Below are 281,815 nucleotides of genomic sequence, written 5' to 3'. Positions count from 1 at the left end.
TGATGGCTTCCCAAAGCAGGGCCAAAGCAGGCCACGTTGCTGCTAAGTAGGGGCAGGATGTTGAGTCTGTCCAGCCTGGGACCTTTGGAAAGTGTAAATGTAAATTGCTGCATGAGGACTGGTGATGATGGGCACAGGCACGAGCAACATTTACTTTTCCTCTTAGGGACCAATTTAGACCTGATTATCAGCGAAAAGACGTGGGCATCAGATAGCAGCAGGAGATGTGGTGGAGGACGTTGGCCTTGCGTGCACAGAGGAAGGGCATCGGATACACCCGATGGCGCCGGAGCTTTTGCCCATCCAGTTGAGAAGGGTGAGGACTGTTGGTGGCCCTTCTTTCACTGGAACTGGCCATGAGAGCAAAGAGGGAAGAGTCAGAGGTGTTCGTTAGCTGCCTGCTCGGAGGGGTCAGTATGCAAAGCCAGGTTCTTTTGCAAGGAAAGGGCCACTGGAGACAAAATGGTGCTTGTTGTGAAGGCGCTTTTTCCCACAGCTGCCTCTCACTGAGGATGGATGTGGCCATGGAGGCAGAGGGGAGATGACCTGAAGAGTCTTTCTAACAGCAACTGGGAAGGAAAGGTGCTCCCAGCTGCAGCATTGCACCTACTTGTACTGCAGGAGATGTACCTTGCCAAGGGCATTCTTTATCCTCTAGCTGCCAGGAGAAACACCATCCCCTGCTCATTCCCCAGCTTTCTCCCCATCTCTCTCATTTCATGTACTATTCTGCACAACTCAACCTCTCAGTCCCTTTCCTCTGCTTTTCATTTTGGTGATGGAGCCCCTTTCTCTCAAAGCCAGATCTTGTTCTCTGGATCTATCACCCCCACTTTCCATAGCAGCCAGCCCTCTTGCTTTTGCATCAGCTCATGATTCTGCTCATCACTCTGCTCAGATAGAAGCAGCCAATGATAAGAAGTTACTGCTAAGTCATGACCCACATGGGTTTTTGAATAGTTCCCCTTTTGCATGTGGTGATGATCCTTGATGATTCTTAAGCAGATATCTACTATTGTAGACCTCCTCCCCCTCACATTCTGTGTTGAGAGGGACTTCAGGAACTCACTGAAACTTGACCTGGGGAGAGCCAGAAAGGCTGCCCTGGAGTTAACCACCCTGATGCACAGAGTCTGTGCTGGCCAGTGGCTGATGGGGAAAGTCCAATGGCAACAGGCAGTACTTCAGTCATCTCCAGGCTATTAGGGTTTGTAATACACTTGGTGTTTTATACGTCTGCTTTAGGATAACAAATATCTGGTCTTGTTCACTGGTGTTAATGGGACCACATGGTTGGACAAGTCCTGGTCTATTGGGTGCTCCTAGGTTGTTAAAGGAGATGCTTCTCTTGTGGTCTCTTCTGTTGCTGCTGCTTCTTCCATTCTTCTCAACAATTCTGGTCTTGGTTTTGCAGCTGAAACAACATTTTTTTCAGGGGAACTATCCCCTGCCTTTCCCCAGCATCGTTTGTCACCACCCAGCAATCTGCTTTCTCTTGAGCCACATGGACAGGTACCTATTCTGACCAAAGCAGAGTTTTCCTTGCTGTGTTCCTCAGCATCCTACCAGAGCCACGTATGACTTCCATCAGCTTCACTCTACGGCTCTGCCAGAGCCTGCTCTACATTCCTAATAGAGTATCAACTCACTAGTGTGGCTACTCTGCCTCTCACGTGTTCCCACACATCCTGTGCGGGGGGACATCTGCATCCAGAGGCTGCAGAGCTCCCAATTCAACCTCTGCATGTCCAGCTGTATCGCAGAGAAAGCCTCCCTCTAGTTGTGAAAGACTTTCCTTGCACCATGAGGCTTTTGGAGCGCTTGAAGTTTGCATTCTTCCCATCCTTTCTCAGGGCAACACATGGCACCTACAGCTGGGTGAGCAGGTGAGGCCAAAGGGACCTTGAGGTGACTGAAAAGCCAAAATGCCATGGGCTGTGTTATTGGGAACACTCTCCCTGCTTTGCTGCAGCTTGAGCAACAAACGATGCTGGTTTGTGTTTATGAATTCCAGGCCTGGTGTAAATGTCATTCCCAACAACAGCAACCTTCAGCCACACCTGAACTGGGAGATCAAGGGTGAGAGCAAAGACACCAGTGTAGGGATTAACGCCCGAAGCACCTCTTTGAATTTGTCCTGTGCCTCAGCATCATTCTGACCTGACTGCTGAAACAACAGAGCAAGTGATTTTCTTGGCTGCCACATGTAATCGTATTTAAGAGGCCAAACACCGATAGTCACCCAGTCTGGGAGCACCTCAAACCTCCATCCTCCTTTACCACCGCGAGATGGGGTTTGTAGGTGGTGACTGTTGGCCTCGTATCTTCCCCTGACAGTTCACAGAATCACAAGGTGGAAAAGACCTTTAAAGATCATCAAGTCCAACCATTCCCATCCTGTGCTAAACCAGATCCCTGAGCACCTCATCTACCCCTTTTTTAAACACACCCAGGGAAGGGGACTCACCTGTGATCCCTCCTCCTTTATTCCAAAGTTTCTGACCTGATCCATTCCTAGCTGCCTGCTGAACCAGAAGGAAACTTGCCCTTTGCCACAAGACTCACTTGCCCACCGCTCCCTCTCTCAAACACCCCCCTCAGCTCTCTCCTCCCCACCGTTCTCCTCTGCGCGCATCCACCTTTCCCAAGCATCCCTCACCAACAGCGGACAGTCGCTCCTCCCCGCCAAGCCTCTTGTGGAGGAGAACTCCAGCTGAGCTCAGCGCAGAGTGCAGGACCCCAAAAAGAAGCAAATCTATTCAAAAGTTGGAGCTGTGTAGAAACCTATTGGCCAGTTACCTTCACCAGAACGTCCGTGGTCACCCGGGCACCGCTGTAAATAGAGTTCTTAGAGGAATAATGAAGCACGCCCCGTGCTAGCGCAAATAGCTCTTCTCTGACCTTTCCCTCGTGGTCGCACTTTGTACATTAGTTGGAAATTTGGTCATGTGCTGTATGTTTATAGAAAGTTGACTTTTTTTTCTGGGTTTTTATTTTTTTTCCTTTTCTACTAAAACCACAGTGAGTGCCGTGCTAGTTTAAAAATACAATAAAATTTAAAAAATAATAAAAAAAAACCAACAAAAAAAAAAGACAGGGGGAGGGGAGGGGATGAACTGTAGAAATCTGCCTATCGTGTGTTTTCAAAATACATTCCAGAATCTTTGGGGTGGGATGGGTTTGATTTGGGGATTTGATTTATTTTTTTAATGAATTTTTTTTGTTTGTTTTTGCTTTCTTTGTTTTGTTTTAAGGTACCTTCATTGTATGAAAGTCAAAGTATTTGTTTTGGTTTGGTTTCTGGATTGCCAACCTCGGTTCTGCTGAAAAGAGACAAAACTCAGGGGGTGGGGTGGGATGGGGAGCATGGGGTGAGGGATGGGATAGGATGGAGGGAGGTACCTTGAAGGCGAAACAAAATTGAGCGTGGAAGAGCAGCAATCGGCTGCGGAGGAGCGTTGGACAGTGGGACCCTGAAGAAGGTGTGGTTGTGGTTGCTCCTAGCAGCCCAAACAGGGACTGAGCAGATACTCAACCACCGGGCTCTGAGGGTGCCTGGGCAATCCCAAAATCCTCCTGCACCTCATCCAAACGAACCACCAAGCGAAGGGACACGCTGCAGGGATGTCCCTTCAGCTCGACGCCTCTTCCACGCCTCCAGATGAGAACTGACGCCCTTGAGGGACAGCAAAAAAAACCTCCAAGAGTGGGTTGCCTTCCCCTCCTTGCACCCCTGCCTTCTCCTCTCAGCACCATCCTGAGACCACAACACAGACATCCCCTCACTGTGTCCAGCAGCTCAGCAGACCGGCTCCCGTCGCTCAGAGACTTTGTGTATTTAATGCTTCTAACCCCTCAGCCCCTAACACCTCCCATGTACCCCCCTGCCTGGGGAATATCTACATAGCACTATAGGACATTCCTTATTCCTAGTAACCGCGGAGATGTCGCTTCTGTGTTTGCCTCATAGCCATTTTTGCTCCATGTGTGTGCCTGCGTGTGGGTGGGTGTGGGTGGGCGTCGTGTGCCCCCGTGCGTGCGTGTGTATATATATAATCGCACCATAATTTATTCAGCTATATGGAGTAGTGTAGTAGGAAGAGAAACTGGTATTTGCTTTAACTACCTGCTGCCTGTAGGTGTCTCTCTGTAACTCAGGCATAACTGTTATACATTAAAAAAAAAAAAAAAAAGAGAAAAAAAAGGAAAAAAAAAAGGATTAAAAGAGAGGTTTTGGGGTGACGTGTGTGATTAACTCCACTCTCCAGCGTGTGGGTGTGAGGGGAAGAGTTCACAGAGGTTTTGGGGTGACTTGTGTGATTAACTCCAATTCCCAGTGTGTGGGTGTGAGGGGAAGAGTTCACAGAGGTTTTAGGGTGACTTGTGTGATTAACTCCAATCCCCAGGGTGTGGGTGAGAGGGGAAAAGCTCACAGAGGTTTTGGGGTGGCTTGTTTAACTCCACTCCTCAGCGTGCTGGGCATGAGGGGAAGAGATCACAGAGGTTTTGGGGTGGCTTGTGTGATTAACTCCAATCCCCAGCGTGTGGGTGTGAGGGGAAGAGCTCACAGAGGTTTTGGGGTGACTTGTGTGATTAACTCCACTCCCCAGCATGCTGGGTGTGAGGGGAAGAGCTCACAGAGGTTTTGGGGTGGCTTGATTAACTCCGTTCCCCAATGTGGTGAGTGTGAGGGGAAAAGCTCACAGATTTTGGGGTGACTTGTGTAATTAACTCCACTCCCCAGCGTGCTGGGCATGAGGGGAAGAGCTCACAGAGGTTTTGGGGTGGCTTGATTAACTCTGCTCCCCAGCATAGTGGGTGTGAGGGGAAGAGCTCACAGATTTTGGGGTGACTTGTGTGATTAACTCCTCTCCCCAGCGTGCTGGGCATGAGGGGAAGAGTTCACAGAGGTTTTGGGGTGGCTTGATTAACTCTGCTCCCCAATGTGGTGAGTGTGAGGGGAAAGCTCACCCCCCCACGCAAACCCTCTCACACACATGTACGGACCAGGGCTGGCTTTGTTAGAAAGCAAACCCACTCCTGGAAATAGGGGAGAGCCCTGTGAATAAACACAACGTGTAATTTCACTGTGAGTTTTCACAAGGGAAGAACAATTACCTGGCCTGTTCTAAATACAACCGGCTCTTTATGCATTCATTTCCAGCAGGCTAAGGCACGGGCTGAGGACGGGAAGGCAGGCAGCCTGTGTGCCCAGGCTGGGATGGGGTCCCTGTTAACTCCCAGCTCCACAGGCACCTGGCTTTCGTTAAAGGCCAAAGCGCAGCATCGACAAGCGGAAAAACAGCTTGAAACTGGGTGGAGGAATAGATGGCTCCGGGCTTGGGCGATGGGTAATAAAGCCATTTGCCTTTAAACAAAGCACTGGATTCAAGAGCTGGTCCCATCTGAAGACGTTTTGGCTCTCTGTAAAATCAGTTGATCCTCATCCAAGTCGTGCAGGGCGAATATCCGCACGCAGAAACCAGCCTAGTTAGTTGCTGGGGCTGGGGTTTGTGTTTCCCAGTTGCCTCTCAGCAGAGGGACTGGCTGAGCAGCTTCCCAAACCCCAGTGGGGTCACTGCTGGATAACCTGTGGTGGCTGCGCCAGGAGATGTTGCCCCTGTACTTGTCTTTGAGGCAGTGAGCTGCTGGCTAGGGCTCTCCTACCCATGCTCCTTGCCTTGCGTGCACACAGCTGGCAGCAGCTGGATTCCTTGGGATACACAGCTTTGGAGAAATATTGAGCCAGTGCCCAGAGCCCTGGGGTTAGGCAGAGACCTTCCCCAAATCTTCTCTGGTCCTAGAAAAACAACTGATGGGCAGATAAACCCTGGGTCTGACTCCACTCCACTCCTGGTCCCACTGCCTGGATAATTCACGTTTTGGAGGGGGACACACACAAGCCAAGGGCTGGCCACCCTGTCAAAGGCTTACAGCAGGGGAGTGGGCTGGGAGGGGGAAGCTGTGGGGTGCCTGGTCGTGGGCTGGGGCAGCTCTGGATGGACAGGGGCTGCGCAGGCTGAAGCTTTGGTGGGCTCTGAGGACCTTGATGGGGACCCCTGGGAAATATTCCAGGGCTGCACATGGGGAAAGGGCTGGAAACAATCACCCCCACATGATGCCAAGGGCCATGTGGTGTCAGAAACCCCTTTTTTGGTGATAATTCAGAAAAGAGAGGCTCGTCTTTGTGCAAGAACCGAAGCAGCTCAGGCTTGAGCTGCCAGACCAAGAGTTAGCCCCAGCTTCCTAGCTTCATCCTAGGGGAATTCCATTTGCCATCTAAAATTTTCCCCCACCCCACAATCCCCTTTCCCTCCTCAGATCTGCACTCAGTAGCATCACTTCTATTTTTACCCCTGCAGCCAAGCCATCCGCTGCCTCTGCCCGTTGGGGCTCGCAGGGGAAGGGACCATCATTTCCCTGGGAACCCTAAAACAAGCCAACATTATTTCCAGCCACGTCCCTGCTTTGAAATCTCTGCTGCTGCTGAGAAGTACCAGCTTTGTGCTTCCTCCCCAGCCCTCCCAGAAATGACTTTGCTCGGGCGATGCTCACGTTCGGGGCTCCGTTGCCGCCAACGTTTCAACACTGCCCTCAACCGTTCCCAGAGCTCCTCGTCCTCTCTCCTCACCACCCCAAAACCTTATCTGAGAGGCGCAGGATACATCCCAGGCCTCGCCAGAGCCGAGCCGTTGCCCTCTGAAAGCCATCAAGGACGCAAGCTGTCCCACAGGGGAGCTGCTCGGGCGGCTCCAGCTCCCGCTACGAGTATCACCGGTCAATTATAGCTCTAAGCTGTCGTCAGCTTTAATCTGCTGATAAGCCGGTGATAAATCAAACACCAGTCGATCCCATCCCAGCTGCTAACTTACACAGAGGCACCACACGCAGCGGGATGGGGATGGGATGCTGACCCTGCTCTGTCCCGGCTCCTTGGACTTGACCCGAGGTGATGCCTTGACCCGAGGTGCATGAGAGGGGCTGGGGACTCACTCCCTGAGCCCTTCCTGCTCTGCTTGCCATTTCAGGGAGGGTATATTATTATTATTATTATTATTATTATTATTATTATTATTATTATTATTATCATCATCATCATCATCATCATCATCATCATCATCCTCATCACCATCATCACCATCATCGTGCACAGGCTCTCCCCAGCAAACCCCTCCACAGCCCCCTGTGACCTAAGCCATCACCCATGTGCTTAGCACAGCCCCCCCCCAAATCCCCTCCTTCCCACAGCATTTTCCCCTGCAGCAGGAGGAAGCACAGGGCAGCACAACAAGCCAGCAGCAACACTGAGCACAGCTACACACACACATACAGACCTCTCAGTGCCAATTAGTTTGGAAGGGCAGGAGCTCTTGGCAGGGTAATTAGCACTTTTCTTATTAATGCCTCAAAAAATAAAACAAACCTGAGTGTGTTTCCATTATTTCCCTGCACAGTCCCACAAATGGCTTTTTTTTTTTTCCCCAAGGAATTGGAAAGGAATTATTGGAAATGCTGAGGTTGTTTCCACTTTTCTGTTTCTTTGGCATTTTAAAAGGTGCACAAGGAAAAAATAGAACAAGCTGGAAGGGAAGTGAAGCATTTTTACCTTCCTAACCTGAGATTTAATCCCCCTTTTTAGCTAAAACTAAAGGCACTGAACATTTTCTTCTGTTCTTTTTATTAAAAGCTGAATAATGAAAATAATTTGGAAAAGGTCCTTCTTATAAAAAGGAAAAGTTGTTTAAACCAGCTTTAATTTTCCCCCTTCTCCATCACATCACTGTTTTCAGCATGGCTCGAACATCATGGGTTAGAAAGCTGTACCAGGCAGATGAAGGCTGAGATGTGACTTACACAGCATCATGTGAAGTGTCTGAGTCCAGTTTGTGTCTCGACTGGCCAGTCCTCAAACCTCAACTGCCATAAAAAGCAGGGGAAGGGGAGGCAGAAAGTCCAGCCCTGCACAGTATGAACCCTTGGAGAGATCTTTTGGGATGTTCTTTTCCATATTTATGCTGAAAATACGTTCTGAAAGTATGATCCAGGGACTGCAGAGGTGTGCAGGTGATGCCTGAATGGGGAAAGTCCCACTTGGGAGACATGTGTGGCCCTTTGCTCTCCATCTCCCCCTCCAAACACCAGCCCCATCTCTTTAAAGCCACATGCTGAGACTTTTTGACCTTGACTTTTTGGCTGGAGCAGCGCACTCATCCTGGGGCTGACTGATGGCAGGAACTCCCTGGAAAATACCAGCCTTTCCCCTGCGACTCAAATGCTGCTGTGAGTCCCCAGTGCAATGAATCCAGATGCCTGGTGTACAGCAGACCCAAGCTGTTGGCTAGCAAGGCACAGGGGGCACACACAGCTTATTTTTGGGAGAGGCCAGTTCCATCTTCTCGCTTTTTCCATCACTTCCCATGAGCATCATCACTTTTCCTCCTGCCCTGCAACGTCCCCTTGGACACAGGGTCCACTTTGTATTTGCTCTATATGTATTTTAGCTATTAAATCTCTCTGCTAATGAATTAACTTGTGAAAGGCAGGATTGCAGGAGCACTGAAGCACCCACCTAGGCACATAAACTCTGCCTGAGCAACTGCATCCCTGCCAGAACCATCCTGCCAGCAGCATTTTGGTACCTCCCTTTCCAACCCTTCATCCTCAGGGGGATGTTTGCCTGGCTCAGAGGTCAGACTCATCTCAAGACCCATGTTTAGATACTTTCCCACTCTCCTCAGTGGCTGCAGCTCCTGTCAGGCAGTGGCTGGGCCAGCAGCTCAGGCTCAGCAGCTTTTAGCTTCGCTGCATTTCATGAGCAATTTCTCCTCAGAATAGGTGTAGAGAAGTTTATTATAATGGGCTGTGGACCTGCATAAAATCAGGGTATTCTGAGCGGGGAGAGGTGTCTGAAAGGGAATTAAATGACTGAAAAAGGATTTCCTTGGGAGGCTGATTTCTTTCTTTTTTAAGGATTAATATAATTAATATCCTGTCCTGGGCAGGCCACATCCTCACCTGGTACAAACCAGCCCGGAATTTTAACTGCTTCTGCCCATTTTCACCAGCCAGTGGCTCATCCTGCATTCCTGTAACATCCCTCTGAGTTCATCCCCTAATGCTGAGCATCCTTGGAGCAGTGTTGCTGCTGTTTCTACTCCGAGCTGACTTTTTTTGGGGAGAGTTTTCCCAGTTTAGCTGGGTGCTGGGATGTCTGAAGCTAGACAGGGAGGTGAAGGAGGCTGAGATGTAGGCACATCCATCAGGAAAGGTGGGAGAGGTGTGGGGTGAAGGATTGAAGGAGGCTGTGTGGGTGCAGCAGAGCCCAGCTGAGGGTACCCAGAGGGGTGGCTGTGATTCCCACTATCTGAATTCCCTCCTGTGAAACAGCAAGGGAGCTTGAATAAGCAGTGAGCATGGCTGAAGGCAGGAGATCTGTCCTCTCACTGGTGCTTTGGAGCATCTTGGACACTGCAGTTAACTTCTCAGACTCTGTTTCACTCTGGCCATCCCTAAATCACCCCGAGGATCAAACCAGACACCAGGTTTCACTGCTGGACAGGATATCATAGGATCAGAGGGGTTGGAAGGGACCTCAAGAGCTCATCGGCTCCAACCCCCCCCCATATATCACGACATAAAACATCAGGCCTTGCTCAAAACCAAGGGCTGGAAGCAAAGTGACCTTCCACCCTCCCGTCCTCCCCAATCTCCCAAACACCAAAGTGTCTTAAACCTCTTACACCAGCGGGTCTCTCTGCCCCTGCCATCCTTCAGGGCTGAGTTCTACTCACATCAATCCTCACCCCCTCACCTTCCTCCTGTCCTTCCTCCTCTCCCATCCCTCCTTCCCCAGCAATATTCAACCTCCAGCTGGCTGGCTGAGAAATAAATAACTAAGCAGGAATCCTGGCTGCTTTCTGCACGTCCCTCACCCTGTTCTACACAGAATTGGCTTTTGTATATACCCTGGCTAATTATTTAATAGGAGATATGGGTTTATTTCAACTGGAGGGGGGGGAAAAAACCCCACTAAGAGGAAAGGGGAGGGAGGATGAGAATGGGAGGGAAGAGGGGGGGTGGAAAAAAAGCCAACAAAAAGGGAGAGAAGAAACCCACAAGAAACTGTTCACATTTCCCGAGACATCAGCAAAGCTTTTATGAATATAACTGGATTTGTAACAAGCATTGCAGCTGCACATAAGGCATTCAGACATGGAGACAATTTTACTAGATAATAGACTATCACGCAGGATACAATTTAAATTAAAAAATGCAATTTTCACCTTGAAATGAACAAATGATTACAATTTCTATACAAATTAAGGCATTCAGGCTCTCTTTCAGTAGTGGCATCAGTCCATGAAATATGACATAATTACCATGAAATACATTTTCAAATATTTTGATTTTTGTCCGCTGCTCTTAAAAAACATAGCCCCAGCTTCTGTGTCTCTGTGTGTGTGTGTGTGTGTGTGTGTGTGCAGGGGAAAAGAGGGGGGGGGGAAGGAAAAAGAAGAGCAGCTCACATTATCCCACCTTCTGGGGAAAAACACATTAAAAAGAAAAGAAAAACTACCCAAAGATTAAGCTTCTCCCCCCCCACACACCCCCCCCCCGATCCCTCCTTCCCTCTCCCTCCTTCTCACTCCCCCTCCTCTTGACTTGAGAGATAAAAATTGAAGAGAAAAAAAAAAATCAGACAGAAAGAAAAGGAACGCAGGCGAAAGGCTCTAAAGCCTCCAGATTTATCTAAATTACTACGCTTATCTGCAAAAATCACATCTGCTGGTTATCTACCAGCTCTGCAGATCTCCTGGCCTCCCCCCCTCCTCCCCTTTCTCCCTTAAAATGGTGCTTTTTTATTCCTCTCTTTTATTTTTTTAATTATTTTTCCATCCTATTCTCTTTTTCTAGCTGGAGATACAAGGAGAATCAGAGAAATGGTGACCCCTGTGTTCGCCCATGGAGGGGGGAGGGAGGAGGAATGGAATAACAACGGGGGAAGTTTGCAGGAGTAGGTGGACTTTGATGGGGAGAAGAGCGGTCTGGATGCCTGGCTGGTTGCTGGGAGTCTTTGCAAAGCTGTGGTGCCCAGTTCTCAGCTGGTTTCCTTTATCCAGCTGTACCCACCTTGAATACTTCTTGTGCTGAGGTGATGCCATGATTTCTTTTTTTCTCCCTTTATCCAAGAAAATCCCTTGGGATTTTCCCAGAATGGGAGTTGGATGCTCAACTCTGAAACTTAAGGATGATTATTTTGGGTAATATTTGATAGAAAAGGTAGAAAATGTAGCTACCTCCCTAGAGGTATCACCAACCCATCCTGATTTAGAGCGATGCTGCTGCTGGGGGCTTGTAGCATCCCAGCCAGACACCCACCGCCTGCATCCCACCCACTTGTAGCATCCCACCCAGTCACCCACTGCTGGGGCTGGTGTCAGACTGGGACTGGTCTCAAGCTCTGTCCCTTTGTCCTCCTGCCTAACCTGCATTTGTATTTAGCATATAGGTAAATTAAAGGGCATCAGTGGGTTAGGATAGCTGTGCCTGAAAAGGAGTGATGCTGGAGGGTGCTGTGGCAGAGTCTCACCTGATCTGGTTTGAATTCCTCTATAAATGGGTCAGAGGAATAGTTAATATTTTAAATTGTTACTGTGAATGCTCCAAATGCCTTCAGCTGGTGGATGTGGGATCCATCTGTGCCTGCTCTCTGGAAACAGGGTCTGCTAGCAACCCCTTTGCAGAGCTGGGCAGGTGACAGGCATTCCCAGCAAGCCCAAAGCCTTGGCACCACCACTCCTTAGCTGGGGGGGGGAAGCAAAAAGCTGATCCCAGGCTGGAAAAATCACCCTCAGGTTCACAGTGCTTCTCAAAGGTGCCTTGAAATGAGCTGGTGCAGCCTTTGCTGGGGTGCACCATTGATGGGGATGGGGTTTTTTTCCTGATTCATTGTGGCTGTTGGGATAACAAGGTGGGAGGGGCTTGGCTGGCTTTGTTTGTGGCCTCAACAGGAAACTTGAGGGTATAAAACCCTTTGCATGGGGACTGGGTGTTGGTTTCTGTGAGCAGCATCTTAGGAAGGGGGGAAAAAATAATCCATTCATTGGCTGAGCTTGTGGCAAGAAGCTGTTGTGGATGGCAGGGGTGAGTATCCCCCAGCACGTTGCACCATGGGGGCTTGGGCAGTCAGGCACTGCATGGCTCATTAATTAAGTGGAGTCTTTAGGCAAAATTTGGAGTTGTAAATTATCCCCTAGGAAATGATTGTGGTTTGGGTGCTTGTGAGTAAGGAGGAGCTGAGACTCATTCAGTGTGAACACATGAAATCCAGAACCCAGCTGCCTGCAGCAGGAGCAGCCTGGCAGAGGAGGGTAGGGCTGGCTGGGAAATGATCCCCCCTCCCCCTGTTATCAATGGTTTGCATTTTTATTAACATATTCTTTTAAATTTTTACCATCTTCATGTAGAAAGCCTGGTAACTCTTTGTGTTTAATAATGAAACTATTGCTTTTAGTTTAGAAGAATTTGTCTGCAGGGAAGTGCTGTGTGGGGTGAGCAGTGAGCCTGGCTGAGGGGTGCTTATGAGTTTGGTTAGGGAACAAAGTGCTCTGGGAGCATCCTCTGCTGTGGCTCCTTGGGGCTGGGGCCGTGGGCTGGGTTAGCTGTCCTGCTAGGACTGGGCTTCAGGATGCAGTCACAGCTGAACTGAGTTTGCAGGGCCTCAGCTCAGCCCCAAACACCAGCCTGAAGCAGAGGCAGCTCTCCCAGTCTCTGCTGCATCACAGCCACACCGACTTCCCCCATCACATACAGAGAGGAGGTGGGTTCTGATCTCTTGTTCCCTGTCAGGTCAAAGCAAAGCACTGAATACCCTGACTTCCCTGAGGGTGCTCTGGATTTAGAGGCATCCTTAAAGAGCCTGTCCTGGCTTTGCCAAACCAGTGTCTGCTGCCGGGGATGTGCCCATGAATTACAATACCCCCCTAAATGAGTTTGAGACACCTTGCTGTTCCTCTGTTTCTCCCTGTCTCCTAAAGGAGAGGACAGGAGGGGTCTGGCAGAGGGTTGAGAAGAGAGCTGGATGGTGGGATGATCAGGATGGGCCATGCAGTGCTGGGTCCACCCTTCCTGCTCTTATCAGTGAGGGAAATTAATCATTACCAGTCCCCAAGCTGCCAGCCTCCAGCCAGGTTATCCCACACCTGATGTGCATCTTAGCCCTACCTGGTGACAGGGAGGTGACACCACTGCAGAGCTCAGCTCTTGGTCCAGCCTAGTTCTGCTGAGCCTATGAGGGCTGATAACACCTGGACACAGCGGGGTTTGGGTCACTATTTGGGTGAAGCCCCAGTTCTGGATGGTTTCTTCTGCAGGAGCATGCCTAGCCCAGAAACATCTAGTGCTGTCTAGACCCATGTTCTTCTCAAACCTTCCCTTTGAATGGTGGATTAACCTCACTGGTGGCTTCAGCTCCCTCCTGTTGTAGCTCCACTGGACATCTGAATATCCAGTATCTCCCCAGCATCTTATTTCTCAGCTAGGAGCCTACCCACACTGCAGAGAGTGCCTGGCTGGAGAAACAGCTTTGCAGGAATGCTCTGGGTGCCGTCTGGGCACGGCAGGACAGAGGTCAGCAAGGCTCTTTGTGGGTGAGACATCGTGCAGGCCTGGCCTTGGCCGGGTCTGCTGGATGCTCCAGGAGGTTGGGGCTCCATTTGCTCTCCAGCCACACTCACCAGGTGTTTTGGCTTGGCTGGGGAACCCTTCCTTCCCCCCCAGCCATCTCTTGCTGGCTCTGCTTGGCAGCTCCTGTGGCAGGGCTTGGCATGGGGCCCTGAAGGATGGGTGCAGACAGCCAAAAGCACAAGGCTTTTATTATTATTATTATCATTATTATTATTATTATTATTCAACTTGCAAAGCAATTAATAATAATTAAGAGAGATAAAACTTCAGCAGGGGAAGCAGTGATTGAGCTGGGGGAGCTGGCAGCGGTTCCTCCCCTGCAGAACAGGGCTGCTCAGGCATTCCTGGCTGCAGGTTTCCAACTCCAGGGAAGACCCAGCTACCTGCACTCGCAGCTCCATCCTCCCAGGGTTAGACAGGAGGGGGTTTGTTTTAAATTCCAACAGCAGAAGGCACATGGGCTAGGGGAAGATGAACCCACTGTTGCCTCAGAGAGGAAAACTTTTGGCCCAACTCAAGCGCATCTTGAGTTCAGCCAAAGGATGCTCACCTCTAGGAAGACTGCTGGGGAGCAGAGCAAGCTCCAGAGCCTCCCCAAGCAAATCCTCTCCTCCAAACCCAAGATTTTTACTTAGTTTTGGGGCTTTTTTTTTAAAAGCCTCCCTGTGCCTTTAAGGCTGGCCCCAGCTGGGCTCGCTACCCTACTGAAGAGGATGCGAAATTAAGTTATGTGAGGCTCCTGCAGCTGAACCAGATGCGACTAAACCCGGCCTCTTTATGTATTCATGAGCTGTGTGGAAGAGAAATAAAAGGATTCATTACCACGCAAACTGTTACTAATGACATGTACCTGGTGCCGAGCACCTCTGGAAATCTAATGCGACACACTGGAGGAGAAAATGTATTCGCCTTTCAGAGGCCAGAGCTGAATGGAAAATTTCCCCTCCTTGGCCCTTCCTCATTCTGCATTCACTAAAAGCAACATTTACAATTCTTCTGCCATTATGTCCTACCAGGGCCTCTGCGCTCTCTGTCACGACCTTGATATTAGCTGAAAATTGGAAATTCGCTGGCATAGCGGAGGTGGGGAGGGGTGGGAATGGGCTTCCTCTGCCTCCTGGTTTGCCATGGAGAGGAGAGAAAGAAAGAGGAAGAAGTGAAGGAGGAAGGGGAGGAAGGAAGGAGCTTAACTCTTGGGCCAGCAGAAGCTGGAGGTGCTGAGAGTGAGAAGGGATGGGAGACAGAGGGACAAACGTGAGTGGACACAGCTCAGCATCATTTCATGGCCCTTGGTGGATGTTGTCTCTCTGCAGGGGCTCTTCTGATGTTACACAAGGTGTTAGGGAAGAAGCTACAGTACCTTCTCTTACCCCTGAAATCCCATTCCTGGGTGAAGAAGCCAGCTTATGGGATGGCTGGTCAGTGTTTCCTGAGCTCTGTGTTTGCCAGGTGCTGAGCTCTGCCCTGCTTCAGCACTGCACTGTCCCTTCTACAGCCAACAGACCCCCTCATCCCTTCTGAGCACCTCTGCCATGCTCCCAGCATGGAGACAGACCTCCCCCAGATCCCAAACTGGAAGGAGAAGGGGCTCAGTGGGTCCTGTCCTTGCATCCCTAGGCACTGACACATCTCCAGGTCATTCCTGGATGACCTCAGAGCTGGTCACATAATTTTCATCCTGACTAAACGAGACATGTTGCTTAATGAGGAGGGTCTACACCCCAGGGATGGGGTGGCAGGGAGAAGCAGCACTGGAGCTGTCAATGGGGTGTGTGTAGGGGGTTGTCTGGCATCGGCAGGTGAGCAATACCACCCACCTTTTGCAGGTCTGCAGCTACTGATTTTTAGTCAGCATCTCAGTCAAGTGCAGTCTGTGGGCACCAGTTTTGAGCCCTCTAAAATGACAGCCAGCCTGGAGCTGGCAGAGCCGTGCTGGTTTGGAGCCTGACTGCATCCCTCCTGTGCCTTCCAGCGCAGCGGCTGCACGGCTGTGGGATCCCATGATCCTGTGGTCCCGTAATCCCATCCCTTTGCTGGTGACATTTGGCTCTCCAACCTTTGCATCTCTTTAACAGGAGAGGGATGCTTCCTTTGTTGGCTTCTTTAGGAAGACATTTAGGAAGGGTATCACCTTTCCCTTTCCCCCCCTTCATCCCTCCCTTCTCAGCATCTCTGGCTCCCCGTGCCTCCCTCCTCCCTTTTCTCCTTTCTAAATCCCTAGCCCTGCCTTCCTCCCTCCCTGCCTCTCCCTCACCAGCCCCGTCACTTGTCAAGTTGCTTCTTATCCACTTCATTAGCCCCTGTTTCCCTTGTTTACCGAGGGGCATTTGTATTAGTTGGAGAGCTTTCTAATTTAATCAAGGGTAGAGACGCAATCCCAGGTCTTGTTTGCCCAGCATGCTGGCCCTGCTCTCTGATTAATTCACAGGGCGTCAGATGTGCTGTTCTGCTTTGTTTGTCATTCCTCCCACCGTGTCCCTACTCCATCCTCCCTACCCCAGGTGCACAGGGCTGGGAAAACACACGGCTCGGGATGGAGGGACCAAGCTGCACCCAATACCCAGGGATGGGGCTGTGTGATGCAGTTAGTGGGGTCACCCTGAGGTTAAATCGATGTAAACCAGGAAGGAGATGAGACCCCCCAAGGTCTCACAGTTAGGAGTAGACTTGCCTGAAGTTCAGGGTATCTTCACAGGATGGGATCATATCTTCACATGAGGGATCTTCCCTCATGTCCCTCCATGGTGGGCAGGTCAATCCAAGCTTAAATGTGAGCAACTAAGACTCAGCTGGAGAAAGCCACATCCCTGCTGAGCTGGTGTTGGCCACAGTACTGCCTTGGGTGGGAGGTTGGGCTGGAAAGCCCTTCCAGTCAAAAACTGCCAGAGAAACAGAAGCATTATCTCTGATACTCTTTGCAAGTCATGAATGAAACCCTCTGCTTGTCCCCAAACAGGGAATTTCCCTTTTCTAATCCAACCCCTCTCCCTTGTCTGCAGGGAGAAATGCTGGCTGCGAGAGGAAGGGTCATCTCCATCACCAAGGGAAAACCATCTGCTCCCTGTGCAAAGGCTTCTCCTCTGACAAAAAGCAGGGGATGGGCTTCAGGTCGTTGTTGGCTGCTTCCATCTCTGCTGCTGTGGCTTAAATGCAATTAAAAGCAATGAAGAGGAATGTAAACCACCTCCAAAGCACCTCTCCCGTGCAGAGCTCAGCCTGCTAGCCTTCACAGCGGCCTCTTTCACACCTCCCTAGCAGGTAAGCCAGGGAGGGGACGGGGGATAAACTGGGTCAGCCTGGTTTTTGTGTTGAACACACCAATATGATGAACAGGTCCCTTTTTTTCTGGGTCAGTTTGATGGCATCCAGCCCCCTTAGTCTTGTCCCCTTTCTGCCTACCCCCAGCATCAGACAGACAGAAGGACAGCGAAGGGAGAAGTTAATAAATAAATGCCTTGTGTCAGGGGTGGAAGAAGGGAGCTGGCGCGAGCAGCACCGCTCTGATCCCTGTAGCATTTCACAGCTGTTAAAAGCTGCCTCCTCCTATTGCTGTGATTAGGCAGAACGGCAGCCTCCCAGATCAGGTACCACCACTGCCACCCGCCCCTGGTAGCCCTGCCAGGAGATGGGAGAGGGGCACATCCAGCCCAGCAGTGGGGTTGGATGTGCTGGCATCCTCCCTTTGAAGGAGAAGATACAGGATCTCATTTCTCCTAAATCCTTGGCACTGGGCAGGGGAGGGAGCAGAAACCAGTTTCTCTGCAGGATCTGGGAGCCTTTATTTTTGGGCCAAACTTTTTGGTTTGAGTGATGGCTGGCAAATGGAGACAGGGTCTGGTGCTAGGCTCTCTGAGGAGTACAGGCTTTGCCTTGAAGTTTAGATTTCCCAGTCTGGAAATCTTCCTGCCCGTTTCCATCCCCACCACTGAATTTATTGATTGTGTCGAGTCCCAGTTCTGGGATACCAGCTCTTAGCTGTGCCTGAACCTGAATCCAAACCTGAGCTCCACACGGTTGTCAATCCAACCTCAAGTGGAAGCCGTGTGAGTGAGATTTCACATCTGGGTGTCTTTCCCATCCTTGAAACCCGATGAGTTGAGGGGGGGTTCTGACAAATCCCTAATCCAAATCATCGGCTGCATGGGATTGAGGTGTGCATCCCCAGCCTCCTCCTCCTGTAGAACAAAAAAGGAGAGAATAGGAGGGAGAAGAGGTTCATTATCTTGGTGAAACTTGTGTTGTCACCACTCCTGTTCCCATCCTGCACTGCTTAGTGATATCCTCTGTCCAACTGTCCGCACCAGAGGGATGCAGCCACCCTTCTTTCTCCATGCTGTGTGTCCCTTGGGCAGGAATTGAAGAGGTTTTATTTCCAGACTCTGACCACTGCCTGCCTCCTGTGCTACAGCTTCTTCAGCACAAAATGGGTGCAAACTCCCACTACTCCACTTCAGCAGCACTTTTGCCAGAGTCTTGCTGGCCTTGGGAGAGAGCTGGGGCTGTAGTTTGCCAGGCAGCATTAAAGTATTATTTAGCACACAGAATACTGTAGGAAGGCATTGCCTGGATGTGCTGAGAGATGTTTCAGAGGTTATTTTGGAGTTATCTTGCACACAAACATTTGTTACAGGGAAAAAGAGTGTTTTCCTCTGTCATGGGGGAACCAACACAGTCCTACTTAAGGCTGAGATGCACTGACAGGCTTAATTATTGATCAGGAGGTTTGTGAGGTTCTTAAGTGTGGGCTCTTTGCCTGGGTGTTGCAACCCTGAAAGAGGTATTAGGAATGTATGCCAAGCTGCAGTAGTGCCCTCAGCATCCCCATGCAGGTATGGTCACAGGGAAATTGGAAAGGGGAAGGTAATTTAAAGGGCTGTCTTGGAATGGTTGGAATTACTGTCCTTAACATAATGGGGTGGGGAAGGAATGGGTTAATATTTGTAGGGAAAAGAGGTGTGGGGTGTGTAGGGCACTGAGGCTGCTTGTTGGGTGAGGGCTGGGTGGCCTGATCTCACCCCTAATGAGGGAGGAAGAGTGCTTAATTTTAAGCAAGGGCTGCGTAGGTTGGGGTGAGAAAAGGGGAGGGAAAAGGAAGGGGAGAAGGATGGAGGAGGAAGGGGGGAGCGTGAGCTCTTGGCCACTCGAATTTCAGGCCTCTCAGGGAGAAGTGGAGCCCTGAACTATTTTCCCAGGCTGTGAGAAGGCATCACAGCTGGCTTCCCCCCCAAAAAAACCCCGGGCCAGGAGGGAGAGTCTGAAGTGATGCCAAAGTCTTAGCGTTCTGTAATGCAAACGGGAGGTGGAGAGGTTACGGGCGGCTCTCCCTGGCTGGAGCAGAAAGATGAGACTTTCCCCTCATGCAGCTGCTCACCACATTGCCCAGCTCTGGGGAGAGAAAAACCCCAACCTCAAGAGCCCCTGACAAGTTATCAGCTGCGGTTAAAAGGAGCTGACAAGTGGGGGAGGCAGCCTGGCCAAGCTGACCGTAAATGCAGGTGTTACAGAGGAATTATCACCTTCCCCACAGCCTGGGCAGTAGTAAATCAGCCCAGCTACCATATCGTTTGGGGCCAAGGGTGCTTGGAGTGGGAAAGGGGTTTAGATCCAGGAATGGGCTTAGGGAGCTGAGCCCAAGGTACTGTTGTTTGAAATGGATCACATCAGGATCCAGGGACTTAGTGGGCACCTCTGTCCTCTGAGAAATCAAAGCACCCCAGTGCTGAAACAGAGCCAGGACCTTCCCATTTTAGTAACCAAAGCATAAGGAAAAGACAATGATTTCAACAACTCCTTCCTTCTTTTCTCCTTCCATATTCTATCAGTCTCTGCCCCTCAACAGGGAACAAGAAATCCTGCTCCAAGAGCCATTTATCTGCTTGAAGGAGGAAGGGCAGGGCAGCACCCAAAAGCTGTGGGACAGAGCAGGCAGCAGCACCTTGCCCACAGCTGACAATATTTTATTATTGGTGTGGACAAAACCCCTCTGTTCTTGGCTCCTCTGAGGTTGGTGTCGGGGTTTTAGCTGATTCCCTCCCCCATGGCTTCACCCCCCAGCTCCCCAACCCGCAAACTTGTGACTCCTCAAGTCCCTGGCATGTTTGGGCACGAGCCTGCACAGTCCTGGAGTCAGCTTCTCGGAAATCAGCCTGATTTCATCAGCCAGTTCCTATTTCTGAGAGCGTGGAAAGTGCTCCCAGCTCGTCTCCTCGCTGCGCGTTCCATTTCCTCCTTCCAGAGATTTATTCATTTCTAATCCACCGCTTGCCAGTGAGAGCTCGTGGCGAATGCAGCGGGTGCCTGGGCTTGGCTGCGAATCTCAATGCCTTTGGCATCTTGAGAAGGGCAGGCAGGGCTGTGCCAAGAGACCTTGGTACCCTTGAGCATCGCGGTGCGGGGATCCTCATACCAAAGCAGGGAGGGGTCCGTGCAGAGGAGGGTTTCAGCACCCTCCTCATCCCAGTCACCCCATCACAAGTTGGGTTTAGCTCATCGCTGCACTCCCCACGCTCTGGGCTCTGCTTTTGATTGCTGGAGCTTCTCTGCGCTCCTGAACCGCGGGGCAGAGGAGCCAGCACATCCCTCTGGGATGCAGAGACCCTTCTCCATGCGGAGCAGGTGCCCCAGATGGTTCCCAGGGACTTGCCTCCACCTCAGCCACATCCTCCCCTTGCGTGTGCATTCATCCCCTGTGGGAGCTGTCGTTTCTCCAGCACTGACGACTGCTTCCAGCTTTGGAAATCTAATTTCCAATCAGCAATCCATCAGCCTGGCATGGCTGGGCTGTAAAAACATCCCCGTGGCCTCCCGAATCCCCCTCATCTCAATAGCAAGGCTCCTCTTCCCCCTGCCGGGAGGATGCTGGCCCGTCGGGGAGAGCTGCTTTGTTCCCGGGCAGGCGTAACCGGAGCCACCGGAGCAATTCCCGGAGAACAGCATCGCACAGTGGGACGGTGCCCACGAACAAGCTCCCCAAGGAGAGGGGAAACAAAAGGGAATGGGGACACCGGGATAAACTTTCTGAAGCCAGAGCTGGGCTGCCTGGCCAGAGCAGGGCTTTGAGCTGAGCTCAGTCGCCGTAGCGATGCTGAGAGGGATTTCGCCGAGCGCAGCCGCTCCAGGGTAGCAACTGTGGAAGGAAGGACTTGTGCAACAGCTACCTGAGCTGTGAGGCAGCAAACGCCTTGGGAAGGTCTTGGGCCCTGCAGTCAGGGCTGGGAGAAGGTGCTGACCTGCTTGTGGCTTGTGCTATCATCTGGTTTTTAGCCTGTCTGGGGGAAATGTGCAGCTGTGGGCTGTGAACAGGGTGGGAAGGAGCAGCTCTGTGCATCCCTGCTTCTCCACGGCGTTGCAGAGCTCCGCGGGGAGTTTGCTGCCTTTGGCTGAGGATAGAGGAGAGACACGGTCACAGAACTCAAACTCACTGGCCCCATTGCAAGGGGTTAAAGATGCATCGGGCTTCACCACCTCCTCCTCCTCCTCCTCCAAGCAGGCAGGGCAGTGGCTGCCACGCTGAGCTTGAGTTTCACAAGCAGCTCTGGCTATAAAATATGATCGTGTCTCCCGTGCTGATTGATGGTGCCAGTGAAAACATCAGGCAGATCGGCCTGGAGGGGATCACGTTTTCAAGGGTGCAGCCGCCTGACATCTTATCCCCTCTCACAAGCCTAGCAGCAAGCTGGGACCAGTCACAGTCACCCCACTGGTTACCCAGCCAGGAATGGAGGAGGAAAGAGGAGCAGAGGGGAAGGAGCATCTCTGTGGGTTGATCGGCTCAGGGCAAGGTGTGGGGATGCCCAGCCCAGCAGAAACCCTCTCCTCCAACATACACTGCAGCAAATCTGGAGTGTCAGCCAGCCTATGGAAAGCTGCCTTCTCACTTAATCCCAGGACTATCCCAGTGGTGTTCCCAGTACCTGTATGGAGGGCTGCACACAGAAGATGTGAAGGTAACCAGCTGCAGAGGTGCTGGTGTACAAACCTGGGCTGTCCTGGGGAGCAGAGGAACCAGCTGTTTGGTGGAGCAGAGGGTGCTAGCACAGCTCCCCAGGGGCCAGCATCCTCTTTAGGTGTACCCAGGTGTCCCTGGGGCTCACTTTGCTGGGTGGTACTGATGAATAACCCCTAAGCAGCAGCACCCACGACGTGATGAGCAGCAAGCAGAGAGGTGAGGGGAGCGGGTGCATCCCCAAGTCTCCTGCTCACATCCTGTCCTCCTTCCACCTAGTTTTGCTCCCTGCATTGAGGCACCAGCAACAGAGCCGTGGGGGTAAGAAAACACAGCTCACAGCTGGGAAGAGGGGACCATGGGGGCTATTCCATGACACCGGGTGTCCAGGGCCTTGCCTTTGTCCATATTCACAGCTCACAGGGCTCAGGTGGTTATAGTGTCACACTGCCTTGGTCCCACAGTGGGGTTTGGGTGCAGGATCAACCCCCACTTTGTACCCTTGCATTTCTCCCTGGGGGGCCAAACACTACCTGGAGCTGCTGTGCAGGCTCAGAGCTGCTTGTCTGTTAGCAGAGGGTTAAGGGGACCGTGGGCATCTCCTACCCCCCCCCTTTCCCTGCAAACACTTGGAGAAGGACCCCTTGGCTGAGGCAAGCGCCTTCATAGCCGGGGGGTGATGTCAGGGCGGCGGGGGGCAGGCACAGCTGTCTGCAGACATCCTGCTGCCACCCCCGGATTAGGGCCAGGCGCGCAGGAGGGAGGGAAGGGGGGGGACACATTCTTGGGGGACGGGCGTCACTGCGGCGCTCCCCTCCCTACCCGTGCATCTCCCCTGGGGATTGATGGAGGGGGGGGTTATTTGAAGCTGTGTGCCCCCCTTTTCCCCCCAGCTTTTAGCCCCTTTCCCAAATCCCCCCCATGCACCCACCACTGCTCCTTCCCAGAGGACCCAAAGCCCTGTCACTGCTTTGTTGTCTGAGGGGCAGGGGAGTCACTTATTTCAACATCTCAGCATCTCCAGCTGCTCAACGGGATGGCAACACCTCTGTGCTGCCATGTCCTGTGAGGGAAGGGATCCCCTTCCAGGGGGAAGGGGTTTAGGACACCACTGTGAATACAGAGCTGGGTATAAAATACCTTCACTGCACACAGTCTGGGGCCAGAGACCTGGTGTGGGCACCCAGATGGGGCACCGAAGGAAAAGGCTGCACCCTCAGAAGCTCCTGGAAACTCTGATCCAGTAAATCTCCTCAAGAGCCCCAAATCAAATGGATTTTGTTGTCTACAAACCCCCAGTCCCCGCTGTGTGATTTTAGGTAGGGACCAGGCTGGGAGCCCCTTGGCGTGCGATGGTTGACCCCTCACCAGGTGTGATGATGGAGGAGAGACAGACCAGTCCCACAGCCATCCCAGTAGACACCACTTTAGGTGGCATGATTTGCCAAGCTGAGACCCTCATGACTGACCCCTTCCCTTTCCAACCCTCCCAGAGCACCCATCTCCAACCCCTGCAGATGTGATGATGGAAGAGAGAGAGAGACAGACCATTCCCACAACCATCCCAGTAGACACCAGTTCATCCACCGAGGTGGCACAGGTTTCCTAGCTGAAACCCTCATCTCTGACCCCTTCCCTTTCCAACCATCCCGGAGCAGGGCTATTCCCACCCATCTCCAACCTCTGCTCATTATTTTTTTGGGGGGGGGGGGGGGGTGTCACGTATTTTTCAGGGGGCTGGGGAAGCAAAAAGCCGAGCGGGGAGCTGCTGGGAGGGTTGATCTTCCCTTGATTGAATGTTTTGGATGGCACCAGGAGACGATGCGGGGAGAATCGATTGTCCCCGCTCCTTTTGCCCGCCTGGCACTGTGAAGCAGGCACCGAAATGTCAGGTTTGTGATCTCAAATCAGCCAGCACGACGTGGGGTGGGGGGGTAAAAACACCCCTAAAGGGTGGGGTGTGGGGGGAAGAGAAAGCTTAAAGGAAAACAAGGCCAGAGCGGGGCCGGCTCTGTGATAATAATTGGGGAGGGGGGTTTGGGGGGGGAATCTGCAGGAAGAAGCTGCTGTTTGGAAGTCATTCTCTGGGTGCTGTGTACACGCAGATGCCTTATCGCTGAGGGATGGAAAATAGCAGCTGAGATGGTACTGCAGATACATTTTAAGCACCCAGTGCAGGGCTGGGCAGAAGGGGAGGGAGCTTGGGGGGGGGGAATGTGCTGCGAAGGGCTGTGGAAAGGGTGGATTGTTGGTGTTGAGGGACTGGAGTTGGATTTAGGGGATACCCCCCCACACCCCCGCCCCCCAGGAGAGGGATTCAGGGTGTCTGTGGCTTCTGGGTGCAAAGGAATGGGTCTGCAAGGGAAAAAAAAATCTTCCATCCCTGTGATGATGAGGATGGTATTTGTGCTTTGCTAGGGCCTGGAGGCACATGAGGATGAGGATGATGATGCTGCTGAGACACTGGGATACCCCTTGGTCACAGGATGGCGCCCACACTGGAGGGCAAAGTGATGAGAGCGGATTGGGGAGGTGGGGGGGGGTGGAGTGCTTGTATCCTCCCTCCTGCTCAGTCTGGTGCTGGAGGTGGAAGGCTGTGCCTCATCCTGCCCCCAGCCTCTCCCCATCCCTGGGGGGGCTGATTTCACCACGCTGAGGGGGGTGGGGGGGTGGGTTTGGAGGCAGTGGAGGCTGCAGCTGGCAGGGGACGGAGCCGCTTGGCAGATGCAGAAGTTTTGCTCTTAATCCCAAACCACCCTGGGCCAACTTCGCTGCGGTTCCCTGCTGCTGCCAGAAACCCCCAGTTATTCCTCTTTCCAGCCAACCTTGAGGCTGTCAAACAACAGCCAGTAATTTATCTCCTGGGGGGGCTTCCCTGGAGAGCTGGAGGAGGAGGAGGGAGGGAGAGACGCCGAGCCGGGCTCTGCTGGCGGCCGCGCCGGCCGCCTTCACCTGTTCCTCTTCTCAAGCAGCCTGGCTCCAAAATAATTCAGGCTCCCAGACAAGCCCTCCCTGGGGTAAACTGAGAAACACTGGGCTCGGGAGGCTGCCCAAACCCCCCCTTCTCTGCCCTGCTCAGTGCACCCCGAGGCTGAGCCGTGCCTCCAAGGGTCAGGAAGAGGCACCCAAAGCTGGGAGGAAGGGACCCAGGTGTCCTCAGATGCCCCAGGAAGGAGGGTGCTGTCCTCCAGCGGGATGTATCCCATGATTTTTTATAATTGCTTAGTGAGTGGTGTTGTCATGCAAAGGAGATGGAGGTCTGGGGTCTTTCTGCCTCCCTGCCCCTTTATTTGCTTCCCAGGATTTGCCTCTGGCCCCGAGGAGGGGGAGTCACATCTTGCAGCTCCCAGTGGCAGCCCCAGGGATGTGATTCCCTCTTTATTTATCTTAGCTGGAAGCTGACATCCTGCTGTATTCTCATGACTCCAGGACCTGGGGCTTTAGCAAAAATGCTAACTATTAGAAGCCTTTCCATAATCCTTTTCCAGTGGTTTTGGAGGGGATGGGGGGGGGTGCAGGCGCTCACTACAGCCCTTCACAGCACAGTTTGTTTGTTGAACCCACTCAGACCCTCTCCCCCTTCTTGTTTCTCTGCTCCCTGTCTCCCATCCACGCTGTGGGAAACTCCAGCTCCAGCTGAACCCTACAGCTCTCTCCTTTCTCCCCACCAGTTCAAACCCACCCTCCTACCCCCCCACACCCAACCCAATCCCTGGAGGGAGTCCACAGTCTCCCAGTCCCAAGCTCCAGTAGATGAGCGATCCCAGTCTGGCAGACCAGTGGGAGCTGTGGGCTCAGTGGTTTTTTTCCTTGACTGCAGAGAATGGGATAAAGACCACCATCTGCTGCTAAGTCCTTGTACTGCAAACATCTCCTCCCTGGACCCCAGAGGATTTCTCTGTGCTCCCAAGGCCACAAAGCATGGAAGAGGAGGGGGGAGGGGGTGTGGGGACACACGGCTGATGGGTGCGAAGCCTCAGGCAGGAATAGGCAGGTGGGAGAAATAATATAAGGCAGAAAGAGGAAAAAAAACCCCAGGCCAAGGGGGTCTCCATGCCCCAGGAAAGCTCAGGATGCTTGGGATTTCAGGTGCTGCCCTGCACGGGGGGGTGGGGTGAGGGGTGTGTTTCCTCTCCCTGGCCACCCCCCAGCACTGTGCCTCTTTCTTGTCATCGTCTTTATCTGTCAAGGGATCTTAAACCAGAAAGACAGGGGCTGTGCCAAAACTTCAGTCCCCAGAGGAGGAGTGGGTGACACTAGGCTGCTGCTGCACTTCCCCGTGCTCAAAATCCAGGAGCATCCCTGCATGGTGCTACCAAACAGTGGTGGCTGCTGCTGTGCTGGTCTCTCCATGGCAGAGCACGCTGCCCATCCTCTGCCTCTCCCATTTGACACCCCACTTTGCTTTGCTTTGAAGCTGAAACTCCACCATGTCACCAGTCATCCCCCTGCTCCCAGCTCCTGGGCTGCTCCGGGTGGTTCCCATTAGCACCCCTGAGCAGCCTGGGGTGGTGGGGAAGGTGTTTGGGCTCTGTCCAAGAAGCCTCATACTCTCTCTGGCCTCTCCTAAGGACGTACCTAACGCAGGACATCAGAGGGTTTGATCTCCCAATTAGCCTCAGCCGGGGCTGCTAAGGGGAAGCAGATGGAGCTGCGTGTTATTGGGGAGGAGGGGGGGAAATCTGCCACTTCCTAAAGAGAGCCTGGCTCAGCTTCCCTCCTGGCTCTGGGCTGGGATGTCCAAGTGCTGTGGGGTCTGCTAAAAGCTCCATCTGCACATGGGACTGGGGTTGAATCCCTACCAGAGCTGCTCCAAACCTGTTGCCCCTCCATACTGGGTGCCGTGGGGTTATTCAGACGCTGCTTTCCACACCTGTCTGGGACAGGACCAGCCTCTTAATGCTCATCTCCCAGTTTAATTCCAGCACTCCCTGGCCCAGAGAGAGGCAACCACACTAGACTGCTCAGGATGAAATAGGAGGGGAAGGGAAGCAGAAGCCTCTGCCACCCACACCTCCAGCCAGCCCTTCGTTAATGAGCTCAGCATCCTCCCACCTCTAAGAACACCACGGGTGCTTGTTTCTTCTCTAACTCCACAATTTAATAATAGAATTCTCCTTTAAAAATAAAAAGCTTATCTGGTAGCTTTAAAGATCAGTAGATTTAAGTGCTTTCTCAAGGCTGCAGCTGCAGAGCCACAGTGTGCGTTGAGGACCAGCAGTACCAGCACAGGACAGGGGGAGGCATCACTGCATGTAGGCGTAGCGCCAGTCTGTCAGTGGGACGTGGGTCTCTTTGACAGCCTGGGGCGATGTCCAGCGCAGGATGTAGTGGGGACCACCAGGTTTGTCGTTGGTGCCTGGTTTGGAAGGGAATAAAACATCAGTGACTGTGAGGTGAACTGGGGTTCTGTGTCCAGAGCTGGGGCCTCAATACAAGAAAGATGTGGGACTGTTGGAGAAGGTTCAGAAGAGCTACAGAGATGATCAAAGGGCTGGAGCAGCTCCCCTATGGAGAGAAGCTGAGGGAGCTGGGCTGGTTCAGCCTGGAGAAGAGAAGGCTGTGGGGGAACCTCATTGCAGCCTTCCAGTCCCTGAAGGAAGCAGAGGAACAGGAAGGGAATCAGCTTGTTAAAGGGCAGAGACTGGCAGGACAAGGGGGATGGAGTGAAGCTGAAGGAGGGAAGGGTTAGATGAGATATTAGGGGGAAGTTCTTTACAGAGAGAGTGGTGAGGGACTGGAACAGGCTGCCCAGAGGGGGTGGGTGCCCCATTCCTGGGGGTGTTCAAGGCCAGGTTGGATGGGGCCCTGGGCAACCTTGTGTAGCTCCAGGCCTGGAGGTTGGTGGCCCTGCCTGTGGCAGGGGGTTGGAGCTCTGTGATCCTTGGGGTCCCTTCCAACCCAGACCAGTCTATGATTCTATGAAGGATGAAGGACTTGCCCAGAGAGGGAATGCAGCTCAGCACATGGCTGTGAAGTGCCAAGTCCAGGCAGGAGCTGGTCAGCTCACCTGAGATGCGGGAGCCTCCGAAGGGCTGCTGAGCCACCACGGCGCCCGTCGACTTATCGTTGATGTAGAAGTTGCCGGCCGCGTTGCGCAGGAGGCTCCTGGCTTCATCGATGACTCTCCTAAGGAGGGACAGAAACAGCTGCCACCACGACACAACAGCAAAAACTCATGTGTGGGGGGGGGGGGACTGCTCTTCTACAGGGATTAAAATTGTGCAAAACCCCCACAGTTCCAGGCTGAAACAGGTCGGGTGCACTTGGCAGCCAAATCAGCCCAACTCTGTTTTCCTTTCATTTCTTTCCCATGTGTTAATGCTATAAAATGTTGGTGATTATGGTGAGGTTCTGTACTGAGAGGGGGGGTCGGGTGCTGGCACAGGCTCCCCAAGGAAGGGGTCACAGCCCTGAGCTGGGAAGAGGGCAAGAAGTGTCTGGATGATGCGCTCAGTGCCACCTCTGACTTGGCCGGGCTGTGTGGAGCCAGGAATGTGACTTAATGGTTCTTAGAGGTCCCTTCCAGCTCAGGATGCTCTGTGATTCCATTACAACCTGAGCCTGGTCCCTCTTAGAGGTTATGCAGCAGGAAGAGGGCTGGGGACACATCCCACACAGGCCAAACATCAGTCCCTTTCCGGATGGTTTCTCACCCCCTCCCCCCCCCCCAAAAAAAAACAACAAAAAAGCATTTTTAGGGTTGAAAAAAACACCTTGGACACATCCCCTTGGCTAAGAGCAGTGAAGGATGGGGGGGGTCTGGAGAGAAGCCAGCCAGCTGCTCCATCCCCGAGGGGGAAGAGCGGGTGTCCGGGGATGCTGGGGGGTTCGGTACTCACTTCTCCTGGGCGAAGAGTGCCCCCGTGAGGCCATAGGGCGTGGAGGTGTCGATCAGCTCCAGCACCTCCTGGTACCGCTGCTCCGGGTACACGTACACCGTGAGGACCGGCCCAAAAATTTCCTGTACAGCAAAAAAACACCCCAAAACAACACGCTTAAAACCCCTCCAAAGCTCTCAGCCTCCCAAACTTCAGCATCCCGCTGAGTCCACCCCGTGATGCAGAAGAGCATCCCTGTGCCGATGGACTGCACAGCACTGCTCAAGTCATCTCCACACGCCTTGGTTGGTGTCTCAAGATGGCACCAGCAGCCCCTTTTGCCCCCCCCCCCCCAAAGCTGGTCCCTCACCTCTTTCATGATGGGATCCCGTGGGTCTTTGCTCTCCACGATGCACGGCTGGATGAAGTACCCGACGCTGTCGTCGCAGCCGCCTCCTGCCAGGATGCTGAGGTTGGGTGACTTCTTGGCGTGATCGATCCACTTCTTTATCCGTGCAAAGGACTGAGGAAAGGAATAATGATTAGAAAAAGAGAAGAATGTGGGCTGGGGGGGGGGGTGTCTGGAATGAATTCTGGGCAATCCCTTTCCGGGCCAGGCTGCTTTCAGCACTCTTCCAGCTCAGGAAGGAGGAGTGGGAGCTGGAAATGCAGCCCTGGGCACTCCAAACCTGAGAATTTCTCAGCAAAGTAATGGGCAGGGACCCAGGCATGCAACATGCTGGGAGGGAGCAGAACAGGGCTGCTGGTCAGTGCTGGTCACTCATGCTCACCCTCTGCTGTGAAACCCATTTTAACCCATTCAAGCTGAACGAGGGCAGGGATAGATTAGATGTTGGGAAGAACCTGAGGGTGGTGAGGCCCTGACACAGGGTGCCCAGGAAGTGATGGCTGCCTCCTCCCTGGAGGTGTTCAAGGCCAGGTTGGATAGGGCTTTAGGCACCCTGGGCTAGTGAAGGTGTCCCTACCCATGGAAAGAGGTTGGGACTTGATGTTCTTTGAGGTCCCTTCCAGCCCAAACCAGCCTGGAATTCAGTCTCCTTCTCACCCCAGGAGAAACAGGAGGGCTGAGCTCACCTTGTCATCAATCACCGCAGAGAAGAACGTCCCAAAGTCCTGGGCGGGCTGTGGGAAGCCAGAAAGGAGGGAACATCAGTACATACTCTGCCCCAGAGCTGGCTCTGGAAGTAGGAGAACCTGAAATGGCCCAAATAATGCCCCCCCCTCCTGCTCCAAGCACACCTCTGTGCGTGGGCTCAAGCTACCCCTTTTCAATCAGCCTGCAGCACCCAGCACTTCCAGCCCCCTTCCCGCAGACACTGGCTACAAGTTAATTTCTAATCACTATAAAAAAAGATGAAGGGGGGGGGGGGGGGGTGCAAGGAGGAGGTTTGGGTTGGGGAAGGATGGACACAGAGGGGCGGTGGTGGGGAGAACCGGTGGATGAAAAGCTCGGTTCAATAGGAATTAGTAGCCAGTTACCGCAGTGTCTAATCCCATCAACCACCCGCTGAGCCGCAAAGCCCTTCAGCAGCCCGGCAGCTCCGCTCACGTCTCCCACTTTGATCTTCCCGTGCTCCTCCAGCAGCTTCTCTTTGATCTGGGGCCACAGCGAGTCCGGGGCGTAGAGGCGGGAGCAAGCGGAGCATTTCTGGCCGCCGTACTCGAAGGCCGAGCGCAAGGTGCCGTTCACCACGCTGCCCACGTCTGCAGAGCTGTGCACCAGGTGGAAGTTCTTCCCGCCGCACTCTGGGAGCGGAGGAAGGAGGAGAAGGGGTGAGTGAGGAGCTTGGACGGGCCCACGCTGCCTCCGGGAAGTGTAAGGTGCGGCTGGGCGGCTTTGCAAGGGCTCTCTGCCTGGTCCATGGGGGGTCTCGGGGAGAAGGGGTGGTGCTGTGATCCCAGGGAGTGAAGCTGGTTAGGAAACTGATGGGGAGAAGGGCAGGACCTCGGGTCCCAAATGTAGAGTGGGGGCTCTGTGACCTCAGAGCATCACTGCTTCCCTCCTGTGTGCCAGATCCCATCCCACTCCTCCCAATTCCCAGCACACCCAGACAAACAAGCTGCCCACTTCAATCTGAACGGGCAGACGAGACACAATTTAGGGTGGTGTTTGCTCTTTGCACACAAGGAGAGGAACCCTGGCCATTACCCTCCCCAAAAAGGCTCAAGAGGCAGCGGTTACCTCCAGCCAGGCGCGGGAAATTGCGGTAGCGATCCAGGTTTTCTGATACCTGCTTCCAGAGCCGCTTGAAAGTGCTGGAAGAGAGGAGAGGAGCTGGTTTAGTGGGTGTGGGAAAGGCACGTGTGGGTGGTGTGGGTACACATGTGGGACAAGGGAAGGGATGCCCGGCATCGGAGATAGGAGAGCTGAGAATAAGACCTCAACACAACAACACACCCCTCCCCCGGCTTTTAAAAGTAAGGGAAGAGCTCAGGAGTGAGCATCCAGCAGAAGTTCCTGCTCTTCCCCCTCCCCTTCCCTTCGGTCCTCACTGTGACAAACCCCTCAGCTGCAAAACAATAAAAATGCTAATACCTCCCCAGCGGGAAGCCGGGCTGCTAATACTAATTTATGAGCTTCCCACCTCTAAAGCACAACACCCATCAGACCATGTCCTCCATCAGACCATGTCCTTCGCTGGTGGAGCGGGGGTTCCTGGGTTTACCAGCCTGTTCTGAGCTGCCAGGTCCCTCAGCATCACTAACACACCCTGACACCCGAGTTTGCAAATCCTGGTGAAGCTGGCATGGCTCTGCCAGAGCGGGGAGGTTCGTTAAGCCCAATCACAGCATCCCTGGGAGCTGGGGCAGCGTTGCACACACATGTGCCTACCCTCTGTGCCTTGAGTTTCCCAGCAGAAACACCCTGCTATTAAATGCCACAGGAAAACCTGGCCAAGACCCTTTTTTTAATTAAGACCCTATGTAATTACAGGGAGGAAGGGTGGCCAGCTGCCTGCTGCCCAGCTCGATGCTGCCTTATGTGTTCAGAGGAGCAGCCAGCACGGCCCCCATCCCTCTCCCTGCCCCAAACTTACGGCACGCTGCCCGTGAAGTTGAGCCCGCAGAAGTGCTCGGAGCTCGTGACGGTGTCTCCGAACACCGGCCCATCCGCCGGCACGAACTGCACGACGTTGGGAGGGAGCCCGGCTTCCAGGAGGATCTTGTAGACGGCGTAGCTGGAGAGCAGGGCAGTGTCGCTGGGCTTCCACAGCACCACGTTTCCCTGGGATAGGTGGGGACACACACACACACAGAGTCAGCACAGGAGGAGGCTGCGGCCCGAGCATGGCTCCAGCAGAAGTCTGTCCCAGGGACAAGGGCAGCTTTGGGTGATTCCAATGCCAGCACGGGCTCATCCCATCCCAGCACGGTTCATCCACCCTGGGATGAGTTTATCCCCATACACCCCAAAGCCAAGGACTTTCCTCAAACCCTGGGGTGGGAGGAAAAGATTTCTATTTTTATCTATTTTTATTACTATTTTTTCCATCTCCCACCCTGGAAAAACTTCCCAGCTCAGCTTTGCTTCCCCCTCTTCCTTCCTTCTCCCCACTCCTCCCCTACAAACCTGACTGGTTCCAGTGCTTGGCCCCAAATGGGGTTTTAAAATGCAACACCCCCAAATGAAAAGCCTTATCACAGCCTCTTGTGCCTCCAACACTGGCTGCTGGAGGTGCTGTCTTGGAAAGGTGAGACTAATTAATAAAGACCTCAGGATAATTTTGTGGGGGTTTTCCCAGCGTAATGATAAATTAATTAGTCCTGGTGTAAATTCATCAGGTTATTATGGTGTCTCCCCAAAACCCACCCTGCAAGGGCAGGCTGCTCCGCGTGCTCGAAGGGCACACTGGGGTGACAGGCACAGAAACATTGGGATGTTTTGGACCATGTTTCACACCTGCTGGGATCTCCCATCTCCCAGTTGGGAGCCAAACTCTGAGGCCACATCCTGCTCTCTCCTACCTTCACCGTGATGGTACCCAGACCCAAACAACATCATCCCCCAAGGGGAACTGGAGTGATCAGAAGCTGGTTACACTTTCACAGCACAGGAGTATCCCAGACTGGGCAAACCGCAGCCTTGGAGAGACAGAGTCCCCCTCCCAGCCGTCCTCCCAACCTCCCTCTCCCACTCCCCTGCCTTCCCTTTACCTCCCCACGACACTCACCATCAACGCTGGAGCTCCAGCCAGGTTGCCGCCGATCGCCGTGAAGTTGAAGGGAGAGACCGCTGCCACGAAGCCCTGCGGGGTGGGACAGGAACGGGGCCGGTGGGACCGCGGTGGTGCTGCTCACCGTGGCGTGATGCCACAGCTCAGGGTGAAAAAGGGAGCTCGGGAAGCCCTGGGTTGGGGGTGGGGGGGGATCAGCCTCTCACCTCCAGCCCCCGGTAGACCATGCTGTTGGTGCTGATGTCCACGCTGATGGGCTGGCTGTGCTCCAGCTCCAGGGCGTACATGGCGTTGAATCGGAAGAAGTCTATCAGCTCCGCAGCGGCATCGATTTCTGCCTGGATGACTGTTTTACCCTGCCAGGAAGGATCACATCAAACAAAAGCACCGAGGGGAGGGCATGGGGTGGGGTGGGGGACACGGGACGTGATACCGCAGCAGCCGTGAGCCGCAGCGACGCGGCACGGTGCGTCTGGATGTGGTTTGTGGGCTGGGTCTCTCCTGCAGAGCTCCAGCTGGCTCTGAAGGAGCAAGGCCCCATCCCACCATGTCCCCTTTGCAGGGGTAAACGCAGCCTGTGCTGATGCTGGGGGAACATCCACACTCCCCCCCATATCCCCCCACACACAGCCCTTTAGTGCCTCTCTAGGAAATCCAGGGCTGCTGGGGCGTTTGACAAGGGTCAACCCTGCTCGCTGCAGCCCACCGCAGCAGTTCATCCTGCTCCCATGAACCTCGGCTCCCAGCATCCTTCCTCAGCAAGGATGAGTCTGCATCCCCTCACAGCACAGCTACAGGCACTGACAATGTTACAGACAGCCCCAGTGCCAAAAAATACCTTGTCTGCCCCTCCTGCCCTGCTTCCCTGACTCCCAGCTCCTCTGATTCCCTCCGGTTCACCCCAGGTACCTGCTGGGCCCATCCTGCATCCCCCTCACCTGCCCAATCATGGTTTTGGCCAGCACTTCTGCTCGCCTTGGGCCACTCAGCATGTCAGCAGCCTTCAGGAAGATCTGCGCCCGGTCCTGGACAGGTTTCAGGTCCCATTCCTTCCTCGCTGCCAAAGCAGCATTAATGGCTTTGTTAATGAGCTCCTGTGGAATTAAAAAGGGGAAAGGCAGCACGGAGGAACCAGCCTTGGAGGGGAAGGTGAGTGCCCATCCATCCCCTGCCACACACCACAGCAGCCATTTGCCCATCAGAACCCCAAGTTTGCAGCTCCTGGTACCGATTTGTCCCAGGAACTGGGGATTCGGATAGCCAGCGCTGGCCCCTGGAGCCTCCCCACTCACAACCTGAGCAGCCATTAGTGTCTCATCCAGCAACATCAAAGCCCATCACACCACAGGCCTCGTGAGCCCACTATGAGACAAGGCTCACTAAACCCAGGCAAAGCACTGCTGCTCCCCCCTGCCAAATAAAATAGAAAGGAAGAAGGAGGGCAAGGAGACGCACTCACCTTGTCAGCATAGCAGTACTTGGCCACCTTATGTGCATGATTAAATGGCTGAAAAGAGAAGAAAAAGCCTTTGCAGTTATCAGATCTCTCTTGCCAGGACATCCCCCTGCTCTGCTCTCACTTTTTGAAGATGTTTTCCCCCAAACTCACCGACAGCTGGTACCGCACTGTCGGCGTCCACACCTCTTCTCCCCCAATCACACAGGGGATGGCTTCTGTCTTGCCCTTCAGGTCAGCGAGCGCCTAAGTGAGAGGAGGAGAACACTGCAGTGAGAGCCACCCCAACTCCATCCATCCTCCCCATAGGGGATACTCAATCCCGTGGGTACAGGATACTCGATCCCCTGGGTATGGGATACCCGGTCCCCTGGGTACAGGATGCTCGTGGGCTGGAGGGATGGGGCAGGATTCCAACGCAAACTGTCCCCAGAGGGAAGGAGTGGGTGTGAGGCTGGATGGAGCATCCCTCCCTCAGGAAAGAGCCTGGGGCTGTCATGCAGCACCAGAACAACCTGGGCCCTTAAAGACCCCCCCAAGCAGGCCGATCCCCTGTGGCAGTACCTTCTGCAGCGCAGCTCGCTCGGGGCTCCCTGGCTTAAACTCGAGGATCGGCTCGTTGGTCACCTTGATGGCCGAGCGGTGCTGCCATCTCCGCCTGGGAGAGAAGCAAAGCAGACACTGAGATCCCCTCTGGTTTCCTCCATCCCCTCCATGCCCCGTGCTCCCAGTAACACCCCAGGGGTCAGGTCCCACCCCAACCTCCCACACGTGTTGTTCACTTCACACCAGGCTCCTGCCCTGGCACAGCTCCGTGTTATCACGCCTGGGCTCCATCCCACCCATCGGCGATGATGTCGGAGCCAGGAACCGAGCCCAGACGTAGCTCCCATCCAACTTTCACTTCTCTTCTCTATGAAAAAGGTACTGGAAAAGGGATTTCTAAGGGACGACGTGCGGGGCAAACTCCAAATTGAGTCCCAACACCCCAGTGCAGCACCAGCTCCTGGCAAAGTCCAGGGCGCGGGGGCAAAAGCCAGGCTGGCACATTCTGCCCGCTCCAGTGAGCACCTGGACCTTGGCAGCTCCTGGCTGGGCATTTCGTAACCCCACCGGGGCGTTACATCGCCCGCACCAGCCACAGTGCCCGCCCGAAGCGGGGGGCAAGAGGGGGATGAAGGAGCCGGGGCCGGGCAGGGGGCCGGTGCAAGGGGGGCCGGTGCAAGGTGGGGACAGGGCAAGGGGGGTACGGTGCACGGGGGCCGGGACGGCATAAGGGCAACGCAGGGCAAAGGGCCCCCGGAGCCGCCCCGGCTGCAGCCCCTTGCCCGCGGGTCCGAGACCCCCCGCAGCGCCCGGCCACGCGTGGAAGCGCTGCAGGGAAGGGGGCTTGGGGCAGGGGGACTGGGGAAAGGGATTTTGCTCAGGCCCGGCTGCTTGTCCTCCCCTTCCCAAGGAGCGAGGAAGGGGATGGAGGGAGGGAGGGGGACAGGGACCCCCCAGGACTCACCCGCTGCCCCGCAGCAAACGCAGCACCCGCCACATCCCGGCCCCGCGCTGCTCCCCGGCCGCGCCCAAACCACCGCGGGGGAGGGAGGGAGAGCGGAGCGGGCGGGGGGGGGGAAGGCAAACCCATGAGATTAAATAATCAAGCAAGGGACAGAAGCGGGTCTCTCCCGGAGCGCTCCCACACGCATGTCCCCTCCCTGTGCGTGTTCCCCCTCCATGGGGGGTGGTAGGGGGTGCGGGTGTGGGACCTGGGGGTGTGTGTCCCCCCCCCGCAGTGGTAGCGGCCGGCCGAGGGGCGGTGGCGGGCGGGAAGGGGCGGGGCGCGAGGCTGGGCTAAAAATAATGGTGAGAAAATGGGAATTAAAAGAAACCCACCCAGAACTACCCCCCACCACACACACACAAACACACCCAGGGCGGAGCGGGCAGCTGCGGAGGGCTAAGGTGGGGGGGGGGGGAGGGGGGGGAGGGGGGGCGGCGGGCGGCTGGGGAGAGGAGCTGGTGGGGGAGAGGAATAATTGGGGCTGAAAATCCCCAATAAAGGGGATTTGAACCCAAACTGGGCAGCAGGATGCTGGGGGCGCAGGGTTAGTGCCAGAAGGGAGCGGCAGGGGAAGGGGGGAGGCAAAGCCCTGGACATTTAGGGGCTGGGGAGTGCTGGGACCCCCTTCTTAGCTGTGTGTGTGTGTCCCCAACCCAAACACACCCCAGCTGTTCTCTTGGGGTGCTTTCCCAGCCAGGAATGAAGCCCGCAGACAGGAACCAGGAGGTCGGTATTTATTTTATAAGTGTTTTTTTTTTTTTTCCTTTTTCCTTGTGACCAGAGAACCAGCAGAACCCGTTTTCATCACCAACACCCCCCCCCCGCCCCGGTTCGCAGAGACCCCCCTGGGGTACACCACGAAGGATGAACCGCTGCAGAGCTGGGGCACGGCCGAGGACGGACAGACAGACGCAGGACAGGAGAGCAGAGCAGAGCAGGAAGAGTTGGGGGGGGGGGGGTGGGGTGGGGCAGTTGGTTTTGGCACTAAAAAAAGGAAAACAGAGATAAGGGGGTGGAACTCGGAGCAGGAAGGCTGCTGGCTCTCGCTGCCGGTGTTTCTCGGTGCCCCCTGCTGAAGTGGATTAAGTTCCCGAAGCCTTTGATGGTCCAAAATCCACTCAAGTCAGTTGGTCTGTCCTCCAAGAGCCAGGACAGAGTTCTAGCCGCAGAGAGAAAAATCAATTTACATCTATCTGGACTCCAGAGCAAGCTTGGGAGCTGGTTCATCCTTTGTCCTTTCCTCCCCAGAGATCCAATAGCATCATCACTTAAGTCTTGGGTTTTTTTTCTTTAAAAGAAGCTAATATACAGAATATAAAGCACAATATTTACAACAGTACAGTAAACAGGTTCATTTCCACGCTGCTCAGTAGTCTGTTTTCATGTGTATAAAAGAAATTCTTACATGACCTAAGAGGAACTGACAAGAAGTGACACAGCACAGGGAAAGTCATCATCAATAACCCTCCACTTAAACACATTAAATAATAAATAACTGGGTTTGGCAGGACTTGCTACACACTTTAGCCACAGGTAAGGTGTTTTAAGGTGAGTTGCGAGTGTCTCGGTGAAACCACGTTCACAAGTGTGTCTATTAACCAAGCTTTTCATCATCCTCAAGCCTCTCTTAATTAAAGCCACAGAAAGATTAAGCTTGTGGATGAAATCTGCACAGGGGTGGCCAGTCTGGGCAGCCCCCAGGCACTGGGTTTGTGGCATGGTGGTACTGGGGTGTTTCACCATGGAAATTCACAGGTTTGGGGTCACCCCAGGGCTTGTTTCAAGCATTAACAACCTTGTTTTCTCCAAAGATGGAGCCAACCAGACCCTAGGAGCATCACCTTTGCTAACACAAGTGCTTTCCTGTCCAAGTGCCTCAAATTAGGAGGGAATCGTGATTTCTAGAAGCATCAAACACCCACATCTTAAACACAGTTCGTTGCTTCTTCAGAAAAGCAGCTCTGAAAGGCTCCTGCAAGGGCCTGAAGACACTCAGCTACACACAAAAGCAGACAAAAACAAACAGTCAAGTGTTTCCTGGCTGCTCTGCCAGAGACCCTGTGATCAAGCCTTTGGTGCTCCCCACTCCAGAAGCAGCTGGCAAGGGACCAGAGGAAGGATTTGGCCAGCAGTGTTTCCTGTTCACCTCTCGATCCAGCACTGATAACACCAAGAGACTGTGTGTTGCTGTCTCTGTTCCCATTTAAAACTCAAACCCACACAAGTTACCTTCTACTAAAAGCTTAAAACCCAGCATCTGGGTGTGCTGAGGGCAAACCCAAACGTGTGTCACCCTGCAGCCAAGTCCCGGACCAGTGCAAAAGGATAAAACCCAACCAAAGTCCTGAAGCAAGACGTGGGAAATCCTCCTCAGGGTATTATTACACCACAGAAGCACAAGCATCTCAGAGTTTTGCTGAAGGAAACCCTCGTGCTTTAAACATTCAGCACTAAAACAAAGCACTCTCAAACCTGAAACACAACCAGAGACTTCCCACTATTGCATTTCTCTTCCTGGCCTGCTCCAACACAGACAATTCCTCTGTGGTTTTCCAGAGCCAGAGGGAAATAGCTGCTTTACAGAGACTTTAGCAAGGCTGCGAGCACCCACCCATCACCATGGCTTTTCCTCAGCCAACCTCAGACTGATGAACCCACTTGTGTGTTTATTGGAGTCAATGGTTATGCAAAATAAAGTAGTAATTAATAAATATTGCATCAGAAGCAACTTTAGATGGATATTCAGGCACAATTTGGATCTGTCCTTCTGGTTCATCGAATTAATTCCAATTTATACAAGTTAATTCAGATTTATACAAGTTAATTCCAATTTACACAAGCTAATTCCAATTTATACTGGTCTAAACGAACACAATTCATCTTCCAACTGGGTAGAACACAAAAACTTGCTCCAGGGCAGATTTTAAAACTACTGTGGGGTTATTTAGGGGAGCAAACGAGGTTCTTACCCTCTGTGGCACAATGCCTGGCAGTCAGGGGAAGCCAAAAAAATCTCCAAAAGGACACAGTGATAATCTGGAGGTCGCAGAAAAGCTGTTACTCTGTTTTCCTCTGCCCCTCTCTCGCTCCAAGGAGGTGGTGGGGAAGTGCTCTGCAGCCAGACCTGTTCGATTGTTCCTGTGTTGTCCCTCAAAACCCATTTTAGAATCTGGAGTCCCATCAGAGCAGAAGAGAACTTTACAAGGGAATAATCGCATTTGCTAACAGAATTCTGTTTGCACTTTAAAAACCTCTAATAAAAATAGAATATATACTGTGTTTTTATAAATAATTACACATTTAGCTTAGATGAGTCTCATTACATTTTCCCCCCCTTCTTTTTTAAAGATTTTTTTTTCATTGTGTCAACTAACATGATAATTACTAAATCTTGGAAAAAAAAACCAACCTCAAACATGTTTGTACCACATTATTCTTTGGATATTTTTCAACATGCACAAAAGCAACTGCTGTTTGTTTACTGGAAACAGGTTGGTTTTTGTGTACAAACCCATTTTAGGAATTGGAATCATCATTACACTGCGAACAAGCAAAAAAATTTGCTTCCTTGAAACCCCCTTTTAAAAAAAACCAAGGAAGGATGAGGAGGGTTTTCTGATTGTAAGTCTAAAAAAGTGTCAATATGACACCGCATTGAGAATAGAAAACAAAACTAAAGTATTTACAGCTTTACAAAGGAAAAAGAAAGAGGTCATCAAAATCAGTTCCAGCATTTTCACAATTATTTTCCTGGCAAGCTTTTCATCTGGTTTCCACAGAGTGGTTATACCACAGAGAACAGGACCGCTGTCAGCTAAAGCAGCAGCATCGCTTGAAACGAAACCAAAGACCTCCTGGGGAAAGTAGCAAGGACCAACCCTCCCATCTCCTGAGAGGCTGATCTGCCCCCGTCCTATGCAGCCTAAATGAAAATAAACCCCCTCTCCCATGTATGAAAACACCTTTTCTTCTTTAAAAACAGATTATATATGGTTATAAGAAATAGACACCAACAACCACGGTCATTCACCGCCACACACGTCACCATCGTGCACATTGTTTTCTATACCCTCTACTACAGACCCACACCCCTTACACTTACCAACACCAGCCGGCCCATTGCAGAGGCTCCTCACTATTCCTGCTGTAGGATCAACAGCAGGTCACAGCTAGCTTGTTTCCACATCTCCATTTCTGCTCCCTCACCCAGTTCTCACTGTTTTATTCTTTCCTACTCTCAACGAGCCAGTTATAGCTTAAAACAAAATCCCACCCCACTCAGCCTTTTCCCTATTAGGAGGCTGAGTTTTTAAAGGAAATGATAAAATCCAACCCAAAACAGCAGCTAAGCCGGGTGGCTGTTTAAATTGCTCAGTTTCTCCAGTACCAAAGAGCATTCCATAACTGAGGAGAGCTGAACAGGAGCCTCCAATGAGGCCGATTGACTGTGCAAGGAGATGGCTTCACAACGCCTCCACCACTGTCACTAAAGCATTGCAGACATTCAGCTTTGGCAGATGGTTTCTCAGCCTCGTGAGAAACTATGTTATTAGCAGCTGAAGTTCATACAGGCTTGAAAAAACCTTAAGAGTACTTTATTCAAAACATGCAGTCCCAGCCCCCTCAAAAAAATAGCCCATCTCTTACCCCCACCCCCCCACCTCGCAGCCTAATGGCATTTACCACTTTGGCCACCTAAGGAATAATAGGAGAGAGCACTTTGGAATCAAGTCTCTTTTCCAGAGAGAAGTTATCTACATTTACACGATGAAAGAGGCTTTGAAAAAGCCCCCCCGACCCACACCACCAGAACCAAGGAGTTGCTAGCTACTCTTATGAATAACTGCACTGAGTATTGCAATCAGTAAGGAAACCACAAGAATATCCTTGGGTCTGTTTTCCTGGACAGAAGCTATCGATGGTGGAGTGTGGCCTCAGCGGTGAGGATCCAGGTGGATCATCCCTGTACTCCTCCTCAATCTGCAAACCACAAGGAGCCCATTTGATTCATCACATCCAAGCAGGAGACTGCTCTGAACAGTGATGAAAACTCCAGGAACCAGCACAGGGAACTCAATTTGAGAAAAGACATGACTGTACCCACAGCTACAGTGTGAGCAGACACCCTCTGAGGTCCTGCTCCCTTCCAAAGCTGTGCAAGACCAAGAGGCATTTCTGCATCTGCTGAGGTGCTTGTGCTCTTTTTGGAAGAAAGCAACACCCATCTATAGTGGCTGTATGCTTACAGCACAGCCCCGATGATTTGAGATCAATACATGAGAGGGGCTTGGAAACAACACTCAGGAAGCTAAAAAGATTGGCCAGCTTAGCTTTATGTAACACTGAGAGGGTGCTTAAATCACCTATTTCCCTGTGCAGTCCTAGCACTGCTCCTGCACAGCAGTTTCTAAGCTTCCTGGCAGGCAAACAAAATACATTTGGTATTTGCTCCAAGTCTTGCAACTGCTAGTTACCTACACCGTGACCTTTAGGCAGTATTCACTACAGTTTCAATCTTGGTCTAAAAAGCAAACAAAAAGATTATTGGCTGAGGTTTATACCCTGTTTTTACCTGGCTGAGGTGCTACAATTCCCATTAATAACCATGAACAGCTTGATGATGCCAGAGTTTCCTCAAATGCCACCAAGTGATCCCAACTATTGATGCTGCTTTCCCCTGTGTAAAAACACAGAAAGACTGACAAAGCCTAGCTCTCCTCCCTTTCTCACAGAGAAAGCACATGGCTGTTCTTCCCTAATTCCAGGGCAGCAGCAGTTTGGGATTACTTTTCCTATGCCCTAAGAAGGATTATGGTATTTTCCAACGTTCTGAAGAGCAGTGGACTGGAATTCCCCCTGATGTCACGTCCCAAACCTCCATCTCTACCACCACACACCATCAGTTTATCCTGATGCTTCCACCGTTTCCCACTCCAAACATCATGAAAGCAGCATAAAATGGAGTTATCTCCCTGTCAGCAAAGTAAAATCTGCAAACACTATGGTTTAAAAACAACAAAATCCTGAAAAAAGAGAAAACATAAACCAACAGGGAAACAGGAAGGCTGATTCCCCTCAATCCAACCACAGTTCCTCCTCAAAAGAAGCTCTACAGATAACTAACATGTGCAAATGTGGTTTTTAGCTTTCCTTTCCCCAAGAGATAACTGTAGCCCAGCAGGGACCAAACATTCTATATAAATAAGGCGAGCTTTTTTTTTTTCTTTTGGTTTTTTTGCATAGTAGTTTATCAGTGATAGTCCCACCCCCTTGAACACCCCTTCATCCACCTGCTTTGCCACCGAGCTGAGACTTGCTGCTTCAGATTCTGGAGTCGAGCAGAAAGCTTGTACAAATCTCAAAGGCTCCTTCACCCAAAAAGATGGAATGAAGAAATTCCTTTTAATGTTGTGTAACCACTCAATCCTAAATGCTGCCTCTGAACCTGCTGTTATTTTTGAAGAGTTCAAATTTTGTGCCAGACATTGGTAATCGTACCATAATTGTCTCTGGTTTGCTTCTCATTTTGCCAGCTTTCCTTTTGCCAATCAGTGCAGCAGTTGAATAAAACCATGAGCTTATTGAAGTACCCAGAGCCTTTGCAGCACCATTCTCTGCTGCTGCCAGATTTACTATTTTTTTTTTAAATACTATTTTTTTTTCTTTTTTATAAAAACACCTGCTATTAATATTCCACTGGAGCTCAAAGTGGCTCAGCTTGGGGCAAAGGCACAATTAAAACACCATGTTTTTCTTACAGGACTCTGCATTTATGATGTGATTTGTGTAACAATAGAAATTTACAGCACCAATCCTTGGGTGGGGTGGGGATGCGTGTAGGAATGAGTCCTTAGGAACCCTGTGTGAGGGCTTACAAGTCTTTTTATTTTCTCCCCCCAGCAGTATATTGGTTTTTTAATTTTTTCTTGTCTCTTCCCTTTCACTGGAATGCTCCAACTACGTATCAGCTGACCATGGGCTCCACGTCCGTCTCTCTGTCCAATTCATCCTGAATTTCGTCTGTGTTTCCTGAGTCGCTGCTGGCTACAGAGCTGGGAGAAGGAGAGTTTCTGCAGAGAAATTGAGAAAGGTTTAGACAAAATAGTAAAAAAAAGAGGAAGCTTTAAAGAAAATGGTCACTTTCACTTCCCAAAATTTAAAATACCTTTTATTAACACTAAACTTTGGGCTCACAGTAACCATCAGTGAGAAACTCAAGTGTGCTGCCACCCTACCTCTGCCATCTCCTGTGCAAATACAAAGGCTGTCCCAGGTTTCTGGATGGGGACATGGAAACTAAATCCAGTGAACATCCTACAGATCCTCTCTCATCACCCACAATGCATACAGTCATGAAAACTCAGTTTATCTACTTGTTCTTTTAAGCCAGGACACGTACAGCAGGCAAGCAAGAGAGACGAAAAACCCCTCATACTACAGGTGCTTAAACACAGGAGAAGATTAAACCCCAAGTTCCTCCTGTAAGTCGACAGACAAGACTTAATTTAGGCTTTTGTTTAAGGTCAATGACATTAATCTTAAGCCTCTGCCCATGTTTGAGATCCCTGGTTTCTGTCAAGAGGTGTTGGATCCTTAGAAGCCGTTACTGCACGCAGGAACCTACCCACTGTTACAGGCTTCCTTTTCAGTCTGATACTTGACCCTGAACAAAACAGGATTATCTAAAGGACAAAGCTTCAGGACAAAAAATGATACCATTGCCTTTAAAACAACCTGGCAGGAAACAAGAGCAAAATAAATTCTTGAAGCACCTCAGGCAGAATGGTAATATCTTATTACCTGTCAGCTGAGCCTTTGATAAGCCTGCGACAGGTTTCCATTTGTACATCCAGGCCCCTTTTCATACTACACATTTCCATATATTCATGAAGGTGGCGATTCATGTCACTCTTGGCTGTGGCCAATTCCAGCTGTAAGAAATAAGAGAAAAGGATCAGCCTGAGGGGAGTTGCTAGCACCCTCTCCCAGCTTTGCTCAATTTTACATACTGGTGGGGATGCTAAAGCTGCTCAGAGCCAAGCCAAAACGCCCCAACAATGCACATTTAACCTCAGTGTTGTTTACTGCCATTCACCAGCTGATGAAATGTATTTTAGATCAGAGCTCAACACTGGCTTTAAAGAGTCCTCAAGTTTTGTTTTGGTTTTTGGGGTTTTTTTCTGCTGCTTGGCACCTCCTTCATCAACATGCAGTAATTAATCACAGAATCATAGAATGGTTATGGTTGGAAAAGACCTTCAAGATCCAGTCCAACCATCTACCCAGTCCTACTAGGTCCAACACTAGACCATGTCACCAAACACAACATCTCTTTTTTTAAACCCCTCTGGAGATGGTGACTCAACCACCTCCCTGGTCAGCCTGTGCCAGTATCTGACAATCCTTTCAGGAAAGGAATTGTTTCTAATATCCAACCAAACCTTCCCCTGACTCAACTCCAGGCTCATTGTCACGAGGAAGCTCCTTACCTCTATCTGCCCTATTGTCTCTTGGTATTCCTTATCTCTCGTTTTGAAGAAAGACTCTGTTTCGTGGATCAAGTTTCCCAGGTTTTCTTCCTGCAGGGAAAAGGAGGGCACACAGAATTAGCAAGGAACTAACAAGGAATTCGGTAGCAGACTGAAGATTTCCTCATTAACCTCTCAGAGATGCAGGTTCTCTTCCACACAAAGGGTTTTTTAATGCATTTTTACAGACAAGCACTATTCTGCTCCTTAAAGCTGGTGTTAGCAGAAAACACACAGCACTATGACCGTGGCTTTGTACACACAGACACCTGGCACATGCCAAAGAACCATCCCATGGATTTTCCTGAGCCCTTCACGCTCTGATCACACTCAAGACAGACTGTCATCCCTCTCCAGCCATGACTCAGATCTTCCTTGCACTGACCACACCACTACTCACAGCTCTGTGCTGGAATCCTCATTTTCCCATTACACAACTGCTCACCAGTCCATTCCCTCTCCCTGACCTCACACATACACTCTGCACACCAGTGTTTCCTACTGAAATTCCTTACTTTGCTGCTAGATGAAGCCAGCTCACTCCAAGCACACTCCCAATGAAACTACCACATGCAAGAACACGTGGTGTCCCAAAGGAAACATCCCACCAGACAACAGCTCCTACATCATCGCTGCTTTGGATTGACAGCATTTTGTGGCTAGAAAACATACTGCACTACTTCATGCTCTCAAAGAGACTAAATCAACCACTTTCCAGTTTAACAATGCCATCATTTTTTCCTTCATGTTACTACTTACCTCTTTTTTCCCCCATTAAAAAATAAAATTAGCATCAATTCAATGCAACTGCATTGATGAGCATTAATTGTGTTCCCATCCTTCGGCCACATCCGTAGCAGCTTTACTGGGCTCATACCCAGTAACCACATCAGGCTATCCAGCCTTGAGTTACAAGAATCATTTCACTGATCCTTTTATATGCAGAAGCGCTTTAAGGAGGAGGGGTCGCCAAAGAAGGTGGCTAGGGCACAGCGTAAGAACTTGAAAGGAATAAAGCCAGTGGAAGGCAGATTCAGGCATGTAAAGCACTGTGTTAAAGACCAGGCACAGACAGAGCAGTCTTTATTCTGAATCTCCATCTACAAGACAAATCTACCCTTTCCTTGTATAATTTTCATTTAGAAGGATTTAAGCTTCTTAAAAACCTTTAGAGTTTTCGCACGGAAGGTCTGAGTTGGGCAATCTTCCTCTGATAGCTGTGCTTATACATGCACACATGGGTATATGCAAATGAAGCTGTCACTAATTCCAGCACATGGCTGCACATTATCACTCTGCCACTCTCCCCGCTCAAAAGATGATGTGTAGCTAAGTACTCTGCTTCCTGCAGTCCCAGCACTTCTGAGTAATCTCCCCAGTTTCAGAGGACGCCAGATGATGCACAAATGGGAAGATGTAAAATTAACACACCCCAGCAGCCAACACAAGACAATGTGCAGGAGACTGCTGCCTCAGCATCTTTACATGGCAGCGATGAGGGAAGGTGGCAGGATTATTTGACTTACCTACTGCTGTCACGCTACTCAGTAAGGGAATAATAGCATCACATTTAAGACTACCTGCACAAAGCCAGACCTTGCCAGCTCAGTCTCTCTTTAGGCTTGTTTAGAAAGGCTCAGGAGTGACTGAATGAGGCAGCACGCAGCCATCAGCTTGCCTTGTGTGGGATCTTAAGGATTAAAAGGAAGCTGTTTATTATCCACCAATGCCACGAGATTCCTATTGATTAGAAAGCTGGAAGCACAAGACTCAGGGGTTTGAAGATCCCCAGGGGCTCACACCCTGCATCCTGCAACCACAGCCTCTTGGTTTGTGATGGGCTGGCTGTACTTTAACACTGAGTTTATTTTTCTGACAATTAAAGCTTGAGTGATAATCTACAGAGAAAGTGAGATGCTGGGTGGAAGATGCCAGGCTTTAGATAAACAACTGTTTCAGCTGACAGACTGCACGATGCTCCTCTAAGAGCTAGGCCCACTGGATCTTGAGACACTCACTTGGAGATTTTAAAGAGCAGCTCAGCTTGAAGGAGCAGAAGAAATGAAGTCTGGCAAATAAACTGACTGCACAGACTGAAAAACAACCAGTGAGAGCACTAAGAGGATTTAAAAAAAATAATAAATCAAAGCAAGTTTGTGTGGCAAACTAGATCACCAGTCAAATATCCAAAGGCTCAAGTGGCTCAAGGAGCAGCTGAGGGATACAGTTTGAGGAAAATAACAACTGAAATAAACCCACCTCTCCTTGGAGGTCAATTGAAGGATTGCAGTTTGTGAAGTCTTCCCAAAGCAGCAACGTTTCCTCATTCTCCTCCCACGTTAAACTATCGCAGTCGTCATCGAAATCGAACGTCTCACGACTGTTAACAGGAAAAGCATTAGTGAGAACTACTCCAGCCCCAGCCCCTCACTTCAATTCATCTGCTAGAAAAAAAGGGCTATGAGAACTGAATGAAGGAGACAATGCAGCAGCTGAAAATCCTCCCAGTTTTTACAAGCAGCCTTTCCCACTGTCCAAGTCCCTCACTCCTGGGCTCTCTGCCACCCCACCGCAGAATAGAAAGATCCCTGTTAGCGTTGCTGGCTCAAGCACACAGTCCCAGCTCTGTCCTCCAGGTGGTGCTGCACATTCGTTTCCCCCGTTTCCAAAACCACAAAAAAAAAAATGTTTTAAACTAATTCTTTCTACATGGGAAAACCCAGCCTAAAGACAGTTTGAGGAATTTTTACAAGAAACAGCCACTAGAAGACTCCCTGCTGATTTCACGTTGACTTTCAGCCAGGATATTCCCTGCAGAGGTTAAACACACTATTTTCATGGCTTTCAGTCTTGAAAAGGCACCCCAATGACCAAGCCTGAACCCCAAAACGATGTCCAGGTAAGCATAAATACTCACTGCTGACTTGAACACCACAGACACTACTACAGCTACTTTAGCCCAAGGACAAAGAGTGGCAGAGCAGCCTTTCACACTGTTACTTGGCCAGGCCCCTTTAGGACAGTCAGTTATGCAATAAAGGAAAGTTTCAGAAGGCACTGACTGAGTCTCCCTTTTGGTTTGAACAGCAGCAGAGCTAAACACTAGTAGCTGCTTCTTGTCCTTGTTAAGGAGGCCTGACAAAGATCTGAGATTGCTCCCAGAAGCAGCCTGCTAATTTCAGACTGAGGCATTTTTGCTATTTTAGCTCACTTCCTTTTAGACAGATAACATCTCAGCCCAGAAACAGCATCCAGCACTGTCTTTAGGAGGCTGAAGAGCTTGGCCAAAGAGACAGGCTATGTGTTTAGCCTCACCATGACTTTAAAAAGTAATTAAAATAATAATAATAAACTTGGACATACATAATCATGCTTTTTGCAATTTAATTTCTTCAAATCAGATTCTTTTTGCAAGAGCTGTCCTCAGCAGAGAGCACAATGGCTCCCAGTCCAGTCCTGCCTGCTGGTCTAGGTCATCCCAGTTTGAATGCTTGAGGATTCTCACAGCGCTTTGTGCCACATGTAACAGGACCAAGAGATGAGAACTGCAACAGCAGCACCAATATAAACTGGGTATCACAGGACAGGTTTAGATGCAAACCTGAGAAGTAAAGGCATCACCAACCTGGCAGCTAAACATTAGTCTCTCACTTTTCTAAAACACCCATGTGCTCCCTTGCTGTCACACCTAATTCTAGCAGGGGAGAAGTCAAAACTCTGCATGTACTACACTGAGTATTAATAAGGGTCTCAGGACACCTACAACAGGAGTCCTGTATGTGAAACTCTGGTGGAAAGAAGTGAGAACAGAACTTTTGGCACCAGCTGACAACAGAAAGGGAGGTAGTGCTTCTTCTTGGACAACTTCTCGTGTCCTCCTACACATTAAATACTGCCTGCTGCTGTGTGGGAAAGCACTGGGAATTCTTCCCCCTGCAGTCATTGCAGGAGTTGGCAGAGGACAGCTGTGCTCACACTAGGGAAGTCAGACCTACAGTGCTTGCTGGGGCTTTTCCCTGCCAAAACAAATTGGTGGAGACCCTCAAAACTCTCACCAGGCTGTGGCCATCTTCACTGGCTTCAGAATAGGAGGATGAGAACAGCAGGGCAAATTACCATGCACGTTCTCAAGCTGCTTTGGGTACCACTAAGGTGCAGAGAGTCTTTTCAGCTGCTACAAGCTTCCTAACTCTCTGATTTGGGTAAGGCTTTAGGCAAAAGAAATTTAAATTCTTCCAGTTTGGGAGAAGAGACTTTGCAGCCAGTCCTACATCACTGGCATTTCTGGAATCTATAAACTGTTGTCCATGGCTAGAACTGATCTTCCAGACAGATCCACCACTGCCATCTGTCCATAGCAAAAACCATGCAAAAATACTAGAGAAGTTTGTACCCATTTCAAACTGAGCTTTAAGGGATGGTGCCAAATTCTATCCAGCCCCAGCAGCAGTGAGGTTCTTTCCAAAACTCTAGGAAAGGTTTCAGTCAGATATTAGGGGGAACTTTTTTACAGAGAGAGTGGTGAGGGGCTGGAACAGGCTGCCCAGAGGGGTGGTGGGTACCCTGTTCCTGAGGGTGTTCAAGGCCAGATTGGATGGGGCCCTGGGCAACCTTGTGTAGCTCCAGGCCTGGAGGTTGGTGGCCCTGCCTGTGGCAGGGGGTTGGAGTTCTGTGACCCTTGGGGTCTCTTCCAACCCAGACCAGTCTGTGATTCTAGAAATCTACTATTTAGCCACACCTACAGAATTGACTTGAGTTTTGTACTTTGTTGTTTTGGTTGCTGTGTGTTTCTCTTTTGCTACTGTTATAACAACATGTGTAGTAAACCAACACCTTTCTATTGTTTATAATCTCTGTATCCCCCCCTACTTAGGGGAGGAACAAAAACGAGTTTTACTGAACTCCCTGAAGACTTTCAAGGATGCACCATGCTGGCAGCTCAGGCATTCTGGGCCTAAGCCTGCATTTCAGAGAAAGCTTTCCCTACGTGGTCCATGATACTCACAGCTGATTAAACATACGCTTCATTTCATCTGTGATGTTCAAAGAACAGCTGACCTCATCGTCAGAGAACCTGCCATTGTCTCCATCCTGTTCAGACAGGTCATCATCAGAGGCAAGCTTGCGTTCTTTCTTCTTGGAAGCCACCTTAATTGGAGAGAAGAGCAGTAACTAGAAGGCTCAGTTGAGGGGAGGGAAAATAGAGGAGAGGAGTTAGGTTTGAGTGAATGTAACTGTTCATCAGTTCCCAGGCAGTTCAGGGATTGCATCTGTTAATGGGTGGTGAACACAGAGCACAAGGAAGCAGTTCAGAGCAGCGAAGAGCAAAGCAAGCTGCAGGCTGCCAGCGCTCCACAGATGTTCATCTGCTCACTGACACCAGTCTACGCTCTACCAGAGAACATGCAGAGGTTAGAATGATACAGGGTCAAAGCATAAGCTGGCAGGAGTGCCCAGGCAGCAGGCTTGAGGGCAATGACAGAACTCTCCCTCTCCTGCCACCACCACAGGCTGTTGCTCCCAGCATTGAGCCACCACGAAAGAGTAGATTGGAAGCCTTTCCAGATAGTCTTTCTTTATTTCAGGGTCATCCCACCCCATCAAGTAGAGGCAGACTGCTAGTCCTGAGGTTGACAGAAGAAGGACCATGAAAAAGCCCACACAACAAAGAAATGAAGTTCACAGCTGTGCAGAGAGCTCAGGGGATCCCCTGCCAAGGGCACAGAGGATCACTTCTTCACCTGAGGACTGTGAACATAAAAAGATGGTGCCACAGAGTCACAAACACACAGTCCACTCCCAACCTACTGCTGTTTTTCCTCTACTTGGTGTATAAGCCATTCCTCATTGGTATCGTTCTTGTGATGATCATTTTAACCACTGCATGCCTGACCAGAAGTGTGCTTTGCAGTTACCTTTGAGCAGGAAGATAGGGCAATTCTACTCAAAGAAAGAAATAACTGCTAGCACAATGCAATGGCTCAACAGGCTAGAGAAAGAATTGTTTCCAATAAGGAGATTTGAGCCTTTTGGGATACACAAGAGAAAAACCCAACCATCAAACAATTAGGCAACTTCACTATAGCTAGAAAGCACCACCAGTAGAGACCACAAGGATCGTTGACAGTGTTTTTGTACAACATTTAGCTAACTACACAGCATCACTACACAGAAAAGCATCAGGTTCACTGAAAGACTGAGCACGACACGTTCAGAGCTAAGTAGAAGGAAGCTGGGTTAATCATCACAGCGACACTGCAGTTGTGTGGGGGACACAACGGGTGTTTCTGGACTCAGAGCAGTCATAGCTCCCCACCACAGAAGCCTTATTTCTGGCCATGGAGCTGGAGCCAGAAATAAGAACATTCAGATGACAGTTCTACAAGCTGAAAACCTCTCGCTCGTGGAGGGAACAAGTGTGAGGGAGCCATTCATACAAACCTAGACCCTGTAGAGCTTTTTTCCCCCCTGCATTCATTGCAGGCTAGCATCAGGCTAACAGTGTATCTTAAAGGTCATCCTGAGACTTCTTTTAAACTCTCTAAGTTACATGCTGGTAGGACTACAGCAGCTTCTGCAGAAGAGAGCTACACTTCAAGACCGAGAAAGAAGAAAATAGGTCTACAGAGAGAAATGTTCAAGAAAAGGCAAATGACCCTGGACACCACACTCCTCAACACTTCTCCCTCTCAGCCCCTCACTTCTTGTCCTGCCCTATGGAAAATTCATGGCCTAATCACCTGGAATATCTTGGAAACGTCTTCAGAGTTGCGCTGCTGCGCTACATCACACAGCTTGGCTGTGATATCGATTCGTCGACAGATGTCCATGTCCACCTTCATGGCCTTTTCTTGAATCTTTGTGTCCAGGTCTGTCATGGGCTGCAGGAAGGACAGCAGTGATTATCTTCTATTATTATACAGTTCAGGAAAGAAGAGATACCCCACAGTATCTCTCTAACCCCAGGGCATACCATTCTTAAACAACATTACACCTTGTTCTCTGGGAAAGGCAGCACACCCACCATCTAAGTAGACTAGACAGCTAACAATTAACATTCATTAACTGTATGAATACTCAACTCAGGGCAATTTGCCACCAAAAAAACCCTACACCCACCCCAAAACAATCCCTAGATGTGGCTGCAGTGAACTTTTATGGGTCAATAAAGCTTAAAAAAAAAAAAGGAGAAAACCCCTGTAGAGCATGTGCAGAACAGAATGAAATCTAAAACCTGGTGAGTATGCAACACCTCCCCCCTCTTTCAGACAGAAGAACTGTGCCTGCAAGGAGAAGTTGCTTTTAAAGCAGAATCCAGGCTACTCAGCAACTTCATACATACCATGGAAACATAAAAATCAAGACTGGATCTAGAGAGATCCACAAAAGCTTTTAACACAGAAAATATTCCTTGTTGGCATTAATCTAGCATCTGGCTTATGAAAAACTCTACATGAAAAAAAGATGTTGTCTTGCTTCATTCTGGGCAGCGATTATAAACATAATTAGTAGGAGATACTCCCACTCAGACAGTACAGCTGGCTCCTTATGAAACCCCACTCCACAAAAAGCATATTTTCCAGCCTAGACGAGACTTACTGTGTCAGAAAGTACCACTTGAACAGCTAGGCAATGCTTCCACTTTGACCAGAAAAGCAGAAAACCTCTTTGCAGAGTATTATCCCTCAACAGCAAATCCCCTTTCCAAGAAGGAAGCTTTGTTTTTAGCTTGGGGCTTGGGGTTTTTTTGCCCTTTGGGTGTTTTTAATCATTAGATAGAGCTCTTCCCCAGCCCCTGTCAACCACTTTTGGTTCAAGTTAGAGACTTTTATTTTCCAAACACGTTGAGAAAGAGAAATCTCTGAACACTGAGTCTAAACACGATCTTATCAACTGAGTAGGTGATTCTTATCTGCAGGAAAGCGAGAGCCACACGCCAACATTTTACATTGCTCTGCTCTAAATATTTACCCAGTGGAATTCAAACCAAGCCTTCTCACTGCTTTCCTCAGGCTCTCCTCTCCCTTCAGGCTTGCAAAGCCCACAGCACGCTTTCCTTCAAGCTGCGGAGGATGTTTGCATTCACCACCACCCTTTTTGTACACACCACGTTTCCTCCTCAGCCATAACGCCGTCGCGGTGACGCAGCCCTAACAGGTTTCTCTCTCTCACACTGCTGCTACCCAAGCGTGCCTGTTCTCGATTAAACACCCAAAAATGAGAGACAGCTAATTGCTGCATTTCACACAAACAGATCCAGTGGCCCTGAGAGAATGGATCTGACACCAGGGAGCGGGTTCTGCAAGTTTAGCTCAAGACAAAAGGAAGCGGCACTACACAAGATTACAGAACAAATAAGCATCAACAGGACAATATTCAGGAGACAACTGGCATCAGCACTACTTCAGCCTTAGGAGACAGGCACCTTCACGTTCACCTGGCTGCTGTCTTTCCAACTACATTAGTACATGCTCTCAACATATCCAAATGGAAAAGAAAAGATTACCCAGCCAGTCTAAAAATTCCCCCAGCTTTGAAGGAAAGTCAGTATCAAATGAGACACGTGGAAGTTCCTGAGAAAACAAGGTTTTCTTTGGGTTTTTTTAAAATTTAAGTCAAAGCAGCACTGGCAATAAAGCCAGACACCTGAACCACCGACACTGGGCTCATCTCTCCAGAGCTTTTATAACTGGAGCTGGGCAGCACGTACAGCGCTTTCCTTTGTGAGCATTACTTTGAGTAACTCAGAGCACAGACCCCTTGTTAGTGGCACATGGTGCTGCACAGTGACATATCCTCTACCCTAACCTGTGAGCTCTCCAGTGAGTGTGCCCACTGCTGCAGATCCGAACGCCGGCACTGCCAGCTGTGGAGACTGGGGAAAGGAGGGAAGAGTCCGGGTTATGGGCTAAGCAGCAAGTTAATGCATCTCTACACAGACCAGACAGGAAGCAGGGGGGAAGGGTGATCTGTCTGATGCATTAGATCATAAAGGCAGCCATAATGCTAACTACAAAGCAGCACTCACTAAGACCATAACCTTTTCATGAATGAAGCCGTTTGCATGACGCACACACTTCACAAAGGCAGTGGGAGCTTGCACTCTGCTCGCCGGTGTACTTACATCACTCATCAGACCCTTAAAGACCACAAGTTCTGCTTTCAGTCTCTCAATCTTTTCATTTAACTCCTCCTGGAGAGCTTCTGCTTCCTGTGCCTCCTGTAAGAGAAAGCACCAAAGAACTAAGAGGTAATAGGACAACACGGGCTTCCGCACTTAACCAGAGCAGGGCTGATAAGGCATGTCATCACCCTGGCATTTCACTCTGTCAGAAACTTCAGCACCTTCCTGCTTCAGTTTCCAAGCATTAACCCTCTCCTCCAGCATACTGTAATGCAATCAGCTGCCTTAGCTAGAGGAAAGTTTGTTAATTAAACAAATTCAAGTCATTACTAGCATAATAAAAGGCGCGGTGAAACCCCACGCCTTCCAGTACCAGCTACTCAGAGCTTACCTCTCGCAAGGTTTCTACCATAGATTCCAGACTCAATCTTCTTGTCAGTTCCTCTTCCCATCTGAAAGACAAGACATGCAGGCAAAGTGTTAATTATGGGGGAAAGTTGTAGTTTCTTCCCTCCCCCCCTCAAAAATCACAAGTCTTCTGATAGCTGTAGGATGACAGTTACTTGAAATGTAAAGCAGATGGTCCCCCTCACTTGTACACCCTCAAACCAGTAACATTAAGTCTGTAAAAGAGCTAAATCTGCTTTCATTGGCAGCAGTACTCTTCCTGCACACCATTTGGTTGCAAATAAGGTGGGAAATTTTCAGTACAAAAAAGGTTGAAGGTAAGTTATCCGAACGAGCAGCATCTATCTGTTTGGGCCAATCAATTCATGCTTTTGTGTGCCTTCTACATCAAAATCCTCCAGAATCGACCCATTTCAGTCATTTACCAGCACTACAGTTGCAAGCAGAGTACTCAGACAAGCATCCCTGAATACAGGGTGTATACACTCACTGCTACTGCAGTACCAGAGGGGTAGAAAAGGAATTATGGTTACAAACTATATAATTAAACCTCAAGCTACAAGCATGACTATGTTTGAATTCATTAGGGATTAAGTGTAAAAACATCCAGCAGTTCCTCTTTTTAAGCACTGAAACACTTTAAAGGGCAAAACCCCAGTTGACTCAAAAGCTTCTTGAGGAGGTGATGCTCTGAACGTGGTTTGAGTTTGGGGAAGGGAGAAAGTAAAACACGTGCCACTCTTTGAATGGGCAGTGGAGCCACATGAGACTTGCCCAGCCTACTGTGACAACAGGAATTACACCCCTGGAAAAGCAGTTTTGGCTAGCACATGATTAAAACCAATCCTGCAGATGTAATCTGAGTACCAGCATGCTAATTTCTAGACAAAGTGCTGAAGTGCCCCGAAATCTATTGGATCAAAGCAGTCTTGGAAACGCCTGGTGAAATCTGCCAAAACACATTGTTTCATCCTGTTTTCAAACCCACAAGGAAATCCGGTGATGGCTACATTGCAGGATGGCTACATTGCAGGATATTCCCACTGAGGCAGCCAATTTGATGGATACATAATCACCCAGCTGCTGGATGCATCCTTGCATTCCAAGAGAGAATTTAATCCCGTCTGAAGCAGGAGCCAGGGCTGTTTCAGCAAGCAGGGCGCAGGCAGACGTGGTGGGACTGCTGTTTGCAGGCGCTGTAGGCACCTCAATGGGTTACATCTTCCCATGGCAGTGTTGTGGTTTTATGTGGCTGGGTTCTGCTGGAGTAGAAGGGGCTGTAGGGGTGGCTCTGTAAGAGGCAGCTAGAAGCTTTCTGTAGGCCTGAAAAGTAAACACCAACTGGCCAGAGTAAACAAGGCCAGAATCGTTGACCAAGGCCAAGCCTATCAGCAATGGTCACAGCACCTTTGATAATCACTTTTAAGAGGGGGAAAAAAAACCACAAGCAGCTGCTTTTTGCCCCCGGAGAAGGGAATGAGAAGATGTGAGAAAGGCCAGGGAAGAAGGGTGGGAGGAGGTGCCCCAGGCACCCCAGAGAAAGATGCCCAGGCAGCCCGTGGAGAAGCCCATGGTGGAGTGGGTGTCCCCCGCAGCCCATCAGAGAGGATGGGGAGCAGAGACCCCACCTGCAGCTAGTGACACTGACTGTGGAATGATCTCTCCCTGTCCTTATCTCGACTCCTGAGCCTCTCAGTATCTATTTTCTCCGCTGTCCAGTTGAAAAGGGGAGCGATGGAATGGCTTTGGTGGGTGTCTGGTCACCAGCCAGGGTCAAACCACCACAGGTAGCAGCAGCTCCAACCAGCACAGTGCTGATGACATGATGGCTACATCCTCTCTTTCCTGCTCTCATGGTGCAGGAACATTCAACCCAACAGCATGTGAGATCTCCATGGCACAGCCAAAGCTGGATTTACAAGGGAAGACTTGCTGTGCATCCTTTTTACCAGCAACAATTCACTGCCAAACAGAGCAAAAATATTTAGGCTGAAATTTGCATTTGTCATCAAATGTTTTAGTTCTCATTTCCATATCCTGTTTGCTTTCTGACTACTAATTACACGTGCGCTGCTATAAAAATAGAAGCCCCGCTTTCCAGATCGTAATATTAAGAGTCAAGAAGGTGAAATTCATTAAAGCAGTCAATTAAATTTGCAATCTGTAAGATGGTCTCCTTCTGCTACAGGAGGAGCCTTGCATGGCTGTAATCATTCCTCCTGGCCCTTCTGCCAGCAGGCTGTCATTTATGGATGGGAGGCGAGCAGACGTTGCAAAAACTGATCTGCTGCTTCTCAAGGTTTTAACTACAGAAACAAGGAATACTGGCTACATCCAGGTTATCCTGCTGCATTATTTGCATCTCCACAGTGTGTTCTGAAAGAAAAAAAAAAGGGGGGGGGATGTGTTTTTGGAAAACCTAGCTGCATGTTTTTACTGACTATGCCAAGAGCTAACAAAAAGGATTAGCTCTCCTTCCCCAGCAGTTCAGCCGTTCTGGGTGGCTGCCAGAGTTATGCACCTCAGACTAACCTTCCTCATCCTGCAGACATTCCAGCGCTTCCATTTCTTTCCTCTGTGCCAGTTAAAGTGCATTCTGCAGAACAGTGATTTTACAGCCCTAATTCTCTGCCATCAGACTCAAGATGGGGTCTTCACAAGCTGGGAAAGAATGCCTTCTTTTATAAACAACCCCCTGCCCAGAGTTTCTGTGTTCCTCTTCGTTACAGAGCAATGAAGTAAGCAGGTAATGTTTAACCGAGGCGGTCATGCCTAATGGAAGGAAGTTTACACCAGATCGATAACAAGTCCTGCTAACCATTAATATCACACTCTTAACCTCAGGGAGCATTTCTCCCACCCGCTACACCAAGCTGATTAACCTCATTTAACAGCTAAGAGCACCAATCTTCCTTTCTCCCCACACTTAAACCTTAGATGATTTGTAGAGAAGAAAGAAAGGAGACGGATGTGAAGGTAGAGTGTGCCAGTGGAGCAGAGGATTAATTCTTCATTTCAGCTTCCAGGGAAGTGAGACAACAGAAAGATTTCTTGTTCATATGATCATCCTGTGCTTGCTGTAGCACAGAGGACTTTAAAAGGGACCTTGGCAGCTGTACCACTACCCACGCAGCAGCAAGAACTCAGCATGCCACTGAGAAGATGCTAACTATGCTTCCCACATCTTTAATATTCAACACACTCTAAACTACACTCCCTGTAAATTCTACTAATCAATATTTTTCCTCTTCAGTTACCATCTGAAAGCAGGAGACTCTGCCTTTCCCATGTCTCAATCCCAGCAGGCTGCAGATGCTTTCTGCTTCACGCTTGCACGTGCAGCCTACAACATCAATGACAGGGACCAAAGCCTGATGCTCCCTTTGTCTCAAGGAACACTGGAACACCCCCCGAATTCATCACCTCCCAGCATAAAGCAGAGTGGACAGGTAGCTCCTCAGCTGGATAACCACAGGAGAAGCAGCAGCAGGAATGAGGAGGACTGCAATACCTGAAAGGGAAACGGCTATACACACTGTAAACTAAAAACCCAGCAGCCTTCACATATTTGCAGCAGGGTATTAACTACCCAGCCGCTCCAACTCGTCTCAAATACATTGAATTCTTGGCTCAGACACATCTATTGCTATGATTTCCAGCTGTATCCAAAAATCTCTTTTCTGACCCAGAAAGGCAAACGTTGCAATTGACATTTATCAAACTTCTGGGTTTGTTATTATATTTTCAGTTATTTATTAAAAATAAAATCACCAATATGAATTTCAAACCTAAGCAAGGTTTTTTTCTTTTTTCCCTTCCTTCTCACCTTCCAAAGCTGTTTTACTTCCAACCACCACCTACCCACCCCCCAAATAAAGGTCTAATCCGAATTTTAGGAGCTGTGGATCTATTCCCCTTTCACCAGATGTGACGCATCGCATTCCAGCAGCATTCAGTCACTGCAGCTTCAGGCCCCAAACTGCTTCTGCAGTCATGTCTTACATAGCTTAGAGGAGAACAAAGGATGCTGGCTTTCTTTAACGGGAAGAGCTACATTACAAGGATATTAGACAAACAAAACATGTGAACAGTCAGCTAGGATTAACATTGCTTAAAGCGGTGTTCTTGTAAAGCTGAGTCACACCAAAAACTTCTGCCTTTCCTTTGAAATTGGGAGAGGAGCTATCAGTTCATGGATACTAACATCTTCTCCTACACCAAAGCAAGCTGATGGAGACATCTCAAGATCTGGATAATGTCCCTTAAAAGCTTCTCGAAGTTTTCAAGCCTTAATATTAATGAAATTAAACTGAGATGACAGCACAAGCTTCAAACCACTTGCCTGCTCCCAGAATACCCATATCCAGGAACATCTTCCTTTCTTCATCAAGTTTGGGAATACTGGAGCAGATTCACAATCCTCTTTAGAACAGAAACCAGAGAAGTTTGCCTTTCCAAAACCTGTTCAGTCATTTTCTTTTAAGACCCCATGTTTTTTAGACATGAGCATGGTAGTATTTAGACAAAGAACATATAAAAATCCACCAGATGGAAACCTACTGTTCTAAATAGGGTTTTGCTCGAGGCAGAAAGGCACAAGTAGACCAGTTGATTGTTAATGATGCCTGATGATATCAACTGCACTGTTTCTTGCATTAAAAATAGCCCTGCCTCAAGGAAGCAAATATTCCTCCAGTAACATTTAATGACCATACATTTTTTCCATAAGAAAAAACTCTTGAGGAAGACAAGACCCTTCTCCCTGATAGTTTTATACCAAGTCATGCAGAGAGAAAAACCACACCCCACAAACAGAACAACAGAAAACATTTACAGTGGTCTAAGTTTCTCCGGGGCCACTCTCTTGGGTACCAACTCTGAAGCTTTTCACTGTTTCATGACTTCTGGAGTGTCTTCCCATCACAGTGTATGGGGAGAAAAGTGGTAGTAAAAGGGAAACCTAATAGCTCTTGAGCTTTAAGTCCACAACAGGAAACTGAAGTGTTAGTTTGAACAACGATTATGCAATGCTCAAGCAAATATGAACAGCTCCTGATTCCCAAAACCATACTGAACAGATGAACTGTCAGTGCTGCTTCAGGAAACAGTGTGATGGTTTCTTGGTGCACGCCAAGACACCACTATTCCATTTTAGGCAGAAGACGCACCCAGCCTTGCTCATCCCTTGGATATGAAGCACCCAAGATGCCTTCTCTGATGTTCCACACCTGCAAGAAGACTTGCAAAAACCACCCGTGCTACGGCAGGATCATGTAATTACAGCCCTGGTGCTGCCCGGGAGGCTTTGTACTCCGCCGTCACAGGTTAGAGACACGTCCTTGTGCTCCCATCCCTTGGCGGCTGCACTGCTTGTTCTTTTGTGTGTTGGGATCTTTCCAACGCCCATGTGTTGTTTACAGGGACTCCGAATGGCAACGTGTACTGCACCGCTCACCGGCGCTGGCATGAGATTTAACACTTCACATGCACAAGCCTCACCGATTTAATCACTTGGCATTACTCACGGTCATTACACGCCGCCTCTCACTCTGGGTCTGTAGTAACATGCCCACTAATCCCCTTCTCCAACACCTAGATAATAACTATCAACATTACAGTTTATAACTCAGGTTATTACACACCGATTTCATTCCAATTGACTTAACGGCCCATCAGATGTACAGCCTTACGTTCCCACACAAAAGGATCCGGAGCCTGATCACGTCATCTGCTGAGACAGCCGTTTGGGCAGGGCGTGCTGCTAGAGAGAAACCCGCTGGGGTAGGCTGGGGTAAGAAAGCATCACGTTCAAGACCTTTGGGACAGATGTAGAGAAGCCTTCATGATCCTAAAGTCTCTGCCGTTTTGCAGTGGTGTTTCTTAACTGAGTGAGCGACCCACCCACATCTCCCCATCTCCTTAAACCATTCCTGAGACAAGAAGGCAGGTTGGGATTGCACATACAAATAGCCACCCACATCTTTTCATAAGCTTAGAAGAGCTGGACCATGCAAGATGAATTTCATTTTTATAACACCTCTATGAAGCCTTGTTTTGCTAAGAAAAAAAAGCAGCGGTGCACTATTGTCTCTGCTTTCAGAACCCTTGCTCAAGAGATCATTTTCCTATCCAGTCTTAGTTTAGCACTAAATTAGATACGAGGTTGCATTAAGCAATTAAGCTTATTCACAAATGCTACCGCTTGTTTAAGTCAGCATTTTTAAGATGCTGTAATATAGGGATTCTCCCAGATTTTCCCAAGCACAGACCATTATGATCCCAGATGCCCTGACTTCTTATTGAAGCAAATTAAATGTTACTTGATGGGCTCCATGTAAAACATATTAATTTAATGTGAACTCCTGATTCCATTAAAGCCTGGCTTTAACACAACAGCAGCACTGCTCTTAAAGGAAGTCATCTGTTGCTTACAACAAGCAAGAAACATCCCCTCCAGAGAATCCCTCTGCTTCAAGTCAGTATCAGGTTTCCCAAACATCAGAGTGACAGGTCTGTACCCTCAAACTTGCAGATGCTACAGATGATACAGGTGAATTACCACCCAACAGAACTTGTACCGTCTGCACTGTTAATAGTTGGGGTTTCATTATAAAGGTAAGGTTTAATATTAAAGCCTTGCTCTAAACTTGTGCAGCATGCAGGCCTTTGAACAGCAGTGGTTGCTTGTGAAGAGGATTACTAAAAGGACTTACTATACAGAAAAAACACTGCAGAATTACACCTCCCCATTGCAGACACATGGGAAGATGCTCCAGCCTGTACTGGAACCACAATAAAAATCATCTGTGAGTTCACTTGTGTTTTGTTCCCGACCACACGAGGTGTTTAAATAAAAGCTGGGCATCCTGTCACAAGAGTTCAACAACATCAAGTAAAAAGCAAGAGCCATGCCTGCATTCCTCCCAAGCGAAATTATGGTGCTTTTAATCCAGCAGGAGAACCCACATTTAAATGTGCAATATTCACAGCAACATTAAACACATTTTAAGCTACATGGCCACGAGTCATGCACTCCTAAGTGAGTTATTCTTGCCAACAACACTCACTAAATAAAGGCCAGTTTGAGTCTGAGGTGTGTTTGGATACTTGAAGAAGCCTTGGATCTCTGCTTTCGTACCCAGCCCCAAACACAGAAGTCCATTAACAAATACAGAAAGTATTTATTCAAAATAGGCCTAATGCAGCAGGTGAGGCTCAGGTTGGGTGTCTTACCAATATTTTTTACAACTTCCTGACAGAGAAAGCACCTGAAGATCTCTTGTCCTTGCAAAAGTGCCAGTCATGAACATCATTTACCCTCCACCTCAAAGATCACCAAGAATAAAAAAATCCCTTTGAAGTCTTCCAAGTATCTGTGCATCCAAGGCTATTAGAGCTGGCAGCCTGTCTCCACATCCCACAGCCAGCAAATTCACTTGAAATACTGTTGCCTTAAAAGAAATAATGATTTTTTTTCCCCCAACTGTAAGTAGATTGAGAAACAGAGTAAACCAGATGAAGCCGCCCAGCTGCCACTTTAAGTCATGCCACGTCCAGAGAACCATCTTCCCCAATGGTCCAACCACTCTTTGCTGAAGAGCTTCGATTCAGCTTGCTCTCAGAGCTCTGAGCTGAACAAGTGCCACACAAAGATATCTTTTCACTTCACTTCTGTTTATAACTTAACCAGCATCCTGGTTTCTAAACCATTCTGCAGGAGAGAGCCCGGAAATTCTGCAAGTAGGTAAGCAGCTTTCCTTGCAGAGAAGTTCTGTGCAGCATCCTTTCCTCATGTACTGCTCGCTCTTTGCTTCTCTAAACCCACTTTAAGGAGCAAAACCACAGAAGGCCTCTGTCTACTCAATCTTTGTGTACTAAGTATCCATACCCTAGAATTGGAGGATAAATAAAATCAGTGTCCTCCACACTTTAAGCCATCATGTTGATCACCGGAAAACATCCATCTCCTGTGGCTGGCAGAGACTGATTTCTGATTGCTCATAAACTGTTCTGGCTGATAAGATACCATGGGGTGGTGAGCTCTGGGAGCAAGGCTTACGATGTAATTCATTATATGACAACTAATACACAAGGTAAACGAAACACTGCTTTCTCTTATGTTTGCCAGCACGTCAAGACAGATTTACACATCAGTACCCAGCAACCACAAATAGTAATAGATCAAACCGCATTTACTCCTCAGCAGCAGTGGGCAAGGACAGGCTGCACCAAAGTGTTGCAGGCAGAATTAACACAACTTGTATTCCCCCTCCACACTGTCGTGAAGATTTTGACAGGCGTGAAAAATTCATTTACAGCCCCTGAACAAATATATATGTCTCTTAAGCATGAACAAATAATTCTGCAGTGTGGGTCTGGTGCAAGTTTTTGATGGCTGAAATGCAGTTTTTCCACAGGGTATAGCAGACCCCCAGGGAAAGGGAAAGGGATTTGGTTGGTAATGTGAGAAAGCAAGGACTGTCTGCCTCCCATTTTCCAGCAAGCTTAGCAGTGACTGAAGCTAACCCACAACTCTTGCTAACAAAAGAGCCTTGTGGAAAAAAGCAGCTCGGGCAAATGCAAAGCCTACAAGTTTGGCCTGTGGGCTTGCTTCAGGGGTGGGGTTAAAATTTATTCTGTGTGATAAAAGGAAAGCAGCCAGGAGAGCAGAGGAAGGCAAAACAATCTACAGTTAGAAAAATAGATGCAGCTCAAGATTAGGAAGTGACTTGAGAAGTGGGGAGGGGGAAAATGTGCGACATGGAGAAGAGGAACAGCTCGGAAGTCTAGCTCTAGGAAGTTCCCACTGCAAAAGGGAAATACCATGAACTTCAAACTCCCATCAGCTTTACTGAGATAGCCTTGCAGCTATCAGAACCACACCACCGGCATGAGAGCTGTAAACAAGTTCGGTAAGTGGCGATATCAAACTTGGGGTTGGGGCTGTTCAGCCTGGGGAGATCTTACAGAGGCCTTCCAGTACCTGAAGGGGCTACAGGAAAGCAGGGGAGGGACTGTTTAGAGGGGTCTGGAGTGATTGGAGGAGGGGGAATGGTTTTTAATTGGAAGGGGGTAGATTTAGATTGGATATTAGGAAGAAATTCTTCACTACAAGGGCGGTGAGGCCCTGGCACAGGCCCACATCCCCAGGTTGGATGGGGCCTTGAGCAGCCCGGCCTGGTGAGAGGTGTCCCTGCCCATGGCAGGGATGTGGGACTTGATGATCTTTGAGGTCCCTTCCTGCCCTGTGATTCCACAATTCTAGCCAGCTGCTCTGCCACTAAGACAGGCAGCGACCATTCCCCACTCCAAGAAGACACAGAACTTCTACAGCCACATCTCTGCCTCCAAGATACCGGCAGCAACATTTTATTCTGACAGGAAACATCAGGCAGACATTTCACTTGACAAGTCAGCTCTGGTTCCAGGAACACGATACAGCCCACACACAGCATGGTAAATATGACTAGGTCAAACTATGAAACATCTGATAAGATTTATGCCCTGGCACCCATTTGAGACAGATCAATATAGCATGGTGCTTTTGGCAAGATAAGCATCAGAGTGCTGCATTTCAGGCTTCTTTTTAGCTCAAGTGTGCAGAATTAAGTAATCCTTGTAAATATTTCATTGTAGCCTGGTAACTACTACATCAGTCTTCCTGGGACAATGCTCAAATCCCAGTTCTCTTCCTCTTGTACAGGTTAAATCCAAGGTATTTCCCTCATTTTTACTGTATATCCACTTATTTTTGTTTCCCTCTCTGTAGATATTTCTATTAACAATAAAAAGGAAATTTAAGATGATGACACATCCTGATTTCACTGTATTGGAGGCCAAACAGCATCGTATTTCCAAGGCCGTTTCCTATGCTGCTATTCTGACTGAACTCTGACTGGGCTCCGGGTGCTGAAGAACAGTCTCTGAGCCAGCAACCCACCAGCTTCCAAAATTACAGAGCAAAGAGGAAAAGGAGAACTTGACCGACTAACACAATCGGGAAACAATCCCATTTCTGCAGAGATCAGACCGATGATCTCAGCAGCCGGCGTACTACACTCTCATTTTTAGCTCACTGCAGAGTCCATGCTGGTGTCAGTTCTGTCTGATCAAACCATTTACTGGTAACCTGCAGCACCGTGCTCATTTTCAGGTATTAATATGGCAAACCCTTATCTCCTTTGCCATGGAAGGGTACACAGAAGAGCTCTGCATACTTTGGCCTGCAGAAGACAACTGCAAGCGCAGCTTATGAACCAGCCAAGGCAAAGAACATTACATCCCTGTAAAACTGTTGTTGCAACTGCAGATAAAGTAATTACTCTGACTCATTTTGAAACAGGTAATCTGAAAAGCATGGGATTACATTGCTGGAGAGCGCTGCTAGCTATGAGTTAATTATCAAATACTGAATTCCCATGTAAGGAAATCACCAGCAAACAGAAGTACGACAAACCTCATGCATTTGAGACAGCTGATCAAGTATATACATTTATTTTACAGCTTTACCTATCAACATGCTGTGGTTTTATGGTATTTAGTATGTGAAACATTCAGGTGTTTTGTTCTAACACTTTGGCACACAGCATAGGTATGAAATTACTGTGAAATTCATTCAAGTAAACTAACTCACTACTCCTAATGACCCTCCTCTTAGAAGGGAAGATTACCCAAATACAGGGACAAATGCTGTGAAACTTCAAGGGACAAAGAACAGAACACAGACTATGAGCCTGGAAAGTACTGACTTGAAAATTAAAATCAAAGTCTTTTTTTTGTTGTTGTTGTTTACTTCCTGCAGCAGTAAAAGTGCTGCCCAGTATTCTCTACACCTCCTGAGAAGCTGCTTCATGTTTATCTACCCACTTCTAGAACAGCAAGGGGACTTAAATTTCATTATGTGGGTCCGACACAGATACGTACAAGCATCTCTGAACAAATGAGAAGCAGAAGTTGGACATCTTGAAGTAGGTTTATTTTTTTTGCTAACCCTGCAGTAGCAGGGCAGGAAACAGCAGCCCATCCAGTGCTTTGAAATCATATTGCAATTACTGCACAGGCATTGTCTCAAATTCTTTCCATCAACATAAAGAAATAGCCTGATACAAGTGCTAATGTGAGAAAACTTGTCAAATTGAAGTCTCCTGCACTGGAAAGGTCAAAACAAGCTTGCAGGGACCCTGTGCAGAGAGCCTGGCCCATGGAACACAGCTTGCTATTATCCCAGTAAAGCCATGTGATTCCTTTGGACAGCTCATCTCTAACATCCCCATCATTACTGAAATAAATACAGGCTACAGAAGAACAGAACGGAGCGAGAAAAATCTCTTCTGCAAATTGGAAGTTGGGTTGTTTAGAAGGGAGTTACCAACAATACTTCAGTGCTCAGTTTCAGCAACGAAACTGCACAATGAAAAGGGATTATTATAACTGACTCATGTAATAATCACAGAAAAATCCAGCCATTGTTTAGGGAAACTTAAAAATTGCTTAATGCTCTTAATTTAATCAAATGTATTTAAAGAGCACAAGATAGGCACCAGCATGCCCGTCCCAGAATCTGAAGCTTCAGTGGCTTAAAAGCAAGAAAAGAAAGTAAATCCATCTTATTCCAGGTCTTCAATGCAGTGTTAAGAGTTTGCTAAGATGCAAGCCTACTAACACCAGTGCTTTACAAAACAGCCCCATTATGCCACTGTAAGCTTCATGCTGAGTAGCATCAAGGAAATAGCTGCAGTAAATAATAGCTTTCCTGCCACCCAACACAACTTTCAACTCCTGTCCCCCATGCTACCAATTGAACTAGTCATCAGACCACAGTATAGGATGGTTTCTAAAACAGGGGAGGTCCCCATCCCGTTTCTCCCTAGCACGCTTACTTCAAACTCTCAGTCCTTTACCTCCACTTCGGCATGTTGAGTTTTAGAAGAGAAATAGAAAATACCCATTATCAATAAACTGAACACATGGCCAGCACACATGGCTGTGTCAGACTGACATGGCTGGTTTCTGAAGCCCAGCACCCCAAAATCTGAGCTGATGTCCAAGGTTCTCCCTTTAGTGTTTAGCAGCACAAGAAGAATTCACATTTTTCACACAGATAGCTGTATTCCCCCCCTTCCTTCACCTCTTTGATTTTTATTTTTAACCCCTAATACTCAGTTCTCTTTCCCATTTTTTTATTCCCAGAGCACTGGAGACACTCCAAGAGGTGATAAAAATTAAAATATTAGTACAGAGGAGGGCTTTGGAATGGGAGGAAAAAGCAAAAGCACACAATAAACCAGATTTGAAATCTACTTATAGTCAAGAACTCCTACTGTAACTAAGGAGTATAATTCTACAGAGTCCTAGCCTTGCAGGAACTTAAAAAAGGATGTCACAGAAGCCAGCTCTCACATACACCATCACCATTTTAAAAATACTCCTGTATTTTTATGGTGCTCAGGACACTTCACTTGTAATTTCTCACCTCCTCCTGCTGCTAAGGTCTCTCAGCAAAAAGCAGCCACCTCGCCAGAAGTCTGGCAGCCGAGGAGACAAGTAGTTACAGAAGAGATTTAAAGCCATAATAAGATCTAAGACTAAGCTGTCGGAAAGTACAGGCAAACTTCTGTGGCATGAATTTCCTTTCTATTTTCTATAAACACCTAATGAAAGCTTTCATGAATGTCCTCTTGGAGGCTGCCAAGTTAAAATAGTGCATTATCTCAGCTGATGCACATGACTACATGGAAGATTCTTACATCACAGCTCTCAGAAGTAATCTAGCAAGCTTTTAACTACAGGAAATTTTTCCCCATGTAAGGGTGAGGATTGTTTCTTTTCAGAACCACCTTATGACTTCATGGCAATCTGCTAGGAAGAGGAAAACCCAAATGTTTTGAGCGCTGCCATTGCATGATGGGTCTTATGCTCTCTGTACCGAGTAAGGATTTTCTGGAGCTGGAACATCTACAGTCACATTGAGTCTGGGGGCTTCAAGTGGAGTTCCACCAAAGGGATGCCCAGCTAGATCTCTTGCAAAGAGGGTTTGCACAGGAAGCCAGCATGAAACCCAGTATTACTTTGGAGAGCAAGCTAAGGATGCCTGCCTTATTTCCACAGTTGGGAGAAAACCCCAGTCCCCAGTTAAACTGATTGCATTCTTGAAGGATTGCTTGCAGGAATACGTCAAAGTAGCACGTGTTGCATTTGGGTCACAGTGCTGGTGACCTTAAAAGAAATATGTCACTGTACAAATCAATCAGCCAGAGTACTGATTTCAAAGTCTACTGCAATCTACCAACACATAAACCCACCTCCTTTGAACACATACTCCTACCTTCTCCCATTTCAGTATTCAGGTAAACCACCCATTTCAGGGAAAACTACTTCATTTCCCAAAAGCAATCCTGAACTTTGTAATTAAAGGTACAATCAGCCAAGCTTAGCTTAGCTGTTAGACTGTAACCTGCACTAAGTTCAAACCACTGGTTTTATAACATCCTCTCTCATAAAAGGTCTTTATTTGACATACTGTTTCCATGAGTAAATGCCTTCTATATGTAGTGATTCCCTTGGCTGGCTGTGGGATAACCACCCTGCTGTTATCACCCCAAGCTAATTCCAGAAGGCTCTGATAAGGCCAAGTGATAGCAGAGCAGAATTACTCTTCCACAGAAAGGAAACAAACACTGCTGGAATGTAATAACATTTTCATTCATTTCTGCACTTCTCCAGCCTGAAATGCCAAGAGTAAGTGGTGCTGAAGCTCCAGTCCTCACCGCTCCCCTCACCCTGTCTTTAGGTTTATCTCCACCTGCTCTCCCTCCTTCCTCCACATCCATTAAGAGTCAGAGAGCTAGAAGTGATCATAATCACTGCCCTAACACTAAATACTTAGTGAGGCTATTAAAGATCAAGGACACTGTTTATTAAAATGAGTGATGCTTATCTGCTGTCAGGAGTCAGGAAGGCAGGTGGGTGAGGGGGATACACACCTAGATCGTAGCAAAGTCCTCAAAGAGTGCTCCTCTCCATCCACCACCTTATCTACATTCTACAAGTTTTATTACCTCTGTGAAAGTAAATACATATATTTAAGTGTAGGTTTTACGTGCAGCACCCAGATTCTAAGAACAGAAGTATTAACAAAGGGCAAGAAGTAAATTGCTCTTCAAAGGCTCCTGTAACACTTGAGGAAATACACAGTACTTTCATGGTCCTTCAAGACGTACAAGAATGCTCACCCCGTTTAAGCTGCTTTAATCACTTCTAGTACAATGGGCAGATTAATATAGTTTAGTATTTCTAGTTAATTATGGTGACTAGCCTTTACAGAATGCCCATTAAAGCACCACTTAGATGGAAGCGAATTAATAAAGATGACAGCTGGGAGGATATAAAATTCACCATTAGGCATTTTTAAGTGTCTGTACTGTAAGAGCAGTCTTAAATTCACTCAAACATAATAGCTGCTTTTGCTATCTCTGTTGCATAAATTCCTAAGAATGTAATTGTTTAGTGCTTGAATTCACAGACAAGCAGGGGAAAAAAAATAAACATTGATGAATAGAGGAATACCCTTGAAGACACACATCCCAGACTCGGAACAGGAATGAGCTCAGTTTGCCTTCTGCTGCAGAGAAAATTGCAGTTGAGTTTTCATAACTGAACACTGAATTTAAGGCAGCCTGAAATGCCACAAATTATTAGCAAGGGGTATAAACTGATAGTGGCAGCCCTGTGCTATTTACGGATGGCAACAGAAGAGTTCCAGTATAAACCTGGTTTTCATGCAAAAAAAGGTCAGCAGAAAGGAACAGAGTGACTGGGACAATGACCTCATCCCCCACCTTTCATCTGCCCTACAGTTATCAGAGAATAAGGCCCAGTCGTGGCCCCCAAACCCCACCAAAAATCATCGCTCACCATGGGGAATAAATCCCTGCCCACAGCACAGAACAACTCAGCCCACCCTGGCATGATGATACTAAGGCTCCCATTATTTTACCTTGGAGATCATATTCTAGAATCTCCTGAGCTGGAAGGGACCTGGAAGAACCATTGAGCCCAACTCCTGGCTCCACACAGGACCAGCAAAGTCAGAGCATGGGACTGAGGACATTGACCTGATGTCTCTTGCCCTCAGCCCAGCTCGGGGCTGTGACCCCTTCCCTGGGGAGTCTGTTCCAGCACCCAACCCTGCTCTCAGTACAGAACCTCTTCCTAACACCCAGCCTAAACCTCCCTTGGTGCAGCTTCACGCTGTTCCCTGGGGTTCCATCCCTGGTCCCCAAAGAGAGGGGAGAGATCAGCACCTGCCTCTTCGCTCCCCTTGGCAGGAGGCCACAGACCCCATGAGGTCTCCCCTCAGCCTCCTCTTCTCCAGGCTGACCAACCCCAAAGTCTTCAGCCTCTCCTCAGGAGCCTTTCCCTCCAGACCCTTTACCCTCATATACCTAGGAGACCTTAAGAAAGTGAATTCCTTCCAGCCATTGCAACTTAACAGGCAAGAGTCCGAGTGCATTGCATGTAAATGGATGGAAGGACCCAATTCCCAAAAGGGAGAGAGAAACTATGGAGGAAAATGGGTTTATTTGCAGATTCATCACAAGCTACCACCAGCAGCTTGCTGTCCTTCAGGGATAGTTATCACAAAATGAGCTTACTTACGTCCCAGAGCCTTTCTTGAAAGGATAAAACTCAGTACAGCATCTCTGCAAGTGGGACTTTATTCCCGGGGTCACTTTGTCCCTTTTAACAAGAAAAGCTGGTCTCCCACTGACAACCAGCAGTTCAACGCTCTGGCTAAGAATACAGATTAGTGGAAAAACATTTTCCAGGGCATTAAGGAGTTCTTAAGTGTTTTGCACTCCCTTTTTCTCCCTTTCTTTAACGGGAAAAGAAAAAAAAAAGGAAAGAAAAATGAAGAGGGATTTCAAAACGGCACGAATGCCAGAAACAGTCAAAGGTGAAGGGATTCTGGTACAGTCATTTAGGAAAAAACTCAACAGAAGAGTCAGGAGCAGAATCCAGACTGCCCAATGCTTCACCATATGGCCAGTGCCTTACTGAAATGTATGGGGAGAGGGAAATAAAGATTTTATTTAACTTTTTTGGACCTGCAAGGGGAGGAATTTTATTTTAGCTGTTTTAGTGATGACAGCTTTATGAACCCTTAGAAATACTCCAATAGGATCAATGCACCCATGCTGTTCTACAGAGCTATTTATGTATTTACCACCACACCAACATCTAACACTTGTGTTAACTAATTAACCAGTCAGGACTTGACTGCAGTGAATGAACAGACATGGGCTTGCTACACTTATATTCTGCTCTTTGATACAGAGAAAACTTAATTTTAACTTAAAAAAAAATAAAATACATAGTTCTATTTTCTCCTCTCAGACACAGGCAGGCAAATTTTACCTGTAAAAATCCAGACAGAGAAACATTTTCCATTGAAACCATGGCTTTGGAATAAACACTGAGCCAGGATCCCTTTGCTCTCTAATTCCAGCATGAGTCACTGCACGGACTAAACACATTGCTGCATTTCAGGGTAAAGAGGGATCCAACCCAGCTATACATCTCTTAATGAGCCACTGTAAAATTAGTGAGCTTACTTGCCCACACAAAGAGGGCAGAGTTCATACCTCTCTCCTGGCATTCCTGGTTTTAGTACAGAGTCTCTGAACTGTCGTGCCTTCCACAGATTTATATCTCAGTTTACACACACAAACCCTCCTACATATCAAAGCAAAGCAGTGAGGGTTTGTAGTGCAGCAGCACACCTTTGTCCTGATAACCACAAAGGACAGACCCATATCTGAAGTTCAGAAAGGTTTCGTGCTTTCTATTCAGCTTCATGAAAGCATGTTAGATTGGGAAAGCCAAATGTTTGGCACAAAGAGTTCTGAAGTGACACAGAACTGCAGCTCAGGCTCTAACACCACGTTTTGCTTTCGACTGTTTTTCAGGGGAAATTCAGAATAAATCCACTGAAACCAGCATGAGGTGGAAGATTAAACTTGGAGGCCCATTACAAACAGCAGCAATGCAAGCCACCTAAAGACTCACTCTACAGCAACGTGTGCATCGGTGGTTTCCAGGCAGAAAAGGCCAAAAAAGGGAGAATTGAACATTTCCCCATTGAGAACAAGCTCCAAAATGCAGCAAGGGGGTTATTTTTGAAGCCATGACACAGAGAGCAGACGTGACGAGGTTCAGCCCCAAAAATCTACTTGGAAGGGGATTCAAATTAACAAATTGAGTCCAGTAACCATCAAGTCACATGTAGATGAGGGAGCGTGGAAATGCTTCAACAAAAGGCTGAAGAAACACATCATTCTGTGATTCACTTTCACACAGTAACAATGCAAGAGAGTCCAGGCTCTGTGTCATTAACGAGCAGGACGCATCATTAATGGGCACAGAGCACCATTCTCTGAGCTCTCCATGCTCTTGTTATTGAAGTAGATCCAGAAGCAGAGTTGATGTCATTTTTGTACACGGATCAACACCACTCACAGCAAATAAAAACAGAAGAGGAAGATTCCCACACATTTTAAGGTGGTTTGGTTTGGGTTTTTTTTTAAATAAACGCTAATAATTTCATTTTCCAAAGGTTTTTAAAACTAAGCACCTTGTTAATCCACAAAGTCGGTGTCTCTGCAGCAGCACTAAAATCACTGAGCCATTCTAGCTTTTTCACAAACACCTACCTCCACCTGTGCCATCCAGGTGATGTACTAGCAGGCACTGTTACAGCACCTCAGCTTTCTTCAAGCCTCCTTTGAAGCAGAAAGATCTAATCTACCAAGTTATCACCATATTAAGATGAGGTTATTTTCCCCTTCTATTTTAAACACATCACGAAGCAGAGGTGTGGTCCTTCAGGTGGCAAGGTGGGAGGTCACATGTGCACAGTTGATGTGATGAAGAACAGCCCTGTGGAGAAGGACTTGGGGTACACAAAGCTGGACAGGAACCAACAACGGGCATTTGCAGCCCAGAAGGCCAATGGCAGCCTGGGCTGCATCACCAGAAGAGTGGCCAGCAGATTGAGAGAGGGGATTGCCCCCCTCTGCTCTGCTTTGGGGAGACCCCCCTGCAGTGCTGCATCCAGCTCTGGAGCCCTCAGCACAGGAAGGACACGGACCTCTTGGTCCAGAGGAGGCCACGAGGATGCTCCGAGGGCTGGAGCACCTCTGCTACCCTGACAGGCTGAGGGAGCTGGGCTGGTTCAGCCTGCAGGAGAGAAGGATGTGGGGAGACCTCTGAGCCCCTTCCAGTCCCTGCAGGGACCCACAGGAAAGCTGGGCAGGGCTGTTTGTAAGGGCAGGGAGTGACAGGACGAGGGGTGATGGGTTAAACTAGAGCAGGGCAGGGTGAGATGGGACATGAGGAAGAAGTTCTTCCCTCTGAGGGTGGTGAGAACCTGGCACAGGTTGCCCAGAGAGGTGGTGGTGGCCCCATCCCCGGAGACCTTCATGGGGCTCTGAGCACCCTGCCCTAGTTCAGGGTGTCCCTGCTCATGGCAGGGGATGGGACTAGATGGCTTCTGAAGGTCCCTTCCTACAGATACATACTGTGAAGTTTTCAACTATTTTTAAAGACCAAGATGGAAGAAGTCTCTTCCCTTCCTGGACAAACAAAAAGGTTGGTCTTAAACAGTAAGATGGAGACCTAAAGGGTAAAGAGTATTTTGAGCAAGCTAAAAAGGAAATAAATACATTTAGTCACAGAAAAGAATATGCAGGAAGCCAACAAAAGACCTAGCAGGGCATCACCACAAAACCTTGACCACAAAAAAGCTGCTGTGGAGCCCTGTGAGGGTTCAGGGCTTTCTTTAGCTCCAAACCCAGCGCTCAAACAGCATCACCTATGATTACAGATGACAAAGAGCTAGAAATAACTTGTTTCTGTGTTTGTTTTCACCCCAGCCCTAAATTGCAAGGGTCTCCAGAGATTATTTGGGTTTAAGATGAGAGGTGTTTGAGGGGGGGTTTGCTCCCAGACCTACTCAAGGCTTCAGCTGTGCTTTGAAAGTCCAGTTCTTCGCTTCCACAAAGTCTGAAGCCTCCCACCATGAGTCACAGGGGGAATCAGAAGGTAAAACCAAACTACACCCCGAAAGTCCCGTGGTTCTCCGGCAGCAGGGGAAGCTGCTCTTTGAAGAGCACAGCACAGGCTCAGGCTGAGTTTCTCTGAAGCTCTAACCACAACACGAGGTGGTGATTTTTCTCTCTCTCTCTCTCTACCACATCCAATCTAGTTCATCTGCAAATTCATTATTTTAATTAGAATTCAGAGTTAAGAGCTGAAGATAAAGTTCAGGATAAATAACCAAGACAGCTATTTCAAACCAGTCACAACGTATCTCAGCCCTCCCTGGCTGCTCCCATCACAAGCCAGTTTAAGACACACACAGAGAGATTTATCTACTTAAATATTTAACAAAGTAGAGCCACGATTCCACTGTGGAGCACTGTTAGAAAGCAGGATCAAAGGGAAACATGCTCCTCTCCTCCCAAACCTTCTCCCACATTACTACAACCCAGAAGTCCAAGGTTTCTAGTTACATCATGGCAAAAAAAAAAAAAATCAAAAATTGGAGATTTGTTAGTGCTGTGGATACAAGGTAAATGCATGTCTTTGCAGTGGCATTTCAGAAGCAAAGATTGCACACTGAAAGAAAAAAAGCCTGATGTCCTTTACCAAACCATTGTTGTTGGTGCTGAGCTCACAGTACAACTTCCCAGCCCACAATTAGAAGGGACGTATATTTTTGTGATCCAGCCAAGTTCTCCCACATTAGACAAATTTATCAGTTGTTCACAGAGAAAACTCAAGGAAAAAACAAAATAAATAAATCTTTGCAGGACTCAGCATGAGGTTTCACCAGAGGAAATATTTAACATGAAACTTCACATCTTATGAGGGGTGTCCAAAAATAACCTCTAATACCAGGCTGCGTGACTGCTTTGGAAGGCACACAGTAAAGCCACACTGAAACATAACTACCCCTTTAAAACATAAAAAGCAAAGCAGAAATACCCAAATTAAATATATATAAAGAGAGAGGGGTAGAGCTTGACACAGAGACTGCATTTTTACCAGCTCTGTAACCAATTGAAACACGGGCAGAGGTCTAGCAGGCTGCTTACATTCCTCCATGGGGCTAAAAAAATTATTTGTTTTTTATTGGGTCTATGTGTAACATTTGCATCTTGTTACCACTGATATTTTAGCTTTAAAAGTTTTCAGACATTCCTCCAGGGCTTATCTTAAGTACATTTTTATTAAGTTCCCTTCTTTAGAAAGACCAGGTTCCAGGGAGTTTTGACGCTCGCTGCCTCTGACAATGATAATCTTTGTCCTTTCCAGCTGCAGTAAATTTAAGGTAATCTCTTTTTTCGAGTGGACTTTATTAATCTTCCAAATGAAATACCATCCTGAGGTAAAACAATTATTTCCAGTTCAACCCTTAGTAACAGTTAAGTCTCTGCTGGAAAAAAAAAAGACACCCAACATCTGGCAGATTCAATATCTGCACCAATTAAGAGCAATTTTGAAACCATAATATACAAATCTATTCAAGTGTTCAGGCTAAAGCTCTCCACAGACACATCAGCTGCCTTCTTGCAGGGGGGGGAAATAAAACCCAACCCATCCAGGGAATGACTGCAGAAGGTTTTCACCGAGTCAGCAGCCTCGCTGGCCGCACGCAGCAGCATTCTGACTGTCGTAACACACAGCCAAGCACTTGCATCTTCAAGGCAGATCTCTGTGCAAGGCTGGGAGGTGAAGGCAGCTCACCCAAAGGAGCTGCTGCTTGCCTGGTCTGCGTACCATCCTCAGCATCACTGCCTGACATAGCCCATCTGCGTGGGTTCTGACACCCTGCCCTAGCCAGGAGACAGGCTGTCAGCACTGCAGACCCCACTGGCAATGTAAACTGACTAATGGGAGGGTAAAGCCACATTTATTTCCTCCAAGCAGATTTAAGTATCTTATCAACAAAAATTCAGAGCATCATCCATCCTTAGAAATGCTGAGGCCACATTCAGCTCAGCTGCCTGAGGACCCAAAGCAGGTATCAGGGATGGGCAGTTTGGGAAGGATGGGCTGTGGAGGCTTCAAATCCCAACTGCTCATCAGAAAACAGATTTTTCTTCTAAATAACCTCCATGGATCACAGGAACCCAACATGCCTGAAATTAAATGTGTTTATCCCTCTCCATGAGGCTGGGTACCCAGGGACAGTGGGACAGACAGATCTGAGATTCAAACATGGTCACATAAAAATCCACAGTGGTTTAATCTCCCCTTAAAGGAGGTGAAGCAGCACTGTTGATTTCTTTATTTCTCTGTCTAGAAAAGAAAACCAACAACCCTTTACCTCCATTTCCAGTTAACTGTCCCTGAAAGTGTTTTTGACTGAGCTGGTTTGCATGTCAAGTGGACAGTTTTACCTTTTCTTGTTAGAAGGGTAGTGATAGATAAAAAGGTTGTGAAGGATTTGGAATCAGATCCAGGGCCAAAAGCTCTTCTAAGTGTTCACAGTTTGAGAAAAAAAAATAATTAAAGCTTATTTTTCCCATAAATCTTCTCTGCTGAACTCATAATCCATGGTGTAAAATCACAATCAATACTAAAAAAAGGTTATTATAAGATTAAGACAACAAGTTAAGCAGAAAAGATTAAAGTGTATATATAATTTGTGTAAAATATCATCAAAAGGAGGGGTTGTTTTGGTCTGAAATACCTGTTGGACTCCCAAGGGGGAACATTTTCTAGTTTTTAGCTCAAATATAAATAACAACCTGAGTAAAACATGATCTAGGTGCTGTCCTGACCACGCACTCTTGGTATTTGCTAACCTCAGAACTCCAGTTTCCTGGGTTAGGATGTCCAAGGCAAAAATATTTTGGGTAACAGAAGGAAGGAGTTGAACATCTTTTCCTACAACAAAGCCACTGGTAATCCCCAAAACTGCACAGGCAGAATTTCAGTGGAAAGACCATTTTAGTGGAAGATCATGTATTCTTTTGAAGAACAGCAGCAAAAGCTACCTTTAAGAGAAACAAAAGGGAGTATTTCACCTCTGAACTCCAGCACTGCATTATTTCAGTTCACAAGTATGACATCAAGGAGTTTGTGTTTTCAGCCACAGACACATCACGTGTGAGCTGTGTATTCCCTGACTTGGCAATTAATCACCTGCCTGGTGTTTTCCTGGAAGCTGAGCATTTCAAACGAGACATATTTGCTAGCTATACCCTTCTTAATCCAGTGGTTCATCCTGGAAAGGAAGAAAACCAACCTCAATTGTTTCAGGAGATGTAAGGCATCATTATCTGCTTCTGGTGTACCGAGCTGGTGGCTTATCACTCAGGTCACAAGGCCTGATGGCTTCAGAAAGGCTGCCATGTTCTGCTGGCTCTCCAGCCAGGCAGAATGGTTATTTTCTTGGTATGAAACAACAACAGTGTATAAAACCCCCCCAAAAAACCCACCTTTCTGGTACATCTTGCAAACAGGGTGTCTCCGACACCAAGCTACCTACGCTCTGGAGCAGCATCACTTCAAAGGACCACCTGCCTGCTGCAAGGAGGGGCTGCCTGAGGGGTCTTTAGACACAAGAATCTCTGCCAGATCCCAAACCTGTGGTAGAAACTTGTGCACACACCTAACTTCCCACAGGCCCTAACAACGGTGTCAGGAGATGGGCACAAGGCTGATTTTCCACTCGGAGCTCACTTCCCCTAAATAAAATCCCATCATCAAAGCGTTCACAACACAACAAGGTAAACCCCAAGCCTGTATTTCTGTAGGTGCAAACATGCCCCCACCAAGAACCCCTTCCCTGCAAAACCAAACAAGAAAACACTGGTACCGATCCTTATGGGTTTGCTGACAAACACTGCAACACCCCATTAGCTCATGATAATGAAATCCAATTGACTCATCTACCCTGACTGGGGGAATGAAATTTAAACCAGCACAGTCTTACCCTGTGAACATGCAAAAGAGTGCTGGAGGCCACCCCCAGAGAGCTTAACGGGTGACGTCCACCTGAGCAGTGAAGGTCACAGAAGAGCAGAATAATCATTTCAATTACACAAGTGATGAACATACCACAAGAGACACGCTGCAGATGGGGAGAATACTAGTGTGGTACGTGTTGATATGCAGTAATCACATTTTATTTCAAAGCATCAGGAGAAAAACCTGTTTCAAGAGCAGGAAAGGCAGCAGGAGTAAGACTGGCGATTTGTCTACAAAGAGGCCCTTTTGCTCTGCTGAATTTATTTGGTTTATGCAATCCCTGTGAGTGTGCAGGGACTCACACCTGAATATAGATGCTGAGGTGAAAATCTGCTGTACACAAGGGAGTGAAAGCAGAACAGGAAGAATCACTACGGATGGAGTAGAAAGACTGAGCACAAGCAGCCCCCGAGTCTCCTCTGCCCTAGGGAAAAAAATAAATAAGCCACATATCCATGAAAAAGGAGAAGTATCCCCAATTTTTGGTGACACAACCCACACGCAACACATATCTTCCTTAACCAAGCCACCACCACCAAGAGCAACTTCCTCTGTAGTACCACTAAACCCCATCTCCTTGGTACCAACCCTAAAAAACAAAAACAAGCTGGTGCCACGATGGCAGCTACTATGAGACTGGAAAAAAAAAAAAAAGGAAAATAAGAAAGAGGTCAGCTTCTTTTTCCATCCAGCTTCAGGAGGTTCTCCAGCCACAGAGCAATCAAGGCACACAAGCTTTAAGACCCACGAAAAAGCAGCTGGGACTTCAGTGAACAAATAAGCCAGAAATTACAAGCTGAGCAGTATCTGCCTGCCTATAAAACCCCTCTAAACAGAGTGGATTCCCAAGCAGAGGTCTGTTATCAAAGCTGGTTTCTAGAGGTATGCAAAGAGCACACTGCAGTCCTGTTAACCCAGCCAGGAGAAATCCAGCTAGCAGGCCACAGAGCCCAGAAACGCCGGCTGCCTCCACAAATAAAACCTGTAAGAACGGATGAAATCTGTTCCACAGGAGGAAAAAAAATAAATAAACACAAGGCTAAGAGAGGAAGAAACGCATTTTAAGCCTAAAGATGACCAAACTCCAACAGGGAGAGCCTACACCAGCCCCAAAGGACAGGCAGCTCATCAGACAATGCAGGAATCTCCCTGCAGAATCCCAACTACCTCTTTTTTTTCCCTCCCTCTTCCTCCGGCCTCCATCTCTGCCACAGCTCGGCTGAACACAGCGAGCCGAAGGGAACGCCATCCATCACCGTGGGGGGAAGAACAGCACCATTTAAAACCCCAGGGCTTCCCAAAGAGACTTCAGAGAAACCTGCAGATTACCAGGGTTTACACCAAGGCTGTCGTTCCGGCTTTTGTTTTGACTAATTCGGAGGAACATCTTGGGAGTGCAAAACCTTCCCCTGCGGTATTTGCAACCCAAATATTGCAGCACTGAGCTAATTTCGGGAGAGCTGGCACACAAAACCGACTACCAGAGTGATTAGTCCAGAAAAATGAAGGGAAGCTAAATTTAGGCGTAACTATGCAATGCAACATTAGTAACACGTCGTTTCCCTTCTCCAGAAAGGAATTTAAGTAATTATTACCCCCCCCCATAAGCTGACAAGGCTGCTTTTCAGCTCAAGGCTCTCCATCCTCTCAGGGAAGGACCCTACAATTTTCCTAACGCCAAGCCGAGGTGCAGCCCCCCCCCCTCCAACCCGAGGCAGAGCCTTCCCCAAGCCCACGCGAGCATCCCGGGAGCATCCTCCCCAGAAGGGAGCCCTGTCCCCTGGGCTCTCCCCCCTAAGATCCCCACATTCCTCCTCCACCTCAAGGCGGGACTCGCCCGTTTCCCCGCACTGCAGGAGCTGCCGGCCCGCATCCTCCCACCCCCCCACCCCCCCCCTCCATCCTTCCCCGCAGGCCCACAGCCTCCCCCCGCCCCAAAAGCCGCTCACTTTCTCTTGTACTCATCCCGCTCCCGCTTGACTTTGGCCAGCACGTTGTAGAGGGCGCGGATCTCCGGGGTGATGGTGTCGATTTGGACCCCGACGCCGTCCGGGTGGATCCAGGAGACACCGGGCCCTTGTACCGTCTCCAACCCTCCGCCGCCGGTACGCCGCACCTGGGTGTAACTCCAGATGGTACCGGGCAAACGGCTGTAGTGAGGAGGCGAGGCGAGGGGACCGGCGGCCAGGCCATGGCCGGGGCCCGACGGCGGCAGCAGCGGGGCGGTACCGGAGTCGGTCTGCACGGCCTGGTCTCGGGAGAAGGTCTTGTAGCGCAGGCGGCGGTCGCGCTCGCTCTGCTGGGCCGCCAGCTGCTTCTCCAGCAGCCGGTTGCGCCGCTCCAGCTCGTGGACCTTGGCGAGGAAGCAGCGGAACCGCACGTTCAGCCCCTTCAGCAGGTGGATGTTGGAGCCCAGGTCGTTACGGAGCGCAGCCGTTACCGGCGGGCCGCCGCCCCCACCCGCCGCCGCCGCCGCAGCCGCCGCCGCTATCGCCGCTGCCGCCGGGCTCCCGGGGCCGCCGCCGCTGCCGGGCCCCAGCGGGCAGGAAGCGGCCGCCGCGCCGGGGGCGAAAGCGCGGGCCATCTCCCCGAAAAGCAGCGAGTTCATCGCCCGGCGGGGCCGCCTCGGCCCCGGGTGAGGTGAGGCGCGGAGCGGGCCGGGGGGTTGGGGGGGGCTGCGGCCGGAAGCGGCGGTTTAACGGTCGCTGAGGCGGGGAGCGCGAAGGCCGCTGGATGGGCGCTGAGGAGAGAAGAAGGGGAGACCGGTACCGGCACCGCTGCCGTCTCCTCCTCCCGCTCCTGCGGCCGGCGATACCCGGTCACTGAGCGGCCGCAGGCGCGGGGCGGAGCGCAGGGGACCCGGCTCCACCTCACCACGCCCCCGCCGCCAGAGGCTGCGGGCCGCGCTGCCGCCGGGCCGCTCCCCCAGCCGGGCCCCGCCTCTCCCGGGCTCTTGCCCGCCCAACAGCCGCGCCGCTTCCCGCAGGGCCCCGCCCGGGCCCCGCCGCTTCCCGCAGGCGCCGCCCCGCGTTGCCGCATGCGGGGCGAAGGGTCCCTCCACGTGTAGTTTTGGAAGGGGGCTGGACACCCCCCTTCCCGCCACACATAACGCCCCAGCGGGCCCCTCAGCGCGTCCCCACAGCGGGCACACGGGGGGGTGGGGGGCGGCCCCCGCTCAGCCCGGTGAACGGCTCCCTGCGGCCCTACCGCCGGCTCTCGGGGAAACCTCTTGATTGGCAAGATTTAATTACACGGGGTGAATCTTGTTATCCCAACGCAGGGCCCCCGCCTCAGACGGCGTTGATATTCCAACAATTAAATTACTAAATAAGCGTTTCCCAACCGCTGCCCCCGGACCCGCTGGAAGGTTTAATTGAGTTATGGGACCGGATGGGAACCGTGCTCAGGGCAGGCAGAAAACTCCCAGCAAAGCTGCTGTAAAGCTGTAGGAACGCTCAAATAGCTTTGGAAATCGAAACAACGCTGCTTGATGGGCAATATTTACATTAAAAGTACACGTGCAGCAGCAGCCCCTTGCTGAAACTCCAGCAGCACCTGTGAGCTGGGCTCGGTGAGGCAACTGGAGGCTCTTCAAAGGGCTCTGTTAATGTGTCACGGGCCTGCGTGCTGCTGGCACCTCCTGGGTGAAAAATAAAGGTACTGGGTGGAGGCGCTTTCCTAAAATGGTGACTCAAAGGAACACCTCAAAGGATTATCTCTTGCAGAGTGCTTTAGCTTCAGTTTACGTAGAGTGTGGCCTGTGTTCACTGCTGAGGTTACGGGAAAACACCTCTTGTACTCGGTTGTGAGGGCACAGCTGCAACTGCTGACGTTGGGTTGGGTTGGTGCATCCAACTGAGCTGCCTTTAAAGGAATAATCTGCAGCAAAGCATTGCAGCTCACTGGGAGACCTTTCCACAGCGTGTGTGCGCCCCACAGATCCTAGAATCATAGAACTGTAGAGCAGCAGGGGTTGGAAAGGGACCCCAAGAATCACAGAGCTCCAACCCCCTGCCACAGGCAGGGCCACCAACCTCCTGGCCTGGAGCTACACAAGGTTGCCCAGGGCCCCATCCAACCTGGCCTTGGACACCCCCAGGGATGGGGCATCCACCCCCTCTCTGGGCAGCCTGTTCCAGCCCCTCACCACTCTCTCTGGAAAGAGCTTCCCCCTAATATCTAATTTAAACCTTCCTTCCTTCAGCTTCACTCCATCCCCCTTGTCCTGCCAATCTCCGCCCTTTAACAAGCCGATTCCCCTCCTGTTCCTCTGCTCCCTTCAGGGACTGGAAGGCTGCAATGAGGTCCCCCCACAGCCTTCTCTTCTCCAGGCTGAACCAGCCCAGCTCCCTCAGCTTTCATTTGTAGGGGAGCTGCTCCAGCCCTCTGATCATCTCCATGGCCCTAGATTCACAGCAAGACCTGCAAAGAGCAAGAATAGACTAAAACTGCCAAGAAGGAGGTGATGATGAGGGGCAGGAGCCAACAGAGAGCTGGTTTCCCTCAGATCTGGGTGACTTTTTAGGCATGCAGTGTCCTCGCGGCAGGCAGTGATGTTGGAAAGAGCTGAGTGGCTTCAGAACCCATTGAAACCGTGCAGTTAACAGCTGGGAAAATGCTGTTGGACACCAAGAGATGTATCCTGTTAGTTATTTTCCCTTAAGGAAGCAGGGACCCATCAGAGGGAATGATAAACCACCCAGCTAATTAATGCTTTGGCGATGCGTATCGTGGTTGCACGATATCCCCGGGATGCCCACAGTCACCACCAGCATCCTGCTCCGCCCCTGGGCATTTCATCCCAGCCCCTGAAAGTGAATCATCTTGAATTAATCACAACAATTAATTAGGCTTAAGCTCAGAGAAACGGGACTCTCTCTTCCGTGAAGCCTCGTACAGCCACGGAGCTGACCTGCTGCCGCCGTGCCGAGCAGCCACGGTCTGGCGTGCGGGATACCCTGTGGTGGCTGGGGACATTCCTGTAGGGATTCCTCCAATTCCTGCCTTGGAAAAGCTCTCTGCTCCCCACTGATTGCAGATATAAATAATGAAGCACTGATGAGCCCTTTCCTATTTGGACAGGGAGGAAAAGGGATGGGAAACGGTGCTATTTCTGAACACAGAAACTATCCGGTAATTAAATGACAGTGACCACCCCAGTGATGCTAATAATAACAAGCACTGGGTTTATTTGGGCTCTCAGTTGCTTGATGGGGCCTGAGCACACTCAGCTTTGAGTTTTCCCCCATTTTTACCTTCCCTTTGTCACCATCCCTTGCTCACAGACCTCTGTGGCTGTTTCAGGGCTGCTCTCTGCATCTGCTTAGGGTTTTTTGGGGTTTGGTGATAGACATTGGACCTTTCTTAGTCTGACACTCATGGAATCTTGTTCCCTTGGGTCTGCCTTCCTTCAGTGACCACATTTGGCCAAACCAAACCAAACTCTGCACCCTCACCAGCAAGCACTTGGAGCACTGAGCTACAGAGAGCAAGGGATGCTCCCCCTGGGCTGAGTTACCATCTGCATACTGGAACAAATTCCCCTTTAAAACCAAGAAGCAAAAAAATCCCTTGGCTTATCATCCATAAAACTTCCCAGCCCTCAAAAATGCCCTCTCACCTGGGCTGGGGGAGATCTTCCCTCTGGAGATCTCTTAAATATTGTGGAAACAAAAGCTGCTACAGCCATCTCAACCCAAAAAAAAGGTGAGTGAAGGATGCAGCAAGAGATAGAGATGCTGAGGGCGGCGGTGAAGCATCCTCTTAACTCGGAGCGGTTGAGACATGCCATAGTATTTCCTTGGAGACTGTGGCAATATTCCTTACTCCCTTAGTAACCAAATATTTGCATCTGTATTGAGTATGGTGGCAAATATGCATTGATAAGCCCATACAGGCTGCTGCAGGTGTGTTTTAGGACACAGCCATTGCTTTGGCAGCTCGTCAAAGATAATTGTGGGGTGCTGCAGCGTTAACTTGGGCATGCCCCAGCGCACAGTTTCCATCCCATCGTGGCTAAGCTTTTCATTCTCCAGGTAGACCCTGGTCTGATTCATTTAAATGCCAAACAACTTTGAAAGAACTTCTGTTTTTTGGGAAAAGATACAATTTCTTTATCGCTGTACCCCAGGCTTTGTCACCTGTGCCGGGCTCACCGCTGGGTCGAGCAGCTTTCAAAGCTCAGAGCACAGATGATGGTCATTTATTTATCCAAATCTCCCTTCCCAAAGCTGTTAGCTGAGGAATTTCATTCCTTGGACTGGGGGGAGGTTTAGCTGGATGCCTTTTACACAGGATGCAGAAATCTTCCTGGTGGAGCTGCTGGTGGGAGTACTGGGGCTGCGTTTCCTCCCAGCATCCTGCTCTCTGGGCAGGCATTTCTTGCTTCCCCTCCTTCTCCATCAGCATGGGACAATGGGATCTGCCCCACAGAGGGAATCCCATGTGCCACTGTGCCCTGGACCACTCGGCCCCTCTGCCTCCCATCCCGAACCCGGAGGGATGCTGGTGACAGCTGCGAGAAAACTCAGTGTCAGCAGAGTGAGTCAATGAGCTGCCAGAATGGCTCCCCCCTCAGATTTCCCAATGTCCTGGGGTGTTGCTGAGGGAGGGGTCCTTGGGTGGGACTCCCTGACTGCCAGACGCCCAGTTTTTGATGATTCCCAGCTCTGTGGCCCATACCTGGCAAATACCTTTCCAGGCGATGCGGTCACCGAGCTCACTGTACCAAAGCTGCTTACAGCAGTGAAACCTGGACTGAGGGAAGAGAAATGGGAATGACCTGGCACATGGGAGATGCACCTTTGCTGTCTGATCTCATCACCTGGGAATGAGGGGTTTTGTCATCAAATATTAGGAATAATTAAAGGATAGTGCTGGCTTTAGAGTGCGCTCGTATTTGTTCATTAAATAAGATTAAAAAACAGGCTGGGAGAAGCTGTGGGGATTAAACGGCTCCTGGGGTGTCCCAACATGCAGATGTTCACCCGCCCGGGCGTTGTGGCAAGCACCAACCCCAACACCATGGCCAGCTGGAGACACCAGCACAACACAGCATTTCCAGCATCAGTCAGGGGCTGAGAAGGAGATTCTGCTCCTTCCCAGGGCACTGGCTGTGGCTCCTCTTGCTACCCAAAGCATCCCAAGCAATTCCCCATCCCAACCCGCCCATCTCGGGGTGAGGATGCTCGCTCACCCCAGGGTCACTGAGGTCCTGTTGGCTCAGCACTTGGGAAAGAGCAGGCACTAAGCAGGATTATTATTAACAGCAGTAATTATTGGGGTTATTGTCATTATGGTAAAGATCTCTACATCTAAACGATTCAGAGCTGACAGCCATTAATCAGTGGGGATTCCCTCCTGCCCTCCGCCTCCTCCCCCAAATTAAAGCATCACCTTCATTCCTCTCTCACCTCCTCCAGCCCCACAGCAGGGAAGGATGCAAAAGGTGCTGGATAGGACCTCGCTGGCAAGACCAGCCAAGAGTGACCCCCCCACCCTTCCTTGCTATCTCGGTGGGTTTTGTAGAGCAGCCCAGCCTCTCTGCATCTATCAAACCTGAATTTATGCTCCACAGAGCTCATTTTTTGTAATTTTGGCTTAATAAATACCCTTTTCTATACGATACCCCTTCCCCAGCAGAGAAAGGCTGTAGGGATGGTGTTAGCCTGCTTCTCCAGGAGCGCGAGACCAATGCAAAAAATAATCAATATATTCCCCCTGTGGAGCTGGTCGGGGCTAATCGCAGCGTCCCTGGAAGCAGACCTGGGCTGTCTACATCAAACCATTTCTCCTGGGGCTCCAGGGCCCCCCTGGACATTTACAGGTTATCAGGGACTCACTGGAGGGTTGCACCAGCCTTGGCTGGAGCTCCCCCCCAGCTCGGGCTTGGTTATGATTCACCTAAAAGTGCTTCAGGTGAGTCAGGCAGAGGAGTGTCAGGGCAGCCACATGTTTCCAGAAGGAAGCTCCTGGTTTTTTGGAGCGGGAAATCCATTGTGAGGTGCCCAATGCTCCTTGGGGGGTGTAGAAAGGGGCCAGGTGAGCTCTGGAAACGTGTCTGATCCCTCCTGTGTCTGTGGTAACAGCGAGGCAAAGGGAAGAATCCTTGTGGGGCAGGAGAGTTTCTAACTCCTGCTTCCCCACAGGCCCTGCAGCACCAGAGCCTGCATGCAGGGAATAGAGCTGGGCAGGGAGTTATCCTGCTCTAAGAAAAGCTGAATAAGCAGGATGAAAATAAATCGAGTCTTTCAAGAGGCAGAGGCAGAGGCCAGATCTCTTCACTCACCTCAGCGGGCTGAAAGCTGCGTTCCTCATCCCTGTCTCTGACGATGCTCCCTCACCCTCACTGGGAAGAAGTTCTTCCCCAGATTGGTGTGGAACTCCCTGTGCTCCAACTTGAGGCCATCGCCCCTTGTCCTGTCCCCACAGACACTGGGAAGAGCATTGCTCCAGCCTGTTTTCCAGCAGGCCCTGCGAGCTGTGCAGCTTGTTTCCCGCCTCCCTGTGCCCTCGATTCCATTGGTGTGAATTGGGAATCATCCCAGCTCTGGGTGATAACGTGGCCGGGCTGCACCCCAGCCAAGGAGTCACAGCCAAGCTCAGTTTTCTTATCTGGAGTCAGGCTGGGGCACAAACTGGTCCCAATGGGCAGCTTGAAAACAATCTCACAGGGGCCACAGGAAGGATCCTGAGACGCTCTGTCAGGGCAGCCGCTCTCTGGAGCAGCCAAACCTTCCCTGGTTTCACTGGTGAACTTAAAGGCAATTTGGGAGCACGGAATGGGTGTTTTCTGTCCTCATTTCTGTCATTTACCTGCTCAGAGGATGACTGCTACAGGCCTGGAGCTCGGGGGGGTATGAATCGGTGTGGCACAGCCTTGCACTGCGGCCAGGGCCGGCCCGAGGGGCACAGCACAGGCAGGGAGGGAATTTTCTAGAAAAAATGGCTTTATTGGCACAGGCAGACGGTGAAGCTGCCGTGATGGTGCCTGTGGGTCACGCAGGCGGTGCTGTGAGGGTTGTTCTGGAGATGGAAAGGGCCAGGCTGGTGTGATCTTCCTGGAGAAAAGGTTCCTGGTGGCTGCACAAAGCACTTGGGACTCGGAGAGGTTGGTGCAGGGGAGGGACCGTGTCAGTGCTGCATCCATGTGGCAGCCAGCAACACCGGGAGTGAGATGGGAGAAGACAAGGTTTACAGAGCCAGGAGCTGATGAGGAGCAGCTCCTAGTGACGTGCCCCAGCAGGGACAAGCCAGCCCCACGCCGTGCCCTTCAACTGGAGCATCTTTCCCTGGGAATTAGTGGCTTGGCAGGGAAAAAAGCAGCCTCTGTGCTCCCCAGTGCTGCAGGCACCTCAGGAGGCATTTGGGTGAAGTAAAAACAACGGAACCCTTTGCAGCAAACACACGACCCAAGTTTTCTGCCAGTTTAAGTGCAATCCTGGCTGTAGGAGCTGCTTCCAGGTGGTTCAAGGCATCTGATGTCTTGGTGCTTTGCTGTAGGCTCCTCGAGCAACGTCTCAGCATCGCCTTGGTGATGTTTCCATACAAAAGGCTCTTTCCTGATTAATGCTGAGGTTGCTTTCGGTCCTGTGGGTGCTCACACATTGGAACACTCCCCAAAAAACCTCAGACAAAGGAAAAAGAGGTTTCTGGCACCAGATTTCTGCATTGGAGACCACGACCCCGAGACATGCCTGTGTAATCGTCTGGGCTCCGCTGCGGTCTTGCCAAACACACGTGGGCCACGTGTCCTTCCCCTGCCTGAAAAACAAGCCCAGGGAGATAAATCACTTGTCCTGCATCAGAAAAAGTCCAGGGAATCTTTTATGGCATCGAAACGTTGCAGCTCACCCTGTGTTTATGCTCAGCAGCTCTAATCCCACTGCTTGTTTGAAAATACTTCCAGGCAACTGCGGGATGAGGGATGAGTCCAGGCTGTTGGGGCCTCTTCACCTGCTGCCAGCAGTGGAGCCCATCACATCCCTGGGCAGGGCTGGGTCCTTCACTCTCCCTGGGGGGTGTAACTCAAAGATTAATTAATAAACGTTCCCCGGAGTTTGCCCCGTGCAAACAGCCACAGTGAGGATGTGGGATCATCTCAGGGATGCTGTTTCCCACAAGGTTGGGTTCAGAGCAATCTCAGGCCTCTCATGAACCACAAAGGATTTCCCCGCCCCCCCCCCCCGCCCCAAAAAAAACGTCTTTTGCAAATGAACTGGGGTTTTTTGAGAGTTGACTCCATTGTCAAGCAGGTGGTTTGGTTCATCGGTTTCAATTCTTCCACCTGTTCTGAGGCACTTTTCCCCCAGTTTTGCTCCTCTTGCTTCTAATTTAAGTAGCAGCTTCCCCTGTGAAGTCTTTGCAGACTTCCCCATGCCCCAGCCAGGGGGATTTTGCAGCATCATCTTCATGCAGTACTGCGAATGCTTCAGCCTCTGCGCCTGGCTCGTCTCAGCTGAAACTTTCCAAAACACTTTTCTTTTGCTCTTGCCCTTCTCTGGGTCTTCTGGGGTTGTTATGTTACTGTCATTAGTCTCTCCTGAGGGATCCTGCTCTGCACGATGGTGCCATTTCCATCTTCCTTCCAAACCCGGCTTCCCCATCAATCACAGCCCCACGTGTGCTGGCATTTGTTAGGCTGCCTTTATTTTATAAAACACAGCTCTGGGCCTTTGCAAAACCCTCCAGAAGAGCTCCAGGGGTTGCCAGTGAGGATATTCCACATCCTCCTGTGCAGATCCTACTTCCTCGCAGTAGTAACATCGGTGAACAAACAGCAGCGGCGTTCTGCTCCTGGTAAGGACCTGCAGATCCAACTTCACGTGGAGGAAAGAATTCTTCAGCTGGTGTGAACTCTCCCAGGTCCCACGGCAGCAGAGACCACTTGCACAACAGACCTGTGACGGCATGAACAGAGCTACACCGGGATCTGTGGCAGCAAAACCAGGACCTCCCCTCTTCCTGGGGGCTGCGGCCGAGGAGAAGTCTTTTTCTCAGGAGGTAGTGAGGCATCCCGGTGTTCCTCCCCTTTCCAGATCCCACCAGTCACTCTCAGCCAGAACTTGAGCAGTCGATGGAACGGAAATGGAAGTCGAAGCGCGGCGCGGTTTGAGTCTGGGAGCTCAGCTCTCCGTGTTGCGAGCAGCTCTAGAACCACAGTCCCAAAAACCTGGTTTCTTGGTGCTGGGTCACTGCTGCTTTCAGGGGTCACAGCTCTGACCTGCCCACGCTGCTCCACGCTGGTGTCGGCGAGCAACGCCCAGGCATCCAGCCACAGTCTAGTCCAGCTGCTCATCCAGAGAGGAGACCGTTAGGTTTGCCTCTGCTTTGAAAATGAGATGTGATTTTCTCTTCTACATGGTTAAAAGGCAGGCAAAGCGGAGTATCGCTGTACAACCGAACCACTCGCCGTACAACCGAACCACCCGCTGTACAACCGAAACACCCACGCACCTCAGCCCCCGTCCTGCAGCTTCCTAGGGGATTAACCCCAGCGACAAGACAGCCCACTGAGCCAGGCTCACAGCCTTCATGGACACCAACCCAAACTCCTTGGGGTCACTTGTCATTCTCCTCCCCAGAACCAGATCCGACAGCCAGGAGTGACATGAGCCCCCACTGTGCCTTCACCCGCTCGCCAAGTGCCCAATCACACCGCGTGCTCGGCGCTAACAAAAGGCATCAAACAGGTCGACGAGTTATTCAGCCTGGAAAATGACTGTTATTTATGGGATGGGACTGAGTTAGGGCTGCGGAAATTCAAGTTCAAACAGAGACGAGGAAGACAGGGAAAGCTTTATTAGAGTCCAGCTTAACCACGCCTCAGCTGGGTTACAGAACAGCAGAACCAGTGGGAATGGTGAGTTACCAGCATGCACAACTTGTGGGGGGGGAGAGGTAAGGCTGTATCCAAAGCAGGTACACGGCCTCGGGCCCGGGCATGCACACCAGAGCACACACTACCCGGGGGCAAGCGGCCGGCTTGAGAAGCAGCTGGCTTGAGCAGCGGCTGGTGTCTGGTTTTCCCATGCATTTTGCTGAAGCAGAGAAGTTTTAGCAAAGAGAGAAAAGAAATGAATCAGATGTGAGCAGCATCCCCCTGTGAGGCGCCGTCGCCGTGATACTACGCGAGGTGAGGCGACAACATGCACGCGCTCGCTTTGAATACAGCCTTGGTGAGAGGAAAGACACCGTGATACGCAACATGCCGCGGAGAGGGGTAACACGACGCATGTGGGGAGACGACAGCCGCCCTCACCCGGGTGAAGGAGCGGGAGGAAACACTGTCCTTGCAGCCCACGAGTCCCTAAGGCTCGTGTCACACAAGGGGAAACCTGCTCTGCGTGTACAGTCACCGCAGACGGTGCCAGTCTGCTCCCTCGCTCACATGAGCCTTTTGTTTCCTTGTTTCCTTGTCCAGATCGTGGGTCAGAAAGAGCAGCAGCTCTGAGCCCCGAGAGAAGGAGCTCTGAAAGAAAACATGAGAAAGAACTTGGCATTTTAGGCTACTGCACGGTCAAAGTACTAGTCGAACCCATCTTACCCATTTGTTCGATTTATTTAACTTCAAAGAGGTGCACACTAAAGCATTACGATTTACTGGTTTAGAGTCCTCTCTGTACAAGTTCTTTCAACCAGGTCAAATACAGAAGGCTTTACAGATAGAAGCACTGAAATACAAGATAAAACAAATCTAAATTCCAAATCACTCCAAGGAGAAAAATTGTAGAAAATAAAAAACAACCAACAAACCAAAATAAAACCCAAAAAAAACCCAAACAACCCTGCAGCACTCCTCAGGGAAGGGACAGGCTGCACCGGGAGGAACACAGAGGGGTGGAAGGCAAGCTAGCAGAGTCTCTGCCCGATGCTTCGCGGTGCTGCCAGCTCAGGGGATGGAGTTCAAAAGATCCTTGAGGAAGCTGTCGGGATCACTGATTTCTGATAACAGCCCTTCAAACAAAACAAGATGATAAAGAATAATCAGATTCAGAAAGGGGCTTCTCCTGCCCACGTCAGGGATCTGTGCTGGGGTACGGACGAGTTACTAACGACAGCTGCAGCGTTATTTTAAGTATGGACAAGAGGGAGATAAACTCTTGTTGGAGGCACGTGCAGAAGGGACCGAAGCGCCTACATTAAATCCATACGGCTCTTGTGCTCCTGTGGGGACCCTGCCAGCTGGCTGCCTGGCAGCTCCCTACATCAGACACTGAGAGGCCGGCTACTAACTCCTAACAACTCCGAGTAGCATCTCTGCATGTTGATTTTCAGCACTCCTGGGGATCCCAAAATCCCTACAGCAGGACCTCTCTCACTGCACCGAACCGCTGCCTTTAGCGTACGGCCACATCTCTCAAAGCCCACGAACCCAAACCCACCCTGAAGTAGTGATGTACGAATGTTTAACAGAGCAAGGGGAGGACGTTGGGTCAGGTGAGAGAATTTTCCTGCCTGGGGATGCTCAAGTGTGACTCCCAACTGTTTGTGCAATAGCTCAGGCGGCTGTACAAGGCTCCTCCCGCCGCCTGGTACAAACAAGCCGCTGCAGCAGGCTGAGGAACGCTGCAGGCTGAAGCGAGCGGCGGTCCCGCTGCGTCAGGCAGCCTATAAAAGGGAAAGCTCCCACTTACCAGCCACATCCAGAAACTCAGAAAACGTTTCGACTGGCATGAACTCCTCCTGGAAGGTTTTCAGGGCCTTGTCTGCAGCTTCGTGTATTGGCATGTCGTTGTGTCGTATGAACTCGGCAAGAGAGTAGGACCAGCCTCCCTCTGTGTTACTGGTAGGCACCTTCTACGAGAGGGGAAAATGGGACCAAATCAGCCCAGCAGAGCAACAATTTCCATGAGAACTGCAAACCCTGGCGCCTTTTCCCGTCCCTCTTGGACCTGCCACCCCCATTTCTTGTAAACAAGGCACACAAATTTACCCCCCATGTCCTGATAAACCTTTCCTGCAGAATCCAGATGCAGTCACAAGCGTTTGCTCAGCCCAATTATTTAACCCTCTGTGGAAGCTGCAAGTTTCCCTGTGGTGGTTGCCCCCACGTCCTTCCTTATCCCAACTGTTTTCCCAGTGGTGCTTTGAGTGTCCCTGCTTTAGTGAACCATGAGCAGGAGAAAACCCCACCCAAACACACAATACAGGGGGGTGCAGCAAACTGGAGAAGTCTCTCTGATTCTTCCACTGCCAAATTCTGAGGGGCATGAGGAGCACAGACAGCCTTGTGCACCCTGCTGCTCACACAAGGTGAAGTTTGATGTTTATGAGGATCTCAGAAACAGAAGCTTTGAGCTGTTTCACATCTGATATAAATGAACTTCCAACGTTTCTTCTTACCTTGAACATGTTGTAAATGAGATCTACTAGGGCCCAGAAGAGAAGGCCGGAGCGGTACGTTGAGTATTCCTTCACTGTCTTATCTGCCAGTCTGGAAGATAATGAGATCAGTCCGTGAATTAATCACTTTACTGCGCTGCGATGAACGGCCCCAACCAGCTAAAAAGCCCATCGATAATCCACACGGGGCACGGCTCTGTGGAAGCTTTCCTGCCTGCTCTGGGACATGAAACAAACCCCAGGCATCCCGATTCCTGTGCTAGGAAGTCACTCTGCCAGCTGTGCCCAGGGTAACCAAAGCAGGTCAGCCAACAAAACCTTATTTCACGGGAAGAAAACCAGCCCAGAGGGAAGTGAGCTGCTGAGATTATGTAGGATGCCAACAGCAAAGTCAGAAAAAGCAACAGGCAGCCCCTGTTTGTACGCTCACTGCTTGGGGAACAGCAGGATCCTGAAACTAACTCTTGGTTTCAGATGCAGTATAACGATGGAGAACATGGTTTTGCTTCTACCTCACAAAAGTGTTTCTGAAAGAAGTATTTTGTCCCTGATGAAGAAGGAATTTCCATTCAGTATCTCCTTGGTTATTCTATTGCCATGAAAGGGCATCATTTGGAAAGCAAGAAAAATGCTGTAAGAGGTGCAGAGCTGTCCTGGCATAACAGCTCCCAAAGTGTACAGGATTAATCACCAACAGGTCCTGGCAAGGTGGAACCTCCTGCCAACAACTCTAATGGGTTTGGAATTCTCTTGCATGCGTTTCTCAGGTACATCTGCCTCCATCACATGCTGCTTCCTGCTCGTCACTGAAAAGCTTTGGAAAATAAAGGAATAACAAGCCCTGTTTGATGCATCTAGAACTAGTTCAGCCAGACAAAGGGGCATCATCTGACCACGGGCCCAACCACACTCTGCCATGGGTTGGGTTTGTAGAGGGGGAAATGAAGGCTTTGCTGCTCCTGTCCTAAGAAGTTCCACTTGCATCCCAGCTCTTCAAACAGACAGCTTGTTAGGCAGCAGACTGCTTGGGCAGCAAGGCTTAATTATTTAAAGGCAAACCAATTAGTAAAGGTGACTAAATTTCCACGGGAAGAACAGCGACGTCGAGCGAGGCTAATTCTAGACTCCCAAATACTGCAAGCCAGAGTTTCTTTTTATGTAAATGGTTTTGATCTAATTGGAGTCTGCTCCTTTAATTGAAAACTAAAAGGCCCTTGTGGGTTAAGTCTGGTAGGTACCTTCTGGAGCAGCTACTTGGTATAATAGCTGCAGCATTTTCATTATGGTGAGCTGGTTCAGGCTCATCAGCCATGCATGGATCACCAGCAGAAGGGTAACATGTTAACACTCCAGGAGCCTGGCTGCTCTCCTGTTTGGTTTAGAAAGGCCACAGGAGCAAAGGGGAAAAAATCAAAAGGATGCTTTCCTCCTAACACCCAAACCGAAGCGATACCGAAAAGCCTCTGTAGGACTTCTCTGGCCAGACTTCTCAGTTCAGTAATTAGAAGCAGGTAATCAGTCACTGATCCAGTTCCTTGGGATTTGTAAGCTGTATTTACAAAAAACCCTCACCTTTATGTCCTGGCAATTTCATCTCTGGGTTTAAATACAAAGTGTTTCCAAAGCCCAGAGGGTGCTGAGCATCCCTGGCTTGCAGCTTGCAGCCAAGCTGCCGTAGCTGTAGCTCCTGGCAGGGACAGAAGACATTTTTGGCTAGATTCTCCTCAAATCTACCTTACAAGAGCAGCTGGATGAAACACCTAACCACAGGAGAGGGCACAGGTGCTATGTGTTGCCTTAAGTGTGAGGGAATGGAGAGTACTGCCTGCACCTTTGTTAGTAAGATTTATAAAGCTCTTTTTAGGGCCATGAGTTGATCCTCAGCTGCTTTTTGATGCTCTGTTGGTTCCTACAGCATCTCCCCTCCACCTCCTTGGGAGAAGGCAGCAGTGAGCCCCTGCATCTCTCTAACCTTCCCCACACCCCTGGGGTACTGCAGAGCTGCCAGAGACCACCCAGGTTCTGCATCTACCGCAGAACACTCATTGTAATCTTCTGTATGCAGACAATACTCTGATGTTACAGACTTCCTGGGTTCCTCTTTGCCTTGGCCTACAAATTCAAGGCACTGGCATTTATCTGCAAAGTGTTTCATCGTCCGTTGCCTTCTGCCTGATTTTCCACAAGAATAAATAAGCACAGAGCTTGGAAATAAGAACTGCTGTATTTCTGCTTCAGAGAGGTATTATAGGCGGAAGGCTTTGTGCTCTCTGTCTGCAGGGATTAAAGCAAGCCCTTCAATAAACCTTGACATCATTCCTGAGAACTATTTCTGAGTGTTTTCCCCTGAAATTCCAGGGATTGGATGCTTTAGCTGGAAGGTTCTTGCTCAGTATGTCCCTTTCAATATGCTTTTATTACAGACACGCTTAGAGATAAGTTGGGAATGAAACAGAACAATTTACTGAAGGTTTTAAAACCCACTAAAACCAGCAAGACCCACGCAGGGGCTTTGCTTTACTGGGCCCTTTCATGGGCCATGTGAAAAGCTGAGGCAACAGACCTCACTGATAATCTCTCCTATAACAGTTAAACCCCCTTTCCCAGAACTCAGGCAGGGTGGGGGAAAGAGGAGACGCCAACACAGCACAGGCTGGGCTGGAATGGCAGAAGCCAGCAGAGGAATCAATACAGGAGTCCCTTTAAGGGCTCCTTCACTTCTGATGCCTCTAATAGCATTGATGCATGCTGTGTTGTGTGGTACTGCGAGGTAATGACTTTATCAAACACATAATTAATGTCATCAGAATAAGAATGCCCTTTAATGCGACTAAGAATAATAATGAATTTATTCCTAATTATGACAGCTATTTAAAATCATCTTTTCAGAAACTGGAATTCTCCTTCCTTCACTGGGAGCAAGTGCTTTTGTCAGGCAGGCGCAGCCGCTTATTCTTGTGCTTCCACTGCTTGACAGCTGCTATTGATTTTTTTCTCTCCTTTTCTAAAAGCAATGGCATTTGATTTCTATTTCTATTTTTCTATTTAAGGAGGCTGGTGCGCCGATCAAAGAGCTTCTTTAGGAAGGCAAGCAGAGAGCACACGCTAGCAGCTCAGAAACAGCACACAACAGAGGTTACTCCTGTTTTACTCAAGATGTGTGTGTAGGGAATAACCATCCTCCCATTTTTCCCACTACACTATGTAGTATATATATAGCTATATAGAATCATAGGGGTTGGAAGGGACCTCCAGAGCTCATGGGGTCCAACCCCCTGCCAAAGCAGCTCCCCAGCTCATATTGCACAGGTCAGCATCCAGATGGGGCTGGAATCTCTCCAGAGAAGGAGACTCCACACCCCCCTGGGCAGCCTGTCCCAGGGCTCCCTCACCCTCACTGGGGAAAAGTTCTTCTGCATGTTTATGCGGAGCTTCCTGTGCTCCAACTTGCAGCCATTGCCCCTTGTCCTGTCTCCACAGACCACTGAAAAGGGGCTGGCCATTTCCCCATGTATCCCATACTATAGCTATACTCCTAGGGACAGCATCCCTTGCAACGGACCTACTGCAAACCCCTCCCCCCCCCCGAACTGAATGCTCCAGCTCATACCTCTGCAACGCCGTGTACGGAGCTACTCAGCTGGGTTACTATAAGCTATCCTAAAACACACCCCTCCCTTTATTTGCTTCCCACCCGCAGCGTGTGACCTCTCCTGTGACAGTCAGAGCAGCAGCGGGGTGGTGACTAACCTGCTGGCTCCCCCCGGGGACACCACTCGCGCGTGGGAGGTGACGAGGAGCCTCTTGAGGATCTCCACCCGCATGGCTTTCCACTTCTCAGGGGGAGAGATGTGCAGCGCCAGCACGGTGTAATAATGGGGCCCGTCCACCTCGTAGGCACTCTCCACCCACTTCTCTTTGGGTTGCTCCATGAAGCTCTGGAGGTTCTTCTCCTCCCTTGACGTTGCTCGAGTTCTGAAACACAAGAAAAGCTTTGGCAGCTGTTCTGGCTGTTCATTTGTAACATCTCCAGAGGTTTTTATGGAGGAAACATGAGGAAAAGGCAGTGCTGGCTTTGTCCTGTCAGGTTTTCCCCCAAATTCATCCACTTGTTGAGTATTTTCTCCCAGGGAAGCATACAAACCCAGCAAACTTATCCTCCCTTGGAGCCGTGTATGGCACTAGAGAGGTCTGCAAGGCAGCTGGCATTGTCCCAGTAGAGGACAATACCAGTGTAGCTGCTTCTTCCCTTTTTTAGAGAAAAAAAAAATAGCCAGCCCAGCCAGGCCATGAGTTCAGGTGGAACCATCTCCCATCTCACACTACACACGTGCCCGCAGCTCCCACAGGCAGAGCTTAGAATCAACTGCTGTTCTTGCCCTACCATAAAAGCAATCACTGAGAAGACACGGGCCAATTTCAAACCACAAAAGAGAATGAACTTACTGGAAGCTTCTCCATATAATTTTGTCCCTTCTCCCTAGCACAGCCTCTTCAGGAGGCCCAACACCCCAGAGCTGGCCGTGCACACACTGCAGCAGACCTTGTGAAGATGTATCACTCTTTACCACAATCTATCTCTCTACTTCATTGGGAAGAAGCTGACAGCCAGGTAGCTCCCTTGGTGGTTACATTAGAGGTACTCTCCCTATCAGGAAGGGGTAGAGCAGCATCCCAGCAGATAAAGCTGTGTCTGGGTGTCAGCATCATGTGCTCTTTTCATTTGCTATGTGATGCAGCCAGCAGCCAGCTAGTAGCTCTTTGTTTTCTCCAGTTAATATACAACATATCTTTAGGGGGGAAAAAAAAGGAACACAAACTACATAATGCATTTTGGTACTACAAGAGCCAGGCAGTGGGTTCTGGCCTCTCTGGTGCCAGTAAGCAGATGAAAAGAATGGTTTCATTTATTTGTCTCCCAAGGGACTCAGAAAACAATAGCACAGAGATCTGGAGAGAGATATTAAAAATAACAGACAAACTGCACTAGAGCCAAACCACTGATTATTTCCAGGCAAGAAAGTGAGAGAGATTTCACTGCATTTGGAGTGACCTTGGTTGAAAAGGCTTATTCTAAATAACATCCCTTTCTGGTATCAAAGTACCCCATGTAAAGGTGTAAGGGTGCTTTGTTTCCACCTGGGGAACTGTGCTATCAAAACCAGCTTGTGCACTCAAAAGCATTTTGGTGTCTATAGATTTGTACACTTGGACACAGTGTCAAGCCAAAGCATGCCTGATACTTCTGCTTTGCATAAACAAGATCCTACTGAAACACCTCAGCAGTTGTTCCTGTGCTGCTGCTTGCTGGTAAAACAAAATAAAATCTGAAATCTGTCAGGAAGGACCTGAAGGGTAACAGGAGAATTCTGGAACCAAAATTGATTCTGTTATTTTCATGTCAGATAAAATGATACCAGGGTTAAGTTTTCAACTAACAATTACTTCATCATGGTGTCTCTTCTGGCTGTTCCAGAGAAAATTAAGCTGGGAGTGTTTCTTTAATCTAATAACGCTGGTGCTCACCCCAGAGGTAATAATTACATCTAGAATGGAAAGAGAAGCTAATTCCCAATGGCTTTTACTCAATAGGTTCCCTGTTATCCTGCATGTTCAGGCGGCAACGCTTTGCACAGAACAATGCAGGACTGGAACAGTCTCTTCAAACGTGCAATTTGGTTCCTTCTGAAACATTTGTGTCATTTCTCACTCTTCTTGCCACACACACGTTCAAAGCCCAGGCTGCAGCAGCCCCCCCAGACCTAACAGAGGCTGAGAGCAGAAGGCAGAGCTTGCTGCTAAGAGAAAGGTACTGACGTGTTGAGGACGTAGAGCACCGTGTGGATGATGTATGGAATGAGGTGGATGTTGCTCTCCCTTCCTCCTCCTCCGGTGTCTACGCTGAACGATTGCTCCATCGCGAAACGGAGGAACAGGAGTTTGATGTCATGGACGTTGAGCTGGTAGGTGGGTTCCCGCTGCCCTGTGCACTCCTGGAGGTACGTGTTGTGTCTGAAAGACAGCAGTAAGCCTTGCTTTATTAAAACCCCTTTAAAAACTTTATTCAAGTCTCTTCTTCCACACTACAGCTCAGAATCTGAGCAAGTATTTCCCAGAAAAGCTTTAAAGAATGAACAGGATATAAAAACACACACACTGCTACCTTCAATCAGGGAGGCTTCTCCACTCATGCTGACAAACCCAATTCCCTCTCCTTACACATACATACTTCATCAGTACTATTTTCCCTATTACTAAATAGTCTAATACTAAACGAAATAGTATTAGACTAATTACTATCTTACTGAATAGTCCCTAATACTGGACTATTTACTATGTCCAGGGCTTGGGATACAGCTCCATGGCTTAAATGCATTAAAGATGTTATCACTCCTGACTTCTATCACAACACCCATGACAGGATGAACCTTCTTCACCTGCTAGATAAGCTGAGGAGTGCAAAGACACCCACACTTCTGTAGGAAATGTACTCTTGAGGGTAGGATCTGAATTGGCTCAGGGTTACCAAGATTTCACTGCCATCATCATTGATTCCATGGTTTGAAACTTGCCCGGCTCTGTGGTAAGGTACCAGCTCACCCACCCAAACACAGACCAGCTCAGGAAGGAACTTCTACTCACCGTGCTAAGCAAGTAGCGAAAGCAGACTCTGGCACATGAGGTCCCCAGACTGGCAGGAGCCCATTACACTTGGTGTTGGCATTTTGTAGGGCTGCACTCTCCCATTCTTCACGCCCGCGAGCAAGTCTGTGTTGAGAAAGCAAGCCACACCCAGGCAGGTTAGGAGTGTGCAAGTTTTTGTCTAAGAAACCATAAAAAAATTGACAATTCCACAGCTGCTTTAGATTACAGACCTCACTCCTGACCTCAATTTGGCACGTTAAAGCAGACCACGGCAGAGGAGCCACTGGCTCAGGGGCTGCAAGGCAGCCAGCTCGGAAGCAAACCCATCCTGATTGACAAGGCCAAGCGTCACGCTCACAAACCACCTTGGAAAGTAAGGTCAGTGCTGTGACCAGAACGTACCTTACAGCTGCAAGGTGACAATCATAGTGGACAATGTTGAAGTGAGAGACTGTGCTGTATCCCTGTTGTTTCCGGGGCTTGTTCTCAAACTCCTCTAGTGCGATGCGTTTGGTGAAGGTATAAATACCCAAGACCTTTGTAGGCTGCAACGACACAGAGTCATGTCAGAGATCGTTCACTTGTATCACAGTTCATGCTTTGTACTACTCTGACACTGCAGGGAATTTCACCCTCCTCAGTCCCTACCCCAAACTTACACCGAGCAAACCTTTTTCCAGCTTTCACTGGAACGATACTTCCACTTCTCACCCACCTCTGGAATTCCTGAGGCTTCCTGATCTCCCAGAGCCAAGGCACCAAACCCTGTGCAGCTGGAGACCAGCAAGTCCCCATGGCTGGTGAGAGAACTTTCAGATCTATCTCACTCTACCTGAAACTTGTATCCTTCCCGGCAGATGCAGCAAGTCAGACCTGGTTCTTCTATAAGCTCCTCCATCTGTTTAAGCAGCGCGGTCTTGGTCACTACCTGACCCTTCTCATTTGTCTGAAAGAGAGAACAGCTCAAGTGGTTCAAGGGACAATGACAACCACTGCCAACCACACCACTGCAACAGGAACACCCGACCCACCTCCCAGCCCACTGTCAGCAACTGTGTTTACTGTCCCAGCAGCACCAGGCAAACTGTGGGCTTGAGATCTGCAATATCTGTCAGTAAATCATTTCACACAGTCCCTTGTGCAGGAGTTTTAGCAAGGCAGAAAGGAAAGGTCGTTAGATCACTGAACAGACATTACCGTCATGCCCAGAGTGCCCAAGGCCTTCTGCCTCATCGCCATGGCCATACGCTTCTTCTCCGCGCGCGTCTCCTTCCGGGCAGCATCAATCTTCTTATTGACCTCTGGATGTTCCCTGAGCGCCTCCAGAAGGTTCTCTGCCAACGTCCCAATCCCTTCATCGCTAGATACCTGCTCCAGTTTGTGCAGGTTGGTAATGGAGTCCGTACCTATTAGCACCTAATGGGGATTGAAACACAACATTTCCTTCAGGAAAAGGGTGCACATGACAGGAACTGTTCCCTCCAACCCCATCCACAACAGCTCAGCAGAAACACTGATCTGCAACAGTTCTTGACAAGTCTCTTTCTTCTTTGATGCCAGACCCTAAAATTGCATATAAGACAGGGGCAATTGGCCCTTATGCTGGCCACTACTTCAAGGTGGGATGTGGAAAGAAACAGTCAGGTCTTGAGAACCCTACGAACACCTATAGTTCATCATCCTGAATTACCTTCTCTTCCCACTGGCGTGTAAATCTCACAGGAAAATAATTAAGTCCAAATCTCTGCCCTCCAGCTTTCTCCAGACCAACAGGCATTACTTGAAGCTGGTGCATCTCTCCAAACTCACCAAGAGCAGTGTAAAAATTAACTACCACAGAAATAACTGCTCCTCTAGAGAGGCAAAAAGCAGTGCAACAAGCCAGCCACATCCTACTCGGCTTTTGGAACAGCCTCCTTACCTGTGTAGCAGGGTGCTGCGTGGCAAGTCCTCGGAGCAGGCGCAGGATAAAAGGAAGGGCAGGTCGAGATAAGAATTTCTTCCATATGTCTGCATCCAAGCTGCACAGAAGAGAAGAGGGAGCAGCTGAAGGGCAGTCACCCGTTCCGAAAGGCGCCTGGCAGTCAGCCAGCAGCACAGCTTGCCGAGCGCAGGCTGCTGGTGATACAAGCACCCTCCCCCCCCCCCAACCCATGTCCCTCCTCAATTAATGAATGAAGTGACATTCACGCTCCCACTTCCACACTGTGCATGCCAACAGCCACAGCATCGACTCTTAGCCTAGGGATTTATGTTCATGAGCTGCCCATAGATAGCAGTTTTACGTTACAGTGCAGTAGGTGAGGGTAAGGAATCCAAGATTGGGTAAAATATCCAAGAAATCAGCTCGGATGGGTACCAAAGGGGAAGATTCCAGGTGTTACAGCCCATCCCTACGGTAGCACTGTCTCACCACACCCTCTGCACAAGTTTAAATGCTTCTGAATGTGGTCTTGTTAACAGCTTTCTTGGAAGATTCTTGTGATGATGAAATGAGAGGAGGACATCAGGATTAGTGACCCTTACTTCTTTGCACTGGGAATGTGCTTTTTCATGTAGTCAAGGGCATTCTGCGTAATTCCCTTCTGAAGGATGAGGTCTTTCAGCTGATGGCCATTGCTGTTGTTCTTTATCCCCGCTGCTATTTTACAGAAGCAGTCTAAGAAAACTTTATCATCTCCACTGTGCTCCTCATCATACCTGAACAAAGAGAAGAAACAGTAACTTGGAGGCTTTCCAAAATCCTCTGCCTGTAATTCTCATTACGTTACTGCTGAATGCACACCCTGACTCCAGCTCAGAGACTCAGAGAAGCTCCTCAGACCTTTATCACCTTAGAATATACTCTAAAGCCCTGTTTGTTGAGCAACACATTCACATGTCTTTCAAAAATGGGTTAGAAGCAAAATAGGATGTTAAGCTTATGCCCCAGGATTATCTGCAGCTCTGCATGACACTGAAGTAAGCACCAGTGAGAAAAGAAAAGGGTGCAGACTTGTCAGTACACCTGATTTCATGTGATTTTAGCTGAAATATGATGACTTACTTATCAAAGTTACAGTAGGGCTTGAACCGATCAACCAGAATTTGCATCTTCTCCATCTCCCCAAAGGACAGGTACGGGATGATGCGCAGGAGGCCCTGCAAGACGCTGAGGTTGGAGCGGACAAAAGTGCTGTTAATCTGATCGAGCAACATCACCAGCTGATCTTTGTCACCCGTTAGGAGGAGGTTACCCTGCAGAGGAAGAAGAGCATGACTGTTTTCAGGACTCAATGTGCAACCTTCAGGAAAAGCCTCACCCTAGTAGCTGGTAGACCATGCCAGTCTTGAAGGATGAGATGCCTAGACACTGATAAAGAAGCCTGATGAAGAACAAAACCCCACCTTGTTCCCGAATGTCTCATGGAATGGCTGTAAACACTCCCCTAGCTGACAACTGACTTCTTCCTCTTAATAATAAATAATTTTCTAGTCAAAAAGGTCTAATAAATCTAACCCAAAGGATGACAGACTCCTGTACACCAACAGTTTCAAATGATGACCATGAAACTCTTCTTATTCTCAGCTGTTTTTATCCTCAATGAGCTAGTAGATCAATCATGTTTTCAACATGTAGGAAAACACTCCAGAAACCAAGGCAGAGCTGTGTCTTTTCTTGTCTCTCACTGGCCTGTGGCCCAAAGCAGCAAAGACGGGATCCAAGCAGCACCTAATAACCTCCACCCCAACTGTGTAAGAATCATTCTACAGAAGCCTTGCAGTGCTTTTGGTTCAGGACACTCCTCTTGCCCTACCTCCAAGGCCTGCTAAGACACGCCAGGAAGCAAAACAAGGGTTAGACTCCTATTTTGGACAGCTCTAAGGTTCCTGAAGCTCAGCATCGCTGTAGTAAGACATTTTCCAGCCTTGTCAGCCTTTGCCATCCCTGCACCAAGCCACAGGCACTCACCTTGTCCTCACTCAGAGGTTCTGCATTGGATTCATCCAGTATGATCTCCATTATACTAAGCACTTGTTCTGCCACAGCCGCTCCTCCGCTGTCCTTACTTTCCTGCTCAGCCACCAGCGCCTGGAGAAGATGGCAGCAGTTACTGGAACACCAGCAGTAACTGGTTTAACTGACCCACACCCTTTCACTAGCCTGCAAGTAACTTGCAGCACCAGTCCAGGAGCATTTCAGATCTCTGGCAGTTGTCCTGAGGCAGCATGACAGCCAGAGGCAGCTTAAATTCACTGGAGCCCATGGAAAACACGTTATGGAAGTCCAAGTTGTCCTTACCAAGTTCAGAGTTCCCAGCATGACATTCAAAGTGTTCATCTCCGGCTTGACCAACTGCTGGCGATTTATTTTCACCTTCACACAGTAACTGAAGAGTTTTAACAGCACCTACAAAATACAGAGGATGCATTCGCTGGGGCATTGTCAAAGCCAGTAAGAGGATTTTGCTGAAACTAAAAATGACCCAATAATAGAGCTGGTTTTCAGACTTCTTACTTTGTTTTTCAAGGCAAGAAACAATTACTCCAGCAAGACAGGATTTAGTCTTACCAACTCCTCAGCTTCTACACACTCAAAGTCTTTGGAAAGAATTGTTCACCAAGAGGAATGGGAGAGGGAAAGGAGGAGTTTATCAGGTTTTCATTAATTAGTGAATTCAAACCTCTGCTCCAACACTTAGACTAGATGTGGTGTTTCCTATCACGTAACTCCTGACCCCAAAGAGCAGAAGCTGGGACTCACAGTTAAAAGGTGCCGGCCTTGTTTGAAGTCCTTGATTCCAGTCAGTCTGTTGAGCATGCACTCCAAGCCCCCACACTGGGCCATGACACCTGCCATCTTATAAACTTCTTCCTCATCCTCCTCTTCATCTACAGGACAGACACAGATCACGATGAGAAAAAGCAGCCACTATAAGGCAAGCTCCTGCAGCCCACTGGACAAAACAGTGAAGCAAAATCGGGGAGTACAGTAGGGCACCCTGATCAGCAGCTCAAGTCACTGCAACTGTACTGAACTGGGAAAGAATTAGAGGCAGGAGTAGGAAGAAAAGCCAGGCAGAATGGTCCCTGTGCCATGCAAGTGTTCACACTTCCAGTACAGACTTCAAGGGTTGTTAAAATCCTCCTCCACTCTAGGTGAAGCAGGTAAATGCAGCAAAAGCAACGTCAATCAACTTTAAGCTCACTGCTGTAAGGATAATAGTGTCACTGCTCAGCAGCGAACCTCAGGTTTCAAATCTAATCCCAGCTGTCAGGAGACAAGTGCATTACCAGTAGTGGAGTCGAGGGACTCGATGAATTCCTCGGTTGCATCTCCTAGTAACCCTCGCATGCGGTAGATGATCCTCATCGGCTCCCCCTGCAAGAGAGGAGAGCATTACATTACCTATACCTCCCTGGACACTTGTATATGAGCCTGGTGCTTGTTACAGTGTGTGACAGGCACTCCAGCCTCAGTTCTCCTGCGCTGTTTGGACTGTGGATGGTGACACAGAGAAACCTTTCATTCCCCTGACATGAATTAAAAACAACTGTAAAACCACCACCTGCAACAACACCCATAACTCATCTGTTGGCTGCCCACCTTTTCCTAGCACTGCCAATCAGATGGACAGGTTGGTAATAAACGGTCTCTTCCTCATTGTATCTTCTCCAACAGTTTCTCTTAGCACCAGTAAAAGGTCTAGCCAAGCAAAATGCCTTCACCTATAGAGAAATGCCTGCTGTCCACAGAAAGGTCTCCCTCCAAGGGTACTGCACAGCATACCTGGGAACATGGGGATTGGGCACAGCCCAGCCAACAAAGCAGGAGAGGCTAATTGGATGAGTGCTTTCAGATAGATAAAATCTGCAGTGTTGGAAAATGGAAGAGGAGCAGTAAAAGGCAATTTAATGAACTTTCCATAAGATGGTATATTACTAAAATGATACAGTCAAAATCACTGAAGCACATGCTGTGCTTTTACTCTGGAGAGAGCTAGTTTTCCAGATGCATTTCCAGCTGGAAATACTGACAGTGTATCACTAAACTTTCCATTTTAATCCATAGGTCTGAATAAAAAGCTGAAAAGAAAAAAATCCCAGATTTGGGAGCAGGAGACCTTGTGAGAGAAAACCTGTCAGGGAGCTCACTAAGCCTAATGTGGAATAAGCAGTGCTTAATGTCACAGCAAATACATAAGCACAGGGAAAGCCCCGGGGGGAAGATCTGCTCAAAGGCCACGCTAGAGACCAGCAATTAACACCACAGGGGCCCTGGTAAAATGGCAGATGAACAAAAAAAAGCCAGTGAGAGACAAGGGAAACAAAAAGAGGCCTGAGGTTGCGTTCTTGTGTGCCTGTCTATTTCCTAGGGAACGTGAGCTGCAGCTCCAGAAGCGCTTTGCGGAGGTGCACACAAAGGAAGACAGATGAAAGCTGTTCATTGACAGCAAGGCTGAGCAAACTCTGCCTTTCCCCATCAGTGTGGCACCCTGGGAGAGCAGCACGTCAGCTACAGCTCAGCATCTCATGGGAACCCCATTCTGAGCAGCGGGCAGGCAGGCTGGGCCAGCACGTGTCATCATTTCCCTCAGTAGCCTCATTAGAGTTCAAATTAGAACTCAGAGATTAAGACCGGCACCTCACCTCCATACCCAAGTTGGTACCTTGCTAAATCATTACTCATCACTTGGCTTTGGGCTTGATCTTGCAGTACAGGAGCTTTTTACTGAATAAAGCTTGATGAGAACCATTCCCCATATCAGGGTTCACTGAAAGCGTGTGTAAGCGTGTGTGTTATTCAAATTCTTCCCCATGAGCACAGCACACAAATGGTTTCAGGGAAAGGTCACTGCAACCCAAGAGTAAATGAGGACTGAACAAGAAACATTGGGCAAATCGTTCTTTTATGATCTCCAGCGCTACTGACAGTACTCCTAGGGCAGGATTCAGTCTGATAGATTCCTTCTCAGTGGGAGTTTATTTTAGTGGCTATGAGAAAAGGAAGGGAAGAGCTTGTTCTGGACCACATCCACCTCCAGAACAAGCTTACTGTGACACAGTGGATTGATCCCCTCAGATTGTTGGGTCAGTTTCTTCATCGGAAAGACAGGCAATACACACTACTAAGAGCAAACTGGGAGGAAGAAATCTGTTGAATTCTTGAGTTCCTCACATGAAAAGCACAAGAACAGAAGCACAAAGTAATATAGAGAAACGTTGGGTGCCCTCTCTGCACAAATAACTCGGGTTCATCCCTGAAGCACAGATTGATGGAGCAATCTGGTGTCCCTGTCTGCACACAGGCATTCAACTGCCACGTGCAGATGGAGTGTGAAACGCACTCTGAAAGGCAGCGACACAAAGTGCAGCTACTTCCCCAAAGGAATGGAAGAAAGTTTTGTTACTCAGGAAGACAGTTCCCTTCACACACCTGATATGCTACAGGGGTAAGTTCAATGCACTCACCTGGGTCAGCATTATGTGTTTTTAGATCATTTATATTGCAGAGCTGAGTAACAGTCTATCCTAAGGGAGCACAAACAGGTGCTGACCCATTATATGCCAGAGAAATTATATGCCAGAAATCCTGACTCGTGTGATTTTTACTTTTCTCCCCTACTTATTTATTCCTTCTTTTTTTGTGTTAATCTCAAGGACAGGAGCTTTGTGCTGTGAAGAAAGATAACACATACCTCATTAGTAGGACACCACACCTTCTTGTAGACCTCGGCCACAGGCAGATCCAAACTGATGATCTTATTGTTCACCAAAAGCTGGAAGGGAGAGGATAAAAAAAAAGTGAAAATGAGCCTACACTGCAGCACTGTTCCAGCATTATCAGCTGCTTGGAAAGGGTGGTCCCATGTATCCATGTAAGAAATCCACACTTGTGCATTCTCACCTCCATTCCACTGTCGTCCTCTAGCAGAGCCACCAGGTCACAGTCCTGACAGATTTTGTTCTTGATGTCCCTCATGAGCGGCCCAATGCCGGGCTCGTTACTGCTGTAGGGATTTCCTGGCATTCTGCCCTGTAAGAAGTCTTCCTGCTGGGGATCTTTCTCCAGAGTTACAAAGAACTCAGTCACTTCATTCTCTTCCTAAAGACCAGCAGCAGAGACAGGGTAAGTAAGTTTTCCCCTAATCACACTCCACTTCCTGCCTTTTTATGTGAGCAAGTGACAGGACATCCCTCACTCTTCGGTCCTTTTGCCTCCAGTGTGTCCTGCCCTGCACTGCCACATATGTGGCATTCAGAGGATGCCTATTGTCACTCAGTAAGCAAGTTCCTCAGTGTGAAACAATACCACATGCTCTGCTTTTCTGCACAGAGCATATCAGAGCAGGGAACCTCTTTACTAAGACCCCAAAACAGGATCCCATGTTACTGACAGTTCTACACTGACTAATACTAAAGGGTTATCTTTCTTTTGCCAAAATGCCAGCAACTATTTGTTTAAGAAGTCTGACTTACTAAGTGACCCTACAGCCATCTGTATACTTACAGGATAGATAATACTGCATAGTCTCTCAAAGATGAAGACCGGAGTCCTGTAGTCATCGAGGCTGTAACGCTTTGCAGTCTCTATACACACAGCCATGAACGCTTTGGTTTCAGATTCTGTGCCTGCCAAGGAAGGGAAGTATTAAAAAAAACCCCACACAGGAGTCAGCTTTATGGGTTCTGTTTTAACTTGGCATAGCCACTAACTCCTTCTGCACTAAGCACCACACGCGGGTGCCCTCCTCTTCTGTATATCCGCTATTTAGAAGATGAAAGGTTACGTTTACTAGGAAAACCCTTTGCATGGCTGGGCTGTAGTAAAACAATCCCATAAAAAGGTGGTTTAAATTCCTGGAAAATAAGAGAGGATTACAGGAATATTATTTACTACTTCTGAGCCAAAAGGAAATATTGGAAGGTCAAAGCCATAAAAAGCCCTCGTTACTTCAGAAAGCCATTTGTGCTGCTATAAATATCTCTTTTTCATCTTACTTGCTCTAGACTCTGGATTTGTGGGATCAAGGCAGTTTTTTACCTGTTGTCATGTCTTCTAGCATCTCCAGCAGCATGTCCTGGGTTTCATCGATCAGCTTTGTCCTCTGTACCACTAACTTCCTCAAACACAGGTAACCGTTCAGCACTGTACCCACCAGACGGCTTTTGAAGTGCCGTTTGATGGACTCCACCTCCACGAAGGAAGAGAGGAGACCTACAAAGCAAGGAGATATTCAGCAGGTGGGAGAGAGAGTTTGAGTTGCACCCAATACAAAATTCCACATTTTGGGACACTGTTCTGTCACAAGAAGTTCTCTCAAGAGCAGATGACTGCTCCCCTTCTATTATTCAGCTCTGATGTGACAGCAAGTGTGGTATGGGGCTTAGCAGCTACACCCCCAAATTGGTCACTCCTATAGTAACACAAAGAATCAGGAAACACTTGGGTTCTTTCCCATGACATATTTATCAACACATTACTTCTTGCAAGAGGCCAGGCTTTATGTGTCAGTCCACTGACTTCTGAAGAACAGGGAAGAGGACAGGAGAAAGAATGACCTAGCTAATGATCTTCTTCCATTTCCAACAAGTTTTTGAAAAAAACATACTCTAGGAGATTCAGAAAAGCAAAGCAAAGCTATCATACAGTAAGTAGGTAGGAAGCAATAGGTAGGAATGAATCAACAGTGTTCACAATGGTCCAGGGAATTATACTGTACAGTAAATGTAATTAAGAAGCAGAGAAGAAAAGTGATACAATGAAGTTTGCTCATGATATATTACCATAGTTTGGGTACTAACAACTAAAACTGAGCAGAAAAAAAGGAAAAAAATCTATTTAGGGATCAAGCCCTGAACTGATAGCAAAAATCCAGTGCTGGCAATTGTAGAACACTGAATTGCAGCTCTCTGAAAGTCCTGCTGTTCCAGAACAATCAGTGCCCCACCTCTAATCCTGCTACAGGACTTGTGTGGATGCCACCAAATACCTGTGAGACTCTTCAAGGCATATCCCTGCTGCAAATCAGTGCTGAGCGTTGCTTCCTCCAAGGCAAGTAAACGAGCTATTTCCTGAAAATAATTAATGAGTGCATTAGGACACAAACTGCAGCATCATTGAGGACTAGCTGGTGAGTGTCTAACACCTTGACCTGTGTGTGAGCATGGGGTGTGAAGGAACAGAGCAAAGAAAGCAAGCCAGCTACAAGAAACCAGGAATGCAGCACTGGTGAGGGAAGAGGGAGCGAAGACACTACCCCAAATATCCTCATTCCCTCCCTACATCTACCTCATGGCTATTACCACTGCTTGGCTCTAGTGACCCTCCTAGATGGGGTCAAGGCCACCATTAATGTGGAGAGGGTCATCTGCTTCTGTGGAGCACACCAGGGATCACCATGGCACACTCAGACCTAACACCACCTCAGATGTGCTGCTTCTCCAACAGGCTGCAATTCACACTTAAGGAATTGTAGCACACCTAATCCTGCCTTGTCATCAAGGGCTTTCAGAGGAGCCCAGTCTGGCAGTGAAGACAGCTTCCAACCCAGACCCACTGCCAAGACAGTAGCAATATCTATACCCCTTCACATAGCTGCCCCCAGAGCAGTTCATTAACGTGCTCCAGGCAGTTTGTGCTGAGGAATCTACAGCTGAGGCTGAAACCACTGTAGCTCTTTCTGTCCAGAGACACAGAAGTGTGAACTTCACAAGCTTGGCAAGGGCACTGACCAAAGAGATGAAGATCTGAAAGCAAAACAGCCAAACCATTTCCTCTAGACAAGTCCCTACCTTAGTGATGAGGCTGCCAATATAGGGCAGAACACCCCTGGCTGCCAGGTAGACCTTCCAGTGCGCCGGCTTGATGAGCTTCTGATACAGGGCCAGGTACTCAGCAGCACACTCCCCAGCAATGCTCAGCTCATCCAGGTAGCTAGGAGGAGAAACACAAGTTGACAACCATTTTGCAGTAACAAGTGGTATTCAAAGCTTAAGGAGACCTTGCAAAGGAAGAAAAGGTGAAAGGAAAAAGGGGAAAGGGAAAAGGCACGGGGAAAGGGAAAGGAAAGAAGACAGAGCAAGCCTGCAGAAATCTATCCTCCCTGTTGTCCTCCTAAAGTGGTATTTTGTCTCAAAAAGGAGTTCCCCAACCACCCTACTAGCATCAACTGGGGTAAATTATGTCACAGGAGCTGGAAGAGAGTTCACCCTCTGTGAACTCTGTCCAAGAGACAGGGGAAATGTTGTCCTCAGAGCTCGACACCAGAAAAAGCACAGAACTGCAATACCTCATTGCCAGACAGCAAAGAAAGGAAAGGTCTTCCTAAAGCTAGAGCTGGGAACCAGAGGTATCCAAGGGAGAGGTGTGAGAAAAGTTGGAAGAAGGGAGGGATTGTCATGGGAATTAAAGTAAAATAATAATGGAGCTGCCAAGTGTGGCAATATGGAAATACCTCGTCAGGAGATCAAGGACCTGCTGCTTGCGACTGGGGATGGTGGCCAGAGCTTCCACGATCGTACATGCAGCCTGTCTTGCAGCTTGAGTGGCAGGAGTAAAGAGCACCTAAGGCAAGAGCATTAGAAGATGGTACCATCTAATGTGCAGGGACACACAAGTGATGTCTCAGGAAAAGGCACAGCTGGTAGCAGCGCCCTCTTATCCTTCCCAACACTTGCCCTGTGAGAACATCTACTCTGCCCACCACTGAGATGTTTAAACAATGTATGTGAGAAGAAAAACTTCTGCCCAGGACCCAGGAAAATTCAGTAGTCAAAACACAGCTAAGTGGACAAGACAGGAACACCGTGGTGATTAAACATCACCTGCAAAGCCCATAAAATGCAGAAAACTGCCAATAATTTTCAAGTCAAGGCCATCCAGTGTGTCCCACTGGAGTTTTCACCCTCATTTACCTGCCGCAGCCAATTGTTGTGTCCCAGCTTGAGATCCAGCGGGCAAGTTCTCTTCCCACGGCGACTCATGAACTGTTTCCATTTCCAGACATATTTTTCTGACAAGTAGAGCTGGTGAAGCTCAGCTTTGCTGGGAGATTTCCCATTGGCATCTACACCTGCAATATTGAACACAGCTCAAAAGAACTGTCAGCAGCTATTAACTGCAAACTGCCTTTTTTTTTTCCCCAAAAAAACCCTCCAGCTGAGAAGCTGAGCAGCTTTTCATTTCTTTCTGCTGCCATTTTCACTTCTGTGTGGAACTATGTTCACTCCCAAGCCAGGTGCAATTCCCACAGCCTCTCAGGGAATTCAATCAGCTTTTCAGTTGCCTGATAGAATTTTAAATAAGCAACAAGTTTCATTTTTTACATTCCCCTGATCATCTCCAGGCACAGTACATTTTCTGCTCCAGGTTTGAGCAATACAGCTTAGGAAAGTCAGCAATACAATCCCTAAGGACTACACAGCCAAGTGTGAAGCTGCTCTCAGACGTCACAGGGCAGAAGCCAAAACCACTCTATAGAAGTATGTTCCTTATTAAACCTGGAGGGACATCTATGTTCCTTCACAGAATCACAAAAAGATAAGAGCACAGGACTACCTCTGGCAGGGAGGCACTTTTTCCAAGCTTCATACGATGCTTTGGGGTCCCTCTTGAGCCACAGCTGAGCTTGTGCATGGATTTCGTTGCTGTAAGGCTTCACAGTGGTGAGAGCATCAGCAGGCACGTCCTAATAAACAAAGAAGCTCTGTGACTCCTCAGAAAGCCACAGCCTGTTCCCTTAAGAGCAGCTCCCTTAAGCAAAGGGCTGGTTGTGACTGCTCAGTGAGCAGGCAAAGGCAGCTCTTGGACAGCAGCAGGGCAGACAGTTTCTGTTAATGGTGAGCTAAGAGAGATGCCTCCATCCATTTACTACTGAAATACCAGTAAACCCACCTCTGACATCCACCTGTGATTATTCAACAGCTACATCAAAGCAGAAACATACCTTCTTTGCAAATGGTATCCTTAAGGACAATCAGGAGCAACCAATCAATATTATTTTTAATCAGAATTGTATCTCCCTGTTTAAAAATTGGAGTCAAAGGTCCTTGATTCTACCATGTTTAGGTCCTTGATTCTACAAAGCTGACGAAAGCACCAAAAGCCTGCCCAAAATAACCAAGCCATAGCTTTGAAGTACCTATTTTCCCCATGCTCCAAACCTAAGGGGAAAAACCACAGCCCTGTTTGAATAGTAGTGGTCAAAGCCATCAAAAACCAGTACAAAATGGAAAGCAGGTACCTGTAGTTTGCAGTCTGCAAAGACAAAGGACACAGGACTCGCACTTTCCTAGTAGCAGTGACCAGGAAAAGCAAGATCTGGCTTCCTCACTAAGGTATTCATCACTAAGATCAGTGGGCCAAACTTTAATCAGCAGATTTTCAGCTGCTTTGCTCAGCAGCTGTCTAAGGCAGTACCTTGTTTTTCTTGCTGGTTGGAGCAGGCGGCTTGATCAGCTTTTGCAGAATGCGCAGGCACATGAGGGTGATGTTTTCAACAACCACCGGAGTCTTAATGTTCACAGCCATCAGGAACAGGCTGAGAGCTGAAAAACAGAGAGATATTGTCATTCCATTGCAAGATCTGCAGGCAGAACACCTCCCACAGCTCTATACAGCGTGTTACTGGGGTTCAGAGCCAGGTAAGACCTCAGGTCCTCAAGCAAAACTATCACATTCACACGCAGCCATGGATGGGAAACGATTATTTTCTATTGCAGCACGAGTCTTGCTGTCCTTCCCTTTACACCTCCATCCTTGCACTGCTCAGCACTCCTATTTCAACAAATGCACTACCCCAAGACAAAGCTATGAGGTGCTAACTCCACTTTGAACCCTGACCACAAGCTCTCAATTCCTTTCCTTTAAAATCTCACTGTAGTGCACAGACCTGTACATAGCATTTTAGCCCAGAGCTTTCCCACCAGTTGTCTGAACTCACCACAGCGCAGTCGGAGCTCCCAGCAGCTGTCTTCCTTCGAGATGGAATCTGTGAGCAGCAACATTTCATACTGGAGGCTGCTGGCCTGGAACACAACGTTCAAAAGCTTTAAGAAGTCTTGGTGACACAGCAATCCTTTTTGCCTTCTGATATTTAAAAAACACAAGCTCAAAACACATCGGCCTAAGTACATTTAATCCCATCCTGTTTGGGGACCACTGGCAACCTGAGAGCGCTGCAAGCAGTGGTCAAGACAGACAGAACTGCCTGAGGAAGCTCAGGCATATACCTAATCACATAATTCTGTGCTTTGCTTTCCTTTAATGTTTATCTTAATTTCTACCAAGACACCAACAGCCTCTGTATTACAGATGGACCGTGGTAAGAGAGAAGATGCAATGATCAGAATATACCAGCAGTTGCAGAGGAGCAGAAAAAAGCAACAGGAAAACACTGGAGTCTCTCACCAAGTCTGGGTTTGCCCAGTGTCCCTTCAGAGCTGCAGAAACCTTCCCAATGATTAAGTCATTCATTTGTTGCGTGGCCTCTGGATTGTCCCTAATTCCAGAAGGAAAAAGAGAATGTCATTACACTGTGCTCACACTAAATGCCAAAAGCTCCTGGGATTTCAGCTTAGCTGATAACTAATGTACAAGCAGTTAGTCTACAGTTTGCTGATGTATCTCCCCTCTAATGCTACTCCTTTCTGAACGTGCATGCACAAGCACGTGGCTTCCCAGAGTTCACTGCAAGTCAGAGGGCTGCAAATCCCGAACCAGATCTAACCTGGTCAGAAGGCACATGAGCTGACGGACCTCCTCCCGCATGGTGGCTGCGCCTCGGCGCAAGTTGTAGTCAAATAGCTCTCTGATGAGACCCTGGGACACAAGGATATGCCTGATGGCAGAGTTGGTGGCCAAAGCCCGGAGCAGTGTTATGCAGTGTTCAGTGACAGCTGAGGCACAGCCGTAGCATTTAGTCGATGATGTGTGGCCGCAGCCTAAAACGGACAAGGCACGATACTGGCTGGCTGTAAACGTGGGCTGGACAGTGGTTCGTGAGGACTTTGTTGCTGCCTCTCTCTGTTGGAGATCGTATTCCAGCAGTTCCTTTCGAGAGGCAAACACTTTCTGGAAACACAGAAAAGGAGAAATGGAAATTTTGGAACTGTGAGGCAGCACAGAATTGCTAATCCCATTCACAGGTGAATTTCACCCTGTATTTCGTGGAGAAACATTCTAAACCAAGTATCTCAAAGCCTGAAATCCTTCATGTCAATGGCAGACTTGGGAAATCCATTGGAAATATCTGCCTAATTTCCAGTTCCCTGCTCCACTTAAAGGCCTGTCTGTGTTACGTGCAGTGTAATGGAAACATTAATGCTGAAAATGCACAAATCTGTAACACTAATGGCAAACACAGCTCTTAGAAGTTGTTTTGTTAGTTCCCTGAAAACACACAGCTCATCACCTATTGTTCATTGTCATTAAATGCAGAATGGCAACATCTTCTATCTGTGATACCTGCTGTGTCTGGTGACAGGCCAAAACACATGAGCCAGATTCAAATCGAAGCACATCATACCTGGATGATTTTGGAAAGTTCATCAAAAGAGTTCTTGCAGTCACCACAGTACTCCTGGGCTAACTGGAGTATGTATCTGTTCACACTCGCTGAGGTAGAACTTATCCCTCCACTACTACCAGATTCATCCTGGAACAGAGGGGAAAATAAAAAGGAATCAAATATGGAGGCTACCCACATAATTAACTGCCAAACAGCATCGGGGCAAGGACCTTCAGTTGTTCCTGGCAGTATAGAGGCTGGTGTCTCACCAGCCTGGAGTTCTGGGCAAGTTCTACCCGCCCCTCGTTACCTGTGGCTTTTCTGGAGCCGCCTCATTCACCTTGCACAGAAGGTTTTCCAGCTGTGGCCGGTGTCCCATTAGCTGGTGATACACTCTGTCAGCCTTGTCCAGGAGAGCATTGATATTTGTTACTGCCTAAGAATAAAAAAAAAGGGAACACTTAATCTATATTCAGACACAATTTTTAGTTCTACAGAACACTGGTGTGCAAGTCTCCTCCCTCTTTTGTCTTTCCCTGGCAAAGTAAAATAGGTGGCGATCCTGCACCCTGCTTCTGCCAGGAGAACCACTCTGCCATCACTTTTGGACAGGCCATGGAGTGCGATGGGTTCTTCATTCATTAGTGGGCTTCTCAGAGGGGCTGGTAATGCAGGCAGTACAACCCAAACTCACCCCTTTGTTCAGCAAGGCAAAGCGACGCAGTGCTAGGTAGCTGGGCTGGAAGTAAACCACTGAATTACGTCTTTTGAAGGACTTACTTGGTGGAGCAAGACAGTAAATAAGGAATGCACTGGTCAGTGAGAAGCCTTGAAGGAGCACTGCTTTTCATGTTACTCTCTAGACAGACAGACCTCTGATGTCCCTACACCGTTGATCTGGTCAAGAGATCCAGTGCTTCATTAATGAATCTGCCAGTAGTCTCACCTTCTTTCGATCCTCTTCGTTTTCTATGGGATCCACGGCGCAGCACGGCTTGGCATACAACATGAAGTCAAAGCGCGCGTATTTACAGAACCCACAGGCATTGCAAAGGAAAGGATCTTTCTCATCATAATTAATGGATCTGAAAGGCAAGCCAGAAAGATCAAAGAATGCAGCTGAGCTGTATTCAAGGTAAAGGAGGCAGCAAAGTAAGCTTGAATGGACACAGTAGGTAAAAGAGAAGGATGGCCCTTAAAAGGTCTATCCTGGGGAAGCCACTAGTGAAATACAGGAGAATCAAACCCCACACATCAGGCAACAACCACCACAAATCCTTACAGAAGCAGTGCCACATTCTGGCTGGAAAAAGCAGAAACAGATGTGAATTTGTTCCTAACAATTCCACTTTAACTACAGTAATTCCCAGCAGAACATCAGCCTAGGGCACCATGCCCTTTGCAAGAACACAGATAAAAAGAAACCATTTTGTTTTGTAAGGTCTAGGCTTTCAATGGCTTTCTCTCCTCCCAGTTGCAGTGGGACTAGCTACAGCATACTTATTATCCTTACTCAGCCTGGAGTAGCGTGACACGAACCGATTTCTAGCTCCCTTAATTCAGGAAGGGATAAGGAAACCTTTCATTATACCAGTAATCAGCTGATCTATGGAAAGGCTCTGCTAAACACCTGGAATCCCGGGAAGATTAGAGAGGAATATGGGACAACAACAAGAGAAGAAGAAATATCAGATAAGGAGACAAAACTCACAAAAGAGAAGGATTTATAACACTGTAGTGAAAGCTTGAATAGCACACAGTAAATTACGCCCTGAGCCCTGCTCTGAATGAGCAAAGGACAACAAAAGCTCTGACTAGACAAGCAAGCTCTGTCCCTCCTGCACGCTAAGTCACGGATCCTGTGGGGAAACCCCCCTGCAACTGTCTAATTGAACTCCAGCCTCATGCCCTTGAACAGGCAGGCCAAAAATAACCTCCCTCCTGGGAATTTTCTTTTTTTAAACTTCTGAGGGCACGATCTGAAACTTCTGTGTTCTTTCAGCATTGTGGAATCAGGTTTCCTTTGTGAGCCTGTATTAACATTAAATCCCTGTAAGCCTGTTTTATACTTCTCGACTAATTTGATTGTGCGGTTGTATTAACCAGAATCGTGTCTTTCAATAGCAGGGAATTTTGTTGAACATCCAACTTGGGCAAGAGCACAAGTAAAACCCCTGGCTCTGGCTCCGTTGGTGGGGGGAAGGAGGATGACGTACCTGCACTTGTGGCACTGGTAGACGTTCTCACCACAGTTCCCACACACCCCTGGGTTGGCTGGGACGGAGGCGCTGCACCGGGGGCACTGCAGGGTCTCTGTGGAAGCCTGATAATTCTCATAGAAATCTGCAAATTCAATCATCAGGTTGGAAGCCACAATGGGCAGCGGCAGATCAATCTTCACCTCCGTCTGGCCTGGGGTCAGCTGGACTTTTTTAGCTTTGTGCCAACGAGCTGGCCTGGGAAAAGGGGGAAGGAAAAAAAGGAGGATGGGTTTTCAGTGGGGAAGTACACTCCATGCCCCTGTACAAAGAGAAAGCCAAACGCAACCGTCTCGGCTCCAAATCTACTTTAAACGGGATGAATGGAGAGCAGTTCTAGGATTCGTTTCCTTAGCTTCTGTATTGACATGATATGTAGCCAGAAATACATTTTAAGCCTTTATCCTCTTCATAGAGAGAGACTGTTTAGGATTAAAGAGCTGTTGATGCCTCATGGAAAAACTTTAATTCTACAGACATTTTCTAGGGATTTTCACCTCCATTTTTTTATTAGTAAGGACATTTGCATGAAAACAGGATATTTATTTCTAAAGATTTCATCTGCTCCCACTGCTTATTCTCAACCTGAAGTCAGAATCCTCTCTTTGTGACATCATAATCCTCTCCACAGCAGCCACTTGTGATGTCACAGAGGATTAAGACTTCAAATAAGCAATAAGTGGCAGGCACAGATTAATCCCTAAGCCAAAGAGATCTGATGCTGGTGAGAATATCTCAAGAAGTAAGAAGGGGAAGCATATAAGCAGAACTGGCTCCAGACTGAGCGCTGTATTGAAAAGGAGCCATTTTTCATGGGTAAAGCAGCAGCCGAGAGTCAGGCCATCCAACTTCCAATTTTAATTATAGTGTGTGGCTTCAAACAAGTCATGGTAATGCTTTCTGCCTTTCTGGACACGCTGCAAGGTCCAAATCCAAGTCAATCTCTCCAGGAGACGCTCTTTCTACTAATATTGGGTTTCCAAACAATGAAGTTAGGTGCTTAAAACCCAACCTGTACAAAGTTTGTGTATCTTAGAGGCATATTTAGGTGAAATTGGGATCTTTTCTTCAACAGTTTATTGTAGGAAATTCAGAATCCCACCCAGCATGGGAATGTTAGCTAAAACAAGAAGCCAGGGACCTCACCAGAAATCAGAATGTCAAATTCAGTGAACCCACACCCAGAAAACATGAACCAACGTACTTGTTTTTCAGCTCCACTATGGCTTGTACCGTCCTGTTGTTGTAATAGAGGTTGATGGTTCGGACCATTTTGGTTCGTTTCAGGTCTCCAATCTTCACTGTCACTTTGCTGATGGTGTGGCTGCCAATTAGCTTCACCACTTGCTGGGTGGTGGTATACCGTGTGTCCACTTTAATGGAGGAAAGCTTAATGTACTGAGAAAACAAAACCAAGGACACAATGCCTGAGTGACAACAGCCCAAAACACTGAGCAACACAGCAAACCGCGCTGCTGTAACAGCTGGGTTCCCTGTAACAGGGAAGGGTTTAAGACCAGGAGTTACTTACACAGAAGGGAACCTCTGGATTGTTGCAGACAAGGCAAGGATCGCTCTCTAGGTAGTAGCCATCAAATTCCACCAGCCCAGATAGCGTGCTGGAACGAGGGAAAGAACACTGACATAGATAATCTGGCATGCCTCACGGTGTTTTAAACACAAGCTGTTCCATCAGAACAGTTTTAGTTTGCTTGTAGTCCCCAGTCCCAGGTTTATTTATAGAATGTTAAGCACTCTGAAAATTATCATTTGTCACTAGGCAGCATTTCAGCCTAATTACTAACTGCCACGGTACGCCTGAGAACATCCCAGTTCTGCAGGGCTGGAGTCTCTGATCGCTCCCAGTGTTTCATAACATTTACCAAAAATGAAAGCAAAAAAGCAAAAGCCAAAGTACTGCTGGTGGCACACAGAATGCCACGTTTTTCAGAAGGCAGAAAGGAATTCTGATGTTCTCCCAAACCAGCTGCAGCCAGCACGCCACCTCGGTAGGGGTCCTTCCTCCCCCACCAGAATGTAAGAAGAATTCTGTGTTCCCCTGGGGATCGCAGCTCCTCTGCTGAAAAGCTCTTTAGTGAAAAGGATCAAAGGCAGAAGTAACTCACTTGTATATGTTGGAGTTGGGGTGGTTGGTAAGGATGTGGTTTTGAGTCCGGAGGATCTCCACAGCCTTCTGGGAATATTCCTTCAGCTGAAACACAATTAGGAAAACACTGTCTTCTCAACTGTTTTTTTTAACTCATTACTACAAAGACATAAAAATTTCACATCTTGTGGCATTCCAGGTCCCCCAGAAGACACACACACACACACACACCCCATGCCGACAGGAATTTGTTATTTGTTCTGAAGGCCACCGTTTCTCTAAGAAATCCTATCACTTCCTCTGCTCAAAGTCATGGTTGCACAAGATTTCTAGGAGATGAAACATCAAAAAAAGTCTATAAATTAGAGCTAGCAGATAAATGTATTTCCCCATGAAAGTCCTGAGGGTGAGTTTTCTTCTGAATAAAACAAACCCCACAGCCCAACCAAAACATCCAAAGCAAACCTAAAACTCCACTCTCCCCAATTTTTTAAGGTCCCTGCATTTTTACCATTTTAATTTTGAGACCAATAACAAAATGTCACCAGAAGCTCTTTTGACAAGAAATCTGTCCCAGCTTTAAACAAGCACTAACGTAACTCAGAGGAAGCAGCAGGACCTGGGATGCTCTACCTCCTATTCACCATACCTTTTTCTCAGTCTGCTGTGTCTTCAGAGAGAAGTATCCCAGGAGATCTACAAACTGAGCAGCCTTTCTTCCATAGGCTGGAAGTTCTGGCCAGATTGACCACATGAGATCCAACAGCAATTCCTGCTGAGACTTGTTCGAGTTCCTGTTGAATGGATTATAAATCAATTCAGCTTGTGAAGATACATACAGAACCTGGCACATTGTCTTATTCAAGAGGAAGAGACACGCTATGGTTCACTACACTTGGAAACCATTCTCTTGCTATACATCAGGTCGGAGAGTTAAATCTCTGCTTGCCACCAGTAGTTTTCCTGCGCTCTCTGAAATTAAAGCCGCTGTCTTGTAATGAATTAATAGTTCCAAAGGAGTGCAGCACCTTGAAGCGTGCCTTTCCCTCCCAACTTTTTAACTGGAGGAGCCTGCATCTGCCTCAGAAATTCACCTACCCACAAACACTTACTCCCAGGAGCCAGATTCTGCAGGCAGAAATAAAACACTCTTTGTAGATAATAAGTTGATCAGGAAAGACAAAGTCAGAACGTCTCCTTCCAGCCCTAACGACTGCAAAATAGTGCGAGCAATTCAAAGGGATGCAATCATCTGCAAGCTTCAGCATCCCTCAGGAGAGAGGCTCAAGAATGCAACTCCTACACAAAGTCAGACCTCTCCACAACTGTGCTAAGACTGGCCAAGAAGAGCCAGGGTGCAGCCTCCCTCCCAGCTCACCTGTAGATGTGGAGCGCGAGGCAGTGGGCCTGCCATCTCACCGAGGAGGAGTTGGACTCCAGCAAGAAGCACCGCAGGAACTGAATGAGGGTCTCCTTATCAGCAAACTTGTTCAGCTGGTTCACCAGAGCCGTACACAGCTGATCTTCCTGACTGCCTGAACTCTCACCTAGGTGGCAGAAGACAGACAGACATCAGAAAGCAGCTGACAGACATCAGAAAGCAGATGGATGGAGTACCTCACCGGCAGGCTAGCTTCCTATCTTGTAGATCATGGAGTGAGGATAATGGGGACAAATGACTGTTTCAGGCAACAAAGCAAGTTTAATGTTCCTTTCTCTTTCCAAAAATATAACCTAGTGCTACTGACTAACAGAAGAAAACTACTGGAATGCCTGTCAGCCAGGATGTGAGAAATGTGCTACATATCCTGGTAGAATGAGAAGGATCGACTGTAGGGCAGTGAGAAGACTCACACAGAACTGTCTGACAGAGAAAGCCAAAATGGTTCCTTGAAGAAAAGCCAAGAGAGAATTTATGCCTGTGACTTTTATAGGAAAGCTTAATTACTTTCCCAGGCCTTTGGATATCCATTAAGCAGCAGCCCTGGCTCCAACATAGCTTACGAGTCAGGCAGAGGCAACAAGTCTGAACGCAATCATTGCAGAGCACAGCTACCTGGGTGTGCATCTCCAGTACTTGGTTTAATCCCCAGGAGCATTTCAACCTCCTAAATCCCAGGACAAGCAGGTTAGGTGGAAGCTACACTATCACTAGGATAGGCAACTTCCATTAGGCAACTTAATGTCCACTCTAGTTAATAAATACTCAGCACTTAATTTCAATTTAAAGCATAGTGCTTCACCTCTGTCCCTCTCCAATCTCCTCATGGTAAAACCTCTCCTTCTCAATCGCTGCTGTTGCTTCCAAGTGCCCCTATCACAATCCATGATCCTTTCACAACACTATCACAACCAGAAGCAAACAGTTCTCTCTAAATAGAGTAAGAAAGGCTGAGAGGAGCACACTTCATCCCTAAAGCCACCCTACTACTGTTGCTGCAGCTCACCCTCACGTTCCTTTTCCTTTTCTTCTTTCTTGCTCTTTTTAGTGGATTTGCTCTGTGTTGCTGGCTGCCCAGAGCCTGATGCTGCAGGAGCAGAGGTGGAAGAGGTGCTCGATGAGCCGGCGGATGAAGGCACAGATAGAACTTTACTGCCACACAGAGCACAAGACAGAAGTTGCAGGAGGACTGGTGACACTCCTTCATCTACCAGGAAGCTGACTTGAAGGAGGAAATAGAGAACCGCTGTGGAGAAAAGGAAAAAAATCACTGAACCCCGAATGAAAGAAAACAACAAGCAAAAACACCCCCATCCCAAAACAAAACCCACAAGGACCATCCCACAAACTCCCAGAACCTCCCTGTCCTTAACTACAGAGGCATTAACATTTGAGTACCTCCAAGGTGTAGTGTTTCATCCCAAATTACACACTGGAACCACAGCAGTGCAAGTGAGAGAACACACATCTCCTACTCCTGTTCCCTTAAGTCATCCATTACACCATACTGCGTTGTCAGCTCAGGAGCAGACACAGTTACACTGTGATAATTAGTCCTGGAAACAGTTCAGTCCTACTCAAACCTCTCAGCTGTGTCCCCTTCTCTGCTGAGCTTCCCCATCTGAGAAGTCTCGATTCCAACAACAACTCGTGACACATCCCATCTGCCCCCTCAAAGACTCCCAGAGAAACAACTCACAGTCGTCTTTGATGCAGAATTTCTGCCAGTTTACTGTTCGCTGGGTGGCGATCTCTGCACAAGCCTTCAAGTGTTCCATCTGAAAGGCACAACAGGACAGGATCAAACACCATGTCAGTATTTCTACCGCTGACCCCCTCACATAAATGCAACGTACTCTTGTTCCCAGCACAGCAGCACACTTTTCCTTACCAAGCTGATCAACGTATCGTACTGCAGGGCAGAGCCTGAACTCGCTGTGACCACACTGGCACGAAGGAAAATGCCTTGTTCTTCTAGGAGCTTTTTGATTCCACGCACATGAGAGTCCAAGGTGTGAAGGTCTCTGAGCTGGCGGTATTTATCCTTCGATCCACAGATGAAGAGCAGAAGCTTGCGGACTTGGCGGCGCACGAACGGAGTCTGCTGGATCATCAGGTACTAGACAAAGAAAAGGCTACAACATCAGCACTGTGAACCCACCAGCAGGCAACCTGAGCCAACAAAAATATGATGTGTTTTCTTACAACAGCTAAAGATACAGGAGATGCAATCACGAATCTGTCAGCTTTAAGGTAAAGTTGCTCGTAAAAGCAAGTCACAGGCAGAAGAAACTATGAAATCACTTCTGAAAGCCATTCTTTATCTTCTATGACCTCAAACACAAAGCTAGTCAAGCCAAATTAAGAAAGCCTTCCCCAAACTGATGCAAATGTCAGGTAACTTGTTACCTCAAGCCGGAAACTATACAACCAAAGGAACTAATAGGATATACTCCAAGCATCTTACTGTACTCTGTGCTAAGTACCAAGAGCTGAGCACAATAGTATCTTGTACCATTTCAGAGAAGGTTTTCTACCTGTCTTCTGGCAGCAAACACTGAGGTACAAAGAGCAATCTTATTTTTTACATATACCCTTCCTATAAATTCCTATTCAGCAGGAATAAAATCAAAGCTTGACAGTTCACCTTCTTTAAAGAGGGAGGAAAAAAAAGAAGAACCAGAGATGGGTCTAAGATCCATCACACACCAGCTCATCTCTCCCATGAAAGGTAACATTTCTGTTAAAACCAGTACATGAATTGCATTCTCACTTACCTCAGACAAAAAGTAAAACCAGGAGTGATCAAAGATGGGAGGTGGGATGCGGGAGTTTGTGTCTGCAATCTTCTTGATCTGATAGGGCAGGCGCAGTACCATCTCTGTCAGAAGCTGAGTGTAGGCCTCAAAAACATCTGCTGCATGGCCCTGAAAGCAAGAACAATCCATCAGGCTCTGGCATCTCTGATTTTCTAAAATGCAAAGCCTTTGCAGCCAGAAGAATGGCTCCCACATGATAAATAATGATAAACCAACAAACTGGCTTGAGGACTTCAAGATGGTAACTATCAGGATGATATAAGCTGGTCTAGAGGAATAAGGCGTTTTTATACACTTGCTTTCAACTTAGGAGATATTCTTACATTTAACTAGGCTTTTTTCTCCTGACTCCAGCAGAACCTTAGCATGAAAACACCATGATAGTTGAACAAGTCTATGATTTATTGTGGAAATCATCACATCAACTCCTAGGCTTCCCTGCTCCAGTAAGTAGTGGGGGTTCAGAAATTCTGCCTGCCAAGCAAAAGGAGTCCCACAATGGAGTAGCTTCCCTCCAGGAATATTACCAACACCTCAACCAGGACAGCAGGTCCACAGAACTGCCTGGTTTGGGAGTGCATCAATATATCCAGTGAGCTGGGCTTCTCCGAGAGAACTCATGGCAATCCTAGTTGTAACTATGCACTAAGGGAATGGATTTTAATTGCCCTAAGTGAAAATCAGTTCTGAAAGATGATTTTACTTGCTTCTATGGGGCCTCCTCTTAACGCAGGTCATGTAAAGTTAACAGTGTAGGACGCACCTTCACATACTGGCGGAGGAAAAAAGGGCTCATGTCGGGTGGAGAAGAAGTGGTGTGAGGTTTTAGGAGCTGGCTGGTAGCTACAGGCTCCTCATCGTTCTGTTGGCTTTTCCAGTACTCCAACAAAGACTTCAGCACATGCAGACAGTAGTCAACAGCACCAGAGCTCAACAACGCAGCAGCAGTGGCACTAGAGATGAGGGAGGAAGACTGAAACAAAGAAGAGAGGGATTACTGAAGCACCTGAGAACCAGGGTGTCGGAGGGGCAGGGGGAGCTGTGAGAATCAGCAGCTGCTGACTGGGAGGAGAGCAGGTTTTTATGAAACTTTACAGGCAGCTTTTAAGTTTGGGGTTTGTTTGAGGTTGAGGTTTTTGGGGTTTTTGTGTTTATGAAAAGCAACTCAAATATTTACAGAGACTCTTTTGAACAAGCGCTTAGTAAAGGAAAACAAATAAAATCTCCTCTTAAGTCTAATCTCCCCTCGACACATGTGCCAGAGGCCACTCTGCTATGGATTAGACACTAGGGCTTTTTTTTCTCCCCTTCTTCTCCCCCCCCTCCCCCCTTTTTTTTAAGTTGGGATTTCTATTTGTTTATCTGGGATTTGGCCAGCTGGGGGTGAATCCTGGTAGAGAAAGAGTCCCTGTTGCAGATGCCACTCAGAGGCTCTGCTCCACCCAGGTACTGCTCCACCTGCATTCTGCAAGACGATGAGCTTTGATTTCTGTGGGAAGCTCAAGTGAATAACAAAGGCTGGAGAAAAAGCTACTGTAAATAAAACTATTAAAGCAGCCCTGTAAATCCAAACAAACCCCACAGCTCATAAGCTCATTAAAATTTGATGCAGTTCAGACTAAATTTTTTAACCTCTATGCTTTTTTATTAATCTCCTTCCCACCACACATACTGCTTTTTATGCCTTATTACTGTACCTTTTAGCAACAAATATCTAAGGAATCCTCTTAGCGACTTTTACGTTGACACAGCAGCATATTGCTTTCCAATAATCACATTACAAATCCTCTTTTAACCCCTTCAGCACCAGTAAGATGCAAGGGGAAAAAAAATCTGCTAGACCATTTTAAATAACATCATTAATGTGCTGCCCTTAGCTCAGTGAGAAACCGTGTGTACTGAACAAGTGGATCTAGCTGTTGGTTTCTTCCATTCTGAGCTTCAGCAAAGATCTTTTTTCAGGAGAATCAAGTAATATTAGAGATTCCTCATATTTTTTTCCAAATCACTTTTAACTGGCTTTCATTTTTAGACCAGTTATTTCAATTGGCAAGTTTCAGACAACCTTTGATGAGCAAGAGCACCCTCAACCACATCATCCCCCTGACAAAGCAACTTGAAGAACCTACCTCACAAATGGAAGACTTGGATCCTGACTTAGTTCTGGACATGAACACACTGAGCAGCCTCATCACCACCAAGTGCACTTCATTCACAGGAGAACGTTCGTTTTTCTTAGACACATCCTGCAAGGACAGAGCTTGCTTATTTACAGTGCTGAACTCATCCAAACATCTAAATCTCAGAGCTCTGGTGCTCATGGAAGCATCTCTTATTTAAGCTTGAGCAGCAGTACTTTAAAAGCAGCACTAATTCCTCAATATAAGGGTAAGCAGTGGCCTGAGCACCAAAGACCAGTACTACAGAAGTAAGAAGCTCTATGGGTCATTTATGCACTATTGCTCAGGTCTATTTTAAGTTTAATTCAAGTGAAACAGATTTCCATGCTCACTTGTGGATGCCAGAATCAGGAAACAGTGAGAGTTACACTCATGTGATTTTCTACCTTAGGTGAAGTGAGCCAAGAGAAATAAACTGCTTGAACACATCCACACAGCAACATGCAGCACCTAATTCCTCCACAGAAAGAAACCTTGTCTAGAAGGAGCAAATCAAAAGCAGGTGCATACTACAGCTTACTTTTTTGTCCATGCACAGTTCTGCAATCAGCTGGGACAGGAGGTTATCTAAAGCTCCCTTATCTTTCTCATCATCTCCATCTAGGTCTGTTGTGAGCATCAAAATAACCTGGGAATAGAAGTCAGAGAATTAATAAAGGGCAGGTTTTGTGTTTTCAAGATAAACACAGATTTTATCCTGATTAATCTATGTTCATTCCCAAATTATGCCTGTGCTATCACACTCTTATACATTCAGTATAAAGCCAAAAGCCCCTCACAAACACGTTGGCGTTCAAGGACTTTAACCCTTAGGCTCACCAGCCAGCTGAAACACCACACTGAGAAAGGGTACAAGCTCTGCAAAACCCTATGGGTAAGGAACACTGTGATTGAAGGCTCTGGAAATAAGACTTACACACTGTGACCAGGCAGGAAAGAGAAAGGGAAAAGCACATACAGATAAAAACCCAGCAGCAGTAGAAATTAGCTGTTTGACTAAGGCTTAACTCCTGCCCTGCTCGCTCACCTGCATATAAGGAATGGCCCGGACTCCTCCAACGTTCCTCAGCTGAGGTAAGTTCTGCAGCAGCCTCTCCAGTAACATCAGTCGGACCATGTGCAGCCTGGGAAGTCAGAAGCCAGGAATCAGATGGGAAGGACCCCAGACACATCACAAGAAAACTCAGACCCAGTAGGATGATCAAGAGAGCACTGCAATTTACCCCAGCAGTTCAGAGGATGAGGAAATCCTGAGGTCATCACATCTGCACTGACAGGAGTGGAATCTCTCAAACCTCACAGTCAAGTGATGTCAAAGATGCAGAGCAACTCTGACAAGGGACATAGTTATTCCCTTCAGAACTGCACACCACTTGACTACCCGCAGCATTCAGCTCTCTAGAAACAGATACTACAAACCAGCTACAAACTGCACTGTAAAAATAACTGAGCATCTGCTCCCACAGAACAAAAAGATGCCAATCTTTCCCAAAGTGCTTACCACTCCTGCACATACTTTCTTACTAATGTTACATTTCAAAAGCTCCCAAGCTGTAGATGTTTGTGATTCCTGCTGACTGAACTCAAGCAGGATTTTGTTCATCCTTTGCACAGGCAGCAGTCCTGTGGGACACACTCAGGTCTGTGTAACAGGTCACATGGTGAGCACACTGGGCAGTGGCAGTCTGCTCTAGTCTGCATTTCTGACTTCCAATCTTTACTGTCCGACAGTCACAAATCACACCCCATCGATTTCAGCACCTACAGTCCACTTCTCTACAAAGAATAACACTGCAGCCCAGCAAGCTATTCTTGAGCAGGAAAACAATGCCTCTTGCCTGTTGCTGGTGTGGACATCTCCTTCTGCCTCCCCTTCCCCTTCTGAACCATCTCCTTCCTGCTGGCCTGTGGTAGTGCTGATAGCACCCGTGCTTGAGCTGACGCTGCCTGGTCCTGCTGGGTGTCCCTCAGCTGTCGTGTCCCCATAGGCACTACTGCGACCAGACACTGGGAGAGAAAAGAAGGGAAAGACTATGTCAGTACAACCAAACACACCTCTTGCCTGCTTCACAGCAACTGATGTGTCTGAACTATGCATTAGAATGATGGTTCTAGGGAGAAGGGGTCTTTGGTTATCAGTGGACATACTGGGTTTTTATGTCAGTCTGTGATTATTTTACCTGGGTACCAGTCCTGAGCAAAAAAAGAGAGAAATTAATTCTATCCCACCCAAACTTATCCATCCAGTGAATTCTTTCAGTCTTGCTGTGCTGCATTCTCCTATTACTGGTCAGCAAACACTTCAGCAAACACTACTGCAGATTCCATGCTTCTAAAGAACTACAAGTGAGCAAATACTCAGTGTGTACAGCGCTTTGGCATTATCTGCTTTCAAGTGAGATTTCTTCTTGGCCAAGGATTTACCCAACCCCTCTCTGGTGAAGTATGAGAAACCAAATGTAGAAGCACTGGTGCAGCAAGAGATACTTACCACTGTGCTCACCAGCTACGGAGTCCACAGCGCTGCCACCGCTCTCCGAGCCCACACTCCCACCGTGGTCCGCAGGGGAAGTCCGAAGAGTCGAGCCGTCCGTCGCAGCGGTGCTGCCTTCATCGTCAGACGCTGGAGCTAAGAGAATAAAGAGAGCTGTTACAAGTAAAAACACTGCCTTGAGAGAACTTCAAAAGACTCACATGCTATGAAAGAAAAGCCCCAAATATTTGTCTTTGGGTTTTGTGTCAATTAAGTACAAATTAAAAGGGAATTTAGATGGGTTCATCCATGAATTTAAGCCTGCTAAAAGCAGTGGAGGGGAGACACCCTGAGAAGGAAACCTTCTCATCAAATAGAAAATCATGCAAGTTACTTAAAGAACAATGATTGTTCATAAATACAAAGGAAATACACTACATGGTTTGTCTGCTTTATTTTAAGGAGAGGAAATAACTTCCTCAGAAGCCCATAAAAAGTCCATCAAAGCAGGAAGAGGCCATAAATACGCTCTCAAAAATACATGAAGTCCATAGTAATAATTGGTTCTTCAAAACTGTATTTACAAACAAATTTTAAATGATATTTAGGTCAAAATCAAAAAAGCTTGATTCCTTGCAGTGAACAGTTACCTGATGCTGTTGTGTCTGAGAGTGTTCCAGCATCAAGAGAAGAAGAGCTGGGTGCTTGGCCCGACAGTCCTAAGCTCTGAAGTCCAAGTGCACTACTGCTGCTCCCTGCAAGAAGAAAACACACTCTGAGTATCCTTCTATGAGAAAGCGATGTTACTTCTGGCCTTCTCTGTACAGTTCATGGTTCTGTTACCTTTGCTCATATTCTAATTACCTTTCTGACTGCCAATAACACCTACATCTTACCTTGCTGATCTTGCTGCAGGCTCAGGGCAATGGCCAATTCCACCATTGTTTCATCGTCTGCATCTGGAGGAATATCCAGCATGGGAGGGAATCCCTCTGCTCCAGCCAGCAGAGCCTCCAGGGGAGAAGGGTTCCCATTATTCACATTTTCAGAAGTCTCCAGAACCATAGATTCAGACTACGGAGAGGAAACACATCGAGAGCTTTCACCAAACCAGCTAACAGGGTACTGCAAACTGATGCACTCTAATTTAACTAAACTCAAGCACCTAATGTACTGAAAGAGCAGCACTCTGGGCTTACCACCATCTCAAAGTCCCCGTGATCAACCTCACTTTGCTCCTGGCTCTCTTGTCGGATATGCTCGCCGTTTGCTATCCCAGAACTCTGCAGCTTGTCTTCTGCGTCGTCATCATCATCATCATCCTTATCTCCTGAATTACAAGCAATTAATTCACATCATTACAAACAAGGTAATGAAAGCTGAAAAAAAACTTTAAGCTATCCTCAGTTTATCCCCAGTCACTAATGGATTCCATGACAACTACAACTCATGTCAACGCTAAGAAAGGATCTCTTGGATGGAGGTCTGATCTCTGCACACATCTTTATGACTTGAAAACATGCACAGAAATACTATGGCAGTTTGGATGATTAATAACCCCCCTAGATAAAATAATCACCTCTTACTGAAAGGGGAATATGTCAGAGATCTCTCCTCTCTCAATCCCTGAACATCAAGTAAGAGGTGAATGTTTATTAAAAAAAAAAAGGGGAGAGGGGCTAGGGGTAAGAGAGCGAAAGAAAGGAGGAGGACTGGGTTTAGTCTCTTTTAGTCCCATTTACAGGACTACTTTATTTTCTTTTCTGACAAACAAAATAGGTCATGCTCATTTAAAAGCAAAGATGAATGGATCTGGCATACCCATAGGAGTGTTGCTCCGAGGGGAGGACGGCAAGGTGACGTGTCTCCGCTTGTTCCTTGGTCTCAGCACTCTGATCAAAGCTTGTTTGCAAGAAAAGCTCACTGCAGGATCCTAGAGCGTTAATAGTTAATCATTAAACTTCTTAAGCTTTAAGTGCTGATGCACAGTATTTGGAAAGATAGCTAAAAATACACTTCTGACCCTCTGGTGGTCCTGATTCACATCAGACATAGGTCACTGCCTAACTTCTACACTCCCTGTTTCCCCCAGCAGCCACAAAGCAATACTTATGGTTCCACATGCAGCACACGACAAACATTAACAGAACACAAGGAGAGAGACATGCCTCCATTAACTCCTGGCTGCATCGTTTTGACCACAGGCCTCTCTTTTGTACCTTTAAGACCTATAAGATCATCGAATCAAACCTTAAACCTACACTGCCAAGTCATACTAACCCATGTCCTGAAGTGCCACGTCTACACATCTTTTAAATACCTTCACCACTTCCTGGGCAGCCTGTTCCAGTGCCTGACAACCTTTTGGGTGAAGAAATTTTTCCTAATATCCACTCTAACCCTTTCCAGTGCAGCATTGCAGGCTGAAGCACTGCAGAGCACGATCACCTACCGGGCAAAGTAACATCTGCATGTAGATCTTGGATGCCGTATGGATACAATCGAGTTCGCAGGTGCAGTATCCATGGATAATATCCACCAAAGCATTGACTGTGGCTTCAACGTGAGTGAGACCTAACAAGCAATAAAAGCAGGGCTGTAATTGATTGCACATTTCAGCACACCTAGTGAGACACTGCAGGAAGTATTTTTTATTTGTGGACTTCAAGGCACAACGTTAGCATCATAACTAGGTTGAAAATTCCTCTCCAAAATGAGCTTACACACCAAGCTGGTCTGTCTGATGGAATTCTGTGCACACTATATGCCAGCACCACTAAATATCCTCTAACACCATCCATGAAGTTAAATGCAAATCAATCATCAGTCCCTTCTTCTTAGCACAATGAGCGTATTTCCCAACAAAAGAAACACAGCAGGATTTGCAGATATACCTCAGAAAACACTCACAGCACCATTAGCATTTTAAGCCTAGTTTGGAACAAGTAATTTTCTCTTGTTTACAAGTTTAAAATAGAGTCCTTCACAATCCAATAGCAAACAAAGAGCTGGCTCACCTGGCAGGCAGGCAGGGGCAAGGAAGGCGTTTTTGGGCTTTGATGCATGTAGCTTCCAGAAGTGGTTAATCAACTGGGTAATAAAGGTGCAGCCATCTCCTTCAGTGTGTTTCTGGGCCTCTTGCCCTTCTTCGCTCTCTGTACAGATTAGAAATCAGCTGTCAGACATGGGAAGCATTAAAAAGCACAGTAACACCAAGTTTAATTGAAATGGCTTTTGTTAGAGGCTCTGGTGTCCTCGTTACAAGGACTATCGCACACCTAACAGACGTGTTTCATACAGTCCCTGTCACACCAAACCAGGCACCCCTGAGGCACCTTTAATTATCACCTCAGAAAGCTGAAGAACAGTACAGACTTATCTACCTGTTTCCAACTGCTTCGATTCTGTATAGTGGACCAGGTTGTTGGGCCTCATAATGGCAATGGATCGAGCAGTGATGACCAGCCTCTGAAATACTTCAGGATCAAGGTCCTTTCCTTCTTTGGTTGAGGAACTCAAATACTGAATGGCTTTACTTAGCAATGCTTGGTCCTGTAAAGCAGAAGATAACATAGGCAAAGAAAAACAACAGACAATGGCACAACAAACTCCAACTACAGGACAGATTCTGGGAAAATCTGGCACTTGCACCTTTAATTCTTGGCCAATGTCATCTAGGAAGCACAAGTAATATTACAAAGTCACCCTGTAAGAAAAGTAATCTAGCTCAAAAATTGATTTTCACATTTGCTTCCCTTTGGGCTTCAGTGTGGATAGAAAGACCAGTGTATAAACATCATGATTCCGGTGTTTAGCCAAGGCTATCTCTGCAGGCATCTGTGCCCTGACTGCAGTTACGTTACCACATACTCTAACCACTACTTACTTTAGTATTTCCCTATCAGCTTATTCCAGATGCCTGTGGAAACAGAAACCAGAGCAATGGACAATGTACAAACAGTGTGTTTTGAGATCCTTATTTCTCTGGATTAACTGACATAATTTCCCATCAAAATCTTCATAAAGGACTTTAAGTAGTGAAGTTCTGGTGAAACACAAAAGCCAGCAATGCAGGCAGTGGGAGCTGTTAGAGGAAAACTAGCCAGCAGGTTTATGGTGCACGGAGGAAGGGCTTTCTAAAGGTGAGCTGCACTGCCAGGTTAGAGGGGATATTGGAACCCTGGCACCGTGTTACCTTGTGGTTATGGTAAGCTGAGCGGCTGGTGTGCAAGCTTGCCAGGAGGCTCTTGGTTTGCTGCTGGACGCTGGAAGGGGCTGGCATGGACAGCAGCATAGTAGCCAGTTCCTGAGCTGCCACCTTATTCTTCTCCTGCTCCCAAGAACAGACAAAAAAACCATTCTTCAGCATATTTACTATGAAGGTGATGAGTGAGTCTGATTTCACAGTGTACCTGCAGCTCCCTCCCCTCCCTGATGCACACAAGCTTCTGCCTTCCTTCAACACTGTTTTTATAGACTCCTCAATTTGTTATCTGACATTTAAGGAAATCTCACATGTTTACATAAGAAGAGTCCTTTCCAGATTTATGGGCTTCTACCCTGCTGGTTTTGTAAACGAGGTCACTCTACAGCACAAAAAATCCCACCAGCATAAATGCAAATACCAATTGTCATTCTAAACTAGTTTCAAATGCTTTTGGCTAAGTCAACTTTCAGATCAGCCCTCTAAGCAAAACGGATGCGGCTCTCTCCAGTATCAGGCCCCCAGGGCTGCAGGAGGTGCTGCTGATCTTGCCCCTCCTCCCCATCTCTGCAAGCTCAAGAATGTATTCAGAAAGTTACTTGCCTTCTCGTTGACTGGTCCTACAGCAAAGCAGCTTTCCAGCGCTTCTAAAGAACTCACTACTAGCCTGGAGGGAGAAAGGAAAGCAGGCTTGAGTACAGCAACCCTTCTCTCTCCTTAGCACTTCGCTTTATGCGGGCTACAGTCATGAGTAGCTCAGAGACAGCTAACGAATGCCAAGTACAAAATCAAAGCATGATAAAACCTGCCACAGGCACCATGCATATCATTTCATTGTGTTACAGACCAGAGTTAAACCTGGCTCACGCTCACAGACAAACTTAGGACTGCTTTAATAATCCACAGCTGAAAGACAGGGGCTTTTCTCTACCAAAGAGGATAAAACATTTCCTTACGCAGCCTGCAGCAGGGATAACTTGGATTGTCTTGACAGTACCAATTCACCATGGCCCACAGACGTACATATGACTGCAGATCAAGGGTTGGTATGACACATGGGAAAAAGCGTAACCGACTTTTCTAAGGGAGCAAGATTCTACTCGCTTGCTATTTTCACACAGGTTGCTCCTTCCAATTTGGAGTTTCAGCTAAAATACTCCGGAGGAAAATTAACTTGGAGCACTGGGTACGACCCAAGAGAGAGATGCCCAAGTTCAAACTTTTGACAGGGCTTAAAGGCAGGCTAGTAAAATACTTGCCCCAAGGGAAAAACCTTAGTTACAACTGGTGGTAAAGTGCTGAATCTCCCTTGCAGCACCACTTCATGCCTCTCGGGACAACTACTGAAATGCCATCTGACACACCAGAAGGAGCAGTGCAAGAATACAGGACAAAGGAGGGAAAAGATAGCATTAAGGGGAGGAATAACAGAGTAGGATTGGATACAAGGTAGAAAAAACAATCATCTGGTCTGGTGGTGATAAATAACATTCCATTCCCTTGCCCACAGCCACCCTCCATACAGCTGGTAGGGGAATATCAATGGGATAAAAGGACGCAAGGAGGGAACGAAGCGCAAAGATTCTGTCAAACAAGCAACAGTTACGCTGTATACAGCGAAAATCCGCAGACCACCTCATCTTTACATTTCACTAAACCATCTGCCATGCAATGACCAGAATGTAAAGAAGCAAATGTCACTTGGAAAACAAACAAACGAAAAAAAAACAACCCCAGTCAACAAAAGCCACATCATGTGTTCTGTCTCTCTGACACACACTCATTCGTGCAGAGAAAAGGATGGCATACTAACCGGTCCAGGGTGGTTAGGGACTCAGTTTCAGAACTTTGGGGGAGCAAAGAAAAAGGAAACAAAAAAAAAAAATAATGTGTAAAGCTCACAGAAAAACTCCCTAGAACACATTCTAAGCAAAAGGCAAATTAAATGGGGAAATCAGGAAGCTGGGAGAGCGCTGTGTGCAGTAAATCTAAGCATGGTTCTTCCTATCTGGGCAGCAGACACTTGCCTAATAGCAAAACAAATAAAGGAGACCCAGGCTACCTAGTGCAGAGAAGCCAAGCACTTTGCTTAAACCACTGCTGAAGGTTAAATATGAAGTAAGAGACTCCAAACTTCTGATAGGAAAGCTTCTTGTCACCTGCCATTAGCTGTTCCTACCCAAGAGGCACTTTAAAAGGTAACCACTCTGCAGTCTGTAACACGTAAGTAAAAATAAAAAGAACAATCCTTTTGAGTCTGAGGTTTTTTTAATGTAATCCCACAGCTCTGGAAAACCAGAAAGTATGTCTGTGCCAAGAGGGACATCTTGTGGAGATGTCACAACAGAGGAGGGAAGGAAAGAGAAAATAAACACAGGATAAAAATCCCATGAATTGTTAAGACAAACTACTGAAGGATGGCCAAACAGGTCCTTCAGCACTGGCACTTCCAGCCTTAACCCAAGCATTTTTGTAAGGACAAATTAACCACCCTTACTCACAGTCAAGCAGAGTATCCCTAAAACCACTCTTTTCCAGCAGGGCCAGCTCCTCTCTGATCTGCTTCCTTCCTAGCTCACCAAGCTTTCTGTGACCCTTATGGCACAGACTGTACGAGCTCAGAGAAGGACCATGAGGTGGATATATTAAAAAAAGAATTCTCTTTATTCTGTTAAACACAGACCCAACTCACCCTCATGCTTTGACTCTCAGCAGGGATATGGTGTGGGAGGAACCTAACATTTTCTCCACCACAGTAGTTACACCTTGCAGCTCATATATCTCAGGTAAGTTGGTGAGAACCATGTACCTAAAGTAAGGGCACACACAAGGTCTTCCTCCAACCTGAACTCAACTTCAGAGAGGCCTAAACTTTGAGATGTCTAGAGAATGAGAAAGGGCCAGCTTGAAATGAGAAAATGGACCATGAAGGCAGAAATCTCTTTTAGCTCTTCAAGACTGCTGTAATGAATGAACTTAGCAAAATGAAGCATGCACACAGATCTGTTCATCTATTCCACCAGGTAAATCAAAAGCGAGGCCAAAGCCCTCCTTAGAAGATAACCACTGACTTCCCAGTTGTTTTGTATGAGAGCCACTCCTTTAAGTTCTCCCAGTTAAGAAAGGCACCCAAGTGTGCCTAGGGCCTCTCTACAGAAACTACCCATTTTCAAGGAGAAATAGCAGACAGGCAGCAGGGATGTACCTCTCCAGGACAGTCCCACTGGCAGCAGCAGGGGTGGCTGACTCTGTGTCCCCAGTGCCATTCCCTTGATTCAGGTTTGGGGGACAAACGTTGCTCACTGAAGCAGAGGGGAAATCTTCAGGGGGCTCATCAGGCCATCCAAACTGTTCTTTGGTTTTGCCATAAATTTTTATGGAATCCATCATCGTGACTCCAGCAGGATCCACCGAAGCTCCAACTGCAGTGAGGAGAGAAATGTCTTAAAAACTAACTGAAGAGTTTATTTTGAATACAAACAAACATAGTCTCATAAGGCCAGGACACCAATCACACCACATCATTAATAAACACCCCCTCGGACAGCTTCACCTCTTTCTCAAGGCCACTTTCCTTTTCTAGCACCTCAACCAAATTGGTTGAAATTAATCTATCACCTCCTCAAATCTGGTTAATCACCAAATTCACCAAACTACTGAGCTGAGTCGAGCCATTGCATGCTCATCCACTGCAGCATGAAGTTATTACACGCTCAGGATTTGCCCCTCAAACTGTTTCAATAGCCAGGTAGAACAAACAGATTGTGGAAATCCTCCCTTCCAGGAGGTGACGCACAGGGGCTTCAACCCACCCAACCAACAGGTAATTAAAGCAAACAATTAACAGAGACTTACTGAAGATGGTGAGCTTTTTGTCAGCCTGCAAGGCTTCCTCACGAGTGAAAGGGAAATCAAACCACCGAGCCCTGGTCATGTTCAGCTGCATGGTGCGGCCAAAGATCTCCAGGTATGAGGGCGCTCGCTCGATGGCTTGCGTGCCAATCTGGATCCGCATGCCTGTCATCACCATCGTGCTGTTATTGTTTGTCACTTCAATGGTGAAACCCCCAGGCTGTGGAAGAGAAATCACAGCTCAGAAAGGTGAGGCCAGAAATTCAATGCTAAGCTAAGAATCTGAAGTCTGTACAGAGATGCCTCTGGTTTATCTAACAGCAGCATGGGATTTTTATTTGTACAGGGTCATTTGAACAACACAGGCTTCCAGGAAAAGGTGTGCTATGAATCCAGACAATAACGTCACCCAATGCCCAAGAGCATCCCCAGATTGCCCCATTTACCTTTGTGTTGGCCACATACATGCCCGTGGAATTGAGCCGGTGCTTTATCTGCTGAGCATTGTAAACCTGCAGCAGGTCATTGCCTCCGAACTCCACATCTGTGAGTTGCTGGTTGTGTTCGAAGAAGTCAATGGGGAAGTTGACTTGGCTGGATGTGCGAGTTGCTGAAAAGGGAGAGAGGTATTTTTGGCCAAACACATTCTCAAGAAGCAAAGCTATGGTAAAATGCTGTGGTGTGAGCTTGTCTCCTGTGGGAGCGCTCACGTGAGAGAGCGAGCGAGTGGTGCATCTTTATATATATCTACAGAAACATTTACCCAGACACAGCCAGTCCTCAGCCCTGAGCTTAACAGCAGTTGTCAGATGGAAACATCTGAAGTATCTATATGATATGGATCACAGAATGGTTATGGTTGGAAAAGACCTTCGAGATCATCAAGTCCAACCATCTATCCAGCTCTACTAGGTCCAATACTAGACCATGTCAGCAAGCACAACATCCACTCTTGTTTTCAACATCTTAAAGGATGGTGACTCAATCACCTCCCTGGGCAGCCTGTGCCAATATCTGACAACCCTTTCAGGGAAGAAATTGTCCCTAATATCCAACCAAACCTCCTCATAAGATATGTCTTCCAAACCCTCTGCCAGCCCTGTAGCCCTTCTCTGGACATGCTCAAGCATCTCGATGTCCTTTGTGCAGTGAAGGGCCCAAAACAGAACACAGTACTCCAGGTGTGGTCTCACCAGCGCTAAGTACAGGGGAAGGATCACTTATCACTTCCCTGCTCCTGCTGGCCACACTGTACCTGATACAGGCCAGAATGCCAATGGCCTTCTTGGCCACCTGTGCACACTGCTGGCTCATATTCAGCCGGCTATTGATCAACACTCCTAGGTGTCACTCCAGACAGCTCTCAAGCCACTCCACGCCTGTAGCTTTGCATGGGGTGGTTGTACTTTGTATTTATGTTTGCAACCACTACCTTACACAAGGTATGTATGAGAAATCCCTTACTAATAGCAGCTGCCTTCCGCTTGCGAACTGGCTTCATGATGCTGATGACGCTGCTAGGTTGGAGAGAGGGCTGGAGCCAGTAAGAGGTATTCTCTACGTTGGCCATGTAGATCCTTAGGCTGCCATCTTCACACAGGAGGATCATAGTAGTCCTCTGCTGTTCATTGCAGGCTGTGTGACGGATGGCCACCATGTCCTGAATCTGCAAAGAAAGGTGAGCAACACAACTCAAGGAAAGGACCTGCAACTGCTGTTTGAAAGAACAAACTCTTCGTGTTAGAAAAGTTGCAAAACCTAGATCTTGTTCAAGGAACAAGAAAACATATTTGAAGAGCCAAAAATAGAGGGAACTGGGACTTACCTTTGCTTTGGCTGGTAAGGTTTTAATCTCCTGGATGAGAAAGGTGTCTGGCTTCACCATCACCACCAGCGGGACACCTGTGGTTTGCTGAACACAGCACACCAAGCCAGGATGGTTCATCACCTCAGACCACTGACACAGTGCCGGTGAAGTCTTACTCCCACCATTTGAACTGCAGGAGATGAAGGGCAGAATGACATTGATTTAAGAAGCAACAACAGGTAAAGACACAGAAAACTCGTCACCATTCAGATCAGTTAAAGTTTGGTCCTCATCAGGAATTCAAACCTCTGCATTAATGAACAGCCAGGAACATCAGGTTATAGGTGAGAAATCCAAGACAGTCACTTCAGTGGGCAGAAGGCACGAGCATCCCACTTCACAGCCCTGATAGCTACCCCAAAAAACTCCAGGAGACACCTACTAAGTAACATTTTATGCCCCAAACCAAGGCAGTAATAGTAAAGTGACTTTCAGCTAATCTTTTAATCTGAACAGATGCACAGTTCCATGTTTCAACACACCCAGAGGAACTAAGCAAAGGCCAGTGCAGAGGAACCTGCATGACTCTGCTCACTGGAAAAAACCAGAGCTGCAAAACTTCTAAGCCAAACTGGTCCAGGACTCGGGAGCTCCTGACCCTTCCATAGCCTACTCACGACAGGGGCTTTGTGTCAGGCTAGTGAAGAGTCTGTGGTCTAACTGCCCAGCTTTGGCTGTCAGAACAGATGACAAAACAGCTTTTTTTCTTGCCACGTTCATGGCATAAGAGATTGGTTTCCCTCAAGGGAGTCTGAAAATAAGCTTTAATATGCACAATACACAAGGTCCACTGCAGTACTGGTGCCGAAAGGAAACAAAGGCTTCCTGCTCTGCAGCCTCTGCGAGGGTGGGTAATCCCATCAGTTCCAGCTGCTGCACCAGCAGCAGCACCGCGCGGTGCAGCAAGGCTGCTCTGAAGCCACCTTTCCCCTGTGCAATCACATGCCCTGATGCTTCAACAGCCAGCATCGGTTTCAAATCATTCTGCAAATTAGGCCAGAAGCACCACGAAAACTAGCAAGAAATCATCAGTCAAGAAAGCAATCTTCACCAGAAGCTTTGGCCACCCAGAGCTGGGATGTTCAGAATAACTAGTAGTATTTATTAAACAGAAATTAAAATGCAGTGGAGCTTTCCACACAAGCCTCACCTCTTGATGTTAATAGGGAACAGCCGCTGCACTTCCAAGTTGGCCCGGCTGATGGTGGCTGCAAAGGATTTGCCTTGGCAGTAACTGAAGAACAACATCTGCAGCACGTGGGAGTAATACACTGACACTCCTCCTCCTGCTACCTGGCCATTACTGTCCTGTAGGACCAGAGAGAAATGACAGCATTTAAGATAAACACACTTCCTCCAAAAGGCTCTGTCAAGGCTTTTGAATTTCTCATGAGGGAATTATTCCAAAAGCCTTTCCCCTGCTCCCTTCCTCCCCAGCAGTGAGAGAACGCAGCCCTAAACGACAATTTTCTAAGCTCAACTCCTTGGTGAACTCATCCATCAGATACTTCAAAGGCTTTTGAAGGGGATACTGAGATTGCATCCCCATAGGCCGTAGGTAGCGCCCTCGGCTACTGCATCTCTGTGCTTGAATGCCGTATGACAATCTCACAAGGAGCGCTCCCCATGTTCCCAGCTCATAAAAGTGCTTTCCTGAGGGCTGCCTTCTCATCTATTCCCCTGCTTTGGAGCAGGCTGGGGCAAAAACACTGACTGAAATGTGGGCAGATTTTAAAAGTTACCCCCAAGCTGCTCTTGACCAGAAACAAAGGCTCGCTCCACCTCTGCAAGCCTCAGTGGCGGTCAGTAACTTTATCCATTCTGGTTTCTGCACCTTTGGAGTGCCTTGCTCTGAGAACAGTAGTGCTCTGAAGCCATCACCCTGCTGAGATATCCTGCTGGGCATGACTTCAGAGCCAGCCATGGAAAACATGCTCCATTTTCTAGATGAAAGGATCAAGGGGTTTAATTTACACCCCCACCCCCTTTCACTGCAAGGATATTTCTCTTTAGAGGAATGGCAAGCTCATTGATCTAGATCAGGGGGCTTAAAGGGGGAAAAAAATAGAAGGAAAAAAAGGAAAAAAAGCAACTTCTGCCTTTAAATGTAAGACACAAACAGAAGGGAGAAAGCCACTGCAGCCCTTGCTACAGGAAAGGGAAGTCACCAGTACCTTTAGGTCCTCGTGATTGACTTCTAGCACATTGGTGACGTAGAAGGGTCCATGCTGGGCACTGCTCGTCTCTTCCATGAGCTGAGTGTAGATGTACCCAGCAGAGGACATGATCACTATGATGTTCTTCCCCTCCTCGTTGAAAAGGAAAGTGACATCCCTGATTTTGGAACTCGGTAGAAGGAAATAGAAAGTGGGACTCAAGGCATCTACAGAGAGATCGTAAATCTGTGGGAAGAATCAAGGAAACCATTAACTACTATGATACAAAGCAGTGCAAATGGACAAGAGCTGAGACAAGGGAATGCTTATTAGATGTTAACAGTTCATTTTTTTTGCTCTTTGGGATCACTGGTTTTGCTTTTTCTTAGGACAACAACAGCCAAACACCACCAATTCATATTTCCCGTTGATTTCTAACTAAGAACACTATTCTTCCACATGCAACTCCAGAGAGATGCAGACTCTAAAGCCTGAAAGCAGATATATCATCAATAGCTTACGCCCAAACATACCTTCACGAAGTCTGCAGTCACAATAGCAAGCTCTGTCTGTGATCCTGGCAGCCACACGGCTTTAATGATGAAATTTCCAGTGGCTAATTGGGGATGAAGCAACAAATGATCTGAGACTGATCCAGAGCTGCTGAACGTCAACACATGGCAGTCCTGGGGTAATGAAAATATTTGGGCAAGTATTAGAACAAAATATTTATAAATATTTCAAGCCAAGAACAGAGTGAAAAGCCAGCCTCTTAGAAGCAATAATGCCTCATAGAGTAAGAATCTAAAGTTCCTGCATTTAAGGTGAATGAAATGAAAGTTTACAAAGAAAAAAATAAGCAAACCAACCCAAACCACCCCGAGTCCAGCTGTTTCTTGGCTAAATAACACACTTATGGATTCTGCACTGTGAAAGCTGAAGGAAAATTTGGGGAAATACAAAAAGAGGAGTCCTTGCTAAAGACCACTAGCTGTTAGAGACTAGTTCTAACACACTGAGCTTCACATGGCCAGACCCTGACTCCAGTCTTAAAGTAAAATTTGCCTAAATAGAGAAGTTGTTTATCATGACATCAGAAGATGTGTTTCATGAGCTGAAATTAGTGCCAGAGGAAGGAAACACAGCTTGTCCTGAGCCAATATTTCCAACTGCCTAGAAAAGGGGTTGGAAGATACTTACTTTCAGTCCACACACGGCCAGGTAATCCTCCTTGCAGGGATTTCCAGTGAGGCTCAGCACTGTAAACGGAACGGGCGCAGATGCGAGGCGAGTAAGGGTCAATTTTCTTTTGCTGGAGTCTGCTTGTTTCAGCAATGCTGAGAGCTGAAGGACTGTAATCTGCAGAACAAAAGCAACTTACTCACCCAACTTCACAGCTGAGGGGAAAAAGGCGTTTTGATTTCAGCTCTATGACTACGTCCCTGCACTCTTCACGGTTCCTGCTGCAAGACCTCTTCTCATTTTCCTTTCCCATTCCAACATCCTCCACAGAGTTAAGAGAACTCACCTTGCCCTTTTCGTGACTCACAGCCAGGTGCTGCCGACGCCCATGTGGGGACGACAGGACACACATCGCCACCCGCCTCAGCACGTGAGCGCTGATCAGCTGCCGGATTGTCTGGCCCTGGTCCCCGCTGTAGTTCATGCGGACGTTCTCAAAAGCACCTTCTTGAGAGCCAAGAGTTGGGACCTGAGTGGTTAGACAAAAGTAGATCACTGAAATGTTTCTGTTGAAAAGCAATCCCAATTAAATGAGTGATTAGCCACAATCTAATCACTCCTAACAGTCCCTTCAGTATCATACCATCAACTGATCTGTCATTTCGACTGACTTGTCCAAGGTATGCAGCTCGTTGAGAGCTTGCTGTGCACGACTGCTGCTCCCCATGGCTGAAGCTTGCTGAAAGTTTATCTGAATGGCATCCATCAGGAAATTCAGCATCTCCAGCACCAAAGGTGCAAAGGAGAAGTTGGCCTACAAGAAATGGATACGGGAAGTAAGGCACACGATGCTCTTTTTGAGTATCTTCACAAGAGCTTCATGTCAACTGGTCTTTAAAGCCAGAGGCTACTTTGATGAGCCTTCTTATTATAAAGAGCAGCATAAAAACAAATCAATACACTTGGCTCCTTGCAAATACAGTCTGCCCAAGATCCTCATCATAAACCATCTCCCTTTTAACAAACAGCTGATAATTATACCTGGGACTGCAATTCCTCTCGACAGCCCTCAACATTTCTACACAGGCTGCTCTTCTTGGGTTTTTCTTCATCAGGGCCTTTCCCCTCACTGATGGTGACCTTGGCTTTCTCTGCAGGAGAGGTGCTTGCATGTCGAATGACACTCTCGGGCACTCTGGGCTCGCTCTGGAAGGCAGATTCTTTCATGGTAGAGCTCATACCACTGCTGGGTGTTCTCTTCACCAAAGCCTGCCAATGACACAGCAATGCTCCAAGTCCAAAACAGACTCAATCTGACCACTGACAAAATGAATACAGATTCTAATAGCAGCAAGATTAACATAATCCTAATGAAACAGAGCGCAATTCTCTTCAACTGACAAGAGTTTTCAACTGAGTCTATTCTAAAGTAATAACACAACAGTATCCCACACACCTTGATACACACAAGTATTAGAAAAAGAGAAAGCAGCTGAAGCTAAACTGTAAATTCTGTAAATGTGGGTGGAATCCTGAAAGTCACTGGGACAGAGATTTGCTTTTGCATTTATTTGGTGCAAAAAAAGAAATCCCCAGGCTGATTGTTAATTAAGAAGGTTCGTTATAAAGCCAAGTCCTTCAAGTCTTTGGATTCTTATGTGCTCATATCACAACACAACTTATAGCTGAACAGAAACCTCTGCTAAAGACTTTAACAACTCCAGGAATCAGAGCTTCTATCTTAACATGAAGACACTTTACCAGGCAACTGCCATCTTCCTTGGCTCCACAATCACAGAAGAACGATCCATATTTGGCATAAGAAATCTCATGATCCTTGTGGCAAACTTTAGCACAAACTGTGCAAACACCAACCCCATCAACCATCTTGCAAGTGTGACAGTGGTACCTGCACAAAAGAAGCCACATGTGTTATAAAACACAGTGTCTTGGGAATCCTCCACGAACTGCAGCCTGCAGTCCTTCTCGACAGCCCAAAATCCTGAACTCAAGTTTGGGATTCTTACCAGTGTTGATTCATGAATTCTTTCTGTGTGATGGTGAAGGTACAGAGTTTATTACAAAGAGAATCTTCATCCTACCAAGAAGAAAATTGTTTTAGAAAGGTATTTGAACTGTGGCTACAGTAAAGGCACGTGGTACAGAAAACATTCCTTGAACATTAAAGGTGCATTTATAAGAAGTTTTAGCACCACCTAGCTAAAAGGCTGCAGCTGGTATCAAACCCCATGGAGAAAGGAGATTGTGATATTTTATAGCAATTCAAAAGAGTGAATAAAGAAAACAGTTAAAAATACATATACTGGGACAAGATATTTCAAAGAATGCATTAGTAACAGCTTTTTTCTCCACACAATAGCACTTAAAAGCCCAATATAAGTTGATTGTTGATGCAAAAGTCAGTAATTGATGAACAAACTGATAGGAACAAAGCCATCCTGCTCCTTTTCTTCCATTTGGTTGTCTAAACTTTCACCTTTTGTTGACATCACAAAGCCAACAGATCTACACAGGAATGACAGATATTCTCTTCCAATTAGGGTTCTTCACAAACAGCAACAACAAAACCTTGACTTCAGACTGGAGTAATTCTGACTCAGAAGCTACAAATTAAATCTTTGTCTCTGTGACTACTGCCTACCGAATCTTCAGCTTGAGAGTCTTCCTCCTCCACTGCCAACTCTTCCACCCAGTCCGAATCCACCTCAATCGCCCGTTCCTCTCCGTCAACAGACAGGTGACTCGGTCCTTGGCCGCTGGTCTGGCTCAGTGCGTTAGTGACATCGGCCAGGTAAGAGACAATATGGCACGTGCACTCCAGGATAGTCACGTGCTGTGAAGTAGAGATGAATGACAATGAGATGCAAGCCTTAAATCTTAAATAGCTGCTACAAGGCAAGAAAACAGAACAGTCCCCCTGCCCAAACTGCTTTGGAACTCCCACTACGAAACCCAACAGGACAGCTGGTACAGCTCCCGCCTCAGGTTAATGCAAGTTAAGCAAGTGTCAATCTTACCTTCCCCTGCATGACATTGGCATTCATTTTTTCTACTACATTCTTCTGTGACAGGTATTTCTTGCTGTAACACAGGAGGAAAAGACCATTTCAGTCCTTGGGAATTATAAACACAGTTCTCACCAACAGCTTCAAGGATTCAGCTTGCTTTAGAGTAACAACAGGAAATGTATAAATGTAGTAACCACACCATCAAGAGTGGAAGAGATGGGAAAACCCACATGTTTGTTTCTAACAGGGGGTCACAGATCAGCCTCTCTCTGATACTCTGTCCCCAAACTCCCAGGAAGAAAAAATAAATTAAAAAACCCAAACCAACTCCATCCAAGCAATGGAAGGGACCAAACAGCAGCAAACAGTTTGTTCTTACCATCGGCCCAGCCAGTCAACAGCAGCACTGTGAAGCTGGAGGTGTCCTGCACCTTGTCCTGCACTAGCCAAAGTTGCCATCACGACCATCAGTTCAGGAAAGCCTGTGCCATCACCGTTGGCCAGCATTTCTGTGGCCATTGGTATCAGAGTACTCAGTAGAACAGTGCACACGCCTTCTCCGACTTGGCTGGTCAAAAAGCAGAAAGTTTCAGATGTAGTACATCCCCCACCAAAACAGAGCTAAGCCCCAGGGACACAGCAATGCCTTGAGGGCAGAGCAACATGCCCTCATTTGAAAGCTGACAAGAAGCCATCAGCAATCACAGTTAATCTACACAACCAGAGAACAGAAAAACCCAGCAGCTCACCAAAGAAATGACAGAGGCTATACTTTACCTGTTCTCCCGAACAATGTAAGTCGTCAAGAGTTGAAGCAGTTGCCTGTTCTCTTGCACAACGTCCAGCTGATCTGAATCTTTGGGTGGGGACATGGTCATCCTGGTTAACCAGGCCTGGAGACGTACAGGCTCCACACAAGCCAGCTGAGCCAAAGAGCCACAGAGTCGGAGCAGGCTGGGGTTGGGACTCTTCTCAGCTAGGAGAAAATTCTGAGTGAGTGACAGATGGTACAATGTTTGAAGACACCTTTCCACTGGAAGTGTGAAGCTGTCACTCTACTAGCTCTCACATGCATCTTTCATGCATCTTCATATCACACACTAATATAAGACCAGTACAAGGTGGATAAAGGAAGGACAGAACAAGCACTTACTGAGCTGGAAGAGCTTGGTGAAGAATTTCAGCACCCTGTTACAGAACTTTGCCGAGAGGTTTTCATTGGCTGTTGCCATCATGATCTGGACCAGTTCTCCACTATATGGAGGGGGAAATCAAGTCAGTTTGGTAAAGGATGACCCATTCCTTTATTTCACTTGCACTTAGTTACAGCTGCCTCCACGCTGAAGAGCGGGGATGGGCTGTATTACTATCACTCAGCGGCCCAGCCACCAAAGCTGCTTTCAGACAAAGAGCCAGCTCCTAGCTCAGACTGAAACTTGTAAATCCCACAAACTCCTGAGTAACATATCAGTATTGTCCATGTATCAAGTCACAAAGGACCTCTACTGCCAAACCACACTTCAGGATTTTCTTCCTTATTTTTCCCTTCCATGTTAACAAAGCACAGCCACCAGACTGCTTCAGTTCTGAACTGTTCAGTAAGTAGAGAGTAAAGTCAGACAATGGTCAGCTTTCTACCAGAAACAAACATTCCTCCAGTTCACCCTCATATCTCTTCCAAACACTGTGCTACGCAGTTCCCACCATAATTTGCCTTCATAATTCTAGTGTCAGGCCCACACCCTACCTCCACCCTTAATATTATGAATGTATTGCCCCAAGAAAGCATGGAGAGGACTTGGGATTTTGCAGTTTGGGCTCTAAATATCTTATAGACCAGCATCTCTCAAAAACCTCCTTATAAAGCCTTTACCAAACAAGCATCTTGCAAGATTCCCCACTGATGATCTATGAGGATTCACCAAGTGTTTTATTTAGAGTTAGAAAGACCCAGGTCCTCTCCCCCACACAAAATCTTTTCAAACAGTTCTGCATTTTCCTGCACGTTCAGGAGCTGTCACTTTCAGGATGACTTCACCTTTCTGAGAAGAATTCCTCCATGGCTTTTCGGGCCTGGCTGCTCTCCAGCTGTTTCTCCAGATGCTGCAAACATTCCTCCAAGATGGACTCGTCCAGACCACTGAGGACCAAAAGCAGCATATATAATAAGAATAGATTAGAGCAATTTCAATAATTTCAAGGATTGAGAGCCAAAAGTGTCACATGATGCTGTAGACAAATTACAGTCAGAAACCTGGAATAATCTAGACCTTTCAGCCTCCTCACATTACAAATTCCTCTGAGTGGCTGTTCTTTTTACACTCTTAAGTCTCTTTTAGTGTTACCCCTCCCCATTCTCCCTTGCACTCACCCCCACTCCACAACGCTCCCTGCAAGTACAATCCAATTACATTCTCTACCAGAAGGAGCAGATCTCTCTCTGAACACCTCCCATCCAGAGAGGATCAGTGTTGAAAAGATGCAACATCATCACGCCTAATGGTTTTATGTTTCAGATGGGCAGAATCAACATCTGTGCATCAAGCTTATTCCCTCTACACACAGAGAGGGGGTAAGGGCTGGGAAGCACAAATCTGGCTAGTTTACTATGATAAAGCAGGGATTAGCCAGCCTTATAAACAGCAAGAACAGAGACAAAGGAGTATAAAGCAAGTTTGGTTGGCATCTTCAGCTTTGATTTTGTGACTGTATTTACATAATTTTCTATTTGCTTAGATAAAAAAAACCTATCTGAATATATACATGCTCCATCCAGAGTTACAAGAGGTGCTTAAAACCCACTGTGCCTCAACAGCAGCACTGAAAACTCTGGTAATGTGAATAGAATATCTCCTATTTTTAGTCTACAAGCATAGGAGTCTTCAACAGATAAAAATAAGCTGATTTTTGCCTTTTTGTTGTACTGTTCAAGAACCGACAACGATGATTAAACATCCTGTAGTAATTCTTTGGATACAGCTCTGCTGAAGGAGAACTACAAGCTGCACAGTCTGTTACCTGTTTGGATCGGAGTGATGGGCCAGGATGTTATAGCATCCTGTGATCAGCTTTTCATAAACACGTGCCAGGAATTCGTCCGATTCTGCAGGGCCCAAGATCCTTTCTAGGGAGTTGCTGCTTATTTCTGCCACACTCTCTGTGCTGGTCTCCAAAAGGAGGGGCAACAGGGAATGAATCACCTGCGGTGGGTTCAAATCATCTGACCAGCTTGAAAGGAAAAGCAAACAAATTGATTAATTCTCTGCAGGATGCATCAGAAAACATCCTTATGAGAAGACATGCAAGTAAGGCATGAGTCTGGATGGAAGTCAGAGAAGAAATCCTCTCTAGAAAGTTGGGATATATGCACTGACCCAGCCACTTTTCCCCTCCTTTCCTCATTTGGAAGGTTCTAGGGGTTACTTTGGGATAAATATGCCATTGCAACATCTTCCTAGGCAGTCACACTATCCCATAATACTGCTTCTGGGCTTGTCTGTCATGCCAACAACTACTTGTTTCAGTGTATCTTAGAGTGAGGCCCTGGAAAAAATAGCCTTTCATTTCACTTTTTCCTTATGATTTGAAAACATCACACAAGTGAATGTTATCAAAAGACAAATTAATTAATTAGATCCATATTGTCCCAGTCTCTTCAAGTCCCTATTTAACAAGGACAAAAGGTTTTGCTCAGGGTGTCTGACTTTTGGAGACACCAGTTCAAGACAGAAAGACTGTTTTCATTCATTTGGAATTGTATGCTGAAAGCAACTCCAGTAAAGGTTTAGTTTAATAGAGTTAATACAGCTTAATTTCTCCAGTTAATACTGGAGAAATACAGCTCTAGTTCACTAAGCATGACCAGTCTGACGAAGACATAGATTCAGAAGAGCAGATAGGTTTATAATGCAAGGATGTGATATAAAACCCAGTACTTACACGATGAGATCCCCAGTGAGTCTGACCAGGGAGAGAAGGGTGTGCTTCAGGGAAGCTGCCAGAGGTAGGCTTTGGCTGCAGAGAGTACCGAGGTGGGCGGCCTGAACTGCACTGATGTAGCTTTCTGCGGGGATTGTGTCATTGGCAAAGGCATTGCGCTGAGGATTGAGACACACACAGAGGAATCAGACTGTTTATCAACAGCAAGACAGGTTGCCCACCTCTCCCAGCGATTTATGACATTAAGATCACCCTGGATTGATCCACAAGGCTGGACTCACCCATGAGCCAATGTTTGGAAACTCATTGGTATGAATGTTGTTCCACGATTCACATAAACTCTGCACAGCTGATGGCAAGTTCTGAACAAGTGTCGGACCTGCAATTAATACAAAATCCTAAGTCACCAAGTAATTTCACAGCTCCTAGTGAAAATGAGAACTCTTCTACACCACCATTTAAAACCAGATCAGTTCCATTGTGGAAAGCTTCAGCCACAGAGAGAAGGAAATATGAACTATCTGGTACCCTCACCTAGAGTATTAGACTTGCAACGGCTGGATCCGATGGCCAGGACAGCAGCATAACCTCGTAGCTTCTCTTCAGAGGGTTTGTTCTCAGTGGAGCCCTCTTCAGAGAGGCTCCGTAGCAAGTAAGATCTGCATTCAGGATGGAAAGGATTCATTTCAGGAAACAGCTCTGCATTTCAGAACTAAGTGCATCAATTTAGTGACAGGTAAGAAAGCAAACTTCTGAAGTTCTGCCCCGTAATTCATGTTACACAATGAAAGGAATTCTGGGCTTTTCTCTCATCTGAGGTAGTCACCAGAAAAAGAAAATGGTGATTTACTTTAGCTTTCTTCAACATAGGTTCTAATGAGAGAAGACTTCAGACTCCTCATGCAAGAAGTAAACCCCCTCACTTGGTCTGACAGTCTCAATACGACCTCAGTGAAATAACCTCAAGTAGCACTACCCTAGAGAGCAGTAAGGGGAGGTTTTGTCTTTGGAGGAAAAGCTAGCTTTGCAAAGAAAGCAAGAAAGTCTCAAAAGATCAGACAAGGAGGCTACTTAGGAACAACAACTTCACACAGACAGCTTGAGAATTTACTTTTCCTTGTCTTATAAAACACTGGCTGTAAGTTAATTACACCTTATGTTAAGGTCTATCTACAATGAATATAAATTATTGTTCCTTTTTTTTTAAAAAAAGAAAACTTCTAAGAAAACAACAAACAAAAATGCAAAGTCTTATGCATAGAAAACCCCTGTATTCCTGCTAGAGATGCCAAGGGCTGTACCTGGTAAACGTAGCATAAGTGTCAATAAGCTGCAGCGTGGCAGGCAGGAGGTTCTTGGTTATCTCTGAAGACTTATGTGGGTCAGTTTCTGCGGCTAGCTTGGAAAAGTGCTCATCTAGAGAAACCTGAATCTTGGAAATTGCAGCATCGAGGGTATAAATGGACTGTAAACTGGGAACTTCGTGCAGTTGGAGAATGGTTGTGCAATCAACACCACAGAAAGAAGATATCTTAAAATACAAAGGGATAGAACAGTAAGCGCAGATCATTCCACTAAGCCCAAAGCTCCACCTGCACAACTGCAGCCACCCCACCTTACCTGTCGCGCAAAGTATTCCTCTGCTATTTCCACATCATACTTCACTGAGCTGCACTTGCTGGAGGCCAGCTCGATGAGGGAAGCAGCATGGTCAGCTTTCATGCCCTGCTTGGTAAGGTGATCCTACAGAAGCCAAAGCCAGACCTGTCAGAAGTCCTCTATAATTCACCACTCTGACAACCACCCCGCTAGAACGCTTTAGAAACCTCCCATTTGTCACCACATAACAAATCCCACCTGCAACGAGCATGGAAGAACAAGAGACTGACATTCTTACCAGCAACATTACAAAACACCCCTAAACACCCCTAGAAGATGAAGGCTTTACCTTTATCCATGTGACATAAGATGGGATTCGCAGACGGGAAGACCAGCGCAAGGTGTGTAATATATCACATTCGCTCATCTCCGGGGTGTTCATCGCCAACTGATTCATGTAGGTTTTAGAAGGAGGTAAAATCCCCAGTATCCGCCACAGAATGAGGAAGTAGTACTGAAGTGCACAGGCTTCCTAAAGAAAATTACAGTTGGACAAATTAATAATTGCCATTTCAATCATTACAGCCATTGGAAACACCTAATCAGAGACTCTGTACTCCTACAGATGTGCCGCATTGGATGAACACCCAGTGGACTGAGTTTCTGTTGTATTATACAACAAATTATGCAACAAAGAGGAGTGAGAAAAGAAAAAGGCAAGATTATACAAAATTCTTCCACTTCACTGTACTGTAGCCAGCCTTCCTGCAATTACTGAGGACATAAAGCAAGTCTAAAACATATAACGAATGAAAAACTCCTGCCAACACAAACCATTAGCTAAGGGATTTTAAAATTCCCCATTCTCCCAACTGCTGTCCAGAAAACTTTGGTTAAATACTTTGCTCAAAAATACTAAGTTTAAAAACTCATTATTCCCCACCACAGAGAACATTACAGCCTTACCAGTGCGGTGACGTTCTTGTTCTCTTTCCTCCTGAGTGTATCAAACTGTGATCCAGCTGCAAGTAGTGAAGTCAGGGCTGTGTAAAGCTCATCGTACTTCATCGTCCTAGAGAAAAGGACCTCACAAACCTGCAAGAGATGCCAAGTCAGGTTGGTTGCTTTGCATATTGCACAGCTTTGCATTTATAGGCAGCAAGTATTCCAAATACCCACAGACCAGAACTATGTAAAATAAAACCTGAGGAAGTTAGTTCTGTCTGTATTTCTCTCCCCAGAGTACCACAGAACAGGTTATAAGGCAGGATGCATGAAGCAAGCCAACAACCTTAAATACAACAGATTTAGTGAGGAAACAAAACCCAGGAAGAACATGGAGCAAAATTATAAGAAAGCAACTCCAATGCTGTGAGTCTCAGATGTTTCAGCAGCCCTGGAAGGTGTGGCTGTGACTGTGCGTTGTCATAGCACACAGGTTGGAATCCCAAGCATTACTACATGTAGCCCAAGACATCTCCATGGTACTGACCTCTCTGACATGTAACTGGGCACAGAAAGGAATCCTGTATTATCTTATCTGGCCACTAATCTTATCTCTGCTTAGAGAAATATTTCTGCTCTCACTACTTTGAGTCTTTCCTTGTCTACCTTCCCTGTCACTTGTCAAATCAACGTGGCCCTCAAGGCTTACAGAAAGGTCCTGAACACAGAAATCCCCATACCGTGCTATCTAGACGGTTCAGGTCATCTTCAGACGCTTCCAGAGACAGGATGCAGTAGAATCTGGGCTGTGGAACTGCATCTAGAACACAAGGACAGAAAACAACATTCAAAGTGACAGTTTTAATTAGGCAGTACTGTGTTATCCTCTCCCCTCCATCCCCAGAACCTCTCACATTTTAAGACTATGATCAGATTCTACTAAGCTAGATCCATGACACATTACACGTGCTTTCAACCTTCAGTTTAACCTGCAGCCAATGTTTTCCTACTCTTGCAATCCTAGCATAATAAATACATCATTTTGTGTTTAATAAAGCTTTTCTTGCATTACATGGATTTCTATCTGTCTATTTTAAGTCTGCTACCCACACCAGGCAGAGGAAGGGCTCTCATTTATTTGCAAAAGCCAATCCTGGAATTAAAAAATCCTTCTATTTTGTTTCCTACCTGATGAGCAGTGTTTGGTCCAGTTTTCTTCCACTTCTTTAAACCCATGATAGAGTGGGACAGATGTTCGTCTGCTACTGTCCTGGGATCCACTCACCCAGCCAATGGGTGGTGTCAGCAAATTATATTGCACCTAAATTTAAAAAAATCCCAAATATAAACCACCCACAGCACCATCACCAACAGAAAAAGAACCATAAAATACAAACAATCCCACTGCTAAAAGTCATTCCCAGTCTTTGAGGGCAGCCTTTGACCCTATCTGATGATTATTCTTCTGGAGTGAGTGGTTTATATCAATGGTCAAGCTTCCAACAACTGAAAAAGCCACACACAAACAGGAGCATCCTGTTAATATGAACAGTGCCAAGAACCTCAACAGTGAGCAGCTAACAAAATGCCATGGTATACAAGGTGTTTGTGAAATGGTGCCTAATTTTTTTAAGATTTTGAAACATAAGGCAGGGCATTCATGCTGCCCTGACCAGAGTTTATTGGGAGTGTAGTTATGGCAGGAATTTACACCCTAAACTGAACCTGCTGCAAGGAATCAGCAGCTGTAAACACATATTACAACAAAGGCTGGTAACAGCATCCAAGCTGATTTACTCACAAAGGCTGTGAAGACACCAGAAGACACCAAACCTGCCACAGATTTCTGCTTAAAAAACATGATGTCGAAATCTCACCTGTTCAAATAGGTACATAGGGGCCTTGGAATACTGATGGAGCAGGTAGTCAAACACTAAGAGGAGGCGGGCCACGATAAGCGGCACGGAGCATTGCTGGGTATCCATGTTCACTGTCAGCTCAACAATCGTCTGGATGCAGAGCATCATGATAGATCTGCGGCCCCTCTCAGAGAAATTGTGAAAAATAAGCAGCAGCAGCTGGAGGTGTTCAACATTCAGATCTTCTGTGTCACTGGGAAGAGTCCCCTGCAAGGCATTTTGCTTCAGTGTGCCCACAAACCTGACAATAAGAGAGGATGTTTATGAAGCTGACTTTTCTCCTTGCTTAGATCCCTCTTTAGAAGTGGTTACAGAAACATTTTCATAATGATATTCTTCTGCTTATTCTCCTAATAGCAGCGATTTCACAAATTATTCACTCCATTATGCATTAGAATGAGACTATGCAAACACTAACACCCACACACATTCAGTGAGCAGCAAATACATTTGATGGAAAATACAAACAATCATTCAAAGGGAGAAAGAGCCATGCAAACTCTGGCTCCCACAGGGAAGGCTGTCCTCTGCATCTTCCAGTCAGCTACACTCTTATCAGAGACTTTCACATTCGATTAACAGAACAGAGAGGAAAAGATCTTGGCACCAACACAACAGAACTTACCAGAAACCTGCTGAAATCAGACATTCACTTTCCCTTTCTAAAAGCAGCACTACTGTAAGAAGTTCAGGCTCCACCCACTTAAACTTGGTTCTAGGTTTCATTTCCTACCCCCTACGTGAAGGACTTAGGTCAGCATAGCTACTGAGGGACTTAGGATCTTCCCTTAGAGGTACTTAGTGATATGGTTTATTAGAGGACAGGTATGGTTGGACTTGATGATCTTAAAGGTCTTTTCCAGCCCAGTCATTCTGTGACTCCAGCAACACAGAAACCTGATCTGGTGCTCCCCCCAGCATCACATACCAGCACTGCTCAGAGAACACACACCCACATCACACTGCTCCCAGAGAATTTTCACTTGATAGAAAATCAGAAAGATAAGAGCTGACTGACTATCACAGCTTGACATAAAACTACTTCACCTTTCCCAAACTTTAAGGCATTCTGGAACATCAGGATCTCCCTGGGCAGTGGCTTTATGCTGCCAAATCAGGAGAAGTCGCGAGAGCACTGACAAACTTTGAGGTTGGATGTAGAGAGGCCATGGACCTTCAGAGAAAGGGGCCACTCCCAGCTGCTGAAGAAGCGTGTTCTGGAACAAAACAGAGACTTGTTGAAAAGAAGCAAGTCCTGTCTGAGTCTTTAATTAAAAGCATGATCAAAACAGAGAGGTGGTAATAAACATTAGGGCTCTCAGGGCTCCTGAGGGTTCCCACAGCATTATTTCTCCTATCTCAAATACACAGCACAGCTACTGAGGGACACTTACGCTGTCACTTTGCCACATAAACAAAACAAACTTGCAACTTCCACATGAATACAGAAAAAAATGGCATTACTGAGCTCTACTCATTTACAGCAAATTGCTGGAAATTTCAACGGCTTTAAAAAAAACCCACCACAAAAACCCAAAAAACAAACACAAAATCCCCACAACAGAGTATTTTAAATACAGCAGAAACAGCCAACGAAAAGTATAGGGATTGAGTTCACTGATGGGTAAGCAGATTTATAACCTCTGCTTACAGTGTCAAGCCAGGTCAGCCCATGACCCAGCAAAGAAACCTAGAGGCTACAAAGTTAGCGCATGAAAGCAAAAGGATTAATTTGATTCTCTCCTGAGAGAATTCCAAGGCCTTTTGGCATCAGTCCTGACAGTGAAGACAATCTGCAGGAATGGCTTTGACAAGTGCACGGACAGATAGAGGCAACTCTCCAAAACAAAACATAGAAACACATTTCCTTCTCAGCTTTCACCACCTTCAAAGTTCAGTGGATTAATCTGAACTCTAGACATGAAGCGTTCACTTTCATACTGGTTGACTGCACAGGTCATTTGACTCACTGGATCCAAAAATATTCCAACCTCTGTTTGCAAAAGAATTTACTGCAGTGCCAAAAGGACTAATCAATGCACAAGGTACAAAGTCCGTGCAGAGACATTAACAGACATCAACATTTCATCTTATTTACACTTTCAACCACAGACTCACCTGCAAGGCAGGGGACTGAAGATCTGAGGTCACCAAGGAATGGTTGAAGTGATACAGTGCAGCAGCAAACTCCTCATCTGACGTGCCTGTAAGACAAGACAAGGAACAAGCCGTTTTCTACTGCTGCTCTCCCGTACTTCGAATTTGCACGGAGATACAAAAACATACACCTCTAAATCCTACTATCCATGTTTTATCACAGAGAGGTTCCACTCACTCACCCTTAAGGCCATCCTTATCCACTTCTTTGATGATGCTAGCCAGCGTGGCCATGTGCTGTTCTGAAAGGGACACGCTCAGGTAGTTGCGAATGAAGTTATTCCTGGAATTCAGCATAGAAGTCGTGATAAAGTTCAAGATGTTGGAAGCTAGGCTCAAAAACTGTAAAGAAAAGAGAAATACACTATAGAAGCAACAAAAGCAAAGGGACTGTAAGATGACAGTAAACAAAATGTAAATCACCAGCGAAATACATCAAGTCTCTTAACTCCACCTGGTAGCAGAGGCCAGGTTTAGTCACCACAGGCCAGCTCACTGCACCCTGTGTTCTGTTATCAGGAGCAGCTTTAGTTCTCTGAAAAGGTTCAGAGCCTTTAACTTTAGTTTTGCCTTTACCCAATGGAGTTAGAGCTAGAAGTATTCTATCAGCAAGTCATTTCATTTATAGTTCTGCCCTCCTTTTCCTTCTCCCTCTGTAACCCAAACAGATACTATCTTCAGTCTTTGCTTCCCTGGCCTAACAAATACAGGGATATTCCACCTGAGGCAAGAGTAGAGACAACTTCTTTATTCAAAGCCAGGACAGTCACTAATGCTCCATCAGCGATGGACTTAAAATACCTGACATTTCTCATGCTGCCTGTCAATGCAGCTAGCTGCTGGCAAGTAAACAACACTGCAGTACATCAGGTATTTCATTAAGCCTGAAGACCTTCCCATACCAGTTCCGGATCCTTGCGGCTGGCCAGGATGTTCCCGTTCTCTCCAGCAGTCTGTTTGTTAGGGCTTTTCACTCTAGGGGAGCTCTCCAAAGGCGGTGGTGGAGGGGGTGGTGGTGGGGCCACTTTCTCTTTGCTTGGAGAGATTGTCTCTTCAAACCACTGCCCAAGGATTGGTTCGCTGTCATCATCTAACACGGGAGGCAGGAAACAAAACCAGATTGTTAAAGGCAACTCCCTTATGCAAACTACTCGGCTTCGAAAAGGCCTGAAAATGAGTTGCAGTGAGCACAGTTAGGGCGTCTGCCACCTTCATTTGTCCCTTCCAGCTCACAAGGCTAAGCCCTTTTACAGCAGTCCAGCAGGAATTTATGAGAAGAATTTATTTCCACTCTCCTCTGGAGCAAATACTGCCAAATCCCAGCCACTCTGGCTTTAGTTTTCGTAAGAGTAAAGTCAGCATTACTTCTGCCAAATCAGATCTTACAAACTGTTTCATATTTTCAGTGTTAACGTGACGTTCCAAACCAAGAAGGCAAAAAAACCAGCCAGGTTTCCACTCAATCTGAAAGACAGCACAAAATCCTGACTTCTCAGAGCAAACTCTATTACCTTGGCTGCTGTCCTCCTCAGTGCTGCTAAAATCATCCTCATAGTAAGTATTAGAATCAGTGGAGGCACTTGCATCACTGCTCATGGAACCCTTCCTCTGACGCTGCAAGACACAAGCCTGAGAAGAACAGCAGAAGATAACTTTTAGGATTATGAAAGATAAGAATTTGAAAACAAGAATATCTTCCTAATGCATTTTAAGTTATTAACAGCTTTTCAAGGCTTCTCCCCTTAAATTGTATTAAAAATTACCTAGGATGGTTGAAAACAAATCATCTACACAGAGCCTGCCTGTAGGCAACACTTCAAGGAACAGCTCTAACATAAAAGCACCCATTTTGACTACAGCCTTTTCATCCTCTCACTAAGCTCACAGAAAAACTTTATTAGAACAAGTCTGTTACATTTATACCACAGAAGAGGAGAAGCCCCAGTTGAAGGCTTCTGAAGGCAGAATTGTAAATTCCTCTTTAGCACAGTCACAGTTTGCAAAGTGAGGATTCTCCAGGTGAACAACACTTAGCAGGAGTGGTTCAGCTACAGCATTCTCTAGCTGTACAGCACTTCCTACCTTTCTGTAGGAAGTAGACAACAAAGTCAGCAGCAAATTAGTGAGCGGTACAGAATCTATCAGCCGCTGAATTCTCTGGATGGATGTGCTTTGAGCCATGATATCCAGCACTGCCGGAGGACCATCACTCTCCCAGCCCTGGAAAAGAGCATTGAAAAGAGAATTTAGAGTCTGTTTCACTGGAGAAGGCAAAGTGTTTCCCAAGCACGTACATGCTACCCACATACCTTGTGCAATGCCTCCACTTGCAGATCTTGAAAGAGCGATGACAGCAATTTGATAGCATGATTTGCCAGCACCACTGAGAGAACACCAAACCCTTGGTGCCTACAGAAACATAAAGCAGAGGAAAATAAAGTAAACATATATATTAAATTGAGTGAAGTATATGCTTTGCTAAACTGAAGATGACAATTTCTGTACTTTCTAAGAATCCAGACATAGAAATGGAGAGAAGTTATCAAGAGACCAGCAATATTCTGCAGTGGTGGTTCCTGGGCACAGTTAGATACTGTGATTACTCCAGCGATGTTTACATACCCTTTCCCAGGTCCCAGTTTGGGAGACCCAACACCCTCCTTAGTACGAGCAATGATGTCTCTGACGCGAAGAGCAGCCAATGGATCCTTCTCCTTTCCCTTATCAGCCAAGGCCGTGGGGCTGAGGTTCAAGATGAGGAAGAGGCTGTTCAGCAAACACCAAGCCCCGAGCAGCTGGAAGTTCTGATAATGCTATCATCCCAAAAGTGAATGGGAGGGACAGGAAAAAAGCACCAAAAAGACAAAATGGTGTCAATCCAAATGCCAAAATGTATCAGCATAAAAACATTGGGGAAAAAAGCTTCCCAAGATGCAAATCTCACCTCACCCCCCGCACGGCGTGAGTTGCTGATGGCTTGTCCAATCATTTCATAGATTTCAAGCTGAAAATAAATCCAAAACCACAGTAATGTTTAAGCAATAATAAACCACCAGACTCACTTTGAAAACTCCAAATACAATTGCATTTTCCCCTCTATAATTAGCCACCCCATCAGCTCATTTATCAGCAAGCCTAATGTCTGGAAACAACAGACAGGTATCGCAATCCAAATAAATACAAATTCCATGTGCTTCACTTCCCCAGGATGAAAACAACCAACACACTCCCTCATCTACTTACACATTTCTGTACAATAGTAGCAGCATCATTTTCATAATCTTCTTCTTTGGAACTTGTTGACCCAGTTCGTACCTGCTGAGTGCTCCCCACGTGTAGGATGGCCATGCAAGTTGCCACACTCACACCTGAGTGAAAACAAGCGGAGGCAACATTCTTATTCAGCCCCAATCTCAGGACTCAGTGTCCCTACTTAGCACATTAAGACACGCCCAGAAACTTGATGGAGCTGAGAATACTCAATATTATAGCTGACAGATTAAAAGATTTTTCTGAAGTACCCCCAAAAGAGTCGAGTTTTGTCCTACAGAAACAGGTGAGAACAATTAAAGGAGGAAATGTTTTACTGTGTAAATCAGTACCATTTTTAAGGCAATCTTCATACTCGACTGGCACATCTCTTTAAAGCCTTACCTGTATCAATTAAACATTCAGAATTCTGGTGTACCTAAACCACTCCTGTCAAACAAGGTGGATTTGGGGGTATAACCAATTAAGCTAAAGCCATAAGCACTGCAAAAATATATTATGCTCTGCACATTAAAAAAAAGAGCAGAAATCACAGGCTATTAAGATATTGAGTCACTCAATCTTTCTCCCAGATACTGACAGGAACATTTGCAGAACATATCAGGATTCAGCAACACTATTTTCATCCTAACCCAGTCATCATACTATACATGATGCTGCATGGCTTTCACATTCATGAGAAATAAAGGTTACTTGTGGAATAATCCTCAAATGTGCAGCTAAGAACGCAGAGCGACTTCAAGCTCCAAAGGAAACAGAAGAAATCCATTTACCTGCATAGAGACAGCTGAGAGCAAGAACAGTCACATCTTGGAGACGTGTGGGTGTCAGGGGTTCCAGTACAGGTAGAGACAGAGTATCCAGTGCCATGGTCACATCTATTACCAGCGAATGAAATCTACAGCAACGACAAACATCACGGTTCCGTAATGCAACGTGCACATCAGACAGCTCACAGGAGCAGCACAATAGCTGATGCTGCATGGGTTATCTGCTCTTTTACAGTGTATGCAGCATCTGGTAAAGAAGAGTGAAGACAGACTCTTACCCATTGCGAACAGCGGTGGCATCTGCCACTGTGGCTGGCATGATAAAGAATGAGTTGGCCGACACGGCGTCCTGAAACCGGTTGATGTAGCGCAGGAAGTACGGGAGGTTCAGGCACACTCTCAGCAGTTTCTCTGAGCCACCTACCAAAAAAACCCCAGCACTGTTATTTTTACAGTCCTGTGGGAAAGCATCTAAGCAGAGCAGATCTAACGGTCATCAATAATTGACTTAATTATTCTTTGTGGTGACAAAATATCATCATAGATGAGGCAAGAGGATAAAGACTAGTTTACCACACACCAAGCATTAAGTACTCATAGAGGGTGTCACAAAGCTCTGTGTGCATGTTATGGGGCACACCAGGTCTAATTCACTCAGGAACCCACCCCACAAGATCTTTATATCCTCCTTTTTTTTCCCGAAAAAAAAAGCTACTGCATACAAATAGAATCAGAGAATGGCCTGGGTTGGAAGGGACCCCAAAGATCATAGAGCTCCAACCCCCCTGCCACAGGCAGGGACACCAACCTCCAGGCCTGGAGCTACACAAGGTTGCCCAGGGCCCCATCCAACCTGGCCTTGAACACTTCCAGGGACGGGGCATCCACTACTTCTCTGGGCAGCCCTGTTCCAGCACCTCACCACTCTTTCTGTAAAAAATTTCCCCCTAATATCTAATCTAAACCTTCCTTCCTTTAGTTTTAATCCATTCCCCCTTGTCCTGCCATTGTATATCCTTTCAAAAAGTTGAATCCCCTCCTGTTCCTCTGCTCCCTTCAGGTACCGGAAGGCTGCAATGAGGTCCCCCCGCAGCCTTCTCTTCTCCAGGCTGAACAAGCCCAGCTCCCTCAGCTTCTCTTCGCAGGGCAGGTGCTCCAGCCCTCTGATCATCTCCATGGCTCCTCTGAACCCTCTCCAACAGCCCCACATCTTTCTTGTATTGGGGGCCCCAGATCTGGACACAGGACTCCAGATGGGACCTCACGAGGGCAGAGTAGAGAGGGACAATCACCTCCCTGTCCCTGCTGCCACCCCTCTTCTAATGGAGCCCAGGATACCATTGGCCTCGTGAGCTGCAAGAGCCACTGCTGGCTCATGTTAAGTTTCACATCCACCAGAATCCCCAAGTCCTTCTCAGCAGGGCAAATAAAATGAGCTCATTTCATCTTCCGTGAAAAAAAAACCTACAGTAGAGCCACAACCTGCCTCGATCAGCAGGCAACTGAGAGAGACCTAAAGAACAAACACTTTTGGTCACAAAGCCGATTCACATTGAGAGCTCTAAGGCACAACACTGGAGAGTCATTTGCTCTAGGGTTGTTTCCTCTGATGCTGAAAAGCTGATTCTCACCAAGTTCTTGCAGGCTGGCCACATTCTGAGCAATGAATATACTTTTTGTCTTTGCTGCAGAGGTTTGATCTGTGGAAGCTTGATCCTCGCTCTCCGCTTCCACCTAAAAGCAAGCACATGCTAAATATATCATGGGAGCATTAAAAATAAACGGCACTGCAGTAATTCTCTACGCTGGAGCAAGGAGCAGGACTCAGAAGAGCTATGAATATCACTGAACACTAGCTTCCATGGGGCAGTAACTCTGCTACTGCCAATACAACGCAAACAGTATTTTGTGGTTGCTATTCACCACCATGGAGGTAGGATTTAAACACTCAAGACAGGTTTTCTTAACACCTCTCTATTCAAAAATAACACCCACTGCTTTCTGTCCTTCCCAGCACCCACATTATTAATATTAGAATTCAGACTGCTTCTACATTAAGGATGTCTGTTTACCTGTGTCTCTGGTGCAATAGATGGTGATGATGAGACTCTAGGGTTAAAGACTGACGTCAACTGATTGAGGAAGTTCATCTGCACTTCTTTCTGTCTTAGTTCTGGGCTCACAGGGGAGGCCAGCTCCTTCTGGTCCTCTACTGCAGGGGAAAACAGTAGAACATCACTTTGTGCATCCAAACCATAGTATTTTCTATGCCCAACTCAAGTGCTGCAGTGACAAATTAAGCCACCTACCATCAGAAAGGGTTTTGACAGTCTGAGGCAGCTTGGCCGATTTCATCATCGCTGTGAAGGTAATGATTTCAGTTCGATCTAGGCGGCTGCACCCTGTGCACAACCCCTTTATCAGTAGAATGAGATGTTTCTACAAATAAAAAAGGCATCAAGTACAATTTAAACTCTCTTGATTCCAATTATTCCTCAATATCGTTTATTCAAAGCAGCTGAGGAGTACTACAACTTCAGCTAGTAATGCTACTGCAACAACTCAAACCCACTCTGATCTCATATCAATGGTCACACCGCCTTACTAACTGCAGGTGTTTCTGGTTGCTAACACTGTCCCATGTGCTTGTTAGGAAAAGCATCTGGAAAAGCACTCTGCCCTAGGACATGCTAAGGCTTTAAGCCAGCCCTATCAGAAGCTACGCTACGTGAACACTTTCACATGCCTTTCCTCTCTGAAACAGATTAAAGCTTTCCCAGAAGACTAAAATATCCACCTTAAAAAACTCCACAAACAGTTTTGATCCAGGTTGTTACACAAACCCAAATCAGACTGTAGGGAATAGCAACAGAAGTAACCAAAGCTTCAGGTCACTTTTTTTCACTTGCTCACACGCTGAAATTCTGAGTAAAGAACGTGGAGGGAAGATTCAGCAGGTCTCAATCTCTACCAAAGTTGTATATATCAAGGGTATACCTCAAGTATTTTAAGAACTTCATTAATTTTGCTTTATGCAACATCAGAGCAAATACTTTGGAATTAGAAGGCAAAGTCCATCCTTGCACTCGGGCTTGCCCACACGGTCAGAACCTGTGCTCACCTGCGAAACAGCACACGCTTCATCTGGGTTCTCAAGGCGCAGCAGTGAGAATTCAATCAGGACTTTACATGCAGCTGCCACTGACTGCAGTTGGTTTCTTGGTACTGAAAAAGGCAGACACTTGTACTCAGCACAAGCCTTTAAATAATTCACCGTAATATATTCCTAATGCTTTCAGTAAAACAGAACACTACGTGACACAAACACGTACACAATCGATCATTTTTGCTGATATTGACAAATTCTGACAGCCAAAATAATCTAAAATATTCAGTCAGGATGTTTTGATCATTAACACCAACCTAGGTGTGTAACTGCTAAAAGAATAATCTAAAACTCCTGAAAATGGATTTTAACGCTTCATTTGACCAAAATTTGTTTTCCCTAAATGATGAGCAGCCAAAAAGTCAACGTTGTCCAGTAATTGGTGGCCAAACACTCTTATCAAAGTGTCTTCCCTTTCTGTCCAAACTGTTTTCCCAGTATAAAAGCAAGATCTGATTCAGAAAGAGGACTGGAGAGAAACACCGTAAGGACAATAGTTCCGGTTTACTTTTACTATATCCTACTTGTAACACAAGAGCAAGAGAAGGAAAGGACGGTGAACACTTACTTAGACTACACACAGTAGTGATGTAATGCGTAGAAAGTGCAACGAAGGAAGAGTAAAAAGGCTCATATTGTTTGTCATGATGCAGGATTTCAGACTCGCTGCAAGAGAACAAGGCATATGTCAATTGAATAGAGCACAACAGCAGCACCACACAACACTCAAAATATGTTATACCTAATAACAGATGTATGACAAGATCAGTAAAATCAATGCCCTGAGAAGGGAATCATGTCCCTTGTGTCCCATCTCCCGTGTCCTCTGGACTGAGTCCTCCAGCAGCAGAGAGATCAGGGGCATCAGCATCGCTTTCCACACAGGAAATTTAAAGAAATACTTCCAATGCTCTAAACGTTTCTCTTTTATACCATAATGGGTCAGCCCCTTTAACAACTGCTCTCCCAGTTGGAGATCCATCAATCTTTAAAGTTTTTCTAAACTCAGCTGCCCGTAAAGTATGGACTGTTTGTTCTGCTAATGCTAGGCAGGATTTGCCAGGACTGGAGCACAGGCATTCCTTTTCTGTGGAGGCACAGAGTCAACTGGAATATATGCAATTCTGCAAAACAGAAGGATCAAAAGGGGCAATTGCATAACAACAACAAATACACAACGCGGTGCCTGCAACGAGCTGGGGAATAAAGAGTTTTGGCAGGAGAAAAACGCACCCCCTGTAACCGGCCTCATGGGTAGAGACCTGCAGCTTGGCATTTCATGCCAACTCAAACCAGAAGGAAAAACTAAGGAAGCAAAATATGCATTGACATACTGAAAGTCAAGTCAAGTCTCCGAGGTCTCTCAGGGAAGCTCTCTGGCCACAGAGAACATCTACTTATGCACAGAAATCACACGGTAAAGGCCGCTGCAGTGAAGTGTCAGACCACAACCCATCTGCACACTGAAACACAGCTCTGTCTCCATTGCTAGTTCTGCCCTTGGCTTGACCTGTGACAAAACTCAGGGGTGCAGACACACCTCTATTAAATGCTTCCATGAATTCCTTTCTCATCTTCAGATGATAGAGACTTTTACCCCATGAAGCAGACGAGCAAGAACAGATTACACGACTGAACTTCCCTACCCTCTGTACTTGTCAGGATCCTGGCTTCTCCACCTTTGGTAACACAGTTTACTTCTGGTAGGGCAGTGGGGAGCAGAGGGCACCCACTGTACCCACTGAAAGTGATGCTTTCTCCAGTCTGGCAATGACTAGCACTGCTGCAGAGAAAGGCATAATGAACCCACATACCCCCTTCACCCACCCGCACACGAGGACACCAGCTTCGGCAGGGCAGGAGGAGGTAGAGGACACACCATTCCCACTTCATGCCCAGTCACCTTCCCTTTTTCTATCCTAATGGGAGATGTGGCCGAAGCAGAGGAAACTAAAATGCATCACTTCTGGAAAAAGGCACAGAAACAAATACTCTGTATCTTTCTAGCACTGATTTCCTAGTTCTGATATTTATTATTTTACTCTGTCTACCCAAAAAGCTGAAATATAATCATTACTGTTCGAAAAGACCTTCAAGATCATCTAGTCCAACCATCTCCCTATCACCTACATTACTCACTAAACCATGTCCCTAAGCATCTCATCCATCCTTTCCTTGAACACCCAGGGACGGCGACTCCACCACCTCCCTGGGCAACCTGCTCCAACCCCGAAACACTCTTTCTGAGAAGAAATTTCTCCACATTTCTAACCTGAACTTCTCCTGGCACAACTTACAGACATTCCCTCTCATCCTGACGCTGGTTATCTGAGAGAAGAGGCTGACCCCCAGCTCACCACAGCCTCCTTTCAGGTAGTTGGAGAGAGCAATAAGGTCACCCCTGAGCCACCTCTTCTCCCAACTGAACAGTCCCAGTTCCCTCAGCTGCTCCTCATCAGACTTGTGTTCCAACAGCACAGTGAGAGCCTTCACTCAAAGAAATTCAGCAGCATCATCTGCCTGAGCTTCAACATCCCACTTCCCAGGCTTCACCTTGCTGTCTCCTGCCAGGTAACAAGCCCAGAGACTGAGTGCACAATAAAGTTTGTGCTCCATTATACTCAGACACTAATTTCACTCCCCTGCCTCTTTGTGCCCAGCTCTAAGTTAGCTGCAGTAGGTTTTAAGATGACAAATGAGAACAACTGGGGAATAATAAAGTACAGGAGCAAGCAGCAGCTCCTCAATTAGTGTCCTGCTGTATAGGTCAAGCTGTGCAGGACACAGTGCTCAGGAGGTGTAAGAACACAAAGGTGCAGAAACCAGAACAAGATAGGGAATTTCACCTGGATTGCACAAGAGGCTTGTGTTTCATTAAAACAAGTTGTGGACTTGTTACAGCGGTGGGAAGTATAAGGCTTCTGTTAACTAACAATCAAGTCCTTGCAAATAAACATAAATAAAAGGCAACAGGCTCAGTCTGTGATGTACTAGACTTTACTTTGCCCAGTGAGCTTCATCGACAACTTCCAGCTACTATATCGTGATTTATCACTTAAATAACACTTACTTCCCAGGGAAAACCATTCCTTGCACTAAGCAAGAAGCCCCCCTGTCGCTATCAAATACAACATGTCAGCACCAAATCCCACCTCCTTTCTCAGTCCTGCTCCCAAATCTCAAGAGGGCCTGAACTAGACTCTTCATGTAAAGCTGCTTCCTCCTTCCAAAGTCACAGCAGTAGGGGCAAGAGTTCTCCCGACAGGAATCTCTTCCCTGAAAATCAGCATCTTTTAACAGTCACAGACAGCAGTTTCCATGTCAGCATTTCCATAATTTATACCAAATAAGCCAAAGTCTACCAGTTCTTGAATGTACCTGCTCTGGTGGGAATTCCAGTAACCTCCTGATGCTTAAACTTTAAAATTGTCAAGAAAAGTTTATTAATTTCGAAGAGAATAACATTTGTGATTGTGTTGTCATCACACCACGTTTATTTAAAGGGAAATCCAGCCACATTGCAGACAGGATCAACTACAAGAACAATCATCTTCTAGAACTAAGTGAAATAGCTAAAGTAGTTTTTATTAGAAATCTAAAGATCAATTCCATGTTCAGCACAGAAGAGCACACTCCAAAAGCAAACAAGCTGTATTTTTTCCCCTCCATGATTTGCCACGTGTTATATCAAGGCATGAAATAAAGATACCATTCCAACAGACTCCACAGCCCTTGTGCTTGCATTAAGGGTTTGAAACACAGTCACTGTCAGGCACACACACCTCAGGGCAACACTAGAAGGCAACAAACTTCTGCCTCAAGTAGAAAATAGGAACGTTGTTCTCACTAATGGAAGAAACAAACCTCTCCCAAAAGTCAAGTATGTCCACTTAAGTGTTTCTGCAATACCCCTCCACCAAAAGACTCCAGTAAGGAACTTTAGGCACAATGACAGCAAGAAGAAGCTATGATGAAATGGTCCCTAAAAGAAAGATTAACCTAAGAGCTGCCCAAATCATGTGTATACTGAGTACCTGCAGGTTTCCAGGTGACCCATCACTACATGGCTAAAGGCACAGAACATTCACTAAGGCCCCATTTTTTTAGGCACTCGGGTATTCTGTATTAAACAAAATACCACAAGACTTGGCTTTATTTTCTTCTTTGACACAGCATTTATTTACTTCTCTTTGCTTGTTTCCTGGCAGCTTACAGCAGTCAGGGTTACACCTTTCTAACTGAGCATAACGCCACGGCATTCACACCCAGCGTTTTAGTGCATAAAGCTCTGAGTTACACTGCTCCAAGGAGTACTCTCGTGCTCCGAGTCTAACCTCTCGGGTTAAGAAAGGCCTCCCTTGATTTCCTCCAGCTTTATTCCTCCTTCACCGGAGGGAACCCGACCGGGAAGCCGATGCCACGCAGGGACCCGCAGGACTCTGCCGCCGGAGCAGACAGGCCAGGTGAGACAACAATTCTCCCCGCCAAAGCGGTAGGCGCTTGGCAAAGGGCGACAGGAGTCCCGCAGCCTCACCGCGGGGTACCTGTCAAAGGTGCTTCGGCCGCGACCGAGCGGCTGCCACCGCCAAGAGCCGGGTGTGCATCCTCATCCCCGCTCATTAGGGCCCAAGGGCACCACCCCAATGAGCCTCCCAGTCCCCAGGAAAGCGGGAGGCGGCTGAGCATGAGTAAGCTCTCTGGACGCCGCTCGGGGCTCCCTTTTTTCCCCGGCAGCCCGAGCAGGCGCTGGCCACCTGGTCCCGGGCACCGGCCCAGCCCCGCCGCTGTCCCCTGCCCGGCGGTGAGCAGGGCCGCTCCCCGCAGCACCCCACCCCGGCAATCCCGCAGCGCTAAAACACCGAGAGGCTCCCCACAGCCGCGCACCCATCCTGAGGGAAAGACGCTGAGGGGAGGCGGATGGGGGAGGAGGGGGGGGGGGCCCGGGCCGCGCCCCCTTGTCCCCCATACCGGGCCGGCGAGCCCTCACCTCTCGATAACCGAGGCGAGCAGCTGCGGGAGCTCCTTCATCTCGAAGGCCGAATAGGAGGCGGAGAGCAGCGGCCGCACGGCCACCTCCCACCCCGGCTCCGCTGCGGCCCCCGCGCCGCCGCCCGCCGCCATCTTGCCGCTCCGTTGGGCGAGGCGGGGCCGCGGCGGGAGAAGGGGACGGAGGAGCAGGAGCCCCGCCCCCCCCACGCGCCGCCAGACGGGAAGCGGCGCAAGGCCCACGCGCGCGCCGCTCCTCCCGATTGGAAGGGAGAGGCCCGGCCCAAGCGCCTGCGCAGTACATGAGTCAGCATCTTTGCCGGTGGCGCACGCGCGCTGAGCGGGCTCGGCGGGAGGGGCGGGCGCGCATGCGCAGCACCGAGTCGGGGCGAGCAGCCTCAGGCAGGGCAAGGCGGGTCCTCGGCGCACAGCCTTTATTGGGGCGAGCCGCAACCGGCGGCCAGGCGCGGTTCTGACACTTAATAAACACGTACAGACAATTAACAGCCGTTACCCGGGCGGGGAGAGGCTGCGGGGCTCTCCGCTCCCCAGCTTCAGCCGGGGTCACAGACTAGAGAGCCCGCACGGCAGGGAGGGGATGCGCGCCCTGGCGCCATCGCTGACAGAGCTGCCTCCCGAGGGCCTGGGGTGCGAGGAAGGGACCCGGCCAGGCTGTTTCCCCACCCACACACGTTTCTAAACCTCTCCCTGCCCCCGACCCTCCTCAAGCCTCCTCTGTTACCAAGCCTAGCACACCCATGGCAGCAGCTGGTGGCTCCTTCATCCTCCTCTCACCATAACACTGAGTCACAGCTGGAACCAAGGAAGAAGTGAGGAGCACGAAGATGACACAGAGCCTCAGTATTATCTTCACCAACGTCAGGCAGCGGATGTGATGGCAGAGTTCAGGGCTTTACCAGAGGTCAGAACAGACCAATGTCTCGTTTACATCTCTCTCCCATCTCTCCTCATTAGGAGACACACAAGCACAGTATCATTTTGTCGCAGGAACAGCTCTTCTTCCCAATTACCTTCCAGCAAAACCATAATAATAGATCTTTGCATCCATCAGTCACGCAAAGCTGGAATTTCTAACCAGAACCAACAGCAATGTGAGATGACAGACCTTCAAGGCAGTGCAAATGTCAAGACGTCTTCTCCAGCCTCTGCCTTGCCTTCCCCCGCAGCCCTACCGCCAGGCACGGTTCAGCAGCTTCACCTGAGCCAGTCTCTTTGTGATCATTGTAGCAAAAACCAGCCCAAAGAGAACACTGCTTATCAGCACGTAGTCATAGTCATCTTTCAGGACATCAAACTGCTTTGATGGGTACACTCGAGTCTGGTAGATGTCCAGGCCATATGCAACAACCTGAAGAAAGGAGATGAGGAGCTGGTAAGGCAGCTTCCAACAGAAAAACTAGGTATTTCACAAACAGTCAATGAGAAGAAGAAACTTTTAAGCATCAAGCAGGTTACAGGCTACAGTATTGTGCCACTCCACCCCCAAACTCCACAGCCCTACATTGAATCTGCTGCCCTGTACTCACCAGACAAGTGGACTCCAGGCCGGAGGGGGCCGTGTAAATCCCTCTCATTCGGGATATGGTTTGATTGTAGTTGATAAACCTCTCAGCGTGGATCTGCACATCAGGGGAGTATGGAATCAGGTTCTCTTCCCTGAAAGGCATTTAAAGAGAAGACAAGTATCAGACAAAGGACATTGTCTGCGTTCCCAAGTCTGATCATCACAAGTTGACCTAAACGAGCAAATTTAGCAGCTTTTCCCAGTGCAGATTAATTTTTGCTGCAGGATGAATTTCAAAACATGCCAGCTGGGTCAGACCACACTGCAGCACCCTCCTTTTAGGCTTCTGAAGTTTGAAAAGCAGTTTTTAGAATGACACTGGTTTGAAAAATAAGTGTCATTCTGAACACTCCAGCGTTACTCAGGCTGCTACTTCTTAAGAGTGCAGACAAGAGGCTGGTTTTACCAACAGCAAGACCTGCTGCATTATGGACAAATGTATTCCATCATCACAGACTGGAAACAAACCAATCTCACTTCATTTCATGCAAGAATTGACCCTCAATCTGTCCAAGCCAAGTTGTTCTACTCCACACTACCATATACACAAAAAACCCATCCCTTCTCCAAGCTGCCCAGGAACAGCAGTTATCACCCTTTCCTTACCTGCTCTGTTCTGTAGGGATCTCCGGGCGGCGAGGGTCTAGCAGAGCCTTTGGAAGGGAGAGGATGGCCCCAGAGGGAAGCCCAACTGTGCATGAAAATAAATACAGCTTAAAACACAGCCATTTCTGGCAGCATTTGCTATCTGCTAACAGAAATGTTCTCTTAGTGCTTATTCCTGAGCTTGCTGGGCATCCAGGGCAGCCCACAGACAGGATTCTGGGCAGTAAACTACATTTTGCTCTGTTTTCAGTGTAAACAACATTGAGAACCGAGCAGCATGTACGTACTGAGCAAGTGACGGCTGGTGATGCCGCGCTCGGTGATGGTGGCCTCCATGGCACTGATGGCAGATGGGAAGATGTAAGATTGCTGGAGGACCTGGGGTAAAATCGGGCGGTCGAGGGAGCTGAAAGCTGTGGCGTTGTACTGCTCTGTCCCCTCATACAGCTCCAGCACAGTGAACTCGTTCCGACGTGCCTTCGTGTTCCAGTACTGGTACTGAAATGAGAGAGTTTTAGGAATACAGGGAAAGCAGGGTCAATAACATACAGGAAAGCACAGAGAATGGTCAAAAAGTCTTCTCCATGCAGGTTCAGCAACTGAGTCTACCTCCCAAACAGAAAGAACAAGATATGAATAACTTCTTACCACCACCCAGTTCTCTGAATGGACCATGTGGACAGGCCCCTTCGCTTTCTTCTGTATGGATGAGTGGATAATCCTGCCTGTGACTCCATCAATCAGATATATTCCAATGAACGTGCGCTCATGGTGCGTGTCTGTGCTCTCTGTCACCACAGCAAGCAGGTTTGGGTTCAGTGACTAGAGAAAAAGGGAAAAATATCCAAATCCACAAGTGAGACGCCCCCACTTTAATGCCATAGGCACCTTGTTAACCTGCATTTCATCTGATGCATAATAAACAATCAATCTTATTAACACAAATCATCTAAAGAAATCAAGGAACCCTCAACAAAAGAAGTATGTGGACCTGTTGGAACATGTCCAGAAGAGGCCAGAGAAATGAGCAACTCTCCTATGAAGACAGGCTGAGAGAGTTGGGGTTGTTCAGCCTGGAGAAGAGGAGGCTGCGGGGCGACCTTACAGCAGCCTTCCAATCCCTGAAAGGTGCCTGTAGGAAACCTGGGGAAGAACTGTTCCCAAAGGGCATGGAGCGACAGGAGGAGGGGGGATGGTTTTAAACTAGAAAAGGGGAGATTTGGGTTGGGCATTAGGAAAAAGTTTTTCCCTCAGAGTGGTAGATCATTGGCACAGGTTGCCCAGAGAGGTGGTGGAGGCTCCATCCCTAGGGACCTTCAAGGTCAGGCTTGATGGGGCTCTGGGCACGCTGCCCTAGTTCAAGGTGTCCCTGCTCACGGCAGGGGGTGGGACTAGGGGGCCTCTGAAGGTCCCTTCCCACCTAACGCATCCCATGATTCTATTATCTCCCCATCAGCAGATGTTTGACTGATTTAATTCCTGCCTGAAAAGCTTATAAAGGAAATCTCCACCAAAAATAGCACCTTCTGCAGAGGGTTATGGACACTGATGCATATACAGAAAAAAAAAAATGACATCACAGAGCAATTAATCTCAATAATGTCCCTGCAAAGGGTGCCAAGATCTTCCCATGAGGAAACACATCAAGTCCCTGCAGCACCTTATAGAGAACACTGCGATCTCCCATCACTCGGCCCTGGGAATGCACGTGTTCATTAGAACGCTTCCCCTTCACAGCCACGATCCTCTGGACTTCTGTGGGTATGACCACCTCCCAAATCTCCTCTGTTGTCAGGTCCTGCAAGAAAAGACAAACCACGATGTAAAGGGGTTTTGTCTTGCTCTCAAAAGCCACCATCTCCACCAATAAGATGCTGGGAGCTCTCTCTGGTTTTGGATTTTCTAAGTTTTAGATGCATTTTGAGGCTGAACTGTTTCTGTTCTGAGCAAAACTCAAATGAAGAGCTCTACCATGATCCAGAGGACATTCAGGAAAATGATTTAGACTGTAATGAGTCTTCCATACCTTTTTCAGCCTGAATCCTGAGAGTTTTCCCTGCTCAGCATCCACTAGATAGAAAAAGATGGAATGGGCAATTTCTTCCAACTGCCGAAGGACATTTTTAGTTGCTGGGAAAGCTGTAACCTGGCAAAGGATTGAAAAGCAGGTTAAAAACCTAACTGAAACACAAAAGAAACCACACAAACAACAAATAACCCAGCAGAGAAAGATTTCAAACATGTTTACCAGAATAACCTCATAGTTTTGTGCTAAGTCTGACTCAACAGCTTTTTTTTTTAATCTTGTTTCAAAAGGGAGGAGGAATAATGCACATTAGGAGAGCTGCCTCCAGGCACAGCAGTTACCTTGTACTCATCATCGATCAGGAGCAGCACTTTGGCATAGTCTTGATCCATAATAGGCAGAAGCAACGTCTGGAAAATCGGACGCTTCAAAACAGGGGGAGCCACTTGACTTCTCTTCCCAAAGATGGGGTTAAAGACATACAGAAAACTCATTTTTGTTTCCTAAAAAACAAAACAGATGCAGAACTTCTAGAGGTGGACAAAAGAGCTGGTTTTCTACCTGTTACCTGCTGGTGTTGACTATTCGTACCCTGATTCAGCTGTTCCAGCCTCAAAGCATGCTTTTTGGACATGCATACGCTGTGTCACACATTTCTCTATCAAAACCATCCCATGACATAACAAAGTGTTCCTGGCTTTAACTAAATCCTACCTGCCACCTGCTGAGGCAGTGCCAGCACATAATAATGTCACCTCCTCCCTCACGTGTGGAGTACAAACCCTCCTGCAGGTAGCTAAAGGACACCACACAACTTCTCACCCACAACCAAAGGAACTGGATGAATATTTTTGTTTCAATAAAAGCAAAAAGGGACTCACCTTGTCCTTAACAAGCAAAGTACATTGTGGTGGGTGTGGGAAATGAGCTGTTGTTCTTTGGACCATCAGCTTAAAGGAGGAGCCCGGTCTCACATTCCTGAGATACTGCTTCCACAGGATGGTGCCAGAGCTGCTCTCAATTCCAAAAAGCTGAGCAGAGAGAGACAATAAAGCTAAAGTTTAGAACAACACATCTCATATTCAAACACTGCATCTTTCTTTGGGGTACAACAAGATAGCAGAGTCTTGGTGCCTCTCCAAAGCTACCATGACATTCTACTTAAAGCCTGACAAAAAACTGGGCCAGGAATTCAGAGCCAAGACTCTCTGCTATAGTCTAGAAACGGATTCCCACCCTGGCTTCCTCACCTTTCCTGAAGCAGTGACCATCACCATCATTTTCTGGAGGTTGAACTCATCTCTGGCCAAATTGTCAATGTTAATTTCATTTTTAATCTGGCTCCGAGGTTTCCGGGCGTCATAGAACATCTTCCAGAGATGGGCAGTCCAGGCTTGCAGCAGGATAAGCTGGGAGGACAGCCGCTTCAGAAACATCCCCAGCAAACCATCTGCAGATAGACCAGCAGTGATAATAAAAAGGGGGGAAAAAAAACACTGCCTCTCACTCTGTAACTGAAATTAAGGTCTCAGACAGGAGAAGAAATGCTGCCATGCACAGACCTATGGTAATTTTTTACCTCCCGCCTCAGAATAGCATTGGTTCTATGACAGACTCTGGCATTTGCCACTCCAACTGATGTTCTCATCAACCAAAAGCAAACCTTGCAGAGTATTTAATCTCCTCCTTTGTATTCCATCTCTCTTACTCATACACTCACAGCAAGTGCCCACTCAAACCTTACCCACCTGTATGGTCTGTATTTCCCTCTTGCCCTCAGAGAAAGAGAAGCCCTTGAATTTAAATAAAATTCTTAATTCTGCCCAGTAAGGGTTTATACTTAGCAAAAGACCACACCACAACTCTATTTCACCACTGCAGAAAGCAAGCAGAGAGGAGATGAGGTTCCACTGGAAGCAGTGGAAGTATTACAAACCACAGCATGCAGTCTGGAGTTACCTTGAATGGCTGCATCCAGGACGGCAAGGAAACACAAAGGAAAGCAAAAACAACAGCTATTGCAAAAGAGTCTTAGAGAAAGGGTCAAAGGGAAAGGTTTAGGAGACATGGCCAATATCCCCCCAACCGCTGGCTTTGGAATATAATGCTCTAATAGGCTCATGACATCTGCATTTGGCATTGGACCTCAAAAATTTAGATAGAAATGGGTTTCTTCTTGCTCATTTTCATTGCCATCAGTAGAAATATGAATCCTAGCTCTCAGCTCAGTTGGAAATGAAAACAGCCACATTCTTTTCAGGAAGAAAAACAAACACATTCACATGCCTGAAGGTAATCCTAGTAACTCTATGGTTTACCTGCTTTCTTTCCAAATTCTCCCTCCAACTCTGCCTGTGCACCTGTCAGAGGTAGATCCACCATCTCCAAGCTTACCACTTCTGCTAGTGACTCCTCTCGACTCCATACAACTTTCCCTGGAAAGAAAAACAAGTAGAATATTGGGAAATCTGAGAATAGACTTCTAGAGGAAAAAAAAAAAAAAAGATCACTTGGTATAAAAGCATCTTCCAGCAGGCCCTTCAAATGCAAATTGTCCTTAATGAAATGCGAAAACAGGCTGAGAGAGTTGGGGTTGTTCAGCCTGGAGAAGAGAAGGCTCCAGGGAGACCTTAGAGCAGCCTTCCAGTATCTGAAAGGGCTGCAGGAAAGCTGGGGAGGGACTTTTTAGAAGGGCCTGGAGTGATAAGACCAGGGGGAATGGTTTTATATTGGAAAGGATTAGATTTAGACTGGATGTTAGGAAGAAATTCCTCACTACGAGGGTGGTGAGGCCCTGGCATGGGGTCCCCAGGGAGGTGGTGGCTGCCCTCTCCCTGGAGGTGTTCAAGGCCAGGTTGGATGGGGCCTTGAGCAGCTTGGGCTAGTGAGAGGTGTTCCTGCCCCATGGCAGGTCCCTTCCAGCCCAAACCAGTCTGGGATTCTATTCTATGATTCTATAAAATATAATCATTTGGGACTCAGAATTTTCTTCTTGTCCTACAGGGACAAGGAGTGTGGTGTTAAAAATGGTGCAGATGGGCTGTTACCTGGCTGCTGGAGGAACATCAGCATGTGGTCTTCTGTTTGCACCAAGGCTCGATAGCCCACAGAGTCATCCTTCTTCAGGAAAACCTGGATGTAGAGCTGAAATAAAGAGCAAGCAAAAGGGTGAGGTTAACAATCACATCATAGAATCACAGAATGGCATGGGTTGGAAGGGACCCCAAGGATCATAGAGCTCCAACCCCCTGCCACAGGCAGGGCCACCAACCTTCTTGGAGAAAACAGGAGCTCTTGGATGAAACACAAGCAGTGATAGTATGCAGTAATCCCACATGCTGACAGAATGCTTTTCACAGTGTCTGAAGGGCTCTCCCCATCCTGCCCATCAGGGTAAGGAGGGCATTGCAAGTCTGCTAAATCACAGGACCAAAAGGATCACTCCCTGCTCACCTGCTGGGGCTTGGCACCGCTCTGCTCCAGGTTAAAGGTAATTGTGGTATCCAACAATCTTTGTCCAGTTTCAACCAGGTAGAGATTAATATTGTAGGTTTGATTGGAACAGGTTAAGGATTCCTGCAGAAAACAACCAAGTTGAACGTACATGCTACACCAAATTCTGCAAAAGGGTTTCACATTTGGTAAGAAACACAGCTTGAGGATATTTTTAGAGTATCTATTTGGACCTGCTACAAAACATCAGCCTCCAAAAAGATGGTACAACAATTTTGTTCATTCAGTTTCTGCAGGCAAAGGACTACAGTAGCCTGTTGAGAGCTTCCACTGCTCCTGGGAGCAAGCGTGACTTTATACCTGCTTCCGGGCATCCTCCAGAGTGCTTCCAGCATGGGGGCCCTCAGAACTTCCAGGTTTCTGAAATGAGGATGAGAAGAGGTAAGACAGCTGCAGACCCCAACGACGGCACAAACCAGAATAAGTCATTTTTTGAGTGCTCAATACATCTCGCTCTGAAACCGGGCAGGGAACAGTTCTGTTCTACTTCTGATAAAAATGAAACCTCACCAAGTCCAGTATCCTCAAGAACCAAGATCCTCTCCAGACCAATAAAGCTGATTCCCAGGCTACGTGCCCCCCTTATACAAGGGTGAAGAGCTGGGCAGTGTGCTTTTCCAACTCAGGGACAGCCTTAGCTGGATAGAATCAAGATCTTCTTGCATTGCCATTGCCTTCTACAGTCTGAGAAGGTAACTAAACTGTCCTTTTCCTTGAGTTACTACCCATCCCTGGGGCTGTGAAGGAAACCACTTGTGGAACCCACCCCCAGGCCACATCCATACTCGGGCTGTGCTGGTTACATAGTACAGGCAAGTTGTACTCACCAGTTCGCTCCTGCAGGTCAGCACAGCTGCTACGGTTTTCTCCCCAGTTGTTGCAAAACTCACCAGAGCTGCCTGAAAAGAAAACAAACAAACTAGCAGGAGATCATAAAACCAAACAAGAAAAATCCCCCAAACCCACTAAGAGACACCTGTGTAGTAAATTAAGCCATGCTGGAATTAAATCCAGATGATATTTCACAGCCAAATTTTAAATTTGTTTCACCAAATTAAAAAAAAAAAATCAAACCAATAATTATCTCTGATAGACTGAAAATACCTCTCAAAGATGGAGACAGCTGATGTGGTACAGGCTTTTTAATCATGGTATCTGGTGTTACTGAGCTTTTTAAAGCTTATTTGCTTCTTAAACCCTTGCAGCTGGCATAATAAAAGTACTGCTGCACCGCCAGCATCTTAAACATGTGGTGGCTACAGAGCATAGCTACACTGGTGTCTGGAGATGCTTCAGCAGCAAGTATAACCAAAATTAAATGTTTTTTAGGTGTTGCAGCCAAAAGAACTGAAATGAGAAGGTCAGCAGCTTGCTCAGAACACTTAGTGCAGGGGTGTTTGCTTATTTTGAAGAATTCTAAGCTGTAGTTCACCCTCTCACTTGAGTATGCTTGTCGTGGTTACCTGCTCGAAGTCCCGAAGGTGGCTGAGCAGCCCGTGTTTGTACTGCAGCAAAGCAAAGTGGCTTGGAGACAGCTGCAGGAAGAACTGAGTCCGTGAAGCACTGATTACATTGGGCTGAGTAGCCAATATCCTGGGCTGGAAGGCATCAGCAAACTCCACGTCAAGTGACTGTGAAAGGGAGACAAGCATATACATCCCTGAGAACTTCTTCACTGAAACTACTACCTTTGTTTTAGCAGCAGCAAGATAAGCTTTATGCAGAGGTCCCCCACATCTGGGTAAATCCAGCAAAAGCAAAGAGGTCCAGGCTCCCACTGGAGCAAAGCTCTCAAGACATCAATCCACAAAGGACTAGAAGATTCCCCCTCCAACCTTTTCAATCATTCTGTAGTTTACCAAGAGGAGAACCCCCTATGCTGCCAGGCTCAGTCAGGCATCAAACCAGTTGGGACAATGAATTATGTACGATGCCCTTTCAGTGCTCCTCACCTGCAGTGGGATCTGTTTCATCTCCTGCTCTGTCTCCAAGGAGCAAACATAGAGCGAATGCGTGTCCATGTCCATGCACACCAGCACTGCCTCCCCCACCACACTGCACACGCCGTTTAAGCTCTTCAGCCACGGGGCTGCTACTCTGATCTGCCATGTGAGACAGAAACAGAGAGATAAAGTGACCAACAGAACAAAATCTTCAAAGAACCAACTTGGACACAACCAAGAATTTCAGCTAGAATTATTTTGACCCGTGACCCTGGGAGACACGATCTATTAGCCTGAGATTTCCAGGATGGTCTTGACTAAGAGGTGCAAGTCCAATTCAGGTTTGCTTTTGGGGCATTCACCAGTGAAATCCATTTACTGGCCTGCAGGCAATGCCACGGTGACTGGGAAGTTTATCTGTCCTACAACAGTTGCTCTGCACACCAGAGCCCATCCACTTGGAAGTACCTTTGTTAACACTGGGTTCGTTATTTCGGATCTGTAATTGAGCACTACCTGTTTTGTAATTTCTCCATCTTCTACATTGAATGTTAAAATGTTCAAGTGGCTCTGGGGAACGATTCCAAGCACGTGGATCACTCCAGTCCCACGGGAATACACCAGCTGGTAGTGGGTACTCTCACTGCAAGAGAAGCAGCAACTGTGAAACATCGTCTCCTCACGTTGTTGTTTTCAGATGTTTTCAAAAGCATATGGCATCCTTTCCCCTCCAAGGCAACAAGCTCCTTGTCAGAACTCTGCACTTCTACTTAAAAGACATTCTTACTTTTCTGGTAAGTGTTCCACCCATTTCTGGTGCCCGTTGGAAAGGTAGTGAAGAGAGATGGCTGCCTTCTTCAGGACTGCCACGTATTTCACCATGTCCTGCAGCCCCACCAAACTAGCCATCTGGAAACTGAACACAGGTCAGAAACAGCAAGTTACAACATTATTTTCTTCTGGGAAAAAGCCCCTACTCTGACTTAAGACCTTCTCCTAACACCTAATGTAAGTCTTGATGTATAATTTATAGACCACTTTATCTATCCTTGATGATCTCAACAGAGGGTGTTAGGCTGGAATCCAAACACCCCAAACCAGACACATGTCTAATGTGTTGTGTATGTAAAGAGAAAATCCAGCTATGAAAACCCCCCACCAAGCACCTGTCGTCCTCTTGCTGGTTCACTTAAGAAATAGCATTAGATTTAGTTGCAAGGTTCAGGCATTCTTCACCCAAAGGTCATTTTGGAAACGCTACATCTAACTGATCTTTCTCCATCATGTGAGTGCAGACACAATGAACAAACCCTTTCCTCCCTCCCAGAGCAGCAGGACAAAGGGAAGAAGGCAGTGCAAACAGGAGAGCCTACCTGCCAGTGTCCAGTGACGTCTCCCAGTTCAACCCACCAATGTTGGTCTCCCAGGAACGCAGAATACGTCCAGCATTGGACACGGTGATGGCATCTGCCCAGGGAATGAAGAGGAAAAGATGAATGCAGAACTTCCATCTGGCACTGATCAACGAGACAGTGAGCTCTGGCAAGTTCAACTTATGGTCTAATGCATATGAGGACAACCAGTGGCCCCAGCAGCCCATCCATGTGCCCTCCTTACCCTGCCCGTGGATCAGCATCGCGTCGATTGCTCCTTCGGGGGTTCCCTTGTCTACATGGCGCCACACTGAAAGCAACAGTGAGAACAATGCTTGTCATTCCAAAAATATCTGTTTCTTATTGTTTTTAAGCCTAAGCTCTTTATGGCAACATGCCTGGGCAGGGAACAGTCTGCCTGCCCTACACAAGGGTGGCTTTTGAAGTGCCAGGTGAGTCCCTGCTCTGATAGCACCAGCGTTAATTCACCAGCACAGCTTGACACGGCAGCCCCACCACAACACAACCCCGCTTCACTCACGGATTTCGCCGCTCCTGGAATTCAGGGCAGCCACCACATTCTTCTCGGTGGCCACGATGAGCTTCTTCGAGCCCTGCGAGGCCTCCAAGGAGGCGAACTTGAGCTTCCCCACGTACTGCTGCCTCCTAGGAGAGGAAACACCAGCGGGGGTGAGACGGGGCCGGAGAGATGGGATGGGGGGGACAGAGACGGGGCGGCGAGAGAACGGAGGAGGAGGAGGAGGCGGCGGGGGCGCCTCGTTGAGGGGGAGGGAGAGAGAAGGCCCGACGGGCGGCTGCAGCAGGAAGCCTGCCCGCAGGAGCCGCGCCCCGGCGCGGTGCGGACGCCCCGGCTTCCCCCCAGCGCTCACCAGTCGAACTTGCCCACTTGGTCCTCATAGACGGCGGCCGCCAGCGGCAGCAGCAGCACCCACAGCCCCGCCGCCATGACAGCGGCCGGCCGCGACCCCGGCATCAGGGGACCTTAGCACCGTTGGGCTGCCAGCGCCGACGCCTGAACGGGAAACCTGGCATCAGCCCTGCCGGGGGCCTCAGGCACTGCGTGGGGCAGCCCGCTGGCGTTCCCGGCAGCCCGCGCGCGCAGAAGGGGCCTCGAAGCACGGCGGCGGCACCATGCCGAAGTCCAAGCGGGACCGCAAAGGTGAGCGCCGCGCCCGGGCCCGGGCCCGGGCCCGCCCCGCCACCCCCCACCCCGCGCCCCCGCCCTAACGCGCTCTCTCCGCTCCCCACAGTCTCCCTGACGCGGACGCCCAGGAAAGGGTTGGAGGCCAAGCAGGCGCTGATCACTGAGGTGAGTCCGGCCCAGCGCCGTGCCGCGGGTCCCGCTCCCCGTCCCCCCGGTCCCAGCTAACCGGTGCCTTGCAGCTGCGGCGATGCGTGGACACCTACAAGTACATCTTCGTCTTCTCCGTTGCCAACATGAGGAACAACAAGCTGAAGGATGTCCGGAACGCCTGGAAGCACAGCAGGTGAGCTGGGGGAGGAGGGAATGCCGCCTGAGGGGTGAGCGGGGACTCGGAGCTGATGGTCACCTTCTCGTCCTCTCACCGCCCCAGGATCTTCTTCGGGAAGAACAAAGTCATGATGGTGGCACTGGGACGTGAGCCCAGCAGCGAGTACAAGGAGAATCTGCACAAGGTAGGGGCTGGGGGGTTTCTGTCTCCTTAAGTTTTGTCCCATGTGAGCTGGCAGCATCACAGGACAACATTGAGACACATATGAGCTTCCTTGGGTCACCCTGCTGCGGGTGTTTTAGTTGAATCCATTCATGTCCTGACCCAAAAGCTGCTGTTGGCAGAGCCTTCCCAGCTGGACAGGACTAGACCCTGGAAGGTAAGTCCCTGGGTGCTGCCCCAGTCCCACAAACAGCCTCTGCTTTCCAGGTCAGCAAACACCTGCGAGGTGAAGTCGGTCTCCTCTTCACCAACCGCACCAAAGATGAGGTGGACGAGTAAGTACATGTCTGGCACAGCTACAGCATCCAAAGAGCAGGCTCTTTTCTTTTCCACCTGCTTGCTTCTCTTGCTGATGTTCCCCTTAAAGCTTGCTTTTCTCCACCATCCCCAAAACGTTGGGGAAGAAGTCACAGCACGCTGTGCCGTACCTCCCGTCGTTACCCAGGGATGTTCCTCCCCCAGCTGAAGCTCTTGTTGCCCATCTCTCAGGTGGTTCTCCAAATTCAAAGAGATGGACTTTGCCCGTGCAGGGAACAAGGCAACATACACAGTGAGCCTGGACACGGGGCCTTTGGAGCAGTTCCCCCACTCCATGGAGCCTCAGTTACGGCAGCTGGGGCTGCCAACAGCATTAAAGAAAGGTATGTGAAGCTTCATTTTACAGCTGCACAGATAAGGTGTGTTAAGGAGAGTGTTAAATCAAGTAGAACTTATTTTTGGAGGAAATCTGATGGAGAGCTTTCTCCTTGGTCAGCTGGTGCTGGAACTCACTGTGTTCTCTCACCGTTCTTCCCAAGCTGATGTCAAAGAACAAGTCAAGCAGCGAGGTTTCCCCAAAATACCATCTGTCCTCAGTGGTGACACCTGGGCCTAACCTGGCACATCCCACTCAAACCAGACAGGGACTGGGGCTGTGGGGTTTGGAGTTCCTCTCACCCAGCTTCTTGAGGCTGGGGTGGGGGGCACTACCACTGGCACGGAAAGGCACTGGCTACAAAGGGCAGTGCTTGAGAACATCTGGGCTCTGCCTCCCGCGTTTCAGTGGGCTCCCCCCATTTGTGACCCTACTTAGAAGTTGCTCTTCCCACAGGAGTGGTGACGTTACTGTCAGATTACCAAGTTTGCAAAGAAGGGGAGGTTCTCACCCCTGAACAAGCCCGTGTCCTGGTGAGTAGCACCATTAGCAGTGCCTGCACAAGCCCCTCTTTCCCCCCCTCCCCAATACAAAGTCATCCCCAGACCCTGGAGCAGGAGTGATGGCTTTCTGTCCTTCCCTAGAAACTCTTCGGCTATGAGATGGCAGAGTTTAAAGTCACCATCAAATTTCTGTGGAATTCTGAGACTGGAGACTTTCAGAAACTTGTGGAAGATGCAGCGGAGAAGGAGGAAGAAGAGGATGAGGAGGATGATGATGACAGCAATGAGGACTAGCAGCAGCTTGGACTCTAGATATCTCTATTTTGGAGACAAAGAGGACGGTGTTCCCCTTCCCTGTTTGCACCCAAAGGACATCTTGATAAAAGATGACCTAATTAAGCTTTTTTTATATATAAATCTGTATATAAACTTCAGAGGGTTGTCGCTGCTGCCTGTTACTATTTGTATACCCCCAGATCTGAGGAAATCCACCTCCAACACAAAAAGCAGGTAAATGTAACATCCCTTAGATGTAGCACACTTCACCCTGGGGAAGATGGTGCAGGATTGTTCCTCTCTTCTGATAAAAGCTTCAGAGGCAGCTATATTCTGTCATGGAATCCCATTCTATGATTCTATCTATGTGATACAGAACCAGATTCTATGGTTCTGTTAAGCTCAGAGGCACTGAGCACCACCAAGGAGATGCCAGCCAGGTTAGAGGTACAGCTAAGAGATAGGGTCTGTGTTAGAAAAAGGGTTTTATTCTTGAACATAATTAAGGTACCATACTAAAGCAGGACTGGAGCCTTCATCCAGTTATATGCCCATTTTCCCCAGTTAACTGTATCTTTACACAGTAGTGTGTGCTGTGTAGAGCTGAAGGTGCACAAGGGGAGAAAGAATAAGGCACAGCCCAACACGACAAGTGCTGGCAGTGGTAGTGTATCCTACAAAGCTTCATTAATATGGGAATAAACCTCATTTACACATCAATCAAAGGGACAGGGTGGGGAAGCACCTCCCTTGTGCTTCAGAACATGTGTGCTCCATGCTCCACCCCCAACACACCCGTTCTCTTCTCCCTACCGGAGTCTCTAGCGGAAGTAGTTGGGGCAGTCGTGCGCGCTCAGGTTCCAGGCGCTATCGAACGCCTCCACGACAGCTGGGAGCAGGGGACCCTCTTCGCTGTAGTTGAGGTTCTGCTCCAGCTGCTCCAAGTTGGACATCCCAATGATCACTGCGTCTCCCAGACCACCCTGGAAAGCAGTAAGAGGAGTTGCTCATCCCAAAAGAAAGCTAGTTTGCCTCCTTTAAATGTTTCCTTTCCAGTTAAGAACACCCAGTAATTCCTCAGTTTCCTGACAACTGACACCACAAAGTTCAGAATGTTTCTAAGCCAACTCCCCCAGAAGCTGCCAAATCCAACTTTACAAGGGGTACAGGAATGTGGTGTGGAGGTGGCACATATAACCATTCATTTCCTAGTGTAATAAAAAGCCAAGACCCCAGTAATTGGCACTTAAAATCTCCCACTTCTTCCAATCTTATTGACACGTAGGGAAGCACAGAGCTGATGCTCTCGTACAGCCTCCTAGGTAGAGTCCCTACAGCAGAATTCCTTTTGGAATGCCACAACACCCAGAGACTGGATCTGAGATGAAAAGATAAACTCTGTGTATGCAGACATCTCCCTGTTTGTGTGCTGTGATGACTGCCTGGTCCTGGCTGTGCTGCACAGGCTGCAGGTTCCAGCATCCAGCCCTTACCTGTAGTTTGGAGTGATTGTACAGCCAACGCAAAGCAGCAGAGGTCAGGCTCGGCGCGTTGGACCCGTAAGCATCTTTCAGAGCTCTTTCTATTAGGGCAATTCCTTCAAAATTGTGCTTCTTCCAGTACCTGTGAGAAAAGAAATGGCTCTCACTGCTCCTGGACCTCCAGTGAGCTGTGCATCTGACAGTCCTAGTGAGGATGAAAAGCTGTCAGGAAGTCTCAGACAACTCCCTGTAGCCCCTAAGGGCTTCTGCAACCCCCCAGAGCAAGCCAGGAGGAAGCTGAGCCTAAAACTCTGCCAAGCTCAGTCACAAGCTGCTGCCTCAACCACATGTGCAGATGTAATCACTGCACAAGCTTTGCTCAATCCTGCTTCCTCTCAGCTGATGATCAGTGGGGGGGTTTATGCAGCCAGTCCTGCTGAATCTCTAGACATACCTGTCCCTGTAGGCTTGAGCCCAGTCATTCCCAAAAAACCTCCCAGTGGGCTGGCTTGTGTCTTTGTCCTCGTACTTGTACTTGCCAGTCAGCAGCCCTCCTGCAAAGGGTCAGCAGCACATTTAGGGATGGGATGGCTCTTCTGCAGCCCCTGTTTCACATTGGTTTTGTCTCAGTCTCACCCTGTCCCTCCCTGTACCTGCCAGTGGATTGTAGGCGTAGAACCGCAGCCCGTAGTGTCTCAGGCAAGGGAACAGCTCGGTTTCCACCTGGCGAGTGGTCGCGTTGTACATACCCTGCACAAAGATGGGGGGGACAAAGGACTTCAAATCCTAGCTCCTGACAGTGGTAGCAAGCACCTGGAACAGCCTTTTCCCCACCCTTCCCTGATGATCTCTCATCTTCTAATGAGCGGTGCCAGGTCACACAAGGTTATGATCTGCTTAGGAACAGTCTTTCCAACAACTCAAGCAACAAACACATACTCAGCTTTTTCTGAGGAATGATCTCACTCAGCTTTCTGATCTCACATGTCCTGAAAGGCCTTCCCAGCTAACTGCAGCAGCTTCCTCTTCTGTGTTTATAGCTGGTGAACCGGGGGCTGGCCTGAGATCAGGGCCCCCCGGACCCTTCCCCACAGTGACTGACCATTCCTTACGGACACAGAGAACCACTGGTGTGCTGTTCTGATCTGAACCCTCATACTTCTGGTTCAATTCATCTCAGCCTCCAAAACAGATTTGCTGCTCAATGGCAAGCCCCCATCCCTCACCTGATACACCGTTGGCATCACCCAGTTGTTGTACTTGCAGATGGTACAGATTTCTGCGACCTCCCACGCTGCATAGTTTGATAGACCAAGTTCTTTAAACTTTCCCTGCAGAAGAACAAGAGGGTGTTCAGTTCCAGGTTTTAAAAGTGCATTTGTACCTAGGTGGTGCAAGATACAAGTGCTGAAAAGGACAGTAGCCAAATTTTAGCTGAGTTCTCTGCTCATCCCCATATGCCTTTTCTAAGACCTGACAGAAGTATTTCCCCTAGTTTATGTTCAAATTAAATGGCACTACTAGATTAATGCAATTCAGGAATTCTTCACCCATTACCAGCACTAATCTTAGCCTCAGTTAACATGGCTGAAAGCAAAGTTCAGATGTTCTACTGTTTCCAAGAGCTTTTGGGAACAAAGTACACCACGTGAACACAGGACAGAGTGTCAGCTCTTTGGTTTTCCCCTGGTCATGTCTCGTCTCTTCCTAGTGTTGCACAAACCCAGCACTGCAGAAGAGTGCAACAAGCAGCCCTGCTTTAAAAAAGCAGTGGGAGGGAGGCTGGGGAAAATCAAAGAGATTCCAGGCTTGGACGTCCCACTTTACTTCTTTGTGCAGCTCATTGCAGGCATGCAGCGTCTCCTCTACTGGGGTCCCGTGATCAGGGGCATGGAGGTAGAAGAGCTCCACACTTGTCCTCTTCAGCCTCTCCAGGGACGTGTCCAGCTGCGATCTCACACTCTCGGGCTTTAGTGTCTTCCCATCCCAGGGATTGGCCTTGGTGGCAACTTCCACTGGCAGAGAGAAAGAAAGATTGAGCAGGAATGTTTCCACCTGCGGGAAGGGAATGGGGACAGGGGTCATTAACACAAGCACTGCTTGAGGTGTTTCAGGGAAGACCCTTCTCCTCGGGGACAGTCTGCCTAGCAGGGGAGGCCCTTCTCCTTCGGGACCACAGGGCTGCCCTAGAGAGGGAGGCCCTTGTAGCCCAAGACCTGGGGGTCAGCAACAGCAGGGGGGTCCCTTCTCCTCAGGGAAGGTATCAGCCTGGCAGGGAAGACCCTTCTCCTCAGAAACACACCCGGGAGAATGCCCTTCCCCTCAGGGACAGCGACAGCCTGGCAGGGAAGGCCCCTCTCCTCAGAGACCACCCCCCCCGCCGCCCCGCTGCGACCAGCCCCGGCCGTACCGCGCTCCGTGCCGCCAGACAACAGCGTGCCCAGGATACGCTCAGACTCTCCGCCCGCGTACATATAAGCGGTATCGAGGAGGCAGTATCCGCGCTGTAGGAAGGCGCGGAGCAGCGCGGCGCTCGCCTCGGGCCCCGCTCGCCGCCCCATCTCCATAGCGCCCAGCACTATCCCAGGCCGAGCCGCCGCCATCGCTGCTGCTGCCGCCTCCACCGCCGCGCATGCGCGCCCGGGCGCGGACCGCGGGGAAAGCACCCGCCCCGCCCGCCGGGACAGGGTCCGGGCGCGCATGCGCCTTGTGCAGAGGCGGTAGCTCCGTCCCGGCGCGAGCCCCGTCTGCCCCCCGCCTCAGGTGAGGGGGGCTTGTGTAACGCCGGCAAGTTCCTTAAAAATCAGCGTAAAAACAGCGAGTTTCAGAAAAAAAGCAGCAGGTTCGTACAACTTTTGGTTGTTTCCTTCCCTCCCGGAGCAGCAGATTCGTATCGAATCCCATCAACTTCCCGAAAAAGCGGCATCAAGCCCAGCGAGTGTCAGGAGAGCGGGGGCGGGGGGGGGGGGGGGAAGAACATCCCATCAAATAACCCCAAACCAGCTCAAGTTTCCGAGAAAGCAGCCGGTTTCCAAAGAAGAACTCACCCCAACTTCTGAAGGTAAGTCTGCGTGGACACCCTGCTTGGGTTTTATGTCTCTCTCATGGCCCAAACCCCCGCGGGCTGACGCCTTCCTGGCCGCATCGTCCCATCGGACATGAAGCCTGTCAGGAAACCCCAAGGAGTATCTATAAGCCATTAACGAGTGTTTTTGCGGTGTGAGATGGCTTTAAGCTGCAGTCAGAGGAGTTGTGAGCCTGTGCCTAATATCGATGTTTTTATCCCTGGTGTTATTTTGCTTTTTGCCCATGTTACTGCTTTTTTTCCCCCCCTAGCGTTATCCCAGCAGTTTTGCTGCCAGACATCAGTAAACATCCCTTGGCTGAGGCCATGGATGCACGGCGCTGGAGGTCTCTCCCACCTGGGAACCTTTCCGACTGTCCCAACGGCTCCCGTTGGGTGATGGATGTGTTCAATGAGTGCGCTCAGGACAACTGGGACATCACCAGCGTTGTCTTGGGTCTGGTTTCCATCTTCTGCTTTGCTGCTGCATCTTTTCCGTAAGGATCGTTCCCAGTACCCAGCCAAGCCCTTCCCTTGCTACAACGCTCCTCTCTAAAAATCACATGCAAGCTGCCTGAATTACTAAATCTACACAGCTAAAATCAATCTGGGGCTGGAAAGTTTGGGGTTAGCAGGAGGAGGGGGAGCAGGCAGCTCAGCCCAAAAGCCTTGTTTGTTATTACATTGTTATTACTGTGCTTGGCAGCTGTAATAAACCACGTAAGCCAACTGCAATGCAGTCATTGCAGGTCATACGTGTGGAAGAAATGTTTTCAGGAGCCCTGGGCTTCTTGGAAGTGCTGGGACAGCTGTGGCAGAGGGGGACGTGGCAGGGGGCATCATCAGATTATTTTGTAACCAGAGAGTATCTTTCTGCAGCTGGTGCTTCTGCTGCTGCTTTGTGCCCTGGCTCAAGGGATGGATCACAAGGGCTTGGACACGGCGGGTTGCCATGAGCACCCAATGGGTCACAGGACTTCTCACCAGGGGCAGTTTGCAGGGGAGCCTGTGGCTTTGCTAGAGGAAATCTTTGATTTTCCTCTCCTTGAGTGCTTTGGGATGGTGGAAATTGAGGAATGATCCAGGTGGGAGCAAGAGGGAAACCTGTGGGTGGGTCACAGGTAGCGCTGAACTGGCTGGGAAAAGGATTTGTGTCTCTACCTGACTCTCTCTGCAGGCAGTTCTACCAAGCCTGCAAAACAGGCATCATGGACCGGGCTCTCTCCATATATTTCCTGCTGGGATGGCTGGGTGGAGATCTCCTCAACCTCATCGGTTCCTTCCTGGCCGATCAGTTGCCACTGCAGGTACTGACTGATTTGTGGGCTCTCACACCCAGGGAGGAGGGATGGGATTGGGACGGGATAGGTGCTGCTTAATCCAGCCCCAGGAACCAGAGACCCAAAAGGCTCGGGAATGCTCCTTTTTCCCCCTTGGAGATGCTCCTTCTTTTTCCCAGGGCCAGACCCTTCTTCCATGGGATGTAATGCTCTGCATCCGAATGCCAGCTTATCCCACCCACCAGATGGAAGCCTTTCCCCAGGTAGGACTAACCTGTCCTTCTCCCTGCAGGTTTACACAGCTGTTTACTACGTGCTTGCAGACCTGGTGATGCTGTCCCTCTACTGCTACTACAAAGTGAAGAACCGGAGTGGAGGATGTGAGTTCCCCTTGGTACAGCTTCCAGGCTGGCTTGTCCTTGGCTGCAGAGCCTGGCAGGGAAGCAAGATGTGTGGGGGCAGAGATGCTTTGCTGAGGCATCAGTGCTGCTATTAGAGGCCCCTTTTTGCTTGCTGTTCTTTATCTCTTTTTTTGATAACTGGTTGACATGTGGCCCGTCAACTGAATGGTTCTGTTAATGCTGAGAGCCTGGTTAGAGTGTGACACGGCCTTGGTGTCAGAGCAGGGCTGGGTCTGGCAGAGATTTGTACGTGTGCTGTTGTGAGTTAAGACAGGGAAAAGCTTCTAGATGGAGGGGGTGATTTTTAAGAGCCCTAAACCCAAAGGAACCCAAGTGCTCTCAGGCTGCAGTGATAGCAGTGGTTTCCTCCCTGATAACTCACAAATCGACTGTCTCGCTGTGAGATAAAAAGCCAGTGGCTTTGTATTGCCCAAGTTACTTGGTGCTGGCTGTGCAGCTGCAGAGATAAGAGAGAGCTCAGCGCTCCCTGCCCAGAGCAGGTCCTGGCACCCACTGAGGCTGCTGGGCTGCGCCGGGTCGCAGCTGCTGGAGGAGCCCTCCCCAACCAGCCTCCGCTCCGTTCTCTGCAGTCGCTGGCCCGATCAACGCAGCCTTCACCTTCCTTTCCCTGGGGACGGTGTCAGCTGTCTCCTTGCTGGGCAGAGGTGGTGCTGTGGCGCCGGCGACATTTAAAGGGAGGTCTCTGCTGTCTGCTGGCACGGATGAGCTGGGGTCAAAGGTGAGCCAGTTCCTAAACCAGGTGATGGGGGAGAGAAGATGAAGTGTCTTCTGGGTTGGGCTCTGACTGGAGCAGCACGGTCCTGCTTTGTGCTCAGTGGGAAGGAGGAGGAGGTGGGGAAATCAAAGGATTTTGGGTCTTGGCTCCACTGTCACCTTGCATGGAGCCACAGCGTGGGTGGTAAGTGTCTTGGGAAAACACAGGGGCTGCTGGTGCCCCCCCTTGCCTTGCAGCCTTTCACCAGGAATGAGATCATTGGCTTCACCATCGGCTCCGTCTCCTCTGTGCTGTACCTCTGCTCCCGACTCCCCCAGATCTACACTAACGTAAGTGCCGTGAGCAGGGCAGGATGGAGGCCAGGTGCTGGGTCCCCCCTCAGGGTCCTGTGATTTTTAGAGTGATGAGGGCTGGTGGTATCATCTTTCTCCTCTCTGCTCAGAGGTCTGGGGTGTCCATCTCCCATCATTTCACAAGGGACTATTTCCTGAAACACACTGTTATGAATGTACCTCCCCTCCCTTTAACATACTGATGTTTGGGGGCAGGGCTTTCATTCTGCATTTATTTACAAGTAAAAGGGGAACCAAAAGGCTCTTTGCATTGAGTCATCACCGTTATTATTCTCTCTTGGGGGAGGGTCTGATTAATACTGGTTTTTAGTGCAATTTTGGAGAGCCACACCCAGGCTCCTCTCTCTCTGCCCCCTATTCCTCCAGTACAAGAGGAAATCCACCGCTGGGGTCTCCTACTCCCTCTTTGCCCTGGTGATGCTGGGGAACTTGCTCTACGGCCTCAGCGTCCTCCTGAAGAACCCCGAGCCAGGACAAGGCGAAGGTGACTACGTCCTGCACCATCTGCCCTGGCTGGTGGGCAGCCTGGGTGTCCTTTCCCTCGACGTGGTTGTATCCTTTCCCTGCTGGTGAGGCTTTGCAGGGAGCGGTGCTGTCTCAAGCTGGGCAGGTTCGGGCTGGAGTGGGTGAGTTAATGCTACTTAGCACCAGCCAGTGAGTAATTCATGGTGTTGCAACAGCAGAACGCTACAAACCCTTGGTCATGTTAAGCTTGTTGCCCATTTCTTTTTTCACCTCTCTGACACAAACAGCCTTTTTTGGGTGGTGGGACCCAGCACGCTGTGTAGACCCACCTTTGTTTGTGTGAAGAGCCTTAATCTCCTCTCAGATCTCCTTCCAGTTCCTTGCTTATCGGAGAGGAAGACCCGGTACCTGTGAGGAAAGGAATGCTCTTCTTGGTGAGCAGGGTGACAGACTGGAGAGCTGACAGAGGAACCTGCCCCAGGCCGAGGAGAGGAGGATGCAGACAGGAAAGCTGGCCTTAACCCTGGGCAAACTGTCTCCTCTGTCCTGGAGGCTCTGGGAGAAGAGGACCTGAGCCAGCGGGTGATGTGTATTGCTATGACACTGAAACCCGGACGGGGACAGAGGACGCTGCTGAGAGACCTCGTGCCTCTTGGATACCAGTGACGCTATCGGGATAAACAGGGAATTATTTGATACCTCAACAGAACACTCTCTCTTCGCTGCTCTGAGCTGGGGCACTTCTGGAGCTTCCCAGGTACTGGCCAATGTGGGAGTAGGACAGAGATGACTGATCTGTCACTGTCATGGACATGAGCACCCCTCCCCACTGTGGGCCTTGGCTCCACCACTGAGCTGCTCTGAAGACACAGCAGTGACTGAACCCAGCTCAAGAGGGGGAAGGGAAGTAGCAGCATAACCAAAGAGTTTCGGTTCGCACGTTCCTATTTTAATTAGCATGGCTCACACGGCTATAAAACAAGTCCTTGCCCCACATGCCTCCTCTTGGGTTTTCTTTGCTGGTTCATCTGGCAGCTCCTCTCTCGGTCCTTCTCCTCCCACTTCCCTTTTTTCCCTTCACCCAATGTGACCAGAGGGCGCTCAGTCCCTGTAGGGATAGGTACTCAGGGCTGCCTCTCTGCTCGGTTGGGTTTTCAGTCCTGCCCCTTGTTAAACTTACCCCAAGCCTGATGCATTTATTCCTCTCTGGGGCCTGCCCCCCCCCCCCCCCCCCCCCCCCAGCACCCCTCTCCCTTCTCCTTTCAGCTCTGTGTTACCGTTCATTTAGGATTCCTCAGCCAGCCCCATGATGTTTGTCCTTCCTGCGGAAGTCGCCCTCCTTGCTGTGTCACCCCCTCACCGAGGAGGCTGAGCCACAGCACCTCCTAAACTGTACATGAAAAGGGAGATGACTTCCTGATGCCCATTGAGCAGATGAATTCAGACCCAAACTTGTGCCAGCAGTGGGAGCTGCTCCTTTTGGTTCTGGAAAGAAAAAAGCAGGGTTTTTTTAGCAGACTCCCTGAGCCCCTTCACCAAAGCTGCGGGGTCTTTCACTTCATTAACTCACAACCCTTCTGCTCCAGGCTTGGGGGGGATAGGAATTCCCTGGCCTGGGAATTACAAGACCCCAGTTCTCCGGTACTAACACAAACCACAAGCAGGTTCCTAGTGAAAAGGGTTCAGCAAGGTCCCTCTGAGCAGCAGGGCTCTGGAGGCTGCACAAGGTTCAAAACCCTCTGGGGACACAGTAGAGAAGGAGCTTTGGGATGAGCACCAGCACCGGGAAGCATCCAACTCCTCTCACAACACGCAGCTTCCCTCCAGACTCCTTAACACCTCCAGCCACTTCCACTTGCCCCCACAGAGCACGTTAGCAGCACAAACCCCCCATGAAGCGACACTGTGGGAAGGAAAGAAAAATAAGGACACCAACTGCACACAGCACTTCCTGGGATTGGATTTTTATTGGTATTTTTTTGTTGTTTTAGCTTTTTTTTATTTTTTTTAAGTATGGAGGCTCAAGTATCAGATGTAGATTCAATTTAAGCTTTACAAAAAAACCAAAATCAAAACAAAACCAAAAAAAACCCCTTTTTGCATTCCATAAAAATTGACAGAAAAGCGCCTTGGAACCAGGCTAGAGAAGAGCAGAACTTTCAGCAGGTCTCCCAGTCATCGTCTCCTTGTAAATCTGGTTTAGTCTGTATAGTACAACAGGGAGGAATTTCCCTCTCCCTCCCTCCACCCCTCCCACCAGCCACCCCCTGAGCCCAGCCCCCAAACAATACGTGGAATAGACTTTTTGGGGTTTTTTTTTTTAATTACTCTTTTTTTTTTCCAGTTCTTCCTCTTTCACACACCACAGTATTTAATAAATTTTTGTTTTACATTTTTTACACCAATGTAACAAAAGGCAGGAAGGGGGGGGGAAGGGGGGCGGGGAGGAAAAGACAAACAGTGATCCGTGGTGATGCGTATAAATGGGGAGAGGGTGGAAGAGGTGGGGTAGGGGTGGGAAGAAAACAAAAGATAGATAATACATGGACTTCTACAGTAAAAGGTGGTGCAAAGTAGGCCTCAGAGACTGAAAAAGTTTGTACAGCTTTATTAACGGGGAGACGATGGCGTTGCGTGGACAGTACTGAATGCGAATCGTGATGTGACGTAACAGAAAAGGGCAAGAGGAGGATGAGTTTTCTAAGAAAGGAATCTAACAGAGTGCATGGCATGTCTTGTTAGCATGGAGAGTACTTTAACTTTGCTGCTTTCTCTTCAAAGCCTCCACCAGGTCGTTTTTAAGAGCTTCTTGTTTTGATTTGTCTGCAAAAGTCTGCACAGACCTGCGGGGAAGAAGGACAGAAAGGAGGGTCAGAGGTGATGGAGCTGAGAGGTGTTCGGCAGCTCTTCGGGCACGGGAGGCAGGAGGAAGGAGAAGCACCTCAACCCGGGCTTAGAGGAAACACAACTCAGCTTGCCTGGTTTAATACGGGAAGCAGAAGGCAAAGTGAATACCTGAGCAAGTAAATCAAAGCAAAATTCCCTCTAGCAGGATGGCACCAGAAGACACGCTGCCCCCAAGACCCGCTCCAGTCGCTGGAGGGAGATTCCCAGTGGTTTATGTTACAGACTGGAAAGCCCCCAGCGTCCCGGCAGCGAAGGGTGTTACGTTAGCGCTCCGGCTCTCCAAACCCACTGTCACAGGAGGGCAGAGAAAATCCAACCCAGGGCCCTGACAAGGGCCCGGCTGGGTGAGTGCTGGAACCCTCCTGCAGCCTGTTCACCCAGGGTCGAGCAACCACGTCAAAACCTCCCTCCAGCCTGTCCCTGGTGGGAAAAGCAGTGGGGTTTCTGTTCTTGAATTTGATTTTGCAGCCTGTCCTTTCCCTAGAGTAATCGGTGAGGCAAAGAAGAACAGAGATACTGTCACAGCAAGGTTACTGCAGGGCTTCCTTTCTGCTACAGGTTTGGTTACAGAAAGCAAGCAACATCTTTTTAAGGCATCATCTCATCCCACTGCCCTGTAACGTGGAGGAACCTCTACTTGCAGTGGTACAGTAAGAGATCACCAATTAGTTTTTAAATTCCCTTGATTACAATCACTGACAGGATACTACAGCCAGACTTTGCAGGACCTGCCACCACAGAGAGGTGCTTAGGAGGCCGTTGGGAGGCTTGTTCCCAACAGAAACCCCATTTGCCTGGGTGCCATCTCCTAAACAAGGCTGCTCCTCCTGCCAGTTCTTTTCCTAACATTCTTAGAACAGTATTTCCATTCTCTTGTCTCTGGACACTTCTGCTGCTTTAATCCAAATCCATATGGTTTCTATTTGCATTCACACAGGCTAGAGAAGGGGTTCTTGGCCATTACCAGCAACCTGCACCTCTTCCCCTTCGTCAGCTTAACGTGTTAAAGACATCTAACACTTGTTACCAACGGGAGTGGAAGGTTCAGCTGGCTCAGGGTTAGTCACTGCTGTGTGCTGGAGACATTTGGAGCTCCAGAGCAACATGAGTGTACGAACAGACCCCTGGGTAGAGGCTGAGCAGACCCCTGGGTAGAGGCTGAGCAGAGTGCCAGCCAGTGTAGGACAGAAATGTTTCAGCAGAGCTTGAGCTGGGCTGGATTTTGAGCTCCAGGGAAATTCAGGATACGGCAGGGAAATGGGGAATGGGGTGAGCTCAGATCTACTCAGAAGCCATGGGAAGGACAAGGGTTGGTTATAGAAGCCAGACTTCCAAGATTTCACTCCTTCCTGCAGGGAGGACACCAAGATTACAGGGAGTTTCTTCACCGAAGCGGCGTACCACAGCTGTAAAAAACTGATGGTGCAGGAAGGACACAGCCCTGGGGCTTCTGGATCGCAGCAGTCCAAGCTAAGGCCACTCCAGGTACATGACCACGGGCTCCTCTCCTGTTCCCAAGCTAAGAGTGCAAAGCAGCAAGTCCTGCCCCATTTCCGAGCGTGCTGTTTCCAAAGGGGAGGAGGAGGGGAAGTAACACTTCAAAACCAAAAGCATCACAGTGTTTAGTTGGCCCCATTAAGAAATAACCCTCAGGTGAAACACGGCTCAAACGTCGGTTCTCAGCCTGCAGGAGTTAGGGGTTAGTTCTGGTCTGGGTTATCATGCAGAGGTCTCGGCTGGGTGAGTCCTGGTTTAGTGCTGGTTGTCACACCTCACAGGCAGAGGGGTACCTGGATTGGTTTAGTTATCGGGCTGGATGTAGATCTGGCGCTGGGTCAACACTTGAGAAAGCTCCCTCTGCAACTGCTTATACTTTTGGTTGTCAGGAATAGCGTCAATAGATCTACAGAGAGCAGTTTGGAAACGAGGAAGTAAAAGGGAAAAAGAACAGTCAGAAGAACTCAGTACCACAGAGCTGGGATTCTGGAACCTGCCAGCACTGCACTCGGCAAGGACAGGTGTAAATACAGAGGTGAGAAAGAACAGGAGAGGCGAGAGGAGAAGCCGAAGCCGGGCGCTCCGCTCCGTGTTCCCAGCTCTGAGCAGAACGTCTCACCGGTGCCCAACGTGCTGTGACTCAAACTGAGCAGTGGGGAGACACACCACACAGATGCAGTTACACAAGCGTAAGGTGACACTCAGGAGGAAGAAGACACGATTATGTATTTCCCTTTGATGTCAATAAATGCTTCTTGGGCAAACCCCTGCACACCACAAACGGGAACAGAGGCCTGTCAGGGATGCTGGGTTTGGAAAAAGCCCCCAGAACAGCCACTGTGTCAGAATCTGTCGGCTCCCTCTGCCCATGTTGTTAAAAAGGCAGCCCAAATATTTAATCAGCACCATTACTCCATCTGCCTGCACATCTCAGCCCACCAGAGAACTATGGTATCCTTGTCTGCACCACTCCTTCATTCTGCCTTAGACACTGTGCTCGGAGGTCTGTCTGCAGCTTAAAATGCAATGACTTGGTACCACGGTTATGTGCTGCCCTCTGTGAGCGTGAGAACCACCAGCTTGGGCTTGGGATGTACAACTCCTGACAGAATGAGCAGGGGCTGAGAGGTGCAGGACAGTTTCCCTACAGACAGGCACGTGGAGGGGGGTGGAACTGTTCACTCCATCTGTTCCACCACACTGTATTCTGACCAGCGGTGTTGAGCGAAGGGCAGAATTTAAACCAAAGCCTAAATACCACAAACCATTAACATCCTGACCTCATTTTGGGAACAACTGACTTAAGAACAGCAGAAAGAGAAGTCAGTACAACCTTCTGGACTGTGAAGACTAAAACTCCTAATTAAAATGCTTCTGAAATACAAGTGTTGGTAATCGGGCTGTTTCCTTCCTGGTGGGAGAACAAGGGGTTAGAACGTTGCTTCAAATTCCTGTAGTTACAAGGTTGAAATGTTCCCTGCGTTCCACACAACATGTAATATTTCCAAAGCACAGTCAGGTGAACAAGTAAAGTACATGGAAAGGGCAGGAAAGGGGAGTTCTGATCGCTTCTCAGCTGGGGCCAGCACCACAGGCACTGCAAGGGAATGTGGGAGGTGAAGTCAGCTGGAGAGCCCCTTACCTCAGCCCATTAACGATGTCCTTTGTTTTTCCAAAATAAATCTCATTCAGTGTACTTCTGATTTTGTTTTCCATGTCCTAGAAGGAGGAAAAAGGGAGACAGCAAATCTTTAGTCCCACCTGCTGTTCTCAGGACCGGTGTGGTTCTGCAGCTTCAGCTTGACATGCAACACTTGGCACAGCACAGCTCGACCCACTGCATTCCTACCGGTCAGGCTCTCACAGAAGGCAGTGACCCTGCTCACAGCATAGCTCTCTCCCTGTCCTCCCGATTAACTCCTGGAGGCGAGGAGATGTTTCTGTACACCACGAGAGGGCAGTTTCTGTCCAGTTACCCGTTTTTTCTGCCTTCAGCGGCAGAAAAGGGAAATGCATTTCACCCCAACCTGACTCTGGAGTTTCCTGGCACTGAAGGGCCTGCGAGGGGCAGGTCGGTCAGGCCGCACAACCACAGGCCGGCAGTGTTGTGCTCCTGGGTTCCTTGGGCGGGCGACTCAGTCATTAACACTGTATGGCTATCAGAAGGATCTTGTAAGCAAGCAGCGTTTCTCATTAGGCTGCTTTTGCTCAAGCCCTGAACTTAGAAAAAGGATCAAAAGAGCAACACAGGCCGTCCCTCCACTGCCCTGTGCCTTGAAAAATGCACTATTGTCTGTATTAGCCCATCTTTTCCTCCTGTCTTCCCAAAGCAGCTACAAAGTTAAGATTACAGTGTAATGAAATGGGAAATGGGTGTTGCACCAAAGCCCTTTGGAGTGCTGAACAGGATCACATCCTTCACATGGAGGATACAGAATCACAGAGTAACCAACCAATTCCCCTGGATTTAATGAGCACTCAGTAGGCACTGAAGTTTCAGTTCAAGGGGCAGCTCTGTGTAACACAACCTGGATTTAAACAATACTGCCCCAAAGTGACAGGAGAAACATCAGGTATGAAACTCTTATCTCCTCATGAGGGAAGGACCACGTACTTCACAGGAAGGTCTTTGCTGTAATGAGCTGCAGTGGTCCTTTGGCATCTACAAACAGTTGGAAGCTGTGCTAGGAGTAGTACTGAGCCATCCAACAGTGAGCAACATTCACACAATCAGATGTAACACAATAAGTAACTTGTTTGCAAAGACAAAAGCAACAAAATTCGTAGGCAAGAGACCAGATGGGGACCAGGGAACCACCAGCTGCGGCTGCTTCCCAGCGCTTACCTCTACCAAGCGTCCGATATTGGCTATGTGTGGAGAGGAGTCGCTCACAGTCTCATCTTTCTCCATCTGGAAAGGAAAGACACAGGTCCATTGGTGACAGGAAACATGATGGGTGAGGCATGACACCTTTCCTTGTCAAGAGATGGGGTGGAAGAAGCTGATCTCAAAATCCCAGAGTAGCCACTCTTTCAATGGTTACAGACTAGTAACCTCATGAGAAATTCCTCCCTGGAGGTGTTCAGGGCTGAGTTGGATGGGGCCTTGAGCAGCTTGGCATAGTGAGAGGTGTCCCTGCCCATGGCAGGGGGTTGGAACTTCATGATCCTTGAGGTCCCTTCCAGTTCAAACCAGTCTGGGATTCTATGACATTCCCACATCAAGACGAAGGCTGACACGTTGGTAACAAAAATAGTGTAATAAACCCCATAAATCAGAAATACCCCCCTGTAGATCCCTGGTGTAGACAGGCACTACAGAACCATCGCTCCCTACCGACTGAGGGGCTGAGGGAGATGTAGAGTAGCAAACAGGGAACACAGCAAGAGCAGCTGGGGATGTGGAAACAAGGTCAGTGTTGGAGGGATGCACAGCCACCAGTGCTGGCAGTTTAACAGCTGTGAGCTGTCCCTGCAAACCAGCTGCTGCTTTTCATCCTCACCTCAAAAGCTACTTCTGACCTCACAGGGGGAACAGTCCCTGTTTTCAGGATCTCCTGGCAAAAGGCATTATTTCCTGAATGAACTGGGAGGGAAGGTGCAGAGAAGAGAATCATGGAATCACAGAATGGTTTTGGTTGGAAAAGCCCTTCAAGATCATCGAGTCCAACCATCTCTCCAGCCCTACTAGGTCCAACACTAGACCACGTCACCACATGCATCATCTTACACTACAAACCCCACATCTACCTGCAGGGCTGGTGATGACTCCAACTGCTGCAGTGACACAGACACCTGACAGTTTCCAGTTCTTTTCTTAGACAAAACACCTGAACCAACATTCACCTGGCTCTCAGGGGGAAGGAAATGCAAAGCAGTCAGCACTGGGGGAATTCAGTAGGAATTCAGAGCTGGATCAGATCCCTGTTCGTGTGGTATCTGAGCATGAGGTGGGAACATGAATTAAGTGAGGTTTTTGTCATTACTGAGACCAAGAGCTGGGAGGTGACACTGTGGAATGCAACATGCAGCATTTCATCTGGTTTTTCCCCAAGTAATGTTCATGCAGAGGCTGTGGCTGACCAGCCATGATCCAGGCCAGGGAACAGACCATCTTCCCCCGTCCTCTGAAAATTCTGCCTAGACATGGACAAAGCTGGTGAATAATGAACCTCAGTCCCAGGAACCTCATCTGATCCAAGATGTGCTGAGATGGCACGAAAACAAAACCGGGAGAAAAATGTAGTGGGAAGAAGAGTCTTCAAAGGGTTCTGCTAATCCCGCTGAATTCTCTTATCCATCTGTTCATATCCCTCCCTCAGGGGAGAGTTTAAAAATCTGGGCCAGCTACAGGTTTCTTCTAATAAGCCAAGCCTCTAACAGGCTTGGGGAAGCATGTAATTTAGTTGGAACCCCGAAGGCAAAAGATAACCCAGAAGAGGGGGAGAAGAAGAACAAGGACGTTGGAATTTTTCCTTTCGATTGCAGTCAGATTGCAACGGAGTCAGTTGCAGCAGAGGGAGAAGAGAAATCCAGGCTGCAGAAAGACACACAGACACGTTACACTGAGTTTGAGGACTGTTGGTGCAGGGGCCAAACGTGGGGCAGATGGTCATTTACTTCCACCATGACTCCCCCACACCCAGCTGGGCCATGCTCACAGGGGAGAGGCAGAACCTGAAAATAGAATTGGGTTTTTTTTCCTTTTTCCCCACAAAACGTGTATTATTACATCTCCATAAAAAGTGCTGCCAGAAGGAAAACATTTTTACACGCTGGAGAAGCCCAGATGTTAGGTGAGGCTGGTTTAATGGAGTTCAGAGTCAGTGAGCAGCCATGTTATACAAACAGCAGAGCTGCTGGGAGTTTTAAAGGTTCCTTCCGGAGGCCGTTACGGCACCGACCTAAACAGAAAGCCTCTGGCTGCATAAATAAAGGGGTTAATTTGCTTTGAGGGGAAATTCCACTCTGGAAGTTGATGTTAACAAGCAGCTCATCTTCCCACTGTCACTCCCCATCTGCTGTTGAGCTCAGCCAAAAGCCGAACGTTCCCGGAACGAGCCAAGTCCAATCTGCACGGCTCAGTCGCTCCTCTCCCGGTCGGGAGATGCTGCCTGGCTTCCTTGCCTCATTTCCCCAGCCATCTGCTGCAAGTCTGACTCAGAGGGAAACTCACTCTTTTGGGTTTATTCAGCTCTAGATGGCTGGCTGGTCACTTTGGTTGTCTCCTGCATGGAATACAGCAGCTGTTTGGGCTTTCTGGAAGCGTTAGTTGGAGGAAGAGTTAATACAAAGAGAGAAATTTCATTGGATAAACACTTCAGCTCATCACTCAAGTGTCTAAAAATACTAGGAAGGTAAGAAGGAAACTCGTCCACCGTTTTGCTCTGAAGAACTGACGACAACATCCACAGCTGCTCTGGCCACGGAGCAACGGGAAAATCTCTTTAATGAAACACAAACAGAGCAACACGAGCCAAAGGCTCCCAAAGCCACGGGCAGCAGGCTGACTGAAGTCTCCAGGTGGAAAAATGTGGATGTGTTTGGATATTGGGCAGGAAAATTTGCCCCCCTCTCCTCTCTCTCTCTCTCCAAGGCCTATTTCAAACTAGACAGAAATGTTGGTTGTGAGCTGTGTGGAGCTCAGAGCTTTGCAGAAATCAGCTGAGAACTTGCCTCCTCCTTTCATGGCTTTCATGTACCTTTGCTCTAACCACTGTAACCAAAGACATCCCATAGCCTTTACCAAATTGTACATTCAAAACCATGAGCAAATTGGGGGGGAATAATCAGCATACTGGCTCTGTATCACACCAGTCCACACACACTCAACTCTTTGACTCTCTCTCCTTCTAAACCAGCTTTACACAACCCAACCACTGTCCAATCCCTACAACAGTGGGAAGCAGAAATCATTTCCCAGATGGTTACTGCACAGTACATCTCTGCTGTCCTCTCCATCCCAGAATACTACTTAGTTAGCAATCAAAGAGACAGGAAACCAGACAACTGCTGAAGGGGGAGCTTAACGATCGTGACAGCTACAGCTTGGAGATCCCTCTGTCAGAAAACCACTCGCCAGCGCCCCGCTTAGTGCTGCAACATCTGGAAGTCGGAGGGATAGGTCTCTACACGAAAGCTCTGCCTGATGAGAACAGATGACTTGATGAGTCTCCTAATTGCAGAGCACAAGCCCCAGAGGATTTACCTATTATGACAAACGGCAGAACGTCTCTGCCGGTGTTTTATCGAGCGGTGATATATCACAGGGCACATCCCCCTGCAGACAGGGAGAGCTCACTTTGCAACAGATCAGCCTTCATCCAGCTCTGCAGTGTTCCACATTCGCTTTGAGAGTATTTCAAGTAAGAAAATCAACCCACATCTGTGCTGCTTTAATCTGGAGTCCCAGGCTTCACTTCCCCTACGACTTTATATCCTCCCCTTCCCACACCTCCGTATGTAAATAAACTGGAGGTCTGGAGCCAACTTCTTGTGCAGCAGACTTGCACTTCCTCACAACGTTCAGCCTGGCTTAGGAAACACACATAGGTTCTTTGTGCACAAGGGGATCTCAGAACGGCACCTGTTCCGTCTTGCTTTTAAGGAGGGGGCTCCAGAAATCTGTCTGACAAAGTGCAGCTCTGACTGGGTGCCAGCAAAGGGGAAGACCAGCTCTGCTCTGCACAAATGGAACAGGATCGTGCAGCTGCTCGTACCTTCGAGAACAGCGCGGCCGAATGAAACTTGAAATGCAGCCCAAGCAGCACAGTGCTGTGGCAAACGACACAGCCAGTTCCAGTGACACAAAGAGAACTGGACCCTAATGTCTGTCAGAGAGAGAATCCTCTGCCCAGCATCCGGCTGGAATCCAGAGGGAGCTGGGAGTTACCTGCAGTCCTTGGCTGCCAGCACCTTTCATCTCCCTTTGTCATCAATCGAAGGCAACATGCCTTCTCCTCTCAGCTGTACAGCACAAGGCGGCTGTAACATGCTGATTGTTCTTTCCCCATCCAAATCCCAGCCTCAGTCCTTGTATTGCCAGTGTTGGATGTGAGCTGGGAGTCACTTCCTCCATCCTGGCCTGCAGCACTTCGGCTCCAAGCTCTCCTGAGTTGTATCCAGGCTCGTCTCCAGAACAGACCACCTGGAAGAGCACCCTTTAGGCAGCTGCAAGCTGCAGTCTCTAGCAGACATCGTGTGCCTCTAGGGAGGATGACAGCAAGGGGGGAAACAAACAATTCTCCTTCCACTTCCAGCAAAAAGTTCTTCTGGAGTAAACCCAGAGATGGCCACGCAGGCTGTGTACTGATGGGTGACACCAGAGACCAGAACACCACCTTCACCAGGCAAAAAAGAGAGGGGGGCTGCTTCAGCAACAACCTAACGAAGTGTCGGACACAAGGGTGTCACTTCAGCTTTCATTCTCCCCAAGTTTGCAGTCCAGAATGATCACCTGTGGATGTGACGTGCGTAGAGCTGGCTAAGAATTTCCCTCATCGTGATAAAAGTTTAGACACACATACATATAAATCAATTCTGCATATACATGACTGATGGAAAGTAGTATCACTTACGTATTTGTATTGTGCACGTGTGTATATCCACCCACTTCTCAGGACAGACTGAAATCCTACATGAAATCCAACAAGACCAAACCCCAAAACTCCCTTCAAGGGCACCCCATTCCCCCAGCTTTGAATGAGTCTGTACTCCAGCTCCTGTAACTGAACTGATGAAGCCCGAAGTTCTCATTGTGAAACCACCAGGTAAAGTAAATTAAAGCTACACAAAGGAGGTTTTCAACTTGAGTTCTCTGTCTACCACTCCTCCCTCTCCTTCCTTATTGTCTGCTTACAAATGAGAACTGCCTGCCCGGTCACTTCCCCCTTAGAACACAGCTGGTGACAGCTCCTATTGTAGCACACACAAAGCTGCGCTGGGAAAACCACTGGAAAGCAGCAGCCCAAGGAACTGGAAATGTCAATTCCCAGTGTATGGTGTGAAGTACACACAGGATGGGGACATGACCTCTAAATAATATCTACCCGGAGTGTAACATCACACAGCATCAAGCCAGGGGTAAGAATGCTCAAACACATGGTGTCTTGGAAAGAGAAAATTATCCTTAGATATGCAGTGCAGCACTCAGGAACGGCCCAGGCAGGGGCCTTGAGAGCCCAGGGGCACTCAGGACACGTCTTTCCAGAAAGCGTCAACAAAGACAACAACTCCCCATGTTTGCAGCTGACACAGGGCAGGAACTGATGGCAGAGAACAGCTATTCCCAGACTCTGAGATCCCAGTTCAGCTCCTCTGTCCCCTGCCCTGTTTCTGTGTGGCATTCTTTCAGTTAGATGACAGATCACAGTTGATGCCCTCAGTCCCACACTGATTTTGCAGGCCCTGTGTGGAGCCCAGAGTTGGACTCAATGGTCTCTATGGGTCCCTTCCCACCCAGGAGATTCTGTGGTTCTATGGCCCTACCACGCTGTCCATTCACAGAAGAACAAACTGAATCACTTGCTTCCTTGCACCGAGCGCAGTGTGCAGCCATCAGAAAGGGGAATTACTGAGCAAGTGTTTCCATGCAAAACTGCAAATGCCAAATGCTCCCTGTAGCATTTCAATGTGAGACATGCCCAGCTCGTCCTCATCCTCCCTGCCAGAGCTGGGGAATTAGGAGGCATGACATTAGCTGTTCCTTGGCGCCTGCTTCTGGTCACTAAGTTAATAGTTCCAGTCATCACTCGAAACAGACCCAATTTGCAGCTACAAGGTGAAACTGGTTTCACAGCAACAGCTCTGATAGGCTTCTCTTTCACAGCCCTGAAAGGTTCTCTCTGCCACCAGTTTAGAAGCCAGGATATTACAAAACTTGTGAGCACTTCAAACGCTTCCACTGAAACACAAGGCCATCTGCTATTCACATTTTTGGATCAAAGCTGGTCAAGTAGCTAAAAGGTTGACCAAAACCATGTACAATTTACCACAGGCAAAATTATACTCAAAATTACAGTCAGGACTCCAGATTCCCAGTATCATCATGGTAAAAATCTAACGTACTATTCGAGAGAGAACTTCAACTCACTTTTGGTGCCTGAGTGTGCTGCAGACTGTATGAAAAGCCTACCAAAAATAAAACCTGCTGCCCTTAGGTGATGTGGCAAAGTGGATTCAGAGCAAAGTAAAAGCCTTGCACTAGGGAGTTTAGTCCAGCTGCAACTAAAGAAACTGCTCGGGACAAACAGCTCCTCCTCGCATGCCGTTACCTCGAGGCAGCATGAAGATTTTCATTTTCCACCATGGATTCTGCCTGTTAAGCCTCCTACAGCATCTGCAAACAGAAATTCTCCAGCCCAAAGCTAAATTCTGAAACTCAAGTTTCCATTGTTTGTGCAGAAGCAGTGCATCATTACCCCAGTGGCTGTTTTATGGTTACTTACATTGGAAGCAGGCCCCTGCTTTAATGCATCGCATATGAATTAAATGATCTGCTGTTAAAATGATGACAGAAGCATGAATCTCCCCACTGAAGCTTAGAGAGTGAAAGTCAAACTAAACAAGGCCGAGCAGCTCGGGCCAAGGTGTGCTGAGGACACCCGTTCTCAACAGCCTCTTGTTTTCCTTGGCACAGCTCTCGCGCACCGTAAGGCCACGGCCAGAGTCGAGTCCTCGGCCTCCCCGTCACCGCGATGATTTAAAGCCCCAGGAAGGGCTGTGATTAAAGATCTGTCCAGGTCACCAGAACTGGGGTGTAATGACTGCAAACGTTTTAGAAGAGTAAGCAATGCTCCAAACTGTCTCCAGATGCCTTCCCACCACCCCTCCCCTCCTGCTTTTCCATCGGCTGCTTCTGTAAATCAAGGATGTGGAAAGAAAAATCCTCTAGGTCTAGGGCAAGCTTCTGCGACTGCAATGCTGCAGCAATCTCAGTTCCTCTCTGCAATCACAGGTCCTCCTTTACCCTTGCCTGGCTCCAACCTGTACAAACCCACCAAGTGTTTAACAGAGTCTGCATTGTCCTTTGTATCGACAGCAGCAGCCTGCCCTGGGAAGCCTCATAAAGGAGTTTTAGCTCCTGCCAATCTCTCTAGTCACTCATGACCATACAATATGCCTCCTGTCCTCCAGAGTTTATTACTCTGCTCGAGTCACTGACTTCCACAATCCAAATCTGGACTGGAAGTGACCTCAGTTCAGGGACCTCAACCCAGCAACCTCAACCTTTGGGCAGGTGGCTGGGGCAAGAAGCATCTTCCTCCAGCAAAGTCAAGTCCAGCAGATCCTGTCAGAGACAGTGACAGCAGAGCAGCTGTCAGTCCGGCACCGTGCTTGCAAAAAGCAGCTCTCAAGAGGAAGTCAGAGTAATTCACACTGGCACAAAACCCCTACATGTTGAGAAGAGTCTGGGGGTTTTTTTAAAAGAGATTTTTTTTAATCAGTGTCCTGCCACCACAGGAGGTAATTACTAATGTTAAAAGATAACCAATTACTAATGCTAAAAGATAACCACTGTCTTTAGGAACAGAAGAATCCTCTAGTCAACACAAAATGCTGATTCCTTCACATGGCCTAGCTGGCATTTAAAAGAGAGATGTAGCAAAAGAGCTCACCACATACTTTTATGATTCCAGTGTAATCTTCCAGTAAGAAAGTGAGTGAATCTTACAGATAAAAATAGAAGTCTGGGTAACACATAGGGAAGTATAATCCTTTAGGAATACCAAAAGAAAGTCTAAGACTTAAACCCAAGTCTAAACTCCTACCAAACGCTGTATATTTTCCCCTGAAAGCTATGCTGCCACCAGGCAAAGTTCAAGGGGCTTCCTGGTAATCACACACTTACACATTAACTGTTTCATGGGGCTGCAGACGCAGCAGGAGAACTGATGTTTATACAACACCTCTGAAAACCAACTTTGTGTTCCAGCTTGGGGCTACTGGGTGTATAAATAAGGAACGGCGTGTCTCGTGCTGATAGATGGACATACCTGTCTGGTAAGGCTCCCTCCCAGGTTCATGGTACCAGAACCAGTTTTATTAGTCTGCAGCCACAGCATCACTGTGGAGGTCAGCTTGTAATGAGCAGTACGACCACTGGATTTCTCCTGAAAGAAGAAGGATAACAAAAAGGATAGAGACAAAAGGCTCAAATCCCTCCAAAAATCACCCCAAAACCCCACGAGCCGCAGGACAGGCGCGTGTAACTCCACTCACACAGCACTGTCTGTTCCTTAAGTGCACACATTCCCCTAAGTTATCTAGTTAGAGCAATTTAACCTCCCATTACTCTGGGTTTATTACCTAATTAGTGATATTTATCTGTAGGCCTTTATGTTTTAAAAATTATATATTAAAAAAAAATCTCAGGATCAGCACCACAAAGTAACATACTTCCAATTCTTCTGGGATTCTTTCTGATTACAGCCCTGACTTATCTCAATCCAAATTGCTCCAGGGAATTTTCAGAAATTAACAGGGGAAAGACATTTACAGCCCCTAACACAACACTGCATTGTTCAGTGAACACCTGTGCTCGTTAATTGTCTGGAATTAACTGGGTTTTGTTTTCACTTAGGAGTATCAGTTGCCCCAGAGGCTGTACCTGAACCTCCACCACGTGGATGGAATCCCAGCATCCCTTAATCTTCTTTGATCCATCTCCAGCTTTCTTAATGAGGATCACCCCGGCAAATCCATGATCCAGATCCCAGAGGTAGACAGAGGAGACTCCACCTTCAAAATACCTGCAGGATGCAATCCAATAGGCATGTTAAAAGCAAGCAGGATCCAAGCCAGAATTGGGTATCAGTAATAATCTTAAACAAGCAGAATCTCTACATCCTAGCAAAGATTTTTGGATTTTTTTTCTCTTAAGGTGAGGCACTCGTGCCAGTTCTATACCTAGAAACACAGCAGCTTCAATCATTTTATAACACAGAGACTTTAATTACCTAAAAACTGTATGTTTCTCTAAAGGAGAATAAAAGCCTAGTGAGAAACAGAGCTAGTTACAGATTTCTACAGGACTTGAGCAAATGATTCCTCTGATTCCAATTAACTAACAGCTGGTAAAAGCACAAGCTATGAAGTAGGCTGAGAGTAAGGCTTTATGGTACAGTTTGGGGGTGGGGGGGGTGTTTTCCCCCCTTTCTCTCGCTATTGGGAAAGTCTGGAAGTTCTTTACAGCAGAGTCTGGTAATTAAGACAAAAGGGAGCGAGTCAGTAGCTTGATGCTGCTGTCTCAAACGTTTGTGTGAAGCTGATTTCCTGATTTATTGCAAATCAAGTTGAACTGAAACCAAGGAGTTCTCAGACATGATGGGATGCTGGGGAGGTTTACGGATCCTCGCAGCTTCGGATGCAGCATTCCATGGAAAGTAAGCCAGACTACCTAAACCTCAGGGTTCTGGCAGCAAAAAAATAACACTCCTGGAAACCTAGCAAGGCAATGACATCTGCAGAGCCTCACTCCTTCATAGCACTGGTGCTGGGCTCCTTGTGTGCCAGGTGGAAGATGCACTTTAAAAATAACAGTAAAGAACCCACTACTGCAGGTGGGGGAAGATGCACAAGGATCAATTTTGGCTTCTAAAAAACCCAAAAAGCATAACCCACAGCATTTTGCCAAGTGCTGCCATTCTCCAGCCACCAAAGGGCCCTACAGAGTATCAAGGAGAAGGGAATACTCTTTGATGATGTACAACTTGCAGGGCTCGGTGACAGTCGTGCCGCACGGAAGCCCCACGCCCTGCAAAGAGCTAAGGGAAGGGAGAGGCAGAATCAGCTGAGCCAGCAGCTCAGTGACAAGACACTTTAGTGGTCAGACATTCCTGTTCTCTTCCCAGCACATTCTGAGGTACGTACATAAAGCAGACAAAACACCTGAGGATTCACTGTCTGGAGGAGAGCAAAAAGCTCATCATCCAAAGCCACGAGCTGCTGCCAGGCCTGACAGCTCCCAGCAGCTCAACTGGGACAGAGTCACAGGGATTAAAGCATGTCCCTGCCAGCCCAATCACACAGATCTACAAGCAACCACATCCTTCTCCTCTTCAGCATGGAAGGAAAGTGTCACTCACCACCAACACCAACAACTTGCTGAGCCCTCCCACCACCATGCTCCCCTCCCACCTCCATGCTCCCCTCCTTTCTAAACGCCAGCCTGGCAGCTCACAGCAGCGCTGAAGGGTGGGTTTACTGCTCATCTGGGACTCTGTGGATTAGCTTCAAGTACTAAACGTTCAAGAACACTAATATGAGTGTAACTTTTTCTACAAGTCAGGAGCAAAGATGGTGGAAAGTTACTGCACATGACACAGGTGACTTGCAGCATCTTCTCTGTACTTACAGGTCAGTCCAGTGAAAAGGCCACTAGAAGAGCCTCAATTCCTTTTAATTAATCAAATCCATAACAGAAACAAAACTGACCCCAGGAGGGGTACATGAGTTCATATGAATCCACCACATCTTATTTTTAATGGGTGACTAAGGCTACTCCTCACCAAGCTCAGTCCAGGCATTAAGTGCACAGCACTGTCCTATGACATTCATCAAGCCCTGATAACACTCTGTTAAAGCAAGCAAAGCCCTTTGCTCCACAGGCATGCCAGAGCCAGACTTCAGGCAGGCAATTTAAAGCTAACAAACCAACAATCCCCCTGGTTTATATCCCCTGGGGAATTCACAACTGGGTTTTGTTAATGGGAATTTCAGTCCCTCAGCAAACCTCAGTTCCAATCTAAGTGACCCTTCCTTCGACAAAAGGGCAGTGTGAATCGAAGGCCAGAGAGCAGAAGGTGTTGTCCATTTCCACAGCCAGCTTGCTTAAAACCAAAATAAATTCCTATCTAGGAGTGAATTGACTGAACCTGAACTGGCAGCCACTGAGAACATTACAGTGCATACAGACAGTTTCCCCATTACCCCTTTTATGGGCTTGCTACGAGCATGAAACATTAATTAAGAGAGGGACCGAAACAAGGTTTTTGGAAATTTATTCTTACCTACTGTACTTTGATCCTAATGACATGAAACAGGGGGAAAAAAAAAAATCATTTTTATGTGGTTCACCTTTATGAGATTTTACATAAAGGCTTTTGTGGGTATTTTAAGAATGTGCTAAAATGTTGTCTGAAACCACATAAAACCATCTGAAGAACCTCCCGCCAGAACTAACAGCGCACAGATGGAAACGCTTTAACTTGCCTTTGTATATTTAATGAATCAAACATAGTATTAATATTGTTTTAAATACCAACAGGCTATTTCAATAAAGTTGCTTCACCATATAGCCAGCTCCAGTATCTTGAGACTCCAACAACAATAGCAGCGATTGAACTGTTCTGAATCCAAGGCACACCGGGATATATATTAGCCAAAGCCTCCTCTGTGCTTCAGCAATATAGAATCACCTCTAAAATTCACTCCTCCTTCATGGGGAGAAAATATATATCATGGATCACAACATTAGACTTCACCTTTCCTCAAACAGCAACTAAAATGCACTGAAGTGGGATTTCTGAAGTCTAAACCCAGGGAAGTCATCTTTGGAGAGCAGCACATTCCTTGAAACCTGTTTTCTTCGAGAAAAATAAAGTGCTGCAGGTTAATTGGCTGCTACATGATAGAAAACTGGATGACAGACAGATTGGTAGGAATTTAAATCTACATTCGTGAACTTGGATTTGCTGCAAGAAGGCTGGACTAGCTCCAAGAACCCCTGCCCCACAGATTAAAAAGCAGCACTTATTAAACCCGAAGCAGGAGGGGTAACCAGCTTGGAAAAGGCTCCTGGAAGGCATCGGCTGGTGTCTTCTCTGTTCAAGAACCAGATGGGCAAACCAGAGCCCAGTAGTGGCAGCAAAGCACTTGGAAAGCACTACAGAACTCCTGGATCGAGCACAAGCCTCTTTCATCTCTCGTCCTGGATACCCTGGCACGTTAGCCTCCTGCACAACAGCAGTCCTTGAAGGCAAGCTGTCATCTTCAGAGGCTCCAGGCCTCTCCCAAAGCATCCAAGGCCCAGCACTAGGCAATCAGCAGATGCTTTCGAGATGGGCACGAGGTCTGATGTAGGAGGAAAGCTCCAATTCGTAGCAGGTTACCTCAGAAACCTCTCCAAAGGTTAAACCACCACCCAAAGGACAGCAAGTCCAAGCAAAGCAATTGCTCCTCTCCTGCTTAGGGACACAGATCTCTCTGGGACATACGCTGGGTTTCCCTACAGACAGAAGTTTGTTATAAAACGATGAAAAAACCATCATACTGTTGTCATGTCTCTTTATTAAGAGCCAAAACACTGTCAAACAGTATCCCCAGCTTTTCTGAGGACACCCAGAGCTCTTCCATCTCTAGTAAAATCCCCTCTTTTATAAAATCTACCCAGGAAGGGGAGGAAAAGGCGTAAGGCCTGAGGCAATCATCATCCCTTCTTCTTAGCAAGCACAGAATAGGGTTTCACTCCAAAACAATTCTAGATTTAACGTCATGATCAGACACCGACGTTTTATACCCTTTACTCATCAACCACAGGGCTCCTGGAAAAAGCCATTTTATACAAGAAATGGCTCTTAAGACTGACCTACTTTGCAAATACAAGAATAAAAGAAAATATTTAAGCTAAGAGCGATCCAAAGCTTTATGAAGTGTTTGAAGTTTCAGCGGGTGGAGACGCAGGATGGAAACTTGTTTAAGGAACTGGAGCTGTGTCCATGAAACAGAGAGGCTGCAGCCAGGACAAAGCTGTAACTCCAAGAGGGATTCCATAGGGGAAGATATCCCCCAGGTTCCAGCACAGACCTCCAGGAAGGGGGACAGAGTAGTCCCTTTGTTCTCCCGCTGCAGGACGGGTGAGGAAAGGCACCATAACTTTCCTCTGAGGATTCTCCTTCTCGCTGGACCCTTGACTGACAAAATGAGTTTCCACCACATGGCAATAAAAACAAGCTCTGACTCTCAACTCCACTCCAGAACCGAATCACTCACCCATAAAAAGACTCATGTCTTTTCCAGTCAGTACCCACGCCAGGGACACTGGGTGGGTTTAAGCCACAAAGCCCTGACGCCAAAGAACCCATACCTGGAACCTCAGACTGGCTACACAAACCCTCAAGAGAGTCACACAGCATTTCAAACCAGCTCTTCAAAGCAGCCCAAAGGCTGCACAACTATTTCTTCCAGCTGAAGCAGCTCAGCACAGAAAGGGAAACGTCTCCATCTATTTAGATCAACAGACTTCCAAGAAACACATCACTTAGAAAGCCTGCCCCAAAGGAAAATACTGAGCTTTCAGCTACAAATGTACAAAACAGCTACAATGTTACAAAAATGACAATGACTGAAGTCACAATCTGAGAAGCTGGTGTCTAACAGCATCCCAAACCCATTACCTAAAGATCTGCTGAAGGAGATGCTCCAATCATTACCGTAATAGCAAGTGACTTGGCACAACCACCGTCAAGTCCCTCCTGATGCCTGCACCCTGTCATTTCAAACCAGTGAGCAAACAGCAACAGAAATATCAAGGAAGTGGCAAATTTCAGCAACCCACCCTCCACTGAACCCAAAACCACCGCTGAAGCATTCATCTGAACCACCTGCCAGCTTGTAGCTCAAGCAAGGGGAAAGGAAGCCTTCAAGATGATGCCAAGAGATTAAAGTTGTCACTAAATACTTTTGTCACCTCTGCTGTCCCCCAGCTTTCTAATAACGAGGCTCATGAGCCTGATTGTTAATGAGAAGGACGGGTTGGTACCAGGGACTAACCAGGATGTAACACTTCTCCCACCGGTTTGAGTACAGATAATTTACAGTCCCTCTCCCTCCTCCTCTGCTCCCAGGAGCAGGGCTGCAGAACGCACTCAGAAAGTCACCTAAATCCTTTAAATGAAAAAGGTAACGTGTTTGTGTGTTCAGTCCAGCTGTTCTTCACCACAGTTTATGAACACAGACCAAAGTATGCTTGTGGACTCTGCACAGGTATTTTACAGAAATTCCTTCCAGCATACACAGGTGCAAAAATCCCTCGAGCAAACATACCAATGTAGTTAGGTATGTGTAACTTCAATGCCAGTTGTACTTAAAAGCACACATCTGGACCACAGTGGGATGACTCAAACAGCAAGGCAGAGCTATGAAGTGCATGGCAGGAAAACAGTATCCAAACAATGGGATCCTGAAGGTTTAAAGTCTCCCAGAACCTCCCATTTTGTGCTTTCTAATACTGTTCATTATTTTAAAAAAATAATTTAAAAAAAAATCCGTATTGCTCACATCTTCCTCACCATCCAATTGCTCTTGGCAGATGGAAACTAATGACCAAATCCCTTTTGAGTAGTCACCTGGAAACAGTTCCATTAGCCACCTAATAAGCAAGACAATGGGTCACTTTGTACCAAGTCCAACTGTGTAACCGGTTCATTAACTAGCAGGAAGCAGGGACTGCTTACAAAAACTCTTTCACCCGTACCCATCAGTCGGACCAGCACGCTCCACAGACAGCCCACTGCTCCATCCACCAACAGTCTGACACATTGTAGGCGCTGCCAGCTATAATTCAAATCCGGGTAGGAGGGGGAAAGACAGCAGCAGAACTCTTCTGTGGCATGTATTTAGTTTGCCAAAGTCTGTGCAGACTACAGATCTGGCGTGACATACTTCTTGCTTCAAATAGGTATTTATCAGCTGTGCTGCAAGATGGGTATTATTTAAGTCAGTCTGTCGTTGATTTGCCATCATTAAAGCACTGGGTGTTTGTGAGAGCACGAGGCAAATTCCTGCCAGCACAGCCATGTATTATTAATCAGTTCTCAAATCCCAGATCATAATAAATTGAGATTTTAAAACTTAGTCTCGCTCTCTTTTTTAAAGCACCTAAGTGATTTCTTACTAGGGATTTAAAACCTTCAGAGAATGGTGGCTGAGGATAACACTGCATCATCCCCACTGACCTCCTAATACAGGCTTTCCCTCTCCAGTGTTCAGATTTTATGTAATCACAGAGAACCGTGGGAACCCAAGGGAAAAACTCCTCCTCCGCTGCGTATCGCAGATTCACAAGATAAGAATGCAGCCTGTGCAGAGCTGCTCCAAAATGAAGTACCCAAGGAAAGGAAAAATAATAAAGCAGATGAAAAGCAAGTCATTTCATTTTGTGGCATGACAACGTGCTTATTTTTTTCCTCTCTTCTTCTAAGCTTGCTCTAATCTGTGTAATATACATCAACAACTTCAATACTGACTCTGTCTTGAGCTGCCCATGGGCGAGTTACAGAAGGGACCCCAACACTGCTCTGTTTACTCTCACATCTAAACAATTTCCTTGGGAAAACACGGTGGGATTAATTTTAAAAGCCCACGAACATTAAAGCAACAAGCAGCTTGGTGGTTTAGATGTTTAAGGTCTGTCTTATGAGACTTCATCTTGTACTTATCAGTCTAACCCAGAGGCAAGAATCTCCTAGATGACATAATCCTGATGTCACACCCTATTGTGCAAAAGCCTAGCCAGCAGTGAGATGGAAAGTCAGGTTTCCTTAGCACTAGGATGCATAACAAATGCATCTGGATTCAATCTGCAGGGCCCTTGCTGCGAAAACCGCAGTAACTATCATGCCCAAGAGAAAGCCATCACAAAGGGCTAGTAACCATTAATGAGGAACAGTGAGCTAATGGCAATAAAGTCACTTCAAAGCTTTCCCTGGGTTTTTAGTTTAGGCAAACGAGGTTTACATCTAAACACAGACCGAAGGCTTATATAAAGAGCTCACAGCTGCCTAATCACTTTGTGAGCTGAAACTTTGCACTGCAGGCTGCAGGAATCGAAGCGCAGTGGCTGCTCCCCCGTGCACACCTACGGGCATGAGCGCTGGCAGGCTCTGCTAAAACCAAAACCACTCATTACCTCTGCCACATCTGGAGCTCTCCTTTTATTTACTTGGTGGAATCGGCCCCGTTCCACATACAAAATAAATCAAATTTGGTCAAACGGATAAATACAGCTATTGCTACAAACCTTGAGAGAGGCACAAAGGATTTTCAAAGTTGGAGAGGAATGAGCTCAGAGGGTCTCATGGTCTCTTGAGGCAGATAAAGGGTGATCAGGCAGTCTCTCACGCCAGGTAAATAGATACACAAAGGCAGGGAAGGAGAAACAGCCGACAAACTCTAGCAGCACACTGGAAAGGTGCAAGTCTAAGAGCAGCACTGATAGAGATTTGCCATCTTTTCTTGTCAGGACAAGATGAAGGTGGTTAGTATCTGAGGCAGCTCAAGCCAAAATAAACTAAGAAAAAAAGATTAAAACCAATTATAAAGGGGAAAGGTATCCAGCAGCTTAGAGGCCATTTGAACACACTTGGTAGTAGAGGCGATGGCACAGAGTTCAATGGCAAAGAGCCACAAAGTGAGACATCCCTGAAGTTCTGCAAATTGAGGCTGTGAAGTGAGATTAAACACGCTAATTAAAAAGAAAGAGTCAGCCCCAAGCACTCTAAAAATTAAAGGGTAAGTTCTTCAGTCACTGGGACTTTGCTGCCGTACCTGCCAGCAGCTCCCAGCTCCCTAGCAAACGGGTCCTGAACCTACACATTCCCCAAGGCACACACATACAGGAAATTCCTGTAGCTTTTCCTCCTTCAGCTGAAGAGAGAAACATGAAGGATGTTGAGTTATTGCAAAGAGTACTGCTAACACTCCGTTGGCAGGGGTGCCACCCTCAGCACTGCTAACAGCATCAAAAATCTGAGTGACTAACTCTATTCTGGACAGGATTCCAATCCAAAATTCAATAACAAGAGGATTACACGCCACAAAGACATTTGAGAGGTCAATCCTCTCCCAGACCTCCTTCTGCTCCTACCAAATTCTTTGTCCAGAGCTCTAATATAACAAATTGAAAACGGATCAGCATGAAAACACAGATAGAAGCAGAAGTTCAAAAGGCTTCGTGGCTTACTGTGTTGAGAGAACTCAAAACCTTAATCAATAAAAACATTTTCAGGAGCAGAATGATGTTATGAGGAGTGGCTTATCTTTTAATTATTATTTAAAGCTGTTAAAAAAAGTACTGATAAATCCAACTTAACCCAAGAAACAAAGAGGTAAGGGATGACTTTCTAGAAGTACATCAGCTTCTTACACTGGTCCAAAGTTGCCAGAACTCATCTCGTTTGTAGAAACGCTCAGATCAGCAGCATCCTTCCCCAGGGAGGTCTATTTAATCACTTCAGAAATGATTTCTTCCAGACAACAAAGAGCGATTAGATTACTTAATTAAAGCACTGATTATCTCCAACCCAAAACAACAGAACCCAGAATCTAAAATAGATAGATTTACCCAGATGCCCTGGTCCTTATTACGCTTTGATTTCAATCAACGGCACACACACCCGTCAAGCAAAGGGTAATAAATTACAACCATGTGTTGGGAGGAATTATCTTCATGATATTGGAAGTGGAGAGCCAAGGCTGTAACTGAAGGGTGTAAGATATTAGACTTCCATCTGGGAATAATAACCCTACTGAAGAAAAACATACCAGGGCATTCGCTTCAGGCAGTGTCTGAGTTAAACCTGGCAGCAGGAGATCAAAATCAAACAGTTGTTTTTTGGGAAGGCAACATGCATTTTGGTAAAACAGATAACCAAGAAATATGCTTGTTGCTTAACATATCTATAGTGTAATTCCTCTTTAACCCAAAGAGGCCTGAATGTGCCTGCAGATATAAAAGGTGGGCAACTCTGGAGTTAGTTTGAATTAAAACAGAGGCAGGGAGCAACTCAGCAATGGTTAGGGGGCCCTAAGGAGTCAGCAAAACTTTTCTTTGCAAGCTTTTACAGTTTCAAACAACTCCACGTGATACTACAAGGCTTCTCCAAACTTACTTTCACACTACAGTCACTCAGTGTGCTGGCCAATAGGTTTTTGGGGACAAAACTCAAGTTTAAGACTAGTCAGCAGCGAGCAAATCTGCAGGGCTTATTTCCCATAAACTGTTAACAAACGTGTAACAGGCTGTTTCCCTCCAAACACCCACGCTAGCAGGTGCCAACCCCTTGGGAAATGGCAACTACATGCTGATGACTCATTAAATGTAGGTGGATACTTATCACACCTGATTAAAACAGAAATCTAAAAAGGAATGGTATGTGGGCCAAATGGGACCGACACAAGGAAAAACTGAAACTATCTGAAATCTTGGGAGACGCCCCAGATGAACTCTGTGTGAAGGTAAATAAAAATCCCAGCAGAGCTCGGACTGTATGCTGAGAGCAGAGTGGGAAGAGCACATATTCTCACAAGTACTTATTCTTCTATAAAAAGGAAACATCTTCCCTTCCACTCCCTGCTGGAACGACCAGCTGGGGAGTGGGGAGAACCGTACAGAGCACTGGCTCAGCAACAAGAGGCAGTAAGATACACCATGGCAGAAAGAGGAGGCTGAGGGGAGACCTTATCGCCTCCTACAATTACCTAAAAGGAGGGTGTAGGGAGGTGGGGGTTGGTCTGTTCACCCAAGGTCTCTGGGTGTTGGTCTCCTCCATCCAAGGTGGCAGGACAGGGGGAATGAGCTCAAGCTGCACCAGGTCAGGGTCAGATCAGACATCAGGAGAAAGTTCTTCACTGAAAGAGTTATTGGGTGCTGGAACAGGCTGCCCAGAAAGGGGGTCGAGTCACTGACTCTGGATGTATTTAAAGGACAGGCAGATGAGGTGCACAGGGATATGGTTTAGTATGGGACAGGTACAGTTGGACTCGATCTCAAAGGTCTTTTCCAACCTTATGATTCTGTACCAGCTAGATGACTGCAAGCACAGGACCCAGCAAGGCTGGAAACAAAGCCACAAGCTGCTTTGAAAAACCTGGCAGAAACCCTCATTATAGAAATAAAATGTCTCACAGCCCAGGAAATTCAAGCACAGTGGGGCCCAGTGCTCTCTGTGAACAACTGCTTTACCCAGGGTGATTTCTGTATTAACTGTTACCTCTCTACTATGAGTCATGGTGTGGGTAAAGACACAGTTCAAATACATTCTCTACCCTGTACAGAGCAGGAAAGAACAGGCTCTTCAGGGATGGCTGAATGATAACAGCGTGTGGGATAGCAAAGTCTTCTCTCTCAGCATCTTCTTCATCCTCCTAATCTGCAATGCAAGCTGGAAGTCTAACAGTGTAACAACCACTGTGCTGAGACTCATATTTATCTTTAAGAAAGAGATTGTAATGTGAAGTATCAATTAGAACACTGTCACCTAGGAGGGTCTGTTGGGACAGACGGCCACACTGGAGTGAACAGAGACAATGGAAGTCTGCAGGCCCATCCCAACTGCCTACAAAACAAACACCCTCACTGGAAGGCAGAACCGTTATAAATCTTCTATGTAACAGAAACCTTAATTTTCCCAAAAGATACAGTGCTGAGGACTGCCAACACACAACCTTTTTGTTTGTTGTTTGATTAATAGATCAACGTTTTCAAAAGAGCCTGAAATATTTCACAGTGCTGGAAAATCTCTGTTGTCACTGGCTCTGGAATTTGAAACGACACTGATAATTTTGTCCTGGAACTGATGCATCATGCACTAAGCACTCCTCTCCCAGCCCTGCAAGCTGCCAAACCAGAAGGCCAGCAACACCTTTAATCGACTTCACATGGCTCAGACCTACTTCTGGCTTTACAGTATTAGTTTCCAGCTCCAGCAGACCATGGAAATGACATCACTGCAATTGCCATCTTGTTCCCACTACAACCTTCCCCGCGCTTCACTCCCCCACACGGCTTCAGCAGCTGTTCCGTCGGCAATTGTTACGGTCGTTCCCAACCTGGAATTTTGGCAAGCCCAGCAGGGAGAAAAGCTGGCACTTGTTACCCCCACCTCATCCCCACCCCAATCTCCGAGAGAAAACAAAGCTTCTGCTGTCAAAAAACCAAATCCAATTGTCTTATTAAAGGAAACTGCAGCATCCAACTACTAGAACAAGAGTGTGTTTCTATCCAAATCTCTGTTGTAGGTCAAGTACAAATCATTCCCAATTTCAAGCATGAGGAGCCCTTCAAACAGGCAGGTTCAGTTTCCCCAACTTTGCAAATTCTTTCCAGAAACACCACAATTTTTGCACCACTCAGCAAAACCTAAGCCACCCTTCTCCTCTTTTTCTAACACATTTTTGAGGTCACAACATGTATCAAAGCAGACTGTGCTGACAGATGTGCTTATCTATTCTGACTACGCTGCGAGCCACAATGCCTCCAGCCTTTCTGGACATCCCACACTCCCTCTAACGCTTATAGAACTTGGACTGACAAGCTGGAAGATGAAATTTGGGGCAATCTCACCTTTACTTCTATATATTAAACCTGCTGTCATACCAGATGCAGAACAGGGTTCAACAGACTGACCAAGGACTGAGGGTCACCTGTATTGCACTTTCCTTCCTGCAAATACAACCATTGTAAAGAAGTGATTGGATCCAGACATGACTTCCCAGTCATCTGATCAGTGAGGAGTTTAAAGAGACAACTGTGGGTCCATAAACCCACTCGTTATCACCTTAGTGGATAAAAAAACCCTACTGGTCCTGGTAAGGTGTGCACAAGGGGAGCAAGTGCAAACCTCTCTCTGTTGTGTATGCCAAATTCCTTCCTTACAGTAAGTTCAGGTACAGATAACAACTGGTACTTGCAAGGGAAGCTGGATACCTATGAAAATTAATGCCTGAAAATCAGTAAAAGTACTTGTAATAGCAGATTTGGACAGGCTACATTTACACTGAGCCACATCTTAAAAGGAGCAGAAAATCTAGCAAGAAAGGTGAGTTTCTAGCTGCTTTGGTTAGCACAGGGACACCTGAGGAACTACACCCACAGAGGGGCTTTGTTTCCATTTCTGAGCAACATGAAGCAGGAAGGAGGCTTGGTCACCTTTTCCACAGTCATTAGGCATCTCCAGTAAGAACACAGCCCGTTACTGGGTAAAGCAGTACATTTTTCTCTGCAACACACACTCACACTTTAGATTTAGCATCACTGTTTCCATCCCATTAGGAGACCACAATCCACAATGACAGATAAACTTGATCACATCTCAAAACCTGGAGCATGACGGCAACGCAAGGCCAGCAAGTCACCTGGACAGCTTCCTCTCGCTGCTTTAAAACAGACACCACATAGTCTACATTTACTGTACACATGCTCCATTAATTCCTTTGCTCTACATCTCTTTAACAAGACAGAGCCTAGAACACAAGCATCACAAGTGCATTAACAACTGCAGCATTCCAGTATACTAGTGCCTGTCATTTTACTGGAAGATGGGAATGTTGCTGCTATATATATAGATACTTTGAGGGAATGGAAAAAGCAGATGGTTTAAGACAGAACTTAGTCAAGAGCAAAAAGAACACAGGTCACTTCAGGACAAAGATGCCATTAATCTGTTTAAGGGGGGAGGGAGGCAGGAGAGCACCTCAGCGTCTGCCTTTAGCATCAGCTGACAAATTGGATCGTGTTTTCGCATCGTGAAATCACAGCGGACACGCTTCCCCACAGCAGAGCAGCGGCTGCCTACCCCTCTTCCTCTGCTATACACTGGCATGCCGCTTGCAGAGGCAGCTAGGGACTGTGTTTTAGACTCATTGTGTGGACTGCATGCCTGCTGAAGGAAACAAAGAAAGCAGAGGGTTCTGTAGGGTAGAACTGACATACAAGTCTCTGTACTGGTCAAAGGCATTGTTGGCTTCCACCTCCAGCTTGCGCAGGCGAGCAGATGGCATGGCACCGTCTTCCAGGGGAGGATCGTATTTGTTACTCCATGGTGATCTGACAAAGAGACAAGGCAAAAAGAGAGAGTTAGACAACAGAGACAGGCTCTGAAAGGTTTGAGACCGGGCAGTCTGATGCTGAACTTCCAAAAAACCAAGAGCAGTCTAAGTCTGGAAGAACCTTCCCCCCTCTGCCCCCCTCAACAACCATTTCAGACTGACAAAACAGAGACACTGACTCCTCAAAGTTCGCAGTGTACCTGGGGAACACCCCCCAGTTTCCTCCTCCTACTATATAAATAATCATTCTTGGGTTTGAATCTGTTCCTCCTTAAATATTGAAAACCAAGGCCTCAGCTGTTGCATGTTATCTCCCTACAAATACAAATAGATTGTGTAGTTTGTTTGGGATCTGACAGTATTTGAGCTAAACACTGCTGTCTACAATAAAGGTACACATTTTCTTCCACTATTTTGCTTTGAAATAAACTCTGCTTTCAGCATAACATTAGGAAAACGTTTCTAAAGTTTGAAGGATTTAATGGGGTTTGTAAAGCTGCAGCTTTTACTACGGTTTATGCAGGTGTAGAAGAGATTTTGTGCTCTTAATGAAAGATTTGGTATTAAAAGCTTAATGGAACCCTTTGCCCATCTGCTCAAGACTTTTATAATTCCCATTCTGCAAACCTGCATTCTCCTTTTCATTTCCCCTGGGAATAACCAACCTACATATATCACTGTGAGTTTAAAGTAAGGTACCTCCACCACTTTGAAAAGCAGCCCAGCCTACTAGCACCAGGTCTTAATGCAGTCCATACGTAAGGGCTTTTTCCTCAGCAGCCATTCCTTATGTATTTCTCAGAGAGGCATCTAGTTTTGACATCTGTTTCAGGCAAAACACAAAGAACAAGCTCTGCTTTGCTCCTCCCAACCACATCTGACCCAAAAGGTGAGACACCAGGAAAAGCTAAATCACTGTGTCACATCCACCCAGACCAATGTTTCTCAGGTGGTGGTTCTCATTTTAAACCAGTTGCTTTAGAGACAAAGTTGACAGCTACAGCAGTGCTTGGAATTTCAAAGAGATTCACACAAAATTCAGCTCTGGGTGCTACCTGCAAGAGTCCCAAAACCAAGCAGCACCAAAGAAGTTGGGGCAGGCAGAGCACTCACCTTGCTACCATGAAGTCTGTACACCTGGCAATGCAGAAGGGCACTACTACCTATCCAGCAGCATGTGTTAGGATGTGCTTTTTCCTTTCTCTACTTAATTTTAAAAGGCATCCTACTCCTTTCTGTAAACTCAGGAGACTCTGCTTCTCCATTATGTACGAGGAGATCGGTGAGCAGATGAGCCATGCAGAAGCCACGCTCAAGAGACATTGGGCACTAACATTTATGGTTAATGCTCTCTTGCAGGCTGCAGGAATGGGATCTAAGGGAACTCCAGTTAAAGAGATTCTTCTGCTTTGAATCTGTGGCATTTTCAACCCATTCTGGTTGAAGACAGCAGCAACTTCACCTAAAAACCCCTCATAACACAACCCCCCTTTTTTTTCCCCTCCTTTTTGTGGAAGAGTACTCACAACACATTTAAAAACTTAAATGGAGGCTGTTTGAAGAAAGACAGATGGACAAGCACTTAAATTTCAAAAGTCAGACCTCTAATTTCCCTAAATGAGAATGTTTTTTGTTCCAGCTAACAGGTTTCAGCGTTGCTGGCACCAAATTCCCCATAAGGATTCCATTTAATAGAGTGATCAAACACACTCAGAGTGGAAATGTATGGACAAAGTCAGGGCCCTTATATAAAAAATGAAATATAATAAAAGCTCTGCCTTTGCATCAGGAATGCTGCAAAGGTGTTTGCTGTCCCCATCACAAACTGTTGTTACTACAGAAGCACTCACAGGCATGCCCATAAGACCATGCTCAAGAAAGGCAGCTCCCATGAGCAGCAGAGTGATAATGTGATGAAAGGGGAAAACATCCATTTAGGAAGATCCAAGAGAGACTCCCCAAATCTACGTTCTGGCCTGATGCATGTTCAACATGAAGAAAGATCAAGCCTGTCTAAACATGAGGAAGGAGTAAACAGTGATGAGCTAAGCAATTTAGGATATCCATTTCCCAGGTCTGCCCCATGAAACCAGTGGAGCCATCACCTGAGCAACCAAACATCCTGCAGCAGCCTTTTTTTTTAAAGCTAATTTCCAGTCAAATTATAAAGCCACTAAAAAAAAAAAAACCTCCAAACCCAAAACAACCCTGTAAAACTTGATTCCCAGAGACAAAGTCTGACCACCTAGCTCCACCTTTCCTGCTGAAGCAGTACGAAGCTCAGTTGTCCACACTTTGAAATCGTTGGATTAGCATTAAAAGAAATGCAATTAGCAACCTCTGCAGTAAGAGCAGCATTGATGTTTAGTTTGAAGTGCACAGTAATTGGGGCTGGAGCCCGTTGCAGGCAGGGAATATTACTTCTTGGGACTTCTAATCAAGTGTGTTGTTCTGAAAAAAAAATCTTTGTGGAAATATCAAAAGCTTTTAAAAGCTCAGATTTTGGCCTAATTGATTGAATTAGTGTAAGAGCCACTTCCCAGTAACAAGTCCGGATTTTATGAGGTATGAATAACAGCGTCTGAACACAGGCAGGGAATGGGATTAACACATGCCCACGTTAGTACCGCTTGGTTTTCAAAGGCTTTTGCTTTGTGCTGAAGGAAAGAATTTACTTCACAAAACAGAGCTGAGACCAATCAATTCCAGAAGGAAGAATCACTTCAATCCAGAATGCTCAACTCAAAAGCCTTGGAGAAAGAACAGCATCCTTTAAGGCCAGCAATTAGTACATTAAGCCTATTCTATAGGAATTACAGAGCTTTTTTGAAACCCCATTACTTAATAAATCCTGAAAATTTCAAAGTGATTTGAAAACTCAAGTCCTACTTCCTTGTAACTACTTTCTTCTCAGAAAGAGAGAAATTGAGTGTATTTCAGATGCAAGCACAAAGCTAACCTTAAAGAAAGGGCTGCCCCACGTGCACTAATTAAAGATGGAGGGGTGGGAGCAAGCGTTATTAGTTACTGCAGCATGTCACAACACTGTTTAACAAGGGTCTTTCCACGTTTCCTGTGCCTCTGGTGATAGATGCTCACAACTCCACTACAGAAATCCTAAGAGAAATGCACTGGTCACCCCTTTAACAAGATAACATCATCACATTTTAGGCTTCAACAAATGTCTGCAAATCCCAGAAAAGAAAACGTGCAGAAACACGGTGGTTTCTGAGCTAAAACACATCTTGTTCTGCAGCCAGGCACCAGGGACCTGCCTTGAAATGGTTGTCAGATTAGCCACCATTCAACTTCATCATCTGAAGCTGAAGCACTCGGCCACGATCTGGAGATGAAGATGGTTTTGCCCTCTCACGTTAGGGAAATACTACAGACTTCCATCCTAAATGTCTTACTTGAGAGAAGAGGGTTTGAAAGAGTCCTGTTCACTATGGAGGAGTTCCATATCATTACATTTCTTTTTTAGGCTGAGAGTAAGTGGGAGAAGGTACTGAAGTACTTGTAGGTAGGTCTCATTTTCAAAGCAGATCAGTTAATTCCTTGCTTTGGACACAAACTCACCTATATGAGTCTCCATCTCTGTTGTAGTCACACAATAGATAGTCTTTTCCTACCACCTTATCTCGTGCAATCTTCAAGGGCTGATCAACAGAGGAGAGGAGATCTTCACAGAGGCTTGGGACCTGGTGGTTTGGAGAAATAAAAAACACAACAGGGAGGGAAGAGAGGGTAACACATTAAGATTAAAAGAGACTGACATCCCTAAAACCAGATTCTGTTATAAATAGAACACACATCTGTCCCAAAGCCAGAAATCCTTTTAAAAAAAGTTTTAAAAAGAGCAAGCTGCACTTCAGTCAGTCACAACACAATTCTACACTCCCTCCTCCAATAATTTCAGATTTAATTACCTAACCACTAGTGTGGTCCAGTACACTTCAATATATACATTCTTCATGTTCACTTCTTGCCAAGGACGGCCAGTAAAGTGATTGTCAAGGACTGATGAATAAAGGTAAATATTTATAATGGAGTGGAAACGAGGGACCTGCTAAAAGAATACGCCATCCATACACCAGAGCGTATTTTTCACAAGGTCCCACTCTGGATAGAGTGTAGAATAGTTTCCAGGCAGCTGGCCAAACATTACCACGTTGGCTAATAAAAATGTGTGTGTCTGTGTGTGCACATATAAAACCAAATACATCTCCTACACAGGTAGCTTATAATGGATTCCTAATCCCAGCTGTCTCCGTGCACTTCACGTGGAGAGAGACTACAAGATCTGCTTTTAAGGTAGCAGAGAGGCTTTGATGTAGTGCACAGAAATGGGATGACATTAGGGGGGATGTGTGCGCAAAGCACATCAAGCAAATCCCACCAGGTGGCCTCACGTTCTGGAGCTGAGAGCAGTCCTGTTGCTGGTATCAATACTCCAGCATTGTGGCTTTGGCCATGCTAGCAGCTCCCTCCATCTCCCCCACATGCAGAGTGCACCCCAATCCATCTGAGGGATGATCAACAAATCATTCCAGATCTCCCCAAAATGGGCCACAGTAAAACACAACAGAATATAGGACAATCTTGAATACACTGGTGGTAACACACATACAGAAGACAACAGAAATAAGCTGTGTGGAATCTCTTCTACATTTCATTTGACATTGTAGAGACAGCCACCTGACTGTGAACATGAAGACAAAAGGCAACCCAGGGTAAAATGAATCATGAAGCAATGAATTCACAGCTCACAAGAAACGAAAACAGGAGGGAGGGAGGAATAAGAAAAATCTGGAAGTGTTTTCTTCTCTTCAAGCCACTGATTCAGTGAACTGGTTGGTATGATTTCAAAGGATAGCAGCCCAAAGGACAAGACACAAAGCAGGGGTGCAGCATATCCCAAAGGGATGAACACAAACTATTTTAATGCACTAGATGTGATGGAAGAGATCAAACTGCCTGAAAGGAAAACATTCCTAATCCCAAGGACAAGGCAATAACATGCAGAGGATATTAAGTCTAAAGAATGAGGGACAGCTATAAAACAATGTGACTGCAAACGACCAACGAACCCCTTAAAGACCAAAGCACAAACCAAGATGTGGCTAGCAAGAGGTGTGACACCCAGTTCACACAACCACCCCACAAACACATAAGACCAAGAGAAAAAACAAGAAATGGTTGATAAAGTTACTGACAGTCCTCAACCCCCCCCAAACATCAGTCTGAGGTCTTTTTACATTGATCTGTACATAGTGTATGTGGTAACAAGTGATAATTGAAGAGCCCAGATTGAAGACCAGGACAGTTAAGTACTTCCACAAAGCTAGATGCTTCTCGTTGGTGTTGATCATTTCATACTTGGAGACCTGGCTGAAGCAACCTCAAAATCATTAGGCATTCACTGAGTAAACACAAGGGGCCAGGAAGCAAGCAGCTTTTAGGGAAACCTTTATTTTTTCTGAAAACAGAGAACAGTAACGCTCCACGGAGCTGCTACAAATCAGCACAAGTGGGGTGAAATTATGTATCAGTGTTTGGGAGCCCATCTGTTTCCACTTTGTCTCTTCCTTTGCTTCTCCATTAGCTATTAATTGTAGGCTGACTCTTCAGGCAGAGAGCAACTTGAGATGCCTGCTTCCACTGCGGATGCGCACACGCCGAGACCCGAAGCACCTCAGCATCAAGAGCTGTGCTCTGCCTTGTTCCTAAGAGTGTCCAGCAGAATGTAGTCCTTTTCCTTGGCTGCTCCTTGGCCAGCTACCCATCAGCACAGAGATAAGAATGGACTCCTCACTCTGACACGTGTTTAGAATGAGTTATAGTGAGGAAAACACAATTTGGAGAAAAAGTGGTGTTTTTCCTAGGCTATTTCTATGGAATTTCTTTGGGAAAAGCCCTGTGCTACAAGTCTGGCACTCACTGTACAATTCTTCCAACTCAAATATACACACAGAGCGTTTCCAAAAGAAATCCCAGACTTGACAAGAGTCAACTCCCTACAGAAAAGCTCCAATAACCATCACAATTCAAGCCCCTCACAAAAAGCCACCTGAATATTTTAAAAATTTAGTTTTCTTTTAAAAAGAGCACGTGCCTAGAGTGGTGTTTCCACACTGCTCAGTGGGAGAGCACGGTCTCCTATTGACTAGAAGTAACCCTTAACACTGGTTTTAAGATACTATCTATTTAATTTCCGTGTAGTAATGGTGAAGGAAACTTATCTCTGGATGATGTGGTAACACAGATATCCATGAGCACAGTCATTTTTACATGGATAGTCTTACCCCTGTAACAGGGAATGCATTATACCATATACTAACACCTCATTACGCTGTAATTCTCCATTGTAATAGCATGCTATATACCTGTTGTCTCTTTGATACATACTCACACTCTACAGGACTTCAGGCAATAGATATTTTTTCCTCCTTCTTTCAGAATAAAACAGAGAAGACTGACCTGCTCACCTCCTTTGCAATATAAGAAAATTTCAACACCATTTATAAAAAGAACAGAGATCTTCCAGCTGATGGAGCTACTCCTCATGTAATTCTAGTCATTAAAAAAACCACTCAAGTATGGCACAGTTACTCAAAAAAAACCCCCATTTTTCTAGCATTTATTACAGCAACTTTCAGCAGCTGCTGTATTCCTTTCAAAGACTGAATTTACAAGATTTATGGATACGGGTCTTCCCCTTCTCTGTTACAAAGCTGCTTAACAAAGCAGTAATTTGAACAAGGTAATTTCCAGCTTTAAACACTTCAGCTACGTGTTCATGGGACTACTTGATTCCTTCTGAATTTTCACACTCTGCACAGACCTTTCATTAAATTCTTCCATGGCAAATCCTGAACCTTCCTAAAGCAGTTCAACTGTGTCTGCACACTTGCAGACTCTTGCCTAATTTGGTTTATATTAAGCAAGAAAACATCCAAATCTTCTGAATCCAGCAAAGGCAGCTCTGCTTTGAAGGCCAACTGATCGATCCTCTGTGTTTTCAATCTGAGACAGTGGATTCACATCATTATATTTTCTTATTAGCTTGTTCTACATTAACTGGAAAGCCAAAATGTACCCAAGTACATATCTCCAGCTGTCATTTTATAGGGAATTTTGACTTCAATTTAGAAACATGACAATTAAACCCCCTCCCCAGGCCAAATACTGAAATGCCAAAGCAGTGATTTGTTTCTATTCATCACCACACTCTAAATAAGTGTCACTGAGATAGAAACATTGAAGCCATAAGGATTGGTTTATAATCAGAGACTGGGCTACCATCTTTATTTTCACACAAGCTTTTCCCACTCTAAGCAATGCCAGGTCAAGTGTAGAATACAATCTTAACCTTCCATCTTTAGCTACAGGCCATCATTAACTTAATTTGGTCGACAGCATATTCTGGACCCTAATGCATCCATGTTTCCACAAATAAGCACTCAATCATCTATTAGGGTGGTTGTGTGGGGCGAGACCACCCTCCATGTGAATTAGCAAAGAAAAGAGGGAGGAATCTAGGGGGGGTCCCAGCTCAGCTGTGCAGCCTGGAACAGCAGCAGCATTCAGAAGCAGGTACCATGCAACAGGGCACTGTGTTTGTGAGGTATATTTTTTTTCCAAGATGATATACAATGAAAGTGTAGCCGAGAGGAAAGAAAAACTGAAGGAGAAGTGAGTCAAGCATACTCTCCTGCATGTTGAACAAGGATTCTGTTGTCTCATGTAACAGTATTCTCCACCAGAGCAAGCCAGGTATGTGGACAGTGTTTTAATTAAGTCAACTGCTCTGCTATCAAGACAAATAATCGCTTGTGCCAAGTTGAAACCATATACTTTTTGGAGTAGCTACCCTAATAACCATTCCTTCTTGACTGGCTTTTTGGTAAAAGACCTTATCAACTCATCATCTGTTTCTGAATTTTTTTTTCTTTTTTTTTTTAAAAAAATATGATTCAAGCAGCATCTAAAAAAAAACGTTTAGAGGAAAGAAGAATATTACAGCAGCTCTTCATGTCTTACCCTCCATCCCTGCTTTGACCGTGCTGGCTGAACTGCATCAAATTCTGCATCTTACATGTTCAGGGCAGTAAGTATTTTGGCTCTCTGGTGTCACTTGCACAGCCAAGTTCACTGCTTTCTTCTACAGCCCTGAAGTGAATCATGTTTACAACTGAAGCAGCAACATTGTTAGGGTAAAGTCCTGGACTTGGAAATAGTCTTTTCCCGTGTTTATTCAGAGGTCAGCGAGCACTGACCTCCACAGGAACCTTACACACTGGAAAACTATGTTAAATGCAGAAAAATTAAAGATGAAACACATTTTCCCTTAGTGAATCAGAAGGAAGACAAAGTGAGCTTCAAAAGCTCAGCACAGGCAGCACTCAAACCCATTTGTGTTTTGAATTTGTGCCTGTAACACGCAGGTATCCGAATACACATGTGATTAGAGCAGTTTTTAATTAAAAGCCACATCCCAGAGAGGAAAGCGAGTATTTTAATTGCATGTGAACTCTTAAGTCTGGATTTCCTTTTTTTTTTTCCCCCTCAGACAACTTGCATCACTCCAGAAGTGGAGAAAACCACTGCTCATGTTGCTTGGGGAAACCGCTCAAATGCAAAGAGGAGCCCACGCACGTTACCCAGCGCTCCTGTGAAATAACCATTCTGGCACACGACCCCCCCTTTCAGCCTGGATTCCTTCCCTCCAGGCCAGCATCTAATAAAATATTATTATAATTTTTCTGAGTCATTCCACAGCCTCAGAATTTCCTGTTCCTGCCGAACACAGACGCAGCCTAACGGATGTTGTGGAAACTCAAGAAGGAAGCCTGGCTCCACTCATCTCGGGCCTAAAACCACTAGTAAAGTCACTCCCACAAATCCACACATTGCTAAACCTTAATTTGATCCATCAGATGTCCAAGGGCCACACATTCGTCAAGCTTTGTTTATTAAATGACACTTAAATGGACTTTTGTGTTCCAGACCAGATGTAATTGATACTGGAAACGGCTCAGCTTCAGTCAAGTATTCGCACTGAATTCCAGCACTGCAAGAATGAGCAAGAAACCAAGGTTTAAACCAATCAGCTTTTCTGGAAAAAGGCAAATGTTAACAGGAATGTAGACCTGAGATCTAGTTAGCTGTGTCAGAACAGAAACATCACATTAATTACAGCATTTTTCAATTCGGCTGAAGGAACTACTTTTAAAAAACTACTGTTCATAACGCAGGATCCTTGGCTTTCTTCCTCTGCTTAGCTGGAGAAAACAGGGCTTTTGCTAGCTTCAGCACTCTGCAGCTTACTGAGAAACAAAAGCTAGCCATCTGGCAGGCACAGCTAGGCTGCCCTAGACTTTGACTAGTGACCTGCAGGTGAAAGCTTCTGTATCTCATTACCAGTCACAAGTCCCACGAGCCATCACAGCGTATCAATATCTTGGGAAGTCTTGACTATTTGTGTCAAAAGTCCAGCTGGTGTTGGAGATATCCAGCAACAATTAAGGGATACACAGAGGCAGCCTCTCTCCAGCGGTGTTTCTATATCCTAGCTTTTCTTTAGAAGAGGTTAGATAGGTTTCTAATTAAGGATTCAAGCTCATCAAGCCATCTCCCACACACACTCCTTAAGAGAGATATTTAAGCAAACATCTTAAGGGTCTCTAACACCAGCAGTGCAGTGGCTGGAGCCTAGAGGGGAAAAGGGAGAGTTTAGGCTTAAAAAGAAAAAGTTAATATGGAGCCAGAAGTGAAATTCACTTTTACAGCCTGGTGCAAGTAAGTGGAGTTGCTAGCTCTACGCCAAGCATCCCATTAACAATTTACATATGTTAATCACTATCTCCAATTACCATCAAGATCTCCAGGGGTAATCTTTTCTAGCTGGAAAAGCTTATGGCCACTAACCAAATGGAAAACTGGCTCTCAATAACCATGAAGTACTTCAGAGATCCAGAGCCCTGTTCTTCAGCCAATAACCCACGTAAGAGAAGGCCAACGGGGTGCTGGTAGCTTCAAGCCTATGGCTCACGGCAGTATGTCCATGAAGAACTGCAGGACACTCAGCTTTGAGACCACAAGGCTGTCAATGCACTCCTGCTTCCACTGTTTTCTTCATAAATTTTCACTGGGTCTGATTTTTTTCCTGTTTAAAACATCTCCCACCCTCACGAGATGTTCAGCTGGCCATCTGCATCCAATTATTTTATCTTTCTCCTCGATCCTGCGTACTGCTTAGGCTCTTGGACTCCAAAGACAAAAAGCTCCAGTCACATTCTCATGTTCTTTATGGTCTGTGCAGCCCAAGCAATGAAGTTTTCCTGGGGATAAATTCTCCAGCTTCATATATCTTCAGTTACTTGAAGGCACACAAGCAGATTGGAGCCTCGCCTGGAAGCACACTAGATACCTGCGGCAAGGTCCTGAGTACTGCTCAAACATTTCAAAATCAGTTTCTACATTCTTAAATTCATCACTCTGGGAGTTTTTATACAGCAACACATTCTACTAAATACACTTAAGCATTCTCCTGCAATGAGGAAGCAAAAACGATCACCAACCAGATCTTTAATTGCAAACAGAGCCTTGAAAAATAACCAGTAAAGTTACTGCCTGAAACATCTATAAAGAACTCCAGCTTTAATTCTCCCAGGGCTGCAGAGCTTCATTCTGTACTTCAAGAAAGCTTTCACTTTGGGGAATAGGTATTATTTGAATAAATAATATGGATTCCCAGTCTTACTGGGAAAAGAGAGGAAGAAAGTTGTGGCTGTGAGCAAACCCCACTCTCCTGGCAAAGTCCACTTGTCCATTTTGTGATTCAGTTTTGGAAGGATGATGCTCCATCCCCACTTCATGCCAGCCACCTGATTTTTCTGAGTCAGCTGGATTTTTCATCTAATGATATTATACACTCAGGCAAACATCCAAATTAGATGGAAATTTGTACTTGTGAGAGGAACCAGCTTAACTTCTGCCAACACTGAGAGCACATCAACTGCCGCACTCAAGTCCAAGCCATCAAGACAACCCTGTCACAGACCCCTTCTTTGCCACACGTGGCCCATGAGCACAATCCATCCAATTTCTGTATTCCACCTTTTCAGGAGGTGCCTCTCCAACACATCAGGGAAGCAGTCTTGCAAAAAAAAAAAACCCCAAACAAACCCCAAAACCTCCCGTAAGGGTTCTGGAGGCCATGCCATGCCCCCAGCCACCACCCTGTTAGGGGTGCTTCCTCCACTACCATTTCTACGGTAGCAGCACTACCCAAAAGCTGATGCCTGCTTCTGGGTTCCTTTTGGTAAGAGCACAGCTCAAAGCACATGGGGACTGACGTGCTGTGCTACTGCTCTTAAGAGAAAGGAAGGAAGAAGACAATTCTGACACATTGTTCTGATCTTCCATATAAACCAGTTCTACAGAGCTTCCTTACTTTGTGCTGCTCTGATTCCCATGAGCCAAAACAAGATCTCACTCTTAACTGATACAAAAACATTTCCACCCAGAAAATACCCTTAATATTCCCCTTGCAGCAGCGATAAGAACAGATGTGATTCATGACCGACTTCTACACACAGCACAGGGTATCAACGGCAGCAACTTCCAGACAGTGTGAGGAAACAAGGATGGGAGACAGTACTTTTGCCCTTTCCTCATGACATCTCCATGTAAGAATGGTGCAGCCACCTTTACTGCTTGTCTTAGGAGAACAGTTCAGGCTTGGCTGGCAGGTTACCACAGTTTCCAGAGGAGCTAGATGGAAAATTATTCTAATTTAAATCAGTTGTCCTTAAAAAGATATGTACCTACTCTGAACTCTTTTAGTAGACATTTAGAAGTCCTCTTGTACATTTTGACCACCTCTGAGCAGTCTATTTACAAATAATGACTAACTGAATTCCAACCAGAGCATTTTATGCCAAGGCACATTACCAGCACCATGCACAGCTTCTCCTGGGCAGGGCTTCTGGAGTCCTGTGATTGACAAGGCTCCTAATGAACTCTAATTGAAGACTCGGCAGTCTGAAAAATGCAACAACAGATGTGGTAAAAGGGCAAACCACAAGCTGTTTTGCTAATGAATGAAAAGTGTCTGGTCTGATGAGGGCCAGTGACCCAAAAACTCTCTTCCTCCACTCACCCTTTTACTTCATGTTCAAGTCTGGAGCCTTTCCCTTGTCAGCCCAACACTTGGGGGCAGCAATATACAGCCTGAACTTGTTCCATATCCTCATATTGGCACCAAGATGATCTATTAAAAAGCAGCAGCAGAGCATGGCTTTGACAGAGCAAGGGGGACCTCAGGGAGGGAACTGAGCATGCTTATCCTTTTCAGCAGGAACACAAGCCTAGAAGTAAACATCAGCTCCTCACTGCAGTAGCTTTGGAAACCTTTTTGCATACAGAAGACAGTTCCAAGTCATCTTCATTTCCTTTCAATGGATCTTAGGCAAGCATCAAAAGAGTAGTTACAGTCAGCAGCCTGGAGACCAATTCCTATAGAAAGACTACAGTATGCTGAGCTGCAAGCAGATTTCAAGAAATAAGCTGCACTTCATCATGAAAAAGGAATGATTATATCTAAGTAATTATTTGGGCCTCTGCTTCAAGTCCACACCAACATGGCAGTGCAATGAAGCAAGGAAACCAAGCACAAAGGAAGCAGAAGTCAGGGTGCCACCTTTTATAATTCTGTCTCAAGTTTAATGAACCTGCTCCCGCTCACCACGCGTTCGGAGCCTGACCTTCTGCTTCAAGGAGGTGATTGTCTGGTACAGGAAACAGAGTAAAAACGTCAGCTGTAAAGGTTTGGATGAAACTTGCCAAAAAAGGTCAAAAAACTATGTGCTTGAGTCTGGCTCGTGATGTTTTTGGAACTCTTACAGGTGGTGGTGGCAGCGTATACGCTGCTCTTGTCTAGCTAGAGTGAAGTCTTGCAGAGGTCAGGCTGAGACTGAGCTGCAGAAGAGGCCTACAGATGTCTCAACAATAAAGAAATCACACTAGATTTAACAAATCATTTCATCTCCACCACAAAGAAGGGCCTGCAGTGCTAGCGTGGGAATCACACAGACCCTCCTAACAAGCACCAAACTGCTCTGTTTCACGTTACACTTGCCATATGAAAAGAAGCCCAGCGAGCGTGTTGCTGATGGAAAGCATGTAGAGCGCTAATGAGCGCCATCCAAAAGCCATTCCAACAGTTAGAGGTAACCAGCAATTTTCTGAGTCATTAAAAAAAACCCCTCATACCACTGACAGAGTCAAGCTTACCATAGCTCCCCAAACAGCTCATTGTTTTGAATGGTCCTTGGAGCTGCTCAAACCTTGATACCAGTTCAGTCTTCCAAATTCCATCAGGAAACCAACCATGTCACACCAGATCATATCAATGATTTAGTTGTTCGGTGTCCTACCTCCAGCAACAGCCACAAAAATGATGCTTTAGGTTGCCAAGAGTTTTGGGGGCACAGATGTAGCCAATTACTAAATGGTTTCAAGAAAGAGAAATAATCCCTTCCTGCAGGGAATAATTTCTTTCCTGACCCACTGAGCTTCCTTACCTGTACCTTGGCTTATGTAACTAAATAGTTTGATAAATTGATGTCTCAGGATAAATTTAAGCCACAACTTTTTCACCATGGGACTCCTCCCAAGTTTGCTAATGCCGGCTTCAATACCTCTCAGGAGCAGAGCTCCTCAGTTACACTTTTACCTGTTAAGCAGTTGATCTTCCACACACAAAGATAAACAGCTTGGACACAGTTGAAGTAATTTAATTAAGAGGTACTAGCTCAAATAGACTAGCTCAAAGAGCTGCTATGTGCAGAACAATCAGCTTTTTAGGGTCTCTTGGACAAGTTTTGTCAGCATCATGCAATAAAATTCAGCCTTGCAAAGAAAAGGGATGTAGTTCTCACTAGAGCGAAGAAAAGACTTAACTCAAAGGTCTAACTCTCAATGTCCTCTGTCTGCCAAAATTTAGAAGCTTAGATCAGAAATAAGCCATATATTGAGACCAGAGAGTAGAAACAACCTCTCCCAGCTGCACATATAGTAGGTTCTATAGAGATTAAATCCGTATTTCAGTAATACTTTAAGTTGCTCCAGAGACATCTGTGCCAGGCGCTGTTTCCAGGGACAGTTGACACTAGTTAGGCTGTTACAGCCCAACTGCACATCCCAGGATGCATAATTTAATCCTATGCAACTAGTAATGAGCACACACATCCTTCTGAGGGTAGTTTTCTTCATTTGCAGTTTCTAGAAGGAAAAAAGTGTTGGGGCAAATGGAAAACAGGTATCAGCACAAGACATGTGGCCAAGAGGTTTTATTGGATACTCAGTGGACTGCAGAATACCTGATGTAGTGTAAATTATAAATTGATTTGGGTATTCTACAGAATGTTCTGCAATATTCTGTCTCAGTGACATCTCAAGTGTGTGTCACCGCACATCACCCGTACCTACCACATAAGCCCTGTGTCAAGCTCCAAACAGGCACAGAGCTTATCAGGAGACACCACGCAGGTACAAGGGCACCCATCAACCTTGTACAACTGTAGCAGGTTACTTCTCCTAAACAGCAGCCTCCAAACTGGTGATGATTTCATCAAGAAAGCTGCTAATGACCCTTTACCCAAAGCACGTGTCCGTGCACACACAGTAGTTAGGCCCTTGCTCAAAATAACCATGTAGATTCCTGACATTGTTTGGACAATCGCTGCATTCTTCATCCTCACCAAAACACAGGGACAGAAACAAATCACCACACCTCTGAGACACTTCAGAAAACATTCTTACGTACCAGATCTCTGTCACACCCAGAACTCTGAGCCATTACTTCATTAGAGCATCCAATACTCACCAAGTCAATGAGGTCACTGAGATTCTTCTCTATCTGCTGTGGAGGCAGACGCCTCATCAAATCCAAGGCACAATCCAGCTGCTGGTCACTCTGCAGAAACAAGGACATCCCTCTGTCACGACATGTGCACACAGGTAACACGTCACGTTCACACCCGCACAAGAACCGCGGCGCTTGTCAACCCCTCTGATACCAGAGACAGAGTTTATAGCTTAAGCAGCAGGTTTTGTATTAATACAACAGATTTCAATAAAGCACCATTTGATTATGGATTACTGACTGGGTGTTGCTCAAGACTACAGATTTACGAGGGCAGCTTTAACTGGTGTCGTGCCACTGTGCTGCTGATGGAAAAGATTCCAGCCCTCACCTCACCAGAAGTGCTGCCAGTGTTTGTGCTAATGTTTAATGCATTGTTTTTTCATGTAATCTCAACAATAATCTGAGTTAGGGAACTGAAAGTTCCTCCTCCCAAAGCAGTTTGAACATTTCCTCATCTGTAGCATGCCATTCAGCTTGAGATAACTAGCATCCAAGACAAATTCTGCTCCAGCACAAAGCTCTCACACGCCTTCAGCTTTATCCAAAAAATAAAAGAGAGAAACTTGCACACAAAGTATGGCTCTTTATTTCCTTCTTGCTACAAAACAAAGACTGCATCTGAGAAACCAGGGACTTGAAATACCTGGAGAAATTACAGCAACATACTCCAAAGGAGTTATTACAGCTTGTCTCACATGCAATTCTGTCACCAAACCAAACAACAACATACCCTTCAACTGCACTTCAGGGTCAGAAAATGTGCAACAAACCATACCACGAACACCTGAGGAGCTGAACCACATTCTTGACATAGCCTTTATCTCTCCTTCTCACCAACACTTTCACACAAACCTAACAGTGCCCAAAACCCACCCAAGTTTCTCTGGTTGGCACAGGCAACTGAAGCACAGCCAGTTTGTTTTCACTGCTTCATCCCTTCCTTTTTTTTTCTTGGCAATTTTTAGCTTTAAATGAGTTTAGCTTCAACTTCTCCCTCCCATGTTGAGCTCCAGAAGTTTCATTGAAGGCTTCAGCGCTAAAGCAGTTGTGTTATCACGTTATTCAAGTGGCAGTCCCCTGGTCAGGGAGAAAGAGGAAGCCAAGTTTCCTGCAATTAAGCTATAGCCTAGCAAGGAGGAAAGGAGGGGGCTCTCAGTTCAGTACACATTCATTATGAAAGCTGTTCTTGAAAGATACTACCCACTCGCTATCAAAAAAGAAACAGTTTACAGCCAGCAAGACAGACAGCCCAGTCTGGAGAGATGATGCATTTACCTCACATCCAGTTCAGGTTACAGGACATCATCTTTGCAAAATACTCCAGCTCTGCAAGAGAGTTCAACATCACATCCCATAGATCTGCAGTCGCCTGCTGCAGGTCTGAGCCTGCAGCCTGAAAAAATGACTCCCAGGACAGAAGGCTGTGACAGTTGCCTGTGGTCACTGAAGGAGAATGCAGTGAAGGAACATCTATAACCTTCCATCCTGTAATCACTCAGGTAATGGGACAAGCAAGTCCTTTGCTGCAATGAGCCTGAAGCTATTTAACTTGGAAAGCAACCCCAAATTGATCACTGAACTATCACCACATTCACACACAAAAGTGATGACCAAGAAGGCCAAACCTGTTCCTTATCTTCATCAGATGTTATGGGGAAATGAAAACAACTCACTTTTTGCTACTAATCTTTCAGTCCCAGAGTAAGGTACTACCTAGATGGCCTGTGCCTGCCTTGCTCCAGCAGCCAAGCTCAGGCAGGTCTTCCTTACCAAGCACTGTCCTTACCTCCTGCTATGTCAAGGGAGGGAAGCTGGCATACAGTCACAGGGTCACGCTCCTCACTTTGGGATCATGGGAACACTTACACAAGTGCTCCATCCTCCTCTGCCAGTTGGAATTGTTTAACAGACAAAAAGCCTAGGGAGAGTTGATGGTAAAAACCACCACAAAAGTTGCAGACCCAGAGTAAGTGTTTTGAAATAAACCATGCCGAATGATGGAGTATCTCCATTTGCATGCTTTCATGGATTAACCAAGAGAACTTGGCCTGTTTTTATAACAATATATTCAAAAACAGCTATAAAAAGTCATGAGTAGGACTGCTCAAAGCAGGAGATTCTTCAAGGGTTCAGCCACGGCTGGCATACAGGCTGTGTGCAAAGTGAAACCCAAAATATCCCAACACACACCAACAGTTTATTCTGGTATGGGAGAGGGCAAAGCAAGGCTGAGCAACAGGACTCCTCAGTTTTCTTGCAGAGCATTTAAATAATTAAATGGCTCGCCAGCAGATCTAAAAGCACTGAAATAATGCAGGCCCTGCTGGATTTCTGTCCTTAACTGTGGTTATACAGCTTGAGTCTGTGCTGGCACAATCAGAAAGGCAACTCAAAGCACAGAGGTTACGAAGCGATATCCTGAGGTGCCGCATACACCTGGTACATCCTACTTCAGAATGGAAAGGGTAACTCTACCACTGTCTTTTGCTTCTAGTTCTTTCCCTGCAGCATGAAGTGATGTTTTAAAAACCATGTCTGTGGTCAAACATCTTTTGGTTCCAGACCTCTGCTGCAGCTGGAGCACCTAGAGCAGCTGTAGGTACTTCCAGAGAGACAGGAATCCCATTCAAGGTGCCAAACCAGCAGCCCAGGGTTCCCTGATTTGACAGGGAATGTCAGCCCAGGGATGTCCTACTACTGCAGATCCAACAGTGGCATGTTATTAGTGACATTAAAGCCCTCAATACAGGTGGTAGGGGGACAGTTGGACTAGATGATCTTGAAGGTCTTTTCCAACCTTAATGACTCTAAGGTGTTCTTCAGGAACATGGGATATGTGTCACCCACCTCACTATAGCTGACCCAACCTACTTGGTTCTACAACCTTAATTTCACCTGCTCTGGATTTTCATTTGCTTAATTCTCATGTAAAACTGCATACTGAAGACAGGGTTTCTTAACAAAACATTTCTACAGAATCCTTGCCTTTAGACATGGAGAGGCTTAGAAAGCCCTGCTCACTGAGAAGGTGATTAGACAGCTCGTCTCCCAGTCTGGGCTGCACTAAAAGCAAGCTCTTTGAGGTTGCAGGACTTAATGAGCTTAGTGTTTACTTGATACCAGGCTGTTTTCCACCATTCCTGTTTCATCCAGCACAGAGCTCCCGTGGAGGAGTATGGAGTTCAGACAGAAATTCTAAATGAAGTTTTATTACAGCTCAAGCCACTGAAGGATTTAGAGATCACAGGAATCTCAGAGACTGAAAATATTAGCTTAGATGAAAGCTCCTTAATAAGTTCCCTCTAAAGATGTTTGGCTATCTAGAATCTCCACTTAAGCATCTGCTACAGCGTTCCCATGATACCACCACAAGGAAAAATGTTATGAATATGTCTACAGAAGTAGTTATGTTTGTTTAGCTTCCTCTGCCTGCATCTGCTCTTCTCTTCAGCCTCCCTGCTGTACTTAGCTGATTTCCAAAAGAGAAAACCCCTCAGAACTGCCACAGGTCTCTGGTCATTTAGGCACTCCGTGCTGAGGCTCAAAGAAAAACAAGTAGCACTAGAAAAAAAGAAAATCAAATCAGCTGTATAAATGTGGAGTTGCACAGAGGCACACTTGTATACTTTAATCCATTCCATACTGTAAGCAGTAGTGTTTGAAGCTGAGTACGGGCAGATGTCCCTCCATGGAGAAAACACAAATAAAAGAAACCGTTTAGATTGGGAAGAAATCCTTCACTCTGAGGGTGGGGAGGCCCTGGCACAGGGTGCCCAGGGAGCTTGTGGAAGCCCCAGTGATCCTGGAAGTGTTTAAGGATAGGTCAGATGGGGCTTTGGGCATCCTGGTCTAGTGGAGTTGTCCCCACCCATGGCAGGGGGTTGAAAAGAGATGACCCTTGAGGTCCCTTCCAACCCAAAGCACGCTGTGATTCTGACTCTGTTCAGTGGTTTTGAGGTGTGTTTGTACATTGTGTAAGAAAACAATGCGTTTCATTTTCAGTTCTTCACCCAAGGGTAAGCTGCGGTCACTGTTATTCATTTTAAGAGTAAAAGACTCTTCTGACCTTATGTTTGTATACAGTTACCATGAAAGAGAATGCTGAACTTCCTTTTGACTCACTGGTCACATCCCCTAAAGCTCCCTAAGTTGAAGGGGACAGGGTGGAAGAAATAGCTGGCATGAGGTAACGGTCCTGGACCGGGATGCTCTGTGCTGAGAGCCACAGGCAACAGGGCCTGACCCAAGATTACACAAACCTGTAAGCAAGGAAACTACTGCACACAGCTGCTACAGCTTGTGGCACTCAAATGTGCCCTGCCAGACCAAGGTAATCACCATGCCATGTTTGTGTTATATTTTGCACAGAATTATCACTTGACAAAGGAAGTTCTTCTAAGCCAAGGTAGATACCCAGAGCCTTTCCAACACCAGTGCTGCTGGCAGAACCAGTAACACAGCACAGAGGCTGCGCTCCTGTTCTCTTCTCAGCAGCCCCAGCAACCTGGTGAGCTACTACCTGCAAGTATTTGGCACTTCTTTATAAAGGGGATCTCTACAGATGCCTTTCACTATATATACTTACGGAAATTCAGCAGCTTTCTTCAGAAGTTCCAACACCTCTCCTCTGCTAGTTACCGGAGACTTAACCGATACTCCAGGTTTTAAGGTTTACATGAACATGCAGCTCTAACCATCTCAAAGGTTAAGCCACTCCACTTGAAGGGAGGTAAAAGATTTCATTCAGAGCTCCCAGCCTCAGCATCAGCAGGAATTTACTTCTATCTATCACAAAGACCTGCAGATTTAATGCCCTAGTCTTCACAGCTTTGTTCCGATCACCCCTGTCTGACTACACTACCGCCAAGCATCAACAGAGCTGGGCAGTTTCTTCAAAAAGAAAACCAGGCTGGTCTCACTTCTGCATTGTATTTCTGTATTAACACCACTCTGAGCTAACTCCTGAACACACAGAAACCAGTTGAGGCAGTTCAGTGCTGCTTCTGCCTATTTTAGCCCTTCTGGAAAAGAAGCCACTTGGGCCACCAAAACAAAAGTAACATTTCTACTCGTGGCAGGATCATGCTACCTACCCCTTTCCCATCTTTCATGCCAGCTGAGGAGGACTGGGTGGCCTAAAAATTACTTTAGTTAGGATTAAGCTAAGAAAAGCCCCCCACATGTATTTGGCCCATGTTTGGCCCCAAAAATGCCATAAATGTTAGGCCAGCTGGGTTAGAACAGATGAAACAAAAGATCTGATTTGCCTTAGGTACAATTTTTGCTCAAGGCTGGCATCTGAAAAGTTACCCAAATTTCAAGTACAAGCTGGCATCTCAATTTTCAGACAGGAGAGATACAAAATAAAAACCTGAAGGGACACCAAAAATAGAACAATTGCTCAAGTCAGGCCATTTGAAGCAATCACACATCAGATTACTCTGGTTCCTGGTCAGTTTACAAGCAAAATATCTTCATAAATTAATCCAGGGCCAGAAATACACAACCAGCAAATGACTTCCCCCGCCCCTTCCTTTTATGTTATGGACATACCCCAGATTGTAAATCATATTATTTCCTGTCAGTTCTCCCAACAGGAATGTCTGACTAATGTTTCAGCTTTGTGATACTAAAACACTACATTTTTTTAATTGAAACAGATACACAGCTTCCCCTCCTGCTTGTCGTTTTAATCCCTGCCAACTTCCAGAGCTCCAAAGGCAGGAGACTCCCTGTTCAAATCATACAACAGGAGAACATTACTGCTAGGAGCTTGAGCAGAGGCTTGAATTATTGTAACCCCTGTGTAATAAAAAGCACAGTAGTATGTTAAGTTGCAGGATTCCCTTCCCAGCTGTCAGCATTCACTTTTTAGGATGTTAGATGGGAAGGGGAATAACTCTGGACGATCTATGAATCCCAGGCAAGTTCTGCACTCATGACGTTTCCATCAGCTGCACATTTTCCTTGCAATCTGTTTTCCTACATTATTTTCCCCTTGACTATTAACTCTCTTCTGGCAGCTCCTATCTGAAACTATTTGTACCATGCTCATAAATCGCAGCTTCCTGACAGCCAGGTGTGCTGGTGGGAGAAGCAGCGAGAGCGTATTTAAGAAACAATCGGATGTAATAAAGCTGAAGATACACTATGCTGCAGATAGTTATAAGAGAACAGGTCAGAGAACAGGCCAAAGATCACCTGTCTACCGGTGCAGACTACATCCTCCTTCTCTTGAACTACTTCTAGCTCTGTCTTCCCTGATGAGGATGCGATCCAGCTGCTTGTATCACCTCAGACACGTATGATCACACCGTGCATCAACACATCCAGCTCAATCTGCTGTGGTCTCATTTCTGCTGTGGTCAAGACCAAACAGACTGATTGCTAAGAGCATTTGTTCCATGAATTAAAAGCGAGGAGGTTTCAAGATTAAAAGAACAGCAAGAAGCAAGGGATTGGAAGATTTCAGCAGAAAGACCAGTGCTCACGAGGGATCTCTTCCTTAAAGAGTCACTCACACGTCTGCTCCAGAGGACTAAAATAATCTACGGGAAGGAGAGCAAATGAGGCAGCTTAAGTTTCACTGCCCCCAGCATGCTGATGACACTGGATACTTCTCACCATTTCAGGCTGACACCACAACTGTGGCAAGTCCTAGACAGATTCGAGGAGTGGCAGTGGTCTTCTAGGAGCAACTTCTAGAGACCTCCGTCTCCGTTCAAGCTCAATGAGCACCTCAAAGTCTGCCACCACTGTTTCACCAAATCCTTGGTTGTTGCTTTGCTGTTAGATGGTATCAAGCATCCTCTTCAATCACAGGTTGGGTTTGACTTCACTTCATCACTCCTACCTCCAAATCATGTAAGCACTGTTCACGGGACATTACCCAACATCCAAGCTCAACTCTAGAAACAATTATCAAGTGAATCATAACACACTGAAGGCATTTCCAGCCGTTAGTTCCTCACTAAAGCAGAGCTGCTTGCATTATGTTATTAAAAAGCTCAGTCTCATGGAACAACTATTTGTCGAGATGTTTTACATCTATCCAGAAGAAACCAGCCCCTCTGATAGTGCAGAGCTGGCCAGGGCACTGTAACCCACACCTGGCTTTTGAAGAAATTTCTGCACCTCCTGGGGTACGTTCTGCACCCCATTTGCACTTCTTGTAGCTGTTTTCAACTAGCTGCATTTCAGTTCCTGTTAGCACATCTACAGAGGTGTCCAGCAGACGGTGAAAAAAATTAACACTTGCTTGTCCAAGCCTCCTCAGCAAGGATGTATTTCAAGATGCCAGATCCTGGCATTTACTTTCAAACCAGATTTATCACTCTGGTTTCAAGTGCAACACAAGTCTCCATCACCTGTCCCATGAGAAGAGGCACCACATACACACAGAAGAGCCGAATGGACCAGCAGCAAGACTTTCTGGGAACAAGCTATTCATCTTGACCTTTTGCCACGATCACTAATAACTTCTGCACCAGTGTTTGTCTTCTGGGTAACAGAAACAATGTTTTATTTATTAAACTTGTCATTGAACACGACAATGTAATTTATTAGCTTTCATCTGGTGCCAAGAATTCCTGTGAAGCATAAAGTTTGCAAAAAGTCATTTCCCAATAAATCACAGCATCGAGCGAATATGCAATCTATTAGTCCCATATGAAGGAGTAAAATGGGGACAGCAGTAAAGCAGCTACACAGAAAAAGCTGCACAGATTGCACAACTAATATTTAATAAAAGGGATTAAAGCCACTGAAGGGGGCTGCAGAGCTGACCACCTTTCCCAATTAAGAGATTTACTTAGATCAGCACTGCACAACAGGAGGTTTTTTCCCATTTCAAGTCTGGATCTAACACAAAATAACATTTTCTTTGCTAGATATACCTACAGACAGGAAACCTTAGGTAAACAAAAGGATAAAAAACTTGTCAGGGCACAGCACTGCTACAAGAACTTGTCCTGGTTTTGCAAACACTTTAAAAGGTTGCAGTGTCTGCCTAATAGCTTCCCAATCAGAACAGGTGTTGGCTTGAGCACAAGTATGTGCGTGCCCCTAAAACAGACACCCAGACACAGCTTTATTGATGGTGTGACCATTCAGAGTGCACAAAGTATCTTCAGGTGCCTCTCAGTGTTTCCTTGGGATCTAGTTCAACACCACGAGGGTTTTCTGTAGCTTCACAGATACAGCCTCAGGTGGTGTGTAGCAAGTGCCTCTCGCTGTCTAAAAACTGTGAAGCTGCCTCCTAACCACCCTCCTCACACTGACTAACACCAAACAGAGGGCTACTGCTGAGCAGCCAGTAAAGTTGCATGTTCAATGAAACAGGAAATCGTTCACAGGATCCTCTTCCTGACCTCATCAGCTGGTTTGTAAGCCCCGTTATCTCTTCAAGATTCTTTTATACAGCTCAGAGACAAGCCTGAAGATGTATCCCAAGCTAGCAATTAATACTGTATCAACCTTACTTTATTTTTCCTCCATAAACCTACTATTAACCAGCCAATGGGGTTATTTCAGTCTTTGAAATACACTAACACAGGAGGTCTGTGTTGGCTTGTGAGCCTGATGACCTGATCATAGAATCACAGACTGGTCTGGGTTGGAAGGGACCCCAAGGGTCACAGAGCTCCAACCCCCCTGCCACAGGCAGGGACACCAACCTCCAGGCCTGAAGCTACACAAGGTTTCCCAGGGACCCATCCAACCCGGCCTTGAACACACCCAGGGATGGGGCATCCACCCCCTCTCTGGGCAGCCTGTTCCAGCACTGATGCTCACAGTCCCCCTCTGCCTTCTTGCCTTCCATCTGAATACTCCCGAGGCAGTGCCAGGTCGGCTCTAGGGGAGCTGCTTGGTTTTCACAGGGGTCAATTTGTTATCTTTTTAAAATTGAAACTATAATTACTGCAAATGCTCTCGAGATTCAGCACTGCCATCTGTCATCCTGAACTTCCACAAATGGATTGTTTGCAATGCTTTCTTTTTTTAATCCAGTTAAAAACTGAAAGATCTCTCCAAAAGACTCTTCTATTCAACGTGCTGTTTGTTTCCTCTCTGAATCTACATGGACATGAAATTACCAGAAGAGGAACTGCTTGATTCAAATAGAGACATTTTTTTTCTTGTAGTAGCTGCCAAGTTTGGCAAATGGGTTCTGGCCTGACAGATCCTGATTCTCCTTCAGTCAAATGCAGCCTAGATTTTGTCATAGGAGACGTTACTTAAAATCAAAGCCATTTGAGAAAGCGCCCGTTATTATAGCAGCTGGGAGGCATATACAGTATCACCACGGTGACAACAAACATAGGCATGCTTACTGACAGCCCAGCTAACACAGACATTTGACATCCCCATGATGGTTCACACCAGCCTGTTTGTAGAGCCCCCGTCACACCAGTAAGCTGCTGCCACGCTCCCAGTGCCCAGTTCAATACCCAAACTCGGCACTTTCCACCATCCTCAAGTCTAGTAGCCAGGGTTGTAAATTCATGGGATAACTCTGGCAAGTAATCGGATGCCTGGCAAGGCAGAGAGGAGAGACAGGGAGGTTATCTAATTAGCCCTCATCCCTGTGTGCTCTCCAATTGCCTAAAAGGTCAAAAAAGTAGGTTAATATGCCTTTCGCTTCTGTCTAGCAAGTCTTACCCTGCTGACCACGCTGCAAAGTTTGCAAGACAGTTCAATTTCATCCAAAGCTTTCAGTGCAAAGGATTGCAGGTTTTAAACTAGGAAGCTGATAGTTTGCCTACATTTAAGCTGTAGGAATATCACATCTCTACCTAACAAGTTATTCATGCTCCCCGGCATTCCTTCCCTTGCCCAGGTAATTCCCAGACTTGCCCATTCTTTCAGTGTTTTTACACTTTCCTTTCTGTTACTCCACAGGCCTGACCTCTCAAGTTCGAGCTACAGGCAGGCAGTGTGCAATCTAACACCACACTGAGTTCTGCAGAACTTCTAATAAAGACAGTTTATGCAGGAGCACAACACACGTGTGGCAGCTTCAATTCATGTCAGAGTTCTCCTTCAATTTAACACGAAGTCGATACTTAGTCCATTTGGCCACTTTTCACCTTACCAAGCCCTGAAATAGCTCTGCCTGTCCTAACAGCTTCGTGAAAGCTTTATTTGACCATCCAGAGGGGCTCTGTCCATACTGAGCCAAGATCACGCCTCTTCTTAGTGTTGCATCCAAAACTCTCTGTGATGACCCCTAAATTCGCACAGCGACAGGACTCTGTGGATAAACACAGCCATTAACTGCTGCAGTCAGCATAACCCAGCTGCTATTTTACCTCATTTCTCCATTTCATGGCTCTCTCCTCCTTTGAATTAACTCACCAAAGGATGGGTCTCTTGTTTCTTGAGCAGGTCTCAAATTGCAAGCACAGGCTATCAGCCAGCCACCAATCACCTTGGCTAGCAGCAAGCTTTTTTTAAATCCTGGTATTTACCAAAGCAAAAAATAACTGGGGAAGGCAGGTAACAACTTCAGCAGGCTGACTAATGGAAAATAAAGTATCACCTGGAGAAACACAAACAAAATTCCCTGAGAGAATAAAGAGTATTTTATTTATGGTGGCTTTGATTGGTGGCTTAAGGCAACTGCTAAGCTTATGTCTTCAATGCAGCCTCAACCCTTTCTTCTTCCGCACAAAATCCTCTTACTTAAGTGCTGTTTTCAGTCTAGTTTCAGCTGATGCTGCTAAAATTGTTTGATCCTGGGTTCTGCTTTCACCCAGGCTGGTAACCCTCCCACTTTGCAACAAGGACATGATTGAAATTCCCTGTCAATGCACCAGGAAAGAACCCAGCTCCACTTTCTGTCATAAAAAGACACTGAGGACACCATCTTCATACCCAGGGAACCAGCAGCAGCAAGGGCATGCTCTGCAGCACGGCTGCAAACCCTTCTGAGCCAAGGTCTTGTGGGTTTAAACTGAGACAGGACTCCTAAGCCAACCCTGCACTGAGAAATAACACAGGCTATGCTGATGAAGTATAAACTAGTAAGGTTTAATTTGCATATAGCAGGAATAAAGTAGGTAATTTATGAGGAGGGCAGGCAGATAAGGCAAGTGTATGCAAATACATTCTGCAGCTCCTAAACCCAGCTTGGAAGCGGCAGCACAAAAAGCTCAAGCTCAAAGCACACTGAGTGTTTTCCTCCTAAACCCCACAAGAGGCAGGTATGGTGAAAGAACAGCACCAGATAATACAAGAAAATTCACCTTACTGCTTATGCCAAGGCTCAGGCCACCACTCTAGGAAACACAGCACAAGATATTATCTAATGCAGCTCAGGCAATTCTAAACAGAAGCCTATTTTGGGCAGAAGTAAGAGATAGATCCTGTTTTCAATTCCTCACTCCAAACTTCATCGTATCTAAAAAGCCAGAAAGAAGACAGGATTGCCACTGCATTGGACATCACCCAGACAGCACCTATTCTGGAAAATTACAACATTTTAATTAAGGAACGAGCAAAGCAGCTTCCTCAGTGTGCTGAGTGCTCTTCCCATAATAAATAACTCAGCACAACTATCAGGGAAACGTCTTTAAAACTTGCTCAACCAGCATTTACCCTCATGCCCCATAAAGGAAGTTTCAAAAGCAAACATCTCATCCACCACCCAAAGAGCTCAGACTTCCCAAGACAACCCCTCTGGAATCATCTGTTCCCATCCTGCTTTAGGACATTAAGACCATGCAAGTGAACTTTGGCCACCAGATCAGGTCCAAGTGACAGGGAACCCCACATCATTCAGCCCAAGCCAGCCACAACAGCTTGGTGTTCCCCAAATGCATTGAAACTTTCACTTAACAGCTCTTCAGCATCCACTCACCGTAGCTGGTCAGTTCTCACATTAATGTCAACAGGAACATCTCATTCATAGACTATTAAATATTTAAGAAGGCATCACAGAAAAGATTAAGAAAAAGGACCAGCAGGTTTATACTCCAGCCTAAAGTGACCACGATTCCATTGCACTGGCCTGGATTTTTATCTTTATGTTCAAGTCGGAGAAGCTTTTTAATTAACACAACCTATCAACACAATTCCTGGGCTAAAGCCCAGCTAGAGAGAGCAGGAAGCTCTCAGAAGAGTTGAGCTGCACTTTCATTTTGCTTTATGCCCAGATGTCAACTAGTAAGACATCAGCATATATATATTTACCATATGAGGAAATCCTGTTTGAAGAACTTCAACCTGCGACTCTTTTTCCTTTACCAACAAACCACAAGATCAAGCATCCCTGCAACGGCAGCATTCCCTATCCCAGCAATATCCTCTAACTTGATTATGTTGGGAATTTGCCTTTTAAGATAACATTTAGCTAAGCTAATATATTTGCCTAATAAAAACACAGACTCTACAAAATTGCTTAACTCAGTGTTTCTCAGAAGGCATCAGGTGCAAAGGACTTGCTGGGGAGACCAACTGCTCAGGCTGTACGGTGAGGTTTCAAAAGTGACATGATCTGTTTGGAAGAGAGAGCAGCTCAGTGTTCAAGCAGCTGCAAAAACTACCTGGTGCAGCTTCACAAATCATTCCATGTTGTTTTGGTAGCAGTTGCACAAAACCAGGTTATTTATCAAGCAGCAACGAGGCAATCAGCCCCCACCTTGAAAATATGAGTTACTCTGAGCAGCACGTGAGGTTTATGCACTGAGTGTCAGCGTCTCACTGTGCATCCTTGGCTGTACTTCAGTGCTTTCTAGCTGCCTCACAAGTTCTGAGTGGATGACAAGCAGCCAGCCCTGCACCAGACAGGCTGAATTCATGGTTGATTGAATTATAAATTTTACTAGAACTGTCCGCCTTCTCCTGAAGAGTTGCACAGCTGAAGGAACACCTGCTAACGTGATCAGGACAACTTATGTAACCTGGGAAGGAAGATTTTGGTTTTTCCAAAGGGCGCTTGGATTCCATCCACTCATAACCCACAATTCCAGAAGTCTCAGCAAATCCACTCTCCCAAGCCCTGCTTCACCCTGAACAGCGCATCCAGTTTATTTTTAGCACAAGAGACAGCATCTATCCAGGCAGTTTTCAAGCTTCAAGTGTTGCCCTGCCCTGTTTCACCAAGCACCTGACTGAAAGGCGGACACGCTTCTCACTTCAGCTCACCAGGAGCAGGTCAGCCCTGAGGTGGAAAAAGAGGAGACAAAGGTTCTGCTCTACAGATATTGGTGACCTCAGAGCACCACAAAGGCAGATGACCTAATATCCTGTACCATACCTGCTTCTCCTGGCTGTCATGGAACTTGCTGCTGCCTCCAGCGAAGGGGCCATGTCAGTGTTGTAATGCCCCAGTGTGCTATCGTGTTCTCATACCCACTGAAATGAAACATCCTGGAGGCACTCTAACTGGGTTTGAGGTTCAGTTGAAACTGGATGCTGCAACTGCACTATCTGCATAACATTAAGAGAACTGAAAGAGTTGGTAAAGTTTAAAACATCACCACAGGTCATTTGCCTTCTGCAGACAAGATCAGTGCCTTGTCTTGCATGCTCCTCCTAGACCTAAACCACGTACTCTGCCACCATGGTATATGAATAAGAGTGGCTGCCACAGATTTGCCCCTGAAGTCCTATGAACACCAGTGACTTGCACGTAGCCTTGGAGATTCTGATCACATTCCTCCTATGCCCTGGGGTCTCCATCACCAAACACAAAAAGAATAAACCAGAGGTTTATGCTGTCTTACAACACTCAGGAAGTTTTTTAAAGGATTTGTGTGCTACCTCCTCCAAAAGGCACATATAGTTACATTTAAATCCTGACTGGATTCTTCTTAGAGCATGCTTTCAAAGAAATTGCTATCACTATTGTTATTTTAGACAAAGCCTACTGGTTTTCCTGGAATTCTTGTCCTGTGAGGATTTCTGCCATGGCAGAAGGTAAAACGGTTTGTTGGAATCCTGATCAGAAATCCTACGGTCAGGTTTCAAACATACACAGACTTCAGCATCTTATTTTAAACCACACAATTGAAATAAGATGCTCCACCCTATCACTCAAAAATCAGGTACAGTATCACATTTGTTCAGACAAGAACAGAGTACAAGAACCTTAATCTTAAGCTTTGTTCACCTTTCACCAGAAGCTAAAGCCATTTTTATCCCACATAACATGGGTGGCAGGATCACCAGGATCTCCAGCTTTAAAGAAAAAACATAAGGTATTGCCTCAAATTCTTATGGTTGGCAGTAAGAAGTAGAGGATTACACTTGCTTGCTTAACCAGCCTTTACAGTGCTATATAGCCAGGGGCTGGGTTGCTGGTTCCTAAAGCTCGATACCTTTGAACATTCTTCACCTGTGCTGGAAAACCTGAACGGCAAATTCCCAAAGAGCACAGAGTGTTTCAGTGATTCCATGCAGGTGATTCCATCTGCAGGGGTCACAGTGCCTCAGACAGGCTCCAGAAGCAACCCCCCCCCGCCCCATGCAGGCAGAGCTGGGAGCAGCCCAGGGCCCAGGCCGGTTCCCATTCTAATTGCTGAATTTGTTTAGAGATGAGAAACCTGCCCGCTTTACACACTGTGCCAAAATGAAACTGAAAGGTTCTGTGACCTGGGCTAATCCATTCAGCAGACATGAGATGCTTTTACAGGGCCGAGGAAACTCGAGGTTCTCCTCCAGTACACAGAAAGCTCCCATCCTCACCGAGAGCACCACCCACTGCTGCAACGCCACCTGCTCTGACCGGGCTCGGTTTTCCTGCATTTTACAGATTCCACGAGGTCTCAGTACACCTCAACGAGCGAGTCCAGCCAGCGGAGGAAACGCCAACCCACGGGGGACGAGGGCTGAGGAACAGCAGCAGTAGCAAACTGGGCCGCCGCTGCGCCCCTTCACAGCCACCTCAAGCGGTAACGTTCGCCGCCCAAAGCGGAAGCATTCCCTCTATAAACACCACCCCAGGTACCAGGCCCCAAAACCTGGAAGTAACCGGACAGCAGAGCAGTCGGACGGGCCCAGCCACCCCACCGCTCGCCCACGGGCCCAGCGGAGCCCCGGAGAGAGCCCCGCCGCCCCCAGGCCAGGCCACCCCTCCCTCTCCCCCAGCGGCACCGGCTCGGACCCTCCTTCACCACCACCCCTGGGAGAACGGGCGACTCCAGGCCGCTCCACCGCCCCCTGCGAAGCGACCGGGGGATGGGGAGGCGGAAAGCGGCGAAGGAACCGCCGGGGCGCGGTACCGGGGGGGATGGGAGGGGGCAGCGCCGCCAGGAGGAAAGGGGGCGCAGGGAGAGGGAGCGGGCAGCGGCGAGGAGCCGTCCCCCTCGCCCTTACCATGGCGGCTCGGCGAGGCTGCGCTGGGCGGTAGCAACGGCGGCGCCTCCCGTTCCCGTCCGGTCTCCCTCCGAGGCAGGCCGCGGCCCTTCCACTTCCGCCGTTGCCTAGGAGTGAACATCCGGGTCAGCGCCGCGCCGCCCCGCCCCCTCGCCGCCACCCCGCCAATCAGCGAGCGGCTCGCCGGCCATCGCCAAGTATGGAGCGCGGCGCGCGACGGGGCGGGGAGGGGCAAGAGGGAGGAGCGGGAAGAACCATTCCCCTGCCGGCTGGGGGAGGCGGGGCAGCGGGCGGAGGCACTCGGGGCGGGTGGAGGATCACCAAACGGGAGTGGGGACGGCGGGCGCCACCACCTTCAGAGCGGGGGGGGAGGCCGGAAGGAGCGCGGCCAATCAGAGGCGGGGGGGCGGAGCCTGCGGGAGGGCGCGCCGGCGGCTCAGCCCCCGTACCGCCGGCCGGCAGTCCGGCCGGCCCCGCCGGGCAGCGCCGCGTCCTTCCTGGAAACGCCTTTTAAACGCGAAAATAAAGATACGAGGCAGGCATTTAGCATGGAAAGCATCATCCCGAGCAGGTAACGTTTTGACATCATCATCAACGCTGAAAAACGGACCTCTCAGGGGTTATTATTCCTAGAGTGCCATCGCTGCCTGCAGCGCATGGGTCCAGCTCCACAGCGGCAAGGAAAACCAATCAGCCTTCAGTTAATTCATTTGAAGAGCGAGTGTTCAGCCTTCTCTGGAAGCTCAGCCCTCGGCTCAGCGGAGCGTGTAGGTATCCGCTGAAAGCTGCGCGGATGCTCACGTCCTTCAGGGACTTCAGGGCTCCAGCAGCTGTGACACAGGTTGGGGATGCACAAATACAACATGTCTCCTTTTCTCAGGCTGCCCCAGGAAGAAAGCGGGTTTCCTTCAGCTCATGTATAAGTCCCCATTTCAGTGACCTCAGGTAAACTGATCCCAAGTCCAGGCTTGCACTGCCAAGCACAGACCTGTGCAGGGAAGAGCTGCCACACACCCAGTCACCCCAGGAAAGCAGCCGATCCATTACGTGACAAGGCTTTTCCTCTGCAGCTTTCTTGGAACAATTACTTGGCCCGCATTTCACCCGAGCATAGGTGCCAGGATCCCCAGAACCCTCCACTGGTGCTCTCTGGCTCCTGCACTGCAGACTTGGCCCTTGTGAGCCCGAATCCCTTTTGTTGTTCCATTCACTTCCCGCAGTTTGCTGTAGAAACTGGAACTGCTGACAAGGGGAGTCACACTCTGCTTCTCCTTTCCCTTGGATGTAACACTGTGGTACGTCCTTCCAGCAGGAGACAACCAGGGCCAAGCTCTGACTTTCCACTGAGACGTTATCCCAGATGTTTGTGACTGGATTTTCCTAGCTATGGGATACTAAACAGGACCTGCTTGGAGATAACAACTCTGACTGCTTCCTTAATGTAACAGGGGAAACTGGCCTTGGCTTTCAGCTAGAAACAAGCCAGCTGATTTCCAAGGAAGCAAACACGATAGCTGGCACCCAGGTGTAACTGGTAACATCAGTTTACACAACAAACTGCCACATACAGGCATAACAGAACTCCTTTCCTATTGCTCTTTTTAAACCTTTGGTGCTTTCAGTGCAGCATCAAAATGAACCCAGGAAGCAAAGGACAGAAACAGAACAACCTCAAAAAAAGCCAGGAACTATTTTACCTCACGGAAAACCAAAAGTGCCTAAAACTCCATCAATAACCTGCTGCCAAATAAACCCTGAGATGGGAAATAATCTTGTCATGTCTGGCAGAGGCAGTTTATTCTCCTCTAGAGTCTCTGAATTAAATTGTTTACTAACACCAGTCCACTTAAACTCCTCAAACCCAACTGAGGACAGAATCGTTGAATCTGAAGATGCATGTTCTGGACTTCATTATTTTTGTCACAAAACTCATGCAATAAGTATTCTATGAGCACTCTGCTTTTAGAGTTACAAAGAGAAACTTTTCTAGCTGCTTGCTGAAGAAGCAAAGCAAAAGCAGAGTTCTGTAGCCCAGTATATTTTAAACAGTTTGAGCTCCAAATGAATGTTGAGGCCAAGAGGATGTTTTTCTTAGCGGAAGAAATACAAGCATCCTGGATTTTGTTTTCCTGCTAATAGGTATAACGAAGAATAAACAGCTGCATTTTGTTTTCCCGTGAATATTTGCATTAAGAAGATCTGCAGATTCCTTTTGAAATGGATGTAACATCTTTTCAAATGAGGACCAGCTGCTTGCTTTGCTTGTTTATAGCAGGACGTGCTTAAGGGGATTTTTTTTTTGCTGTTGTTTGTTTATTAAGGACGTAGGACCAGACTCTCCCTGGTAGGCTCCAGTTTGCAGTGTGGAGCAGATCTCAGCAAGCAGAAGGCTCCATGTATGTAACTCCTGTTGTAGCCATCCTGCCTTTTGGGGGGATTCGTGGAGGGGCTGACACTAAATACAGCTAATCCAGAGATGGCTGGTAAATCTGAGTGCTGGGAGGTAACTCTACCTGTGCTACAGGCCTTTCCCACTCCTGCTGGCATGGACTCACCCACCTACACAGAAAGCAGCGTGCTCAAAAGTCTCCCATCAAGCCTTACACATCTTTAAAACGAGGGTCTATAAACAAAGGAAGCAAACAATGATGTCACTTGACGGCTTAACGGCCCTACATCATCAGATTCATGTGCAATTAATAACAAGGCTTTTGATCTTGCAATCAGCAGCTATAAAATACATGTGCTTTCCCTGTACGCTTGATTATACTGAAGGAAGCAAAAGGATAAATACTTATTAGCATTACAAAGTACTTTCCACGTTCTGCCAGAACTTCATAAAGCATCTGTGGGCCAAGACGATGTGGTTTTTATTTTATCCTCCTGCATGCATGGTGAAATGCTATTTATTTTGTTTATTCCAGTGTTTAGCCAGGACCAACAGTGACTGTGAGAACACGCTTGGAATCAAGGTCCTAGAGAAAACTTTGATGCTTCACTAATTTTTTCTATTAAAGAAAAAGCCATCTTGAGGGTTTTTTTTTTTTAGGTCAGATTGCCCATTTTCTTTCATGTCAAGCTTGTGGCACTTGAAAGATATGTAAACTTTTATTAGGGGTCCTCATAAATTGAATTTACTGCTGCAAGTCTTCCAGCAATGGTAAAGTTTAGCTTGCTGGGTTTTATTAGTCAGAGTAAGTAAACCAGCAGCATCGCTTGATTTGAGGCTGAAAACCAAGCGTTTCTTGGAAACTAATATAGGAAAAAGGTACCTACAACACTACCCAACGTCTTGGAATTCTGTATTCAAGCCACAGATAGTTCTCTCTATGGTGATCTCTGTACACATTGTCAAAATAGCACACAAACAATAAAAATACCTCCCTCCCATTCCGATTCCAGGACAACTTTGGTGAGGGTGGAATATAAAGGTTTTAAAATGTTTCCCCATTCACTGCAGGGACTGATGAGTAAAGCAAAATGCCATGTTTAATGAAAAACAACATATTGCCCATTTAGGGTGAGGTTTGAGGCATTCCCTCACACACACCTAACAATGCTAAAACCAGACTTTTTTCCAGTTCATCAGCACCCAAGCAGATCTGCTCATTCGATTAATGTGAAAGACAATAAACCTAGCAGCCTGAAATGTCCATATACTGGCTAAAAATGAAACAGTCAACTACCAGTGCAGTGCTGGCTCAGAAACTAAAGGTTATACACACCCAAGCACACATATCACTAGAGGCACAAAGTTTTTTCTGGCTTTGACCGTTTTCTTGCAATTCTTTTGCTTGAATAGGCAAGACCAAGTCATGTCCTGCATCCAGAGCAAAGAGCAGGCTTAGCCACTCAGCCAAAGCCAACACGCATAGAGGGGGGATTTGGCAGAGAGTCATGTTAAAGAGTCACATCTCTGTTATCTAGGTCCATATCTTGGACATAGAATATATACCTATATAGATTTTTTTCCCCACATATAAAGTATCACCCACTAATAACAACTGCTTTGTTTCAATCCAAAAGTACCTGCCCACATTGTGAGAGCACTGTGTGTGTCTGGACATGCCCTGGAGTTGTTTGCAGCAACACTGTCTTCACATGTCCCACAGTTTTCAATGCAGTTCTATTCCACAAAACCTTTAATACACAATGTACAAATACTGAGATGTATCTGAAACCCCACCTCACAAAACCCAGCAATGCTTGTTCAGAGGACTGGGAGGCTTTTTTTAAAAAAAATATCAATCCAGAATTGTGAACTGGAGGACTACTGGGATCTCCAGTTTGCCAGTGCATTCCACTTCATTGCATATCTTAAGATGCTGTTTATTTCTGTGCTCACAACTGCTCTTTTAACTTCGTATTTTAAGCACAGAAAGCTTGATAGACAGGACCTTTCAGAAATGTCTTTACCCTGAGCAAAGAGAGTATTGAGAACATTCTTGTCAAACTCGGTCATTAACTGTAGTAATAATGTCTGCAGCTTGTCATTAAAAAAGAATCAGGGAGAAGCTGATTAAATGCACCAGAAAGAAACAAAACTTTCCATTCCCTTACTTTTTCCTTGACACGTTGCACTTCATTTGAGGCTTGCTAATATACCAGCCAAAAGAATTGGAAGGGCCTGGATTCTTTCTTAATACAATAGTCACGGTTCACTAGTTAGAATCTGTATAGAATTAGCCAGTGACATGGACGAATGGAAAAACATACTTAAAAGAGCTGAAAAATAAGACTCTCTTGCAGGCTGGGTCGTTAGAAAACCCCTATCAGTACAGTGCTTTAGTTCTTCTCTTATTTCCACTAGTAAACTAAAAAGATGGTTACAAAATAGCATCAAATAAAAGAGGAGAAATGGCATGGTGGTGCCTGTAGCACAAGAGTTAGTGAAAACTCAGATCAGTCTTTCCATGCAAGCACTTTCCTCCAGAGATTTTTTGGGGCAAGCTGCATATCCACACAGCAAAAGCAGCTTAAAGCAGAATTAGCACAACGAGCTGTGACACATCTTGTTCCATTTTTCAAAGTTCCACTTCAATCAGCTGTACCTGATGACTGTAACCAGCAGTACCACACTCCTGAATATAACATTACCTCAGCTTTGCAAAACTGGCATGAAAAGGCATTAGCACAGGCACAAAACAGCCTCGTGAAAAGACTGCATGATATTTCACTCCCCATCACAAGCTGTCTCTCCTAATGCAAGTCTACCTCAGCCTTTAGACTATTGTTCATCCCCACAGTATCTCCCTGCCTTCCACATCAAATCAATAAGAATAGCAAAGTGGACTTAATGGAGTCTCTGGCATTTTTCCCATTTTAGGGCAAAGTCCTGCTAAGGAGGGGTTTCTTTTTCCTCAGTCTTTGGACTTAGACTTTGTTTTGTTGTTGCTTGGATAACATGAAGGCTTTGAAAGAGAAAAATAAGCAGCAGTATCTGCTGGTGAATGCAGCTTGGATCTGTGAGGGTAGAAAAAAAAAAGCCCAAACAACAAACAGGAGGGGAGACCAAGAGCTGAAGTTTCCTGCCCAGGTCTGATTCTCTCTGTACCATGAAAGAAGAGCTCTGGAAGTGCAGACAGCGAAGAGGGGGCCCACTACCAAGTCTGTGTCAAGCATTTCAAGCAGATAACTCCTACACTGCTGTCTTCCTCTGCACATCACTGCTAGTCTTGGCAGGAAAAAAAAAATAACCAAGAAACACAAGCGTGTGTGGGAGGTGATTCATGTTATTTAAAACTACAGGAGAACTTACATGTGTATTCTTTGGAAAAGAGGAGAGTGAGAGCAGATTAGTATCCAGGGGGAAATGACAAGAGGGATGCTACAGGAATCTTTGAAATAACAGGCTAAGAGGCAATACACACATCCCAGGGAAGGGTCAAGATTTAAAAGAAACTTACTTGGAAGTTTTGAAACTAAAAACTATTGGGGTGAGGGCAAACCATCCTCTATTGTACCATGTATAAACTAGGGCTAGCAATTGAAAGAAACAACTCTGCTGTGTTGAAAAGGGGCTTTGAATTCTGGCTGGTACAGCCCCAGAGAAGCTCCTCACCTCTGCATGCATGTGTGGACCTGCCCTCTGCATGGCTTCTTCCACTAGACAACAGGAAAATAACAATTCTGAAGAATAATAGTGGTACCTGCTCATCCTAAATTCCCAGTTCTGCCTCTAGCTTGTCTGATGGCCATCTGTTGAAGAACTAACAGTTTATGTAAGTGAATGCCTAATTTTTAGGCTGAGAGTTAATACACAATTTAAGTTAGGTATATTGTTATGATAAATGGGGATACAAGGTCTGAACCTACCAAAAGTGGACTCCCATCAGAGAAAGGCAAGGATTTTTTTAAGCTTTCTGACTTCATTTCAGCCATCTCTATGTTTTCAGGTATTTATGTACTGGCAAGAAAGAAGAAGAGAGTGTGAGGGGAGAGGAGAGGGTAGAAACCCAGGGACAGCACATGCTGGGCTGTAAAATGCAGAAAGGGTTTTTCAAAACCGCATGTTCTAAACATCACCTTGGAGTCACACAATAATAAATACTCAATATTACACTGAGAGGGTCTAATTGCCAAGTAACTATAGCAATGGAGAGAAAAGGCTGTCTTTGGACACATTCCCTCCTGCCTTAATTTTTCCCTGGGGTGGGGAAGGGGTACAGAGAATGTGCTCTAGATCCTTAATGGATAATGTTTTCCAGAGCCCCCTCTGATCAGTCAGTGACTTTGGGATTTAAAACAAGCAGACTGGTTTCTCAGAAGGAAGCTGGACATTCAAACAATTAACACTGAGCAATTCAGTTTCCATGTTCCTGATGCAAGGCTGTCAAAATACATTCAGACCCATTACACAGCAACATGACCATTTCTGAAATGCCTCACAGCCCAGGAGCAGCTTCCCTCATCCCTAAAGAAACCGCTCTTTCCAGCACCCCTAACAGCCTGAAAATGAGTAAGTGTGAAGTGAGACTATACATTGGCCTGCACCAAGTACTTGTGTTTGCCAAAAAGAAGACCACCTTTCTGGGGTGGTTTTAAACACTGGTTTCTGGAATTTAGGGGGGTGTGTGAAAAAAAAAAGTATAAAGAATTATTTGGAGGCTTCAAGTATCTTTCCCCTCTTGATGTTTTCCAGTTATTTGGAAATGGGAGGGTGGAGCTGGCACATTGGGACGTACCGGTGGGTCAGTGCTTTCAGAAAACACTTCTTTAACCAGTCAGGGAAAAAATCTGCTGGATCCTGTTGCTATTTTTATAGATAACCTGAGGTATCACTTTATTTTTGATACTGACTATGCAGCAAGGCAAACTGGTTTCAGTAAATTGCAGGGGGAGGAGAAAAAGGAACCCTTTTTATAGAGGGACAAGAACTACCTTCTCCAAGAAAACCTCTTGAACCTGCAAAGGCTTAGTTTAACCATATGCCTGCCAAAAAAGCGTTGGGGTTTTTTTTAGAGCTATTTAGACTTTTAAATTAAGTAGAAGTGAAAGGCAATTGTGATAGCTTAGTGATGCAGGAAGGAATTAAACTAAATCACATACAAGAAAAACTTGCATCAGTGCTCTAGATCAAAACCCATTGTACTTAAGACATATAAGAGACCACAAGCAATAATAACAAAAAAATTTTTGCCAACCTCAGAGAGCTTTGACTTCTCTTTCTTGCTTTAGTCTTTAATTGACTAGTTAAATAACTTCCAGTTTTACAAAGCAGTAGATCCTCCTCCTCCTCCTCTCCGACTTGATAAAGCAAACTGCCAAGACTTACAGAATTCAGAGAAAGTAATCACAGCTAAAAATTGCCTTACCAAGTGCGAACGGGGGCATTATTACTTGATAAACACTATTTTTTTTCACAAGGCTTCTAGAGAATGACTTTCAGAAAGCCTACACAACATTTGCAGCATGAATTTCATTACAGTAAGTTTGCAACTATTCACACTTACATTCATGTTTCCACACTGCTGTGGCACGCTTCAGGGTATGCCAAAGCCCCATAAACCATTGAGAACCCTTCCCACAAACTCCTTATGCAAGTATTAGCATCCTACCATATGGAATAACTGCTTAAATATGTTATTATTGCCTTCCTGACATTATGTGGTTTCTTAACTTCTAGTAACGATAATGTGGTGCCTAGGTTGCTCTTAAGTAAAAGAGGTGATCCTTGGGACATGAACAGGGATTGGAAACACCTTGTTTTTTCACACACCTGTATTTCGTTTCAGGCCCTGAAGAGATGTTGAGAACTGCCACCAAAGGTACAGGAGCTGTGTAGAAAGAAGCACTTCTGTGAGTCTTGGTGAGGCAAAACCTACATAGGAAGGTGTGTTCAGTAGAATATATTCAACCCTGCGGTGAAAGTTTGGACCCTACAGCAAAGATCGGCTCTTACCAAGGATGAGGTGAGAGCGCTGAGGGGAGCAGGCCGGTGGGGAGGCTGGGCCCAAGCTGGCCGCCTCTGAGAGGTGGGGATCCTGCCTTAGGCTGGCGGATACGAGGAGTTAAAAGGACACAGCGGGTGTCCAAGCCGAAGATATGGTGCCCAGGAGGGCCCGGGACTGTGGTAAGCCGGGTCCTACAGGGAAAAACAGGCTTCTGGGCCGGTCCCAAGGTCGAACGCGGCGGCCATCGCGCCTTCCCGCCGGTAACCTCGGCAACGCCGGCCGGAGCGGGGCAAATCTCGCGAGATGCAGCGCTCCGCCGCTTAGCTGAGTAGGCAAATCTCGCGAGAGCTGCGCGGGGGAGGAGGCGAGGGCACGGCCTGAGGTGGGAGGGGACGGCTAAGATGGCGTCGGAGGGCGAGCTGGGCAGGAAGTGGGACCGGTGTCTGGCAGACTCCGCCGTCAAGCTGGGTAAGGGCGGGGAGGGCAGGGCGGAGGGGGAGGACCTGAAGAGGGGCGGTGGCGGCCTACCGGGCGCCCCGGGGCTAGGAGGGCCCGCCGTCCGTTCGGCCCTGCGGTGTGGCCGGGCCCGGCGAGGAAGAGCCCTGTGAGGCCTGAGTGCTCCCAGGCGCTCTGAGCCCGGCCTAGGCCGGCAGCGGCCTCGCTGTGGGACCGCGCGGGGCGGCAGGGTGTGCTGCGGCTCCTCCCTCAGCGCAGGCCGGCGCTGCCCCGGGGGGTCGGGACCGGCGTGGCGGGAGAGAGCCGAGCGGCCCCTGGCCTGGCAAGGTGACCTTGGGGCACCACGGACCCTCCCTGGGCCCACTCGCAGGGCCTCCCCGGGGCATTTCTCCCCGACTTGGCCCCGTCTTACCCGCGGTCCGCTACTGGAGGGTCCGTTTTGACTTCTGGTTACTCCTTCCGTTGAGGATGAGAGGTTTCCCTGGGAAATCTCCCTCTCTGCTGGGCTCCGCGGCCAGCGGGACGGTCCTGCCCTGAATGAATGGCCCCCGGGTAGGCATAACCGGGTCCTTGAGTGCCACGACCTTGCCCGCCTTTAGTTTTGCTGTGACGACGGCTTTCGGTTTCCGAAATCTCTTTCTGCAGAGCTGTTCCCATCACTCAGTGTACGAGGTGGGCTGTGTTTATTGAAAGCAGTACGCAGTGTGACACGCTGATAGCTTTGGCATGTGTGACTTAGTACTGTGAGTGCAGTTTGACATTGAGAAGCTTTCCACCCGGCGTCCCCACCCTGCAGGCAGTTGTGCCTTTTTTTTTTAAAGCATGAGAACAGTTCTGTTGACTTTCTTCTGCATTTATTTGTCCTTCAAGATAGGACTCCACACATGCCTGCAGTGCCTCAGATCTGCAACAAACCATTCATAACGTTTCACTTAGAACTGTGAGTTTTACTAGTGGTTGTAACTGTGTACTCAGGATTCAGTGCTCTTTGTGTGACAGGCTGGCAAATCGACTACACAGTCTTATATAGCAAGTCTTACATAGAGTGAGAACTGAAGTATCTGACACGAAGGGTATGTGTTCCATGTTACTGCAGAAGTCTCTCTTAGAACCATAAATAATATCTGAGAAACGTGAATGTTTATTTCTTGTCGCTGTAGTGGCCTTATGCTTGAAAGCTGATGAGGAACTTGGGGGGGTTTAGTTGCCTAATACTTTTCCATTAGAAAAGATGTTTAATAATTTTAAGTAAACTGAAACTTCCATTGTTTATAACAGGCCTTTGAAATGTGTCAAGTGCTCCAGAGCAATGTTTTGCCTTATGAAATTCTATTCAGGTTTGTCTGACAAACATATCCAGATATGTTTATGTTTCCGTAGCTTTGGTTGCTTTATCATAAAATATTAAGTATGCCAAATTATAAACAAGAACTTGCTCTATGCTGCAGCTGTACATGTACATGTAGGAATCCTGTGCATGGAAATTCTCTCCGGGAGGCTGAAGGAAATGGATATAGGGTTGATTACGATGCAGCACGTCTCTCCAGCAGGCCTTTCATTGTAATTTGGTGTTTTCTTCCATTCTAAAGTGGCAACAAAAGGAAGAAAACATGCTTAGGCTTTCTGCACTAGTGCTCTAGACCAAGGGTTCACGGTGTTAGCCTCGTGATAGTGTTGAGTAGAGGTCTCAGTTATGCTCATGTTTTTCATTAGATTGCCCAAAAGGACACATGGGCTGCAGCTCTTTAATTTTATCCTTCGTGCTAAACCCAGTATGATGGCCTCAGACACGTGTTTCTCTTCATGTGTGATGGTGTTTTTCTGTTTTGTGTGCTTTTACGATTGATCCAGTAACTGAAGCGGCTGGGCTGGCAACCTCCTCCATGGTATTAACACCAAATGACTCTGTATGAGCTGTGGAAGTTGGAACTACCCAGAAGTTGCTTCATGCTCCAGTATTTTGTGACTGAAGATGATGATGACCTTTAAATGTGAAGTGAGTCGGTGGCCTAGCTTTGCAAACTGTTAACTGAGTGCTGATAACTCAAACATTCTCAAGCTATCTCAGTGGACGTGATTGTTTCCTCTGCAGGGACTTAACCTGCGTGGGGTGATGGTTGTTTTGTAATATTACTGCAGTGTTTGGTGGAGTTCCCAATAAACTATTAAGGGTGGTGGTTATGCTGGGAAGAAAGAAAATAAATACAGATTTTTCACTGGAGAAATTTGCTGCTTGTTATGTGGGATATAGAGGTTTACCAAATCCTCACTTCTTTGCTGGACTTTTCCTCTTGGTGGCTGCAGTTTCCTTCCCACATGCTCCTTTACAGCCTTCCTGAGCACTATTGCATGAGAGATCTTTCCAGCCACTGGCTGGGGAAAAACAAGCATCAGGATTAGCCCTGTGTTTTCCCATTCCAGACTCTGTAAATAAAGGAAAGCACTGAATTTCTGAAGCCTTGCACACATGGCAGTTTTTCCAGTGTCTGTGAGAGCTGTAGAGACAGATAAATCCCATGGATTAATTTGATGGCTGGAGAGACATGGGAAACAGAAGAGAGCGAGACAGGAGGTGGCAGCTATCAGGATGACTTTTTTAAGCAATAGTGTGTTTTTAAGGAGGAGCTGGGGACTGTGCAGTCTGTCCTGCCTTGTGTTAAGCAGTTGGTCTGTCCACTCCAGTTGCGTAACCCCCTGTATTTGTAGTTGGCTGTGTGTGTTATGCTGGACTGTTTTAGTTGGAGATCAAGCTCCTGGAAGAAAACTTGATCTTCTGCCACTAAAACGTCCAAAAAATATATTTATCTTATGTTCCATCTCTTGAAAAGCTGTGTTATATTTTTGACCTCTTGGTCACTACCTGTGTGCATCTTGTAATTTGATGTTAAAACTCTTTCCTGTTAGTTCAAAACAGAATGTGTTGTCAGGCGTAGTTAAGACAGTATTCAATTTCACTGAGTTCCATAAACTTCAGTATCCCTGCACAAAACATTGAGGCATTGTTTAGAGGAGTTGATGTGCTAACCCCCTTTTCATTAATACTGACCTTTATTTGTGTTGCTAATGGTAAGGATGTATTTTTGTTCCCCTTCCCTTTCTAAAGCCGGCTGTAGCCACCGTGTTTTATGTGTGTAGTGGGCTGGGTTGTGCTTTCTTGGCTGACCAGGCAGTTTCTCTGATGGGTGATCCAGATCCTGCTTTGCACCATTCTCAGGAATTTTCACCCATGCAGACACTTAAATAATTTAACTTGCTGTCCTACCTTCTTCCTGATGACTTTTAACTTACCCATCAGAGAAGTTGCTTGTTTCCTGCATAGGGAAGGAGAATCACACTACAGTAGCTTGCTTTTTCTTCCCAGCTTGCTAAGCTTTATGGACTCCTGCATCCACTCCAGCCTTCACAACTATGTCTCCTTTTTATCAGTAGACCTCTGCAAAGAGGGGACAGGGAAGTAAATAGTGTTGTGGTCTCCCATCCTACCAGCTTCAACCCTGTTTAAAGGGCTTGTTTGTTTGTTTGACTGATAAATAATTCCTGCCTGTTTATTTGGAAAGACAATTACTCAGGAAGGACTGTCAGAGTTGTTTTTTCTCTGTGAGGCTATAATTTTGGACAAATTATTATTATTTTATGCTGTTTCCATGGAACAGGAGAGCAATAAAGTGTGTAAGGGAAGAGAGATTTGTGTGCTTGTGTCTCTGTTTGTTTGTTTTTAATTTTTTGTAGTTTTAATTGAGTCATCTGTAATTTACCTGATATTGAAAGGTAATCTGTTCTCTTCTTGGCTGGGTGAGTTGAACTGCTGTGCTGAAGTTAATTTTTTGCAAGAGATGAATGTTTTGATGTGTGGCTGTGCTTGACCAAAAATTCAGCATGGAAGCTTGTAAATAACCCAGTGTAGTAGTCTTCATTTTCCTTTAATCCTCTGTTTTGACATCTGAAAATAAAACACTTCTAATTTCCATTTAATAGGAATTTTTTAAGAGGAAAGAGCGCTTTCAGTTCTCATGCAACTGTTAACATGATTTCTTCTGGCTTGCATCATCTGGCCCGCTTAAATAGTGTTTCTGTTAATGGCAAGGGTGAAATTGTATTGTTTGTGTCATTCCGCAGATTGACTATTTCAGAAAGAAGCATTGTATGGATTGCAATGTCAGTATTTTTTAAATAATCCTTCACATGGTTATGAATAGGATAAAGTCAGTCTATATAATGATAAAACTTGATTATGCTTTCTGAAAACTGGATTAGACTTTCTCTAAATATACAACAATCCTGAAATTCCTGTTTTGAAGTGGGGTTTTTTTGTGCTTGGCAGTTGTAATGTGGCCATCCAGTCTTAGCTACCAGGTCAAAAGATTTGTCTTCATTTGGGATTTTGGTTTTAATATTGATGAATACTATAGGAGCACACAACTGCATTGCTATGTGAGCTTTGTAACTCCATGTGATTTTTCCTTTGTTGTACAGGAGAAGATCCAATTCTACTAGTTGTATCTTGCAGCTGACCAAGTAGTATAAATATTAACTGCTTGTGGCCTAGGCTGTGCAGGGAGGCAATATACAGCCAGCAAAAAAATGTTTGCTTTGGAAGAGGTAGGCAAGTGCTGTTCAGAGAACAGGCTTTAAGTCAAAAATCTAATGGCAGTATTTAGTTATGTTATAAGCAGTGTTCTGAATACAGTGACCAATCTACAAACTAAGGGGCTTTTATCTTCTTTTGGAAGAAGAAGAGAGGAAAATCTTTAGGAATCCAGGCCTTTTCTCCTAAGTGGGCTGCTGTTCCTCTTGGCTGTCTGTCTGACTGAGTCAGGTAACTGCCCTGCCTAGATGCACCCGATCAGCTCGGTAACCGAAGCCGAGGGTGACACTGGGGGAAGCCCTGCTTGATCCCTGTTCCACCCTGCCCTTGGCAATACTTCTGGTGTACAAGGAAACCTGAAAGAAGAGCTGTGACATCCATGTGGTAGGGCAACCATTTAAAACCCAGGCATATACATAAGATCTCTCCTGGAAGTGAATGCAAAGTACACTGACTTTGTTGTCCTCTGCATTAGTATGTTGGTAAAATGCCAGCTGTGCCTTCTTTATGAGGTGACACACAGTGATACCGTCCAGGGGAGGGGACTCTTAAGCAAGTGATACCCTAAACCACTCGTTAGGTCCTTGAGAAGTGGCAGCAGTAGGTGGGAACATCTCTTTGTTCTTTGTTATATTTGATTTAGTATTCTGAGAAAATCCTTTTGGGGCTGCCAGCACATCCTTGCTGATAATAAAGGGATAAGGAGACATTTGAGAAGCATCAGGCTTCTTTCCTTACCATTTCTGCTGGTGAGATGCCACTGTAAAGATTCTTGCTCTAACTTGCCTCTGTTTCTTAGCTGGGCCAGCAGACGTCAGTAATGGTCAACCTAGGCTGGAGGGGTGTGAAGAAGTCTGATTGCCAACTCTCATAGTTAGGCTTGGAAAAGCCCTAAATGTGAATGTGTGTAGTCCAGCTAAACTTTTTAGTGCTGCTGCTGTCTTCATTAGTGGAACATTTGAGTGCAGTGCGACAAGGTAGAGTTTTCTTCAAAGGTGTATTTTCTATTATGAATATTTTGATAACATCTTATGTATGTGTTTCTAAAACAGGGTGCAGCCCTGATTTTGACTAAAAGCTTGATCCTTTGTTTTGGTGTGTATTCAAAAAGCAGCTTCCACTCTTCTCCCCTTCCCCTTTTACAAGAGGGAGGAAATGCATGTACACTCTTGTCTCACCATCTTACTCGCCGGTGTTGGGATGAAAAGTCTAGTCTGGCTACAAGATTAATCTTGGGAGATCATGGGCTAAGGGTGATGCTTCCTGCTGCTGTGTGCCCATCTGCAAAAGTGCTGCTGTTTATCCAAGTTAGCCTTTGGGCAGCAGTTGAACTGCAGGAGTGCTTAAGGGTGAAAGTGGCCCCTGAAAGCATGGTGGGATTTTTGTATCGTAATGCTATTTGGATATTTATTTTCTGTCATTCCAAGTATTCTGTGTTACTACAGTCAAATGCTAGAAGAAAACATAACACACTTCTCTTCCTGTTTCTTCCTTGAGTACTCGGTATATAGTTTCATTATGTTTTCTTCCAGTGTCCTTGCTCATTTTTCTGTCTGCTATGTAAACAATCCACACAACGGGGGAGAGGAGAATGAAAGCTTCAAAGTTGGTGTTTGAAGAAAATCTGATTCCTGCCAGGAACCTTGCTAAGCGTCTGCTTAAAATTAATTCTCTGTGAAAATAAGTGATTTTGTGGTCTCAGGTTTCTCACTGGTGCTAAGTGCTGCCCTACAAGGGTCCTGGTGTATGAAGAAGGCTTTCCTCCTTATTTTTGCAAAACAATTATCAATGTGTCTTGTCAAAGTGGGATTTGAGGCGGGAAAGATGGAACACCCTAAAATAGGAGGGACAATATAGTGTGCATGTTGCTAGGGGTTTTTGTTTGCTTTCAGGATCTTCACTGTTCTTTGATATTTCCTTACCTAAAGCAATTTTTAGTGCTGGACTGAGGTGATGCTCATTTGAAACCTGCAGTGCATCAAGCCAGTGGATGAGATCTTGCTGTTGGCTTTGAAGTTGTTGCTGCAGCGCTCTGCTGCCCAGAAAGAAGCTAACTGAGCTCAGTAGATTTTTCTTGATCCTAATGGAAGCTGTCTTTCTAGCTGGGAAGAAGTCTTCTCTGCTGGGACAAGTCCCTGACCTATTTTAGAGAGTCTTGTCTGTACAGAATGGTGGCTGTTTTCTTAGAACAGGAAGCTCTTCTAGGAGCTCCTTAATTTTATTTCAATCATTTAACTCTTTTAATTGTAAAATAACAGAATCTGAAGGAGAGGAGGCTGAAGTGCTGTACCTTTGTAGGGAATGGCAGAGAAAAATTATCTGATGACAAAAAGAAAACTATTAAGTAATTTTAAAACTTCCAGCTGCTATAGTAACGGCAACACATTTGCCAGATGTCAACAAGCATATTTTAATCCTTCTATTTTAAGTTTCAAGCTATTGAAAAATAGTATATCTAGGTGTGGCAGTTTTTAATAGCTGTTTCTCCCCGTAGCTACTTGGGTAGCTTAGGAAAGAAGAGTGTAGTATCACTGTCAGAGGGACTGTTGGTTTAATTTATAGAAAAAGCTTTTCCCAGATGTTCTTAGAGGGCAGGAACCCATCCTGAAGATTTGTGTTTCTCACTGAGACACTTTTATGATGTCCTGTTGGGTATATGGCGCGTGCTCTTCTGTGTGTTAGATTGATTTGAGGGACTGTGACATTTTTCTTGGAAGGTGTATGAGCCAAGAAATCAGAATGAAAAAGTTTTGAAGATTGGGCTTTCTGCCTAATACCAATTCCATGTGGCTGTGCTGGTCTGTACAGCAGAGATGCTTACTGGGGAGTGAGAATAAGATGACCACAGAACTGTCCTGTCCCCTGTTGACACTGACTGTAAATGAGTTTAAGCTGAAGTGATAGATGTTGGGTGGAAGAGACTGTTTTTCTAGTTAAACATTTTAAAATGTCAGAGGAGGTGAAAAATGCGTTGTACTCCTTCCTGTGGCCTTTTCCTCCAAAGACTCTGTCATGCAAGAAAGAGAGGGGAAATGTGCCCGGCATGGCTCAAGCCCTTGGCTTTTCCATGTTCATTTGTTTTTATTGTAAGATAAACCTTTCATGTTTTATTGTTATGAAGTTAAAGCCTGGCCTAGAGGTGCTGATCTTTAGTAGAAACAGCTGTAGACTGAGTGTCCCCTGCTCAGGTGGGAGGCTCTTTGAAGCAACATGTTGACTCTTTAAAAAGAAATTGAGCATGTGAGAACTTAAACCTGTAAAACTCATCAGCAGCTCTGCCATTGTTTATCTCTGGTGTAACTTTATATAGAATTAAAGTGAAACGCCTTGCTTGGCTTCCAGGACAAGATGGTTTAGCTCCCCCTTGGTCCTGGAGACACAGGAAATGACCACATAACCACAAATACTTTCTAGTGGAACCAAGATGACTGACAAACTGTTCACAGAAATAGGTTCTTAACCAGACGGGCTAAGAAATTAAATGTAGCGAAAGCTTCTGTGTTTAAGTTAAAACCAAGTAGAAAAGAGCAAATGCTGTATGTGGACTGACGTGAGGGGGCAGATCCGAGCACTTGTTGTTTTCAGCATGGTCCTTTCTTCAGTGAGAAAAGGAATGATCTGACCTACCTTTGGGATGAGGGAAGCCAAGGTGCTTTGCTGGCTTTGTTTCTCAAGTTGCCTTCTTGTACAGAGAAGAAAAAAAAAAAGAACTAGCTGTCAGATCTCCTCCTCTCTGTAGCATTCTCAGGACTTAAAGCAAGTTCTAGATACCTTCCAATCATCTTTCTAAACTAATCAGCCACTGTACCCTCCTTGCTGCTGGAGTAGGGTGCAGTGATAGCCTCTAAATTTGACACTCTGCCCTTTCATGAGAAAGAAGAATCCCTTCCCTAGGACCAGGCTTATCACTGCTTCAGAAACAAGGTTTATTTGTGGGGTTTTTTTAGGAAAGACCATTCTGTCTTAAGTCAGTTGTGCCAGAACACATCTGCTTAACAATGATGTCAGGTATTAGTGTGGGGGAAGACCTAGGCTTGGTTTTAGGCTCAGGCTGAACTGCAGTTGGCAGAAATAATAAATTTTTCACCTTGAAGTATATCCTGTAGCTTGCTCCGTGGCCAGCAGGAAGGGAAGCAGTATTGATGGCATCTGTACAAATAGGGCTGTAATGTGAGAGGGCATCTGAAGGAAGTGAATAGAATACAAGATGATGATGATTTCTGGAAGTAGATGGAAAGAAACTACTAATGATAACTGCTTCTTTAATGTAGACTTTTCTTAAGGCAAGGAATCAAGCAGCTAACTGCCAGGCTGGTAAGAAGAATCTGAGTTTGGTAACGTGGAAAATGTGGCGACATCAGAAACTGCCTGGGCTGTGCATTGAGATGATGCAGAATTTGTCATCCTGTAAATAACTTCTCATTGATTAGCTAAACTGTTTGGGTTGGCAGAGAGGATCTCTTCTTGGACAGGAAGCGTAGGACCAGTATCAGTCACTGCATGACAGTCCTTCTGAACTGGACAGTTCAAACAACGCCTAGTGCTGTCTGAACAGAAAGTAATTACCTCCAGAAAGTCCTCTTCAGACCTCTGGTACAACAGCCCAAACCACCAACAAAAAAAGGCAGCATAACTATGTCTTGTAGAGAAAGCCTGGCAGAGGGAGTCGGGTCAGAGGGCCAAACAGTTGTCCGTTGGATGAATTCTTGAAGATAGTCATTATCCTTAATAGCATAAACATTCTGCGAGAGCCAGCACCAGCTGTATTATAGCAGAGGTGCAGAAGGAAGGCCCTGCTTGGGGAGGGGGAGTGGAGGAGTCAGCATGGGTGAACTGCTCGTAGTAATGCATGATGTCTCTTCCAGGCTGCACAGAAATGCCGGTCAGTGACACGGTGTGAGTAGTTAGCTGTTTATATGAGATGCTCCAAGTACTGTATCTCTTACTGTCTCAGAAAAAGCCTGAAGCTCTGACCAGACATCTGAGGAACGGAGACTTTCCCTTAGCTGTGCAAATGATTAGAGTGAAAACCTGACCTTCTGCAAAGTGCTCCGTTTCTAAAATGTCTGGGGGAGTTATGTCAGGACCACTTGGCAGGCAGGCAGAGCTCTTCCCTGCAGTTAGATGTTTTGTAAGCTAGTTGTAATGACCTGGTGAAGTAGTTACTTCTGTCACAATTGAAAAGTTGAGGTTAAATGAGAAGTTTTTGAAAGCAACTCTCATTTCCAGCTCTTGGTACATATGTGTGGTGAAGTCCTAACGGGAGAGTAAACATGAGGGGGTTTGCTCTGATCATCTGTTTGGTCATCTCTGTTCTAATATTCAAGGTTTTTTAATCAATTAAAAGCATGGAGTGCTTACTTCATTTACTAGGGAATGCAGTGAGTATTGTTTCAATAATCTGTACCTCAGTAGGAGCTACCATTAGTGTACTTTTTGTAGGGAAAAAGGTTTAAAGAACAGAAGGCAACTTTAAAAACCCTAAAACTAACCTACTCCTTTACTCCAGGAGGGTATAGGATTCTTTGGCATTGTTCTGGACTCAACCACTTAGTAATGTGTTCAACAGGAGCTTAAATAAGGATCACGTGCTTTTAGGAATATTTTTTTAAAGTGTGTCTTTTAATTGATAAAGCTTGTTACATTCAACTTCTTGTATTGAAAGGGGAGAATTGAAACCTGTAACAGGATGTGCTTGCTGCAAAATAAACTTGAAACTTAGGTAATTATTTTAATGAGCACATGCATGACTGATTTCTTTTTTCCTCCTTTTTTTAAACTGGTACTTCCGTGCCTTATCTAAAATTCTTGCATTGAGTGGATATAATTAAATGTAGAATTTACCCACCGAGCTCAAAAGTTTTTGCTGTTATATTGAGTTGAGAGGAGTTCTGCAGACTGACTTCTTGCAAAAAATCTTAAGCTTACCTTCCAAGGAAAGCAAAAATTATTTTTAAATATCCCAGCTGAGTTTTTTTTAATGGTGCTGGATTCTTTTATATTTTTTTCCAACTGCTGTAGTTACTTCTATATATAGTATAAGGATGTGAAAAGTCATTCATTCCTAAGGTGTTTAAATATGCTCCATAATGAATGTTGTGAATGTGAAAGATAAGCAGCCTGGAGCTTTCTTTTGCAAGGTATAGGGTAACACAAAGCATCAAAGTTTTGCTGCCCTCAGGACACACATTGAAGTAGTTAAAGTAGTGAGATAAATGAAATACAATAAGATATTCATCTGCAAAATTTAAAGCTCAAGGACACAATAAGTTTTCATTTAAGTGTTTCTCATTTGCTGACAGTGAGCCAAATAAATCTTAATTCCATGTTGTAGATGGTGACATAAATTCAGTAACTTTCTCTGGGATGAAAGCCTGGTTTCCTTCCCAAATCTGATGATGTACTTGTATACATTTTGATTCTAACCTGAATTAGCTGCTTACAATTACTTAAGAAAACAAGAATGATTTTGTTTTCAGAATTGCTATTTGAGTGTGCTGCAGTAAGACATAGTCTGATATTCTGAGTTGGAACAAAGAACTGCTTTAAAAACCTAAATAATTTCCCATTATTCTTTATTATCTTTGTCCTCACTCACTGTGTTTCTTCCTACAGGTGCTGGGTTTGGATTAGGAATTGTTTTCTCAGTCATCTTCTTCAAAAGTAAGTACACCACAGCAATCCAAACTGCCTGGTTTCTTTATTTCTGGCTGTTGTAGGTGCAGTTTCAAACTAAGAAATCTTTGAGGCATGGAAAACTTAATCAGCATATTAGACCAATTATTTCATTATTGGTCCTGCCCTTTCCAGTTGAAATGGAGTTACCTGAACTTTTAACTGTTGTGTAACAAGGTTGTTACATGCTTCATCTCTCTAAGCTCCTACTGTGCTTGGCTCAAATTTTGGAATTGCAGGAAACCCTGAGCCAAATTACTGGAGCCATGTGTCTAGACATCAGTTTATGCCAGTCTTGCCAGGGTTTTAAAACTGATCTGAACTCTTTTTTTAGTTAGGCTTTAGTAACAGAATAATTTTCAGTGGTATCTTGAATTCAGAGATTGCTCTCTGTTAAATTCCAAACACGATGCCTTACTCACTGTTACTCTTGTTCTGAAGTGGTCTCTTTTTAAGATGATTTTAGTACATATAGAACTTGAAAATGCCTAATAGGCATTTTCCAGTAACTTATTCTTTCTTGGTGCTTGTTTTAACAGTGCCATGTGAAATGAACAGCTTTTCTGGACTTTAACTTCTCCTTTCTGCTTGCCTTCCCCCCCCCACAGGAAAGACGTGGCCTATCGCTTTTGGGTCAGGGATGGGGTTAGGAATGGCTTATTCCAATTGTCAACACGACTTCCAGTCTCCATATCTTCTCCATGGTAAATTTGTAAAAGTAAGTATCAATACTAGTTACTATTGATGGGTATCCCTTGGGGTAAACCCAAACCCAGGACAGTAAGTAAGCATTATTAAATGGCACATCTAGACACATCTAGCCTTCCCCTAGAGAACAATAGTAAGAAGAAATTTGGGTTGCTGAGGTGGGAGCGAGTCTGTCTCCTGCTCTATAGAAATTTTTAGTGTCTGGTTTGTTCAGCAGTAAATTTAGGAGACTGAACACACACAATTAGTTTAACAGATCCTGCAGGTAGGTTTTCCTATGACCTGAGAACACAAAGAATAAAAATACATGCTAGAAAAGCTCAACTAAGTTAAGATGCTGTCTTCAGACTTTGAAAGAGATTTACTAGGAAGAAACTGAAAGTCACATCAGGTGTGTCAGGTGGATTTACCTCTGAAAGCAAAATTCTGATCATCTGTGGGATTGGAGTTTCTTTTAGGGGTGGTTTTTTTCAGCATTAAAACACCAATCACTTGTACGTTTTGTGGCTCGTTGGGTCCAATAGTAATAATTAATCTCAACAAATTGTACACTTTAAATATTGAAGAGGAAAACTTAAATAATTTCAGGATTATTGTTGACCATGCAGAGAGAAAAGATTTAAAGATAGATAAATTAGCAGGAACCATTTGGGTGTGTTCACAAGCTGCCTACAGTGCACTAAGTCCACAAACTCACCCCATTAATATATTCCTTATTTCTTCACATGTAAAAATTGGGGCTGTGCTTACAGTAATTTGTCATTTTGGCATCTGAGAGAAAAAGGTGTGTTCATGCATATTTTGGGCCCACAAAGGCATATACTGAGAAAAGCATTTTGCTGATACAGTGGAGAGTCAATCAGCAGGACATACAGCTATGTTAACACTTCAGAAAGTACTTAGGTAAAGTGTTCTGCCAGGAGCTCTTCATGGCAAGTACACGGAATGCAAAGATTGCCCCTCTATCACTTGTCTGCCTATTGAGGGAGGCCTGAAGGTGTTTCTAGGCTTTTCCCTGATGCATCTAGAGCTGAAAGTTGAGTCTAGTCTTCTGTAAAGCTACTGGCAGATGAGCTTTCATCAGCCTTCTGCAGCTCTACCAGACATGCCTGTTCACAAATACTATCTTCAGCTGCCTGTAAAGAAAGGAAACAGCAAGATTCCCAAGCAACCTCTCCAGCATAAAATATTTTGAATGGCAGTATAGAGAAACTGTGACTTGGATGCTGCTAGTACAACACTGCCCAGAAACAAAAGTCTCTGCAAGACTCTTCTGGCCAGATCTGTGGTAGTGTTCCACACCATCCTGAGGGCATTCCTCCAGTTCATGTCTTCTGAAACAAACTGGAGTGGCATGTCTGTGGCTTCATGTGAATGGTAAATGCCCTGCTCACATGTACTGAGGGAATTATTCATCCAAGGATGCTTGGAACTAGGGATGTTGGGCAACGGAAAACTGACTTTCAGGTCAGCCTAGTAAGGGATTTTGTTTGGATTAAGGGCTAATCTGTTCTCTGGAGCAAGGGTGGTCCTTCAAAGCATGAGGTAATTGAAAGGACACTTCATAGAAGAAGCGCAGCTGCCTGCATGGCACAAGACTAGACAAATAGTTTCCAGTGCACTGTCTCCACTAGCTTTCTCTGGCACAAAGAGGCTGAACATGCTCAGAGAGGGAAGACGCAGATGAAGCCATCTAATGGTTAATGTCATTAATTCTCTCCAAAATGTCGTGTCATGGATAATGGCTCCAGGGTTATTACAGCAAAAATTATTTCATTTCTGTTGGTTAGGAGCATGGAAAATATTGTTGCAGTATCACTCATCTGTTTTTTTCCTAGAAAATACTGTTGTAACTAAACTCTGTAGGACTTCCTTTACAAAACTGAGTTTCTGTTCAAATGCTACCTTGTCAAAAGGTGAAATTCTGCAAGAAAATCAGCTTTATTGAGAGAGGGAGAGAGAGAAATGTAACATGGATTAGCATGAACAAAATTATTTCTAGTTTTCCGAACCTGTCAAGTTCATAGGATCACAGGATAACTCAAGCTGGAAAGGATGTCAAGGAGGTCATCTAGCCTGACCTAAAACTGGGGTCAGCTATGAGGTCACACCAAGTTACTCAGGGCTTTATCCAGTCTGGATTCTTGATTCTTCAGGACCAAGTTCTTAATTCTGAGTCCTGAGTGAGAATGAGTGAGGACAGAGAACCCTCATGATACCAAAAAATCAGGAGATTGCAAAGCAACTTTGCAGCTGCTCTAGCTCTAACTTGGATCATCACGCTGCCTGTCCTTTGAGTTAGTAAGTTGCTCATGAAACACTAACTCCAGTGCAAGAACCATTCTCTAAGCCAAGAGACTACTTAAAATGCAGAGTTGTTCTCATTTGTGGTCATAAGATTCTGAGGGCTTTTAGAGTAATTTGATCAAGTGGATGTCACTGTGACTTCAACTGAACTTAAAATCAACATCTAGCAATCATTTCAAGGCTTAAAACGGTCTGGCTGAGAACTATGTGGCCTAAGGTTTCCTTGCAAAATGGAATGTATTGTCTTTTTCAGGTTATTTAACCTGTATTATTTATCAGCCCAAAACAAAGAGCCCTGCACTTTGATTGCAGTATGGATTGTACTGATGTGCAACAATACAAGAAGTTTGGCAACTGGAGCCTTTCCTCCTGCCCTTCGTGGCTTTGATTTCTGCCTGATTTCTATTCAGTCTCTGAACACTTGAACACTAATGTTGAGGGTTATTTTTGAAGTACCCTTTTTATCAGAATGGAGGCTTGTATGCATTGAAAACAGGGCATGCTTCTGCTATGAAAATAGCTGCTTAACTTCTCCATGCTCAGCTCTCTCAGCCTAGTGAAGGATGAACATGTTAGCCTACCTTCTGGAAACGTTAAAAAGCAAAGAGGCTTGCTTGACATCCTGCAGCACCTTCCATGTATGGAACCCAAATGGCTTTTTAATAATATAAGCCTTCTTGCTTTACAGGAACAGTGACTAATGACTAAGACTATCCCAGTGGGAAGGAAGGAGAAATCAACGATTATTCCTCAGGAATAGTGAAGTGCCCCTGGAATAAGCCAACATTCTTCAGTAACGATCACCAGTAACTCTTTATACTCCAACAAACTGTTTCTGTACATGAAACAAGGTTCTGTTGCTTGTTTTGTATCATGTCTGGAAAGTGCAAGGAAGAGCTCTTCTGGGAAATAAATAATAGAAAAAATGTCCTTCTCTGGTGTGTTGACTTTGTGTGTGGGTGAGAGAGGGACTGGAAGGAGAGGACTTCATTTTGAGTACCTAGCAGCTGTGACCACCTGGGTAAAAGCCACTGTGAGAGCTCTTCAGAAAAGACAGCCACCGTATGTTCCTCTCCGCTCTTGAAAGGCGACCCCCATCTAAGACAGAGTTCAAAGAAGCATTCCCACCTCATAAATCACCCACTAGACCCCTGCTGCTTGTCCCAGTGTTTGGAGAGGAATATAAATACTCCTAAGTCATGTTTGTACAGTTGCCCTGTGAAAGTGGAATTTTGTCTTCTCCAAAGCGGCAGAATCCAAAAGGGCAAATCCCAACTGGGTGACTGATGCCAAGGCAGTGCTGGCTCTTGCAGTTTGAATTACAGGGTGACCCAGGTTTGAAACTTCCTCAGTAGAGTGGGTGAATTAAACAGATGCACATGCCATCTGCCTGTGAGCTTACCTTTTAGGTTGATTGTTTTTTCATCCCTCTTCTGTGGGAGAAGATAGAGGTTTTGGTGTCTGGGAACGGGTTGTGAATACTTAAAGCTTTTTATTACCTTGGCAAGTCACTGATCCCAGTACTCCCTTCTATTTTACATTTACCTTAGTCCTTGTAATTACTTGTTGGCATGTTCTTTGCTGCTTCTTCACTCAGCCTTGATTTTCTAGCTCCTGAGATGGCTCTCAAGGACCTCTGCTCTTTCTCTGTGCTTGCTGCATGTTGTCCACATAACACAAGATCTGTGTGCATGTCTCCTGAGACAGAAAGAGAAGGATCTAGATTGACATGGAGCTTTTCTTTATCAAAAGCCTGTTTTGCTGCGTGGTGAGCGCTGGCAGATGGAAGAGTGACAAAAAAATTCCTCTCCAGAAAGGAAAACACAATGGAAAACAAGTTGCACAATATTTGTTTTTAAACCATGCCAGAAAAGGAAGGGGATGGACTGAGGGCAGTCTCCTGAGTTCAGAGAGCTTGAGAAGCTCCATGTCTTGCACAGCAATGGTAAGTGCTGTAGCAGCAGTCTTATACATCCCCCCCACCTTGTCCTGGGCACTTGTATGTGGATCTCATGCACTGAAGAAACATGTTGAGCTGTGCCCAGAGCCAACAGATGTGGAAGAGCTCGCCTAGAGCAATGGACTTATGAAATAAAACAGCTTTAATGCCAGAGCAGCATTAAAGACTGTCAAAGCATGATACCATCCAGGACTATTGCTTGAGCATGTCCCTGTTTTTCCACCTTCTCCCTTGCTGGACTGCATTCATCAGTCAGGTCAAAACAGCTTATTGGAAACAGGATCTCTTTCTTTCTTCCCAATTTTGAATCATTTTATCTGGCCCCAATCTTTAATTTGAACTATGTACTTTGGAGCCATAGCTCCTCTGTGGTTTGGGAAGTGTTTTATTGAGTTGTGTGTGCACTGCCATGCTAGCAGCCTGGTAATCTAGTGGGCTCAGCTGGAGAGAAGAGCATCACCCTGGGTAAGAAAGGAGAAGCAAAAGTGGTTGAACACTGAATGTAACAAATGCCAACAGGCAGAAAAAGCTTTAGCTGATGCTGTGTCACTTGGGCTGTGATGATGGGTTCTGATTTTATCTAGTGTCCCTGGTATTGAGTTGTCCTGCCCTGCTAAGCTCTGCTTTATTTCAAATACGATTTCCCAGAGTTAATTCTCACTTAATACAATCTACTGTGACCTGTGATTGAGTGGTTCTTCTGGCCCTGGAACTCAGAGGGTACCTTGTGGATACTCTTTCACCATGTGTCAGTTACTGCTAGAGCGTGAATAATCAGAACAGATGTTGAATACAAAATTCACAAGGGTGTGTGTGGAAAAATTGCACAATTTTACTCTAAAAAGTGGGATGTACATTTTGTCTGTGCTCTTTAAATGAGGTAAGGACTTTGTTTTTCACAGCTGCCTTGCTGCTTCTTGTTTGTGTTGAGATATATATATATATATATATGTGCACATACATAACTAGCACATAATTGGCCTGTAATTGTTTTGGTTTAATTAAAGTTGTATTATTCAAAACCTATCTTTGAACCTGTCCATGTAAGCTGTGCAAAATACCTCCTTGGGAGGACAAGTCTCCTGTTTCCCTCTCTGGGAAGGGGACCATACTGTTCCCAGCCGAGGTTGGAATAGGAACAGTTTCCTGCTGCTTGATTTCTAATTACATAAATGGAAGGGGGAAAAGTGGAAATTGGAAGGACCAAAAGGCATGTTAAATTTAGTATAATACACTCATCTGGAAACTATCACATTTTTCCTTCATTCTTAAGCCTGCTGAAATCATTGCTTCGTCTAACTGTAGCGTGATTTGGATCGGTACCAAGAAGTGCAAACAAGATAGGCCTAAGAAGGCAGGTGTCTGTACCCAAAACTTAATGGGACCTTGCAGTGGAGAAGTTACTGTACTGGTTTTAGTAGGAAAATGGTGAGAATATAGCAAGTAAAGAAACCATACAGCTATCTAGGAGAAGGGGGCGGGAGGGAAAGAAGCTGTTTGCTGAAAAGAACTGGTTTTGAACATTTAACAACTCCCTAAGTGCTTGACTGGCCACAAATCTGACTCTTAACGGGTTGATTAGATGTCTGCTGAGGCTTTGAGATGAATAAACAAGTCATGGAAAAGCAGAGACTGCAGGGAAAAAAGTATCAAGCTGCTTTTCTATTGTTTATCTGAGTTCATGTTTGATCAAGATACCGTCATTTCTTTGTATTTCAGTCGTGCCTAGGAGCCTTGGCCAAGATCAGGACCTTGCTGTATGCGGTGCTGTACACACAAATAAAACCCAGTCTCTGCCCTGGAGAATTTACAAACTAAACAGATGGGATTAAGGGAGGTAGAAAGGTTTATAATTCCTGTTTTAAGGATGGGAGAAGCTGTAGCCAAGGTCAGCGATAAGTCTTAGAGGGAATGTGGCATGCAGCTGGGGCTCTGAGCCCTGAGCCATTGACTCCATCAGCCGTCCTTTCTGACTGGTTTTTTACTTGGCAGGTTGTGGAGTCTCAGGGGAAGGCTGCCTACTTCATAGTCTGGGACATCCAGAAGGGTATGTTCTTCAACCACTTGCTATCCTCACATGGCTCCGAATTCTTCATGGCAAATCTCAGGCAAGTTAGGAATCCTCTTTTATTGTCCAGCAAGTGATTGCTTATAGAATCACTAGTGTAAAACACTGGGACCATCAGCACTGACTGTGGTGTAAATGGGAATTTGATAAGGGGAGAATGCTGGGATCTATGTCCTGTATGGAATATGATACTGCTGTGTTAGGTATAACATAAGCACGATACCAGAAGGTAGTCACTGCCTCAGTAAATCCACCTTAAGTATGAACTTAGGTAACAGGTCGAAATAGAGGATGCCAAGGAGCCAACATCATTCCAGTAGTGGGAATACAGCAGCGATGGCATAACTCAGCTCTTCCAGAGGGTTCACATTCTCCAAAGGGGAAGGAATTGGTTTTCCAGATACTTTTATTGGGTTCCCTCTGAGTTTCTGGAGGGATGCAAAAGAAATCACATAGGTGCTTGTTTACAAATGCAAGTAGGTGGGTGTCCAGGGGGACTAAAGGAGACTGGGTGTCGTGGTAGTGATCTTCCAGGAGGTATAGCACTTGGGCTTTAGCTACAAGGGAGAGGAAACAGCAGAGGTGGGGATGCAGCTATCAGTGACCTGCTAGGAAAACCACTTTTTCAGCAGTGCTCTGAACCAGCCAGGCCTTGCTGTGACCCTTCCTTTTTGCGCTGAGCTGGCTGGGGTTTGTTACTTCTCCCCCTGAACACACATCACTCGACAGTAAGAAATAAATAAACCTTTTCCTCACCTCCCATCCCTGCCTTTTTAAATGGGACCAGTGCAAATGTTGCCAGTCCAGCTTCAACAGGCAGCTGTATGCAATGCATACTATCTCTATGCTGCTCTGAGTGCCCAGCCTATAGCCCACCCACAGCGAAAAGCTTAACTGAGTTTGAAACTAAATGGGAACATAGTTTATGGAAATTCAGCTGTGGATCGCTGTTTCTCATGTGATTCTGGCTGTCAGCACTTTGCTGTATAGCACTGCTGGCTGTTCAGAGCTGGATGTTCCTCTTGGTGGTGGATACCCACCTCCTGTCACTTATGGAGATGCTGAGAAAGTTGCTGGTAACTAAATAATTTCTCCTCATCTATAGTCTTCTCTAGTAGCTGTAGGTTAGGAGTGTACACCCCTTCCTAGAAAAGGTTGTGCACTTATTGGTTCAAATTCAGTTCATAAATCTGCTGCATGAAGGGGTGTGTTTCTTTTTAGGAGCTTCAGTGGCTATTGTTCCTCCACTTGAAGTTGTTAGTAGTGACTAACAGCTTACCCCAAAACCATTACTAGCCCCATGAGCCATGCATTCCCTGAGGATTGAGGAGTCCAGTGGCGATAGACCTCCTCAGGTTTCTCCCTTGTAAAATGGAAATGGTGATGCTCTGTGTGGTCATGGCTTTAAGACCTACTTCATTCCCAGGTAAAATTCAGCTCTGTATAATTCAGCTAGTATATATTCTGGGACTCACAGTTGATTATCCATCTGTGCTGGGTTGAATTGTGTTCCACAGGTCACAAAATACTTCAGCTTCTCCTCTTCGAACATACTGGAAGGACAAGGCAATGGTGTGCTGTGGAAGGAGAGCATTTCAAACAAGGTAAAGCTGTGTTGTGAAAGGGGAGTGGTTCTATACTTTCTTACCCACACTTTCATTTCTTCCAGTCACCTGCTTGTATGTCACCAAGCTCCTGCGCCTCTGCTCCAGGACGCTGTGCAGTAAGGGAGAAAGGGCTGTACTTACCAATGTAGTAAGAGGAGAAGAGCTACAGGCTGAAGGTAACTGCCCAGGCTGGGCAATCTCTCTCTTTAGCAGTTTCTGTCTAGGTTCAAAGGTTGACTGTGGCCACAGGAAGAGAAAATTGTTTCATGTCCTGATGGCCCTATGTCTGATTTGCAAAACAGTGGTGCTCTGGGGTCTGTGGATGCTCTGTCTCCCTAAGGAGTTGGCATAATACTTAATGTTTGACATCAAGGTGCACGGGAATTAATGGCTGCAGCCTGATGCTTCACCCATGCAGCTGAGCAGTGAGGCACTGGGTTATAAGCAGAGAAACTGGGATAAACTAGGAGAGGAATAGTGTCTTCCAGCTCTTGATGTCTTAAATGCAAGTTACTGTGCTCCACCTGGGAGTGACTGGGTGAAACCAAATGACCTGGAACACACATGAATTCGTATCAGATGGTCCAACTGTTCTTGTTGGTCATAAATTCTCTTAAACTATAAGGGTTGCCTGCAGTGCTCCTGCCCTCTGTCCCATGGCTTAATCTGGTATGAACTAAATGCAGAATTTTTTAGCTCAAGGCCTCTGTTTGTTAGACACTCCCTGAAGATGTGGTTCTCAGATGTAAGACAACCTCTTTCCGTGCCGATCGCTGCTGCTTTGTTCTTCCAGCTCCTCCCTTTTGGATTGTTTTCCTTGGTTTTGTTTGAGGGAATGGCCGATGTGTGCTTCCCCTCTCTCCTTTTTCCAGGCACCGGGCCTGGGTTTTGTTTAATTCTCTCTGAAGTTTACATGGTTTCGTAGATAATCTGTTGAGAATTGGGATATTTTATATGTCAATAAATATATCTTTGAATGATGGTTGGAAGCCTGGAACGCAGAAGTGTTTGTGGGCTGGGACTGGAGGTGTGCTGGAAGGGCTGTATGGGAAAGTCACAGAGTCCTGCTGTCTGCACCATGTCAGACAGAACAGAAAAAGGGAATTTATGGGGTTCTTTTGAGGCCTGAGAAGTAATACTCTTAAATCTTTGGGAGCATCCTAGTAGGTGACATGCTTGTGGGAGGCTCTAGTTTACTATCTGCTGAGTTGTGGATTTTATATCCATATTAGGTATTAATAGAGGTAGGCTGGCAGAGAGAGAAGGTCACTGTGACTCCTCTGAGGCAGGATGAGACAGTGATTATTTAACTAAGGCTTCAAGGTTATCATACATTGGAGCAGCTGGTGAGAAAGTCCTTGGTACCTAAATTAAAACCAAAAAGACCAAGGATTGGTCCAGTGATAGCACAGATGTCTCAGCACACTCAAGAAAGCAGGGACGAGCTATAACTCCTGTCCCGTTTCATTCAGTTCCTCATCAGCTGCAATAGTAGTATCTCAAAAATCACAGTCCTGCTTCAGGGCAGGAGGAGAGGGAGGCAATGAAAGCAGATTTCTCAGGGTCCCACATTTCTGTGATTCTATGAACCACACCCTCTCAAATATGAAAATCATATTATCACCTTACAGATGATATTTGCATCTGCCTTCTGCAGGGAGGGGGGAGTGGGAGCAGAGGAGTTTAATCTGTCAGGGAATAACATGTACATTCCTAAATTAAAAAATGCTGATGCCACTTCAGAAACAGTCTCTTTGAGACTTCTGATTTTGGGTGCTTCTCTTTAAAGCCAGAAAGTTGGTGCAGGAGCCTCTTCCTATGCAACAGCAGTGCAATATTGCTCCGGGCTGAGTCACCCCGCTTCAGGCGGGCGCTGGTTTCCTTTCAGTAATGTGCAAAATGTTCCCTGCACACATGTGTGTGCTCTGAGCTTGTACTGCTGGGCTGACAGTTTGTAGGCACTTCAGTGCCAGAACTGTCTCTAAAAGACATACAAGCACCTATTGTGACAAGGCCCTGAGCTTGGCTGGGGACTTGAGGCAGCGCTGCAAGAAAAATCATTAATATAATAAGAGGTTCTGAGCGATTGCAGCAGGGGGAAGCTGTGCAGCAGAAGAGAAGATGGTTATCAGAGGGGGTTTAGCTGGTTGTAATGGAGGCAGAGGAAAGCGGTATTTTTGAAGTAGAAAGAAAAAAAAAAAGCTGTTTGAACTCACAGGGAAGAGGGCACCTGCAAAGGAAAGCCAGCAGCTTCTCCCCAGCCCTCCCTGATAGAAACTGCCCCTGCAGACATGAACTGAATAGGAGAAGGATTTTGCATGACCTGAGTTGCTGGGGAAGAGAGGGAGGGAGGGACGAAGGGGCCTGGAGTGCCTGGGAGTGGGGAGCGATTGGGCAAGGTGGAAAATAAAGCGATTAAACACACTTGGACTTGCTCAGAGATGGGAGGGGTAGGGTTTTGGGTTTTTTTTTCACTGCTGCCCCAGGGCCTCAAAATACATTGGCACGACACTACAGAGAAACCACTAATCCCAGTCACCGAGGGGAGGGAACGGGACTTTCTCGTTCTCTCCCGCTCGCCCAGCATTTGGACCCCTGTGGAAGGGAAGGCTGATGGGATTAGAGGAAACAGCTGGCTCGAGTCTTACCCTGCGGGAGCTCACATTCTGGGGCTGGGGAAGAGAGGAGCGCCCCGCTGCTGAGTCGCATTCCAGGTCATTTGCTGAGCCCAGATGTTTTCTAATGAGCTCTATGATAAATCCTTTGCCTTTACTACCGAGCGCAGTCCCTGCCAGCTGAGTCTGTCCCTAAATCTCACTTCCTACGCATGGCCAGGCAAGTTGGACTTTGCAGTTCATGCCAGCTAGCCAAATTATCACTAGAACTCGTGCCTTTCTGCTTTGCCTACACAAAGGGATCCAGCACAGAGCTCAAATCAGTTATCCTAAAGCCTGCTGGAAGTTACTGGTTCAAATTCCTCCATGGCTGAACCTTCTTTTCTAGCCACTTCTTACCTTTGTGTGTGTTACAAGCTGAGGGTGGATTGAGCTGGTGGTCTGAACAAGCAGGGAAGTGCCATTGTCCCCATGTGCTTTGGGTTAATCTTAAAAACCAGGAATGGTGGTACTAAGGAGCAAGAGCATCTTTGCTCTTGGGTGTAGGAACTGCACCGATGTGGGAGTTGCATGTCGGCAGTGATGGGCAAAGGCATTCCTCACAGCCTGCCTGCCACTGCTGTCCCTGCCACCGCTGTCCCCTCCCTTTACCTCCTTGAGATGGTGATGGGAAATCAGCCCACAGCTTTTCTAGTAGTAAAGCTTTTCCCTCCATCTCCTGGCGTGAGTTCTGTTCCCTTCACCCCAGCCATGTGTGCCCTTACACACAGCAGTGTGAAGCTGTTACCTTGGAGATTTCTTGGGGACCAAGAAGTGGGAGTTCAGCAGGTGACAGTTGGGTGAGAGAAGGGAGCTGATAAAGAGCTGTCTTTATTCTCAGAGCTGCAGTCCCGGAGCCTTTTGCAAGTGAGATACAGAGAGGTGAACTGCCTGAGAGGAGTTGGGGCAAGGCAGCCCATGGCAGAGCCAGGCCAGGGAGTTTAGCTTTTCAGAGTGTTTCTTTGGACCCTGTGTGGTGTGTCTTGGGGTTGGTGAATGAAACACCAACCGCTGGGTGAGAGATGGAGCATGGGTCCTGCTGTGGGGATGTTGGAGAGCATTTCCCCCCTCATTGCTCCCTGCAGCCCTTCACAGATACACTCTTGCTCGCCTTCCTTTCCCAGCTGCCTTTCCCCACATGTGTTCTCTAGCATCCAGCTATGGGCAGGGAGCCTTGGAATCTGCGTTAAGACACAAATAAAAGGAATAGTTTTATTTTTAACTTACAAATACACCCTTCTAATTCTCACGCCCACAGTTCCTAGTCCTGTCCCAACAAGTGGGGAGCCCCTGGCACTATGGGTGTTTGTCAGCTGGCCCAAAACAGCAACAGTGGGTGAGGGAGGGAAGCTCCTGGAGACCGGAGAGCAGGTTTCTGCTGTGCCTGAGTGCATGAAAGCCTCGGTGATCCTGCAGCAGAGGAGAGAGCAGAGGGGGAAGAGCTGTGGGTGGGTGTATGGACATTTTGGGCAAGGCTTCCTGCACCTGTGTTTTCAAGAGGCTGGTGAAATGGGCTGTCATTAGGAGGTGAGTGGTGTCGTATTAACCCATGTGTTACACTGCTTGGAGTGGTTTGGCATGGGTATTTTAGGGGCAGGCAGCAAGCTCCCCAGAGCCTCAAATGAGAGGGTGATGTGGAGCAAGAGCCTGAAAGTGCTGCTGAAGCTGGTGACCCTGGCCAGGGGCAAGGGGCCTGGCCGGTGAGGATGGCTCCTTTCCTGCCAGTTTGCCTCCCTGCTCTCCCTCCCTCTGCTCCCAGCTGCAGAGCGGCTGCTTCTAGCCCGTGTCTGAACCAGTGTGTGTCCAAATGACATCTGCAGGCATCAGGCCTTCACTCCTTGTTCTGGCTGCAATATTGCATTGACAGAGAGGAAGGGGAAAAGTGTTGGCCCAGGGCTTTGACAGCCTCTCAGCAGCTTCTTTCATCCTCCAGCCAGCCTGCCCTGTCACACAGCACCTCTGCCTGTTCTTCTGACACCAGAAAACCTGAACTCTGCTCCTTGTGCCTGCCCACCTCCAGATTTACAGATTGCTGTGTTTTCCTTTTCTGCTGCTTGGCTGTTTATGGACCTGGAACACGACTGAATAGTGGGAAGCAGTGAATGAACTGCACGCTGGCTCACATCGCTGCGTGCAGCCTGGCGCTCCACTCCCAGCAATCACACCCCAGTGCTGAGGATCCCACAAAGCACATCAAAATACTAAACCATGGGCCTGGTACACTTGGCTGAAATTGACCTTAAAGCCCTTGACCTGCTGCTTCTTGTTGCATCTGCATCTTATTTTTTGTCTTTTGCCCCCAGACCTGAGAGCTTGCTGCCAAGCCTCTGATGTCTCCACTCACTGTTTCCTTCAGACTAGAACAGCAGGAGCTCACCACTGGCCATGCAGGCCATGAGGAGCAGGGAGAGATCAGTTATAAGCCCAAGTTCAGCACTGGGTGGAAACACTGGGAGATCACAATTTGGCTCCCAGTGGGGTATATGATCGTGGTGAAAGGCTGCTCCTTTGTCTGTTGTTGGCCCGGTACAGTTCAGGGCAGGGTAGGCTGTATCTGGGAGGATAAGAAAGTGATGATGGAAGCAGGTTTTTGCCATCCTATTTACAAAATCCTATTGTCCTGGAGCTGGAAGCAACCAAGCAGTGGGAAACCATTCCTTGGCTGGCAGCCTCCAGCCTCCTCCAGCTAACACCCAGCCCCAAAGCTCGCTTTCCTCGCTTCTCCCCAGGACCACTGCCAGGGCACGACCAACACTTCTCTCAGCCTTGCTGCTTTCTTACCATCTCCTCTTCCTCCTTCTCTGATCTCTATGCAAATCTTCACCCAAACAGGAGCCAGCAGAGCCCATCTGAGCCTTGCAGGTATCTTGGGTTTGGGTGGTGCTGTGCCAGTGTTTAATGTGGAGGCCTCTATTACATTAATTGTGTGCAGGAACAGAGCCTTTCCGGTCTCCATCAATTATCCCAACTGAAAGGGAGCGATGAATGGGGTTTCACTGGGATTGTATTAGGCTGTTAGGCTTTTAATGGGAAAGGGAGAGAGAAAGAGAAGAGAAGGAGGAAGGGAAAAGAGAAGAATAGGAAAAACATCCTCTGTGGTGTTGGGAGAGCTTTCCCAAAGCCTTCACGGCAGACAGGACTCAGCCCCAGCACTCCCTACGAAGTGTTATGCTTGAAGAGGAGCTGTGGGTGCTCGGAGAGCCGAAGCCAGACTTTGCCGCTGTAGCAGCAAGGCCGGGAAGTCACCTTCGGGCTTTGCTGTTCCCCGCGGGCTCACCCCGGTCACGTTCAGCACTCGGCCGGGACCCACCGGTGCGAGCTCCGTGCCGGGCCGGGGGTGTTTGGGAGTCTGCCCCCGCCCCCAATCCCTCCCCCCAGGGCTCCGCGGGGCTCTCCACGCTCCGCCGCTTCT

At 47.1% G+C, this 281,815-nt stretch overlaps 9 protein-coding genes across 12 annotated transcripts; 3 read left to right on the top strand and 6 right to left on the bottom strand.

The window, feature by feature from the left end:
- Positions 1-26,707: 26,707 nt before the first annotated feature.
- On the bottom strand, positions 26,708-35,656 carry ALDH4A1 (aldehyde dehydrogenase 4 family member A1). 2 transcript variants are annotated; one of them, XM_084274763.1, is made up of 15 exons: positions 35,615-35,656; positions 34,669-34,762; positions 34,258-34,350; positions 34,108-34,155; positions 33,587-33,742; positions 32,855-33,004; positions 32,646-32,720; positions 31,512-31,699; positions 30,656-30,729; positions 30,023-30,219; positions 29,548-29,595; positions 28,823-28,975; positions 28,474-28,595; positions 27,642-27,760; positions 26,708-26,990 (listed from the first exon to the last, which is right to left on the bottom strand). In XM_084274763.1, exons 1-15 carry the CDS (start codon positions 35,647-35,649, stop codon positions 26,878-26,880), a joined length of 1,665 nt encoding a protein of 554 aa, XP_084130889.1. In that variant the 5' UTR covers positions 35,650-35,656; the 3' UTR covers positions 26,708-26,877. The 2 variants fall into 2 exon arrangements, with proteins under 2 accessions (XP_084130889.1, XP_084130890.1); XM_084274764.1 differs by having other exon boundaries at positions 30,032-30,219.
- Positions 35,657-42,071: 6,415 nt separating this feature from the next.
- Positions 42,072-79,364, bottom strand: IFFO2 (intermediate filament family orphan 2; the record flags this gene model as incomplete). The annotated part of the gene is made up of 9 exons (XM_084274455.1): positions 42,072-42,726; positions 43,457-43,587; positions 44,146-44,235; positions 46,444-46,564; positions 49,190-49,332; positions 50,925-51,065; positions 53,309-53,404; positions 53,700-53,760; positions 78,706-79,364. The coding sequence occupies 9 exons, from the start codon at positions 79,362-79,364 to the stop codon at positions 42,621-42,623; spliced, it is 1,548 nt and encodes a 515-aa protein (XP_084130581.1). The 3' UTR covers positions 42,072-42,620.
- Positions 79,365-89,296: 9,932 nt separating this feature from the next.
- On the bottom strand, positions 89,297-165,689 carry UBR4 (ubiquitin protein ligase E3 component n-recognin 4; the record flags this gene model as incomplete). The annotated part of the gene is made up of 106 exons (XM_084274532.1): positions 89,297-89,710; positions 90,391-90,553; positions 91,100-91,190; positions 94,850-95,074; positions 96,917-97,111; positions 97,742-97,867; positions 98,147-98,289; positions 98,577-98,690; positions 98,942-99,160; positions 99,666-99,765; positions 100,271-100,444; positions 100,791-100,981; positions 101,697-101,816; positions 102,027-102,134; positions 102,489-102,616; positions 103,019-103,106; positions 105,424-105,504; positions 105,633-105,830; positions 106,236-106,357; positions 106,770-106,943; positions 107,719-107,800; positions 108,521-108,662; positions 109,183-109,292; positions 109,643-109,800; positions 110,286-110,415; positions 111,147-111,274; positions 111,670-111,754; positions 112,137-112,227; positions 112,456-112,799; positions 113,254-113,382; positions 113,546-113,671; positions 114,182-114,320; positions 115,452-115,691; positions 116,698-116,891; positions 117,025-117,112; positions 117,620-117,705; positions 118,250-118,394; positions 118,979-119,147; positions 120,048-120,287; positions 120,741-120,819; positions 120,933-121,160; positions 121,819-121,968; positions 122,624-122,833; positions 123,990-124,106; positions 124,561-124,668; positions 125,068-125,164; positions 125,879-126,047; positions 126,532-126,669; positions 127,164-127,268; positions 127,410-127,587; positions 127,713-127,843; positions 128,335-128,446; positions 128,966-129,087; positions 129,531-129,668; positions 129,897-130,065; positions 130,709-130,843; positions 131,321-131,384; positions 133,923-134,139; positions 134,573-134,789; positions 135,016-135,179; positions 136,034-136,235; positions 136,395-136,566; positions 137,587-137,744; positions 138,611-138,838; positions 139,126-139,278; positions 139,793-139,951; positions 140,121-140,303; positions 140,418-140,588; positions 140,816-141,043; positions 141,536-141,683; positions 141,802-141,872; positions 142,437-142,628; positions 142,813-142,876; positions 143,183-143,371; positions 143,581-143,779; positions 143,957-144,057; positions 144,842-144,943; positions 145,822-146,031; positions 146,743-146,900; positions 147,024-147,121; positions 147,277-147,401; positions 148,044-148,273; positions 148,363-148,485; positions 148,691-148,873; positions 149,308-149,436; positions 150,027-150,106; positions 150,475-150,607; positions 151,164-151,446; positions 152,253-152,422; positions 153,324-153,409; positions 153,545-153,704; positions 154,265-154,452; positions 154,874-154,991; positions 155,445-155,582; positions 155,672-155,771; positions 155,985-156,175; positions 156,307-156,366; positions 156,606-156,730; positions 157,406-157,530; positions 157,681-157,822; positions 159,034-159,136; positions 159,475-159,614; positions 159,712-159,841; positions 160,524-160,627; positions 161,137-161,234; positions 165,556-165,689. The coding sequence occupies 106 exons, from the start codon at positions 165,687-165,689 to the stop codon at positions 89,646-89,648; spliced, it is 15,483 nt and encodes a 5,160-aa protein (XP_084130658.1). The 3' UTR covers positions 89,297-89,645.
- Positions 165,690-165,967: 278 nt separating this feature from the next.
- On the bottom strand, positions 165,968-177,567 carry EMC1 (ER membrane protein complex subunit 1; the record flags this gene model as incomplete). Its single annotated transcript, XM_084274577.1, has 22 exons — positions 165,968-166,923; positions 167,102-167,231; positions 167,746-167,830; positions 168,033-168,243; positions 168,394-168,567; positions 169,406-169,543; positions 169,772-169,891; positions 170,113-170,274; positions 170,653-170,802; positions 171,022-171,221; positions 172,090-172,206; positions 172,819-172,915; positions 173,225-173,390; positions 174,095-174,183; positions 174,748-174,915; positions 175,210-175,386; positions 175,744-175,870; positions 176,015-176,143; positions 176,601-176,694; positions 176,845-176,910; positions 177,142-177,266; positions 177,491-177,567. 22 exons carry the CDS (start codon positions 177,565-177,567, stop codon positions 166,744-166,746), a joined length of 2,982 nt encoding a protein of 993 aa, XP_084130703.1. The 3' UTR covers positions 165,968-166,743.
- Positions 177,568-177,728: 161 nt separating this feature from the next.
- Positions 177,729-179,886, top strand: MRTO4 (MRT4 homolog, ribosome maturation factor). The gene is made up of 8 exons (XM_084274651.1): positions 177,729-177,780; positions 177,872-177,930; positions 178,005-178,108; positions 178,196-178,277; positions 178,523-178,590; positions 178,805-178,956; positions 179,406-179,482; positions 179,594-179,886. The coding sequence occupies exons 1-8, from the start codon at positions 177,753-177,755 to the stop codon at positions 179,744-179,746; spliced, it is 723 nt and encodes a 240-aa protein (XP_084130777.1). The 5' UTR covers positions 177,729-177,752; the 3' UTR covers positions 179,747-179,886.
- A 308-nt stretch (positions 179,887-180,194) lies between these two features.
- On the bottom strand, positions 180,195-183,822 carry AKR7A2 (aldo-keto reductase family 7 member A2). The gene is made up of 7 exons (XM_084274616.1): positions 183,620-183,822; positions 183,037-183,224; positions 182,436-182,540; positions 181,863-181,959; positions 181,664-181,763; positions 181,222-181,351; positions 180,195-180,711 (listed from the first exon to the last, which is right to left on the bottom strand). Exons 1-7 carry the CDS (start codon positions 183,810-183,812, stop codon positions 180,550-180,552), a joined length of 975 nt encoding a protein of 324 aa, XP_084130742.1. The 5' UTR covers positions 183,813-183,822; the 3' UTR covers positions 180,195-180,549.
- Positions 183,823-183,942: 120 nt separating this feature from the next.
- SLC66A1 (solute carrier family 66 member 1) lies at positions 183,943-188,497 on the top strand. Its single transcript, XM_084274567.1, has 8 exons — positions 183,943-184,051; positions 184,546-184,770; positions 185,451-185,580; positions 185,846-185,933; positions 186,545-186,693; positions 186,909-187,019; positions 187,410-187,595; positions 187,873-188,497. Exons 2-8 carry the CDS (start codon positions 184,601-184,603, stop codon positions 187,969-187,971), a joined length of 933 nt encoding a protein of 310 aa, XP_084130693.1. The 5' UTR covers positions 183,943-184,051; positions 184,546-184,600; the 3' UTR covers positions 187,972-188,497.
- Positions 188,498-189,463: 966 nt separating this feature from the next.
- Positions 189,464-247,080, bottom strand: CAPZB (capping actin protein of muscle Z-line subunit beta; the record flags this gene model as incomplete). Of its 3 annotated transcripts, XM_084274768.1 has the most annotated exons (10): positions 189,464-190,351; positions 192,206-192,318; positions 193,555-193,631; positions 194,758-194,823; positions 202,907-203,023; positions 203,521-203,662; positions 216,622-216,735; positions 220,317-220,438; positions 231,631-231,720; positions 246,991-247,080. In XM_084274768.1, the coding sequence occupies 9 exons, from the start codon at positions 246,991-246,993 to the stop codon at positions 192,216-192,218; spliced, it is 834 nt and encodes a 277-aa protein (XP_084130894.1). In that variant the 3' UTR covers positions 189,464-190,351; positions 192,206-192,215. The 3 variants fall into 3 exon arrangements, with proteins under 3 accessions (XP_084130894.1, XP_084130895.1, XP_084130893.1); XM_084274769.1 differs by lacking the exon at positions 192,206-192,318; XM_084274767.1 differs by lacking the exon at positions 246,991-247,080 and having other exon boundaries at positions 231,631-231,738.
- An 8,678-nt stretch (positions 247,081-255,758) lies between these two features.
- On the top strand, positions 255,759-271,044 carry MICOS10 (mitochondrial contact site and cristae organizing system subunit 10). The gene is made up of 4 exons (XM_084274808.1): positions 255,759-255,851; positions 267,040-267,087; positions 267,708-267,817; positions 270,803-271,044. The coding sequence occupies exons 1-4, from the start codon at positions 255,785-255,787 to the stop codon at positions 270,809-270,811; spliced, it is 234 nt and encodes a 77-aa protein (XP_084130934.1). The 5' UTR covers positions 255,759-255,784; the 3' UTR covers positions 270,812-271,044.
- Positions 271,045-281,815: the final 10,771 nt, after the last annotated feature.

The sequence above is a fragment of the Gallinula chloropus genome (genome assembly GCF_964237585.1).
Source record: "Gallinula chloropus genome assembly, chromosome: 23".
Lineage (NCBI taxonomy): Eukaryota > Metazoa > Chordata > Aves > Gruiformes > Rallidae > Gallinula > Gallinula chloropus.
Note: the sequence above shows the minus strand (reverse complement) of the source record. Positions and strands in the feature narration are given on the sequence as shown.

What these genes read in the sequence shown, in the direction of transcription:
- SLC66A1 (XM_084274567.1), top strand. Translation starts at nt 184,601, where the DNA reads ATGGATGCACGGCGCTGGAGGTCTCTCCCACCTGGGAACCTTTCCGAC. An exon ending in TCCCCCAGATCTACACTAAC is followed by an intron (nt 187,020 to 187,409) that starts GTAAGTGCCGTG and finishes CTATTCCTCCAG; the next exon opens with TACAAGAGGAAATCCACCGC. An exon ending in TCCTTTCCCTCGACGTGGTT is followed by an intron (nt 187,596 to 187,872) that starts GTATCCTTTCCC and finishes ATCTCCTCTCAG; the next exon opens with ATCTCCTTCCAGTTCCTTGC.
- MICOS10 (XM_084274808.1), top strand. Translation starts at nt 255,785, where the DNA reads ATGGCGTCGGAGGGCGAGCTGGGCAGGAAGTGGGACCGGTGTCTGGCA. An exon ending in AGACTCCGCCGTCAAGCTGG is followed by an intron (nt 255,852 to 267,039) that starts GTAAGGGCGGGG and finishes TTCTTCCTACAG; the next exon opens with GTGCTGGGTTTGGATTAGGA. An exon ending in CTCAGTCATCTTCTTCAAAA is followed by an intron (nt 267,088 to 267,707) that starts GTAAGTACACCA and finishes CCCCCCCCACAG; the next exon opens with GAAAGACGTGGCCTATCGCT.
- AKR7A2 (XM_084274616.1), bottom strand. Translation starts at nt 183,812, where the DNA reads ATGGCGGCGGCTCGGCCTGGGATAGTGCTGGGCGCTATGGAGATGGGG. An exon ending in TGATGCCAACGGTGTATCAG is followed by an intron (nt 181,960 to 182,435) that starts GTGAGGGATGGG and finishes ATCTTTGTGCAG; the next exon opens with GGTATGTACAACGCGACCAC. An exon ending in ACAATCACTCCAAACTACAG is followed by an intron (nt 180,712 to 181,221) that starts GTAAGGGCTGGA and finishes ACTGCTTTCCAG; the next exon opens with GGTGGTCTGGGAGACGCAGT.
- ALDH4A1 (XM_084274763.1), bottom strand. Translation starts at nt 35,649, where the DNA reads ATGTGGCGGGTGCTGCGTTTGCTGCGGGGCAGCGG. An exon ending in TGGTCTACCGGGGGCTGGAG is followed by an intron (nt 32,721 to 32,854) that starts GTGAGAGGCTGA and finishes CCCACCCCGCAG; the next exon opens with GGCTTCGTGGCAGCGGTCTC. An exon ending in CTGCGGTGATTGATGACAAG is followed by an intron (nt 28,976 to 29,547) that starts GTGAGCTCAGCC and finishes TCCTTTCCTCAG; the next exon opens with TCCTTTGCACGGATAAAGAA.
- MRTO4 (XM_084274651.1), top strand. Translation starts at nt 177,753, where the DNA reads ATGCCGAAGTCCAAGCGGGACCGCAAAG. An exon ending in GTCCAAGCGGGACCGCAAAG is followed by an intron (nt 177,781 to 177,871) that starts GTGAGCGCCGCG and finishes CGCTCCCCACAG; the next exon opens with TCTCCCTGACGCGGACGCCC. An exon ending in ACCAAAGATGAGGTGGACGA is followed by an intron (nt 178,591 to 178,804) that starts GTAAGTACATGT and finishes CCCATCTCTCAG; the next exon opens with GTGGTTCTCCAAATTCAAAG.